Source organism: Nyctibius grandis, chromosome Z (assembly GCF_013368605.1).
Source record: "Nyctibius grandis isolate bNycGra1 chromosome Z, bNycGra1.pri, whole genome shotgun sequence".
NCBI lineage: Eukaryota > Metazoa > Chordata > Aves > Nyctibiiformes > Nyctibiidae > Nyctibius > Nyctibius grandis.
The window spans coordinates 29232020-29509368 of record NC_090695.1 but is presented as its reverse complement, the minus strand read 5'-3'; the positions used below and the strand labels follow the sequence as shown (position 1 = coordinate 29509368).

General features: G+C 39.7%; 1 protein-coding gene across 1 annotated transcript; it reads right to left on the bottom strand.

Moving 5' to 3' along the window:
* Positions 1–56097: 56097 nt before the first annotated feature.
* GLIS3 (GLIS family zinc finger 3) lies at positions 56098–222394 on the bottom strand. The gene is made up of 10 exons (XM_068423775.1): positions 222010–222394; positions 184283–184490; positions 177601–178726; positions 102777–102938; positions 101298–101408; positions 85200–85341; positions 74496–74658; positions 67214–67395; positions 57425–57607; positions 56098–56234 (listed from the first exon to the last, which is right to left on the bottom strand). Exons 1-10 carry the CDS (start codon positions 222392–222394, stop codon positions 56098–56100), a joined length of 2799 nt encoding a protein of 932 aa, XP_068279876.1.
* Between the last annotated feature and the right edge of the window lie 54955 nt (positions 222395–277349).

The window sequence follows — 277349 nt, the reverse complement described above, 5'->3', positions numbered from 1 at the left end:
TGCTTTGCTGGGATCTTCAACCGCAGTGGATGTCTGGGTATTTTAAGAGCTCACACACACGTGCAACGGTAGCCTTGTCAATCAAGCGCTAAGACGAGACACAACCGTAAGCAATCTAGTTTAATAACGATACATAACAATGCATTTAAGCAGTCAATTCATTTGAAGGTAAAAGATACTTAGATAAGCATATTTCATTCTATCTATCCAGCAAATGCAGGTAGTTTTATTTAGCTGGTAGTACATTAAAAGGTTTGAGGATTTGTGTTTTCATTGAATTTTAAATTCCGTGTGAACAATGTAAAGGACAAAAAGGGGTGTTGGACACTGAGTAGTTTTACCGGAAAACTGTGGCCACAGCGATGTGACTCAATTCCATGTTAAAGCTTTAGCAATGTTCATCTCATCCATGTTGCCAAAGAAAGCATTGATCTTAATTTTTTTACCTCTTGATACAGTACCATCTTTTCCGTTGTGTTAATTGTCACTTGCATACTTATTTGCTTGGCAAGATGAACAGGGTGACCTGTGGTAAATGTTGTGAAGTTGAAGGATAAAAGCACTGCGCTGTTGATTTGCATTCTCAAATCATGGAACTTTGTGTGTCTGTCTGTGTGGAAAGAACAAACCAAACCTAATTCAGGCCTCGGTGAAAATTTAAAATACACACGTATAAATATCACTATCCTTCTTTCCTTGAGCCACTATATTTGCACTATATTTTAGTCTATACCAGCATTTCAGTCTGTAAATACATGATCACTTACTGTGTCAGAAAAAGGGTAGTAGCTACTTTTGTTACAGAGAAATTATTTAATCACTTCAATGTTTTGATGCTTCCATCAATGAAATTAATTTGCAGAGGAGCCCACTTAGATCAGTCAGGGCCTGATGGAAACTGAAGTTCTGTTTCAAATAATTTAAAATACATTTCTACAAATATTTATCTCAAAATCTTACCAATTTTCTCTTTATCAAAGAACACATCATTTTCGAAGATATTATCTCTTTTTTTGAACTTGTCAACAGTTACTCATTGGAAGATAATAAATAAAAACATTCAATCACTTCATAGAACTTCTGTAGCTAATGACAGTATTAAACAACCTGCCAAATTAGAATATGAAAGTGATATTCGTTGTATTGTTAAAAGCCTTGTATTTTATATTTGGTTGCAGAATATACTCTAGATCTCAAAACAATTTTATGCCGTCTTATGTGGATAAGGAATAATCAGAATATAATTAAAGTTCTTCACCAGTGAACTAAAACAACGTTGGACAGAAGTTGCTTATGTACTTTTCAAAGTATTGCTTTTTGTTGTCGGAATCAAAACTTCAACACCTCTGAAAAGGAACTGGTTTCATACACAGGAATATATACTGCAATTTCCTGTGTTGAAAATTATAATGGAGGAAGGGCTATTCCTATGGACTACTTTTTTCTGCTAATAGATTTGTAATGCTTTCAGTTTTTGATCTTCAACAAAATTTACATTGCTATCCCACAGGACTTTTCCATAATACAGAATCATATAGAGTTTGGATATTTCTTATAAGGTCATAATTAGCCTGTTTAGTAATCCCATACAACATAGCCCATTTTTTGTTAAGTCCACTTCATAGGTTGTTTGCATTTCCAAGTGTTTTTCAGATACAGTCTGTCTTTTGTAGCATATCTGAAACATACCATAAGGCATTCCTATCAGCCATGTTGTACAGAACACAATATCTATGTATCTTGTGAAACAGTATAAAGACAGGACAAAACACTAAAGTAAAGTGAGTAAGAGCAATCAAACTGATTCAGACCATGTGTACGTCTGATCCAGTATTATTATTGGCGCAGTTAGTATAAGTTAATGCCTATAGATCTGCAATAACAAGGATATACATGCATTTCACTTGTTAACTTTGCCACCCTATGACCATTTTCAGCCTAGAGATTTTCTGAACCCTGCATGATTTGTCTTTTCTATAACCTTCAGAGAATCTTTCCCAATAATTTGTCCAGTCTCCCTTTAAACTCGTGTATAATCTTTGCATTCACAACATCTTTTGTCAAGAAGAGCCAACTGTCTGGCAACTATTATATGAAGAAACAAGCACTTTTGCTTTCTCTGAAGTTAGTCCCATTGGCTTCTGTCTTTTCTGTTTGTGGGAGTGCTCATGAAGAGGGGGAAAAAGCAAAGGAGATAATGTACAGATGTTGATGGTAAGGGACAGGCAACTTAGTGCAGATCTAGAGGCTACACTGTCTCGCTTGCTTGTCATGGTTCTTTTGGATACTGTAGTAAATACACAGACCACCACACAACTCTGCTTAAGTAAATTAGTAATTTATTACTTACCTGATTGGTAAATACTAGTACACATGAAAATCTTACATTTATCTTATGCTATCTTACAGCCATAGCAAGTCATTCACTGGTCTCTTGAGTGTTTTCTACCTGTGTCCCTCATCATGTGGGTGTCTCCTCTTGCTTGGTGATCTGAGTGCCTGTAGTCCAGTTGTGTATGATACATGTTCTCTGAATGCCTACTAATATGTTGGTTTCTTACAAGATTGGGTGAGGTTGGCTTGGACCATAGGGTTGGTCTCTTGCTGTTTGCATGAACAGTATGTGCTTTTTAATGTTGGCTCTTCTTCTTCAGTTAGCATCCTGGAGTGTCATAGAATGACAGAATCACAGAATAGTTTGGGTTGGAAGGGACCTTTAAAGGTGATCTAGTCCAACCCCCCTGCAATGAGCAGGGACATCTTCAACTAGATCAGGTTGCTCAGAGCCCTGGCAGCCTGACCTTGAATGTTTCCAGGGATGGGCCATCTACCACCTCTCTGGGCAACCTATTCCAGTGTTTCACCACCCTCATTGTAAAAAAGATCTTCCTTATATCTAGTCTGAATCTACCCTCCTTTAATTTAAAACCATTACCCCTGTCCCATCGCAACAGGCCCTACTAAAAAGTCTGCCTTCATCTTTCTTATAAGCCCCTTTAAGTACTGAAAGGCCACAATAAGGTCTCCCTGGAGCCTTCTCTTCTCCAGGCTGAACCACCCCAAGTCTCTCAGTCTTTCTTCATAGGAGACGTGCTCCATCCCTCTGACCATTTTTGTGGCCCTCCTCTGTACCTGCTCCAACAGGTCCATGTCTTTCCTCTACTGAGGACTCCAGAGCTGGACGCAGTACTTCAGGTAGGGTCTCGCCAGAGCAGAGGGACAGAATCACTTCCCTCAACCTGCTGGCCATGTGTCCTTGCCGTTCCTGAATGAACACCAGGATTCCTCTACCAATCTGTACCAGATAGCTGAGGAACTGAGACTCCTTTTTCTCTTCTGACTCAGCCACCAGTGCAGCCTGCATGTTTGACCTTGGAGGTGGGAATAGATGGCCATACTGCTTTGCTGGGCAGGAGGATCAGTAGTGTGCCCACCTTGTGGTTGCCTAGGCCCTCTATTATGTGGACAGTACTGCCATGCTGCTCTGGCAGTCCTGGGTTCTGATTAAGATAAGTTTATACCTTTTCCACATAGAAATTACTTCATCTTCTTAAATTATATTTTACCCTAGTTGCTGGTCCTCTTATGTCCGCATTTCTATGTGGACCTCACAGTACCAGGACGATACCAAACTGGTGGTCTGCCAGTGATTGTCTCTGTAATGAGTAAGGAATTTAGCAATAACCTTGGTTTCTCTAAGAATAAGTACAGCAACAGCCTTTCTGCATAACATTCCTACCGGTACCTCAGTGATAATTATAAACTTTGAGTGTTATCAGTCCTAGAAGCAGACACTGTCTGCAAAACATGCAGTTAGTTTCAGAAAGTGCAGTTACTTAGAAGAGACTTAGCTGAAAGTAAAAATCACTGAAAGGAAAATTGGTTCTGTTTTAGGTCAAACCAGAACAGTGGTTAATGAGACAATCACTGGCAGACCACGAGTTTGGTATCCTCCTCGTACTGTGAGGTCCCTGTCCACAGAGTTTTACAAGAAATGCACTTTCCTGGATTCCCTGTAATTTGCCATGTGGCACCCTGTTGACAGTTCTGAGACATAAAAGGCATGGACAGTACCATCATTTGCAGGGATGAAGAAAGATGGCAAGAACTGACCATAAAGGCTGACGGTAAAGAGCAAATGTAAAACTAATGACACCTGGGCTTTTATGTGCATGAAAAGCACTCCAGGATGTGGCATAAGCTGTACATACTGGGAGCTTTCTGCTGCTGCCTCTGTGCTTGCTATACACTGGAGGACTTAAGGGGGTGCAGCCCACTCACTGAGTTGAGGCTCTTGCATCCACATTAGCAACTGAAATATATTATGTGCACTCATGGGATGCATCTTCCAGTTGAGTTACATTGGAAAGGTGCCTTGAAAAGGCACGTGAAGTTTGCATGCACCAAGATTGCATCATGAAGAGAATCAAAGCACGGTAAGTGGAGATAATAAGAGATTTTCCTTGACAGTGCATTGTTGATATGAACTAAAATGCTGTAGTAGGCATATCTGTAGTTAATTTAGAAGCTTGACATGTTAATCAGTGTTCAAAGTCTGTTACAGTTTGGTTACACTGCGTTTGTAATAAACTGGTATCATACACAGAAGTATCAATAATGATTTTTAAAATTATATTAAGATATATTCCTAGAGCATCTTTACCTGTACAATGAGTAAAAATAATCCAACATAAAAGAAATTAATCTTTCTTCAGTTTCTGAAGTAACAAATGTAAAAAACACTGAGTAGGCATATACTAAGCCACATTGCATCTTAAATAAATAAATACAGATTTGTTTGGTTGCCATGTGAGATTATACCAGCCACTGAGAATCCACTTTTCTTTAGGACAATGACTAAAATCTCCAGCCTTAATCCTGGAAGAAATTCCTTTTTGATTACTGAATTCAGGGTTTGTAGTTCTTTAACCAGAGTTAGGATAGTCATTTAAACAATTTCTACAACAATCATTTTGCTCCAACTTTCTAATGTCAGGGGAACAGTGCCAAACTGGTGACCTTTGTAGGTGTGGCAGTGCCAGAGGTTCCTGAATCTGTCACTGGCTTTTGTACAGACACCAGAGAAAGTGTTCAGCTGTCTGGCCACCCATGACGCTTTAAAATTGCTCCATTACACTCAAAGACCATGGCAGAAAAGTCTGTGGGTTGGATGGAATTATCCCCTTGATCAGTTCTGATTAAATCAATCCACTCCAGACAGTGACAAAGGATAAAGTAATTAATTGTCACTTTCTGCACTCTGGTGTCCTGCAGAGTTAGTGCAAATCCCTGCCTTCACCAGAGTGTGGCTGGACTTCGTAACTGCTGTGAAGACCAAGTGAGCATTGCTGTGAGAGACTGAAATGTAAAGTGATTGTCTCAAAGCCTGCTTGGGGGAACCATAACGGTTCTTGACAATTGCCCTTACTAGAAAAAAAAGTTCAGTAACTTCAGTTCAGCTGAAGTAGTAAATTAATGTTTTTTGAGAATGCAACAGACTGTACTCTGTGAGAACTGTACTGCCTACTCCATGTGTGGGTAATTTTGCAGAGGAATTTTGAAAATCTAATAAAGGGCTTCTCTAATACAAACATCCACCCTCAAGAACATATGCCTAGTAGACCTTAATTTAAATTCAGCATAAAATTATAAACAAAATCATTCACTTGTTTACATAGATTTGGTTTCTTTGTTAAAGTCAAATGGGGATACTTCGTCAGGAGGCTGGGCTAGACTAGACCAGTCTAGGGTCTTTTGGTAGGCTTGACATTTGTAAACCACAGCCTTTTTTTGTGATATAACGCTTTGTATATTGAGTCAGTTAGCCAAACACATACAATGTTATGAAAAAACAAATTTGCAGTGAGAGTTGCAGTATACAATCAAGGGCATTGCGCCCTGCTTTTGGTATAAATATGTACAGTTTTGCATGACACTTTTTCCTCCCATTGCAGTGAGCCTAGAGAAAACAATTATTCAAGCCTCTTATGTGTATTTTCATTTCTTTCCTGATTTGTACAATCAAATCTGTCAAACTCAAAACCTGTTACATACTAAAGCTTAAAATCTGTTGCAATTTTGGGATTTATTTTTTCTTTTTGGTAGCATACAAAATTTCAAGCATGTAAAAAGACTCAAAAGTGCATGGCCCCTTCTGCTCAGGCAGAGTCCCATTTACTTGACTGAGGCTCTGCGGCATTCCTCAGCTCATTTTCACTGTCCTGTGATACCTCTCCTGAGGGCTGATCCTACTTGGTGCTCAGAGCTAGCACAACTGCTTTGTGTCCAAACCACAGGTTTGTAGGCTGCCTTGCAAATACTTGGGTTACAACACCCTGCCTGACATGGGGGCGGGTTTAGGCACAGTAGCCAGGGAGCACTGGCTTTTCCTTGCTGGCTCTGAGCTGCACCCCAGCAAGCCAGGCCTGAGTTTGTTTGTGAAGGTGGGGAGCAGGTGAAGATGCTGGCTGTGCCCATTGGTGGTGGCTGCAGAGCTGTGAAAGGGAGGCAGACACGTCTGTCCCGGCAACAGTGGTCAAGCAAGGTGGGTTGTGACTGCCCAAAAGGGCTGTCCCAGGAGGCTGATTGAGGGACTTGGGCTGCTGGACTGCGACAAACCTGGTGATGGTTTAAAGCAGGAGGAGGCAAGAAGAGCAGAAGTAGTGTTTCCAAGAGCTTGATAATAAGGGCAAGTGCGGGTGCTGCCAGCAGCCTGCTCCATAACCTTGGCTCATCACCCTAGGGGTGAAGCAGGCTCTAGTGCTTTGACAAATGTGGGCGTGAGTTCCTTCCATGCTGAGAGCATTGCAGGAGCTTCCTCAGCAAGGGACCCTGCCAGTACAGGACCAGGCATGTGGGTACCTGTGGGCCAGGGCAAGCAGTGGCATCCTGGGTGTGCAGAGCCTCCTCACCAGGCTGCTGGCCATGGGAATGCTGGGCAGGAGCATGGGGTGGCAAAGCAGCAGGCAAGCCAGCACAGGGGAGGCCTAGGCACCATGTCCCCTGCCATGGCAACTAGGAAAGGCAAAAGCGAAAGGCGAAAAGTCCAGGCTAAAAGTGAATGGTCAAGAAAAGTGGCTCAGGCTGCTATTAAAAGAGAGAAGCAGAAAGAAATTTTGGTCTCATCCCTCTTCAGGCTAAACACTTTTTTTTCCCCAGGTGCTATCTGAGTTTACTCAAAGAGCATGATGTATAAAATGAAAGACTACAGATCTCTATTCCACATGATCCTGATATTTTCTAAGTACAAATTTCAGATCCTGTTCCTCCTTGCTGAGACCATACTGGCAGCAGCACAGCATGGCTAATTCTTGTTCCTGTGACTGTGCTGTGCTACCATCGGGTCTCACTACTGCAGAAACATCATGGCTGGCTGCCACCTCTGGAGAGCGCCCAGTCCCACCCCTGCCCAGAACAGGTCAGCCACAGCAGGTTGCTCAGGGCCATGTCCAGTCAAGTTTGAGTATTTCCAGGGATGGAGACTTCACAGCTTCTCTGAGCAGCCTGTTCCAGTGTTCAACCACCCTCACGGTAAAAAAAAAAAAAAGTTTCTTCTTATGTTTAAATGGAATTTTGAGTATTTTGATTTGTGCCCATTGCTGCTTCTCCTGTCACTGGGGACCACTGAGAGGAGTCTCTGTCCGTCTTCTTTTCTCTGCCCTTCAGGTGATAAGATACATATGGTGATAAGATCTCCCTGAGCCTTCTCTTCTCCAGGCTAAAGACTCCCAGCTCTCTCAGACTTTCCTTGTATGAGAGATGCATCAGTCTCTTAGTCATCTTTGTAGCCCTTTGCTGGACTCACTCCAGTATGTCCATGTCTCTCTTGCACTGGAGAGCCCAGGACTGCACACAGTACTCCAGATGTCTCTCACCAGGGCTGAGCAGAGAGGAAGGATGACATCCCCCAAGTCACTGGCAACTCTTCCTAATGCAGCCCAGGAGGCTATTGGCCTTTGCTACAAGGGCAGGTTCATGCCTTATGGTCTGCTCATCCTCCAGGACCTCCAGGCATTTTTTGTCAAAGCTGCTTTCCAGCTGGTCGGACCTTAGCCTGTGCTGGTGTGGGACGTTATTGCTCCCCAAGTGCAGGACTGGGCATTTTCTTTTTTTCTTTTCTTGAATGTCATGATGTTCGTGTTGGCCCATTTCTCCAGTCTGTCCAGGTCCCTCTGAATAGCAGCATTCATCTCAGTTTTGTATCATCTGCAGATTTGCTAAGCTTGCACTCTTGTCCTGCCACCTCTAGTCCATTACTGAAATTGTTAAACAGTACTGGAGTCAGAATCAGTCCCTGGAGCATACCAGTAATGACTGCTGCACACCAGCTGGACTTTGTGCCAGTGACCACAACCCTTTGGGCCTGGCAGTTCAGCCAGTTTTCAATCCACCTCCATTTTTGTATTCCATGCTTCATCAGTTTGTCTGAGGATGTTACAGATGACTGTCAAAACCGTTGTTGAAGTTGAGAGAAACAACCACACCACTACTTTCCACTCATCCACCAAGCCAGTAGAAGCTTATCAGGTTGGTCACACATGATTTACCCTTCATAAATCCATGCTGACTACTCCCAGTCACCTTCTTTTCCTCAAAATATCTGGAAATGGTGTCCTGGATTATTTGCTCCCAGTCAGCTTTGCTGGGATTGGGGTGAGGATGATCAGTCTGTAGTTTTCTGGATCCTCCTTTGGTCCCTTCCTGAAGACAGGGTTGGCATTCGATTTTTCCCAGTCTTCAGGAACCTCTCCCAGTTGCAGTGACCTTTCAAAGATACTTGAGAGTAGCCTCACAATGACATGGGCCAGCTCCTTCAGCATTTGTGGGTGCAACCTGTCAGGTCCTGTGGATGTATGAATATCCAGTCTGTTTAAATGTTCTCAAACCTGATCCTCCTTCAGTAAGGATAATTATTCCTTGCCCTGGTCTTTCCCACTGGTCTTAGTGACCTGTGATTGCTTTACCTCTAAGGTACCTTCATCTGAGGTGAAGAAGGCATGAAGAACCTTGGCCTTTCCCATGACCCTTACTTCTAGATCCCTGACCCATTCAGCAATGGACCCACATTTTTCCTAGTCTTCCTTTTCCTGTTGATGTACCTGTAGAAAGATCTTTTTCTCCCCACATCCCTCATCAGAATCGGCTTTCCTAACCCTTTATAAACACTTTTCCTAACACTAGGATCTGCCCACTAATCCTTACCCATCAGCTCCCAGCCACCTCATCATCCATCCCAAGGCAGAGATCCATGCATCCCCACTGCTCTCTCACATGAAAGATGATGTCCCCTCCTCACCTTCCCAGCCTGTCCTTCCAACAGACCCTGCATCTGCCCATTGCAGCACTCCAGTTGTGTGAGCTATCCCAACATTCTCTCTCATCACCAGTTCTTGCTTCAGGCCTTATATTTATTGCATATTGGTGCTTTTGAGCATTAAGTAACTGGCACTCTCATGCTGGCTGAGGTATTTTCTTAATCTTTGTGAATCACAGAAATCCTGTTGCACTTCAGTACTTGGACTATATTTCACAAGTTATTAAATGGAATATATGAGATAAGAATGCAGTCTTACTTTCCATCACTTTTAAGAAAAAATTTCTGAATTTAGACATCCCTTCTACAGAATTTCATGTAAGGTTTTAGATGAACGCATTTTAAAATGACCGTGATTAAGTGGATGTCTCACAAATTAGAAGTTATTTCAAGTAACTGTAGCATGTTTTATCTTTTATTTTTGGCAAGATGTAGGGGGAACAGTAAGATGTAGATAGTGCAAGTTGCTCACTGCCAACTTCAGTGTCTACTCAAATACAATGTTATCATCCAGAGGAGAACAAACACAGTTGTTGAAGACAGAAGAACAGAAGCATGAGGACGTGCAAAGATTTTTCCAGGATCACACACTGAGCCAACAGAAGATCAAGAAATTTGGATCCTCATATTCTGCACCTTGGTAAGAATGTTCAACTTCACCTGTAACTGGATAATTATTAGACAAGTTTATAAGACACTACTTAAAAGCAGAAATTTCATGGCAAAGTTACTCTCTGAGCTTCATGACATCAATGATCAGGCACTGTTATTATCTCTATGCCTATTCACAGAGTACAACCTGGAAGTTGTGTTCAGTGGCTGCAGAGAGACAAGAAGCAATTTTGGCATGCAGTCCAAAAGCCCTCAGCTTTTATAAGTGTATACATTCATAGTCTCACTGTGGACAGAAGGGAAGGAATTTGGCTGAAATTGCGGGTAGCTCTTGTCCAGGCAATGGAAAGGGAGTCATGGTGGAAGGAAAGACATTTTCAGTTAGATCCATGCAGGAACATAACTGTTGCAAAAGTAAGTATGCCATATCTACCAAAAGCAGAAACTAAGGTCCTGGCTTGCATATTCATAGAATCATAGAATTGTAGAATGGTTTGGGTTGGAAGGGACCTTAAAGATCATCTAGCTCCAAACCCCCTGCCACAGGCAGGGACACCTTCCACTAGACCACGTTGCTCAAAGCCCCATCCAACCTGGCCTTGAACAGTTCCAGGGAGGGGGCATCCACAATATCTCTGGGCAACCTGTTCCAGTGTCTCACGACCCTCACAGTATAGAATTTATTCCTAATATCTAATCTAAATCTACCTTCTTTCAGTTTAAAACCATTATGCCTCGTTCTATCACTACCTGCCCTTGTGAAAAGTCCCTCTCCATCTTTCCTGTAGGCCCCCTTCAGGTACTGGAAGGCTGCTAGAAGGTCTCCACGGAGCCTTCTCTTCTTCAGGCTGAACAACCCCAACTCAGCCTGCTTTCATAGGAGAGGTGCTCCAGCCCTCTCATCATCTTTGTGGCCCTCCTGTGGACCCACTCCAACAGGTCCATGTCTGTCTTATGCCAGAGGCCCCAGAGCTGAACACAGCACTCCAGGCGAGTGCTCACGAGAACACAGCAGAAGAAGAGAATCACCTCCCTTGACCTGCTGGCCATGCTTCTTTTGATGTAGCCCAGGATATGGTTGGGTTTCTGGACTGCAAGCACACATTGCCGGCTCATGTTCAGCTTCTCGACAGCCATCACCCCCATGTACTTCTCAGGGCTACTCTTAATGCATTTTCCCCAATACTGGGGGACGTGCACACAGCTCACAGGAAGATTTAGTTGCACAGAAGGGATTCATTGTCCCTCCTGAAGGCTGAGACCCGTGCAGCTCTCAGCATACTCACAGTTCAATGTTGTGCACTTAAGCCTTTCATCGTGGTAAAAGCGACAACATAGACTAGCAGAGCCATGAGGCGCTTGACTGATTCCTCCTGCTCACCGTTACTCACTGGGTATTTTGGAAGGGGAGAAGAAGCAGCATGAAGATATCAGTTTCTGCAAATCAGAATGAAGAGGCCTGTAGGAGGAGCAAGAGAATATGACCTAAAGCAAAGCCTAAAAGCCGACAAGAAGAAATAAATTGTCTGATCATCAGGAGGTCTAGTGCTTTTTAATGGTGAGGATCTTGGCAGACAGTTTTGTAGCAGTTGTAACTTCAACGATAGGAAAAGAAGAAAATAAAATTTCAAAATTTGGTACATGTAACAAGTTTTTTACCTAGTGTAGCTTGTTACACTTTGCCTCTTTTGGTACATGGTACTATTTTGCTATGTGTTACCCTTATTTGCAGGATGCTGACATTGCATGTTGCTGTTGATGTGAACAGCAAAGACATTATGGTGATTATAAATAATGGGGTGTGGGGGTGTCCCTCTATCCCTAACTCCACCTTTTGTATGTAAAGATTTTGGCATAATAGATGAGCTACTGGGGCAGCTTTTAAGTTTAAAATTAAAGTTTGATTCTGACACTTCTGGAATTCTAAGCATAACTTCACAAATTTAATATTCTTTCAACCTTTTTTTGGTCAGAAGAATAAGCACTAGAGATAAGTCTCTTGTCATGCATATTCATGGACAATTAGGATCTCTTTGACTTTTAGAATACTCATACATGATTATGTATACTTTTCTGTTTGTCTGCAAACCCAAAGAGCCAGGAGAATGCTTTCAGAAAAATTTAGTTTACGTGTTTATGTACTTTCTCAGTAGTTGAGAGAAATACTTAGTAACAGGATTCTAGAACATAACTACTGTAAAAATATACATTAATTCTGTTATGTACTTTCTTATAAATATAAGGTATCACATACTTTTCATTTGTTCAGTACTAGAATGTTTTCCTTGTACAAGTTCTCACACAATACTGCTTCCTTTATAATTACTTTGCATTTTTTCCCTTCTTGCTCTCTTCTTTTTTTGGGCGGGAATATGGGGGTGATGAATTCCTTGGACATCTCAGGATCATTCCTCTTCAGCCACTTCAGCTGAAAAGAAATTTTTCCACGTTTTCTATTTTTTTATTTTAATATGTAATGCAAAATCAATGTTATTCTATTGGATTCTTCCCTCAATATATATTGCATTTCCCTTGTCTGGGTTCAAATAGATTTAACCAAAACGTAAAAAGTAATTTCTCTGGTGTTGGCTCTTTTGATTAAGCCTCTAGGCTTCATTCTTAGGAAATCTATGAAGTTATTAGTTTACTTAGCACCATAGTTAATTTCAAAGTGTTATCTTTTCACTGTACACGAAATAAAATTCCAGTTTATACTAATAATTGAAGTACAACGCTATCTGAAAAGTGACTACATAATATGCCACCTTTTTGATTAGACAAGAACTCTCTGTGTACAGGCAAGACACAGATGCAGCAGGAGCCCTGGAGATCTCATAAGCGGTATAAGAGACAGGGAAGAACTAAATGAGAGAGGAGGAAGAATGAGCCTTCACAGGTTCATGTAAGCACTGTAAGAGTTCCTGGTCTTTTACTGAGAGAAGAGCTCAGCGATTGTCACCCCAAAAGAGAAAAGGATTAAAGGGAGAACCTGAGGTTTTGCAGTGTTTGCTTGTTTTTATGCTTCAAGAGGAAGCAAATGGCTTGGGGCCAGCTCCGGGAGCATTTAGCCATTGCAGAAGGTAGTGTGCCAGGCATTGACTTTCTCCAGTGCTCCTTGGCTTTCTGTCCTTACCAGCATGTGTTTATGCCTCCTCAGGAAATATTTTGACAATGGCGACTAAAGCCTGAGTGACTACAGTAGTAGGAAGGCAGAGGCTGAGTAGCATTTAAGAGCTATCAAAAATAATTAAAAGCAGGAGAGGAAAGTACCTGTGTGATACTGCAGGGCTGAGCAGCTACATTGTGGATGGTAGCATGCTGCTACTGTTGCAGGCTGCTGTATTAGGGAAGGCACCATTTGCTTAGCCCCCTCCATTGCCCCAATAAGTCTGCCTGGCAGTGCCCGAGAATAAAAAAGTTGCACTGAAATTTTGAGTGCATAAAGCTGCAAGTACCCTGAATATTCTTTTTCTGTAAGGTGTATTTGTGTAAGTAAATCTCTACAGACAGTGACTGCAACCTGGCACACAAGTCATTTTCTAATCAGTAGTTGTTGGAATAGTAAAGGGAGAACAGGGAAGCCAGCTCAGCACTTTCAGGAAGCCTCCCCAGGGGACTCTAATATTGTCTCAAAATCATTCTGAGATCTGGGAGTGGATTTTCAAATACAAGAAAATTTGAGTTCTTAGATCAGTCCAAAGCCAACTAAGCATAAAACTGTCAAGCCCTCTGCACCAAGCTTCCATAGCATGTGAAGATTTAATAATGGAAAACTACCCTTAAGGACACAGGTGGTTTCTGCCAGTCCTGCCTCTGCTGTTTCTAAAACATTGAAAAGTCTTTTTTTTTTTTTTCCCCCCTGAAAACTCATGTTGTAACTTCTCTGTGCAGGTTAAGAAGGAAATAATGCATCTCATTTTCTGGTATTTTAACGTACCTATACGTATACCTATATATATGTAACTAGCAAGTATCAATACCATACAGGCATTAAGGAAATGGTAGTGCTGAGCACCAGCTAGTGACAAAAATGCAGGGAGGGTGTAAGGAAGCATTTTGAGGTATCATACTCACAATTTTGCCAAGGTGTCAGTTTCATGCAAAAAGCTCCTGGGAACCTATATGAGATGTAATCAACACCTGGTTTACAGCTGGACAAAAAAATACTGCCACAGTATCCAGGTCCAACACCATCAAATGACAGAGTAGGGAACAAATCAAAGCAAATAGGTTGCTAATGGCTTTTTTATCCTCTGAAAATGGATGTACAGATTCTACTGTGTACCTTGCTGGTAGAAACTGGGGGAAACTCAGTCCTGACCCTTCCCATTTGGCAAGGCCAGCAGCCTTGAGGCACCAGCTGCCTGGCATGGCAGTGTTTGTACAGCCCTCCAGGCCCCTGGTTTGCCCCTAATAGCAGCTAGAGTCAAAGAATTATATGCCAGCCTTGTGAGGTGAAAATAACTAGTGGCAGAGTGTTTAAAAGACTTCCAGCAAAACTATGTAGGAAACTAAACTTTGGTAGCCCTGATGCTGCTAAAACAATTTCATCTATTTTTACCTTTGGAAAGCTAACGTAGGAAGAAATATTTAGCAACATGACAGTGTATCATCATGGGTTTTTTTAACAAGTTAACCAGCCAGAAGGGATCTGCCATAGGAGAATGTTAATTTAGTAGTAATATTTCCACTTTCACAGGAATAACAGCATGTCACAAACTGCAGAGAAAAAGTGAAATTAAAGAAACAAGATTATAAGAAAAGGCTTTTTCAGATCTTTTATATGCTACTTGTCCCTATAATGACATTCATGGGTGCTGATTTCAAAAAACAATACTGCCAAACTAGCCAAGTGAAAATAACTAGTCAGCACCCCTGAAAAAGACTGTGTTTGAAATCTTTAAGATTTTTAAAGAGACTATGCTTGTGCAGCTTCAGTTTACCTTTGCAAATATTCTTCCTGAGCCACATGCTCCCTAAAATGAAGTAACTTTTAAAGGTCAAAATACAGCCTTAAATATATATGAGATATTTCCTACTGTTGCTGAAGGACAACTCTTTTAATCCTCAACCTTTTCAAGACAAAGGAGCTGCCTTTCCATCCTCCTAAACACAATTAGTCTCTTGCAACACATTACTTTGTCTTGCCTCTAATAACTTTGCAGTCTTCTCTTCTTTGTGCTCCTGTATCTCATTTACTCACCTCCTCTTCTCACTTTAGGCTCCCAGTGTACATTTACCGACATGTCTTTTGCTCTTCACACTTTCTATCTCTTAGCAGCATTTCACAGTGATCTGTTCATATCCCCTATCCTTTCCCAGACACAGAATGACAGCCAGTGCTAGTAATTACGGTCCTCATTTTAATTAAAACCAAAAACCTTTAGTGAGCATCTTAGGATCAACTTAACTTGTAAGAAAGCCTCTTTACTGCAAATTCAACTCTGCATTAATTTAGCACACGTGAGTGTCCATATAAAAATTTTCTGGCTCAGGGCAAGCAATGCTTTGAGTAAGCATTTGAGTAAGAGTATTTGGAGTCACTGGAACAAAACCTAGTACTATGATTATTACTGTTACTGCAGTAATACTCAACCACTGTTCTTTCATAGCACTTAAAAGAGTCCCTTTGGCACAAAGATCTAAAAAAGCCAAATCATGACCAAAAGGTGAGAGGAGAGGTAGACAAAGCAAAATCAGATAACAGTGGGAATACTGTTGTTTTATTACCCTCCGATAGTCAAATTTAATTAGATATTTGTTTCCCTTAAATTTTAAATTAAGCATGTTTATTTTTCTCCTTCTGTGAGTAGAGTCATGAAATGACTGAAGGAGTGAAGAAAGGTAAAAAGAGGTAGAAGAGATCTTAGTACAACCAGCAAAACTCAGCATGTCAGAGTTAAGTAAATGATGAGGTTTCTCATGGGTCTTTCAATTTTTTATAGCAAGAGACTCTGGCGGAGGCCTGGGACAACAGGAAGGCGGAGTACATGAAGCTGTGATTTACAGCCTTCATGGTCTGCCCACTCTAGCCCTGAGTGCACAGAAGGAGCTGAGAAGCTTCCAAGGGGCATCCAAAACTCCTCCTTTTAGCAGCTCCCTCTGTTTCCCGTGGGGGCTGTGAAACAGGAGGCCTTGAGCCCTGGCCCTCTTTGCTAGTCCCTGCAGCCTGAGTCTGATCTTTTCCAGTTACTTCTGTGTTACAGTTAATATTGAATTTATTGAGCTAGGAAACTGGCCACAGATGTGAAATTAGTAATGAAATAATTAGCAGACACATGATTTCATTTCCTTCACAGTATTCAAATTAATGTTATTTCAGTATTTGAGAGTAAAGGCCATGATTTGGTATTAAAATGGAGAGTGGCAAACTAGTTGAATTAGGCACTAGTCATCACAAGGGAGCCTGACCTCTCCAGTCTTATACGAAGACCTGTGAGCTACCTGGCATCACACCTGGTGAGCTCACATGGCAGAAGATCTTCATGACAAAACTGTCATTACTCCTGCAAAAACTCAGACATGCGTATTTTAAAGAACATTTCAACTAAACCCAGTGGAACGACTGTTGTATTTAAAGTAAAAAATAACATAACATAAAATAAAATCACAGCTGCAGAACTAAGCCTGCAAATCTTTTCAGTTTTATGATTGAGCCCTTTTTAAAATCAAAATTAGACAAATGTTTAGTTAGGAATGACCCAAAAACTCATTGATTTTCCTTTCACACTTATAGAATCATAGAATCATAGAATGGTTTGGGTTGGAAGGGACCTTTAAAGATCGTCTAGTTCCAAACCCCTGCCACAGGCAAGGACACCTTCCACTAGACCAGGTTGTTCAAAGCCCCATCCAGCCTGGCCTTGAACACTTCCAGGGAGGGGGCATCCACAATATCTCTGGGTAACCTGTTCCAGTGTCTCACGACCCTCACAGTATAGAATTTATTCCTAATATCTAATCTAAACCTACTTTCTTTTAGTTTAAAACCATTTCCCCCTCATCCTATCACTACATGCCTTGTAAAAAGTCCCTCTCCATCTTTCCTGTAGGCCCCCTTCAGGTACTGGAAGGCTGCTAGAAGGTCTCCACGGAGCCTTCTCTTCTTCAGGCTGAACAACCCCAACTCTCTCAGCCTGCTTTCATAGGAGAGGTGCTCCAGCCCTCTCATCATCTTTGTGGCCCTTCTGTAGACCCACTCCAACAGGTCCATGTCTGTCTTATGCCAGAGGCCCCAGAGCTGAACACAGCACTCCAGGCGAGTGCTCACGAGAACACAGCAGAAGAAGAGAATCACCTCCCTTGACCTGCTGGCCATGCTTCTTTTGATGTAGCCCAGGGTACAGTTGGCTTTGTGGGCTGTGAGCCCACATTGCTGGCTCATGTCCAGTTTTTCTTCCACCAATACCCCCAAGTCCTTCTCCTCAGGGCTGCTCTCAATCCACTCATCGCCCAGCGTGTATCCATGTTTAGGATTGCCCCAACCCAAGTGCAGGACGTTACACTTGGACTTGTTGAACCTCATGAGGTTTGCATGGGCCCACCTCTCTAGCCTGTCAGGGTCCCTCTGGATGGCACTTCTTCCCTCTAGAGTATCAACCACACCAGTCAGCTTGGTGTTATCTCTAAACTTGCTGAGGGTGCACTCGATCCCACTGTCCATGTCCTTGACAAAGAAAGACGTTAAATAATATTGGTCCCAATATGGACCCCTGAAGGACCCTACTCGTCACTGGTCTCCACCCAGACATCAAGCCGTTGACTGCAGCTCTTTGAGTGTCACCAGCCAGCCAATTCCTTATCCACTGAGTGGTCCATCTGTCAAGTCCATGCTTCTCTTATTTAGAGACAGGGATGTCGTGCGGGACAGTATCAAATGCTTTGCACAAATTCAGGTAGATGATATCGGTTGCTCTTCCCTTATCCACCAATGCTGTAACCCCATCATAGAAGGCCACCAAATTTGTCAGGCACGATTTGCCCTTAGTGAAGCCATGTTGGCTGTCACCAATCAGCTCCTTGTTTTCCATGTGCCTTAGCATAGTTTTCAGGAGGATCTGCTCCATGATCTTGCCAGGCACAGAGGTGAGACTGACTGGCCTGTAATTCCCCGGATCTTCCTTTTTTCCCTTTTTAAAACTGAGTGTTATGTTTCCCCTTTTCCAGCCACTGGGAACTTCATCAGTTCTGTGAAGGAATATCTCCATTAACCTTTACTAACGTTCTTGTTTGGTCTTATAGCACCTTCACCTTCTCTTGGGATTGCTGGTTTATTTGTAACAGAGCAAGATTCATCCCTCCTATGTAAAAAAGCTAAATTAGATTGTATTTTAGTCTCAGTCATTAAGTATACCTAGTACAACTCCTTTCATTGCTGAACATCTGTATTTCATTCTAGAATTATCCTCAAAGTATTTATAGTAGTCTTCAATTTATCAAAAGTGTTCACAGCACAGCACGCATTAGAGCTGTTATTCCAACTTCATGCAACATCCCCAAACAAGACTAAATATGAGAAAGAGTTACCTGTTACGGTAACCCACACTAGACAAAGGCATGTCTGAAAAAAGACAGTGAGTATTATAAAGTGTAGAAATACTCAGCAGATATCTAGACAATTGATATTTAAGACCCAATGAAATGCATGTGGATTAGGTTTGCACGAAAGACATTATAATACTTCTGAGCTTTGTTACAAAGGACCTAAAGGTAAAGTGATAAGTCCCTTGTGCATTTAATATACTGAGAAGGGACAATTTATAAAGTGTAGTCTATAGAACAAGGAATGGTTAAATCTGACTCTACGTGGAATCTGGCTGTTGAGGTAAAATCTATTCTGTCATTTCTGTTTATCATGCTTTATTCTCACCTCTTTGAAGAGCGGTGATGAGGATATTGAAATATTTTACACTTTTCTAATGGTTAAGTTACCAAAGATATTGTGCAGTAAATAGAGAAGCCATCTTAGAACATATTGATAGTTAATAGGACTTTAAGGAATTTCCTTAGCATTTTGGAGGATGTATATATACCAAACTACAGTCTAAAACTGTTTTGAGAAATTAACTAATAGCTTTGTCATTAGTGCAAATTATTCCTTAACTACGCAAAACGTTTAGATGAAATCTGCTTAGGCCTTCAAGAAAATTACTGTATCACACATACCAACTGAAATAAATCAAACCTTTCTCAAGTCGTGCTCACACTGAGTGGAAGAAGTGCACATTTTTATCTATCTTTTGTGTGGGACATTAAGATTTAGAAAATGAAAGTAAAAACACATTAGAACAAAGTAAATTCCTGACACAAGTTAATGAATCGATTGGGGGTAAAAAAAAAAGGGAAGTATGGCTAAGGCTGGAATACACAATGCTTTCTAGGACTTCAAGCTAAAGAATTTTTCATTACGAGTAAACATTTTTTCTATCATCTCCCATATCATTTTTTTTTTCATTTTATGTCATAATCTCCACTCATGACAAAGTTAAAGGTAAGAAACACCAATGGATAGGTTCTGAATAAAAACATTTGGTAGATCTGGAAACTCTGTGCCCTTTACCTTAAGAAGTAGTAGTAATAGTAGTAGTAGTAATAGAGCATTTGTTATAAAGTGGGATATAAACAGATAACAATAAGTTAAGAAACAGGCTTCTATATTAATGCAGTTAACCTAGCCAACTAAAATGGAAACTTCATGGGACTGTTGCCTTCTACTCATCCTTGCTGCTCAAAAATATGTGATCTCAACATAAAATTTTTCTGAAGTTTTCCGGTATGATGGTATACTGATTTTGATATTACATTCCTATCATACCTAAAACTCTTGCAAAAGGAAGGCAAATCAATCCTGGTATTAAGGAATATCACCCTTGTTTCAGATGTTTGTCATTATGAAACTGAAGCATTTCATTTACACATTTAAAATTGACTTTTGGCAAGGCAGCAGTTCTGCAAAGGGGACTTGGCTATTGAACAGTAATGAATAAAGAGCTCCACATATTTCCCATCTGCTTTTCCATTGTTAAAATAAAAATAACAAATCTGAATGGGAATGAAAATGTTACTTTATACAATGTTGGTCCTTGCAACAAATGTTTTTGGAACTGTTATGTTAAAATTTCTGTATCTGAAATCTCCCTCAGTGTTGATCCCATCCTGCAAGCCTTATTCTCTTGAGATTTGTCTTGAATAGTAGAGGTGCTGTTTGACAGAAGCTTAAATAAGGCCTGTGCTTTTGTATTATCACAGTGTAACAGAGGTGATTGGGCAATGTCTTCCAAAGATCCTGATGTCAGCTGGTGAGCTGTGGTGCCAGGTCCAGCTTCTTCCTGGCAGAAGAAGAAACAGAGGAAGATGCAGAAAAATAATCTCTATACTTTTCTCCTACACTGCTGCCAATGTTTGGATTAAGAGCTGCAAGGACATTACTGCAGGATACTCAGTGCACAGGGAAACACCTAACCAATAGCAAAGCAACATCTAGAAGGGAAAAGAAGCATTGCTTACAGGCTATCCATGTAAATTAAATAACCAACTGAACAAACTGAAAGTGGTAAGCCAGTAGCCTCAAAGAGTAGCCTTGACCAGTAACCTCGGCCTCCTGATACTTTTCTAGTAACTACTAGTTGGATCAAGGTTAAATGTGGAACAGAAGTTACTTCTCAAGAGTGTGCAATTCTTGGTGTATCCACCAAAACAAAAATAAAGTTTTATCTCCTGGGCGGGAAGGAACGATCAGCCATATACCTACTGATCTTCTTGAGTTTAGTGAAATCAGTGCTGGTTAGAGACTCTTCGCTGAAAGAAGCAGGTGCCCTGGCTTTGTACCTGAAGTACAAAGATGTACTTCATGTATCTCAGCACTGAAGATGATGAAAATAGACATATTTACATTAGCACCGCCTTCAGTCCAAGCATGAATAATAGGGTGCTTTACTGTTGCTTTACAGGTGTCCTGGCTCTGAGGTATTCATAACAGAAACCAAAAGCTGACAATCTAAAATGAGTGCTCAGTAGCTGTGACAATGTACATGGAGCTGTAGCTCAGAAGCATCAATTGTTCCTTTCACTGAGGCTAGCTATAGGAAAAAATAACAAAACTGCAGAGTTTTCATTGTTGTCCCCACCTTCTGATCTTAACAAGGCCAGAGTTTGGGGATGGGGGGTGTATTACCTGAAGGTCTTGCAGTCATGCACTGCATCACTGGACCTATGGGCTTCCGCTGTCATGCTTTTCACTTTTGTCCTGCGGTGGCTGGCACAGGCACTTCCTATTTCTTGTCCTCTATGGAGTGCTGCACGTCAATGTTCACTGCAGCGAAACAAATGGAAGGTGGCTTACCATGTTGCCCAAACCCAAGCAGATGAATGGCTGAATGACACTCTGAGGATAGATATATCAACCCTGCACCTTCACAGTCTATTGAACCACTGCAGTGCCTTACTGTTCAGAGCTGCTTTCAAGCATCACCTGCTGTCACATGGATGTGTGTGCCAGGTCCTCATTAAAAGTGTCTTTCTTGGTTATTTTAGAAATGATAGAATGGGAAAGGTATCAGAAGACTTGAACCCAAAGGAGCTGCACATGTAACCAGCATAGTGAAATCAAGTAGCATTCTGTGCATATTTTTGCTTACCATAGCCACAAATTGAACATTTCTTTCAATTTTTCCCTTCCCATGGAACAATAAAAAATCTTCAAAGCTTTTGACTGGCTAACTTTGTACGGCATATCAGATGGTTATATATGTGGTAATCAGCCTTTCTGAGTTTTTTAGCTGTACTGGAGAAAATATGAGAAATTAGGATGCTGGAGAAGGCCATATGGAGATGTATAAAATCAGAAGATGATGTATATTTTATGTGACTTGTAAACACTCAGAGGAGCTGATTTTACTGTGATATCCATGACTCCCAGAGCAGCATGAGCTCTTTACTCATAGCCAAAATTACTCATTTTAATATTAAAGTTTTGGGTGTGGCCTGCCATGTGAAAAAGACAGAACTGTAGTCACTCAGCCAGAGTCAAACTTGAAGATGGCAGTCAGAGAAGCTTCCTTGGGATACTCACTCAAGGCCTCAGAAATAAAGCAGACATTAAATTCTTTATATGAAATGAACTGCTGTCCAGACATGTGTCATAAATTTTTGCCATGATTATTCTTCACTTTATATGAGTAATTCTCAAAATTTTTCATACCACATGCGTTCTTTCAGTTAATCAGATTAATGAATCTGCCTTTTAAAATAAAGGCAGTAGATTCACCACAGCCCTTTTATATATGCTGTAAAACTTCAAGTTGAGAGACAAAGCTGAAGTACCTTTTAGTAATAAATAGATGATCTGCATATTTACTTCATCAGAACAATAATGAAAGAAAAAACTGTCATCCTGATGGTCATCTGCAAAGATATACTTCATGTATCTCAGCATTGAAGACAATCAAAATAGACATATTTACATTAGCACCGCCTTCAGTCCAAGCATGAATAATAGGGTGCTTTACTGTTGCGTACAAGATGCTTTGGAGCTAAGCGTATCACTTTCAAATGATACCATTCTTCACGACTGGGAAAAAAAAAAAGAGAGAAGAAGAAACAAGCAGCTTGTGCTGACAAACACTGTCAGTTCTGTGTTCTGTCTTCTCCTGCCTTGTGCATTTTGGTAACATGATGTAAAAGCCGCATTCTTACATGTTCATGTTTTGTTCGAGGACCATCTGCCAGGTACCGGGAAAAGCTGACAGAGTGCCTGCAAATGCAACTTCCTTCTGCAGAGAAACTTCTCTACCGGCTGCGGGAAAGGCAGCTCCACCTACTGACATTTCTGTCTGTCTGCTCTTTAAAGGGTGGAGGAATTACTCAGAAGTGGCATCTAGTCTCATTTCCCAGAGGAAATGCTGTTCCCAGAAACACTGAGAAAGTATTCCTAAGCTTTAAAGCTAGAAGTCCACATTAGGTTATATTTTCTGTCTTAGGATGTCTCAGTCATTCAGTAGATTCACAATTTCTTAAAACATGGCTTTCTGATAGTAGGAGATCTACCAAAAGCAGTACTGTAGTACAGTTAAAATGAGCTATTGGTTTGATTTTAACCATGCTCTGTCCTGAAATAGCATAAGTCTATTATCTGTTCACTTTTGATAAAGTTTTATTTTTCTATGTTGCATGTGCTCAAATATTTATCTTTGTAACCTAGAGCATATTGTGTCTTTCAAAGGATTTTTCCACAAACTGCAAAATTTGTCATGTTTGTTTCCAATGCAACATTACTGCACTTGGTCCATCAGGGGTTTTTTTGAGATGATACCTAATGCATGTCCAACCCCATTGAGGCAAAAAACACTACTTGGGTAGAATCAGGATTTGGATGTGGATGACTCACAACTTCAAGCAAAACTTGGTCCACCACCTCATGAGGACTGCTTCTTGTTCCTGTAGTGCAAGTCAGAGGAAATAAAAGCACACCTTTCAAGTGGCCAAATGTGGAGGGGGTGAGAAAATCTGTTGTGCTGTGAAGAGCCTAGACTGACTGCTGTAATAAGATGTTTGGGTGGGAACGAGAGTTAACTGAGCTTGATCTGAATGCTAATGTAGCCGTAAGTAGGGTTGACCTGATTTCTACTGACTGAGTGGATAGGAAATGCACTTATGCAACCTTTATTCTGCTTTTTCTGGGGGAGGGTAGGGAAGAAGGGTACTGGTATTAATATCAAATACACTTACATACCTCATTCTTAAAAAAAAAGAAATTAATTTTTAAAATGCTATATGGCACACTTACTATGCGCCCAGATTTCACAGAATTTTGAATAGTTTGGCTTAAATCACTCACTTTGGAAAAGTTCACTTCTAAGTCAAACAAGCTTGCCTTGCTGATTTTCATTCCCGGTGCACTCCTTTTCATTAATTCAGTCTTTTTTTCAGAGTCTGATTTACACTTACAAAGGTGAAAATTAGTTTAGCCAGCGTTAGTGATAAAGTCTACACTGGTCTGTCCCATAAAATATCCAGTAGATGGCTATTCAGCTAAAAGAGGCAATTAGTAGTGACATATTGATCAAACTTACTAGAGATAGATAGAACCTTGCTTGCTACAATGAAGAACCGCAAAGGCAGAAACAAGAGAGTATCCTAGTGCCAAATAAGGTGGTGTAAGTATTAGCTGGAAAAACAATAGTGCCTGACAGACCATAAAAAAATCATATGGAGCTGTGTGTTTTCCACTAGAATAATGCCCAGTTCTGTGCAGAAACAAACTTCTCAGAATGAATCTATATATAAAGATCAAAATTGCAAACTGTCCTATAGATTCAGGGCAGGTGCCTGTGAGCTTCGTTAGCAGCGGGAGATACTACTATACGAATGCCTTCAGCCAATATCTGAGAAATGACAGAGCAGCACACCTCTAGCTGGGGATATCTGAAGTTTGCCATTTTTGAAATCTGCAGCATTTTCAGAGAGAGAAAGAAAATGGTGCTGCCAGTCAGAGGTGAGGAGAGGTTGGGGAAAAAGAAGGGATGAAGAGAAATAAATAATGGGAGGCTAGATTTAGGGAACTAATCTAGCCTTTGCAGATTTAGAGCAACTGTGAGTGAGTCCAGGGAGACAGGTTAAACATAATAGCACACTAAACAGAAATAAAACTGTTTAAGAGAGCAGGTTGCAGCAGACAATCAGTAGTCCAGCAGGGACTCTATCCTGAGTACAAACCCACTGGCGGGAGGAAGGGGCTCTTCCTTCATTTTCACTGAAAATGCTGCTGGTGGCCTGAACTGGTGAGCAGAGGGAAAGCCACTGACAGAGCTGACACAAGACTGGCACCACCACCAGCACAACTGAATCTTGTCATCCCAGGGATGGGATGACAAGGCCCTGACTGCTCCCACTGTGGGAGAGGAAGAGAGGAGGAGAAGGGCAACAGTGGAAGAGTGAGGCAGATGCTGGGTGAGCACGCAGGATCTGGGGGGCTGTTTCTGCTTATCTCACCCTCCTGGTAACAGGGTCACTGTGACCCCACCCTGCCAGGGTAGCACTGCAGGATGACTAGCTATGCACAGCTCTTGCATGAGCTAGGCCACTGACACAGCCTGTTTTGGCTACATTTAGTGTTTCAGTGGCAGTTGAAGAAGTGCTGATTTTAACACTGAAGAGGTAAACATGCCAGCACTTTTACCAGAAAGGTATCACAACTGTTGTCAAGTTAGCGTGCAAATGGTCCAACTATGCTGCTCTTGAAAGCAAAGTGTGGAAGAGACCTTCTGTTTCTGAGCCTCAGAGACACAGGACTCCCATTCACCAAGGCTGATGTTTGTTTGCTGAGTAGCTCTATGTGCATTAGTTCATCATCATGCTGGAATACAATTTACCAAGTCCTCAGCGCAAGAGGAACTCATTATGATCCAAGGTCAGAAGTGTTACGACAATAAAAAATTAACACTTAGGACTTCTCTGTTAGAATTTGTTACGCAGATGTGGTTCCATCTCTTCTCTAGGGCACAGATTACCCCTGCTGTAAGTGTGAAGCTTTGGTAGATACATACGGCAGCTCTCAAAGGCAAAACAACTTTGTCCACACTTTTTCAGGTGATTAAACACAACCATGTTGAAACTCCTCTGTAACGAATTTGTGTCATTGTGCAATAAATGCATTCAATTGATTAACTGAGTTAAAGCCTTCATTTTCAGAGGGTTAAGGCAGCATTGGCTTTTTTTCCATTTTTTTAAAGCAGTTTCACAGCAGCAAGGCTCATGTTCAGAATAATTTCAGAATGGATCCAAGTCAAGAAACAAGGGATTAAATGCAAGTGCTAGAAAGAAAGACAGAGCTTGATGACAGACAGGCAGATTATGCAAAAGGATATAAAAACATGGAGCTAGAGGTAAAAAAAAAAAATAAATTACTCCTCCCCAGAGGAGTAATCTATGTAAAGTCTGCTAACACCACTGGTCAAGAAAATAGGATTTTTGTATGTTTTATTAATATTTTTCACCAAGGCTTACCAAGTTGTCACTAGTTTTTGATCAAAACAGAAAACTCTCCTGCAGATCTCTAAACATTTCCTGTTATGTGAATAAAGGATAGGAATATTAGCAAATACTTTCTGAGACACACTAATTTTAGAAAAATCAGATGTAATGAATTCCCTCATATTTTTCTCATTCCGTTTCTGCCTCTTGCATCTCTTCCAGTTCTTTATCCCTTTCCAGTCTTGTGCAATGTTACTATTTCCTCTTCTGGCTTAGTAAGGGACTTAAGAACGTGGATTTTTCTGTTGGCTTGTGTTCTGTTATTATTAAGTCACAGTATGATATAGGTTAAGTTACTGTAGGTCCACTGAACCCCAGAAGATGCTGCTCTAGAAGAAAGAGTTGACCCATTGCTAGGGACTGTGATGAAAATGAGGACTAGTCCACAGCAGTTTGATTTAACAGCTTCAGAAAGGCTCAGGAAAGTACACCATTACATCATTAGCTGTTGAACAATTCCTGAAGTTTGTGGTAATTTGGCGCAGAGAAATAATGAGTACTAAAACTCTTAAGTAAGTTTACCTTCTATGGGTTATTTTATGACATGTCAAGAAAATGATGGTGTAAAAATTTTTTCTGCATGGTTTGTAAAAATCAATTTTTTTCTGTTCTCTCCTCCTCTCACCCCCTAAAAAGACATAATTTTTTATGGTTTTATTTTATACTCCTACTGTGCCAGGCCTCCGTTTCTTGAGAACCTTTAAACTACGAACAACATGAAAATAGTTTGTTTAATCTGAAATTATATTTGAAATAGGTGACAGAGAATCACACTCTAAAGTCTGTACACACTCTAAAGTGTGTACTCTATAATTGTTTAAATTCTCATTTGATTTTCTGTTTTGTTTCCCTGTTTTGTTTATTTCCATTTTTGCACATAAGCTTGTTGGTTGTTGCCATGGTAATTCTAATATTGATTTCTTTTTACTGTTTTGTAGCCTTTTAGAAGAGAAGCCCTTCTTTATACCCATTTTAATTACTGTGCAACAAATGATCATACCAACTGTTACTCAGGTCTATAATGTGGCACCATCTTCAACATAAACTTTTGTCTAGAACCTCAAATTCGTGTTACAACTAACTCTTGAGTATATTTCCTGAATAATATCTGAGGTAAGGCCTTTCTTATCTATCCACGCAGGTAAGAAATGTATTTCAGGGCTCAAAACCATCCTCATTTTCAGCTGTATTTATGTCAACACTCTTCTCTCTGAGCAAAGCAAATGTTTCCACTAATATCTCTTCAGCATGCTAATGCAAACACACTTTTACTAACCTGCAGTTTTAATCACCTACCTGTGCCCTGCCACACTCTGGAAATATCTCTCTCTTTCACCAAACATAAAATATTGATTTTCATTTTCATGGCTCCTTCCAGTCTTACCCCCCATGTTTTCCTTCTTCACCCTCAGGAATTCACCTCCTTCCTCTAATCTGCCCATATTAGTAGCCTTTGTTGTCTGTTATTTATACATAGAAATAAACATTTTCACATACTTCCTTACGCTTGGAAAGAACTTTCAGTAAACATCTAAGGCTAATCTCCATTGCAAATGTAATGATAAAACTAAGGACTTCTTCAAAAACCTCTGTATAATAGTCTTTTGTCATTCATGGTTTTAAAAATGCAATTAAATGTGAATATTATTATTTTGGTATTATTTCAGGCATCAAGTAACAGAAGGGAAACAGAACATCTCATGTGTTGTACTGCTGTCCAGAGTTTGCAATCTGTTGTGGTTAGTCAAGCACAAGCATTCTATTTTTGTGTAATGTATACACACACACATATATATAACTATATCTACTAATAAATGTGTACATAAGTATAAATCTAAAATATATCCCTATATATCTATTTTTAATTTTTTTAAGTTGCTAATTTAAGTGTACATTTAAATTTTTTTATTGAATATATAGGAGGAAAGTGATAATTTTCTTATCCTTTTCTGTAAAAATACAAAGAGTAAAGCAGGATTCCTAGACAGAAGAGCCTAGAAGTTTCTTGAAAAGAGGTGATAATTGCAGTAGTGTAATAGCACCAGAAGGTGTGCAGGTGTCTTTGACGAAAGGCAGCAGTTTTTTATTTATTCATTGTCTCAGAAAGGTGAAACAAAACCAGGGGAGTCTCAAGACAGCTCTGCAGACTCAAAAGCAAACCAATACAGAAACCAGTTCCCTGTCTCTTTGCTACGCCACATGTTTTTTTGCCTCCAAACCCATCAATACAGGTTTATGTTTGCTTTTCTCCTTATCCCGATCAGACTGGTGCATCTCCATTTCAGAGAACTGTCTACCTGGCTTTCATATCCCCAGCTCTCACCCTGAATTAGCATTACCTCTCTTGTGCCACAGCAGCAAAATGGTAGCCTGTGAGCAGCCTGCAAGGGGAAGTGTGATTAACTTCCTTGTGCATGTTAGCTCATTGAGAAAACTCAGGGCTCCCTTGTCACTTCCCACTCTGAGAGCACAGAGCATGACAAATGTTTTTTTGTGGCATATTGAGGTTTTACTGCACTACGACCCCTCTAGTCTTGTTATCTTCTATTTGTTCTGCAGAAACACTCTGTGGCCAGTTATTGTGTGGACTGGTTTATAATAGGGAATGATGAAGCTTTAACACCATTAGTCACATTATTGTTCAATATGTGAGGATAATTCTTTTTAGATTCACAAAAGTTAACAAAGGTCTTTTCTAAATAGAGCTTGAATGTCTTAAAAATAAGTCTGAAGCTTTAATGTTCTGTAATTATCTTGTCTATTATCTCATCTGCCGCTTAATCTTTCATGCTTTCTGCTGATCTTTTAACTAGATGGAGGTTGCCATTTTTGAAAAACATATCTCTTCAAACAAATTCTGGGCATTTTGGAAGGTTTTTTCTCTTCAGAAGTTTCATAAAATGCACTTGAAGGAAATTAGTTTTGATTCTTCATACAGAGAAGATCACTGGCTATTTTAAACTTGAAAATAGTACCTAATTATGTTATTGCATAAGAGTTCCTGAATTTAAGGCAAAAATATTTTTTAACTCGCCCAAAGCACAACATGGTAATTCTATTACTTTGTGTTGAATTGTATACATAGTTTTTCTGCCAGCACATAGCAGCATTAAACTGACTTTGGAAGGTAGTTTTGTTGGTGTGAATTTGTAGATTTATCTGAGGAGTGAAGACATGAACTGGTGCCGTGTCCCACACAGGATTAGATACATTGGTTCAGCAACGTTGACTTAGAGCCAACACGCCATCCAAGAACCATAATTTGTCTTCATTCTATGTTTTAATGCATTTTTCACTCATATTTTATAATAAGTAATCTGTAATCAGTGATAACTTCATCAAAGCTGTTGTTAGAAGTGTAAGGGGCCCAGTACTTTGTTCCTGCCTTATTGTGACAGGGTAACTCTTCACAACCACGCACCTAGTGAAATGGTAGAGGGAAGAAGATTACCTTCTGCTTGCCATTTTTTTCATAATACTGAAGGCTAGAGATGATGATTAAATGTATAGACAGTTTATTGAAACAATTTTACTGTGAGGGTTGTCTTAGACCACCCTCACAGTAAAAGAAGTTTTGTCTTATGCTTAAATGGAATTTTGTGCATTTCATTGTGTGCCTATTGCCTCCTGTTCTGTCACTGGGCACCATTGAGAGGAGTCCAGCACCCTCTTCTTTACTCCCTGCATCTGGTATTTATAAACAGTGATGAAATGCCCCTGAGCCTTCTCTTCTCCAGGCTGAACAGTCCCAGCTCGCTCAACCTTTTCTCATAGGGGAGATACTCCAGTCCCTTCATCATGTTTGTGGGCCTTCTCTGGACTCTATCCAGTAGCTCCATATCTCTCTTGTACTGGGGAGGCCAGAACTGGACCCCAGTACTCCATATGTGGCCTCACCAGTACTGGGGAGAGGGCAAGGATCACCTCCCTCCACCTACTGACAGCACTCCTCCTAATGCAGCCCAGGAGACTGTTGGCCTTTTGGCCACCAGGGCACAGTGCTGGAATGTTTTGCATTTTGGTGTCCCCCAAGACCCCCAGATCCTTTTCGGCAAAGCTGAGAAGGATCACCTGCAGAAACACTGTGCAGGGGCCTTGCAGGGTGCAGGGGGTTTCTGCCATCAGGGCTGGGGGAGTCCTTGCGGGATGCGGGGCAAGAGTGTGTGGGGCTGCTCAGACGTTACGAGAGGATGTTGTTGAGGGGCTTGTGGAAATGGGCCAGTGTTTCTGGGGAAAGGCTTAAAAGTGGGAGAGTGGGATGAGCCCAGCAAGATGGAGGGGGAAGCAGCACATTTCAGCCCATGGCACAAATATGCTTTGCTTGAATGGTACTGTGCTTCTGGATTGCTCCCAAAATCCTGGGATGTTCAGGGTTTGGAGCTTTGCTGTCCTGACAGAGACCAAGCCAAGGTGTGCAGATCAACAGAAGGGCCTCATTCCCCTGCAACGTCTTTTGTGAAGCAGGCAGTCTGTCCCCAGAGAGACAAAGCAACCCGCTCCTGCCTCCCAGCCATGGCCACAAGGTTTGGGGTGGGAGGAATTGGGCTGCTGTTGTAGAGGAGTGTCAGAGAAAGGCTCAGAGTGCTATGACCAGAGGATGACAGGAGCCATTTGTGTGTGGAGGCACCAACAGGAGGTCCCAGCAGGGAGAAGACTGTCCACATAGCCTCTGTCCATGGCACCTGGCATTCCTTCAGGACAGGCGGCCCAGCTGATGGCCAAGGGGCTTGGACAGACTTGCTCCAGTGCTTGGAAGGGGGTGGCTGGGAGAGTGTGAGTGGAAAGGGACCTGTTGCAGCATTTACATTAAAGAAGTTCACAGCACAGCCCAAGACACACTTTGCTTTCCTATGCTGTTGATACTCTGCTAGAAAGCATTGCCTACAGTGGCTTGCATTTGATTTTGGAAGAAACACGCTCTGAAAAGCTTCTGGATCTTTATTTAGTGTCCACAAAGCCAATAATGTGAGCTTGCAGCACCAGAACATCAAAGCCAAGAACAGGTCCATTGGCGAGTCTGGCCAGGTGCTCCCCTGCAGCCTGACGGGCAGAGGTATCGGAGGTCCTTGGAGCTGCATCCCCCCATGCCGCTCGGTGCATTCCCACAAGCCCCCTTCTCCCAGCAGCGGGCTTGTTGTTGGTGGGCCTTGGGCACAGGTGGTAGTGCCGCTGTGGGGATCTGCTCTGCACCCACTCCCTGGCCGCGGTCCTCTGCCGGTGGGCGGACGAGCCAACCACATACTCCTGGTAGTTGTCATCCACCCTCATCATGTGCAGGACGTGGTTGAAAGGCCACCTGCAGAGCAGGCACGCAGCTCTCATGGCAGCCCGCCACTAGATGCAGTCAAAGAAGAAGGGGTGGAAGCAGACGTTGACGTAGGCTCTGTTGTCCACGTTGTCTAGGCAGATGGGGCACAGGCCGTCTGCACTGTCTCTTGCCTCTCTGCCTGCTGCAGCTGACTTGTGCTGGACGTTGTGGCAGAGCCACTGTCCTTGCAGAGCCTCCTTGGTGCCCGACACCATGTCCTGCCAAGAGGTGTGCAAAGTGCTTGAGCTTTTCTGGTGCCAGGAATGGAGCTGCTATAAAGCCCTAGAAAGTGGTGGGAAAGGGGAGGTAAGGGATCTTTTTTGCCAGAGAAATTTAAATTTTTCATCAAAATCTGAAATCTGGGGCTTGGGGGGCATGATTTTTCTGGTTTTTTTTTCCCCTAAAAGCTAAGACGTTAGTTTTTCATTAATGAAGATTTTTTGACAGGGGGCAGAATGTCCCACTAGTTCAAATAATAGGTTTAGCTCCACCTATCAGATGTACTTTCAGTCTTCCGATCCTCCTGTTCTATTATCACAGCATGATCCTTTTACAGTTACAATTTATGCAAATTAATACTGTTAAATACAACGTACATCAGTGACAGTGGTAGATTATACCTATAGCACCTGAGTCATTCTGCAGTCTGTAGCCTGTAGTAAATTCTCTAATTAGGTTCACAGTCTACCATATATTTTGAGGTTTAAACTTCATGAAAACAAGCCTGAATGATAGCAACTGACAGGCAAAAAGCAAACATTTTTAAAGTATTGTTATATACACTGAAAATTTTATGCAAGCTTGAGGGTGAACCCAAATCTTTTTCTAAATAATAAACATCTATCTATCTGGAACAGTGTTCTGCATCTCTGCAATGTTCTTGCTTCAGAAAAAAAAAACCCTTCAAAATTTTGAAGTTGATTTCTGAAAAGCATTTAGATAATGTATAGAAGTCCTACTTAGAATTTGGCATGCATCACATGAAAACACATATTTGATGATCTCTCCTTGAGGGTATGTAATAACAATGTCCCAGAGACCCACAAAACCATTTATTACCCATATTCCAAGAATATTGTGGGTGAGTATTTAGGTGCCTTCTGCATGAGCAATGGCCTCATAATAGGAAACCATATTGCCTGGCACATGCAAATGTACTGATCACTTTGGGATCACTTTGCAGAGGACTTTTCATTTTGTCCTGGAGCTGCAAGCAGAAAGTTGCAGCTGACAATCAAACCAAAAATTTATCATCATCTTATCACAGTACCTCAAAATTCATTAAGTTGCATTGCCTGTCTTGTTAAAAACTTCTTGTCACTTAGGTGGTATGTGAAAAAATTACAGATACATTAAGAAGGGCATGAGAGAGAGCTAGATTTAAAAAGAGGGAAAAAAAAAGGGGAAAATCAGGAAGTGCTTTTGGGTACTACAAGCAGCTACTGACACACATCACTAATTCTTGTAGTTTTGCAATAACAATTTCTTATAATTTTAAGTACACTGTACAAGTTCCATACAATCAGCAGGGGAAACTGAAATTAGTAATGAGGGAAACAAGGCAATAAAGTAGGATAAAATATGTCACAATAGTGAAAAAGTCTTTCTCACTTTGCTAGTTTAAAGGATATTCAATGATACTTGCAACAAAAATGCATTAACATTTATGGATTAATTATAATTTGTATTTAATGTTTTAAAATCTTTGAAAAACAGTTTGTAACAGTAGAGTGTGTTGAAAGTAAACACATTCCTGCAGGGGATTTCAGCTCAAATGCCACAATATTGTATTACCACGTGTGAGACAGCATGTTAAAAAGAAATACACACAAAAATGAGGCTGCCTGGTCTGCTCTTATTGTTCAAAATGAATGGAAAAGAGAGCCAGCAAAAGTGGTGCAAATAAAAGGTATTTTTATTATGGAAGTTTTTACAAAGGATTTTTGAAAATACGGGGTTTAGTCTGACAGTGTCCCTTTCAGTTTGTGAGATCAGGCAAAAAGACTTTTTACACCTACACATCCTTGTAAGTATCAGCACAAATTATGCTTCCCGGAAGGAAGGCAATTGGTAAGATAAGGAGACTTCTATTTGCAAAAACAATGTTTTTCCACTTTTGATTCTCCAGAAGTTTCAGAGAGACTAATTGTCTGTATGATTGAAATATTATATTTTACTTTTCTTCCCCAAGCAGAGCATACTACAAAAGAAACTGAAAGAACACTATTGTTCTTTTCACAGTGGGCTATAAAGACAAAAACTAAAACTAGTCTACACAAGTCATATGGAAGTAATACAAATAGCTTGTATCTTAGACATATTTATTTCAATAAACCTACTGTCAAATTACAACAGAAAGAGAGGCTAGCATCTATTCAGGGTAATGGCTGCCTTATCAAGCAATAATATAATATTAATTCCTGTTGCTAGAAGCATCAAATTTTTTTCTCAGAATAAGTGAAAACAATGTTTGGTGTTTATAAATATCAAACAGCATGTATAAATATTAAATCACAATGTGTTTGGTGCATGAAACAAAATTTATGTGTGGATGGATACAAATCCAAAAAATACGTAAGTTTTTATTATTGAAGATTACCCAGTTTTTAGGGTCTTATTTCATGGCATTGGGCTTCAATGCCTATCTAATTTAAATGAGGTGAGATATTTCGGTGAGGCCAGCAACAAGATGTGGTTGGGATCCCTCTTCTTTTTCTTATGTGTGTATCTAGAATTCTTTTACCTTTTTCCTATTGGTATAGAAAAACTGCAAAGACCTGTATCTTCATTGATTTTGCTGTCATCCTCAGGTGACCCAATGCCTATCTATGTAAATTAATTATGTGGACAACATATTCTCAGTGGTGCATCTGTATCCTAAACCACTGGCCAGATGATAATGCAATTCTAGTGTTTTGACTGAAGAAATACTTTCCTGAGGCCTTTGTTTTCACCCTTTAGTTATGTAAGTACCACTGGTAGTAGATCAGTGCTTTAAGTCACATAATTTAACTGATTCAAGTTGCAAAAAAAATCCTTAAATATAATGAGAAAAGGTTTCTTTATCACCCTTATTATGTTATTGATCTGTTCTTCAGAACATTGGCAGGAATTTCTTGTAACACTTTTACACAGAGGGTTGGATCATGTGTAACTGTAACCTAAAATGTCAGGTGACAGCCCAAGACAATAGTGACAAACAATGTATATAGAGCATCACAGGCTGTCTTTGAATTGTCCCTCACAGCTGGAGGATAACTGATGGTTAATCAAAGTTGGACAGATTAGCCTGATGGAGAAAGGTTTCTTTTGTGCTTGAGACTGGCTTCAGTGTTAATTTTTGGAGTCGTCGTTTTCTGAATCTGAAACACTTTGTGTCTAGGATAGATGCAAAAATGTTGTATTTTCATGAAGTTTTGACAGAAATAAGTGATTCTTGTGTTCCCTAGAGCTGCCCTCTTTGAATTGGTGCTCACCTAGGAGAAAGGCGCAAGGAAAGCCTAGCTTCCTCAAGAAATGTGGGAAGCTAATGCTCCGACATTCCTTTCCACAGTTCAGCAGAGCTAGAGGGAATATGCTTTTGCCCTGCCATTTCAGGGCTGCTCTCTTTCCCAGCTCTGCCTGCATACCTTCTCCTGAAAGGAGCTGCTGGGCAGAAGGTCACAGCATCTTCCATGCTTTTCACAGCATCTGCTGGAGCTGCAAGTGATCCTTCACCTTTCTCAGTTCCTAACTTCCTAAACAAAATGATTAATCCCATGGCTTGTTCCTTAGATTTCTTTAAGGTTTCTGTAAGTCCTGGTCAGAAATAAATTTGTCTGGCTTTGTCAGACTGGAGCGTAAGACGATGGAGAAGAGAGAGAGGGGCAATTTAAAACCATGTGTAAAACTCAGAATTGCCTGCAAAGATGTTATTGACACATTAAGAAATTCCTCAGTCCCTTTACTAGTTTGAATGTTATTGATAAATTATACAGCTGGTAAATAGAAGTGCTATGTTATGTCTAAACTCTGATGCTTTAGTGCTTCCTCATTTATTCTGGTGCAAAAATAGTCCTTCACTTCAGCTTTAAATTAGTAGTTAACCTTGTGTCATCTACACATGTGCTAGGTTTCACTGCCAAAAGACCATGAATGGTGGAGAAATGTCTATGTCGGGTCTGTATTGTATATCAAATACTTGAGTTTGTGACTTGTCAGACATGAAATATATTGCTTACATATAATAAATTTTTTATCTTAGATATAAGATAGACATAATTTTGATTTTTATAGGTAGGTCTAGGTTAAACACCTACTTTATAGGCATTTGCATGACAAAATTTCAGCTGCATGCGATTATTGCTCACATTTCATCTTCTTTCTTAAAAACATCAGATTAATTTAACTTTTCATTCATAGTGTAAAATATTCCAAATGGGTATGCCTTTGCTTACTACAGCCTATGCAGAATGGTTTGAGAGGCAACAACCGACATGATGCTGTCCTTTAAAAGAGGAGTTTCTATTCTGTGTTATTTTAGTCATTGTAGGAATCGATATATTTAAGGAAAAAGAGAGAAATAATTCTATAACTCTACATTTCACCTAACTATTCTGCAGAGCAATGCACAGCCTTATTTGCAGTTACTGAGTCTGTTTGATGAAGGACTTCCCATCACTAACACACTACTCCAAAGGGGAGAATTTAACATGGAGCTCATGCAGAAAGAGCTGGGATGGACAGGGACAGTGGGAGTCTTCTCAGTGCCCTAAACAATGTCTGACAGTGCAGGAAGTGTCTGGATTCACAAAGCTCCTTGTGATTGATGTAGCATTTAAAGCTTCCACTTTTGTGGGTTATAAAAGAAATAGGGTATTTGTACAGTAAAATCATTTTCATCTGATAAGTTGACCCATTTTTTTTAATAGGGATGCAGGAATTTAGTTCCATTAGCTTTAGATCTTCTTAAAATAGCCTGATATCTTGTACATCTCTCAGGTCTGGTGCTAGTCCAGCTGCCGAAGAGCTGTTTTCTTTGGCTTGCCATAAAAGAGCTTTGTCCTTTTTTTTCTGCTTTTTACGGCAATAACTTTTCTTTGTTTTTTGATTATAGTGAGAATTGACTGCACTATTCTTCCGAGTGCATCTTCAGTTATCATTTCAATGCAGTGCTTAGTTTATTCACCAGGGGTCATCAAAGGTCTGGATTTTCTTTGTCTACTGAGATGAACTGAATGATGACATTTCACAGCTTTCTTCAGGACTTGGCATTTGGAAATGTTCGTGTACCCTCTTGCAGTCCTATTGCTCAGTCTGTGATAACTATACAATGCACTCTGAAGACACTTCAAATATTGAAGACCACAGTGGTTGTTTTGGCAGACAACTTTGTCTGAGACGCGCTTTTTTACACACTATTATTTTTCTGTTAGTGAGTTTAAACTTCCATTGAGTGATATTTAAAAAAAACTATTAGCAAAAGCAGAAGCAATAACAGCTATTTGTCCTTGCAGATATTTGTAAAAGCAAATGCGGGATAAAGTGGCAAAACTTGGACTGGGTACAAATCTGGCTTTCCTCTGAATTCTGGACTGTTTGTATAGCAGAGAAATCAGACTTTTCAGACCTGCCTACATTATACCCTCTCACAAAGGAAGTAACAATGAAGAAATTAGGTATGATTTTTCCTAATGAAGCAGTTACTCCTTCTAGTAACTATTTTTTCAGCATTGGGTAAAATGCATACTGCTGGGGATAAAAGATGCAGTATAACGTGAGTATAACTCGTTATCTATAGGCTTGGGTCACTAAAACACTATAGGAAGTGCATATTGTTCTGGACAAAACTTGTCAATGCTGAAATATCAGGTCAAGTATGCTCCCCATCAACTTTGAAAACTTTTGGACATAAATTGAAAACAGTGCACCTCACTTTGCCAGGCCCTTCAGGATCTACTTCCTAATCTGAGCAAGACAACGGTGTCAGTGAGAGGTAAGTGCTGGGTGGCAAAAGCAAAACTAGCAGCTTCAGCCACTGAGTCTGAGGTGCTTTTCTCTCCCTGTTTCTGCCAGTGAATAATGGCAACTCCCTACCCCAGGAGTCTATTGTACAGAAAATTATTTCTAAAAGGCTGAGATAGTCAGGTAGTGTAATTAAAGGATGCATATTAGTATGTCAGGTAGATAAATCGTGCTGAATATTCAATGCTCCTGACAGACCATTGTTCAGAGGGTAATAAATGACCTGGCACTACTCTGTCACTACTCTCTCTTCAGTCTAAAAGTCTGAAGTAATATACGGGCTGCTCTAAACTTTGTCACTGCTTCCCATTGTAAGTGTACTTAGTGATCACCTCACTTCTGTTAGACTAAATACAAAACCTCTGTCACATGGATAGGTCTCTTTTCACAGGACCTCTAAATTCTCTGTAAATCATACCTTCCTACCAAGACATCAGCCACTTTCAAAATTTCCCTGCTTTTAAAGCATCCAGTTCCATGAGTGGCTAAATCATTATTTCCTATCGTTTCTATTTTGTGCTTGCATTATCATATATCTTGAAAGAGATGCACTTATGTTAAAACTTGTTCTATAAGGAAACTTTTTCTCTTCTTTGTAGCTTTTTAGTGTCTAAAGACAAACTGGGTTCGGGCTGTGTCCTGTCAGTAGGTCACTGGAGCACTGATATGTTTTCTCTTCTTTGCCCTTTTTTTAACTACATCTGAAAGAGCTTTTATCATTGGTACCTACGTCACATTTGTTTGAAATTGACCAACGGAGTTCAAAAACGTTCAGGGGAGACTTGACTGACAGAAACATTTACAGATAGCTAAGTTAGAAAAGTAAAACTTAGTGTTGCCATTACTCCCAGAAAGATGCCTCAAGAAAGAGATATCTGACACAGCTACACCATTGCCCAAGATGGAATTTCTACATTAACTTTTTTGCACTTTGGTGCTCTCGTTTGTAACACATTCATGACAATTACCATATAAATGCTTGCCACCAATTTAGATTTCTGTCCTTATCTAGCTATTTATATATTTTTTTGTCTACATATATCACTAAAAACTTCAAACGCTTTTATGATGAGAAGCTTGATAGGAGAAAAAAATAACTTAAATATAGTAAGATAAGAAAGCCACGTGTAAAGGAATACTTAAAATATGGAAAACCAACTAAAATCTTCCTTTTGAACACAGTTTCTGTATGTTCCATATGTTCCATAAGTTGCCTTATGGCCTTTTCTAAAGTCTCAAAAAGATGACATGCTGCTGTATCTGATTTACCAAGATAATCATGACAGGCTCAAGGTAACCAGACAGAAAACTTACATACTTTGGCTGAGATCAATGCAGAAGTATTGGTTTAGGCCAGCTGATTAACCATTCCTAATTCAATAAAGGATTCTCAGTCTGTTTAATGAGTATTATTAACTGCTTGTTTCTGGACAGCATGCTAAGTAGTTTTCAAGAGAAAAGCATTTATTTAATGGACTAGACCAAGAGTAAGAGAACTGAGTCAGGATACACCAGTGAGTGAAATACCAGCACTGATACTGTTACAACTCTCTTATGAGACTAATTTCAATACCTTTTCCAACAGATAATCCACTTTGTTGGAAAGATGATGAAAGATAATTTAAATGAACATGTAGACCTTGCCTGATTCTAATTTCATTTGTCTTAGTGTGAGATAAGTATGTCATCAGAGGTGTAAGGTATAAGAGATGATGTCATCTTTGTAAGCTTAAGTGTTTTCTGCAGTAAACCTGAGAGAATACCACTGGAATACTCCAAACCTACACCCAGGAAAAAATGTTTTGCCAGCAGTTTCTTACCTGGTTTTATCTCACAGATCTCAGAATAGTTACTTGGCAACACTAAGTAAAAAGCTCAAGTGGTGTCAATACTCCTTGTACACTTGTGAAGCAGTTTTGCCTCTTGAAGAATAATGGCAGCAATTAAATATTTGAAGGCTCTGTTAGTCTCATCTTTTGTAAGCAGGCCTTGCTTAGCTCAGCTATGAAAAGTCACCGTTTATAAATTTAATTTTTGCAACTTTGAGTTGCTAAAGTTGGGGGCAGAGAGAAGGCCACAAGCTGTTGGTGCATCTGCACTCAACTCAGATCTTAGCCTGCCGCATTTTATACCTGAAGAACTTCTACAGACAAGGAGAAGATATACATGCATGCCAGGCTGCAGAATCAGGCTCACCAAGTTTACCATAGTGTCAGTCTCCAGCAGAACCAAAGCTATATTGCATCATTTAACAGATACGTCTGTCAAACTTGGGTTATGCTGTCTGGCTTCTTCTGTTGACCTAACAAAGCTTAAACTGAATTCTTTCACATACATGCTGTCAAAAACATTTCTCAGAATCAGAAATATAATGAATGAGCAAAAAAACCTATTTCTCTGAGTCTAGCTGCACAATATTATTGACAGTCATTTTGAATGAAATATTCCCTTCTCACCTCCTTTTATATTCAAATTCAGTGAAGAATGGCAACTAGTCAAAGGAAATTTCTTTTAGCAAAAGGAGAATTTCATATTACTCTTCGGAACCATCTCTGAGATAGCTATTTTGGAACAACAATTTGATCTCTAACCTAGGAGGTACTCAAGGCAACATATTATTAACACGTGTATAGACATTTACAAAACATTCTGAATTTATAAACACACAGGTAATCTGGGGTTTGAGGGGGTGGTGGGGAGACAATGTTTGCTTTTTTTATGTTGTTTTTTGTTTCATGACAGGCAGGCAGTTTGTCTTTACTTGTCTTTCATTTATGAAAATGTAAAAAAGTCAAAAGTAGCATACTGATTCACTATCAGTGTTATCAGTTTACTTACCTGTTTCATTGTATCAATGGGATTGTTGCAGACAATGTGTTCTAAGTTTTGAATTATCCATTAAATCTGGAGTGCAGTAGTACTGAAGCTGACAATTTGAGACATGAGGATGCTTTGGTTTGGGGCTTTACCATCCCTTGCCGTCTTTGGAATGGATGCAAGTGATTCAGTATTTCGTTTCTTTCTTCAGTGTATTTAGAAGACTGTTACAAGCATTGAGTAACATTTACGTCTTTTCACGAATGTGTATAATAGTATGTAACTCTTTGTGCACTCCCCAGAGTAAAAAACGTTTCTGTGTTGGAGCAGGAAAAAAAAAGTGGAAAGAAAACTATGGTAGTAACACAGAATAATATCTGCTATGATAAAATGACTCTCCTTGATTAATCAAGTGTTTCACAATACCTTGCCATGCCTTGCAGAAGAGCAATACTATAATTGAAACTGCTCTGCAGAAAGGACGATGCTATGAGACCAGGACTCGTTTAAATGCTTTTATTTATTTGTTCTGTTTAATGAAAGCATTACAGCTTTCTTAGTTGAAGCTCAATTTAGAAAGCAATTAGTATATTGATTTAAGATTGCTGTTTTCCTTGATTGCCTTTAGAAAACTGCTGGCGTAACATTATTCAACTTTATCTTTCATACATAAAAGTTTTTTTAACTGGGGGAAGCAACATAACCATAAGTGCAAGGAATCAGGCTAAAAGAAGTCTCTAAACTCATTGCTGTTTTTTTTTTTGACATTGGGCATTTACTATTACTTGAAAAATCTGTTTGTTGCTTTCTTGTTTAAGGTCTTTCCAGACTTCCCTGTTGTGGTAGATAGTGCAAGATTGCCCATTAAAAACTTTCTAAGCAAGATTTTACAACTTCACAGCCAAAACTTCCAGTAATCTCTTCAACACGCCCTTCAATACGATTCATTGGTCTCTGATACACAAATGTGCCTCCATGACATGTTCCATTCAGCGAACAGAGAAAACTAAAGTTAAGAAAAAATTAAAAGACGTTTCCCCCATTGATACAACGGAGGAAAAATGTGATAAACTTGAGCTTCTGGAGGATGAGATAAAGGTGAACACTTTTTAGCTGGAGTCACCAGCTCACGACCAGGAGTCAAGTTTGTAAAGTTGTTCAGTGGGAGGAAGCTGCCTGCTGGCCTGAAAACTGTCATCCAGTTCTATTTCATGGAAAGGGAAGGAGCATCACAGCATGCTGAGTTATAATTCACAGAAAAAACAGGTCTTGGCACCTTTATCAGAGTGTGCTAGCCACATTGTGTGCTTCTCCATCCAGAAGTTGTACCTGTGCTTTCTGTCACTGCTGCCTGATTCCAGTTTACCCAACCAGAAAAGTCCCCACTTTGACATCTATTTCTGATTGCACTCTGATTTTAAGAGGGTCCTGAAGCCCATTTATTCCATATTTTAATAACACTATATCTTTAGGATACAGAATTGTAATTAATAATTCTGAATACTGATGAAGCTTGAATATGGTCTGTCTTGAGGGTCCTGACAAAACCTACCTTCCATGGGTTGTTCATTTCAGAGACTGTCCAGGGGGGACTTTGAGACGTGATACCTGCTTCCTGCTGGTCACTTGAAATCCTGGGGTTGACAAGTGGACCAAGCACAGAGTTTCAGTGACAGCAGGTAGGTCCACCCTGGACTCTGCTCTGAAGGAATTGTCCAAGGCCACTCTCTGAGATGCTCTACAGCAGCTGGAAGAACATATTAGCAGGAAGCAACATGTTTGGAAGGCTTTTTGGGACTATTGTAGTTATAATATTAGAGCAGAGCTATACCAAGTGAGCTGATGGTTTGTTTTATTTTTAAAGGAAAAACTAGACATTTTCAACTTACAACAAAATAGTAGTAACACCTCCAGCCTACACAGCTTTAAGGCAGCTTGCAGTCCTTCTGAAGCTCTTTAGACACTGAACTGTGATCTGTACCAGTGCGTTTTGGCATCTTAACCATAGATCAAACCATAGGGCATTGCCACTCCACAAGGCATAAAATAATACCAGAAAAACACTTCAAAAAAACAATCAATGAATAAGTCTTACATGAAAAGATGAAGTTTTATTGCTTTCTCATGTTCTTCTTCGTGTAAAGTCAACCACCACCAAAAAAAGCCAGTATGTAAATACCTTCTTGACTAACCATTGATGTGCTGTAATCTTCTGACATGAGGTAAAAGATCCTGCGAAGACTGGAGAGAATTTTTACTTGATAGTTAGATGTATTCCAGTACTAAAGTATTTAGGGATTTTAAATCTCAGCATTAATCATTTTTGTTTTGTTTTGTTTTTTTTTTCTTTGTGATGTTTCCTCAAAAACGGGGGAGTTTGTTGCTTTTTAAATCTCTTTCATTCCCAGATAAAAATGTTGTCCTCTTCTTACAAGGAAATCGAGCAGTCTGGTATAATAAGGACAGATCACAAAGAGCAGGTGTTACAAGGTTTAAAGGAAGAGTGAAAGAGCAGAGTATTGAAGTTTGATCCAAAGAGCCATTGTTACACAACTCTCTCTGATTTCAATAGTCTTGTTCTTCTGTTGGAAACTGTAAATATGGGAAGGAATTAAGATTTGCAGTTTGCACCAAGAAAAATCAGTGAAGAAAAATAGTGAACTGATGTAATTACATTCAAGTGGTTTAAATGACTAAACAGTAAAAAATGGTAAAGAGTGTAGGAAACAGAGCAGAAAGCAACTATCATTAGGGAAAGGCCCTTGCAATTAAAATAGACCAAGTTTAGGGTAGGATTTAGACTTGGGGCTTAGTCAGCATGAGTTATGCTTACAGACCAATGTTAGTAAAATACTTCAGAAGTTTCTGTGAGGCTTTTGCCAGTGAAAAATAAAAATCTTTCATTACAACTTGAATGATACCCTTCGTAGTTGAGAAAAACATATTAAGTGTGCTTGGTCAATATTTGCAAAAATGTGCTCATGAATAGCTACAGCTGCTCATAAACTACAACAGAGAGGAAAAATAGGCTTTATTGTTTTGAGATAATAGGATAAAATAAAAACCCAGCATTTCTTGGAAGTTTTGGAGTGGGGTCAGAATGCATAATCAAAGAACTGTGAAATCTGGACCCAGTTTTACTACAGCTGATTATGACTCAAAACAGCCAGAAATTTCAGGAAAAAATTATAATTTTCCTATCACTTGGCATACTGGAGCTTTTTATCTTTGCATTCTTTTTCAGTTGCAGCCATCCTACAAATACATACAGCCAGTTTACACTGCTTTACAGTACAAACTGTACAAGAATATGCCTAGAATTAAATATAAACAGCTCTTAGAAAAAATAATTGTGTTAAATTCTGCTCCAAGATGCCTGAATTAAATATTCATCAGCACCTATGGCACTTTCTAAAGCTCTCTTACAGAGATTTTGGCACAATGAGAACCCATCAGATTTGACATCTGCATTTTCAAATCCTTTTAGTTTACAGGTAACAGATAGTAGACAAAGAGGAAAGATGCCCGGTACAAATAGTTTCTCTCAACATTTCCAAGAGAATTACTCAGACATAGCATTATTATCATACCGTTATCACAAAAATGGGATTAATGATTAGCCATGAGGTATATGAGTCATGAAGCGTTCTTCAGGTGCTCACTTCAGAGGCTATGTTCCATTGCTGTAACATATGAGAAGAAATATAAGGTAAGGGATCTTTATCTAAGGATCTAATTTTTAAAAAAGGAGTAGTAAGAGAGGTCTTTGTCTCTGAGGAGAAATTACTAACAGTTTTGCTATGTGCTCTCTTTCTCAGCTGAGTTTAGGAACACATAATCACGTCAGTCCAGACTTCACTGTAGTTTCACTGTGGAAATGAGCCCATTTTATACCCACTTCATCTCAGTTTTTAAGACTGCTAAGCAATAAACATCTCACTTCATTCACTTTTAGTTCACCTTACACTGCCATGTGTTCCTGTGGCAGGTTTGCTTTTGGAAAGTAAAGAACATGACATTGGTGACAAATTTCTATGCATCTGCTTGCAGATAGTTTGAAGTTTCTTTATACCCTCTCTATCTTGTTATCCATAACATCATAGAGAAGATTCTCAGAGCAAAGTATAATTGCTACCAGCCACCTTAAAGACCAAAATTCATTTAAATATTTTTACAGTAGAAAGTGTGTTCTTTTGAGTCCTTAAGTCAGTGCTCTAAGGGAGTGGATCTGCATACACTTCCCAGCACAGTCATCTTCTGAGGCTGAATGCCTGATTCTGACTCTGCTAATAATGATTTATGTCAACCTAGTTCCAGTGACTTCAGAGAAAGTGCTGTGGGATGATAACTGCCCTCATTAAGCAAGTACATACATGATCAGTACCAGCATAACATGGAAAGGAAAAAAAAATCCTGTGAGCTCATTTTAAGATACCTCTTAAAGTTTGACTGCATTTTTCCTTGTACTGCTCCAATCTATCTTCATTTCTGGGGAAGATGAAAACTGATCTTTCAGTCTATCAGTACACATAGGTACCATATTAGTTTTCCAAATCTTTTTATTAGTGCAACCTTTCAAACATCAATAAAGCACACAGCACGTTTCTGCTAAACACAAGTAGTCTAGGTCTTCCCAGTGTAAGCATAGAACTAATTCCATGGAAACAGATAGAGTGACATCACTCCAAAACTAGGGGAATTTAGCTCAAAACCAGGACTATCAAACATAAAGAGAGGAAGTCAGCAAACAAAACTAGCATTGTTGAGCAATTCTCAGGACTGAGAGGGTCAGCAAATTTAGAAAGATCACATACCAATTAAATGAGGCACATCAACAGTTTCAGGAGTGATGGTATGGTTTCCTGGAATCCTATGACTCAGCAAGGTTATTTGGGTTGGCATAAGATTGGATTTTTTAAAGAATTTGTATATTTTTACATCTTTTGCAGCTGCCACATGTGTTACTAGGGCTGTTGCTCTGAAACAGATAGGGGCCTTATCCCCTGTTTTGTTAATGTGTACATATTTTTTTCTTGTTTTTATGTAAAGTAATAAAATCCCTTGAATGGTAGAACAAACAAATGCTTGCAATTGATCTGCTGCTGGAAACTTGCTTGTGGCTAATTTCACGTTTTGTTTTCAGGATGGTACTGAAGTAACTCAGTGGCCAGTATCAGCTCAGAGGGGGCTTTTGTTCCCTTTGTTGTGAATGCTTTTTAAGTTGTTTTATAGAACAAAGAGTAAGAGTCCTTGGAGTTCAAAAAGGCATGAAGAGACTTTTCCTGACATTCCCAAGAATGTTGTAGAAACACACAATCCCAAGGAAACAGGCAGGTACGGGGCCTGGATCCCTCCTCAGCGAATGCAAAGCCTGGGTAAAACCTGCTGTTACTTTTTTCAGTGCCCTCCTCTTGCAGCAGCCAGATGGAGGGGATAAAGCCTCAAGGTTGTTTCACTCAACTCCTGCATTTTAGACAGCAGGTCTTTTTGTTTCAACTTGTTATTCCATAACAGAATTTATTTACCTTCACTGAAGAGTAGTTGATATGCTTAACAAACATCCCTGAGTTTTCCTCAGGTTCTAACCTTGTAGTAACATCAGTAGCTCATAAAAGATGGCTTTGTTACTTTTAGAGCTGCTTGATGGTGATGACCTTGTATAAAGATACTGAAGATACAGAAGATAATCTGGCCAATGTATCCTCATTTAGTAAACGCAGACTCACAAATGGGAGTCATCTTTGCTCTAAATCAGATCTGGAGCATAACTTGATTCTGTTTCTCAATTTCTTTTTCAGGCTTTGGCATGCATATATTTTTGATGGCCATCACATTTATGCTATGCAAAGAATTCATTAAGAATGTGACCTCTTGGAGAAGTCTGGTCTGGCATCTTTTTTCACCCTGCTGTTCCTGCACCCCTTGCACATCATTACATTTTGTCACCTGTGCAAAGATGCATGTTTGGAATTCCCAGGTACAATTTCCAAGATTAATTACCGGAGGCTGCAAGGAGACTCAGTGAAGCAAAGAACTCCTGATTCTTGCATGTAAAATACAAACCTGCAGCAACAGGGCTTTACACACTTACATGGGTTCAATGATGTACAAACAGGTGACACACTTCTAACACACTTATTAGCTGCCATTTTTCATCAAGTGCTTAAATCTCCTTTGCTGAGAAATAAGAGCCTGTTCCAGGAGCTCATGAAATGTTGTTGCACAGAAATCTTGTGTTATCCTAGACGCCTGGGTGAATTATTAACATGGCATCATGTCAGGTGCTCTTTGTCCGCTTTTTCTCTCACTCACTTCTGATTATTAGTTGAAACTCAGAAATCAAGAATACTGCCTTTGTTAAATGCCTGCAGGATGAGGTAAGGCTATAGATTAATTCCAACATTTTACAGACCCACACATAATCTTGCAGGGAGCAGCAAAAAAGTAGATTACTCACTTTTCCTCTCCATTCCACCCAAACCCAAGCATATGAAATTTAGATGAGCTTTTACTGTGGCACTTACTAGGCCTGATTTGGTATTCATGCTCATGACATGCTCTCTCTATACATTTTAGCAGAATCACTCCTTGTTCGCTTCAGTGCAAATGGGGCGTGAATTAAAGTTAAGATTTCTGTATCCCACTTTTATAGACTTTTCTACTATCTCTCACTCTAGCAAAAAACTGGGAGAGAGAATGACAGATGCTCTTCCTTACTTTGGGGTGAAATTTTCCCTCCTTCCTGTGTAAAGTGAGCTTGACAGTGAATCTCAGGGTATACAGCAACCACCATGGCAATACCAAGGAAGACTGCGTACCCGGTATCAGTTCTCTCTCAAAAAACATGAGACAAAGAATAGAGAAGAATAAAAGAATAGGAACCAGTGAATGCAAAATTCTCGCTGGCAGTATAGTTTGTGAAGGCATTTATGTCAAGGAAGAGTGGATGTACAACTCTGCCGTGCCAAAATGGTAGCACTTCATGACCGTGGCAACTTGCTCTTAACAGGTACATTTGGTACAGTGCCATTGAGAATCTGCTCAAGGGTTTACACAGAACTGGAACAAGGCGCTCAAGTGCTCTGAGCATAAAATCAAGGCGAGTAAGACAAATTTAGAAGGCAACAAACTACCACTGGGAGGTCTTCCAGGTTATAAGCAAACATCTTCCAGTAAGTAGTAGTTTCTGGTTTTGATGATGTTTGCAAAAGGCTTGGCCTGGACTGAAACTATATAATCTATAGTCTTATAAATGTTACTGGCAACTACAACTCCAAATTAAGGTTAATGATTTATTCTCTTGTTTTAGGGAAGAGCCTTGGAAGCTTTGAAAGGAGAAAGCTTTTATCAATTCCTGCATGTCCTTCCTGTGTCTCTGTACATATACAGTTTATAAGTGTATTTTACTATGGTTGTTTTTATTCTTTCCTTCACCATTTTTCCTGAAAAAGTAATGCTCATGACTCTCTTGAATCAACATTTAAAATTAGTTTCCATTGCCTGTGATCAGTTCCCTGCTACCGCTAGCTTGCAATAGCAATACTTCTGTTTGCAATTGAAACCAAGTTATTAGGACCCTTTCATTGCGGACTAAATGTTTGTTACTGTTTTCACGTAGAGAACTAGGTTATGAATCTATCATCTCCTTTGCCCTTTGAGTCTTTAAAGACCTATGTGTTTACAATGCACTTCATCCTCACTCGAGCAATGATGCCTCCCATGACACAGCAGGCCACACTTCACATACTAAGCAAGCAAGGAGATGTAGTTTTCCCATTCACAGGACCACTGTTACCCAGTGGATCCTGGGAAGAGCAGCATAAAACTACTCATTGTGTTTGGGGTTTTCTACAGCACTCAGCTTGATTCTACAATTAGCTTAAACTGTATAAAGTAATTGGATAGAAATCCCATGTCTGCCTTCAGGTGATTTAGTTGTGGTATGTTTTGAGCAAGTTGGCAAAAAGCATCTGAATATGTCAGTGACTTATTTCTGCTTTTAGGTTAAACCCAAACTTCCATTCAAATTCAGACTTGAGTATGATTCTCAAGCAGACATACAACTTACAGCAACAACAGTTATCCTCCTTATCTTTTTCTGCAAGCAGAGAGGGGTAAATTTACCCTCATTCACATTTGTGCAGCCCAAAATGAGTAAAATGTTTAGTGTGCTTTATCAGGAAGATTTTCCGAACAACAGAAGAGAAAAGATACTATAGGAAAAGTTTTTTCCTTTCTTGGTATTGATTTTAGCATAAAGAATATCCTAAAGCCATTAAACACAAAGAAACAGCAGCAATAATAACAAATATTAGAATGTCCAGTGGGAATGCATTTGATGCAATCATCTGTTGCATTCATTGGGCAAAAAACAGATACTAGGCTTCTCCTTTAGTTTTCCTCTAGTACAGGTTGTCAGAATTATATCCAGCAGCTTTGGCTTTGCTCAATAACCATGATCCTCCCAAGTCCAGTGTAAAACCCAGCAGGTCAGCTTCCTGAGGATCCTTTTTGTGGTGGGGTTCTCAGGTGGCACAGAGCCCCCAAAGCCATTAATCTGTGCAGAGAACACGTTTGGGAGTGGCGCAGACTGTGGTCAGCCCTGGGACACACTGGTCTCCAGTTGTTTCAGCAAACCTTTTGCTGTCAAGAGTGCTCCCGTTTGCATGACCAGCAGGCCCAACTCCAGCAATCCCTTGGTCCAAAGGAGCATGAAGATCACTTTTGGTCATAATTTCCCTTCAGCATGTGGTTTCCATGAAGAAGGCCTAGCAAGCTGAAAAGCCCAAGTGCCAGCACAAATTCTGCATCTACCAGTCTCTACAGTGGAACAGGGCTCTTGAGTAATTGAGACACACAACTGCAAGTAGCAGAAAAAGTATAGCAACAAGTAAGAGTACCACAGTGGATGTGAGTGCCAGTCTTTCTGGCTCAACCTTTAAGCAGCATTTCCATTAGTTAGGTAATCTCACCTAATTGTAAACGTTGGTTCAGCTTTGCTTTGAGTAATTATGATAGAAATTAGTGATATTGTGCAGATTCTATTTCAGCGGCTCCCTAAAATTAGTTTAATAATTTTAATACAGTTTCTATTCAATATGTATCTAGATCACAAAATTGCTACCATATTTAATGCTTTTGTGGACTATCTTAAAAAAGTCACAAATGAGAAAATAGGCATTTAAACTAGACAACTTTTACCCAACATTCTTTCTCTGGCTTCTAAGGAAACATTGAAAAAAAAGGTGTATACATGCATGCAGCTTCCACAGATTTTAAGCTTCCAGGGTAAAAATCTGCTTTTTGCAGAAATGTTTTGACTCCTCATTGCGTAAAAGTCAAACTGATCATGAATGAAGGTTTAGTGCAATAACAGTGCCATCTAACACTATTCCCACTTCCTTGATGGATAAGCTGGTCCAGTATTACGGCTTAACTTTTCCCTAGGATCATCACTCAGGCACTGCTACTTTAACTTCCATTAAAGCAAAGTATCCTTCCTCCAACCAAAGACAGATACGGCATAATTACAGCTGTGTGCTGTGCAAAGCGGTAGGTTGTCCAGTGAAATCACAATGCTCAGTCTTGTTATTGTGATTGTAAATATGTCAGCCACAGTTCTGGCAGCAGCTTTGTTTTGTTTTTTCCAACAGATTTATGCTGGAATTTTCAGAGAATTTTCAGGGCATGAGGAGGCCAGGGCACCCTGGTTTTCATTAGATTAATCAACCTCACTGTGTCCATTCCTGGAATAGCTGAAGTTGGATGATTTACATGTGTAGCCATGCCTGCAGTGTGCCCACTGACGGGCAGGTTCAAGTATATTTTTGGTCAAAAGGGAAAAATGCATGCTATTGAGGAAATGGTTACACTTTCTTCTGTCTACCGAGATGTACTTGTAATGCTTTTTCCTGTGTACCTAGTTGCAATCATGCATGAAGTTTGCATTTTCTAGTTGTAACAAAGGTATGTTGGAACTTTTAACTAGACACATAGAAAGGCGTTCTTTGTTACAGTTCACTGAACTAGCCCATCTCATTTGTGAATCATTAATGATACTGACTGCTGGGTAGATTTACTTTGGTTTTATATCTATAAATGGCATGGGAAGATGTAGTAGAATGATTTTTCATACTTAGCTTTTAAATGAGTTTAAGGAATTTAAGCTTTTAAATGAGTTTATAGTTTCAAGGAAGGTAGAGGAAAAATATAAATTAACATTTTGAAAGGAGACACAGCAACCTTAAAAACTAACATTTTTTGTTCTGTAATATTAATTTTACCATTCTGTTTCCTGTAGCTATATATTGCAGTGAGTCAGTAGACACAGTCACACAGAAGTTGTCCAGACTCTCCATTATGGAAGAAGCTCTTTAAAGCTGCTTCTTGAGGAGGCTTATTTACAGTGGTTTACAGACAAGAGTTTAAAAATCAGGCAATTCAAAATGCATTTGAATTGCATTGAAACATTGAAATGTTATTTGGGGTGATAAAGTGATCCAAGGTAGGAAATAGCAAGTCTGAACGTGAAGAAGCATTTTTCTGAGGATCATGGCCTAGGAAAGCGGCCAGTTGTGTTTTCATACAGACATAGTTACTCTCTTACAAGACATCTTGTAATTAGGTGCAGTAAATAGGAACAGATTCATATTCAGAATGGAAGAATGCTGTTTGTGTTTTTCCACTCTCATTGAAGGAGATAGCTGTATAGCAAATGGAGCTGTATTGAACCATTTTCCATTAGGGCAGAGTTGGTATAAATTCAGGAATACACTGTGGCTTTGGCACAGGTGCATGGGAGAACTCCTATAACTTCATACGAGCAACGAAATAATCACCACCACCACCCCACACCCAAATTTCTAGCTTGTGAAAAATTCTGATGTTTCAAAATGAGGTTTTGTTCTGAAATAGGAAAAAAAACAAACACCAACACTTTATGGAATAAAAAGTTCAGGCAACTTTCATTCAGAAATTACGTTTTCCGGAGGAATATGTTTGTCATATAATTTGCTTACTACACTTCACTATTTTGCATAGGATGGTTTGCAGGACGTCATGAAAAACTGAGCTAGCTCAGGCACACAGAGAAAAACACATGGCTTTGAGGTGTTTCAAGCCATGTTACTCCCCATTGCATAAGGAACTTGTTTACTTCTCATTTTAAGGGCTCTCTCTCCATCAAAAAAAAGAAATTGAATTCTGAAACACTTGAATTCAGCAACTCTGAGTTCTTCATGGTGGCTTCAGGATTCACTAACAATATTTGCTAAACCATGGGGCAAGTTTCCCACATTAAATTAAGATGCAGTGTAAATAAGAACACACAGGGCAAAGTTCATTTTCAGAAAAGCTCTACTAAGCTCACATGTATACCAGTCAGTGAATTTAGGCTTACTAGTTTTTGTTCTGCTCATGGTTAAGTCAGAGCCAACCCTGGTAATAATTTCATAGTAAAATCAGCTTGGACTACTATTTTCAAAGGTCTCTTTGCAAATAGATAACAGGATTTTTTCCACTTAACTAATTTATTACTTTGTATTTTGTCCTTAGATTTCTAGTCAAATTTATGGGTGTGGTAAAAGGTAACTTCTTCTTTCCTAAGCATGCTGGATTCTTAGGATGTGTTTTGGACAATATGGACATAAGTGCGCACAAACTTCTGTCTCTGTCTTTTGTTAGCATTTTGCCTAATGCATAGGAAAAATAGATGCTCTTTTCCTTATAATAAATGCTCTGACGTATCTTCTTAATTGCTTGAGTATGTTAGAAACAATAACCAGACAGAAAAGCAAAATCTCTTTACATGTTGTATTGTAGAACCACATGAACAAAGAAACCAATAAAAATTATCACAGCACAAAAATGTAATTAAATGTTCTTCTTTTATTTGTGTCTCCACCTGGGGTGTAAACACATACTGAGGCATTCATTGATCTCTACAAATCTCTAGCCACACTATAACAATAATTAAATCCAGACTTAAAACTCTATCCCAAGTGTTTTTTTAGAAGAAGTCTCTGAGATTTTTTTTTTTCTATTTCTGTTTCTAATTATACTAATCCATACAAATACTAGTAGTTTTATGGTGAAGGACAATGGCTGGAGCAGTATTCTTTAAAGGCATCTCACAATAAGGCATTCTACTGGTCATGTTATTGAGTTACAATTTTCCAGTTTTATTTTGCACCATGCGCATACACCTTTCAATTTTACCTTTTACGTAAAAAAGAATGAAACAGGACAAAAATAACTTATGATTATATGAAAAATAACTGTAACAAATCACAAAATTATACATACTCATAGAGAAAAAAAAGTATACCTAATTCTTTTGAAAATTTATTTTTCATGGTATGCAACAGATATGTCTTTAGAGTAAATATCAGCCAGATATACAGCATGGCAAATGGAGTCCATATCTGTATATGTAAGCATGTATAAATATGTCGAATACTCTGTAAGGTTTAGGAAAAACATACTCCCACTTTCTTCCCTCACCAAAGTGCATTGTGTAAAAAATATTACAGAAGATGTTGCTTTCTGTACAGAATAAAGGGATATTTTTTTTCCTAAATAAAAGTCCATCTGGCTAATTTTAAATTGTGGTCTTTTTCTTTCACTTTATCTGTTCGTAGGAAATTTTTTAAAAAAAACAAACCAACAAAATTTCACACAAACAACAAAGTGCTGTTTAAAAAAATCTGCTATAAAATTACACAGGGAAGACAGGGAATAAACAGTTAAAATGTAATTTTTATACTCATTTACACCTCTTCAAAGGAAGTTGAAAACAAAATAAAAGGTGACAGATGGCCCTAGCACTGCAATACTTCAGCATCCAGTATTAGTAAACCATAATGCCTGTATGTATGTGTGTATATATACATGTACATATATACATCGAAAGGGAGATCCAAATACACACATACACTTGCATACACTTACAAGTGTACACACGTGCTTTGAAACTATATTTTAAACTGCTTTGTAGACCCATTTCTAATACAGGTATAAATAGGCCATTTGACTCTGAAAACAAGAGAATGATTGTAAATAATTTCATTAGAATATTGTTTAATGTCCATAGTCTAAAACAACTTCATCTCTTAGATACAAATCCCTTTAGAAAGCTAACAATCCAGCCAGTAGAATAACAGCACAAAAATCAATGAGGCATGAGTATTTGCATAAAGTCAGTAACTGGCATTACGCTATGTATTTTAACAAGCACCATTTTTCATTGTAACATGTGACAAACACAATTCCCTATTTAAATATCCAAAATACATAAGATAAAATGGTTCTTTTTTATACAATTGCCCCCAGTGATATAAGCTGATCTCCCAAAGTCAGTCTGATTCTAAAGAGAATAATGAAATAATCATCCTCTTTGTCTTTATACAGAAGTAAACAAAGGTGTACCTTTTTACAGACTGGTAACCCACTCTGATGTGCTTAATTTGACTGTACTCTATCTCCTCCTTTTTCAGATTAAGGCTCATAGAAAGCTGTAAATATCTATATATTTTACATATATATGAATGAATGAATGAATGAAAGAATGACTTGCAAAAGTTACCTTTTCTAAATGTAGCTGATGAACCCCCAAATTACGAATACTCTTTTTGAATTCTGTCTTCCCACTTTCCCTTTGGTCAGGATCTTTAATGATGTATAAGCCCTCTCTCTACTGCATAGCTTGTACATTCAGATACTAGAAAAAACATTTCAAAAGATATAAAAAGTCAAGGTGGTACAGATCTGAAGTCAGCAGCAATACTTCAGTTTTGTACACAGCAACTGACAAATTCTGGAAAACCATGTGGTTAACAGAACCTTGAAGGATTTATATCTACAGAAGTATGCATGGACATATATATGCATGTGGACACAACGGGCCTGATCCCGCTGTTACTGACTTCGGTGGAAGAAAACAGTGTCCTACATATTTGAAATTGAAGCATCCAGCATGCCTAATTACTCCTGCTGAACCAAGTTATGCATGTGCAGTGACCACAGAAAGGGCTTCAAGATAGCACAAAATTAAAGCTTTATTAAAAAGAGAAACTTGCTGTCAATGCACTGGGCCAGATCATACATTAATGCAAAAGGACTATCTTTTTGCCTGTGTATGTACAGCTGTGTAGGGAAGCCTGATGTCATTTAACACAACGCAAACAACACATAGTAACAACTACACCTACTATTGCAAGCTGAAGCAGACGGACACATTCACTTGTGATGTGAGAAGCAGAATAAAAAGGGGAAGAATTTAGTACAGAATTATCTGTATTTAAGCCATATTACTTAGTATTGTATATCACTTATGTGCATGGTTTATCCATACGTACTTTGCATTTATTGGATGAAAAGCACATATGCCTGTATATAAGAATATACTTCATGAATATAAACCTCAAAAGATTGCCAGTGTTTACAAACAACTGGACATAAATTTATCTGTGCAGCATAATGGCAAATTAAATTATGAATCTGACCCAAATGGCATTCAACAACTCTCAAAAGCTTTTCAGGATAAGAAAATGTTTGTATAAACATTTTTAAAATTCATCTTTCTAGACAAGTGATTTCAGAAGCATAGTTATGGTCTAGCCCATAAGAATGAACTTAGTATTTTTGTCCTTCTTATTAAATCAGTTCATGAGAATATTAAGGTGCATGCTACACAGTAAGAAGTCCACCAAATGGATGAACAGGGTTTAATAACCTAAAAACTCAGTCTTACATAATGTAAGAGTTGCTCCCAAGGTACACAGGATCACAGCGATGACACATCTCCACTGCAAAATACTGTTTTTAACTCATACTCTTGTAGTTTTCATGAAGGGCAACCTCATTTGCTTGCATCTGGACTAAACTCAAGGACTAGAGCCTGACATTGAGTAGAAAAATCAAAACCATGAAACCAGTTCAGTTTTACGTCTCTAAATAACCAGAGGGAACATAGCAAACTTAAAAGTAGCTCTTCTTCCTGAAAATATGTTATAGAAATGAAAAATGTTAGGGCAACAAAAATTTAATTGAATCAGATTGCTTTTAAAAAAATCTGTGGAATTTAAGGAAGAATATCTTTTTTACAGGGTATTTTAAACCTTCCTACAGAGTACTATAGCACATACAGGAATAAAGCTCTACAATATAATTACAAATCAACAGAAAGTTAAAACATACTTTTTTTTATCTAGCAGCTGTGCTAAATATAGACAAAGTCCATATACCTTGTCATGTAGTGCATTTAACCCTTCTTATTCATTGCATGAAGTACTGGGTCAGAAGGAATATTGGAAAAATAGTAATGGCCATATTGTATGGCTTAAAATACAGAGGGAAGGAAAAGGCACCTAAACCGAGGCCTGTAAGAAATCCAGTACCAATGATCTTCAGCTCCAAAAAGAAGCCGCACCAATGCCTCCAATGGGTAGTGCGAGGATATATGTCTAATTTCTCTCCCTTTTTGATGCTGGTGTGTGTTTAACTTTGGAAGCATCACATGCAAACAGTTTGTGCAAAAAGCTGTGTCCCTTTGAAATGTTTGTAGTATGCTCTGGTTTTACTTATTTTCCTTTTTTTTTTTTTTTTTGTTAAAAAGGAGTTTTCTAAAGCTGTGTTCTTCAATAAGTCCACCCATTCAGCTTGAAAGGATTACAGCCAACAAGCAGTTTTCTTATTCAGTCTGTGAATTCCCTTTGAGAAATTAAAAAGGCGAAAGGACAAAAAAAAGTAAGAGTTGCTGTGCCACAGATAAAAAGAAAAGAAACAATTACTAAGGTTTTGGCAAAGCTTGCTTTCTCCAAACATTCTCTGTCTCAGTTGACTACTTGATTACATGATGAATGCTCAGTGATTGCTTTTTTCCTCTCCATTATGTATGTATATCAGCCTATATCCCCATACATACATGGCAGTTTCATGGAGAGAAAAATTTTGTAGAGGAATATCAGGAGGGCAAGATGAAATGGCATAAAGTTCTTGTAACTAGATTTGTATTACTTTAGCCTTCAGTGTAGACAGAAGAAAGCTGGCTAGAACAACGATCCACTGCATTTACTTGTAGGAAACTGCTATCCTCTGGCATGCTGCGAGCCGAATCACCAAAGATACCTGTGGACCCTGCTGGAAAGTCATAAACTGGAAAAAATACAAAAATAATTAATTAACTAGGATAACTATATCATGGAGAATGTCCTAATGCTTATGCAGAGAACTGGAAATGGCTTTAAACAAAACAGATACACAAAACAAACAAGCCAACATATGTGCATAATTAATAATTACAGAACTTACTGCTTACCAAGGGAGGAATTTCAGTTCTGTCAGAATCAAGTCTGAAGTACAGCAGATTTCATCATAACTAACACTTGTCCATTTAAGGGTGCTAAAATTATGATAATTTAAAAAATAAACTTCATGCTTCCTTATTGAATTTCATCATAGCCAACATCTGATAAGAGGCAATAAAATATTGTAGAACTCATTTGCTGTAAAGCAGACCGTAACACAGCAATTACTAACTTCTACAAGTGGTAGTAATAAGCACAAGAGTAACTGCAGAAAAGCTCCCATCTTTTGGATGACATCTTTACATACTGTGAGATGCCTCTTTGAAGTTACAGGTGCACTGGCTTTTTAATGCACTACTGAAGGACCAAGACATAAAAGAGATTTCAAAGCGTAATAAATGTTAAGTGAAATCATCCTGTGTGGAAGGACAACAAAAGACTTGCGCATCAATTGTGCTTAGGCCCTAAGATTAGGCCCACTGCCTTGTGCTGATCCTCTGCACAGAGGTAACTTTCACCCTTCCAGAGCACCATGCAAGCCCCTTACGTACTTTCCAGCTAGGCAGACACTAAGTCAAATGTGCACAGAAAAGTGTGCACCCTGGCAGTTCTTGTCACGGAAATGTGAATAAATGAAATTCAAGACTAAGAAAAATCAAACATGCGTAAAGCAAAATCAATGGTTTGAATCATCTCAGGTCCCTGCTGCAATACTTACAGCAGAGTGGAGTGTCTGCACAAATCTCATACAGGGCTCAATGGACTATATTTCAAAGCAAATACATGAGCTAGCGATAGTCTAACCCCCAGAGATTAGAACCTTGAGAAGCCCTCAAGAGTGTGCAGTCTACACACAGGCCAGATGTTACTGTGACGCATGGTGACGCAATGCCAACTACCCCACAAAGGTCTGAAAACCATCTCCTCTTTGTGAAGAATCAAGTCTGTCATGACAGTTCCCAGTCACATACACAGCTCAAGCAGATCTGTCAAAGTCCACAAACTGTACCTTCCACAAAGTCCCCAGCTGCCATTTACCTGTAATACCAGAATGAGCTGAAAAAGTTTGATGGAAAATGCCAAGCCCTGCCTGGCCTGATGATGTGGGAACTAAGAAGTCTTCTAAAGGAGGAACCATATTGCAAGAAACACAATGTTGTACGTTCTTCTGAGTGTCCGCATAATGTGGAGGGCAGAAAGTCTGAAGCTGCCCATAAAAACCTACAACAAGGAGAAAAAAGTGATCAGTAAAAGACCTGGACAGAGATACAACAGATAGCATGTGGAACCGTGGCTATGAGAACGATAAAAACCTCAACTGCAGTAGCACCAGGACTTCAATTATTTTCCACCAGTAAAGCTGTGGTATGAAGCTCCCTAAGGCTTCCTCCAGTTGCTACTAATTCCAAACACAATCTGCTTCATGGACATCCTGATTCCAGCATGACTTGTGAGAAGCACTGACTGGCTAGAAGCTGAAACTTTTCAGGAAATTTCTCCCTTTATTCTGCAGTCCTGCTGTCTGAACCGGTACTCTGCAGATTTCACACTAGGCTGCTGCCTGAAAAAATCTAGGAAAATGCTTGATTCAAAATAAAGGAAGATTACCCAAGTAAGGTCTGAATAAAATCTGAGGGCCTGTCACTGATGCCAAGACACCTGGCTGGTAGTGGGGACATGCATATGAGACACAGAAGGGCTGCTAGCTGATGATCCATGGGCTCTGCTGTTTGTTAAGTACAGGGTGAGAGTCTTACCCACTCATTGGTAGCAATGAGTCCACATGGAAGACAACCGAGACCATTGTGCCACATGAAATCAAAGATCCCGACCAGGGTTTTTGTCCTTTAAGTTGTTTTTTTGTTCCTTAAGTGACATTTGAGAGAGGCATATAAGCACTGAGTAAATTCACATTGAAGTCCATGCCAAAATATATATTCATATAACAAAAACCATACTTCTTGGTGAAACAGGGACACATATGCAATCTAAGAGGCACAGGCAGATGTTCTGCAGTAGGTTGGCCTGAAGATTTTTCTCATGGAAGCAACATCTTTTCTTCTTCTTAAAAAAACTGATGGTAAGTCTAAGTTTTAGAGATTTTGCCCAGAGTCTGAAGGATGGCTTTTATCGGTAAAAGACTGTGGAATGCATTTATTTCTGTTTTCTATAGTATGTTCTTAGAATATATGTCAGAAATGAAACCATTGTAAATTCAGTATTACAATATATACATATTTTTCTTTTACGAAAAACTGAATCAAGCTCCTCTCTGCCAGTGCTGTGTCTCCTTGTTCTCACCACTCTCTTTCCATGCATAAAGGAAAAAAGAAAAAGACAGTGCATTACCTCCACGGTGTTACATAGAAACTGTAGACCTTGCCTTGACTGTCCAAAAACAGGCCCAGGAGTGATACAGCCTCTGAAGATTTTATTAGCAAACAGCCTGTTCCCTAAGGGCTGCTGGGCTATTCTCTTGATGAAGAATATGTTGTGGTAAGTCATACCAAAAAGCTACTGTCAGAAAAACGACCCCCTACCTCAATAAGCATCTTAAGGAATTTCCTGTGTCTCAAGTTTATTCCAGAGACATTACTGTCAATAGAAAAAGCTGATGTGCAGGGCTGTCTCCTTTAGCCCATCTAGTTAACCAATATCCGTATGACAAAGTCCTTCCAGCTGGATTTCCTTTTCGCGTAGAAAAATCAATAAAAAGAAAAAATAACAAAACCTTCCCTAAACCCTTAAAACATCAACATCAGAAAAAAAGGGAAAAAGGGGAAAAGAGGGATTGAAAAACATCTTTTAATGCATCTTCTGTACATAAACTCTGTACTGCAGATATTGGCTTACAATGCAAGAACTTAAATGACTGCTCTCTCCTTAGGCATCTGTTTATTGTCTTTTGGGTATTAGAAAAAAGGAGGAAACCTTGTTAGTTTCAGTGATTGTAAATGTTCACAGATTTGACTTCAAAGAGCATTTACTACTAGGAGGGAATAAGGAATCCTAATCTGGATAGCTACAGGGACAGCCAGCTCAAGTTCACCCTTCCATGTGTTCAGGAATTAGCCTCAGTACATCCATACGGTGTAGTTAGGAAAGCATATTTATACCAGACATTCAGGTTTCATACCTGGGATCTACTGATGTCTATGAGCAGTAACAAACCATGAGTAGTGAGCAAATTAGTTAAGATTAAAAGCGCATCTCCCTCCCTAAAAGTAATGGGATGTTCAGGTGAGCAGCATATGACAAAAGGCCTTTGGGTACCATTTAACAGTTCAGAAATGAACAAGGAGATATGCCAGAAAATAGGAGTTTATAAGCAGAGAAGATCCTTTCCTGGGAAGCACGAAACATGGAATCACAGCCTATTGATATTTGAGAGGGACATGTCTAAATATCTTGGATATTATAAGACACCTGAACATAACTATTGGCCTATTCATTCATTACTAGGAATTAGAAATGCCTCACATGGGGCATCTAGTTTTGACTTACGAATAAAAAGTATTTTGAAAATAAAAATTGTATATGGGTACAGTTCCACACCCCAACCGAAACAAACCTTCCAACCTCAAATCCCTTTACAGAGATAACCTATGCTTAGAAACATGTTATGAACATAAGGCACTTGGAAAACTTCTTCTGGATTGTGGCTAGGAGCTAGGTGTATTTCCATTAACTTTCCTACGGAAGTGTGCACATGGAACTGTTTGCTAAAGGTGCACTGCGTGTTTATGTACAGATAATGCATTTCATAAATAATAGGGATGGAGAAAGGAGAAGGACACAATGGAAAACATGCTGTATCACTTCATGTGATATAACTGATTTGCTGCCAAGTGGGAGGAAGGATGCATGATTTAGGAGTTTTATGATTCTAATTATTTTTCCTTTGAGACTAATTTCCGTGGTCTCTGCGAGGAAGCATACAAATGTTGGCATGCATAAGATATGCTTGAATTGAAACAGAAAACTCAATATTTAAAAGCACCAGAACAGGCCAGGACTATGGACAGGAAGGCTACAAAGACGATCAGAGGACTGGAGCATCTCTCTTATGAGGAGAGGCAGAGGGAGCTGGGTCTGTTTAGCCTGGAGAAGACTGAGGGGGGATCTTATCAATACTTACAAATACCTTAGGGGCAGGTGTCAAGAGGATGGGGCCAGACTCTTCTCAGTGGTACTCAGTGACAGGACAAGGGGCAATGGGCACAAACTGAAACATGGGAAGTTCCATCTGAATATGAGGAAAAACTTCTTTACTTTGAGGGTGGTAGAGCACTGGAACAGGCTGCCCAGGGAGGCTGTGGAGTCTCCTTCTTTGGAGATATCCAAAACCTGCCTGGACGCAACCCTGTGCAACGTGCTCTAGGCGAACCTGCTCTAGCAGGGGGTTGGACTAGATGATCTTCAGAGGTCCCTTCCAACCCTAACCATTCTGTGATTCTGTGAAAAGACAGTCTGAACATGCACCCAGGAACTCAGAAAAGACCTTATGGGGAGGGCTAGGTAACAATGGTGAGTGAAACATACACTTTGCATTTTATTTACTAGTCTTGCAAGACACTTCTGTGTACATACAATGAGATAAATGCCTAATTTGCACATACATAACAAGAGTTTAGATCAGACAAACAGTTACATGAAAGAACACTGAAACATCTCTCAGTGCTGTGTCTGAAAACCTGCATGAAAAAAAGAGTATTTTGACTTCATATAAAAGGAAAAAAAAAAACAAAAGAAAGAAAAATAAAAAGTAGAAGCATGGTTCCCCTTCCACAGCAGGCACAATTTTCAGACTCTGTGCTCACTCTGGAGAGGCTGAACACTCATAGATTTCATTGTCTTTTGCAGGGGCTGCACACACTTTGCAGCCCTAGCTGTAAGATGACTGTTCCAATCTTTTTTTTTCTTTTAAAGTTTAACTGCAGCAAAACTGAGTCAGACTGCAAAGCATGTTAGGAATTTACAACCCATCAATCTTTAAATGTTGAGTCCTGACATTTAAGAATCAACAGCAGTAAAATAAAATAAAATGAAATAAAAAACAATAGCCATCCAAAACTTGACTTGGAAGCTACATAGCTATTGATAGGTTTTGCCTCCTTTAAAAATACCTTTAAAAATCAACTTTTCTCTCAATCAGCAATAGGACACACTGTGAAAGTTTACTGTTGAGTCAGACTAGTTACCAGAAACAACCATTTCAATCTATAGTGGTCTTAGCCAGCTGGCAAGACCCTTCAAGACACATGCTGAAATGTCCTTTCACATTGCTCTGTGCTCATTCTTTATTTGTGCCTTTCTCACAGCATCCTGTTCCTGATGCAGAACAATCTGGCAGTAACTTTGACTATTGCTAGCTGAAGTCTGACAGAAAAACTGCTTACCTTGGGGTTGAGCTATAGTGAGTCACATCCTCTGTGTTTGCTCATTCCCTACTTAAGCAAAAGAATATTGTCTAGCGAAGTCTTTCAAGCTTTGACCCATTGGTTCATTAACCGCTATATTGCAGAAAGAACCAAGGAAGTACACAATGCACTTTCATTAACTGATAACCCCTCAAATAATGTTTTAAGATGGAAAAAGAGCACAGAAAAATAATTCTGCTTTCCTAAATACATGTTCTTTTCATGATTCAGTGTCATAAATACCCATCTTATCAAATGGAGAGCCATAAACAGGAAAAAGCAGAACAGAGCATACATCGTTCTCTTCCCCTCAGTTATTTAGCACTATTCTAAATGTCTTTGTCCACATCTGCAGTGCATCAGGTCACAGTGTAGAGGTCTTTGAACTGGAGCCCAAACATGATCAGCAAAATCTCCAAACTTGGTATCAGGAGCTTTTCCCTTTATTCGCATGGTGCCATGCCCAAGATAATCTACACTACTGCTGAATGTAGGATAACATAGAATCATAGAATCGTTTTGGTTAGAAAAGACCTTTAAGATCATCAAGTCCAACTGTTAACCTGACACTTCCAGGTCCTCCACTAAACCATGACCCTAAGTGCCATGTCTACACATCTTTTAAATACCTCCAGGGATGGTGACTCAACCACTTCCCTGGGCAGCCTGTTCCAATGTTTTACAACCTTTTTGGTGAAGAATTTTTTCCTGATATCCAATCTAAACCTCCCCTGGTGCAACTTGAGGCCATTTCCTCTCATCACTTGTTACTTGGGAAAAGAGACCAACACCCACCTCACTACAACCTCCTTTCAGGTAGTTGTAGAGAGCAATAAGGTCTCCCCTCAGCCTCCTTTTCTCCAGACTAAACCACCCCAGTTCCCTCAGCCACTCCTCATAACACTTGTTCTCCAGACTCTTCACCAGCTTCATTGCCCTTCTTTGGACTCGCTCCAGCACCTCAACGTCTCTTCTTGTAGTGAGGGGCCCAAAACCGAACACAATATTCGAGGTGCGGCCTCACCAGTGCTGACTACAGGGCGATGATCACTTCCCTAGTCCTGCTGGCCACACTATTTCTGATACAAGCCAGGATGCTAAGGCCCTAGACCCTGACCATAGCTGGCCCCTCATTCAAGATTATCTGTTACGGAGCTATCTGTAGCATCAGTTTTCTGTGTTTTCATGCAGCACTGGAAAAATGAAAAAGGCAAAGAGGTTAGCTAATGAATTTGCAGCAACTGGACATTTCTTCTCAGAACTGCAACTCTGGATTGTATCAGTTGCTCTCTTATTAAACTATTTAAGATATGCACAAGTTACGTCAATTGTGTTTCTTTGAATCAGCACACTATAGACAAGATCCATGAGGTCAAGATACAGAATAAACAGTTATTTTTCTGTCATGATAGCATCATTTCCCGAGGAAAGTGATTTTTTTAAAAAATATGATAAAATAGCTATATACTGCAAGAATCTCTTCTAAAAGCAAGAAGCTCTTGTTCTTTATCACATACAGAGCCTTGCCCTGAGAGATGCTGAGCATCTGAAAATCCCAGACATGCAGCCCATCTCAAATTCACAGCTGAAATCACGGTCCCCATAAGTTTGTGATAGAGTCCTGATCCAATTGAACTGATGTGGACAAAGATTTCATTACAGATACATAATGAATGACTGCCACAGTTATCATTTCCATAAGGTAGGAAGTTTCTGACAGACATTTATTTCCTCCTCAGTCAGCTCTGCCCGGCATCACAAAGAGATAATATTTTCTCAAGAAAGTCATTATAACTGCTGTTAAGAAATATACATCATGGGTGATTATTGCTATTGTATGTAAAAATTCTAGCTGTCTTTGGCCTGAACTACTTCAAAATAGTGTTCCTCTGCAGTATATTTCTACAGTGTCCACTAGGTTAATTACACAAACATCAAGTAATCATTTGGTACCATCTGAGTGTGAAGAATGAAAGGAAAAGAAAGAGTAAGACAAATATATATATCACATATTGCACTGCCACTGACTTGCAAGTGTGAAAAACTAGAAATGTTTCTATTTATTTAAATCTGATCATTTGCAATTAGAAGATAACTGTTACTAGTAGCGCTGCCTGTATAGATACACTAGGATAGCTAACTCATATCAGCTAACAATTTTTTTAAAGAAATGGCAACCTTTTTTTTTTACTGAATAGTTTGCATGACTTTTTTATTTCTTCCATTACTCAGGCAGCAGTGGTCATCAGCTTAACTCATAAATAGGTATGACATGAGTTACAGGCACAATTTTAAAACGACACAGTATCAGAAGCATCCAGAATCAAGTCAGCTATGTCCATGCCCAAAGGAGCTTGACCTCACTCTATACTATGAGCACAGGAAGCTTGCTCACTGTGAAGGAGGAGATTCCATTGCTGTTCTTTTCTTTCCTATCTCATGCATCTCTTCTGACTTAGTGAGTCTAACATCATCACTTCCAAACATCCCATGCAGCAAAGGAAATTGTGAATTTCACAAGAGGAAGGTCAGGGAATATTTAGTCTATTATTAATATTATCCAAGGCAATAAAAAGCCCTCTCTGACACTACTGTGTGTCTCGTGCTGAAAATCACTCAGAACAAATAATGAAATCTGAACTGTAGACAATGTTCTTCCAAGAAAAAGCAGTTTCACGATACAAGTAGCTATTAGATATAAGAGGCTTGTCAGTCTTGGATCTCCTACTGTCAGTCTTGGATCTCCTACATGATTTCTTTCTAAAAGATAGTGCTCTGAGATCTCCATGAGCTTTTAGGATGCTCAGACTTTCAGTAAGGAACTCTGTTTAGAACCTGTTTTCTTCAAAGAGCTTTCAGGCAATGAAACTCTATCTTACTCGGTACAGGCAATTTAAATGGAGTTGACAAATTTAAGACTACTTGAGACAAAAATGTCACCATAGTTTGGTATCGGACTGAGCTGAAGTGGCTAGAGCTACAGCACTTTAAATCATAAAATGGCAGGTTATGAACTGCAGAAGACAGAAACTAAGAGAGCTTCCCACAGACACTTCTTATATACCAAATAGTCCAGCTGGTAAGATAACTCTGTGGTGTTTTTCTACGTTATAATGATGTGACCAAGGAAGATGGCAATCTTTGTATTGCTGCTGGGAAAACATGACCATGAACCCTTAAAACATCTGCTTTTGAGAGGGAGAGTTTAGGCAAGCATTTCAGGCACACAGGACAAAGCTTTCAGTGTAGCCCATAGGAGTGACACAGCTGTGCTTAAGTTGGAGGAAGTACATTCTGACAAAATACCTCTATAGCAAGAACAGGTTACTTAATCTTGGAAAGAACATTTAATACCTAAATGTGGCTATTGTATTGCAATGTATTATATCTTTCAATACTAAAAAAAAAAATTATAGAGTTCAGCTTACATTGTCTTCCTACCAGTTTTAAATGCAGAGATCTTTACAATTGCAACTTTGAGTTGCTATCTATGTGTATATAATTTCTGTCAGCAATGTCTATTTTCAACATAGATTTTCCTAGGACAGGGAGGCAAACACAGTAACGCTAACATGGGACTAAGAAGTAAGGTATAAGTTTAAGGTTCAAGCCCTTGAGGTTATCCATTTTTTTGATCCACTCAGAAGATAGTATTAAGCTCTATCTTAAATTTGGAGGTGTAATGAGGCTTCAGTCTAGATGTGACATTCGCCCAGATGAGGGTGTCTACCAGGCCGCCTTCTTATAGTGGTTTTAATGACCCATGTGTTTTGTCCTTTTAAATCCTCTTTGGACTGTGTGAGGGGAAGATGGGAACACAGTAGCATTGCTCTGCCCTAAAGAGAGGATGCCCAAGCAGATATGGAGCTAGCTGCACCAGCCAGTGCAAGTCCTGTGTGGAGCAGCAACTAATCTGAGGGGATCTGTGAGCCTTAGGGAGGCAGGATTCCTTGGAAACTGTTCAACTTTGGAGCAACTGGTTGTGATCCCAGGTTCTACAATTACTGAAGCTCCCATGACCCTGAGAGGAAGAGGGTGGTAAAGCCATCTATGCACTCAAACACAATTTTTGTTCCAGGCAGGAACACAGACCTTAATGTCTGGACACTTTTCTGGAAGATGAGTTCTTGCCAAATATTCAGCAAAAAAGGGAACTGAGTAAAATGTATTGTACTGTGGAAATAGGAAGGCTAACCTGATCACTTCATGCCCCATATGCTAGGAATTTATTGGACCTGCTCCGGCATGTCTTTGCATATGTCATATAACAATGAACAGTACATTAATAAATTTCATCCTGTACTCTGTTGGCTCTAGATTATTAGTGAAATCAGAGAACAGAGACAGCCAACAATAACTATTTACATCCATTGGTAAATTTCATGGTCTTCTAGTACTAATCAGTGCTATACAGGATTACCAGTTCCTGGAAGAAAAGCACCTGGCTCAGATCCCGCTCACGTGTGGTCTAGTATGTTAACAGAAAGAAAAAGGGGCTGGCACCTTCCTTTCTCCCCTTCTCACTCATGAACTCTGAGAGATGCTTCAGTGTCCTGTCTCATCCCTTTGCCTAGAAAGACTGCTTCTGTCAGTGGAAGAAAATAAAAGAAGCCTTGGTTTTCTCAAGTTATGTTTCCTATGATATCTACTGTGATAATTCTCAGGAAGCCTGATCAAAAAGCAGAAACCCAAGGCCTATCAAAGTCCAGTGTGCTCTGTACCTTGTGTATGTAAATATGGCAAACCATATATTTAAACAGTTGAGAGGATACAGCATTACTGCTGTCAACCCATTTCTGAAATGTTAAGGTAATTACCATTCAGACTCCATACCAGCTAGAGAAAAAAAAAACCAAAACAGAACAACCCAACATTGTTTTCAGCTGCTGTTAATTTTCTTCTTCGCTACAGAAGTTTATACTTGACTGAACAAAGAGGGAGAGAGAAGTCTTGTAGAAGCTGTTTACACAGCGCAAGTGGGAACACAGCTGTAACAGACTTGTATGCTAATAAAAGAAGAGGTCTCCATTGCTCCACAAGTGCAAGGGAGAAAAATATTCCGCCTCTTGAAAACCTGGTAACACTTTATGTGTAAAGTCAGGAGGGATCAGAAGCATAACATTAGAAAATTAAAAGCAGAGGCCATCACAGAATTATTTGCAGTTCTATTTCAATAAAAGCTTTGAAAATCAGTCTGAAGAGAAACCCATAACTCCATAGTAAGATAAATAACAATCAGCTAAGCTAAGAATTTTAAGGAAGTCTGAAGGCAGGGTCCTGAAGGCTACTTCCCTGAGTCTTTTAAAAGGAAACGTGCCTTAAAAATACCAGCACCAGCCCCTGAAGCACTTAATTCGAAGCCAAGCAGCAGTGACAAACATCAGTGATGAAGATTCTCCCTTCTTACCTTGGATATGGAGGCTATTTGGTTGACAAGAAGGGTTTGATGCTGGCTCGTATGTCTTTAGAGGCATTCCTGAAGACTGTTGAAGGTGGGGAGGTTGTGGAATCCGTCTCTGCACCATGGGATGTGAAACTGAAATTCTCTGGGGGCTGATGTGGTGAGGAGAAGGAGATGAAGCAACAAACCTAGGAGTTCAGAAACACAAAATTGTAAAATCCCCAATAGATAAGGCTAAAGATTGTTTCTACTTTATTTAGATCACTATAATGTTTATCAGTTTGCATAGATACAGAAGAACAGTGTGCAGCCCAGATACAGAGAAGGTGTATTTTCAAATGGTGACATATCATTAGATTTGACGACTGGGAAATGAAAAGGCTGAATTCCACCCTTATCATGGAAAACTCCTTTTAACTTCTGTGGGTGGGTTTAAGTCTTAATGAGAGGAGACACCTCATGGGGGACCTGATTTCTGAGGCATCACCAGCTGTCTCATTGTAAGGCTTTGTATCAATTGTATCTGTCAAAAAATAGCTGTCCTTCCTCACTGGAAGTGAGCAGTCAGTTCTGGTCATTGCACACTGAGGAGTTAGATATTAGGTTCAGGTACAGGTTTAGGTTTCAAGTTCTAGAAATCTTTGTATGTTACATCCAGCTATTTGAAAATAAAGAATCTGAAGTCAATATAATGATATAAAGGCAAGTGTTAAATCGTTTACAGTTGGGCAAAGTCTGACCACATTAAAATGTTGATCTGGACTCAAAGTATAAACTTACAAGCTTGCTAGAGGAAGAGAACCATTCAGACCAAACCTGGTGGTGCAGCTGCCAAGGAGGTTCATCACTTCATTGATATGTTTTGCACAGCTTTGTCACTACTGGCACTACAAGGATACACACTACTTTGAGGATTTTACATGAGGGTTTTAGAGACTGTGTAAATTTAACTTTTTTCTACATTTCCTTAAAATTGCATACCTCAAAGTACATTACAAATAGGTGCTACAGTCATTTTTGCAGATGGAAAGCTGAGGTTATAAGAGTGCCCAATGACCAAATTATCCACTAGACCAATGGGATCTGATTAGTAAATGAAAGCTCTGCCTGGGCTCAGGCGCACTTTCTTATCCATGAGAGGCCAACAAAAAAGACCCAGGATATTTCTGCAAGAGGGTGAGTGAAAACTGATGTGGTATTCCTGTCACAGATCAGCCTCCCTCGCCACTCCTAAAAGCAAGCTGCAAGTCTGTGCCAAGCAAGAGCACCCACCTACCCTTCTCTGTTGTGGGTGTGCTCAGTAGCTGCTGCTAGGAGGGACTGGTACTTGCAGTTAACACAGTCTTCCAGGATCCTAAAGCGTAGATCTGGTCCCTGTTCTCCTGAGAGTGGACCTCCGTTTACTAGATGACTTTTTTTTAACCTAGCAATAAAGAATATTTTTCCTGTGGAAGTGTAAGGAAGCTGTAATCTCACCCTGAATACAACAGAAGGTGCAACTGCAGTAGTAGCACTACAGAACACCTCTGGATAGGGTCATTGTGCAGGTTATTACTGCATTTAAATCCAAGACACCTGAGATCTTTTATGCTGCAGCTCAGAATCAGTTTCTGCCACACATTATCTGTGTGATTTTGACTTAATTGGAAACCTATTTTCTGCATTTCTAGTAGACCCATAATGTACATTTGGAGTACAGCAAGTGTCAAGATGAACTTTGGATGATTTACTGCCTATTCAGTTTTCTCTGAGAATCACACTTTTAGGCATATTAGAGTGGTTAGGGTTTAGAAGGTTTTTGTGTTGATTTGATATTAACTTCATAAACACATACATTGCTTCAGATATGCTATATAGATGGAGGAAATAAAGATGTCACTACTGAGTCATTGAGTCTTTAATGCGCCAAATTTCATTGTTCCAGCTAACTGATGCAGTGTAGTCTTAAAGACATACTAGGGAGGAAGAGAAAAAAGTATGCCTGTGTTTCACAATAATACTAGAGAATATTTTCTTTAAAAAAGAGAAATCAATAGCTGTATTGTGATAAAAATATCAGAGGTTTTTAAAAAGTGCTACAGCTGCCTGGTTATATGCCCTGAGTAAGGACCTGAGTTAGCGTTTTGTAGCACTCACATAGAAAGACTGTTATTTGCTGCCAGAGATTAAAAGCAATGCACAGACAGCCTTTTATTACTACTATTATTTTAAAAATAATGGGATATCATTCTCTGTGTTTTCAAAATAATTTGTGAAAAATTAGTCTCTGAGAAATGGTTTTAACCAGCAACCAACAGGGAAAAATTCCCTTTCAAAACTCAAAGTGAAAAGCACAGTTTTACTGATTTCACATTTGATTTAACATCCAAAAAACCCTCCCAATACTAATGCACTACTTTGTATAGCCAGACAGGACTCCTTTTTAGTAGACTTTAATGGTCTTTATAATGATTTATGAATCACTTCATGAATTCCTGGCTTACTCATATGGGTGACTGTAGTTATCTACTTTTACTTTCCTTCTGCCTTACAAAAGAGAAACTTGGACTTGTGTCAGTCCTGATTTGTCCCTGAACAAATCACAGTGTGTTGCTGGGGGAACTGCAAATTGAATTTTGTCCCTGAAACAATCAGGACCAGCTTGTAACCACTGCCATCAAGAATTGTGGCCAAGCCCTGGATCCGACGCAATCAGGAACCAGATAGCTTTGCAGAAAGGTGCCCTTCCCTATGCCTGCTGGGCACAAAATCAGAGCAGGAACATTTCTGGAGCCATCAAGTAGCCTCTCCCTTTCCAATAGCAGTAAGGAAAAAGTGTCCTGCTGGGGAATGACTAGATTGGAAGAAAGCAAGATGATAGAGTACAAAGTTACCAAAGCTTACCTGTTTTGATGAGATTAGTTAAAATGGCACACATATAGGGGTTTTGTTAGTGACCAGTACTGGTCATACTACACGGAAGAAAGATTTTACTCTAGCATTTGTTGACTGGAACATTTGTTGAATGTGTGGAAAAGGAAGGGAAGAGGAAAGCTAGTAGTAATAGTATATTTATATGGTATAAATAGTGTATTTATATAGTATTTATAACTATCCATATAGTTTATTTTAGCATGGTTGGCCACCTGTAAATGAATCTCTGGTGTGGTGGGGAAACCACCTTTTATGTCTCCATAACAAGGATATATACAAGGTGTTCCTTCACCCAGAATCTCAAGTGCTTTGAGACTCCTTGACCAAAGAACTGGCTGTGCTGAATCGTCTGGGCATCAAAGGGCTGAAGGGCTTATTTTTGTAGGTAGAGGAAATACAGAGAACTGGGTGCTAGAGAAACCATTTTGTTAAACTTCCCACCAAGCAGAACTGCCATTGCAATCCAAGACAGTGGAGACAGGTATTATAACTGTGATACCAAGTTGTCAGTGTTCGAGCTGACTGGAATCAAGGAAAGCAAGAAGAGAATTACCATCCAATGCTCTGTCTGACCTGTGGCTTTTGATGATGCCTCCCTTTTTCCACAGGAATTTGAAAGACTTATGACCTCAGAATTATCTTGCCCGCAGTTCTCTTAGGCTGGCAGTCTTTCATTTGATTTCACACTCCCAGCCTCAGGAGGCTCACAGGAGTACATGACTGGCGCAGCAATATTGGACATTGTGCTTATACAGAACTCATTCAGTGGGCTTCTCCCACTTTCACTGCTTGATGTCTCCAAGAGCTGTCACCTGCATCCACTTCACAGAGCTCTCTGTAGCTAAGTAGCCAGCTCCCCTTCCTAAGGGGAGAAGGGAGAGCAGGAAATTTGGTCCAATACCGCAGCCAGCACACTGATGACAAGAAAAATTCCAGGTCTCTCATGGATTACAGTCCCATCTTAAAAGGAAACCCCTTTGACTCTTCTTGCTTCACTTACCCACCTTCTGAAACAGAATAGCAACTCCAAGCTGCAACAACTGTCTGAGTTTTCCTTGCCTTTTTTTTTTTTCAGGAGTTTAGGAAAAGGGCAACAGAAACAACACAAAGCAGCATCCCAAATCTTTCTACTCTTCTGTCCTCCTCCTTCAATGCTTGAAACCTCACCCTGCAGAAGCGAGGAGCGCAGGAAGGATGGGAAGAATGGAAGACTGGCATTTTGGGGCAGAATTGGGGAATGATTCATTGCAAAACGAAAGTGAGAACCACTATGGCAAAGGAAAGCTGGAGTTACATATCTTTTTTCGTGAGGAAATCTGGGAGTGGTTAATCTAATTGCTATATATGTATACACATGTGTATGTACATACATATGGTGGAAAGAAGAAGTAACATCAAGAGTTCACATTTCAAAGTGCAGACAAAAATTGTGTCCAGGAATTGAAAAAATCTATAATTTGGCAGTCAATCACATTGATTTGATGTCTGAGATATAATTTCTGAACTATTGTTTTTAGCACTAATTGTACAATGAATTCCTCCTCATACTTCTGGCTTTCCTCTCTCTCTCAAATTCTCCCTCCTGTGTGGCCATATTCATATGATATCAGAAAGCACACTTCAAATATGTGTATACAGATTAATTTGAACCACCAGAAAATCAATGTAAAGGCAAACTTACTTCGTGTGTGTGAAGACAAACTTACTCTGGCCCTTTTTTGTAGTCAGAGAGAAGCAACTTTGTCAAATATCTGAGAGCTGCTAACCTATTCTAGGAAACTGCACTTAAGACTCTGGACTGCCTTTTAGTAAATATGTCGATTACACCAAACATGTCAGACATGACCAATTTTTCTTTTTGTTAGAAAAAACACTTTACAAGAACCCAAATACCAAATAACCATTTGGACTATGGGACAAAAGCTCTGTCAGTTTCGTATCTCTAGGGGGTTAGTATATTTCTGTTTCCCTGTTTGTATCATTTCAGAGTTGTAGAACTCTGCTAAATCTAGCAAAAGATCATTACTTCATATTACATCAAATTCTGTGTTTCACTTTTCCCAGCTAGTACTTTGCTGTCATGCTTCTGGGACATACCACTAGATCTGGTTCACAGGAAGGTGAAAAATCACTTGGAACACCAAGTCCAAACGAAAAATTCTGTTCTGGTTTCACATCGGTTAACCAGCTACTTCTTGCACAAAAGCAAGCCTTGAAAAGCAAAATGCATACATTGAGTAATTCAATAAATAAATAAATAAATAAATTCAAGGATTTGGCAGCATCAATTCTGGGGCACTGAGCTGCAGGTTAACTATGCCATATGAAACCAAAATTTTTTATCTGGGTTTTCATTGGATTATTTTTTCAGCTTCCTTGAATGCCCACATCTTCTTTTATTATAAAAATGAGTGAAAAGGAAGCCGAGTACATATTTCCTTTCATATATATGCTTTTGGGTACCATTTTTTACCTTCGTTGAACAGTTGCGATGTTTCATATTAGGGGAGCACTGAAAGTTAGTACCAAAGAGCTAGAACAAACAAAATGTAAATCTGCATTTTTATTATGCATGTTCTCTCCTTTGATAAATGAAGTTGCTTCTTGAATCCAAACTCCTCTCTGACTTGCACTCTGTGTACACTGAGTTTTGTACACAGAATGAAAGCAGTGTAAGATGTGTCCCATGTTTGGTTCAGTTTCTCACATTAATAAGGCTTAATCAAGTCCACACTCTCCCTCCCATCACCTAGGTGGACATAGACACAAAAGAAGCCCTCCAGTTATTTCTCTACCCCCTGGTACATGGAGATGTAGGAAAAGTGCTTATTTCCTTCTGCTTCTCTTGCTCACAAACCTGAGTCTTCTGTCCAAAATGGAAGGGGCACATGACTGGCCTCCAGAGTCTCCATAGCAGCCAGGTCAGCTTGGATCGGCGTCAGTCCAACAAACACAGGCTATGCTGGCAGCAAGTGCTGGTCAGCCAGTCCTAGCTCTGGAATGACCCCAGGCATACACAGCACATCAGGAATGGCACAGCATGGGGGGGGAACAAATATCCTGCTTGCACCCCTAAATCCTGCAGTCTCTCAAGGATAAGATTGGGATAAACAGGGTGATTCACACCTTTCAAAGACACTATCTCTATCACTTTGTATACTGAAGTGTTGGTTTGTTCAGTTCACATTTTCACAGCTATCATCACACCCATGAAGTGGTGTAAATGACAGCCTACTCACAGGGCCCCTAGGTGAGTGGACTGTATTAGATTCAAGATGTAGATTCTACATTAGTTTTTCTTTTAAATGTTTGCCTTAATTTCTGCTATATATTCTGTTACCAAACCAACACTGCTTTAATATTTTTTTTCTTTTCTGAATTTAAATTGCTGTTTGTCACACTACCTAAATGAAGATACTTGCACCTCTTTTTTTAATCTGAAGTAGCTCCATATATGGGAATCAGCACTTCCAGCCTTTATAAGAGAGTGTATACAGTTAACGTATGAGAAAGGAGTGTATCATTCTAGCTTTTTATTATTGTTATTCTGTAGAGTACTGTAGTATTCTGAGCTCTGTAATGCATTCAAGGACTTAATGAGTTAAGTCATACTCTAAATGTGTCTGCTATGGTCCTACACCAGTAATTGCCTCAGAAATTGGCTAATGAGAAGGTCACTGACTTTTATGATGAAATTTATACCTGTAATAACTATTGATCTGTCCCTACTTGTCACCCTGTGCTCTGGCACTTGTTGGATATGGATGTTGGACAGTTCACACACGGGAGAGAAAACTATACTGGGAAGGAAAAGCCTCTGGTCAGGCAAGAGAGCATGGGCAGCCCCAGAGTTTGCACAGAAGGCCAGAGCCAGGGCAAGGGAAAAAGGTCAGGACCGTGTGGCCACAAGCGGGGAGGAAGGATTGAATCACTAGGTGAGCTCCAGTGATCATGAAATAGCAAGTTTCATCTCAGACTGGTGTACAAAAAGCTCAACAACTTCCAGTGGTTCCAGAACTGGCTGAATTCACACATGAATCTCAGGACCCCCATTCTGTAAGGTATGGCTGGGCTCCTCTGAAGTTTAGTGTCCCAGCCAGTATGACTTTCCTAGCTTGGGGCACTGGTGGAGATCAAGAGGGGATTGGAGGAAGTTCCTGAAATGAAGACGGATGGAAAGCCCCCCTGCACAGGCTGGGATATGAGTCTCTTTCACCTCTCCTTCTCCTGGTAAACCTATACCCAGAGCAATTGTTACCCCAGGGCTGCCAACAGCAACCTTCTGACACTGACAATTCAGTTTCCATCCATCTGGGCAGCTATGAAGGCAGTCCTGCCCCAGGCTCAGTTTGGGAAACGCAGAGGCTGGTCTTACCTCTCTGAGTACGCAGCTGAGAGAAGAGGTAACTGGGGGGGAGGATGGAGAGGGCTACCCTGTACGTTATGTCCTGGGGAGGGGTGGCTGCTGGGGTGGGACAAGGACACCGCCCCAGCTGCTGTTCCACTTCGACTTGTCTGTGTGCTGGGGAACACGGCCACTGAAACAAAAAGGAGAGAAATAACCCTCATCAGGCAAGTGATAGCATTGATAATCGACCAAATACTAACAGGTAACACCTCCCCTAAAGCTGCAGTGCCAATTCTTAGCAACTAACTGTTTTTTCTCAAGTGTTGTTTTCTGTCCGAAGGCAAGGGAAAAAAACACATAAAAAACCCCTAAATAATCTTTGCTGCTCCCAAATGATACTTTCATAAAACCACGCATGACATAGCTGTGCTCCTTGTCTTGGGAATTTTGTCTGAATAAGGCTGCAAATCTTCTACAGCTTTATGTTGTAGAAGAGATGGCAATTACTTCCTAAGATATATATTTTTTAAAGCTAGCGAACAGAAAGCACAGTTTTGTAAAGAGTGAAATACTTCCTACATTTTCCCCTCAGCTGCAAAAATCTCAAATTTCTTGAAGAGGTCAACCCAAACTCAAATATTGCTATTGTTTCCCCCAGAGTCCTCAGTAGTGCATACAAAAATTTTAAACTAGCATTAACAGTTTCATAATTTTCTATGAAGTTGCTCTTGTATACATTCCGAATAAGGAAAGGTGCTGGATGATTAAACAAAAAGCAATACGGGACTCCCTCTGAATGTCCTAATTAGTTGACCCCAAATCCTGTAATCTAATTTTCAGAAGGTAAGACATTGATTACCATACCCCTCTGAAAATCCTGTTACTCCATTATTTTTACTGACATGTGTCAGGTAGCTTATGGTGATGTTGAATGGCAGCCAAATACATGCTCTTAAATATTTTATGAGCCCTGAGAATGAATTAGATAGGCTGTCTACAACATGAAAATGATCTCTTACTGTTTAGTTGTCATATCTTCCAGTATCTTTATAAAAAAGTATTGTTTAGGCCTAGTTTACAGAATAAAATTCTACCCATAAAAATTACAATATGTTGGTGAATATGTTGGAGCTAATGATTCAAATTTATTGATAAAATCCTAGAATTTAAGCCATTTCCCCAAAGGGCATTCTCAACTGGTAAAAGATCTTCCTAGGCTAAAATACCTGCATGGGTGCTAAAGTCCTAGTAGAACAAACACTACTTTAGGAGTTACCCCACCATAGATCCATCTTCAAGAAAATTCTTTCAGAGGTCACAATTTTGAATGTTGCTAACCAAGATCAAAAGGGTGAAAAGTGCACTTCATCTCCCAAGTCCTCAGCCTATTTCTTTAAAGTCTCTATTCATCCTTGCAAGACAGCCTTTGTGACACACTAGATATTCACCAGGCTAAGGCAGAGTTAAGGAAAGGCTCAGGAGTTGAATTATGCTGTAGCTTCATTAAAGAGCAGCACTGGACATCTTTCAGCTGGTAGAGATGACAGACAGTGCAAGATGACAGATAGGAAACATTTTTGTGAATAAAAACATCTAATATAGATACTGCAGAGGTAATGTCAAAGTTTAGGGAAAGCTGGCATGCCATGAGCCACACTGGTGGGCAAAGCTGGAGAAGTGGAGGCTGACCTACCACATGGCCAGGAGGACCAACAAAAACGCCTGTGGCTGCTCTTGGCACTAGCCTCTAGTGTTTGCTAGTTCTTATATGGACCAGAGCCTCCTAATCACAGCCCAAGTGACAACAGACATCTGATAGTAGAAGGCATCCCAAACCTTAAGAGAGGCACAGAGGATGCAGATCCCACAGGGAGATGAGACATCACTTAAGCCAGCAGAGTAACTCACTAAGAAAGGGCTGAGGAAGAACCCCTCCTAAGACAGGGGAAGGTAGCTTTTGTTGTTTTTTCACTTTGGTCATGCACCCCAAAAATCTCTCTCCACACCCATCTCTCAGAGTAGCATCAAGACAATGAAGAGGGGGAAACAAAGGAATGACCTTTTGAATTTATTATTTTATGCTTACATGTAGTACAGAAGAAAATGCTGAAAAACAACCAAATGCACATTCTGGCAGAATAAGCAGAGAGAATACTTAACAAATCAGTAAATTGCAAAGGAAAACCCTGATTATCTAAATAAAACTAGAGACTATTTAAACTATTCCTTGGAAAAATAGGGTAACTTGCATTTTTCCATGAGAAAAACATTAAAATGTGTAAGAAAATACAATGTCTTAGTTTCCCAGTACTGTGATCTTTGAGTTTAAAACAAATTTCTGCAAGGCTGTGGTTGATCAGGAGTAAAAAGGCTGGACTGTGACTGGGTTTCCAGCATAAGGTAGTAAGAGTTGCTCTTCCCTGTCATAGCTGTTCTGTGCCACAACCATGATAAGGATTTCAGGCAAGTATTTTCTAAGTTATGCTTGCACATTTCTAGCTGGTCCAGGCTGCAGTGGTAGCACAGGTTCCCACAGCACTGCCCAAGATCTGGTGACTCTGTCCCTGGGAAAAGGTTATCTGCAGCCAGGCATGGTCAACCATGTGTTCTTTCCCCAAACTAGAACAACCTAAAGCCCACTGCAATATTCACCATCACAGCAGCATCTGCTACTGTAGTACCTTTTGGCTAGATTTCCCAGCAATTTCTCTGTACTTTCTTCCTGTTTCTGATGAAGAGACAGTACACAGTGTAAAGTAAGAGCTATGGCAGGGCCTAGAGGGGCATGTAGGATATTTAAGGAAGAAAAAGCATACATATTAGCTGCAAAAGCATATTCCTGTACACAGAGTATGTTAAATGATCTCAGCATGACAGATGAGCATACCTGGGCTCTGACGGTGCCTTGTAATGAAGCCTCCAAGAGCAGCACCACAAATGATGGTGTGGGAGACCATATAACACCCGTAGGCAGCACAACACATCTTTTGTCAGTGCAGCTCCTTGCTCCATAGACGTACTGTGCTGATAAAAGCACTTCCGTGGGCACTCAATGAAATGAAATCGCACTGCTGGCAGCTGCTTCCCAGTGGAAATACTACTATTAGAACTTCCTAGTGTAGGTGTAGACATGGCATTGGTCCAAGCTACTACCTGAATCTTGTAAATACCAGTTGAAGGGAAACATTGTCAGCCATTGGCAGTCTACAGATTTACAGCAGTCAACAAATACTGTCAGTGACAGGTCATTTCCCTAGTAGAGCTAGTCTTAAGAGACTGACAGAAAACTTTGAACACTATTTAAGAAACTGCGAGATAACTTGACCACTTTTTCTTGGGAGCTGTGTGTGTGGCAAGCTTTTCTAGTGGTTGAGCTGTTAAATGTGAGTTGCCTGCTCAAAGTGCTGGCAGGAAATATCTACAGAAAGGAGTATCTTTTCAGTGCCTGATCCCATTAGACATGTGATTTGAATTGTATGAAACTGAACAAATGTTCATGACAACCAGCATGCTCACTGACTTCAATATACCACCAGGTAAGTCCACACAGAAAGATGTAGAATCAATATAAGCATTACTTAACAAACAGGCTTCCTACAATAAGGCTTTTCTCTCTAGCAATACAAGATAAACTAACGCAGTTAGACTAATTTTTAAAAGTTTCAGATATTATGTAAAAAAAACCCCAAAACAAAAAAAAAAACAAAACAAAGATTTGTTGATGCTGTTCATCTGTATCCCTTAAAAAGCCTGAGCTACATCATGATTTACAAGATGGAAATAACCTGTTAGTCCTGAGTGTGAAGCTTGGATTGGATTACACCCACAAAGTTTCAGCCACAGAGAGGGAGGAGCCATGTTTTAACTCCTGGAGTCTCATCACAAATCAATTTATCAATACATAAGAGTTTTCCATGAGAATACCTCTGCAAAGGCTTCTCTACGAGAAGCTAAATTCACACGCATTCTCACAACGCATAGGAACAAATTAGGTGGTTGGAAGATAAAAAGATGATTCTGAATAAGGTTCTTTTAAAAAAAAGACAGAAAAGTAGCATTAAAAAAGTTATAGAATCCAAAGCCTAAAAAAAAATCTTTTTTTAAATGGAGCCAGAAACCTGTAATTTCATGAAACGTTTTTTAAATGCTGAAGAATCACCATCCCCTTTGCAAATTACCAACAATGGTATCATTTACTACCTTGGATTTATTACCGTCAAATCAGCACACTGTCAGTCTATTTCTGCCCCCAAAATACCTCTCCTCTTACCACTGCCAGCATGAATTTGGAGTAGGGCTGAGAATTCTTTCCATATAGAATAAGACAGTATGAAGGTTTCACTTTGTAGCTCAGTCAATTAAAATTACCTACAGACATCTGCAAGAGTGTTTTTTTTAATTACTATATTTAATCTTCCATTTCTATAAGGAATATTTATGCAGTCCTTGTGAATGAGCGATTTACTAGTGTACAGAAGGAAAAATCTGAAATGCTTTTTGCACCTGGGAGCATCACCTCCATATATTCTCCCCTCTCACCTACCCTAGGGTGCCCATACTTCCCTACAGGATTTTGTGGCAAGGAATATATGGGCATGTGCTGTGTTGAGCCATTAAGTGGTAAGCCTGGCAAGTGTAAAACATGCTCCCTGTGTTGCCTTGATCCTACCCAGCTCATCTGTAAATCTGAAGACTCCAGTGTGCAAGGAACTGAAGAAGCCATCATGCATTAAGAAGTAGAGCAGAAGTCAAAATCACATTATGAAGATAATAAGCCTGTCTCCAAAGGAGGTCTGTCGCATGGACCATCTGCATTGATGGTCTCTGTATCCTTCTTCAGCTGTTCTGCAGGCAGATCAGAGATCCTGGAGGCATTCAAGTACTGGAGGCACCTAGAAAGCTGGAGACTTTACAAAGTCAACCCACTCAAGATATTTGGACAGAAGAAGAAAACAAGTCTTGGAAAGCACTTTGTACAGTAATCCAGTCTTGTTATGGGAGACCTGTTCGATCAATCTCTGCCTCTTGAGATCCCTTACCTCAAATATTTATAGACTTCTAAATGCTTAGAACACAGACTGGTTTTGTGGTAAAGATCTTCCGCATGTAAAAACTGTCCTAAGACACCACACCATCTACTAAGAATCTTTTCCCCTACTCCACAGCTCAGAAAATACGAGAGGAAAATTAAGAAAATCATTGAGGAATTACCAGCTGAGTCAGAACAAAAACATCAGAGTTAGTTTATAGGTAATTATAGGCCTCTGATAAAAATGGTAAAATGGTGCTTGCTAAAAGCCTCCCAACAGCCACCCAAGATATTCCCAACGTAGCCTATAATATAAATAAGAAAAGGTGTGTGTTTCTAATTTTTGAACATTCTTTGATCTCTTCTCTGAGCTGGACATGATAAACATTTTCTAGTCTTGTTGCTGGATACTTGCAATGATGGGCGGCTGGACTGATTACTAGTTGAGAAAGATGGACATCCTGGAAACTCCTGCAGTTTCTGAGATTAAGAAATAATTAAATCCCTGAAGCAATAAAGTGGGGTCTTGATTGGCATTTAAAGTTGTTCCTGTCATGGCATCTTTACATCACATTCCTGCCTTTCAAGACAGATTCTTCTCTTTCAGTGGATCGCAGTTTCTGAAGTTCTGTCTCATCATGAAGAAAGGAACTATAAATGGTGCAGTTGCCTTGTTGATTACAATGTTTGTACCAATTCATCAGTAAGTGTTCTCTTTTACACAGTGTGCACCCAACCATTACACCAATTTTTGGAGAACCACTAAGCTGTGTCAAAATAGAAATTACAAACTCAAGAAGTAAAAGTGGTGAATAAAAAGACAAGTCTGAAGGGAAGTAAAACTATCCTCAAAATACGTAAGATAACAATATTAACACTTTTCAGAGCCCTGTAATGTGTGTATGATCCTACCTGGTAATACATCACATTTAGCAGGGGTTCTGGATATGTATGCCGTACTTAAATTCAGCCAAAAAGGCATCAACAGAGATCCTCTTAGTTGTTCGTTACCCTATATCGCCTCCTCTTTTGCATCCATCCCTATGCATCAAATACAACTCTGTTTTTCACTGCAATGGCCATTCATATCTCAGTTCTTCCTTCTCATTCTTTTTTCCTTTCGGTAATGAGCCATAACTACTTCCCAAGGCTGTCAGCTTTAACAAACAGACTGCTTTTCCCTCAGACATCTCCCACACTGCCCATGGTGCCTAATGGTTAGGGAGCTCACTTACTGGGACAGTTGCTCTAATAAAAGTCTTTCATTTTTCCTGTATGAGTTCTCTATCCTCTACCTGCCTGTTGTATCTACCTACTGCCCTAACATTATTTTAGATATAAACACCTTTGGGAATGAATTCCTTCTTATTATATGTGTAGAGCACCTAGCTCAGTACTATTTTATTGTGAAAAAAAACCTCACACAAGGAAAAGTGTTACTTAAGTAAAGCACATCTTAAGTCATAGGCATAAAAGTAGTTAGGCCACAGTTTCACAGTACTGACGCGTAAGACATTATATAAAATACACTTAGAATTGCAAAACCGTCTGTAACTTTCCTGATGCAATTCTTAATTTCCAACTTACAAAGAAAATCATGCACTTGACAAGCTTCAGTAAAATCGTTCGCTTGCTCTGGAGCAGAGCAGAGTGTGATATTCAGTAACTATTTATAAATGAATGAAACATTCTGGTTTATTCTTAAATATGAAATGGTCAAGTTTTAATCAAACAGCCCAGTAAAAATAATTTTTTTTTGTATTGCATTACTTATGATTCTTTCAGCTTTAGGAATTCTAGATTGCACTATACAACGTAAGTTGATATGATTTCATAGTAGAAAAAACATCATTCATGTGTTCTTATTATGAATGAATTGCTCACATCTTCATTCTATGAACAGAATAAGCCCAAAAGCCTATGTATTTTTAAAAATTAAAGCCTAGATGCTACCAAAAATTTCACATTTTGGTAGAAACAGACTTTGAATTTCTGTTTCACAAAACATCACTATGCTTAGACCTAGAGGAGTATGTATGCTTGCTTAACTTCAGACCTGGAAATGTAACTTTGTGTTAGTTTTAAACAAAGGATCTGTCATGTTACCTCCCTGTATTAATAAGATTATACTCAGTTCAGATTTCTTTTATAAAGTCACAAAGGCCACAAGATAAGAAAAACATTTATGCAGTCTTAACTTTAAGTAATAGATAAGTAATCAAACAGATTATTGTTGTATTTCATTTAAATATATCTGCATTTGCAGATTCTGTACTTTAACAGTACAGAGAAATGGTGATCATTACAGGCACTGTTGTACTTCAGTAAGTGGAAATGGACTAACATCTAAATGTCTACTTTTGTCATCTCTTACATATTTCTAATAGTTTGCTTTCAAACTTTTATTCTGTAGATCACTTAGGACAGGATAAAACTTACCTTTGCTTTAAATGTGCATAAATGATAAGAAAAGTAATCTTCAAATGAAAAAAGTTTGATTTAATGGCATTGGAAGAACACAAATCTGTTCTATTTCTACTTGAAAAGTAGCACAGACGCATTTCAGCTAATATGCTGTCTCTAACAGTTCCCAGTAAAAGTTACATATTTTATAGTTCAGAAAAGTATCAAAGTTTTTCTTTATTTTTAGAAAAAAATGTTGTTTTCAGAGAAGTTTGAAGGGTAGCTTCTCTAAGGCAGGACACTTCAGCTTTCTTATGTTTTGCTTTTCTCTCCTTGGGGCATGAATAATTTTCATGTTGCCATTTCTACAAAATAATTCCCTCCCTGTTGGAGTTATCTCACTTATTCACATAGTGTATTCTTATGTAGCAGCCCTGATGAGTAGGTAACGAAAAAAATCATTTCATCTGGACCAGGTGGTTGTCAAAATGTAGCGAAATGGATTCATCTATACCAGACATAATACCCTCAGTTAATTGACGTGAAACAACACACATGAATAAAACTACAAGAAATTTGCCAAGTTATAGATAGCTGTGAACACATGTAAGGAAAAGCCGTTTATTACTTAAAGAGAAATTAATGCTGATAAAAGTATGTTAATACTACAAAAATTGCTGCACAATAGGAAGCAGTGCCAAGTAAGTAAAAAACAAAACAAATTATTATGTCAAAGAATGTCCAGAGTTAGTAGTGCTGTAAACCCCAAGTATTGAAAGATAAGATATGAATGAGATTACAAAAAGTAATGCCACAGTCTCAGAAGCTGTCTACAGGACATCATGACTGCAGACAATTGACAGCTAAGGGCTGGCTGGAGGCAATATCTTTACTCGGCTTAGGATCCTTACAAGTCATAGGGCAGCAGTTTGTTCAAGCTGCTGTCAGCCTAGGTTTGGATTGACCCAGTACCTGGAGTTTAACACTTAATCATAGTCTGGAAGCTAGACTGGTAAAAGAGCTGAGTGCTCAACAGATTCCAGTGGAAATCTGCTGTGAGAACGTCCTCAATTTCTGAAAACCTCATCTCAGCTCATCTGACACACTGTTCCCACCTAGATTCCATTCTATCTAGGGACTTGAAAAGAAAAGGAAAACCTGAGTCTTTTATTCTCTCTCTGTTTTGTGCATTACACCAGTTAATGCCAGGAAAGGATTTTTTAAATCTCAACATTTCTCACCATCCAACTCCCTCTCGAAGTACAATATAAAATAAGCCACTGTAACCAACACTATGTGGCTAGAGGTTCCCTGGCCAAAATCAGATCTTTGAAATTTCCTTTAGCTTTCAATTAATAGATCATAGAATCATAGAATTGTTTTGGTTGGAAAGGACCTTTAAGGTCATCAAGTCCAACTGTAAAAGTAACACTGCCAAAGCCACCACTAAACCATGTGCCTAGGCACCACATCTACTCATCTTTTAAATACCTCCAGGGATGGTGACTCAACCACTTCCCTGGGCAGCCTCTTCCAATGCTTCACAACCCTTTTGGTGAAGAAATTTTTCCTGATATCCAAACTAAACCTCCCCTGGTACAACTTGAGGCTGTTTCCTCTCATCCTATCACTTGCTAGCTGGGAGAAGAGACCAACACCCACCTCACTACAACCTCCTTTCAGGCAGTTGCAGAGAGCAATAAGATTTCCCCTCAGCCTCCTTTTCTCCAGGTTGAACAACCCCAGTTCCTCAGCCACTCCTCATAAGACTTGTTCTCCAGATCCTTCACCAGCTTCGTTGCCCTTCTTTGGACTCACTCCAGCACCTCAATGTCTTTCTTGTAGAGAGAGCGGCCCAAAACTGAACACAGTATTTGAGGTGCGGCCTCACCAGTGCCAAGTACAGAGGGATGATGACTTCCCTAGTCCTGCTGTCCACACTATTTCTGACACAAGCCAGGATGCTGTTGGCCTTCTTGGCCACCTGGGCACTCTGCTGGCTCATATTCGAATAGCCAGCTATCGATCAACACGCCCAGGTCCTTTTCCACCAGGCAACTTTCCAACCACTCTTCCCCAAGCCTGTAGGGTTGCATGGGGTTGTTGTGACCCAAGTGCAGGACCCAACACTTAGCCTTGTTGAACCTCATACAACTGGCCTCTGCCCATCGATCCAGCCTGTCCAGGTCCCTCTGCAGAACCATTCTACCCTCAAACAGATCAACACTCCTGCCCAACTTGGTGTCGTCTGTGAACTTACTGAGGGTGCACTCAATCCACTCTTCCAGATCATTGATAAAGGTATTAAACAGAACTGGCCCCACTACTGAGCCCTGGGCAACAGCACTTGTGACCGGCTGCCAACTGGATTTAACTCCATTCACCACAACTCTTTGGGCCCGGCCATCCAGCCAGTTTTTCACACTCAGACTAAGGTATTTAAAAGTTAACAGCATAGAAGTAATACCAACTATTTTATAAATTAGGATACCGTCAATCACAGCTTTACATTTCCTGAATTTTGTCATATAAACCTACATCATTACCAACTAGTGTGTAGCTCACAACAGCCTTGACTAAAACATATCACAGAATTGATAGGTTTACAAGCCTCTCAGTAAACTAAAACCACTTATTGAAGTGCCCACTTCATATAATGTCATTTTCAGCACTGCACATAACATTTAGCCAATTCTTTCACTGCCTACATCTGGTTCTCAATTAGAAGTTGAACTGCTAAAAGATTTAATGCATTTTTCCTGAAAGTTAAAAACAGATGTCTTTACAGCTACTAAAATACTGCATTAAAAATGTTAACATGCTGCCCACTGTTGTTTTGAGCTTTGAGATGTATTATCACTCATAACTTATCAGATGTTTCAAATTTAGCTGAAATGTGAACAATTGTACATTTAGCCAGGTATGACAGAGTTAGGTACTTTAATATGAAAATCTCATACTTAACTGAAACAATAAAACAGGATTATCACATTTACAGCATAAACATGTTTATTGGCATATTTATAGTCATAATATGAGAACTCATAACGCAGCATTTAAATTCATTAATGTAGATCTATTTGAAAACGATCTTTTCATGGATAAAATACAATTTGTCCTGCCTCCCTTCAAAAAAGGTGTAAAAATCTGTTCAGAATCTCTCTTTGTATATTACTTTGCAGATTCTATCCTTCTCATGTGGTAGATACGGATTTCAGAGTACACCCTACTCTGCAAACTCATCCCTAATCTTAAGTGAGCAATAATATAGCAGGCTGTTCATCTGTCTTTTTCTATACCTGGGTAAATATTGTGAGCCGGCCCTGGGGAGCATCCCATGGTATTATCTGCAGCATCATGTGGTGACGGGGCTGGCTGGAGGGCCTGGATCGCAAGGCAGTCATTCAGGATGTCCTGGCCAAGCTCTGAGCTCGATCGCAACTGAAACACAAGAGAAAAAAAAGAAGAAACAACTACAACATGGACAAAAAAAGGAAATTACAAAAATCCTTAAGACAATGAAAAGTTATAATGAAGACATGATGAGGGGTTAGAGAAAGAAATGAAGCACAAGCAGAATTCTTTTATTTTAAATCATGGTTAATATCCTTGCATTATAGCAGACATTTTTCAAATTTGAGGAAGGAAACTCTTCCAGATGCTTAATAAGACTGTACTCAGGACAAGGGCTACTTATACAGATAGGGCCTTGGACAGATGGACTTACGTGTGTTCTCTTGCCCTACACTACAAAAGAGAGGAGAGTGTCCCGATTCATGGATAATGGAGATTTATCAGATGTCTGACATCTCTTGTATCAGCAGAGGGATACTATAAAAAACCCAAATATTTTCCTGCTAGTTTAGAGCCCTGAACTGACTCACTGAAGGACCAGAAGAGCAAAGGTGCTAGTGGCAGTGGAAACAAGGGACTGGAAGCAAGCAGCCAGGAGTGGTATCATTCAAGATGGTCAGGATGGAAGTGGTATCACTTTATATGGGCCAAAGTTGTCTGGAGACCACATTGTTAAAGTAACTAGGACTGCATTTGTTTCACATAATGGCTGAACTCATCTGAAAGAGAGTGCTCGCCACTGCCACTAGTCCCACCTGCATGCATGGCCGCATGAGCCATCGACAGCAAGTCTGTTTATCTGGCTGATCCAGCAGAAAATTCACTCTGCAAACAATTAATAAACAGATTCATAAGAAGAGTTTTCTTTTTGATGAAATTGGATGAACAGTCTCACCCTGAGGCTACAATACAATACAATAAAAAAATACAATTAGAAAAAAAATCCCAAATCCAAAATAACGAAAAGGGAGAAAGACTACTGCAGCACCATGACACAAGGCTGTCCTAGCCGTAATGCAAAACTGCCCCCTGAGGTTTCTGGCAGATGGATGCTGCTGGGACTAATGCCTGCCCCAACCCCATGCCTGATGTTACTGTCACATATAACAAAAATTTGCCTGTTCCTTACAGCTGTCTCAGCTCACAGGCTGGTGTATTCATTCAAAAGCATGAAAAAGGAGGGTCTGTGCTTATATGCATGTGGGCCACTGCAGTGGCTGAGATGTAGATAAATAGCCTGTCCTGTCACCCATGCTGATGAATAGACAGTTCATGCAGCACAACGGACAGAAACCTGACCTAGTGCAGTACGATTTGCTGCACTCATGCATAAGAGTCCCAATAAGCAAATGTCACAGATGCAACTGAGGCTTCTCCTCTCTGTTTGCTGCCATGAAAGGTGAGCAGGTAACAGTACCCAGAACATAACCTAGCACCTCTAACAAACTCCTAAGGGGAGAAGGAGCAACAACAAGACAAATTTCTGTCCATCCTATACTCAGAAATGAAGAAAAATGAGTAAGAGGGAATGATTCTGAATGCAACTGTAGAAAGACCAATTACTGGGCCACAAGATGCTTATAATCATTCAAATGACTTCTGATGATATGCATTAGTATAAAACCGTTGCAAGTCAGTGGAGAGTTGGTCTTACATATCATAAGCACCTGAGGTATCGTGACTGTAATAAGGTATTATGCAGCCTATGATATCTATGCACACACTGTGCATGCTGTAGATTATTCCTTCTCTTAAAAAGTTAGTGAGTCATTATTAAGCCTGAAGGTACACTACCTTTGTGAGGTATATTTGTTATTCTAGAACTTGTTCTTCTAGAATTGTACAGAGAGAAGGAATTGGGGGGGGGGGGGCGGGGCAAGGAGGGAAGAAGAAAATAAGGGAGAAATCCTCTGACAAATGCTTTTAATTTATTATCCATATTTACAATCTGTTAAAAGTCCAAATGTTTCTTCCAGTGTAGCTTGTATGGTTATCTGCTATTGTCCACTAATTATTCTGTTTTTACTACTATCACTAATAACGTGGTTTTTTCATGAACTTAAGTGCATGTGAAATTAAATGCCAGATACATCCAGATTCAAATTCTTATCAGTTAAATTATTAATGAGCATTATGTGACTCTATATTTCTATGGAATCTAATATGAAAATAAATCTGAAAAAAAGCTGACTTCTATAAGACAATCAGGATTCTATCACACAGAGTACAAATTGACCGAGGTCGCCTATGCAAAGTTGTTTGTTTGCACAATTTTTTTTTTTGTGAGTAAGAACCATCAATTTTCTATGATCAGATAGCACTCATATGGATGAAGGAGTGAGCAGAACAAAAAAATGAGAGCTAAGTATTTACACATCAGTTACACGTATTAAATAACAGCAGCCTATTTTACACATTTTTCTATTTTGCACTGTTCAGGAATTTTGTTTTGCATTTGCAAATCCTTTGATACTGAGAAAAAACCTATCATGACAACCTGCGCTGACATAAATTTTCTGGCTTGCCCAACAGTCAATGCTTATAAAAACAAACAAAACCCAGGACCACCAACAGAAAACCCAAACCAGTGAAACAGAAAACCCAAACCAGTGAAACAATCACTGGGAGATAGCTGTGATCTGATTTCTGAAGATAGTTCTAAATCCATCCACTGGTTATTATTGCTTCATATTTACAACTACAAGGGCTAGAAATACAGATTTTATAAACTTACATACACACACACATACATGTATTGTATATTATAATACATAATTTTAGAACGGCAATATATGTATTTAACATAGATATAATGAAATATCCTGAGCAAGAGGTGGGTATTACACTGATATCTGCAACTGCAGACACACACTGCTAATTCAAATTGCCACTAAAAATACTACCATAGGCCTTCTATAAACTCTCACCAGATAATAGGTGCTGGAAATAACTTTACTCTCCTTTACTGCAGGGTCTGTATGCGAGTTGCTCTTTAAGAGTAATTACTTTTGCACCATCAGAAAGGGTAGGGAGCAAAGCGTAGAGGACCTCTTCTCTACTCTGCTGCTTAGCAGAGCAGGACTAGAAATGGGTAAGCTTGGTTTAGCAGCCATTAAATCACAGCTGCTTCCCAAACAAGACAGAACTTCTGGAAAACTCCATTCCTCACCATTACTGTTTTCTCTTGAGAGAGACAGTAACCATGCTTTGGTTGCTGGGTCCTCCTTCCTTTGCCATCTAAAGCTCATACTCTGTGCAATGTTTTTCCAGATCTTTCCTCTGTATGAATCAGCCTGTACCACTAACAGGGCTGGCATAGGTTGTGGCCTTTTTGAAACAAAACAGTCTGCAAAAACCAGACTCTGGTTCCAATACAGCTGATCAAGGCATTGTCTTTTACTGTAAAGACATTCCGAGTAAAAAACCACTCTATCTCAGTCAGATATATTTGCATATTTTATAGAAAACTTCTAATAAAAAGTTTTAACTGAAACCAATGTTTTGCATTTTATCAAAAGCAGAGAAATCTGAGTAATGATTTTTCTTTAGTATGTGAAGAAACACAGAACAGTCAATGAAAAGACAGATGATCTTAAAAACAAGCAAATAAACCACCTATTCATTGCATCCATAAAATTTTATCTTCAGTTAAAAAAACCTATAAAGGAAAAATAATAATTGACCAGATCTAACTGCTGTTGTCTGTTTCTTGCTTTGCTCTAAAGACAATGCATTTCTTTTCCAGCCTAGACTGTAGACTTACCAACTAGCTGTAGAAGACAGTTGACACTCTCTTTGACTTCTGTATAAATCAGACCCCAGCACAAATCTCCTAGTATCCTGGCTGCAATACCTTGCTTGCCTCATGATCACTCAGCTGAGCACCAGTGCAATCACACTGGGACTGAAAACTTGCCAATCTGTTTTTGAGAACTATAAGGTTAGAAAGTTGCTGAATGATGAATTCAGCAACTCACAATTTTGCCACGCTGAGTACAAACATTTTCTGTGGGCTGTAATGTAGCCTAAATTTATGGCTGACCAAGGTGCAAGTTAACAATCAACTGCAGAGCTCACTTAAAACTTCCCTGTATGAAATATATGCTCTAAATAATAATTTTCAATTTTAATAGCTTAGTTGTGTGGTAGACTTGTGAAGTTTTGTATTTGGAAATCTGAGACATTCCCATTATCACAATGTGGCAGTTTTTTCTAATACACAAAGCAAATCACTCTCAGTCATGATTTACAATTGTTTTACTTCTGTGACAATCTAATATTTATCAGCTTTCAGAACAATGGATGGAAAACCTACTCCTGTACATTTTAGATATGATTAAATAATTACCCAAGATTAAATGATACAAGCAGAAGTAATTAGAAGGGAATAAGATTCTACATTATTCAATTTTCAATTTCATTATATTTGAGTCCAAAAGCAGAGATGTGCTGTTGATTGGATGTATGACATAATTCCAGAGAAAATGTCTCCTTAAAAGAAAAGATAATTTGTTTCATATATCTCTAACCAATGTGTGTTTTATCTGAGATCTGCATGTTTTTGTGCAACCTGGCTACTTTCTTCAGCATTATTTCTGTTAAATAGAAATCAGACACCATCAAGCAAAATGTAAGAAATGTGTGTTTATGAATATACTTAGAAGAGAAGTAGTTTAGGATTTCTCAAACATTATTAGTTTGTTTCCAAACCACATAAAATAGAATCTCAGTAACTTCAAAACTTGCCTATATGTACTCAGATTAACTCTGGTAATTCTTCAGCAAAGTCTGGACTCCTCCAGTTATTCAAACATGCCAGTTATGTCATCAAATCACAGCATTTTAGATCTTGCTTTCATGAAAGCAGGCTTAATGGACTGTATTATGCTGTGCACCTAGTAGAGTATGTCCTTATGTAAGGGAAACATTGGTTGTAGTCTATCTAATTTTGATGCAGGTTAGATCTGTGTCTACCATGTCTAAAAACAGCAAAAAAACCCCCTAAATACTGCTTTATTTCATTGAGAGAAACTGTTTCACACTAAGTGTAATAGCTTTATAAATGTGTTTTTGTTTTCATTATAAAGCTAATGAGGTCTTTCTGTTATTCACGTAGTTTGTGTACTAAGTTCAATAAGTGCTATTTGTCAAGTAGAGAATAAACCAATAGTCTTCCACTCATTTTTATTATCTGTAAGTTAAGTTGGCATTGGGAGAGGGAAGCATGACCTGTCTACACAGAGCTACATGTTGTACTAGTTTTTCTGAAGGAGTAGCCAGAATTTAATATGTGCTTGTACAGTTAGAGTAAAATTATGTCCTGTTAGCATCATGACATTGACAGTACACAATGTGACCACTAGAAATTTACAAGTTCAACATGAAGCCATGCTATATGACAGTGTTTACCCATATTATAGGTTTGCTTGCTAGATCATCCCTTCACTCACACAGATCAGCTTCAAGGTCCAGCGCTCTCTTGCATAGAAAGTACTAAACCTTTTTGACAACAGACAATAAAAGTTTATGCTTGCTAAGTGTTTTAATTCTTGCCCCTGGAGGCTACAGACATCTTGGGGCAAAGCAGCAATGCAGACAGAAGGGATTCCTCAATAACCTTTGTTTCCAGTGAGTCATCTGGGCGGGATTTTTAGAGAGCCATAGCATTCATTATTCTGCTAATTGTCCAACACAGCTTTCAGATATCTGTGCACATTATTTTGATCTGCTCTTACATTCTGTTTCAATTAAATGTTTGGCCAGGAAAACAGAATAAAAATCAAGTTAAACTGGCCTATCTGCACAGTACAGATGTTAGGTTCCATACAAGAAATATTACTTTTTCTCCTCTCAAAAGTTTTACTACAAACATTTGAGTTCAAATACAAAAATGGCTTCCATCTTTGTGACCTAGCATAAATCAGGAAAGCATACTAAAAATGTTTTTCAGCCTACTGCATTAAAAATCAAAAGGACCTGGAACCTACACAATCAGCTAACTTTGGCAACTTTCAAGAAGAAATTCTGATTTTGAAGCAATATTACAAAAGGTGAACACTGTTACATTAAGATTGATGACACCGAAATGAATTTTACCTTTATTATATATAGAACAGAGAGTCTTCTTTTGATTGGTATTATTCTAATATGAGGAACAGTTTGGGTTGTCTCCTCATTAAAATTATATAGAACACCAAGAACACCATTTTAAGGGGAAAAATTCCAGCAGGGACAGATCTGAAAGGAAACTTTGAATAAAAAAATTAAACTGAGAATCTTATTTTAAGGAAGGGAAATACAGTTTGAGCAAGATATATTGTGAGTGGTCATGAAATAAACAAAAAATCTTATTTGGTCATAGTTTTGTTGAAAATTGATTATTATTTTGCTCTATATTTGGAAGTAATGTGTTTTAACACAGAAGGCTCCTAAGGATGCTCCTTGTTGTGACATCCACTGTCTTGGAGAAGACCACATTTTCACAAATTTTGCTTTTGTTTGTTTCCCACTCTAGTCATAGAACTGGAAAGCACACACACAGATGCATGCGCACACATGCACGCACACACGTTTCCCCTCTCCCTGCCCCATATCAGATTGTATCAAATTTGAAAACGTGCAACTATTTTATAAAAAACGCTACCCACATTATACCTATGACCCTTCCTATTTCATCCACTTTTTCTTGCAGCTTTAAGAGGCTTGTACCTGGTTTTTGTGTGAACAGTAATCTAAGAGCTGAGCTGTGCCATTCAAAAAGCAGGAAAAAATCACTCTTTTGTGCCAGACTGATTTGCAGATATAGCTAGTATATGATATCACTAAACATCAGCTTTTCCAAGTAAATGCAGCCTGAGAAAGAAACCACTTGTACTGCAGAATGACTTGCCTTCCCTTTCTGAAAATACATCTGTGTGGCAAATTTTCACTTTGTGAGTGGAAAAATGTGGAAAATAAACAGGTACTCATCCACCTGGTGCTTCATTTGCCATAAACATATTTTTCTCCCTGTCACAGGTTAACAAAAATTGTCGTGAAAATCCGTAGATAAAAACAGTAATTGTTAGTACACAGAAACAAAGATTTTCAGATTTTCACATTCTTTTTTTAAACTCTGCAGCATCGTTTATAGAATCATAGAATCATAGAATGTCCTGAGTTGGAAGGGACCCACAAGGATCATTGAGTCCAACTCCTGTCCCAGCATAGGACAACCGAGAATTCACACCATGTGTCTGAGGGCATTGTCCAAATGCTTCTTGAATGCTGTCAGGCCTGGCACCATGACTGCTTCCCTGGGGAGCTGGTTTCAGTGCTCCACCACTCTCTGGGTGAAGAACCTTTTCCTAATATCCAATCTAAACCTCCCCTGGCATATCTTCCTGCCATTCCCTCGAGTTCTGTCACTGGTCGCCAGGGTGAAGAGGTCAATGCCTACTCCTCCACTTCCCCTTGTGAGGAAGTTGTAGACCGCAATGAGGTCTCCCCTCAGTCTTCTCTTCTCCAAGCTGAACAGACCCAGTGACTTCAGACGCTCCTTGTACGGCTTCTCCTCTAAACCCTTCACCATCTTTGTGGCTCTCTTCTGGACCCTCTCTAGTATCTTCATATCCTTTTTATACTGTGGTGCCCAAAACTGCACACAATACTCAAGGTGAGGCCGCACCAGTGCAGAGTAGAGCAGGACAATCACCTCCCTCGACCGGCTAGCAATACTATGCTCGAGGCACCCCAGGACACGGTTGGCCCTCTTGGCTGCCAGGGCACACTGTTGGCTCATGTTCAACTTACCGTCGACCAGAACCCCCAGATCCCTTTCTGCGGGCCTGGTCTCCAGCCTCTCGTTCCCCAGTCTGTGTGTACATCCAGGGTTGCCATGTCCCAGGTGAAAAATCCGGCACTTTCCCTTGTTAAACTTCATGCAGTTGATTGCCCACCTTTCTAATTTATCTAGGTCTCTCTGCAGGGCCTCTCTGCCTCAGGAGTGTCAACAGCTCCTCCCAATTTAGTGTCATCTGCGAATTTGGAAAGTAGTCCTTCAAGTCCTGTGTCCAAATCATTAATGAAGATATTGAAGAGCACTGGCCCCAAGATGGATCCCTGAGGAACCCCACTAGTGACCAATCGCCAGCCCGATGTAGCCCCAACCTAATCACTCATCGTATTATTTTAATGTAATGATTCCCATGTTTTTTCCACAGTTTTTTCCACGTCTTGAATCACATTCCAGAGCAGAAGTCTTAAAAGTCTGCTGAAGTAAACAACCGGTAGCATTTAAATTAAAATACAGGTCAACAGGAGAGATTACTTTTTGTAATCCACCTAGACTGACTTTATCTTATTGTACAGGCTGCATTAATTAATTCACCAGATGCCAATTCCTTCACTCCCCTAATTTTGGCCTCCTTAACGCAACTGCTAAATTATTGCAGATTTCATTTTTCAAAAACAGCATTAATTTTCATAAATATTTACTCCATCACAGAACATAGGCCTGAAACTTCACCTTCCAACGTTTGCTTAAGTTCCGATCTTCCAGAAGGAACAGCATGTATACACATACATGTACACACACACTCTCCCAGACTTACAGCTGAGAACTACTGGTCCTTCCAACAGTATCAACTTGCAGCTAAAAAACTCTATAAAGATGATATACACAAGGACTCTTTAGTATTAGTCTATCAAAAAAAAACCCCTACAGCTAACTTTTTAGGACCTCAGCCATGCTGTTCTTCCAAGGAAGGTTTGTTGCAGACATCTTTACTTCCTTTTCCCCTTATTTCAGAAACATCAAGCACACTTCGCTTATTACCACTATGTTCTTCACAATTTTTTATGTGAAATGTGTTTTTGCAGTTACCACTGCAGAATGCACCTGACCATAAGCAGAACAGCTCTTTATCCAATCATCTGTCCTCACACTTTCATGCATCCAGACAGAAGGGTTTTATATGGAGTGCTCAATTTTAAGTTTCTTGAACTTCCCAAATGGAACAACTATTTGTACTGTGATATGACATTTTTGTGATCTACATTCTTAAATGGTTATTTTTTCAAATCTAAGTTTTACAGTCAGAATTAAGATACCACTGAAAAACCACCGCCTCCAAGGTTTTTTCTAGGATACTAGAAACTAAACAAAACCAAAACACCATATCCAATCACACTACATCAAACAAATCCAAGCAAAATGCAAGCCTACACCCCGTACAATTTCATGTGCACCTAATCTTCTGTTCTGCTATCAAGAAAAAGGGGCACCTTCCACAGGACGAGTGCTGAAAGTCTTCAATCCTACCTGAAACCACCTTACCTTTTATTTGGATATAAGATCACTGAGCAACCTTCTGGGGAACATGAGTATCAAAGATTCTAATTAACTGTTTTCTAGGGTATCATATAGAAGGTTGGGTTTGTTTGTTTATTTTTAAAATACTTTTACACAGAGAATTCACATGAAGAATACTAGCTATCCACAGCCCTCTTACCTATATGTGTATTCTCCCAATCCTCTCCAAAACATTGTGAGCAGAGAATCTGAACATTGGCAAAGCACTGTCCTGAACATCTTCAAAATACAATCTTCCATTTTCCAACCCTTTATACAACTTACATAGTTTTTCCGCTTACACTGTAGATATATTAAAAAAACCTCTCCATCACTTCTTGGGTTATACAGTAAAGCAATTGTTTTCCTAGAAAAAAAATACTTTAAATCCTTCAAATCTTAATAGCTGAAATCAATTTATACTTATAATTTACAACAACTTACAATTTACACTTCTAATCAATTATTTTAACCAAAATTATCTCTAATATGGTTACAGATTATCTCAGGATACACTTTTCACAAGTTCGCTATTCATTTACGAGATAATAACTCTACTTACAAATTATTTAGCTATGTCGTAGCTGTCAGCACAGCTGAATGTCAAAGCTGAGGCATTTTTTATGCATTATCACCCAAGAATCTTATGACATTCAGCCAGCTATCCCAAGGCAGTTTTGAAATTCAAATAATAAATCAAATATAGGAAGTCAAACTGGACTTCTGTCCTGAAAAGGGTTAGTAAAAATTCAAAGTATTTTAGCTCCATCATTCTCCTACTAAGTACTGCAAGTAATTCTGAACCTACAGATGGAATTCAGCAGTTTAGTCAAAACTTTCTTTCAGTGTCCAGAACTGCACTGAAACAGTACATGCTCACTAAACATCCAGATTCAGCTGGAACACTAACAAACAAGATTGATCAACTACACACAAAGGAAATAGAAGAAACACAGAATACCTCCCCATTAAGGAAGGCTAAAAAAGAAAATGCCAGATGATTCTACAGTTCTTCCACTACTCAAATCAAGGGTGATTCTAGTAAGAGAAAACTGTTCTTTGTCCTCTATCCCACTACAGTGCTGAGGAATCATTAAGAACAGTTCCACTACTTTATTATGGAATCCCTTAACTATAAACCACTGCCACAATATATTAGAATGACTTTAAATTTCAATATAACAGCATCTATATGTCTTAAAAAGCTAAACTACTGTCTTGTTACCTGGTAATACTCAAGGGAAATGAAAAACAAATTTTTTGAATGTATGAAGTAGGGTACTAAGCAAATAGATGGTCTGGGTCACCTACAAGATCCATGTACAGTAACTCACCAGTGTGCATGAGTAATTTTACCACTTTCAATTGTATTTGCTACTCAAAGCAATAGTCCCTGACCAAACCAAGAGTTTGGAAAAGGAGATGGACTTTGCCACTATATTTGTGAGTTGGAAAACAGGTTATTTTCAAGTCACTTGATTTGCCTGCACCTTCTTCCAAAGGTCATAAACTCTTTTTTTGACCTGAGTTCCAGCCAAAGCTCTCTGTTCAGTCAGGGTGGTCTTCTTCCCCAACGGCTCATCTTTCGGCACATAGGGACAGCCTGGTCCTACACCTTTAAGGTTTCTTTCTTGAAGAATGTCCAGCCTTCCTGGGCTCCTTTGCCCTTCAGGACTGCCTGCCAAGGGACTCTGTCAACCAGGCCCCTTCCTGTTCTCTCAAGCCCACCTTCATGCATATGCTGTGGCAGGGAAGTGAAGACACACAAATGCAGAAAAAGATATTGTTTGCTACCAAAAATGAACCTGAAGAATACAAAATGCTATGGGCATGCACTGACAGCTGTTTAAGAGTTTTGAGACAATCTGGACTTTTTTTTGGAATGTGTGTAAATGTAAAGAGGGTGATAGCACTTACTCCTTCTGGTACACCTTTCAACACATCAAGCTGCTGAAGCTCACAGGAGTACAAGCTCAGGGCAGAAACTAAGTGCAAGGAGGAATCATGATGTGAAACAGCAAGTGTTAACATCAGAGTGAACCAACAAACTCCTGATTATAACAACTGCCACAGCTGCCAGAGCACAATGAAAACCATAGCCGGGTTTCAATGTTTCCTCCTCCCTGGAAAGAAGAGCTCTACGTGTACCACTGGCAAAGCATATTCCCTAGGACACAGCTTCCTTGCAAGGCACACCTCGTGCATCCCACCACAGCGCGTACAGCTGCCGCTGTAGCAGCTGACCACACTCAAAAGAACTGGTCATTCGTAGTCTCAAAAGTTTTCCAACAAATTGTATGATTAAATTCCTTAAACACTGCTGCCCATTCCTAATCCCTTTTTGCCAACATCCTTTTCAGGAAAAACTGCCGCACGCCATGGTGCCTGATTTACACTTCATTTTGAAAACAGGAAGTAAAGGGATTAAAGTTGGGGATTAAAACACTTACTCTTTACTGCATTTTTTCTGCAGAATAGTTTCTTAGTTGCCATGGGCACTGCTCACTGACCCTTAGCCCCTGAATGCACTTCTTTTTGCATTAGTGACATCTTTTAAATGGACTCCATACAGAACAAATGAGGGAAAATATCCTCATGTTCAACTGCTCTCAAAGCAGGAAAATAGATTTGCTTCCCTTTCAATCCATTCTCTCCCTTTTGCAGTTTTAATAGTGAAATCTGAACTATGAGTTTGAACAAAGGCAAGCAGAACCTGAAAGATGCAGAAGCAAACTGGGCTCATACTGTAGGATCTGGCTGTTTGCTCCCCATGAGGCAGGTGCTCACAAACAGAGCAGTTTCTCCAGATTAATATAGTCACATAAGGGGCAATATCACTGGTAACTAGCTTAAATACCAATGATGTAGTGCTCTAACCCTCCTTGCCTCCCTCCTTCCTCATCAATTCAACATTCTGTGTTAGAAAAAATGAAAAAGAAGTGAATTTATTTCCCTTAAGAAACACATTAAGCATTGTGTTTCTTGATTCACAAAAAAAAAGCCTAGTTGAAATACTGAGAAATGAAAGGAAAAACTGGAAATAAGTGTTACAGAATTAAATAAACCAAAGATACTAGCTAATGAAAATCACCAGACATAGTTTTCTATTCACGTTCGCCACTAAATCTAAATGCTGGCTGTTCAGCTTGGAGAAGAGAAGGCTCCAGGGGGACCTTATAGCAGCCTTCCAGTACCTGAAGGGAGCCTACAGGAAAGCGGGAGAGGGACTTTTTACAAAGGCATGTAGTGATAGGACAAGGGGTAATGGTTTTAAACTGAAAGAGGGTACATTTAGATCAGATATTAGGAAGAAATTCTTTACTGTGAGGGTAAGTGAGACACTGGAACAGGTTGCCCAGAGAAGCTGTGGATGCCCCCCTCAGCAGTGTTCAAGGCCAGACTGGATGAGGCTTTGAGAAACCTGGTCCAGTGGAAGGTGTCCCTGCCTGTGGCAGCGGGGTTGGAACCATGCTTTTCCATAATCTGTTTAGCTTAATGCTGACTTCTGTCCCGAAGCATGATCTTGAAGCACCAATATCGCTTGCAAATCTCATGTTTAGTTTTTAACCCTGTCTCATTACTCACAGAAATACCCAGTTCCCTTTGAATCCCACATGGCTTTTAGCTTCCATTATATGCTGTGGTAATAAGCACCACATGGTAACTGTTCAACTTAGAAAAAAATCTTTTAAGTTTGTTGTGCTTTCAAAGTTGAAAGGAGGAGATGACTAAGAGGAGAGGTTTTAAACGTAACTGAAGTCCAGGGGCATGTTGTGCATTAGCATTCCTCTCAGAATCGCTTTATACTTTCATTTTGGGTGCTGTCTGGTTTTCTATCACTGACTTCCCTGCTTAGAAGGAGCTTCATCCATTTTCCCCAAGGGAAGATGAAATCCAGACACAGTCAGCAATTTTTACTTTTTAAAATACGAAAGGAAGCACCGCTTTTTGTCCTGCCAAAGTATTTTAAAAGTACAGACTGAATATTATTATGTATAGAGATTATACCTTAATTGTTTTGCTAGACATTTTCAGCATCTGTTCCCACGTGTTTGCATGGTATTTGTGTACATGTTTGCCCTCATGTTTATGAAGAATTTTACAAATTATACAAAGATTATTAAAGCAGGCATGGCTCTCTTTTCTGCTTTCCTTTGAAAAGTAAATGAAAATTTATTGTACTATCCACGAAATTGCTTGCATTAAATGTATTTGTGCCAGGATCTTCTTGGTCTATAGGATTTCATCCCATCAGCTGGAGAGATTCCCAGTTAAATGTATTTGGTGGATGGCTGGAGCCTGGGGGTTGAGAGGAGAAGGAGAACAATGGCTGCCTTAAAAGATTTGCAGAAAAGGCATTTTTGCCTTACATGGTAAGCCATAAACATATATCAACAAAAGCTGCTTAAAATTCAGAGATGGAAATTTATCTATATCACATTGCATAATCTGCCCTATTTCAGAGGGCCAAGGAAAGGGTCAAAGCTTTGAAGATGGAGCTATAAAATCTGGGCTAAAGACTCAATGTCATGTTTAGCACAGCAAGTAGCTGATTCCACTGTTATGAATATACTTCATCCTGCTATTTTAAGTCTGTGCAACAACAAAGACATGTTGCAGGTATAGTCTTGGAAAGCCAGCAACTTAAGACACCACAAGAATGTCACTTGGTGTGTAGGGGGAAGTTAAAAGGAGGATTAAAAGCAGTCAGACAACATATATTAAATGAATCCATGACTAACGGGGTGTGACAGCAAAGGGTTTAATTCTTTTCACCAGAATAGATCCCTAGGGCTAGAAGTATTACTCCACTGTGCCTTTATCACCTTGGAATTTTTATGGTTATTTTTGATGAATTCACATTTTGTAAAGACTTTTTTGACATTACGCCAGTTTTCACTTCTAATTAAAGCCACAAATAACCTTAATTCTGCATTAAAAGGTTTATTGTTTCTTACTTTTTATTATTATTACTGCTAGAAAATATTTCAAATACCAAAGCATGATGTTAGTTAGCAATTATAAGTTCTCAAAGGTCCAGTAACTATGCTGTACCTTGTGAACATTATACATTGCAATCTTTATCCATGCTTTAAGTATCTGGCTTGATAGATGCCATTTTTTCTTTTCTTTTTGTGGAGGTTTGGCTTATTTCCTCTTCCATATAACAGTGTATCTCAGGAGACCAATAAGCATAAATAAATCCTTATCAAACAGGGATGAAAAAATAAACAATTTTAGGTCTAGAATGTGCCCACAGAGAGTCAAGCGAGGAGTAAAAAGGACCAGGTTTAAACTGTTTGGCACAAAGAAGGAATGGAAAACGAGCAAAATCAAATAGCGAATGAAATGCAGGAAGCAAAATCCCACATAGTATTGCAATCTGACAAAATGAGAGAGGAGATAACGCATTATTTCACTTTCAATGACAGTAATGTTACAGTGCAGTTTAATAACTGTATTCAGGTCCATTATGCCAGTTTTAGCTGAGGCATCACACAGAAATTTCTCAGAATGCAACGTCTTGATAGGTATTTACTTTATAAGCTTGTAAAAGACAGTGTCTGAGTGGCTGAACTGCTCTCCTGTGACTCAGGAGGCAGGACAGGGCTCACACTCCTCCTTTGGCAGTTCTGCCTGTGGGCAGCATGCACAGGAGCAAGGGAGCCAAAGCATTAATTATTAAGGTGAAAATGAATGCTCAGTTACTTTGTCTCTGACACAGGAGTGGGCATTCATAAGTTTAAAGAACCTCAAGAATATTGCAGGCCAGTTCCTCAGAGACTGACATGCAGGTCTCTGCTGCCATGTCCTGCTTCAACAAACCATTGAATCAAAACTTACTCTTTGAATTTGTATACTGCAGCTTTAAAGACTGCCACTTAGTGCTTCCAATGCTGCACGAAGCAATTTTTTTGCTACTTCCTATGAATGGCTGTGCATTTAATTTTAAAACTTCTAAACTATAACTTGTTTTACATGGGGCTGACATCTCAAAGGTTTATCTATCCCTACACCAGTTCGTGCATGTTCCTCTTTTATCAGGACCAGTTTGCTTTAAAATGAAAGCTTAGATTTTTATCCTCAATGACCTAAACAATCTAATGAAATAGTGCCAGTGATTAATAGGAGATACGATGAAAAAGGCTCAGGAAAAAAAAATCGTTCCCTTAGGTCGCAACTCAGCTCTTCAAAGATGTGCTTATACATATAAACAACTGTTGACTCATGGACTTGACATCCACAGAGAACTGTTGTTGTGAAATGTCTTGGTATTTGGAAGTGTCTGGCATATGGAAATATAATTTAGAGCTTAATCTCACATACTGTCCATCTGCCCTCAAAATCCATCCTTGCATCTGAGACTGGCCATGTAAACTGGATTTTGTATTACTATGCATTTACCTAGTGGCAGAACTTTAAAAACAAAAATTCCTGTTTTCAAAAATTATTTTTCATTTGCCTCATTATGTATGCTTAGTGATTAATCATCACATCAGAAAATAAAAAGCGTTAAAGCAGGCAGCTTCATTAAGTGAAAGATGAAACTATCATCTCTGTAAGAACCACATCTATTATTTCCCATTAATGTTTTTTCTAATCAACAGTCTGAAATCAGCACAGGTACTTGAAGATGCACTGAAACATCTAATATTAGAACACTGACTTCTCCGCATAAGCTTTATACCAGTCAACATGGTAGAAAATTTACCTTTTTCCTGACTTGTTGGTCTTTGGAAGAATGGGCTTTCACATGCTTTCTCAGGGAGCTTGGATCTGTGTATCGTTTAGTACATCCTGGAATCTGACATGCATAAGGTTTCTAAGTCAAAAAGAAAAAGGATAAAGCAGCTGTTATGTTACAAATTATTTTAACTCAAGAGAATCCCTTTGAGCCTTGGGATGCTGCAAACCACATTACTACAGAAAACAAATGTTGTACATTATTACAAGCAGAATGCTCGGTAATTTATTAGAAAGGGAAAGGAGGAAAGTAAGTCTTATAAGGAAGACGAACCAAAGGAAAGCTTTCATTATGGCACCTTTCATTGTTACTTTTTTTTTTTGTAATCAGTACAATGAATATTGCTAGTTATACTCACAATTCTTCCACCCTCAGAGCAATCTTTGACTTAATCAGAAATTACATTCTTTAGTGAATCAGGTAAAGAAACTGCAGTAAAGGCCCAGATAGACTGTTTAGGATTATGGAAGAATCTGCTTCAGAAAAAGAGAACAAGAAAAAGTGTTAGTTTACTACATTACAAAGAGAGCAAGCAAAAAACAATGCAAGCACTGAATACTGAAGTTTCAAAAATATTACACACAAAACCACACATTTTTCTTAAAAGCAAGTCCATTAAATCTAACTCACCAAATAAATATAAATCTCTATAAATATCTCCTTCTGCCTTTTCTAACCTCTCTGTCTTCCCTGAAGACTTGTAGGTCCACAGTACAGAGTATTAAATGAACAGGAGGTCCAACTATCTGCTGAAATTAGCTGTTTTGCAATTTAGCCATTTATGTTTCACAAAGCATTTCTGAAAACACCTTGTACAAATTATTAACTTACCAGCCATATTATCAACTATTTGAAATGGATAATTTAAGTTTTGTGATAGCCATTTAATTAAAATGGCATTGTTCTTGTTTCCTTTCTGGACTGTTGCCCTTTGGAAACGGCTTGTCTCCGATGAAACATGAACTTTCATTATGAAACAAAAGTTTTTAAACAGATCTCAGCTGTGACTCAAATTCACAATTAACAATTTGTTGGTATGAAAATTTTTAGATTTACAAAATTATTCTTCCTCTCTTGACTTTCTGGTACATGCTTCAGCCTTAAGTTTAACTGAGTTTTTGTCAGAGAATAGCAGTTACTATTGCAGATGGCTTCTGTGTCTTTGCATAGTGACTTCAGGTTCCCTAAAGATCCCCTAAGTGGGAGAAGGTTACTGCCTCTACCTGCAGCAAAGCCCATGGAGCTGTGGCCTTTTTATCAACTAGTCTGGCCCATCTTCATCCATGCTTACATTACTGGGTCACTTCTGAAATAGCTTGAACAGCCTCATCAGATGCTTCTGTCTCCTATCTGTAAGGTTATGGGCTACCTGCTGCCACCAAACTGAAAGAAAGGAGCACACAGTCTAATGTACAGGGGACTGCAATGGGACTTCTGCTTCCTTACAGTGTCCAAGTGTGTCCTCTGGTGCTTGGCGCGGTCGCTGGAGTTGCTGAATGCTTTCTGGCAGCCAGGGTGCTGACAAAGGTATGGCTTTTCACCTGTATGGCTCCTTAAGTGAATCTTGAGATTTTCTAGTCTGGAAAAGGCTTTCTTGCAACCCTCAAACTAGAAAAGAGAAAGAAATGATTTGAAAGGAAAGCATGCACAGCAAACTGCAACAGCAAACACCAAGCAGGAAGGTGAAAAGGCTTGCAGAGACCTCCAGCCTGCTATACCTGGAGGCCTCTCCAGAGCTGAGGAAAGCCTGGCTTCTTCTCAGTGTGGATTTTGCTGCAGGATTTGAGCCATTTAGACCCTAAGAATGTATTTATCTTTCCTGCACATGGCTGAATTAGGAAACTATGTCCTACACCCATTTTACAGATGGGACACTGAGCCCCAAAGAGACCAGTCAGCTCAGAGCGCAGCACCACTCAGCCTGTCTGGGAAACACTGCCCTGGCTGAGTCTCCCAATAGCACACAGAAAGCAAAATGGTCACTGTGGGGTTCCCAAGTCCTGCACTAGCCACCCTTATCTCAGCTCTGGACTTGTTTGGATGTTAGCAACTGAGCCGAACACAGGCATCTCTCAGTGCCTACCCAGCCTACAGAGCAACAACAAAATCATGGAGGGCGTTGTCAGTCTGCTCTGCCTTGCTGATGGTGATGTAAAAAGTAAAATGATTTTTGAAATATTTCTTTACCTTTCTGCCATGAGTAAATGTATGAGGTACTAAAAATAACGGGAGCCCATCAAAATAGGATTAATCCTTACAGGTAACCAATAATCATGTGGCACAGTATTTCTACACCTAATCAAGTACTGCATCTGCAGAGAAATCTATGTTTATAAGAGCAGACAACCAGTTCTTCATTTACCGTGTTCCCACAGTATACTTTATCCTAACACATACTAAAACCCATCAGTTCTATTTGACACCAGCATTTTTATGTACATTTGATTTCAATTCAACTTGAATATTTATTAAGGTTAGTTAGAAGTATAGGTCTTTTTAATTCTATCAGTCAAGACCAATTAATCTCATTAGTGTCAGCTGCTGCATATTCCACTGTTCAACATCTAAAGTATCTGCTGCGTAACATGCTAGTTTGTAGTTCTAGTATACTTGCAAAAATAATAATGCATTAACAGAGATGTCAAACATTTCTAATGCTAACACAAAATTTTCCACCATTTCCCTTCCTTTTACTCACTTGAAAAGAAACGGGCCATTTTTCACTGATGTTAGAATAACACAAATAAATTTTATAATATATTATTCAGTGCATGTATGTTTATAAAAGCACAGGTAGGCAAACACTGACATAATTCGGATCATAATTAGCATGCCTTTCTTACAAATCTGTAAGACCCTCAAAAAAGAGAAAAAACAGGATATAAAATTTTCATCACTTGATTTTAAGCACTCCAGTGGTCTGGATTAATGCAAGAGTGACTTAAAACTTCAAGGAATAAATTGCAGGGAGAAAACACAGGGAAAAAAAAGTTTCAGCCTCCCCAAACAAACTGGGGAGGCTGGATTTCTGTGCAGCACTCCCTAACAGCTTTTGTTTAGTTTAGCAAGAGAAGGAAAATATAGACAGAAAGTTGCCCAGGGAAACACAGTATATGGGAGAAAATATAAATTACCTATAAAATAGCAATATTAAAACTAAGCTTAAGAAATTAAAGCTTGAGAAAGGTGATGAACCGTCCCCCTACTATATCATAACTGCAATTTTATCTTTCACACACATCAATTTCAGAAGATTTCTCAACCCATGAAGCTTTTCATTTACATCTTATCCTTTTACCAAAAGCAAACTTACAGCTTTTCAGTTTATCCAATTCTGATCACTAAATATTAATGATGCTTGTACATACAGTGTTGCCTTTATGTTTATGAAGTTTTAGTATGCAAGCAAAACATTGCTGCAACTGTAAAAATGTTTTTACTTTTAGGGAATTATTTTTAGAAAATATTCCAGGATTAAAAAAAACATTTAGACAGATCTCTCTTAAAATTGCCTGGATAAAAATACCACATTTTTTTAGGAAAAGGTATAGAGTGGAGAAAGCATAAAAACCATGACAGCTAAAAGACTGATATAACACATGGCCTTTGAAAAGCAAATAATTCAAGAGCAGCTATGTTAAAATAACAAAGAAACCTACTTATTAGCCCATCTTATGTTGACAATTATTATTTCTTATTGAATTCATAAAAGAACAATCATCCATTCTAATGACAGTAACTAAGCTGTACATAATGTTACTGTCCTATTCTGATACTCTCATGTTTAGGCTTTTAATATCTTTTTTTAATTTGAATCAGTTATATACAGTGATCCTCAAATATTTTCAGCATCACTGCATTTGCAGGAGGATCATGGTTTATTTTCTAAATGTGAAGGATAAACATTTCCCTAGTCTGTTGCCATGTGTGGGGAAATACAGGGTATTAAAATGAATACATATAACTACATGTTCACAGTCTAGTCTCTCTCTAAGGCTACAGGGAGAGGGCTGTTTTTTGTTTTTCAATTTGACTTTGCTAAACATCAACTTTCCTATAACCATTGAATTGGAACAGCTGGCTTTCTGTGTATCAAAAGATAGCCAGTGTCCACATAAAGTCTCAATAACAAACCTAGATATTTCAGTGACAGAATATGTTTTGTTCTTCAATAAAACAGAATACATGCCTCAGGCAAGAAGCAGAAGAGACTTAGAGGCCTCCAAAAGGCTGTGATATAGGGAAATGATTAGATGAGATACATCCAAATGACCTCAGAAAGCTTGAAAGGTAGTCCCTTTGCCAGCTAATCCATGCCTAACCCACATCATTAATCCATGGCTGATTGCACATGACCACATAGAGGCATACTCTAAAAACTCTTCACACACTATGGTTTGGTTTTCCAATTTGATTGCTTTTCCAAATTGATAATTTCTGTGGTCTCCTTCTGACTACTTCTACATTCACCAGGGATACAAAATACAGGATCAATATTTCAGTAGCAGTCTTACCAGTGCTAGGCATTCAGGTCATGTGACTTTTCTGAATAAAACCCTCTTTTTCACTCATTCAAGGATCATGTTAGCCTTGTTTAACTCATAGCATTTTACAAAGGGTTTTCATTACATTTGATAATATTAAATTCCCACTCAGACTCAGTTTTTGCTAGGCAGAATTTCTCATCTTGTAAATATAAGCTATATGTCTTCATTCCTGCTTGTATGTCTTTGCATTTGTCTGTTTTATGGTGCATCTTTTTATAATGCAATAATTCAGCAAAGTCAATCAGATCATCTGTAACAGTGTGATATCCTCGGTATTTGTGGCTCTACTAGTCCCCGTTAAATGTACGTTTGCCTACTTAGCACCACTATTTTGAGAACAAATGAAGCCCTCTTTATCTAATATGTGCCCTACTTATGGAATTTAATACAAAAAACCTTAAAAACCTTAGCCTCATAGAATCCTTTAGATTGGAAAAGACCCTTAAGATCATCAAGTCCAACTGTAAACCTAACACTGCCAAGTCTACCACTAAACCACGTCCCTAAGTGCCATGTCTACACATCTTTTAAATAATTCCATGGATGGTGACTCCACCGCTTCCCTGGGCAGCCTCTTCCAATGTTTGGCGACCTTTTTGGTGAAGAAATTTTCCCTAATAGCCAATCTAAACCTCCTTTGGTGCAACTTGAGGCCATTTCCTCTCGTTCTATCACTTGCTAGTTGGGAGAAGAGACCGACCCCCACCTCACTACAACCTACTTTCAGGTAGTTGTAGAGATCTCCCTCCACATAAAGCTCAAACATGTCATAGTTCAAATGTGAAAAGCCTTGGAGAAACCCAATTATAGAGTATACTGTCTTTTTCAAAAGAGAGTCGTAGGCATTTCACCAGCAGTACGTTATATTCCATTCCACACTGATCCCCATCAGCACTGGGACAGAATTCAGTGCAAGTCTTCCTTTGGAAACAGCATTATCTGCCTATGATTCCATATTTGAATTACATTTAAGATCTATCCATTAATAAATTATTAATGAATGATATTGGACTATTTTTAAATATTCTGTGCTTATCATGTAGGACTTTATTTAATATTTTTTCCAGTATGATATCAACCCAGAAACATAGTACTAGTTTTCTACTTTTTCCTTCTTCCATCCCAGACTGTAGAAGTAACAGCTCCCCCAAAAAGCTAATGGATATGGGAGAAGAAAATGAAACAAGTGGGACTGTACAAAGGTGAAGAAGGCCTCAAAGATGTTTCATGTAGCCTTCTGAGTCTTTGGAAACAGAGTGAGATAACTTGATATAACATGTGCTGAAAGATCCAAACTCATATAAGTCTGCCTGCTTGAATACAGTATAAAATGTTGCCTCTGCCTCACGCAGATGTACTGTCTGGACATTGACCTGATCCCATTTGCAACAGCAAGTTACTGTCTGAGATTGCTTTGACAAGCTGCTTGACTTGCTTACTTTAGTAATATTCATAAGCTGACCATAAGCATGAGAAATAAAACATTTAAATCCTAGACTTCGGAGAAAGTTATTGAAAATATAAGCCATTTCTGAATTTTAGGGAATGCTGTCATACATTAATGCATATACGCAAATGGAGGGAATGGTATCCCTAAAAACTACAGAGGAAAAAATATATCCATCATAGCAAATACATAAGGCCTCAAACCAAATCTTTGAGTTGTTGAGTAGTCATGTAGCATGTTAAAAAGATTTACTAGCAGATAAATGGCAAATTAATTATTTAACAATGTTTTATGTCTATCTGTCAATTAATTTTGAATGCTTGAATATGCTGACCAGGTAGGTTCTTCTGTGTCAGCACCAAGGTTGCTGGTATGTCAAGGACAAAGTATCTTTCCCCACCTTTGCATTTATCACATGAACAGATGTAAAAGCTGTTCTTTATATGGCTTTCAAAGAAGAATGATGCATTTCAAGCATTAATAGTCTTTTATAAAGCATTTCCCTTCCTAAACAGCATTAGCACAGTGCTGCTCTGCAAGAGATGTAAAGGCTTTCAAAAAATTGGGAGTAAGACCTCATACGAAAACCTTTTAAATAGATTTTTATTCCCTGAGACTCTCCTGCCTGGCAATCTTGTGAATGACACACAATTAGTGTCAGACATTATTCAAACTGCTGACATCAGGTGCTCACCAACAAGGAGGCTGCATGCCACAGATGAGATTTAAAAGCCTGGCTTCATTTCATGTAAAATAAGTGTTGTGCTTTTAACCCTTAAAGTGTTTAAATGGGGAAAAACGTAGCATTCAGAGCAGCACTTCATTATAGTGCAACCATTTCTATCTGAACAGAATACATTTTGTGACATCGTGACTGAATGCTTTGGTTGATGCACAGTGCTTATATAAGGCTATATTTTCCTCAAAGCTATGCAAAGGCTGGGATTTATTTTCTGCTTTTATAGTTAAGCTTACAAAATGATACAATGTCTTGGAATTCTTATCTCCAGTAAATAATGACAGACTATGGTTATATGTGTTGTATACGATTATAGTAGATGCTTGTTTGCCCAACATATCAATGACAATTTGGTCCAAAGCTTATTGAAGTCAATAGGTAATTACTCTCTTTGTCTCCTCTTCAAAAAAGAAGGTTCCCTCCACTGCAATATCCTCACTACAGGTATTTCTGGCAAATTCCATCAAAATTTTACGATCTGGCACTGCATAAGTATAAATGCAAACAAAAGATCATTACAGACCATCACAAAGCCTATAGTAAGTTGTTATTTATCTTCTTTGTACTTCCTACTTTAAGCTAAAAGGCTTATTATACTCAATAGATGTACAAGAAAGTTCTATTATGAGTCAGATGTAAGATTTACGGGACTAGTCAGTGCTTATGGCTGAAAAATGCTCATATTTTAAAAGCTTTTGACTAAGGAGCACATAATGCTTTGTGTGTGTGTGTGTGTATAGAACAAGATTAATAAACTATATCCTAATCTGATTTCAGGTCTCCAATACATCCATCTCTTTGGGTGTATTTTAAGTAAGAAGAGCTACATACTGGTGCTATAACTGAAAAATGCAATGAAATCAATGGAAAAAAAGGATATACTAATGCAGAGCAAAAAGTTACATATCAGTTAACATATGGGAAATTGAATTGGGCCACTTTTTCAGACAGACACAAAAGAGAGGCTACTCTCTTGCATTCTCTTTGAACAAAATCTCACTTTATCAGTCACACTGTATACACTTTGCTGAGTATTTCCATATGTAGACAGATTACTTGAGTTTATCAACAAAATTTAATTTTAATCTCCTTTCTAAGGAGATCAGTATTCACAGAGAACACTCTGGTGTCAGTTCTGACAGGACAAACAGGAACAGTGGATTAACAATGCCACCAAATCACAGTAAAGGTGGAAGAGGAAAACAGGTAAGGAACTGTCCCCATCCACAATACTCTTCTATTGTGAGAACTCTCTTTACAGATGGCTCTTTTTATTTACGTGGTCTTGATAAATGTAGCACGCTCATTTCTCCATTTCAATATGCTGGAGATCTTCGTACTTCTCACATTCTAGGGATCTGCACCACACCGTACACTCTTACTTTCTAGGTAACACCATGCCTAAAGACAGAAATACCTCTGCTGAAATGAAGAACAGCACATTGAATGTTATTTATCCCCTGAAATAATGGTGTCAAGAGATTCATTCACCATAGAAATGTCTCTTGTTTTCATTAGTTTTAGTAAGCATGGCCATTTCAGCCTTGAAAGCTGTTTCTGTTGCTTTGGAGAAGGTAAATATTATGACAAATCCCTTCAAAAAAAACTATTACTGAATACATCAGCTGCTACTGATTCAAAAACCATATTGTACAGAAACCATTAGAGAAAGAACGAACAATTTGGGAATTCTTTCATTGCTTCCTTTTAGAAGAGAGTGCTCCTAGTTTTTTCTGGTTTTTTCTCCTTTCTTTCTCTTCCTCCTTGGCTTTTCTAATAGGTTGTCTTTGATCGTCTTGTAACTGAGGTCATGATCTCTATTCATGCAGATTTCTCTACTAAAAGTCAACATGGTTCTAAAATTGTTCACTGTTAAAGCAGCTACTACTATTGCTAAACCCCAGAAAAGTAATCTAGATTTGAATACTTCTTCCTTCTAGTAAACTTGCAAGAACTAAATAGCCTTTCATCAAGTAAAAAACCAGTTATTTCCTTGCAGGTATTTTAAAAAATATATGCAGGAACACTATTTTCCCCTCCAATACAAATTCAAACATGTAGCTACATCTCATTTCTGTAGTTCAGATCTCTATAGGATCTCATGCCAGAAATCTGCTATAAATTGAGACATAGGCTTTGAAACACAGAGATCTGTTACACAGCGAGCGTAAATCACATTCTCGCTGGGAAGATTCTGTTGTTTTAGAGCCTTTTGCTCTTTGTGAATTTCACAAAGTACTAAATTTTGATCTCTATTACACTAGGAGAAAAAAGGAATAAAAGACCAGGGAACCTCTGAAACCACAGCCTAAATGGGAAAGAAACACGAGTCCAGAGGGCTCTTTCTCACCAAACTCTTAGTCCAAATTCAGATTATTCATTATTCATTCTTTTTTCTATAAGTAGAAATAGAATAGAAATATCTATACGTAGAAGCAGGAATATTCCATTCCGTTCTATTCCATCCTATCCTATCCTATCCTATCCTATCCTATCCTATCCTATCCTATATCCTATCCTATCCCATCTATAAACGAGCAAACTGGAAATGAAAAATTCAAACAAATATGCAAGCTGTTCTACAAATTCTATTGAAGTATTTCTTCTTACAGTTATTTAAAATATGTCACTTGATTGCCATTTTTCACAGATACAATGATATTAGAGACAGGAAAGCACTAAGACAACCCTCTAGACTGAAGTATTGCTAAACTCTCACACTTAATGGTACATAGCTCAGAGCTGACACTGTAAAACTTTTGGCACAGCTTTTTACAGACCTGCATAAGAGGTTCCTTCTACTTCCAGCATACGTACACAAGGCCAGGTGCTATCTGGCATAAGCTCTCTTAGTAAACTCCATTTATTATTTACAGAGCCAAAGTTAATTTTTCTTACAGATTTTTTTAATTGAAAAAAAGCCATACAGATGACTGACAAGAACAAAACAGGCAGTGAGGGATCCATTTGATCTTTCATGAGCACAGCATTTGCCTAGAGAAAATATGCTAGAATACAGTGGAACATGTCCATAAACACTAACTTTGTGTCCAAAGAAATTACGTTCTTAAGCTGTCCTGGGGAAAAAAGTTTGAATGGCTCCAATTTTGACAAACTGACATTGTTGTTAATTAAAGGGCCTGGTTAAAGAGGTTTTATTAAGGCAAAAGCATAAGGCATAATTTAATTGGTTACTTATTTATGTAAAGTGCTGTTCAACTTAAAGGCCTGAGACAGAAAAGCAAAATGCATACAGGAAGAGGAATACAGGAACAGGAGAAAGAAATATGCTTGGCCAAACCTTGACTTGTGTTTAGAAGTTCAAGGTTCATTGGAAAAATGCACCAAACGTTACACCGGAAAAGGCAACTCTCTTAATTTTAATACAATATTTACATACCTGTTGCACTTTGTTTCCCCTGCCAAACTGGCTCAATCATATGTAACTTCTTGAATAAATACAATTTTAATTTACACATATAAACAGAATATTTTATTGTTAAAATAACAGAGGATTAAACTGTGGTGCCGTTCCCATTTGTAATAGCGTGAGGACGGCCTTTTTCTGAGTAAACTGTCTCGTAGGGATACACAGAAGCATACTGTTCTATTTCAAGAACCAAAAAGTCTTAGATTCTCCATTATGTAACGACCACCTCATCAGGGGACAGAATTTTTTGCAAATTTCATATGACAGAATTTATTTGACATTTTTCTATCAGGGAGATAATGTTTCTTGAATGTCTCTTGTTGAATTAATGAGAAGTTCAAGCCATTCAATCCATGGTGTACTCATGGTCCTCTCAGTTCATAACGTAGAAAGGACTGTTTCTGTTACACTCTGGCAGAATCAAGAAATATTTAAAAATACAGAAAAACCTCTGGATAATAGTTCTTTTTATTTTTTCTCTATATTATTATCAATTTACAAAAGCATGTCTGTGAACCAACCAATCTCACTTAACCGGCAAAGAAACAATAAGAAAATTAGAATCATGCCACAAGTCTATGAAAAATTAAGGCTAAAAATAGGATTTTTTTAAATTTTCAATTCTGTATTTTGACAAAAAGAATATATTTTCTTCTATATTTAAAGGAAATATAGTATCATAGCACTAAGTCCAAAGAACAGGCTTCCCAACCTTCTTCAGCTAGTTTCTTCAGAAGGATGAGGGAAACTTGAAAAGATGACACATACTTTTAATTGGATGCAAGTCCTCTGCTTTTGTTAGAGAATTTAATTCTTTTTATTCATTGAGTAATTCAGGCGTTTCACTATGAAATAGAAAAAGGAAATTAGCTGCAATGTCAGAGCCACAATGCTGTTTTAAGGAAAAGTCTATCACTATGCAGTCGTAACATTTCATTTCATAGAAGATAGTACTTCTGCATAGTTAAAGGGAGCGGGGCTGAAGGAAAGAGCTTTCCTTTAAAACTATCTGTTCATACACACAATTTTTTTTTCCCCCAGAAGATTGATTGCTGAATCATAAACCAGAAGGAATTACACCTGTATTGTCCAAAGTACTATTTAAATTGAGAATGGCATGTAACCAACTCCAGCATAGGAGCTTCATATGTCTAATTAAATGAAATTTATAGTTTATTTCTTTCAATATACTTAGCATTTTCCTTTTAAATAACATTTTGAATGTTATTTTGTCAATGAATTCCTCCAACATCTATGTGAGAAAGAGGGAAAACATTACTGTCATCCTACACAAAGGACCTGAGGCTAAACATACAGTGGAATGGATATGTTCATAAGTGGGAGTGAATATATATAAGTAAGCTAAGCAGTCTTACTCTGCCAGCAATAATATTTTATAATAAATGTGCAGTGGTGACCAAGACATCACAGGGGTTGTGGTCTCAAGATAAATCTCCTTTTAAATAAATTATTCCAAAGTTTTATTCCTTGCACTGCCTTTCAGTAGAATTCTTTTGAAACATAAACTGTACAACTTCATAGCTATGGCTATCCACTATACTTAGATACTTGGCTATAAGGATTACCTGGGTATCCTCTAACTGTATTACTAACTTTGAATTTCCATCATTTGAGGAACAGACATGACATATACTAATTTTTTCTACTTCTGTTTTGTAATACTCACTCTCTACCGTGATAATGCCATCTCAGTGATTTTTCCATTGGAAACTTTAACCTGACAATTTTACATAAAAAAGTAAAGAAGAGTATGTTACCTCGTGATATTTCTAACAATTTGGAGGCACGTAAAGCATACAAAAGTTACACTCATGGCCATATTCATCAGTAAATATTCAGTGTTTTCTAACAATTCAAGTGGTTAATTTGGGTTTACAGCAGTATCATATTCACTTGAGTGGTCTGAGGTATCCAGAATAGACTCTATAGTATTTAAAATCCTGCACACATAACCCAAAACTACATAACTAGAAATTAAAAAAGAAAAGATCATATTATAATGTTTATTTTATGAATTTCAGAACTTTAGAAAACTACTCTAAATTAAAATCTGGCAATTTTCAAAAGAAATATGCTTCTGCAAAATAAAAATTGAAAATTTATATTGGAAGTGTGAAAATTATGTTTCAACTTTTCCCATTGCTTACTTCCTAACTCAGCTGAGGCAATTTGCTGATTTTGACCTGAATCTGTTTATTGCTTTTGCTAGCCCTTAGCTGCATTTCCCAATAAATAAAATATTAATCAAAAATACTAGCTCAGAAACAGCAACAATAATTCTCACAGACACCAAAGTGGGACAACTCTTGCCAAATAGTTTTCCTCTATTGGGAATGAGGAAATAGAGAGAGAATAAATGAGAAATAAAGACACTAGTTTTAAATCAGATTAATTGATGCTTTATTAAAAAGTGTTCAGATTAGTATCTCCAGGGTTACTGAAAAAATATGAAACAGAAAACTCCCCAAAAGTTACTACTCACCAAAAATGTAAGCAAATGAAAATAGAGCAAACATGAATTCTTAAACAACCTTAACATGACTGTATTACTGCCAGCCCATATTATAACAGTTCTGTCATAATAACCAGGTCCCAATTCAGCATTCCTTGAATACACACCACTGCTACTGAAGTCAGTGGGAATTCTGGATATGCAAAGAATGTAGAATTAGTTTCTTAATCCTTAGGCCACAATCCTTAATTATAGTGCTTCTCATAACATTGCTGGCCGAACAGCTCTGCAGCACTTTTTAGGGTATTAACAGTAGGATCCTGCTGATGTAGTCTAAAAATCATACCAGGACCTTGCCTCTTTACTCCTCTCTGTAGTAAGCAAATTAAACTAAGCAACCAAAAGTTTAGAGTGAAATGCATTTTGAGCTGTTTAGCAATGTAGCCTTACCTCTTCTTCCCCATTTGTCCCCTATTAAAGCGGAAATCAATAATACAACTCAGCATTTAAAATCCTAGTTTTCCCCTGTTCTGAGCAGAGCTACTCACACAGCTCTCCTTTCATGGCAAAGCACAGGAGAATATTCACCTCACAGTCTGAGAGAGATGGACCACAGAAAAGAACAGTTGTGGTAAACAAGGCAAAAGTGCTTGCATTGTAATCAGTGGGTGTCCATCACAATAGCAAACAGCCAGAGGATGTTTCTTTCTTACCCCAGAAGTAAACCATATGCAAATTTCCAACAACATTCAAAATGCACCTCCCAGCTCAGTAAATGTTTTCTGTTCTTGGTGGCTTAGCAACCTCAGCTTTTTCCAATTAGGTCCTGTTTGTTTAGCTAAAGAAAAAAAAAAAAGCACTCTAAAGAAAGGATTAAGCCCTGTATCTTATGGAAAAAGAACATAAATTAGAAATTCTTTTCGAATCTTCTGCCCTGCTGGGAAGTATAATAAGAATAAAGGCAGAAAGAAGCTTTTTTGCTTCATTGGATTTGTTCAGCTGAAAACATGCTTTTGACTATCTGGAACTAAATCTCAAAATCAATGACAAGTCAGACAATACTCCCACATGTTATAAGCCTGTGAGTTAAAAAGAGAGCTTGGAAAGCTTACAGAAACCCACCTGGTGAGAAGCTCTCCAGATTCAAAAGTGCAAGACAGAAGGCCATATGGATGTGAAGCAAGAAAGCCGTGGCTGTGAGAAGATGGTGACAAGAGCTAGGTGCTGGCAATGCAGTTCTTCAGTGCAGTGTGGCCTCAGAACGAAAATAATTTTTAAAATAACCAACAGATCTGACTAATGGGTATGAGTTAGCTAAGGATGGGAAAACCAGTGGAAGAGGCCAGAGGTTGGAAAAGGTAAAGTGTTGGTTACCATTTATGATTACTTTGCACTAGAATTAACTGAAATCTAATGATTATGCTTTGAATTTAAAATTAAAATGAAGAAAATTTGATTAAAAAAAACAGAAGTCAAAAGAGAATGCTAAAAGCAAAAATAGGCATATCCTTCTTTTTAGGATAGAAAATCACCTTGCCTGAATGTACCATGTCAGATTGTGAAAGATTTTTGCTGTGATCCCATGCCAGTAAAAGCCAGCAGCAAGAGAAAACTCTAGAAGTTATTTTCCTCCTTTTGGTGCAATGTAGCCAAGTGCAAAGAACCAATATGTACAAAACCAATATGTACAATACAACAGTAAAGAAAACAAGGCTGCTGTTCCTCCCCTTCCTCCTCCCTCTTAACAGGAGAAAAGACACAGTAAGGAAGCAGCATGATCTTCAGATAATGGTTAGGATTTACAGCTTTCTGACATCCTGTTTAATGTCACCAAAGCGCATCTCTCAATTCCAACAAACTCAGTTCATACTGCATCACCTGCAACTCAATTTATGTGCACAATAAAGCCTACACTCTTGCAGACATTCCTCACAGCAGATAGCAGAAAACATTTGGTGTCAGTGGCAACCACATCGTGAGGGCAGATGTATTCAGCAAGCCCTGGTCAGAGCAGGACTGTGAGCCTGGGTTAGGCCACAGCTGCAGTCAGGACAAACAGAAGTCACTTCACTCAGGGTGTCACCAGCGAGTTAAGGCTAATGCCTGAGACAACAACGCGATGCAGAATCTGAGAATACAAATATTAGGGCTGGACCTTGGTTTGGAAGCAGGCAGGACCACAGCTAAATCAACAAATGTGTCTGAGTACCAGGAAAAGGGCAAGGGGTTCAGAGCAAAGGCTGAGCACATAGGACACCATCTGAAGGACCAGGCAAGGCATGGAGCTGGACCACACCCAGCAGAGCTGTTGGCACATACACACTGGTTGTAAAATTGTGGCTGGGACACAGTATTTTTTTTTTTTTCTAAAGAGCTCAGCAGTCAACAGCTTCTGCCTAAGGGCAATGGCCACAGCCGGTCTTTTCTGACTCACTACAGGGCTGTTATTTCTCCTGCCACATGGACTGTGTAAAAAGGTTCAAGTTCCCAAAACCAGAAGATAAGGTAAGGCAAAACCTATGGAGATCCCCTTGAAAAGCTGCACTCATTTAAGTCACACATACAGGGGCTTTTGGTCCTGTCTACGGAGACGCTACCTTATGCAAACAAAATCCTTGTGACAAAAAGCCTGTGGTGAAGGGACTGGGAGGGATTAATGCAAGAGAGTTCCCTTGGTGTGAGCCAAAAGAGCTGCTCATCTCTGAAAAATTTAAGACAGGAAAATTTGAGGAATATGCTAATAAAGATACTGTGGTGTTGATTATTTTTTATTCTCCATTTTTCTTATAAAGTTAAATCATTCATACAACATTTACATCCCACAGTCAACCTTTAAAATACCAAAGACATTTACATAGTTTAATAAAGCAAGCACTTACTTATTTCATGTCAGGCATAACTTAGAGGTGTGCTGAACCCTTTTCTTTCCCTGGGGCTCCTGAGAAAAGTGGCAGGGCAGTGATGTAGAAAGAGAATGACTAAGTAACCTGGGAATAAACCAGTATCTCTGCTCTATAGCACACATCCTCCAATGCATCTAGCAATGCATTTCTTTCCCCTGAATGTATAAGTAGATGAGTCTCTTACACATCTTATACATGAGTGGTTCTCACCATGCAACTGGAGCTTAAGCTAGGATAAACCTTAAGTGATCATTATAGAGCAAGGGCAAGAAAGAGTAAACAGAGGAATTCAGTAATAAATGTAGGGTCTCAATGGAACAATCACAAGCCTTGATGAATCTAATAATTTTGTTCCTATCATGCAACAGATGTCATTTTCAAGTGAAACTTTGAAGGGTTTACAGACTTTACAGAAGCAGAACACTTTGGGAATAAATCCAAGGCTTGGATGAGAGAAGGCAGATAAGCGCATGCAAGGCCAGGCAGAAGAATGACATGCATAAAATAGGGACAGGAAGAAAAAAAAGATCGGTAAGCACGGCATATTACTAAAGATAAGTACATATGCCCATTCCTCAAGTGAAGTGTTTGTTCAGTGAGTGAGTTACAAGGCTTTTATTTATTTATGCAGTATGTCTAGCACCACAACTGGTTGTGGAATACCTAGAGGACGTTTTAGATACTAATAGATCAATGACTGTAGCTAATTTTTACTGCTCATGGGTACAGCCAAAAACAACAACACCCAAAATACCTGCAGGTTCAGAGGCACAAGTAGGGGATGAGCTGTGGAACTTTCTGAGGGCAAGGACAAGAAGCTCTGAATTTCACCACAGAAAAATAAAAGGACAACTCAGTAAATAACTAGCCTTAGAACATACCACCAGTGCATGAAGTTAAGGGTTTTCTTCTGTCCCTGGTGGACACTGCATTCTTCTTAGTATGTATTTCCCCTTGGCAACTTAACATTTACCTCATTCACCGTGAATCATTAAAGCGTTCAATAGTCCTTGAAACAAATCTTTTCCCACTGTGAAAGAATGTCTTAGAGAAGCTACAACAGATACTTGAGCTATTTTGCATTGTTGGCCAAAACCATCATGCTTGGCTTTTATAACTGACAATAAAAACTTTATTTTCCATTTTAATGGTCTGTACCATTAAGAGAAAGCCAGATGATAAAAATACAAGTAAGTGCACAATACAAAGACTAATTGAAAATTAACAGCAGATGAAGCTTACGTGAGCTAATGGAAACAGAAGACTAACTCTAAGCCTGGACTTATGCCCACCTCCTAATCAAGTGCAATGTTGAAAGTGCATGTTGATGTGCACCCCAAAACTAGTTGAAAACACAGCAAGATGGTGCCCTGTTGCACTTTACCTATCTGGAGTTTCTGTTTCAAAATAATTTTATGTTTACATTGCTATTGAAAAGGTGAACATCTAGCTGGACAGATGTCCAAATGCAGGGTGAGCAAATCTGATAACTGTATTATATTTTAAGGCAGATTGGTAAATCTGATAGGTGTTTGATATCGATAGCTTCATACAGAGCCCTGATTATCTTCCGATAGCAACTTCTCTGTTAGAGTGTGTGGGAAGGAAGGAATGATGGGGGGAAAACTGGCATGGCTTCAGAGACCTGGAAAAATCAAGAAACTGAAGTGAATGGGCAATCTCAGGATGGGTCCTGCTGGACTTACTGACTCCAGTCACACCAGCAGCACCGTGAAAAACATCTGTGACATCTGTATTCTGTTCTTGCCTTTGCATCCTATGCAATAAAGCATTCAAACTGGAACAGTTTATCTTTGAATATCACCCCAGTTTCAGACCTCAGAGATGATTCAAGGAGAGCTCAGTGGAAGTTCTGGGTTTACTCCCCTGGTAACTTTTATTTCCTTTAGAAAACTGATCACTTGCAGAAAAAGTGAGGATTTCATTTATTTATTTTTATTTTCGTAGTTAGCCAGAGGGGGAATCAGAGCTCAGCAATGAAGGATGATGGTAATGACGATATTGCTGGTAAGAAGATGGTGCTACAGATTCTTTTTTCCTCCGTTAGTGTTTGCTCATAAGAAGGCCCCACATCCAATCACCTTTGCTAGCCCTGCTAGCAGTGACCTTTTAATGCTTATTAACAGCATACGCTGGAATTCCAAAACCAACATATAGTATGGGATCCTGATGTTAAGGCTATGCCCCTGTAGTGATTATATTCTCTTTATGAAAACTATGGATAGATCAAGCATTAAACGCTCTCCATTAAATGCATGCCAGCTGTTACTCTGTTACTTATTACTTGACTTTGGTTACTTTGTCCTACAGTCTGAAAACCTGGGGAAAACCTGAATAAGTCTTTTGCATTTAGCTAATTCAACATGTATATATACACACTTACCTGAAACATTGCAAGCCACTATTGTCAATAAAGGTCTAAAGGGCTCTTACGAAGACTTCTCTTTGATTTCTGCTTCAATTTATAGTACGAACACAATTGAAAGGCTCAACTGTTTCCTTCAGTGTCCTGATGTCCCATCAAACAAAATTGAATTGATTGATTGAAATACAGCCTGTTGATGCTTTTGTATCACTATAGAAGCAGATGGCAACCTTCCACCTCTTTTGCTGAATGGTGTAATAATTGGCCTGCCAGAGAGGATTTGGGATTTTAACACATTCCCTATTTGGCTGAGCTAACCAATTATTCTGCAGTTGCTATCAAGGCTGCAGACTTTTCTTTGTTGGGGTCATTAAGCTTGTCAAAACTAATTTGTCACCACAACTGCTGACCCTCATTGCCTCTGACAGCACCACAAGTGTCAAACTAAACAGGCCTTTGCATTACAAGAAAGTAAATGACTGATCAGAGCCCACCAAGTGTCCTGACCGTATGCCACAGTCTGGCCTTCTGAACCCATGAGAGGTGGAAACAGTACCAGCTAAATGACATGGGGTCACCAGACAACACTGCTAATCATTTTGTAGAATAAGTAAAAAAAGCTTCAAACAGATGAAGTGAAAGAACACTCAAAGGCAGTATATGACCTGCAATGATGATAATGAAGTTTTAGGTTGTTTTCTTTTTAATTAAAAAGAGACGATGAAAGTCACTTCTATGAAAGAAGTTACCAGCTGACCCAGACTATATTTTTGGAAAGCTGCTCAGGCACAGCAGCTGGCAGTGGAGCACTCTGAGCCCAATCCAGCAGATCATTACTGCGTAATCCTCTGTGTATTCTTGACCACCTGAGTGACATCTGAATCAGGCCAGTGGCAGGTTCTTCATCTTACATAATACTAGCCACAAAGTACTTAGTATCTGTCCACACTTATTACAGTGGGGTAAAATTTGTCCCAGAAACATCTGCATACACCGAGAATTTGCTTCACTGCAGGTACAGGATATAAGAGTCCATTAATGAAGTTAATCCCTTCTAATTATCTGTATCACTAAATTATTTTGGTGACAAATAATTCATAACATTATTTTAATCTTTCTTTCACTGTTGCAATTATATTCAGCTTACTGGGGTAACTTGGAATTAACACCATGTCCTCAGTTGCTATAGGGTATTTGACCGGAGAATAAACTTGCACTAATAAGGGAAAAGTTTCAGAGGAACACTTTCTCTCAACACATTCCTAACCATTCAAGGCACCACTTCTTGAAGGGCCTTTATCCCCAATACTCTAAGAGGTCCTACTTGGTTCAATTAAGATGACTTGTACTGCCATAAACTCATCCCATGAAGAAATCTTTGCAGCGCCAGGACCTTCACTCTTGTATGCTACCCTGCAGTACGAGAAAAGTTCTGCAAATACAGTGACAGCAAGAGGTGTTTGGTTTTCCCCCTGGAAGCCTTCAAATGCCATCATCTTATCTCCACACTTTTTGTAAAGCAGTATTTTTCTAAGCCTTTGGAAAGATACCTCTTTAATGAAAACACGCAGATGCAATATAGCTCAGCAAACAGGATCCAGTCTTAAAAGACAATGACTGTTGTTCGTTTATTTAAACAAGGCTGAGTGACATACAGTTCATCAGCAATGTAATGACTTCGAACATCACTGTTCCCATTTAAGAAAGGAAAACTGAAAAACGAAGAGGAAAAGAACAAAGAAGAAAGAAATGGAGAGTAGTGCTGCGCAGGATCCCAGTATTTTGTTGAGTCCTAATGATGCCATTCAGTATTTAATCTCTGGTGACAAGAAGGTATTTTTCCCTCCTTTTAGCAAGAAAGCAAATTCAACATTAACAAAGCCCTGTATTTGAAGTCAAGATTTGATGTGAATCTTAAGTTCTTCCTAGCCTTCTCTATCCCTTCCCCTTGGGCATAGAGAGTTGCCACACTCAAAGAAATATGCCTTAAAAGCCACATAATTATTTTGAGCTTGTTTTTAATTTATATTTGGGTTAGGGTCTTACAAAAAGGCTATTACATTTATTGGCAGAAAAATAAATAATGGCAATGGTCACTGTGGTATGAATAATTGAGGAACTGCCAAATATCGCAACTTGCCAAGAACCACAAACAAAAGCTTTTAAAAATATGCACATTCTTTGACTAGCATTTTTTGTTGTGAAAATCAGGCACGGGTGAACCAATCAGAATAGGGGAGAAAGAAAGTAAGAGTAGAGAAAGAAATGGGTATGACAGTCTTCATATTCCCTAACTACTAATCACTTCTAGAGGGAGACACTCCTCATTTAAACCAAACTGCATTATTTCTTTATGCTTTTATTTCATGGAACAGCATGGACATTAAGAGTTGGTATATGCAGATAAAGAGGAAAGATTTTTTTCGCTGCTGCTCTCTTTTATGCAGAGAATTTCACCAGTGAGAAATTAATGTGAATAAGATCAAAAAACTCCCTATAAAAGAAGTGTCATTTTGCATTCATTCTAATTAAATACAAGTATCTTCACAAGTGCAGGAACATTGGGAATCAAACCTGAAAAATACATAGGAAATATGACCTAATATTCCATATTACAAAATACATCTAAGACTATAATATGCTATAGGAATGTGCTGTTCTATCAATATAAAAAATAGATGCATTTACCAGCTAGTCTATAATTAGTTCTAGCTATATAAGAAAAACCATATCCAAATCTGCATTTTTTAGAATTATCGAATCATTTAGTAGTGACCTGCACTGAAAAATGGTTAAAGATCTTGGTGAAAAATTTGCCATTAAAGAGACACTCTTTGCACCTTCAAACATACAAGCACAAACCAGCAGACTATAACTTTGAATCAAAAGTATACTTTGCCAGTTAATTTAACCTAGTGATTTTAGTATTCAAATGTTCTCACTTGATTGACATATATGGATGAATTCAGTGAGATAAGGCTGCTGATGTCTACGAGTGCCAGCCAAAGATGACTCCAACTTTAACTGCTCAGTGCTGCCGAACGGTTTGCTAATTGCTCCACAAACACTGCTGATGGATGTGATGATGTTACAGTGTTCTCTCATCCACAGGCAAAGTCAGGCAGGTTAGTTTATATCATCAATATTTAAGCAAGATGGCTTAACACATATGCACATGATTAGGGAAAACCTATGGTATTAGATGACTTCCGAAGTCAGCAAAACACAGGGAGAGTAAGTGCCAGCAAAAAGCATCTACTGGGCAAATGTTTGTTTTCTGCCATTCCACTGTTCACAAAACATAGTATTTCTGACTATGTCTAAGCCACCTGGATTTTTTTCAGTGGTATTTACTTTTTCAACTTGTTAGTACTAGGAAAACAAATTCCTTCCTTGGTATTTTATACTCACATGTTTTTCAATAATTTGTCAACCGATAACAACCTCAGTGGAGCTGTCTCAAGCAAAATGACATGGTCAGAAGAGCTATTCATCACCTTTTTGGTGCATGTGAATTTACAGCTTCATCCACATGCATCTGAAATTGACAGGTATCCTTCCACAGATGATAAAAAAGAAAAGGAGCAAAAATGAGGAAAGATGAGAAATCTGCGAATGTCACTTCCAGGGAAACTGTAAAATTCATCCTCAGATTCCAATGCAAGTTATTAAGCTTTCAGTCTTCCAAATACAAAGTAGAATTTCTAAAAAAAAATGTCAGCAGGGAAACTTCATCTCACTTAAGGCTGGAACCTTGCATCAGCAATGCAGTGAAACATCTGCAAGGATCCTCTCCTCTAATTCTCCTACCTAGGCAGAGACTGATGGTTCTAGGTTTCTGTGTTGTTTCTGCTGTGTAAACAGTGATAGTTCACCTGCATGTAAGTTCGCATGACTTAACAATGTTTTGTGTCAAAGCTAAGTTAAACTTTTGACTCATTATTGGCTTGGTTGGGTTCTGTACTTTGCTACCACAGGAAACAATTCCATATTGAGTTATACAAATAATGTATGCAAACAACTTAGTTCATGTCAGCCAGCTGTAAATTATGAGTACTTGACACCAAGAGCTTTATCACCAATTCTGCAAGTAGCAAAATGAGCTATGGCATAGTACAGTTATCAGACATCGCTTACCATTTTGGCTACACAACTTGAAAAATCTCCCAGTTAGTTTTTCAGAGATACTTATGACCTGTTTCCCCTCAGACACAAGCATCCCAGAGTTTTGAAAAGCAGGTCTTCATAATTTAAAGTTGAGCACAAACAAGAGTGATGTACTCCAGTTTAGGAGTTCTTTGAGTATTTCTGCTTACAGGACATACTAGTTTCAAAAAGTAATTTCTCCACACAGCAGTGGAAGAAGTGACAGGTTTGATATCCAGGCCACAATGAAGGAGCACTGCCTGTGACTTCTGTAGGGTTAGGATTCAACCCCAGTCTCCCCATTCAGCCCAATAACCACAATGCCCACTGATCCCTACTGTTCCAGTACTCCTCCCTTCCTAAAGATAACAGTCCACTTGGTAGACTAATATGCTTTTACCCAGTATAAACAGAATTTAATTTACTAATATTATTTTATTGGTTTTCGAATTGTGTCTTACAGTATACACATCTCATTATTATTTTCCACTTCAATTGTATTCATGTCCACTTTTATTTTAAACTTGTTTTGATAGTGATTAACATGATTAAGATTTATCAGACTGCCGCTACCTATTGAAATTCTATGCTTTTACCACAGGTTTAATGTTTGATAGTTAGCTCTTCCCTCTCTTGCTTTCTTTAGCAGCCAGCAGGTCAACGTTATTTTCATTTCCTTCTACTTTAAATGAAAGATCACTGTTAAGGTAACTTGAAAACATTTACAACTTTGGCTTCCACTAAGAGGTTAAACACAACCACTACTCTGGCACTAAAGCTCAGAGCAGAAATAAACAAGTAAACAAGAACCCAAAGGAGGTTCCTTGGAAGAAGGGGAGAGAGAGAAACAAATGCGCTACCTCAATTTGAATCAGAGTTAGGGCTTCCTGGCATCTATTTTATCCACCTGCGATCGGAGGCAAAACCATGGTTTCTCACAAAAAATATGGAGGACATGTATCAGAACAATGTAATTTTGTTTTCTTACTCAATTTTGTAAAATCAAAAGTATTCTGTAATGTTTTTAAAGGGGGCCATCAATCATGAACTGATTATCACAACTGAGTTAAATATCATGCCTATGAACCAAACTAACAATGCAACGTAAACATACTGATATTGAAGAAAACAACAACTGGGGCATCATTTTGATTTTTTTATCATTCATTGCCTGAGACTTGGATGATGTAACTAAATCATGTGATTTGATAAAATGCATGTAAGGCACATGCCTTTCCAAATCCTCCATTTTTTATCACTTTGTTTCTTTATTAAGTGGGATATACTGCAAGTTTATAAGGAAAATTTATAATTTCATATTTCTTATATCGTCAAGATATTCTTCTCCATCAAGCAACTTGGACTTGATAATCATTATTCTAATCAGCTCGGTATATGTGTTTTCAATAAAGGTATTAGTAGGTTGATGTAACCTAAGGTCACCATCAGTTGTATATTGAATACTGTAGCAATGTAAGCGTCAATTATATTTCCTTGAATGTGTGATTACACCATAGCTAAGCATGCTTCCTTAATAAACATTTTTTTGTTATTGTTGTTTAACACTACTTGCAGGAAAAAAAATTAAAAAAAATACCTCAACTGTGTAATTAAGAACTGTCCACAACTGAAATCATTCACACCTGTTGAATTTATGAACACTAGATTGCAATGCTGAAGTCAAACATAATATGTAAAATTCAAAACAACCAAATGAGAGGTCTTAAGCTCCTTGACTGGTATCTTTTAAAGCTTTGGCAGGTTTCTATATTTAGGTACATAGAAGCCAGTAATAATACCTTCTTCAAACAGCTTACTCTTTGGAAATGAAGACAATGCACAGCTACAAGTGTTCTGACAACAACAGTAGGGAAGAGAGAAAAGATGCAAGTATTGCTGACTTCTCAGGAACTTTGCAATTTCAGTAGTTCTTGTTTCTATTCCAAAACCAGAAAGAAAACCATTTACGTTTTCCACGTTCAGTCTTCAAATATTTATCAGTAATAACAGACTATGCTTGCTGTAAAGATTACATGATTTAACAAAACTGAAAGCCTCATGTTATAATTGTGATTGTCTCTAATTAGAATTGTATTTCTTTTGAAAATATATGTCCTAATCTTCTCTACAGTTTGTCTGAAAGCATAAGGTTTTATGAGTTTGTCTACAAGTCAAGAACAGATTTGAAAAAACTGATTACTGGTGTTTATGTAGTCTAAAATAATACTAGAGGTTTTTTGCTAATCTTTATTATTTAGGAATTCAGTCCTTCTTATCATGCAAGTAACAAAAAGTTTTGCTGTTATACTCAATAGAAATTTCTAGGTTGCCTTTGATTCACCTTTTACCATTAACAAGGGCTGCCTTTGACACACAGTGAATTTCAAAGGAATGCTATGATGCATTTAGTGAAAAATGGTATTTCTTTTATTACTAGCAGACATATTTGGCTTATGCTACTCTCACAAAGTCTATCAGCATTATTCACATTGTTGTGAAAAACATTTTTTTTCAGCAGTGGGTGGTCAGAAATTTCACAGAGAATTTAGAACAAGATTATAAGGCTTAAAAGAGCAAGAATTTTTTTCATACATGGAAAACTAGAGTTCAGACTGCAAGTGAATGAGTTCTTGGAATCTCAGTTTACAGGATTTTAATATGTCTGACGTAAAAAAAAATGAGAACATAATAGCAAAAGAATGTAATTTACTGAAACAATTTCACCTTCGCTAGGGTAAATTAATTGCCGTCTCTTTACTTGCAAAATAGAGTGTGCATTTTTCCAGTCTTGTCAATGTCAAAAGGCAGCTGGAAAATCAAGACTAAACCAAACAACACTAACTTTTCAGAAACAGGGTTATAACAACTTATAAATATTTTGTTTTCCTCCATTTACATTGTGTAAGAAATGGGAGAATAAAGACTCAGAAGAATTATCTAATTATGGCTATTTAGACCATAGAGCTGGATGCAAATAACTGTTTTCTCTCTGTAATGAGAAGGCAATGGAGTATTTACGTGAAGCAGGGCTCCCACTAACAGGAAAGGGTTATGCACTGTTGATCAGGTATATTTCAGCTAATAAAATCACTACCTTAAGGATGAATCTATATGGAAAAAAAATACAGTACTTTGAGGACAAAACTGGGCTATATCTCAGCAAGCTAGTGTTGATGATTGAAGACATGTAGTCTTGTCTCTCTAAATAATATTCTCAGTTTTCCTTGTTCACCACTACCTTACTGATCCCCCACAGATACACTTTAAGAGTTTGTTTCTGAAAAAACTTCTTCCAAGGTCTATGGCTGTGGATACTCAGGTCTCTAACAGATGGTTGAGTTTTGTAAAATCTGCCTCAGTTTTCATGTTGATTTGGCTGGAAAGTCTCTCTAGAAAAGCACACTTTTCTTTAAAAGTGAACTGAGAAATATCTGATTAAATTTATGTGGCACTGCTGGGAGGAACAACAAACAGCATTCCTCTTAGTTGCTGCAAAATATCCTGTGTGAAGAAAGTTATCTAGAAATAAAAAAATGGGAACAATAGCCAGTACTAGCTAGACAGAGAGTCGGATAGATGTTAACAATGTCCTGTTATCCTTTCAGACTTAATGCAGCAGTACTAAGTGCACCATACACCACAGAAAAAGTTCTCTTCTCCAGTTTCCTCTTGGAAGTCCAGTGAAACATGGACAGTAACATGTATCAATATAGTTCATATCAACACAGAATTTATTCACCTTTCTAAACTACTTTAGAGGCAACATTTTCTCTCTTTTTTTTTTCCATGCTGGCATAGCCTATGGTAGGACTTCACTTGGTTTTTTAAACCAACTTTGGTTGCTGGTTTTTGCCAAACAGAGATGGATTTCTACTACAATTCCTGATTGTGAAGAGTGTTGGTGTATTTTTGGGAAAAGTAAAGCAAACGCTAAAGAAATTTCTCCTGGAATTAAAGCTTAGTTCCAGGGCCATGTCAGCCACTGGTTCAGACTGGGTCAAACCCCACAATTTTAGTCTCGATTTCCAAAATTCTCTTGGCTGATTGGAAGAAAAGTATGAATATGTGTTTCATGTTTTGCTAAAACACAATAAATGTTATTCTTAAGCTTGAGTATGATGAAAGCAACAATCCAAAAGTGTATTTCTGCTATTAAAACATATTTTAAATTGTTTTAACTTACTTCTTACAAAAAGCTTAAAAACTTTTGATTTTATGCTTATTTCTTTTTTTTTTTTAATTACTGCAACATCTCCTTTTTCATGCAGAAAGAATTGACATGAACCCTCTGAGCCCCAAATACTGTGTTCAGTTTTGGGCTCCTCACTACAAGAAAAACATTGAGGTGCTGGAGCGAGTCCAAAGAAGGGTAACAAAGCTGGTGAAGGGTCTAGAGAACAGGTCTTATGAGGAGCGGCTGAGAGAACTGGGGTTGTTCAGCCTGGAGAAAAGGAGGCTGAGGGGAGACCTTATCACTCTCTAAAACTACCTGAAAGGAGGCTGTAGCAAGGTGGGTGTCAGTCTCCTCTCCCATGCAACAAGCGATATGATGAGAAGAAACAGCCTCAAGTTGCCCCAGGGGAGGTTTAGATTGGATATCAGGAAAAATTTCTTCCCTGAAAGAGTTGTCAAACATTGGAAGAGGCTGCCCAGGGAAGTGGTTGAGTCACCATCCCTGGAGGTATTTAAAACACATATAGATGTGGTGCTTAGGGACATGGTTTAGTGGTGGACTCGGCAGTGCTAGGTTAATGGTTGGATTCGATGATCTTAAAGGTCCTTTCCAACCAAAATGATTCTATGATTCTATTCTATGATTCAAAGGACAAAGTGCAGATGTCCATGAATGAGGGGAGACAATAACTCATCAGCTGATAAAGAGGAAGACCATGATCATAACCAGAATGGAAGGAGGCTGATAACATCCCTATTTTCCTACCTGTTGAGAAAAAGCCCATCACGAGGCAGCAAACTTCCTCCCAGGCTAGACAGGGTGCTGGCAGCCACATTAACAATACTTTTTAGGAATAAAAAGCTTCATGATCTGGATGCTTTTCTTTTTCCATGAGGGAGTACAAGCTTGGCATTGCTGAAAACTTCATACATTGAGCATACGTCTCAAGAAAGTTTACAGCGTCTGTGAAGCTTAGCAGCCCTAGGAAACAAACAAGCCCATAGCTTTCTCTAGGTTTTAAGCCTCCTTTTTTTGCAGCTATGGGAATCAGGGGCTGAAACAGCTCCCCACCACTACCACATCTTTGGCAGGGAAAAATGGTGCACAACATCAGGATGCCCGTGACTAATCTGTATCTATTGGCTCCACATTGTGATGCTGCTGCCTATGCACTGGCAGCAAAGGATGCTTTTGTAAACAGCTCAGCTTTCGGAGAGTCTAACACAAACAGAACTCAAAAATCAACAAAATTAGGGAGGTGCTAATACCCCTGCTCTTTGCTGCGAGTACTATATTCAGTTATTTTACTGTTTCACTGCTCAGGGAAATTTCCCTTCCTCAGAAATTCTGGCCTACTTGTTTCATTCAAACCCGTTAAAATCTAAGGATAAAATCTTGGTAAATTCACACTAACAGTTGCTATTTTTAAAATTATCAAAATGACTCTCATGCTGAAGAATTTGATACTTGGGCACAGTATCTGAACAATAATTACACATACTAAATCACAGAGTTGAAGATGCAGATTCCTAGATAATTATCATTACTCAAATGCAAATGACGTGAATAGCTGAAGGCTCAAAATGATAAACAGTGTTATTCACAAAACATAAGACTAAAAACCTAGAAAATTCACAATTAAGGTCACAACCAGCAAAATAACTTGGATCAGACACAAACAAGAGCAAAATTTACTAAACATGAGCTCATACAACTAAACATCTCAGAAATTTATAAAACATACAAATGTGCTGAGAAGCATACTCTCCCATTCAAATGAAAAGAAACATTTAGGAAACACGTAAGATGTCAGAGACTTCTCCAGGGAATAACAGTGAATAGTAAGAGACCCTCCTTCATTTTCTAGGATCTTCTAGGATCTTCATAGATATAAGAGTCTGCAAGATAAATCTCTGTCCTCCTTGAATGCATGGAGCTAAATGGAAGTCAGGCTAGCCTACTCCTCGAGAACATCACTATATAAAGTTTTCTTCAAGGTATCATATATAACAGAACATAATCTCGACCCTTGTGTGGTCTTGCAAGCTAAATGCTTGAAGTTTATAACAAGAAGCTTCCAGCACAATATGCTTTTACTTCTAGCATATATTATGCACGTAAGCCTAGGGAAATGAATAGGGACGTCTTACTCAACAGCAGTTTAACTCTCACCGCAGCCATCACTGAAAAATGAGGGTCATTTGTTTCAACAGCGTAGAATATCTGTGTTGTTTAGACCCGTGATCGTAACATGATTTGTACTTGATATCAGAAAATAGAAGGGTTCTGTGAAAGACTGGAGGGAGGTGTGTGTCAGTTCAAGAAGAAATATTTCTTAATTCATGTTCTATAATCAAGTCTACCGAAAATGGGCTCATGGAAAAAGTACTACTAACCCTATCTTCTGTCTGAATCAGTACACACTGTCTGGCTCTGTTGTTCTCCCATTTCTTGCTTTCTTTCCTTCAGAATTTTATTCTCACTTCCCTGTAACCAGCTTCCAGCAAATCAGCTAATTAAATAACACAGTGGTGACAGTGAATTTCAATAAGTACTATGTGATTACTCCATGGACTCTCGCCAGCCTCCTAGCTCAGCCAACGGACAAGTTCTGCACTGTTCAGCTGAAGCAAGTTCATCGTGTTTCTGCATTCACTGCCTATTGACCCAGTAAAAGATGGGCTGGCATTATACTACATGCTGTACAAACAGAGTAGCTAATTGTCCCTGTAAGTACTTTGCAATAAAGAAAATAAGCAATAAAGGAAAGGGTATGGCATATGGAATGAAAAACACCACTGTTGCAAAGATGTCAATGTCATGATTTTCATTTAATGAAAAAGCTTCAGTGAGAGGATAAGCTAAAGAAGAGAAAGAAAAGTGAAGGGAGGAGGCGAAGAATTTAAAGGAGCAACAATTGAGGTAAAGAAGGGAAGACTGGTGGAAACTTTTGATTTATGCAGGGCAGAGAAAACCCATGGAAAGTTCTCTGTGAAAAGATTCTCTCTTTTGTCTGTTTCAGCAGATGCTCCTATCAGGTTGAATATTTGAATGCAACTTTTTCCTGAACTAGATTTGTTTAAATTCTTTTTTATACCAGATTGGGAGAAAAGATGTTACCAAACTTTGTGTCCCCAAAGTGGCAATGTATGTCCACTGCAGGAGCTGGGTTTAGATGACAAAACCGAGGCAAAGACATTGCTGTCTGAGCCATGGTTTATTCCCAATGGTCAATACTGAGGTGGAAGACCTAGACAAAATTTACTTGGAGACCCTGCAGCCCTCTGATATCAGATTTCTAAGTTCCAAACCCCAGGAAGTGTTCACAGCCAATGCCTTCTATAAAGTATCAGCACAGATAGACCCAACCAGACATGCTGCCTACAGTTTTTAGGTGTGACTTGTTCAACAGTACCGTTTGAGAGCACCTCCGTAGATCTTTAAAATAGCAGGAAAACAAGAATTTAAGGATACAGGACAATCAAGACAAGAATAACATCCTACTATCAGTTTCTTGGTCAGACTCCTGGGCATATTTATGAAGCTTAAACAAACAAACAAACAAACCCTACTACAATTAAGGATAAATTATCCTCAAGTTTCTAATAAATTGATATATGGTCTTTCAAAGAATCAATGCTGAAGTCCCATGTATGTTATCATACCACAAAAACATAATACTTAGATACTCTGTATGCCGTCAGCAGGGGCATGTACGAGTAGGGAACTACCACAACTTTAAAATTCACAGACAAGAATCCTCTCAGTCAGAAAGTACACATTGCCCTTTCCACAGCTCCACTTTGACATTTCTGACTAAGGTGTAGATACAAGTCATTTTGGAGGTGAACAAAGGAGATCTTAATCCTTATAATTCTGTAATCTTTGCAATACAATTAAACGATGTCCCTCTGATTTGTTCCTTGGAATGTAAATACAACTTTGAACAGCTTCTCTAAATAAATACCTGTGGAGTTCAAGGACGAATTTTTTTACATGCTCTGCTTGTGAGCATTTTGTTACACAGATTCTACATCACCCTTGCAATTACTGTTTAAAAAGAGCTCCCATGCTCCTGAACAGATAAAATGAGTGCCCTTAACGGTACTCCTGCCATGAAACATTCATTCATGTTCCTCATTGTGATTCTTGTAATTTTAAAACCAGCTTGCTAGTTTGCAGTTTTTCTTTCTTCTAACATTTTACACATGAAAGCAACAGGTTTATTAACACTGTGCTGTCCAAAGTATACAACTGCTAGCAAAAGCAATTTATCATGCAGGCCTTATCAATTCACAGTAATGTTTTCACTGTAAATTCTCCAAAATAGTTTTTTAGGATGTGATAAACTTGATATAGAGATAAGTGTAATTGCTATATGTCAGTATCATATGTCAGTATTGAATTCTTTGAGTAGTAGTTTTGTTACTCCTTGGTCAGGATACATAGACTCCCTGAGAGGCTAAATACATCTAGCTTCTGCAGTCATGCTCAGTAAAAAAAGCTTCACAGACTTGCAGTGTATTTCCTGTGTCATTAGTACGATAGGATGAGGAGTTTGTACATTATGGATGCTTCTTCATTTTAATAGAATTCAGAGTATAACTGAGACAGAGTGAAACACTATTTTTATTTTTGGCATATTTATGAAACACTGATGGAAAAAGAGGGTCAATATAAACCCAACTCAGGGTGCAGACAGTCCACATGAATGGAGCACTGTCTTCACGGATGGAAAAAGTCAGTGATACAGGTCTAACTTTGGTACAAACATCCTGCATTTGGACATCGTGATTTAGCAGAATCAGCCCTGGAATGATTACAAGAACAGATTCCACATTTAGTCATTCTCAAAATACCATGTGCGAGAACAGCTTTCCATTTGGTATCCACCAAAAATCAGACTCTAAACATTTCAGGAGTTTTGTTCCAGTACCCTGTTGTTCTAAATCAGTGATATGGGGGTCATGTAAAAACCTGAATCTTTATTTCAACCGCAATACAACTGGATTTTTTTTTTAAGTTATTCTGAACTGTCCTCTGTGAGTTCATTACTACTTTACAGAACAGCACATTTCAATTAATTTGTTTTATTGAAGAACAACTGTTGCATTTACTTGCTAATGTAGAGATAGAAAACAACATGAAATTCCAAAATGCACTCTTTCCCATGATTTGTTCTGCCTCTAACAGCATGTGGTAAGACTACTCTGAATTTTAATACAACTGCATAAATAACAAAATAAGAATGTTTACTATAGTATCTGGACGGATTAAAAAAGAAGAAAAGGCTAGCATATGAACTACAGCTTACTTCCAGGAGCATCTCAGTTTGCCATTTGTTCTTGCAGTTAAATGTTTAAACCTTTGCAAGCTGACATGTTCTTCAATACTATTAGGTTTATTGCATTATTCTTTTTCAGTGTCGCTTTACAGAACAAAGACAATCTTTTCTTTTGTCCCTGTGGGCCTCTCCTTCTACTCATGGTACAAAACTGATTCCGGAAATAATAAAAATATAAATCATACAAAAGCTCCAAGCAGCTGACGAATTTCTTTTCTGGAGAGCTTTGTTGATGGTACACTATATGCAGAAGTTTGAAGTACTGTAGGCATCAGGTTTGGACTCACAATACCGTTAGCATCCCAAGAATCTCTCCAGTTGCTACCCAAAGCACAGATAAGAATGCTTTACTCCCAACACTGATCTGCTTCGCTGCCATCAGCTGAAATACATGGCTTTTCCGTCTAACTAGCTCCCCTGCTGAGGGTGCCCTTGTGTTTCATATTTTTAATGCCTATAAAATTAAAAAATACCAACTGCATTCTTCAGCTTAATTTTATTCATGCTACAAATACACCAATCAACATTTTATTCATCATAAAAAAGAAAAGAGAAAAACTAAAGATAATATTTCCAAAAATGACATTGCGAGGTCTAGTCTTTTTGGTTAAAAAATTAAATTGTTTTGCAACTGCAAGACATAAATACGTAAAGCTGTGCTTAAAAGTAAAAAGCATTTCAATTAGGAGCATAATTTGTAATCTAAAGTGAATAAGGCAACAAAATAGTTTAGCTTAGTGCTAAATATTCACTGGCGTATCTCGGCCTAGAACTGTAATTTTATAGAATTTTATCATCATTCTATTTTAAATTCTATAGCTTGCATTTAGCTTACAAATCTGAGAAAATTACTTCATGGGAAAAGGGAGTAATTCTTCATGGCCTTGTAATAATTTAAGCAGGTGACATTAGAATAGCTATAGTGCTAAAGACAATGTGCAGTTTGAGCACAGGAGTATGAGATGTGGAGTGAACAGCACAGCACAAACATTTATTGCCCATACAGGCAGACCAGTAGGGTGCTTTTGTAAATCAGCATCCTCATTCTCCAAGATGTTCCACCGAGATTCTATTTGGTTTTTTTCCCTCATATTCTCTCAGCACTTCAGTTATTACTTCATGTGCCTGTGATCATCATGCCTTCCCCTCCTATCTACTCTGTTTCACCTCTTCAGCCCTTCCTAGAACTCCCACTCCCTCCCATGACACCTACCCCTCACCACTGGTGGGACAAATGACAACCTGTGGCATGGCAAGGTTGGAATGAAGTGCAATGACTGGACAGGGTGTCTCCACCCGTCTGAATGAATGCCTTACAACTGCCTTTGCCTTGACAGAAGTAATAATTTGGGCTCCTAATGTATCCAGTCACCAATTTTCACACAAGCTACAGGAACCACAGATGTGCTTTAGGACAGACCCTGCCCTCCCTGGTCCTTCTCTGAATGGACAGAAACTGCAACAGAGAAGCTTTTCTTCTACTGAAGAGGAGAAAGAAAGGAAAAAAACGTTGAGAGAGAGTGAGGATCAGAAGTTCAGTCTACTCTCAGATTCATGAAACTTCACTTTGCATATGTATCAGATCTATCCGTTCTCCTATATTTAGGCTGTATACATCTTAAAACCATTTTGGTTACCTGCAGTCTATAGATCTTTATCCTGTGTATCAAGCCCAAACAATTAAGAACTGAAACAGGTATTTAATTTATGGAGCTATCCAATTGTGGTTTAAAATCTCTGTATTTCTTGGAAGATACAATGCTCATTGGTAAAATATTTCATCACATCTTTATCCTCATAGTCACATTAATGACTCATTTAAGGTTGGCTTCCATAGGTTGAGCTTACCTAAATGAGGTTTTTACTTCGTCAGCTAAATTTTGCTTGCTGAGTAATGCCAAATATTTATTCATACGGATAACTGCAGGACGTGATCTTGCAACATTTTAATATTCTTTCCAGCTGTGCTCTTTCAGTCTCTTCTCTCACTGTGAAAAAGTCACATGCTCTGCCTCTTTCTGTCCACTGCAAGGCGTGTTTTCAGAAATGTGTACAGCATTTCACAAGCATTTTCTTTCACGCCATGTTCAAGATCTGTATCATTATAAAGAATGGCACACTAGATTTCTTCAGCCAGGGCTGGCCTGGAAGAGCTACTTCAAGGAGTGTACCCTTTCCAGGGGATGACAGAACAGGTGGCAGAAGAAGTATGGAAGGTGCCTACAGAGAGCATTTAGTTCATGTCCCTACCACAGAACATGAACTTGCAGCATCCGCCGAAGGTATTGCTGACTAGCATTTAGCTATTTTTCTCAAAAGTCTCCAGAGCTACTATTGCATACTTTCTGCTGGCAATGTAGTCCAGAAATTCACTGCAATACTGTTCTTATTGACCCTCGCTTTTCCTAACAATCTCACTTCTTGAAAAGAAGTCTCTATATCCATGAGGGACAGAAGAAGAAGAATGGATTGATCCTTTTCAATAACATTTTATGCACTCGGAGAATTTATACCTGCTTTCCACTCTTCTTCAGTCCTCCATTCCTTAGCTAAAGCTAACACAGCCCTTGCATGTTGTCTAGGTCATGTTTTCCAAATCTCTGATCATGCACGCTGGTCTTCCTGGACTCCAGGGTGAGGTTTTTCAACTGGTCCATGTCTACCTGAATTACAGTGTTAAACTGGACAAATTATCACTGGATCAAGAATAAGCTAAGGATGGTATCCCATGTCTTACAGACACTCCTTTTACCTGTAAGTGCCTGTGTCCTAAAAGTCTCATTTGCAGCAGAACAGCATTATTTAATGATATTCAGCTTGAGGACCATTACTGTGTTCTTTTTTTTCCCCTGAAAATCTGTTACATGGCCAAATGTTACCAGGCCCCTACAAGGTACATTATTCCTGCCTAACTACAATCCCCTATATTTATTCTTACTGAATACCAATTGAAAAAAAAAACAACAAGACAGCTTCGTATTCTAATCGTAATCCTTCAAGATACACACAGTCTTCCAGCTTCATCTGCAAACTGAATAAACATGTCAGACTGCTAAGCAAACTACTGACTAGACAGGACAGATCACTGTGAAACCCACTCAAGACAGATCCCTCTCTCTGACACAAATCATTGGGGTTTGCTGACAGGGTATCTCTGACAGGATTACTCAGCCTGTTTGGCATTCACCCTTCAACTGTTCTATGATTAAATTTCTCCAATGCTTATAGTATGTATCACATGCAAGCATCAAAAGCTTTCAAAAAGAACAGCCACACCAAGTATGCACTCATAAGTGTTCTACCGTAAGTGCTAGAGGGCTTAGGAAAAAAGAAAAAAAACCAAACACAACAAACAACTGCTCTTTAGAATGAAGATGTGCCTTTAATAATAGAGCAGATATTTGAGAACAAGGATGATGTCATGGACATGTCTTTGCTCAGTTGAGAGAATCCAAATTATTTCTTCAGTTGTCTGACTGCAGTCCTTATTTGCACACGCTGACTCACAGATAAAGGAATTTGTGGAGGGATGAATCACTTGAATCATGCAGCCTGACTCAGCATCAACCATAGAGCTACTCACTGTATTTTCCTGAAGTCTAAGTTCAACTGTATTTACATGTCAGTAGTGATAACCTCTACTGCCTCCTTGTCTGTCTGGTCTGCTACCACATTATTCATGCCATCAAGATTTTTTCCTACCTCAACACCTAACACCTGAGTAAATACAGAGTGACCATGTATATGAGTCAAGTTCTCTAAACATATTTTCACTTGGTGTCAAAGCATACCTGTCCAGTGGCAAATTACTAAACTATTTTTGGACCCCATACATTTTCAGCTAATTTCTTTTTGTTTTTAAGAAAGAAGTTTTAGAATGAAAAACTCCGATGCTTAGCACTCACTGGAAATACCAAACACTATGCATGGAGGACGCTTAGTCAAAGAAAACTTTCTGTGGACAGCAAAATGTCATTTGATTGGCCAGTTAACATTTCTGTGGTAAATATGCCCATGTCTATTGCCTCTGACAGGACCTTACAATGGTATGTAAGACCAGAATGGATGTCTCTAGTCATGTTTCAACAAAAATGAATGTGATGATGTATAGTTTTAAACCTGCATTCACTTACGTATAGCATTTTTTCTTTGGTTCGTTGTTTTGGTTTTTTGTTAATTTTAGCTTAATCTTCAAAAGCACATGGACTGAAACTGTAAAAACAAAATTGTTTTTCATCTGCCTTAGCTTTCGTACTCACTGGTCAAACACAGTTGCCACCAGCAAGACTTGCCTCATATGAGACTGACTGCAGCTGAAGTCCAGCACTAGCACTGTTCAGAATTGACAGCAAGGTTTAAATCCCCATTTTGTACACTGCAGTCCTCATATTAAGAAACTTCTTGTTCCTGACTACTTTATGAGTGTGTCTAAAACCGTGGTATTAGAGGCTTGATCCAGGCGCTTTTCACATGTTACAATGTACTGTGAATCACAGCATGAGAAATAAAGAGATATTGAACCTGCAGCTGACTACTGCTGAGCAGCACCTATCATTTATGGCAAACGGCTTACAGCTGAAATCAGCACATCATGATTCAGTGAAGTAAGGATCCAGATATTCAACAGATCCAAATAGGATCTTCTGCAAATCATGGGCGCACACAGGTCAGGAGACAACTTATCTCTTCTATAAGAGCTGTAAATCCATATCTGCCTGTGAGGTTCAAATAAGCTGTTATTTTTATGTATGTAAAGATCAAGAGGCCCATATATGAAAAAGTAAAACCTCAAATATGTTACAAGGGTAATTTGATGACAAGCAGTTAGGCTGGAGATTTCTAGAGAGTTAAATAATTATTTGCTCCAATGTTAATTTTAGAAGAGAGCCCAAGCTCAGATATAAGATTTCTCAAAGGTTAAAGAAAAATGCCAGTGGAAATCAGAATCATAGTAGACCATAGTAATTGCAGAGAACTGCGGATCTTCAAGATGATCTTATCAGACTAGTCCAGGCCTAAAGGCATACAACAAGAAGAGCTTATAGCAAATGCTAACAAAGTTAGTTTAGAAAACTGACAGAGCTAGAAGGAAGTTCATTTAAAAAAAAAAAAAGTTTAAGAATGACCGAAGCAGTCATTGAGCTGTAATTCTATAATTCTTTACTCGAGGAAGAAACACTGAACACAATTAACATGAACACCCAAAGTGAAAAAAAATAACCAAAGATCTTGAATGGGCAATAATGCCTATCAAAGGTATCAGATGCAGTGTAATACACAGACTGCTTACCATAACAGTTGTCTATGAACTCTGAGCATGGAAAGAGCAGTTCAAGGAAAGGACTGAAATCCCACAAACAGCACTACACGTCTGCAGGCTGTTTAACTGTGCTTTTGCAATCTTCAGTGTTTGCAAAATCAGTGTTTTCCTGACTGCATTATCTAAACTCCATGAGTTCTTCATACTGCTTAAAAAAATGTTTGCCACTTCCAAGTAACTTGCCTGAAATCTGCGCTGTAATTTAGTCTCAGCTATGGATTTGTCCTTATAATTTTGAGAAGCTTTGATATATATGTGTTTCTTACATTACCACATGACTGTGAGGTTACCCCAGCAAAGAGTAACGCACCTGTTACCTCATACTCAACCCTGCAAAATTTTGCTCTAAGCACCCACTGGTTTTAATAGAATACACAAATGCAACAGAGGGACACGACAAGGTAGTGGTTTTCAAGCAGGTGCCATATGCCACAGCAACGGACCCTCTGCAGCATCTGGGAAGCCTACACCAGCTGTCCCCAGCCCCACCACCCGGGCATAGGGATGCGGTGACGGCACTGCGGGAGGGGCCCCAGGCTCTGCGGTCCCCTGTGGGAGGGGCCCCAGGCTCTGCGGTCCCCGGGCGTTGCCTTAGCCTGTGATTACAGGCTTGCCGTGCCTCTCCAGCAACCCTGCCAGCAAGGCAGAGGAACGCTGGTTTCCCCGAAGTGAATCAGACTTTTAAAATACCCGACTTCTATTTCTGTTGTTTGGGTATTGTCGTCTTTTTTTTAAAAATGAAATCTCAAATGAGATTGTGAAGAATCAATGAGATTGTGTACCTGGGTCCTCCGAAACAATGAAAAGTCCCGGGGGCACTTCAGGAAGCAGCACAGCTTGCCCCAGCTGTGGTGGGGAGGCAGAGGGATGCCTGCCTCTCTTAGCCTCCTCTCTGAACCATGCTTCCCAGCAGGTACCTCAATATAGCGCCCAAGTCTAGGCTGGGCAAAACTTCTATAACGTGGGTGGGTGGATGAGTGACCTCTTCAGGTAGCAGACTCTAAAATATGGACTTACTGTAGCCAGCTACATTTTGGTTTAAAACAACCACTGATGGGAGAGTAGAAAAGGCTATTTCAGCAAGGATGCTTTCTCTTTTCTCTTTCAGCCTTGCATGCTGGACCTCAGCCTGGGCTGCAAGTTTTGAACATTGCTGCTGTATCTCATGCTTCACCCGGGCTGGTCAGGAACATTATAGAAAAAACCCATTAGTCAAAGCCAACTAGCCAAAACAGAAGCTTTTCACTAGAATAAGGAGATCTGACAAAATGTTTATATGGAAAACCCTTTTTTTCCAGATGTATATATACTGTTTCCATATCCTCATACAGCATTTTTCCATTTTCAGTTTGAAACTATTTACTATTAAATTATTATACATGTAAATGGGAATACCAGAAGAAATGTTTAAAAAGTTTAAAAACATTTCAATTTACTGAATTTTAAGCGTTCTACCTAAGCTCTAGATGCAGCTGTTGAGCAAAATCATATAATCCACCATGGTCTTATATAGACCATAATGGGTTTTGTACTGAATTCTTTCTGTAAAGAATATACACTTTTGGCTTCCAAGCTACATTTCCAGGTCATACATAATGCTGGCTAAACTGTGTAAGCTCTGTCATCTCAGCCACAAATTGTGAGTAGGCTAATCATAGCTACTGTGCTGCCGTAGGTTATGTCTGGCAGAGAACATGACTAAGAAGCCAGTTCTGGCCTGGAATGTCAACAGGCAGGATCAAACAGCAGCCAGCCAGCCCCCATCCCTGACTTAAGTACAGGCCCTTACCCCAACATAGGTGTGGATCAAAACACTAGTTTAACCACCGACTATATTTGGCAAAGATGTGGATGTAAGAACCTTACTGTGAGCCAGATCTCTCTGCTCAAATCTAGTTTCCAGGAGGAGTGCTCTGAAAAGGTTCTGCTGCCCTGCTGTGCCCACACTTGCAACATTTTTTCCACCTGTGCAAACATTACTATGGAAAAGCAAATGCTAGGCTCCACTAGCTTAGCAGTGTAGCGATGACTTAATGGATTGCAAACAGATTAAATAATAGGTGCTATACAAATGCAAGCATGGACTGAAAAAGTAAGTATACACTAAGTTTGCATGATGCTGCTACATCCTATATGAAAAGAACACTGCCAAAAAACTCTTACAAAAATCTAACGAAAGTGCAATCCCAATGAGGAAACAAATTCCACATAAAAAAGGAATGCACTGCTGCATGTCACTGTTACACCAGAGCTCTTTTCAATTCTGGTGAATAAGTCTGAATCTGCAAATTTCATTAGTCTATTTACTTTATGGGCCAGAGATGTACTTACCAGGCTCATGACACACAGACTTGTGAGGCTCCTGATAGACATAAGGAAATACTCAATCTCTAGAACCTACAGTCCTAACACGAAGTTAAGAGTTATTTTTCAGAATCCTAGACAGGGTGCAAGAGATAAAATGAATGCACTGTACTCACAATTCATACACGTGCAGAAAAAGTCAAGTTTTGTTTTAGATTTAAATTTCAACAGCATGCTGTAACTCAGACTTTTTAACCAGTCTTCACCAATTTATCTTGATTTTAACAAACATATCTGTTATTAAATATCTAATGTTAACTCCATGCATATATGTAGTAAATTACTGATTTGTGCTTGTTGCTAAGGCTTACAGTTCAGCATATATAGGATACAAAATTAAGTCAGTCAAACAACACGTGTTTGTAAAGCTAACTAAAATACAAAAATAAAACCCTACCCCATAAACAGCTGAATACAGGTCTCAGCTCAAGAGTTACATGCTACCTAGGTCTTGATTTCAGCCACCCCCTCCTTCCTTATGGGAAAACCCAAGGTGCAGTTGGGAGAAATTCTTCACAGGGAACGAGGATAATTTCCCATTTAAGCTAAAGGGCGCAGGTGGGCAGCAATCACACTGCAGACTTGTGCTTAGCCAGGGGTGTACCAGCATCTGTGCTCACTACTGTGTTAATATGCACTGGCCTCAGCCTGTCCTGTGTCATCCCTGTGCACAGCAGGAGGCTACAGGAGCTGATCTCTCTAGCATCTTCTTCTTCGTGTCTTACGAGGAAGGACTCCCTTCCTCCTTCTCCGTTGCTCTCACCTGGCCCGTTGTTATCTGTTGCTCCAGTTCAGCCTCTCTCCTCTCACACTGGCCCAAGTCAGTAAGGCCAGAATATGACTAAAAGATAGAAGCACGTGTCTGTGCTTCTGTGATGCTGCTTGTAGGTTAAATCCTCACACAGCAGGTACTCTGTTAGCGTATCTATGGGTAACGGTTCACTCTGAGACTCGGGGAAACAATCTTCTAATTAGCTTGTCATTTTGCCTTCTGATATAAAACACATGAAATAAAGATCTCTTGTTACTGCGTTTTTTCTGTGCTCAAGGGATTAAACACAAGATAACTGGATGACCAAATGAAGGGTTCCTAAAGAAATCAGTGCTTATGTATTCTACAAAGAGGCAGCAAAATCCAGGCAGAAGATTACAATGTGGGCTTGCAGCATTATACTGCAGCCCCCAATTTAAGCACGGACTGTCCTTCCTGAGAGTTATGTGGTTCCACACATACTTTAAAACTCCCTCAAAAGGCTGTGCTAAATCACTCTCTTCTTTCTAAGTGAAACATTGAAGAACACTGCCACTCATGATTTGTCATGTTTCTTGAGGTTTTTGATGACTACGCCATTGTTCAAAGCCATTACAATCCCATCATCAGATGGCAGATGGTCACATAATACCACCACCACACAGAAACATTTAAACACTGGAAGGATTGATTGAGGTCTCCGTGGTGGACAATGTAGCTCAGGAAATTTTCTGATATATCATCTGCAGCTACAATTCTCAACAAGCACCACTTCTGTTGTTGAAGAAATAGCATACATGAGCTTGCTCTTACGGTCATGTTACCCAGTCTTGAGTGTTGAGAGGGATACAGACCAGAGCTTTTTCTCTCTCTTCAGGAAATACTGTGCCATTCAAACTGTGTTTCTTTGAGTGTTTCAAAGTCACATACTCTCTAAGACATGTGTGCCTGAGAGAAGTGTATTAGCCTAGGCAATAAAGAATCATGCTATCTTTGAATGATTACTATTTTTCATATACTTTACTTGCAATAATATGACCATTTGCCATAAAGACTGTAAATAAGATACACTAGTGCATTTAATCCATTAAAAATAATCAGATCTCAGATCTTCTGTTGCATTTTTTTCCTTACTAGAAATAGTCATTAGCCGAATCTGACATTTAGTCAGAGACAACATCATCAGATATTGAATGCACCAGTCAAAAGTCAAAATCTCATCAATCCTAGCCTTGCAAATGAAACATTATCGGACACTGAGCAAGTCACTTAGTACTAAATCCAACCAACTTAACAATTTCAATGGTAAGTTTTGGACTTGTGTTGCATGCAACGCACAGGGAAAAGAAGGGAGCCAAAGCAGCAGCTACCATCTCATTTTCTGACAGACTCATACACAGCTATGATTGGTATTCCCCAAAAATGCCAGCTTGTTTGAACCCTCAAGGAACAGACAGAAGAACACCTATTTTCTGGACTTAACTGGGGGTCAAGAATGGAAACAGGGCTGAGTCACTCAGCATTGTCAACACCAAATACCTGGACACATCCTAAACCAGAAATGCAGGTGCCCATGGGACTTCAAGGTCAAGAATCTGTATACCTATGGACCTGCCCAAAGCCAGGCAGTAGTTTACCAAGGGTTTTTAGGATTCTGATCCCAGCAAGGGAACAGGGGTCCTTTTTCTGGGCCTGGGCCACTTGTGCCTGACCATCCCTCTGTAACGGATAAAGACTTGCCCTCTAATGATGCTCTGTGCCACCAAGTAAATGCTTTCATAGCTCCACTGAAGGGTGACACAGCATTTCTAACACATAAAGAGAAGTTCCTTCCTTCCTGCCTTTTCCTTCACTCCTGTGCTCCAAGTTGACATTTCAGGAGTCAGGCTTAGGAGTTAACTCTCCAGGTATTTAATAACACAGTGACAGGCAGAAGATAAACCCAGTCCTGTGAATGAGGTATTAATTATGACTGCATTAGAACTGAAGAAGTCATGTATAAAAAAACATGCAAACACTTTCCACGCAAGGAAAGAAAGGGCGAGAGGCATATAAAAAACCCAAAACTTTCATATGCTGGCTAGTTTACATGGACAAATGGTAAAAGACTAAACTATGTTTACACAAAGTGATACCAAAAATAGTATAACTGCACTGCTTCCCAACTTACAAGTAACTACAGAACTCTCAGCTATTTCTACACGAAGTAAAAATTCCTACTTCTACAACAAATTCTCTTCCAAATCTGTCCTTCCATGCCAATCTGTCGTTTCACCTGAGCTATCAAAAATGTGGGTGGACACCTGAAAGTACATGAAGATGGGAGACTACAGAAGCTGTTCAAAATAATAATAATCTCCTTCAGCTTAGAAGGGAATCAGCAATTGCACAAAATAGCTTACACGTAGTTTTTAACAAAGGTTTGGATGTTTTCATGTAGAGGACACCTTTTACTTCTGAAGTGAGTACAGTGATTAAAAACTCTGTTACAGTTAACTTACCAGAAATACCCCTGAAAAAACCTGAACTAAACCTTTGGAAACCCATAACCCCTCCCAAACACAAACAGACACTTGCAAAAGGCACATACACTAAACAAGACAACATGAAAAATCGCAATTTATAACCAACCTATCAGAAATTTTTCAAGAGGGGAAAATTACTTGTAAAATACTGATTGGACAATTGGAAACTATTAAAAAGAAAGACTCTTTTTTCTAAATGATTTAATGTTCTAAAAAACCCATTTGGTTTCAACATTTCTTTAATTAAAAATTTTTTTTTTATTAAAATTTTCTTTAATTAAAAATTTTCTTTATTTCAAAATTTTTATCTCAACCTTTTAACTTTTAGCTTCATTACTGTATGTTAATTTCCCTTTTCAAATGAATATCATCTAATCTCACTTCTTAGTTCACATTTTAACTTAATGAGCATTTAAAGACATATTTTTCTTTTTCCACATTTCTGAGACAGGAAATACAATTTAAGTCAGAAACATTCTTGCAAAACAAGCCAAAGTAAGTGTTTTGTGACTCACTGCAGTTACTGATCCCTTATCTGCACTAGAAGGGATATGGGACCGTCAAAACCTTACTTTGAGGAGCTGGATGCTTACCCAGTTCTGTAGCAGCTCATGCCTTTTAATGAGACAAGCCCCCATTCAGATATCACTAAGAAGTACAAAACCAACTGGTCAGTATGGGTTGTATGTTCCCTTTGTGAGTCCCTCTACAGAATGATTCAGAATTAAAGAACTGAGCTTTGTGACAAGCTGTAAGGACTCACATTATGCTGAACTGTTCCCCAGATCAGCCCTCGTTGCAAGTGATGGCAGCCCTCAGAAAACCATAAATACCGGCCTGAGCTTTCCAGCACTTTAAATGTGTTGTTCTAATCAGTATGAAACAACTTTTACAAGTTGGCAGCAGCAGCAGCAAATTAATAACGGCTGCATCACACCAGCAGTAAACAAGGAACAAGAAAAGATGCAGAGAAAATCTGTGCCTGAGTGTTTTTGTCCCAGCTTGGATGGGAACTTTTTTAGAAGAAGGGTCTAGAATAAAAAAGCACATGTTAAGGACTCTTTTTCCCTTAGTTGTTCAGTTTCTCTGCTAAAAAACTGAAGCATCAGTAGCAAGATTAAGTAGTCACAAGAGTCTGAATAGTCCTGTGGGCAGTGTAGGAGCAGCGTCCAGTGGATAGTTATTTTTGTACCGTGCTCGCACAAAACTGTAGCAACAGGTGACCTCAAAAAGCTACTGGTTTATGGCAGCCAGCATCCCCTCCACCCACCTATTTGCTGGAAAAAGTTAGCAGAGAGATTGCAGAAAGCTCAAGATGTCCCAACCAATGCCTGTTTTAGGATCAGATGAATCGCTCCTTCGGAAATGTCCGTGTCTGCCTGTGTGTCTCCCTCCACCGAATTTAGAGGGCCTCAACAACTTGCTGAGAAGAATCCCACACGGGATTGCAGAAATTACAACAGGCCAAGAACAAATAGAAAGAGCTATATGACACAGCCCACATCCTCACAGCAGCCCTCTTCAGAATCTGTGTAATACAAGAGCTCTGGTTGCTAACAACTACAGATTTCAAGTTACACAGGCAAATAAAAATGATAAATAGGTTTTAAAGCATACTAACTTACTGGGGCTGTTTCTAGGAAAGATTTATCTACTAACAGTGATCCAAAAGGGCTTTCAAAAATCACTCGCCATACTTTTTTACTTGCTTTGGAGAAAGGCCAATGTGCACATATTTCTGTAGCTTAGGAAGACTATCAGTATTGTTTCTATTTGCACATGAGTTGCTATTCAGAACATATTTTGAGAGGTATTATTTTAAGTTTATTTCAAGTTTGCCTGATACATTACAAATATATTCAAATTTGAAACAGTGTTTAAAACTTAAATTAACTAATAAGAAAAGTCTAATATGTGTATTAATTTCAAACCACACTGAGAAACAAATGCTACAGTCCACCGATGTGTAGTACCTCTGAACCCTCCTTTCACTCTTTAAAATGTAATATAATTTTAGTAATCTAGACTTTGGTGAAAATTTAAAAAACAACCCTGTTTTCTTTGTTATTCATTGCTTCAAATACATTTTAGGCAAGAACAAAGGTATATAGACAAACTTTCCTTTTATAACAGCTGAATGGCCCTGCTGAGAAAATGGATTTAGTGCAGATATCCCTCACTTACTCCTGAGAAAATGAAAGAGAAATCAGGCTTTCAGGCTTCTACAACCCTATCCATACAGGTAGTTGATTTTACAAACTTTATTGTTTCAGTTACTGCTGACAGGCTGGTACATTTCTGCGTGCACTTGAGAACAGAACAAGTTCTGCACTTTAAATGAAAAGCCACAATGTTAACTTACTACGAGCCTGGGCAGGCACGGCACTCACTCAGACTGGTTACCATACAATTGAGCCCGACAGCTAACTGGTATCCAGCTAAACCCAGTCTGCTTCCCAGTGATGCTAACCATGTTTTATGGAGCCTGGGAAAGTGGAAGCCTGTAATTGCTGGTGCTCAGATCCCTGGCTGAAAGCAAGGGCAGCTGGAGCATCACGGTAGCTATAGGAATGTGGGACTGAAGAAGAGCCTTGAGAAGTGCTCTAGGCTTTCCAAATCTGAAAGTGAGACTTAATAAATCATGTAGATAAAGAGATCTCTCATAATGTAATGATAAGCGAGAGTATTTTCTTTTGAAGTGATTAACACACAGTCATCTTCCAGTTTTGACATTTCATAAATATTTTTCCTTCAGTGATTGTTTCTCTTGAAGTTCAAAAGAGAGTTACACAGCTCATTACCAAGAGATAAAGATTACTTTTGTTGACACTCATGAAAACCTCTAATTACGTGAGTCAGTGGAGGTTTACAACTGAATAAACAGTTAAGAAAACTGGAAAAAATTGTTACAGAAGGGATAACGTCTGATGAAAAGTGTGATGACCAGCCATTTACTCACATCTTACATGAAGCATGTATTTACAAAGGAAATAATGACGGAATGTAGAAGTGATGAGATACTATTAGAATTAATTGTTTGGGTACATCCATCAATGTAATAGGATTGTATTGAACAGTCTTTAAAAAAAAGTTTTTAAAAAAAAAAGGCATCCCTTTGGTTTTTTACAAAATGAATCATAGATGGCATATTCTGATCAGAAAGCAAGCCCTCCTCTGCACACAGAAATCTGTATTTTGCTACTCTGCAAGCTGTTCCTTTTACTGTTATGCTGAACCACTATTTTTTCTATCTTTAATCTTGGCCTTGAGGACCAGATACGGCATTTAGCTTCAACAACAAAGGTTTATTTTAATGGCAGAAATAACTCAAGAAATATTTCCTGACAACTATTTGGTGTTATGTTGTGAAGTACCAGGATCTTTTTCTTCACTCAAGGGGCAAAACAAACATTTATTTTATGCAAAAAAAAATCCTTACAGAAACAGAAAACATTATGGAAAATCAGAAACTGAGACTCTAAAAGACTCTATTTTTCACAGTATTAGGTATATTCTAATCACTGATTATTTTTATCATGCTTATTTTACTGTCTCCTCATGCTTGAACTAGCTTCCTTTAGGAGGAAAGGCCAAGAGGGTCACCTCTTCTCTGGCATATTCATTTCTATCAATCAGCCCTGATTGTAAAACTGTTCCATCTGATTAACCAAAAGACTACACTCGTTTCCTAGAGGGCTTTGAGTCAAGCAAGTTCAGTTACCTTCGGAAAACCTTGTCTTGTTATTGATTAAATCATGTTCATACCTCCCTTTCAGCTCCTCCTGCTTCTATTTTCATGCAAGCAAAAGGAGAGAATTTCTTCTAGATATATAAAGAGATACAAAATACTCAATTAAAAAAACATATTAAAGGTCTGAATGTTGCTGGTACGTATTATCTACAGCCATGCAAGACAGACCCAAAGCTCCTTTTTTTTTTTTGCTGCTGGGGAGCAGGCGGAATGTGCTACACAGGAGGTCATACCTAGCCTCAGCTAGCAAAGAATGGGGTGGGAAGCAGGAAAACTGAACATCAGTTGAGATATGCTTCACTATAGTGAATATATAGTGAATATATATTCAGTGATATAGTGACGTAACTAGGCACATACAAAAGAGAAGTTTAGACAGGCTACACAATATGCTAGATGCTACATTAACACAGCAATTGCTCTTAGTACTACTAGAATAAAAGCATTTCTGTGCAGAATCATGCAATATTGCCCGAAGTCACTGTTTTTCTGGTGTCGAGCTTTAGTAAGCTCAAATTATTGTCATTTCCAGGAGGCAAGAGACCAATCCTATGATTTAAAAAAGCTTCTTAAAGAGGCTCTAGTCACGTAGTGAAAAGTGAAGGCAGCCCAAGCCATTAGGCACTACTTGTCCTTCCTACACAGCCAACAGAAGAGTAAAACACGGGAACAGGCTGTGCCCAAGTGCACACCAACATACTGCGGCATCCTGCTTTCTCAACCAGGACAGGTTAGGAACTAATGTGCCCCAGATACTTCCTAGGCTGAAATCCCAGGAAACCAAAGTGCTGGAGAGTTAGGGCAGGCCAGGCCCTACTGTTTCTTGGTATGAGAGTGGCATTAGCATGTCAAACTCATAAATCCTCATGCTATTGTATGGTGATTAATTTATTCTCAAAAGCTTTTCAGCCAGAAATGTTGCTACCCAAGAGTTTATTTTATTCATGCCACTGAAAGAGTTTTCAGAATCATGAACACTTTCTGTTTTTTGAGAACGCCCTTTGTGAATACCTCTAAAGTTTATAATAAAAATAGTTAATCAATCTTCAAAGCCTGTTATTTTCTGCTATGCAAGTCCTATTTATTTGCTGGATTAATTTGTTGTACCCCATACAGCTGCATACCAAGTTTGATATGGATTTTTAACATATTTGTTTGGCTTTAACTACATTTTGAAAATTCTACTCTAGCTGTTGTTATTTATTTAGCAAAAGAAAACCCCACAGACTGGGTTGATACTTTTTTCTAGTCAGAAACTTCTTAAAAAACGTGTCTCGCCAAAAACATTCCTATCAGTATTGACTTCATCACACATGCAGGTGCTGAGGAGCACATGTACTGTCTGACTGGAAAATGAGGAGGACCTGCTGCCTGATCCAACCCAGCCTAATTTGTGCTCATTGCCTAGGAGATATGACTGAATTCACCATTGGTAACCTAGGTGATCTCCCTTTCTGATCCCACGATGTGTATTTCTCATTTTTTCAGACAAAGGCACCATCTAAGCCTTTGCTGAACGTTTCCATTCCTCACTGAAGTGTCTTCCTGCCCTCCCACTTTGGACTGGCAGCTGCACCATCATGATATTTGACTTTGTACGAGCGCAGCCTGGAAGCCTCTTTGATACTGTGATGGTTTTCTGCATGTATTTCATAAAAAGTCCAGGCTGGCTCCCATGAATTGAGAACAGGAGTCCAGGAACAGCATCCCCCCTAAAGCACTCTTACGTCCTGAAGACTGAAAGAAAATTTTTCTGAAGTGAGCACTAGGTAAAACCAATTTTAAAACAGCATAATAATAATAATAATAACTCTGCCAGAATTGCTCTTTATTTCCATAGTTGCTACCACAACAGGCACCGGAATGACTGAAGGAATCAATGTAGCAAAGATAGACACCACGATGTGTTTGTACTTCCACACGCAAAGGCTTTGCTGAAGATAGGGATATGTGAGTCAGCAGCTCCTACAGTAGTTTTCAAACCAATCTGAGTATTTATGGCCAATACCAAGCAGAAGCAGCAATACAGTACCAGAAAGGTGAGAGTAGGTGTGGTTGAATGGCTCAATATTTACCAGGGATACTGATGTTTGCAGTAAATCTAGAACAGCCTGCTCCTCTTGAACATGAACAAGTTCTTTAATTCCACAGAGCTGCAGGTGTACAAACAGCTTGAAAACAAGTACTTTTCCTTCACAGCTTATTGGCACTGATACAACGAACAGTGTGTGTGCTTTACCCACATGCCTCAGCATCCGTCCTGAATAGGGCTGCTTCCTGAATCTGAACCACAGAAAAATACTTACCTATCTGAACACGAGCGAGCACATAATTATTTCTGTTCTTATCTTTCTAAGTCACTGCAGAAGGATTGCAAAAAGCCAACAGTGCCATGGAAATTCCTTCAGTCCTCTACTGCCTCTCCCCATATGCAATCGTTATACTTTGTCTCTCTGGTACTGATATAAAAGAAGACACTCTCTAAGATATATACGGGAAATACAGCAGAGAAACATAGCATCTCAATAGAAGAGAATATCTAGGGTGCATATGTCTATGTTGGTACGTTTAATTATATAGAAAGTTAAAAAGAAGTAATAAGGACACAATTCATGAGACTGCTAAAAAGAATAATTAGTTTTTTTGATCAAAACTTTGCAATGCCTCAGCTAATACAACACATCAATGGAAATGATCATGTCCTTTCACAGAATCATAGAATGGTTTGGGTTGGAAGTGACCTTTAAAGATCATCTAGTCCACGCCCTGTGCCACAGGCAGTGACATCTTCCACTAGATTAGGTTGCTCAAAAGCCCCATCAACCTGGCCTTGAACAATTTCCAGGATGGGAAAGAAGATCATGATCTTTCTAGGTAAAGAAGATCTTCTGGGAAATGTAATTGACTGGTGGCAGTGTTTCTTTCAAGGTCTGACTCTACTCTGTCCCCTCTCCATACTCACATTATTTTCTCCTTTGTGTATTATCCACTGCTTTTTTTTTGGCAGTGTGAGAGGCAGCTGTAACCATCAAGCAAGTACCTACTCTGCAGTACTGAATATTAAAGAGATTAATTACACAAGCTGTCTTGCCCTTTATTTTAAATTCCTGTTCCATGGTTAAACATGGAGTAAGTTTTAATGTCTGTCTTCTCATAGTTTCTAATGCCTCTCCAACATTCTCAAGCAATGAACATACTTCTGTTCTACCTTCTCAAACATATAGTAAGACGTAAGAATTTACAGAAAGCATTCAACTATCTTCAAGAATTGGTTTCTAACAGACTGCACAGAGGAAGTAAGTCTTAGATGTCAAATTACTTGCTCAGTAGCAAGACTTTGGGATGCATACTTAGCAAAGAATTACCTCACATGCCATAAAGAGTTGATTTAATTCCTACTTTGCAAAAAGAGAAAGGTCAAGATAAAAGCTCCTATTTTTGTGCAGCACAAACTTTAACAAAAGTAAGTTTGGATAGATGCAGTAGACAAAGTCCTAGCAGAGATCCTGGGGGAACTGAGTCAGGAATGGACCTGCTTGTTCTACTAACTCACATCAACAGCTGCATTTCTGTACTACCAATAGCCTAAGTGCTCAACTGCAGGTGTGTACATAAACAAAAAAACTGAAGCTGAAAGTTTTCTCTGTCTGTTTTTTAATGAAAATGTTCCCTGTGGAAATGAACATTGTAGGCTATAATTGAAGACCACAGCATAAACAGAGTATCAATTATTTATGCAATGCCATCAGCTTGGCCAAGCAGTGAATCCCACAACAGAAGGAAAAGTATGTTTATAATTAGTGCTTAATGTGTTATCAGGGAAGTCTGGAAATTAACCAACCCAGACATAGTTTTTTTCTATTGACTGTGCACAGTTAAGATGTGATTTGTATGGTATGTAGCAAACCATTCCTATATATAATACTGGTAAATTACTCCAACACTTTTCTAAATGAAAAGTAATTTTTAAGCATGAGTCATTATTGCTTCCTTGTTCTAGCAGAGCCAGATAGAGAATAATGACAGGATATACTTTCAAATATCCATTTATAGTTCAGAAACCGCACAAATGAAGTCAAAATGCCCTCAAAGCCTAAATAAAACCCACCTAATTTCCAGCTGAATCCTGCTCTCTTACAGTATCTGGATTAGCTCACTTATATCAGCCAGGAGGAGCCGGGAAGTGTTATGCATGCAGGAATCAGCTCTGGATAAGGAGAACAGACAGATGTGGCCTGGAAAACTTTGAGGGGAGAACTGTCTCTCAGGGCATCCTGTTCTCTCACCACATTTTTAGGCAGAAAGAGAATACAACTGTTGCTCCATCCTTTTAAATGTTCTTTCTGCATTCACTAGGCCTGTGTTGTTCTGGGATAACAGCTGTGCTCGCCCTTTAACAGGGCACATAAAAAAAGAAGCAGGGTATTCATGCTCTACCCATAGAAAAGCACACAGCACACAGGGGTCAGGGACAAACTGGCTTGGAGACTTGTCAGCCTTTCTTGGAATGGCAGTATAAATAACGTTTAATTTTTTAAAAATATTTGTTCAACTGTGTGCAATATCAGCAGGTCTCTGACATATATTGATTATTTCTATTAACATTACTTTCCCATTCAATGAGGTAACACTGTTAGAAGCAAGGTACTTTTACACAAACAAAATAGTAATTTCAGTTGAGGAGAGCCTAGAAAGTTCTCTAAATGGAAAAAAAAAAAACGTCTCCCAGTTTACCTGCATCAACAGCAGTAATAACATCAAATTTGATGGACAAATCTATTGAAGGCAAAAATTTTATAACTGATGTGGAAGAAATGAACAATGGTAGCATTTCCAATACACAGACCTGGTTAAACATCCTGCAGAAGCACGCCTGAGTAACAGGAACGTGTCTTCAGCTTCTTGGGAGACAGCAGAAGCCAGTTTGAAAATTAAGAACGGCAGGATGCACATGCACACATGCACACGAACACACACGTGGGGGAAAGAAACCCGGCTGCTTCCTTATCCTTTTCCAAACAATCATTGACAGCTGATTATATTTGCCAAACATGATGTATACTTTTTCAGAAATTAAAAAATCACATCACTTTGTGCATCAGGTAGAAATAGCTACGTATCAGTATAGCACAATTTAACTCAGGTGAACAGACAAGGTGAAAAAAACGTCGAGCATTGATAGGATATAGTAAGCATGGTCTTTGCTGGCTGGGACAAGAACGCAAGATTGGAGTATGCTTAAACAGGCCAGCTCTTTGGGAGTCTATTTCCTAGTCTCTGGAGTTCAGGTAGCTGTGGGTGTTACATGGTGCTACAGAAAACCAAAGTAACTGCTTGGCTTTCTCTGGGAATCTGTGTCTGTCTTCTGAGGACAGGAAGTAATCTGCAGCAGTAAGTCTGCAGCCGCAAGGAGCACGCCTTTCTACAGCAGTCCAAAGGGGACAGCATGGCTGGTGGAGAGACCAGCACAGAGCCCAGAGACGGCAAAGCAAGCTCAACGGTAACACTGGGATAGCGTTGCAAGTGCAAAGCAGCACAGCCCCTCAAATCGAAGAACCAGGGTTTATTAGCATGATCTTATGTCTCGACTGATATGGCAAAATTTGCTGGGTGAACGGCAGTTTACTGCTGCTCACTGCACCGGGTAGAAATAGCAAGCAGTGGTCCAAGCTAAAATCTCAGCCCTGTGAAGTCAATGGCTAAATAATGGATTTGGAAGCTTGAGCTGCTCTGCAAAACTGACTGTCCATTCATTTGTAATTTTGCTTCCCAGTTTGTTGATATGTTGTCAGGCAGTGGTCGTCTTAGTTATTCTTACTGAATACTTTAATAAGCAGTAATGTTAAAACTCTCTTTTCCTTGCGCTGCCAGTACTTTCCATCACGTATGAGGAAAGAAATGGAAGATGTGCAATTACAAAACACTTTGGTGTTCAGTGTAAACATTTTAGAGTATCCAAAATATGGCTGAAGTTTATATATTTTATATGGATGTTTTCATAATAGACATGGAGATAAACTGTCAAATATCAGTAATCTGAATGTTTTCTGACCTAGCCAACTTCCTTCATGCATGTGTGAACAGACATAAGCAAAGACTAATGTTTAAAAAGTTTACAGCACCTCTTGAATACCAGTTGAACAATTCCTAGTTTTTAAAGCATGACGGGACCATCACCTGCATCTAGACTGGCATCCTGAATAACACAATACACAACCAGTGATTTCCTGAGTATAGGAAATTATTCATGCTCACCTTCTAAGTAAACTTTACATAGTCCATTAACTTAGGATTTAACTAGAAAATATGTTTTTAAAAAACTCCAATGTCAGTGTTGATGTTGGAAATCAAAGGGGAAATTCATCTAAATAATCATATAAGTAAACAATTTTCCCCTTTGATTTCCAAATTCATTCACTTTAGAAGTGAAATCATAAATTCTACTTTAAAAAAGGTAGCATTCCTCCTGGCATATTTTTTGTTATTTATTTGCTACCTAATATTGACTTACAGCATTGGATTTGTGCCACAGCAAAGATGTGAAAGTGTCAGAGCTTACTTTCCCATAGCAGGGTTTGTTGATGTCACTTTTGCCATCATTGCAGGTAGGCACTGAAAAATGCCGTTGGCCTTGAAGATGGTACACAAAGAAGGTGGCTTTGAGTTCTGCTCTCACAATCCAAGAGGACATAAAACGGAACAGAATTATGCACCTACACTCTGCTTCATTGTACCGGTTGTACAGAAGGAGTTTGAAATGCATAAATATCAGTCACATTACTGGGCCAAATACATTTGTGGTGCTTACAGATGCAAATATCATGGAAGTTGCAGATAAACTAGTTGGCAAGTGAAATGGCAGTGGAGAAGAATACAGCTACAACACTATAACATGTTTCAGGGAAGATGCTCAACGGATACAACATACATCCTTAGAAACAGAAGAGGACTGATACAGGTAACATTATCAAGAAACCATAAAGCTAAGTATGGACAATAGGGCCTCTGCTGATCCAGCCATCCTATAGGCAGCCTGCCATGGCAAGACCTCTACAGAAACTGCATACCACTTACAGGATACTAAGGGAAAGCAGAACAGGACTCTTTGTCTTCCTGATAAATCCCATCCCCTCTCATGGTACAGCACCAACCTTCTATGAGAACAATGAACATCATATTAGAGTTTTGACCATGGGAATCAACATATTTAGCCTCTCAAGTCAGGATTTTGTAATCATTCATTCCTAAATTAGCAACAAGTCTCACTAAGCTACATACCCCATATAACCTTCTTATGAGAAAACTCTTCCAACAAATACAAAAACAATGCAAGATTTTCCATTTACTGAAAACAAGCAGAACAAATAAGCAACGCATCCTTCAGTGAATTATATTTATTCAGTATGTCTGGACTTTGCAACAACACAAGCGGTTAAATTGCACAGAAGAATAAGACTGTGATGTATTATAGTTTCAGTTAGAGACACATCTAGTGATCACGCCTACAAAGGTGGTCTTGATATGCAAACCTTCTGGCCAATATATGTCAGTAAATAAGGAAGGCCACTGTGTCTATATAAAGTTCTATCAAGTGACAACAGAGTATACATCAATTGAAGATGGGTACACCTCTCTACATTGTCGTCATGGATCCTAAACAGAAATCGTGTGATTAAAGCAACTGAATGTAATCCATTACAAGGCAAACAAGAAAACAATTCAAAAAATACCTGATGTAACAGCACATGATTTTAATTTGTTTGCATGGTAAATATATGGCCAAATTCTGGCCTTGGATATGCTGCTTCATCACCATTTACCTCAACTGATTTAAACAGTATGGTAATGTAAATTTAACCACTCAAACTAAGAATGTCATATCAGAGCCATACATCGCTGAAACCTGTGTAACCATAATAAAAGTCAATGGGTTTATCAGGAGCATTTCGAGTTTGGTTCCACGCTGTCAAAAAGCTAAAGTCAATTATATGACTAAAGGAAAAAAAGCCCCCAATAGCCCTTAGCAACACAGCCTGTGGTATCTTTGACACAGTTTACAAGTATACCTCAGGATCATTTAGCTGCTTATCAAACATTTAAAATCTATTTTAAACATTGTTTCAGAGGGCAAAGCATTTTCAAATTATCAGATTGCAACTTCACCTTTTAGGTGATGATAAAACATTGTTAAATCATGCTTAAAAAGAAGATATTTAGACAGATGTTACAATATTTTCAGAAGAATACTATTGTAAGTAAAGAGAATCAGACATTAGTATCTGCAGTGACAGATTACAGAAAACCCTTATCCCTACTGAACGAGTGAAACACTTTTTAATAACAGACTGTAGCCCACAGATTTTGTTTGATTGCAGCTTTTTAACTGCTTGAAATTTTAATTTCTTCAGGAAAATTTATTTTATATCTCTTATTTGAGCAAGACTGAAAAATATTTTTCTTCAGCTGCACCATACAGGACTAGTAACAAAATACAATACTTACAGTTTGGTCTTAAGTTCTTGGAAGTATTTACTTGCTATTTAAAGTACACTTAATTTATTACTTAATTTGATTGATTTAGTAGAAAAGCATTAATCTAATGTCCAAAGCTGAAACTATAGAAATAAAAATTAGAGAAAGGGCACATTTTTAACAATAAGTTTAATTAACCATGCAAACAAGTTACCAGCATAACTACCGATTCCTCCTTCCTGAGGTTTTCAAGATTAAATGGCGTCCATAAGGGATATTTCAATTACCCATAAGTTACTGGTTCAAAGTTCAACTATATAAAATATAAAAGCCCTCAGTAGATGGTCAGATTATGTAACAGACTGTTTTTACTTTACCCCTGTCCCACTAACACAATCTCTTCAAGTCCCTCTCACCAAAAAGAGAGATACATCCCTTTTGTCCTGTGGTCTTGAAATATTTACTCATTCGTTTCAAAGTCTGCTGTATTGCTTCATACCTGTGAATCACGACTGTATCACAGAGACAGCACTTACTCAGAACTTACTCAACACATTAGCTAAACTCTCAATCTCACTAAAAATCCTTGTTTGTGGACTGTTTCCAGATTTCACTGAATGTTAACAGGAATGGGTCAGTTCATGACATGGTAAACATTTGTACTCTTCCTTATGTACTTAAGGAGAATAAGAATTTTAAATATTGGGGACATATAAACATGGACCTTAATTTCCACCCTCCTCCACATTTTCAGATTGTTATGCTCTTATGCCTTCAGATGTTAAAAGTATTTTTTTCAGACCATTGAAGTATATTACACACTAAGCATTCTGGAAATGTAACTCAGTCTGTTCCTCTTTAAAAAAAAAAAACACAAAAAATCCCAACAGGTTAGGCATTAAGGAATGCAATTCAACAGCCATATTCTGTTTTGCTGAGTTCAGGCATTTCTGGTTTCTCTCTACTTTGAGGTACAACTGCAGACATTAATTTTAATGCTTCTGCTGCTTTAAGTGAGACCTTAGAAGCCAATAGATACATACACTAGCCATATTAGCAAAAGTGTGCCAAAAGCACCCAGGTTCTCAGTTTATGTGTTTCTAATTTGATGTCGCATTGCAAATTTTCCAGTGCTGTGTATGCTTTTCTTGAGTGTGTGTGATTACATATGCATCTCTACTGATGTATTCCATTAAAGTATACCTTGGCTTCCTGCTCACATACAGCACTTCACCAGTTATCGGTAGAAGTGAAGAATACTACAGCCAATAGTTACAAGAACCTTTTTTTTTTTTTTTTTTTCTTTAAAGTAACAGCTGTCAGTTCAATACTGTCCAAGATCCCTCCTATAATGGGGAATTCCGAGCCAGGGCAACATTGCAGACCTTTCATCCTGTCATCATGTCTAAAGAGCCGCCTTCAACTTGAGAAAACAGCCTCAAAAGCACTTCATGAGACTAAAGAGCAAAAGATGCTTGAGGATTTAGTCCATTAGTTATTTTATTACTATGGCAGAAAACATTCTTATATACACAGGTAAAAAAATCATGTTAAAATAGAGCATTGCCCCAGAAACAGCACAGGGTTACATGCAATGTCACCAGATGGCACTATTAACATAGTCTTAAGTTCTTCTAAGCATGTGAGCAAGTTTTTAGCTTTAAGGAAAGCATACCTATTTTGTTGTTTTGGTTGTAAGGACATTGCAGACAGCAGACTCTTATTACAGCCTGGGGGACAAAGTTTTTCCCAGAGAATTAAGCAGTAGCGAAGAGACAAACTATGACTCCTGGGTGCAGATCTTCTGCTGTTTACAGCTCATTCAAGGGAGGTGTGCTTGCAAGACTTCCCTGTGCTTACTGAGAATCACAGACCTCTTTTCTGAGTCTTTCCACAGGGAAGACTGCTGTCGACGCATGGTCTGTTGTCATGGAGCAGCTGTGACAGCAGAGTTGAACTACCATGTATGTCAATGCAGCTGTAATGTCACTGCTTTTGCCCATATGAATAAAACCTAAAATTAAGTACACACAGACTTTCTTTCTCCCTGTCTCCTAGGAGAGACTGTATCCTTTTCACTCTGAATATAAAATTCTAACAGTGACAGAGAAGAAGGTATATGCTAAAAATTCATCTAATTTTACCCAACTTTTGCAGTGATGTGAGGTGTACAGCAAACCTTTCCCTAAAGTGACATAACCTGGTGCTGCCATTCAGTTTACAGGCAATTAATGTACTTTAAAAATTTGGAAGATATGCTGAAAATTATGTATCCTGTTCTTCGCATTACTTGCATAATGGGTTCTAAATTATTCTGTTTATGCAGATAGGAAATTACAGAGCTAAACATGTTCAACTGGATGGTGTAATACAGTATTTCAGAGAACTCAGATTTTTTTCTCAAACAATGTTTGTTTCCATTTTAATATTTCATAACCCTGAGTCAGAAACACTGAAGAGGAAAACATCAATGAATATCCTACAAGTACAGTTGGCTACTTCACCTTGCCTCTTAAGCACCTTTCCATAGCGGACTCCTCTGAAATATATGCCTGAGACACCAAGTTTTGAAAAGAATTTTTAAAAATCCAGACTGCTATATACAGTAACGAAGACGTTCCATATATGTATATATAATGCAAAAAAAAATTGAAACCACCTAAACCAGTAATTTAGCCAGATTTGTATTCTTTGGAAAGCCTGCTAAGATTATATGCTCTAATTTGGTCAGCAAGTATCACAGGTGACACCTTGTCAAAATTCAGTAAAGTAATTATTTCCCTGTGTAATCAGATGTCAGGTGCAAACTGGAATTTAAAATTGGAATGGGTTGTCAGCATCAATTAACTAACCTACCACATACACTTCCCAGTGTTTTCCACAACACATTATATAATAGATAGATAAAATCAAGATTCTGCAGAGTTTGTTCTTCAAATAAAGAGCCTAAGAGGATGCAAAAGTGAAATCCTCCGCAAACTGAAGGCTGTAACTACCAATAAAGCTGCCTTCTAAGACAAGCCTCTAGCCACCAGCCTCCTGAAAACCATCATGCAGAAATATCAGGTTACCACCTCTGACTGGGTGTTATTCTAGGTGCTTCAGATTTCCTATAGAAATACTCCTGACAATCCTCTCAAAGAATGTGCTGAGGAGTATAATGAATAACTCTTTGCATTAGAAAGATTCACAGGACTTTGATCAGTGTCCCAGGAAGCATCAGGTCACAATGAACTGTAAAAGCTGATTAGGGTTGAGCATCATCAGACTAAATGTAAGCACTGCTGTTGTCAATTGCCAAGTCAACCATAGCAAAATACACTCAATAAAAACCATTCATGTCTGATGTGCTAACTAGGAGTTTAGCTACCTAATTTGTATTGAAGTAATTGTAAGACTTTTCATCTATCAATCCAATTCCACAGAAAATGAAATCAAGCCATAGTATCTTGATAAAACAGACCGTAATGACTTGCATGTTAGTGGTTCATTTTGTTGCTAGTTTCATAAGAGAAGCTCAGAACCAATACCTGAAACTAGCCAGAAAAAAATTTTGTATTTTAAAAATCTGAGTCAACAGCCATGTGCATTTTAAGTTAAGTTCTTCTATTCTGTGATCTTTCTTTTCCATTCCATAGTCAGCCTACAAGTTTAATTACTGAGAATGAATTAAACAGATGAAATATTAGAAAAACCTGAACCTACCCATCTTCTCATTCTCCCGCCATTAAAATAGTCCAGTATTTTTATCATATTTGGTCTTGTACCTACAACATGTTACTGTATCCATCACACTGAGAACACACAAACCTGTGCAAATGGGTAAGGCACATGTCCTGTGAGTTCCTTCTCTCTCCCTGGACTAGGCACTTACGGGACTGCAAACCACTGCAGCAAAGCATAATTCTCAGACATCCTGAGGCCAAGGTGAAAGCTACACTTTGTCAGAAAACTTAAGAGCCTCTCAAGAAGTTCTTTTTTCTCTGTCAGTGCTTTATCTGTCCCAGGCAGGCAATCGATTACATGACGCCACATAGCAATGTCTCTTTTTTCATTAGGAACGGTCCCACCTAAATAAAATAACCAAGATACAGCTGGCCACAGCTGTGCTCCCATAAATCAATACTCCAGGAGATGAAGAGCAAGCCTGTCAAGCTGACAGAGTAGCCTGGAACAACCAGGACACAGCTCATAGGATACAGCTCCTAGGATACAGCAGAGATCTGTATTCACTGCTCAGTCCTAATCCCTATTTGCCCTGCACCAGTCTTCATCCCGTATTGGATAGGAATCACTGGTCCTTACTGCTCTGTTCTAGTTATTGCTTTTTAACCATTTGCCCATGGTCTGCTTAGGTTTCCATTCTAGCCCAGATCCAAATTTGCAGCACAAGCTCCTCAGACTGCTGGATTCAGCCACTGGATGAGGATGCTCTTGACAACGTTTTTGAAACAGCGCATTCCTTGGCTTCTTTGATCTGCACCATAATTTAACGTGATCATGATACCCAACTCTGCCCTTGACCGTTGCCTAGGTCTGACCATGAGAACTGACTATGTCTATTTCCAGTGGAGATTTCCCAGACACTTCAGTTATTTTAACTTCAGGGACAGTATGAAAGTTGCACCTTTTCTTTTTTTTTTACTGGAAAAAAGAAGTTTTCTCTTGTCTCCCCTGTACTCAAAAACACCTGAGTTAATTATGCTCAAATCTGAATAAACACTAAGGTATAAGCATAAATGGTAAATGTTGTTGATGCATCTACTCAGGAATGCATGAAAAAAAGATTCTGGTTCTTGCTGTATTCTGCTTTCCTCTGTATTCTGACATTTTTTATTAGATTCATGATGTTTCTGTAGATAAGCACCACTGCAAAAGACCTTTGAAGTGCAAAACAAAGCCAATTATACTATAGAAGCACATGGCAGTCTGATCTATAAGATATGTGGATGTCAGTTTGGTAAAACAGTTTAAAAAGAGACAGAGACCACTAAAAATGGGAGCTGCCTCTCACTGCAAACAGAATTCTTATGTGGGTCACATCATCCACCTGCAGAAAGATCTAAGATTTTGGAGCAACAACAAACGCAAAGACACATGCCCTGTCATAAGAAGGTTGTTTTCAACACATGGATACTTTTGGGGCAAAAGAGTGCAGGCTTCTTACGCCTTTCCTTAAGAACTGGACTTTTAACCTGATGGCAGGATATTATATTCCCCGCCCCTATGGAGTGCTTAGAACTATTTAATACTTCACTGTTTGCAATGGACAAGTCACTCTGTTAACAGACTCCTTTCCTTTAGGGTACCAGACTACTCACACTTCCCACAACCATTATACAATTTTTCAACTGGGATAACAGAGGCCTGTTCATTTCTAAACTGCTTAAAATTAGACAGCTAAAAACTGCAACTTAGGGCCAGCCCTTCAAGTGGCTCAGTCCTGTTGCAAGTCAAGGGCTTTTGAACTTCAGCCGCAGTTCACTGGAGGCAAGGAACATCGTCTTCACTCAGCATCTTACTGCAAAGAGCTAAGCATCACATGGTATGCAGCACAGAGACTTCAGATTGTTCATTTACCTAATTGTGAATTCTTATTTGTGAGTCAGAACTGTTCAGCTTGAAAGCCGCTGTAATTAAGCTGACATGCCATTCAGTGACCTTGGCATAATCCTAATGAGATCCAAGTCACAGACAACAATTACTGGAAAAATAGAGGTATGGTTCAAACAAAGGAGAAAGTACTAACATTTTCCATGAGCAAGATCACTGTACTTTACAGCAGAGAAACATAATAAACTGCTTTATCAGCTAAGTCTCTTTATCCGCCACAAAAAGTGGCTTGTCCCTGGATAGTACATCTGGCAACAGAATCGGGCAAACAAATTACTCTAGGAGATTAATTGACTGCAAACTAAGGCCTTTCCAGCATTTCTTTCAACAGACAGAACACAATGCAGGCATGCCTTTTAAAAAAGTCAGCAATCAATACTACTCCAGTCAGCTGAGTTTTATAGTTACCATTGTACACTGGCAGGAGAGGAAAAGCCACTTATCCACGCTGCTGTCATTCCCATTGATGGTCTCCTGCCCACAGTGAGAAGCCAGTTTTGTTCTCTATTTGAGAGGTTATCAGCCCTTGAAACACAAAGGTATTTTCTTCTACTTACAACTAACGGAAAAACGCATTTTAAAAGAAGGTTACCATTTGATGGGTTTGTACAGCAGCACTGAAAAAGCTTCCATGTTTAAGAATGCTTTTATATCATTGATGGCAGCTTTTATATTTAAAAAATGCAATATATGTTTACTATCTTAATAAAACAAAGACTTGTTAAGCAGATACTCCAAGATTAGTATAAAAAACTAAGATGTTGTTATGACCCAACAGCCATTTTTACAAGAAAAAGTCAAATGACAGGACAGAATATGCTGTTCTGTTATTTTGGCCTTATTAAAAATGTACAAATCCAGTTCCCAACTGGAATTTCAGTGCAAGTTTAGCAAGATGAGAGTCTTATTTACAGCTCTAGCACAATCAGCTTTAGTTATTCTCAGAGGGTATGGTGATACTTGGGACTTGATTCCTGTTCAAATGTTTCTGAATCATCCAAGTTTCTCAAAAGAAAACTTGTTTCTGTGAAAAATTACTGTCTTGCCACTTAGCTATTTGTAATGGCCTAAATCTGTGTTACTTTTCAATACACCTCTAGCAATCTAATGAATGTTCTGCCATCCATATGCCAGATGGTATAATTCCTCACATAACAGATAAACTTGTGATCCTCCCCAATATGTGGGTATTCTGAAACATCACCACTTAAACCAAAGGGCATCCACATGAAGGCTAACATACTTTTATTACCACAAACCATGAAGACGATATACTTGTCGTTAGCCAAGATTGAGATATTTTGTTTGCTGTTCTACCAGGCAGCAAATGGAGCCAGCGTGTTTTACACATGAGATATTTTATGAAGAGCTATTTATAACAAACAAAACTTGAGCTTCCTGAAATTGCAGTTGTCAGAAGTCAAAATGTCTGTTTACATACACCTTATGAAGCAAAACTAAGCAAAACATATTTTAAATAGCTTCTGTACATAAGAATGTGATTGATAACTAGCTCCAGATTCTAACACATGCATTTGTGTGGAAAGCCAACGAGGCCAAACTTCACATTTGCTGGGATGGATCCCCTGTGAGATAGGTGTATGGGCCATGTACTATACACCTTCCTGCTTGTCAGGAGGCATGTCATTAACTTTTCTCGAATAATGAAACAATGGCACGATAAAAACCACCTGACCTCCTGAATACCACTAACAAGTTGTTCCAAGTGCTAATGAGATTTTCCCTAGAGGCCACGTTCAAGGATGGTCAGGTATTTTACTGTGAAGTGCTCAATGCTGTACAGAAAATACAGCAGAAACACCCTGGGTATCTTCGTTGTAAGGACAGCGATCAAGCTCTTTGCTGTTTCCTTACTCTTCCACCTCATTTCTCACCTCATCCACAAAGCTCTTACCCATGATCAACAGTTGATTTGTAGCAAGGTTCAGTTTTTGCACCATGGGATAGATTCAAGTGCATTTTACAAGGTAATGATTTACTGGGGAAAAATATTTCCAATTTTTAACAGTTTTTTTCCTAGCAATTACAATATGCTCCAGAATTTTCCTTTCAGAAAATGGGGCTAATCTACAAAAACTGACGAACATTTTAAAAATCAGGCTTATTGAAAACCACCCAGGATGTTTTACGATTCTCATACACATTACGATTCCTTCTCATACACAGTGAACAGGTACAGTTGCAAGCCATCAAGATACTAACATGTTGCAAATTATTACTTATTAGTTGAGGTGTCATAGCATACCATATGTATACAACCAGTCTATTCCAAATGCAAAATAAAATGTATGTGTGACTTTAGGAGCTGTAGCAGACTAAGTGTTCAGAAATTATTTACCATGGCTTTGCAGGTGGCCAGTAACATGCAAAGCTCTGGTAATTCAGTCATTTGAAATTGAATGCCCATATTCATAAATTAGCTCATCTTCTGACACTACTAAATCTTGTACATGGTTATATCAGCAAATGAAGAAAATGACAGTAAATTTTCCTAACTTGAGAAGTTGTTCATCAGCTCTTCATATCAACAACTCAAAGAAGCTCAGATGACCAAACATTGCTAGCAACTCCGGTATGACCGTAACAAGAAGACAGAACCTCAGAACAGAGCATTTTATCTTATCCTGCAGGCTAATATAGATGAAAATACTCAAAGAAAATAAATATAGTATGTAAATAAATAAATACAACATACTGTGCCTGCTCCTTACCAGGGACAGATGTGTTTCATTTACTGTTTTAGCTTTCCCAAAACACATGTGTCTTGTCTACACAGGTCAATTACTTCACAACTTCCTGTGCAACTTTAAGTAACCCTTTTAAATTATTTTCTTCATCTGTTATTTGTTTTTGAAGTGGAGATTGTTTGAGGAGGAGGGTGTTATGGCAATGACTCAATGTTTTATCAGATCATGACCTTGAAAAAATTAAATTACTGCAAATTTATAGAATGGACAATTATTTTTCTGGGACTCAAGTCAAAACATTTGTCTTTGTATAGAATTTAATCAACTTAAAAAAGAAAAGCCTATCTGTTAATAAATTAGGTCCACAGTTCATTAAGAGAAATTGCATTTTGTCTAAACCTTTAACTTCAGAAGAAAAAAACATGTAGCTTCTGGAAAGTCTAATGATCAAGCAAGCCAAAATACTGAATGAGTTAATACAAAGAACCCCACGTACCATTCAAAAATTGGAAGAGTTCAAGCTATTTAATTCAGTTTACTCTTACCATAGGGATTAGAAAAAGCAGTTCTTCTTTAAAAAAAAAAAAACATTTAAATAAAAATGAAAACTCATGGAATACATAGCTCCACAGGGTACATATACCAAACCCACAGTAATGAGTCAGACACTAAAACACCAACAGAACATTTCTTCTATCTTTCCCAGTGTCACTCTAGAGGTAAAAGAGAGTAACTGAGTTTGTGATTTTCTTCAGAACTTAAAGATGACCTTGTTTGTATGGCTTGTGTCACTAGTCCACTGACGGAGGCTCTCAGGATCTCTAAGATTGTACCTATATGGTCTTACACAGGCAGGAGTGAGCTGACCCTGCCTAAAGTCTGAGCTTGCTGGATACATGCCAGCATAGATCCAAATACCATATATCCATGGTTAGTGTTGTGGACTGCTCCCACTGCACAGAATTTCACAAGGACCACTAAAAGAAATCTTCACAACTAATACAAAATTGACTTAATCCTGTCTGTAAAGGTTGAAAATTGGGGGTGGGGAGGGAGGGGACAGGAAAAGCAAATTGCAGACATGCATAAAACAAGAATAGCCAAAACTGGTCTATTGTCCTCATCATATATGATGTAAAGCCTGGTAGCCTGATTTTCTTCTCTACCTTGTGAGAACATGTCGAAGGCATACTGCACGCCCATGTCCTTCCTCCCTGTCCTCCAGAGAAATAAGCAGCAGCCGCAAGAAACGTCCCATGCAGGCAGCAGATTGTCTAAGCAGACACACCACAGCATCTGTCCCCAGCCTCTGCCACCAGCATAGCCTGTTACAGAAATGTTCTGCATGCATACAACTCCAGACATGCTCTCTGTATCCACACCCAAGACATGAGTCCCCCACTACATCTAAAAGGGAACATGCAGCTACCTCACCCTGGTGCAACCTTGCCTTGTGTGCTCTGAGCCATTAAAGGCCTCCTGCTTCCCAGTTATATTACATACTATTGAAGGAAAAAGCAGTATCTCAAGATAAGACCCAAGACACAGATAACCCACTAGGTTTTCTCATTTTCTGGGAATATAATAGAGCAGTTTTGTCTCACTCTCCTTCCTTTATAAAGACCACATTTTTATTGCAACAACTTCTCATAGTTACTCATCCTTACCAAAGCATTTCATTCCCATCTTTTGTTCGTCTTCAAAAACTCCTAAGATCTTTGAGCCAAAATTGTATCAGAACTTCACAGTCATGGAAATCTCCAGGGGCTGGATGAACACAGTCCTCCATCTTAGAAGCCACCAAGAATTCTCCTTATTCAGCTCACTTTAGTCTTCTCTTTCTCCCTCAGGTTCAGAGAGTGGCCAGGTATACTATTTCCATGCTGATCAGATACCATTTTTGCTTGATGGTAACAGAGGGTCTGTCACCAGCAAAAGAGAGCATAAACTAGAAGGATACCAACATTTTAGCCTTAGTTCCTCTGCAAAAGCCCATGGCAATGCATTCAGTGACCCATCTCTTCTTACATAATGGAAAAAAATAAAGTACCCAGATACTAGTATGATGAAAGAAATATAAGAACTAAAGTTAGTAAACAGAACCTGCTATGAAGAGTTCATTTTTGCTGTCTTCTAAGCCTTGCAAAGACTATCTGCAACATATGACCACTACGCATCTTGCACTGATAAGCATGAAAGAAATGAAAAAATGAACTCCAAAGCTTTTCACTGTGGGTGGCTGAAGGATGAGGGGAGAAGATGAGTTTCCAAAGGGGCCATCACCATTTTTAAAGATTTGTGATGATCTCAGTATTTGAGATCAGTGTTGCATTCAGTGGCCCTTCAGCAGCTCTTCACAAACAGAAGCAGAGGTAGCATATGTCTGCCTTCAGAGGAAATGGCAGCTCTCACAAATACAAATACACATGACAGACTTTTGAGAGCCTTATCACAATTAAAGCAGAACAATTATCTTGCAGATGGCTTGCTTTTAATTTGGAACCAAACTCTCCATTGATTCACTGAAATGCCATGTTCCCAATCCAGGTTTCACAGAGATTCATTTAACTGAGTTTTGAGTTTAGCTGGTGATATGTTGTATATTTTCGATAACTCTGCCTGCAGAGCTATCAATTATAATGATTTCTACAGTATTTGCTCAATCTATATGTCTCTTTCCTTGACAAGTCATGTGATAATGGACCTGCTTCACTGGTGCAGACAAAATCAGTGTCACAACTTAGCAGCTCACATTGTTAGTTTACACAATGGATTCAGACCACATTTCTCCTGGCATTCCAAAGCCAAGAGTCCTTGTGAGTCAGTCAGAGCTGAGCAGCCTTGCTTCTCAACAGTGGTTCGTTTTTAAAAAAGGGCTCTCAATAATCTCAGCAGTCTCAACATAAATATTCCTTAATTCAGTTTATGCATAGCCCACTCCTTTAAACAAACAAAGCAGTCCTTATGTTCATGCCATCTACCAACTTCTGTAACAGATTACCATCAAATATCTTAAATAAGGTTCGACAAGTGTGTCTGAATCACTTGGAAACTGTAAGATCACAGGACTGAAACTTTGTCATACCAATTATGTAAAGCCACTGGAAAGAAATCCATGCATTTTTGCAAGCAGGCAAAGCAGGCTTTTTGTGTAACAAAAGAAGCCTTGTCTTTTTCTATTACATGACAACTCCTAATTAGAAACAATGATTTTTTATTGTCAGACCAGATAAGCTTGTTTGCATAGCTGTAATTTCTTAAAACAGCAATCTGAATGTTACTAGGAAAATACATCCATCAGCAGTACGACAGACCTTGAAGAACAGTGGCATTGCTTGATGTTTACATCTGATTAACCTTGGAGGCAATTCTGCAAATGTTGAACAGTAAAGAATATAGTAAAGAGCTAAAGCATTTTAATTTTGTTTGAATGTATTTATAGAAATGTAATAAAAGTACCCATAAAGGCACGTTGTCATCTTTTCCTTGAGCTTGTGCCAGTTGATGACCAATAGAAAGCATTCAAAGGGGGAGAAAAGAGAGGGAGGAAAATTATTTATAACAGCTCTTTGTATCAAGCACGCTACTTCATGGACAGATGAGGAACATTACATTTCAACATTTCATGCAGAAACAGTTCTTAAAAAAGAATTTCTTACCACAGTGACATCTCTCTCAAATGATTCACTTGTGATCTTGGACTTTGTAATGATGTGTGTTAATTCTCAAGAGCTGAGTACTCACAGAATAAAGTTGCTATATATACTTAAAAATGATGGTAAGAAACTATCAAACCTAAATCAAAACAGTCTTTAACAGACAGGAAAAACAAGCACTCTGAGTAGAAAAAGGTGGTATCAGAAAACAATTGTCATGTGGCTATACCAACTTTTAGCAAACCCAGATGCATTGAATAGAGCTGAGTCCCACAGCAGTTCTAGGCACTAGCCACAGCATCCTCATTAGTTCCTCTTTCTGCATTTCCTTTTCTCAGTTCAGCACTCAACACAGACACAGACTGCACCTTCACAGTGACTACCTCTAAAAAGACCTCCCTGTTTGCATGCAGCCTTGTTCAGAAAGGTTTAGTCAGCCGTTTTTCAAGCCCTGTTAACACAAGATCAACAGCAATTGCACTTCTATAATAGAAGACTCCACTGCACTGGCTGTATTGGTAATATCCTTGTCCAAGAAGCCTATTTCAACCATTTATAGGGAGAGTCCACTGTAATCATGTTCTGAACAGTGCTTAATCCTTACACTGTCCAAGTCCTTTCGAAACCTACCCTGCAAGTATCTATCTGTAGAAGTACACAAGCTTTTAGCATCTGCTAAATGCCACCTCAGCTAACTCGGACTACAACAGCAGTAAAACAAAATTGCTTCAGGGATTAGAGTGAACCAAGCTGATTCTTCTCTTCCTCAGTGTCTGGGCTACTGTGCCTGAGGCTGATGGGATCCCTATTCACTCTCTACAACTACCTGAAAGGAGGTTGTAGCGAGGTGGGTGTCGGTCTCTTTTCCCAAGTAACAAGCCATAGGATGAGAGGAAATGGCCTCAAGTTGCGCTAGGGAAGGTTTAGATCGGATATGAGGAAAAATTTCTTCACCGAAAGGGTTATCAAGCATTGGAAGAGGCTGCCTAGGGAAGTGGTGGAGTCACCATCCTTGGAGGCATTTAAAAAACATGCAGACATGGCACTTAGGGACATGGTTTAGCGGTGGACTTGGCAGTGTTACGTTTGCGGTTGGACTCATGATCCTAAGGGTCTTTTCCAACCTAAATGATTCTATGATTCTATGTAAATATGTGTATAAACCTGTGTTCAACACATGCCACTGAAATCAATGGAATCACTGAGTTGTGTGTCACTGCCTTCAGGATTTTGCCTGGCAGAATCTCACTAAAGTCTGTGAGACTATTGCTGTGCAACTTAGCCTTTAAAAATTACAGGACTAGACCCTTCTCAATTCCTTTAAACATTAAGTCAGTAAAAAGACCTTCAACTAAATCTGAATGCTGAAGAAAATGTCAAAGAATACCTGAGCATGTCCAAATGCTTCAGAATATATTTGCATTTCGTTTGCAACGTATTTAACTAGGGCAATCATATGTGAACGAAAAGGTATGTGGCATTTTTCCATTTCTTAATTACTCTGTGCAAATAATGCAATGACTGTTCTATGATGCTTAATTCTTAACATTTATTTTTAAAGCCGATGTTCACAGATAAACCATCAGACTTAGTTGTCTGGGAAGTACTCCATAGAGAGCCAGAAGCATTGATTAAACCTCTAATCCTTAGGAAATCAGTGTCAATCACGTGAATAAAAGCCCACAGTGTGTTTATCTTTGCTTAAAGCTGTATTTCCTTTCTGAAGAAGTAACATTGCAACACACAGTATAATCTATTAACTAGTTCTCTCTACTTCTCCCTTTCTTTAAAACAATCATGTTTTCTGGGAATGGTTTCTGTCTTTCTCTTGTAACTGTATCACAACTTGCATGTTCTGTTTTCCCATCAGATTGTTAGGCTTTTTTCAGTAAATAGAAAGCTTCATAATTTACTCACTCTATTCCTGATACAGGTCAAGCCATCAACCAAACCGGGATGCTGAAAATGCAAAGTAAAATTGGCGGAAAAGAGCAGAAGTTATCTAAAGAGATTTCATGGCTTGGAGAGTAATCCAATTTCCAAATACTTCACACAGACATGCTCTAAAACCATAAGCTTAGCATGAGCCTCCCAGCTTTGAATTCAAATAATTTTCTAGTTTAAAACCCAAGTATTCAGGAAAAAAAAACAACCCCAAACCAAACAAACAAAAAAAACAAAACAAAAACTAAAACTAACGTCTAAATTTTCTGCAATTGAAATTTCAGCACATACAAAGTTTGATTTGGGATTCCACATTTCAGGTAGACAAAATTTTTAAAAGTGCTTCATTTTTTCAGTTTACCATTTATTTATAGTTTCATACAGCAATGAAAAAAATCTCAAAAATGTTCCATTAAAATCATGCTACGGGGAAAAGAAAATAAATAAAATATAATCTTTGTGCCCACCCATAAGCACAAAGATGTAATAAATTAGAAACCTTTCCACACAAACTTAAGTGTTTGTGCAATTAGGAATGTTCATTGTTGTTCTTGGATACTTCACAGTCATGTTCTGGATTACAGTGAAACCAAAATTATGCTTGTTTGAAAAAGTTCATTAAAAATCTGTCTTAAATTTTCCAAATATCTGAGTCAAAAGGCAAGAAAATCTGGTTCAAATACTTAACAGGAAAATCAAATTATTCATTAGAAGAATAAAATTAGAGGTTTCATAAATTTTATTCTGTAATATAAAATATGTTTCTCTAGCTATCATTTTTCACTGTCATCAGTTCTACATCTACATGTAGAAAGGAGTTTGCTTTGCATTTTTGAATGCATAATGCATAATCCTGTGACATTAAAGTCAGTATTTTGCATACCATAAGCCTTCAGGTGCTCACTGAACTCAAATGGAAGTTGTGCATCTTAAGCAACCACAGGAAAAGCACATATCATTGCATTTTGAACTACATTATGTATTTCATATTGAAAGAATAATATTAAAAGAGCATTAGTACATTGCTGAGAAGTAAGATTTATTAGCTTGGGCTAAATGCCATCTGATGTGATTACATGAGTTTGAGCTGTTTGTGGCACACCCACAGTTCATCATTTGTTTTTCCTTTATACAGCTAAAACATCACAGAATCACAGAATCAACCAGGTTGGAAGAGACCTCTGGGATCACTGAGTCCAGCCATTGCCCTGACACCACCATGTCAGCTAGACCATGGCACTAAGTGCCATGTCCAGTCTTTTCTTAAACACATTCAGAGATAGTGACTCCACCGCCTCCCTGGGCAGCCCATTCCAATGTCTAATAACCCTTTCTGAGAATAAATTCTTCCTAATGTCCAACCTGAACCTCCCCTGGCGAAGCTTGAGGCTATGTCCTCTTGTCCTATCGCTAGCTGCCTGGGAGAAGAGGCCGACTCCCACTTCACTACAACCTCCCTTCAGGTAGTTGTAGACTGCACTAAGGTCACCTCTGAGCCTCCTCTTCTCCAGGCTAAACAACCCCAGCTCCCTCAGCCGTTCCTCATAGGTCAGACCCTCCAGACCCTTCACCAGCTTGGTCGCCCTCCTCTGGACTCGCTCCAACACCTCAACATCTTTCTTGAAGTGCGGGGCCCAGAACTGGACACAGTATTCAAGATGTGGCCTCACCAGTGCCAGGTACAGAGGGACGATCACTTCCCTAGACCGGCTGGCTACACTATTCCTAATAGAGGCCAGGATGCCATTGGCCTTCTTGGCCACTTGGGCACACTGCTGGCTCATGTTTAGCTGGCTGTCGATCAGCACCCCCAGCTCTCTTTCCGCCGGGCCGCTTTCTAACCACTCTTCCCCCAGCCTGTAGCGCTGCACGGGCTTGTTGTGGCCGAAGTGTAAGACCCGGCACTTGTTCTTGTTGAACCTCATGCCGTTGGTCTTGGCCCATCTATCTAACCTGTCCAGATCCCTCTGTAAGGCCTTTCTACCCTCCAGCAGATAGACACTCCCATCATAACCAAAATAAGACTGAACAAACTTGTGAGAGTTAGGATGTCTTAGCTTTATCGTTGCAAACTAAAACTCAGCTTTTCTGTGTCTATGCACCGTGATATAGTCTAATTACTCACACTTCTCTGCCTTGTCTGTGGTATTTCTGTTTCAGTTTTTCTGAATTAGTGAAAAAGTGGGCAACAGGCGCTAGATAACTTAAGCATTTTCTAACTTTCAGCAACTTGACTCTACAATTAAATTACTGGTTTTTTAACACTGTTTAAAGTTTAGGTGCTCAATTGCTACTTTAACATAGCGAAAAATTCTTCTGCAAGCATGTAAGCAAAAAAAATTCAAAAATTTTTATAGTTTCCATTTTGTCAAGACTTCAGTGCAATACAGGATTTGATACGGTCTTTCCTTATCATCAAGAAAGAGTGGCGTGTGCTCTACATAAAATATATAGTACCTGCCATATATAACACACCATATGAAGGCACACTGCTGAATCTGAAGATGGAAAAAACCCAGTCATTTTTACAGAATGCATTTCTGGTTTTAATCAAAATTTCATCTTGGACACCATCTTCCAAGCACATGTTCTTCAAATAGCACACACAGACATCTATCTAAATACTCATTCTCACCCAAAGATGTTTACTTGTGTCTCAAAAAAGCATTATACAACTGTTTTATGTTCTTTTTTTTTTAACCATACCTTCTGCTTTACATGCCTAGTAGACTGATGTGTTGTGGGATAATTTCAGATATTTAGCAGGTGTTAAATAGATGTTGCATCAAATCTCACAGGAATACTAGCAATTTTATTGGTTCAAATCACATAAAGCAGCTGTGATTAAAAGTGCAGTATGTGTATTACTATCCCATACTTCAAAATACTAATGTCATTGTGCTGAACCATAGCTCAGAACTTACAGAAACCAAATAGATTGAATTCGGTTTCAAAAGGGGAAGCATTCCTAGTGTACCTGAATGAAACTGCAAAGAGAGAGCCTGAAATTTATCTCTAACAACATGCTGTTGCTATTTACACCAGAATAAATATATTAAGCTTATTGTTTGCATAGCATGACAGTAAGGCTAATTAAGTACCTCTTATTGCAGCTGAACTTGAAAAGTACAAAAATACTCACTATAAAGGAGGGAACACTGAGTAAAAAATAACCTCACGGGTACAGCCAAAGAGAGAAAAAGGTCAGTATTTGCCAATTGCTACCATGGAGTTTCCACAGCTACCAGGAATTCTCTTTTTTTTTCTAATCCAGAGGAAATCTGAGGGAACCTCAGATACCATTGTGTGGCAACTGCTGGCAAACGTCACAAATTTTATCTCAACCACTGGCATACTAACTGCTTTCATTTCAACATCAATTTTTCATTCAACTTTTTATTCTTCAACTTATTCCTACAAAGTACAAGCTAATGCATAGATTACTAAATAAATACAACACATTTGAACATGCCATACCTACTTTATATAAAGAAGTTTAGGAATAGACACTAAATATACATTACCATGTCATGAATAACTTTTTTTAGTCTTTAAACCAGCTCACTGAAAAGGAGAATGCATTCCAGATGCAGTAAGTTGGAACAGAACCGAAAGATGCTTTAATGAATAGTAAGGGAGCCCAATATATTTTAACAGCTATTTAATGAATCCCTATTCCAAACAAGTCAACTTCAGGTGAGGCCCCTTGCATGCAGGTACTCTTCAACTTCACAAATTTCTATGTAATAAAGCAAGGCCAAGCACAGTCACCTACTTTGCCTTCCCATATAAAATAAAACGCAGGACTGCATGAAATTCACATTTTTTAAAATTAAAGTGTATTTTTCAGAACAAGAACCAATCTTCTAAAACTGGGCAGGAATGAAAAATACACCACAATTTTTCAGTACACAGAGAAAGGATACCGGACCAAATTGCTAAGACCTAATCTGAACATGCAGTTTTGGGAGAAAATTCAGTTAAAGCAACAGAAAAACAACAATATGAAACAAATCTATCAGGAACAGTATGTAATTATTTTCTACTCCACCCTAGTTACCTTTGTACAGAGGGACAAGTATGTTCTGAGTTTTTGACCTTAAGAATGCTTGACTTCAAGTTTGGATCTGATTATCATGATTGTCGCATGTTTTTACGTGCTGCTATCTGATTAATACTCACCCTACAACACTTTTGACTTCCAGAGTCGAGGACGACTGCTCATCCAGAATGAGAAGGAACTAATGACTAAAGTATCGCTTGTAGCTATAGTTTATCACTTCCAATTTTTGTTACATAGATAAATAGAAACTAGTTCAGATGTGGGAAAGCAAATGCTGAGTTCAAAGGAATATTCTACTTGGCTCTGATTTTAACTATAAGCACATCAAGTACTGTAGTCCTAGCTGTTCTTCAAGTCTCTTCTCAAATATGTGATTTCGTCATCACAGAGTGATAATAGAGAACAACAAAATGATTTTATGAAGTTCAGCTTATAATTAGTTGTGCATCTGATTCTGCATTATCTCTATTAGTGTCACAATAATACAACTCAGAAGTAACCCTGACCTTGTGCTACTATAATCTTGCAAAGCTTGCTGAACTGTCACAGCAATCCATTGGGATATACAACACAGTATATAATAATACATTTTCAGCACTCAGCTGCAGAAAAACAAGTACTACATGGTAAGTATACTGACTAGCATCTATTGCAATAGATGCTTAACGAGAAGATTGTCTCTTGGAAAATGCTAGGAACCATCAACACATACAATGCTCACACCGTGACTAGCATGTGATGTCACTAAGGTGACTTAGTGTAACTGGCTGCCTCTGATTATACGATGTCTGGATACACTATACTAAGATAGCTCCTCCCAAAGACCTATGACTTCTGCTATATTCTCTGTAGTACATCTGGTTGGTTCACATAACAGGTGTGTATTTGGCATTTTTCCTTCACGGCTTGGTCTACTAGACTGCCTCTTACTAGTCTGCAAACTGCAGTGGACATGGACTTTTAGTTTATAATGATTTTACAGAAAGAGGCATCCTACACAGAGAACCAGAAAATACATTATAGAAAGACTCTAGGTGGACAAATAAAGATTATGAATGGATTGTTTTGATTTATTGCTTTAATGCATAAATTTATATAGGTTTGATGAAAATATTCAGATTTCCTTTGCATAAATTTCTTGTTAATTACAGAAATCATACTTCATTATCACCTTGGCCAAAGTATTCTTCCTAATACCTCACTGAAAATCTCAGTTTAAAATCTTAAATTGTATTGATATGATTGTAAATTCCACTGTTTGGTGAGAAAGGTATGAAGTTTGGCTGAAGTACAGTTTCCTAAATATACTGACAGACTTCCAGACCACAGCCCTTTGGCATTAGAAAGCCAAATATGTTTTTCCAAATTCACACCATCTGTGAAATGGAAAAGGAAGAAAGCAGCAAGCTGCTTCACGCAAACCCTGCTAAACAATGACATTTCTGGATGCTTGTCCCACGAATGAGGGCCTGTGTTCCAGATTTACACCCACACTACGAGGGTAATCATATCACCCTGAATATTTCTACATTTCATTACACTTCTAAAGACGAAAGGAATATAAGCCTGTGGCTGCTGCTTCTGATATACAAACTTCTTGGCTCTATCCAGCAATACTTGCTGAAGTTCAGTAAAATTAATCACACTTTTTAATGTTTATGAAAGAAATCACTCTTTGAGAAGCTAAGATAGACACCTCTCATTTTTTTGGTGACACAGCATGACTTGGCACACACTTTAGTTTAGGTTTAGTAGTCCCAAGAACGTTATCATATGAAATACCTTATACACTTAAACATTAACATATTTATCATCAGTGAATGCTGGATCCTTCAAAGCTAAGGATTCTTCAAGGAGGCCTCATAACCATGAGAAGGTCACTGTAAGCATCCTTTCTGAACAGGCAGGGCAGGGAGTATAGAGTGCTACTAACACAATGTTTTCCCCAGTCTTACTGGATCCCTCATCATAATTCTCCTACTAGAAGGACCCTGGGTACTTGCATTACTCTTTTTTCAGTGCTCTTTCACCATTCCTGCCCTGTTTCTTCATACCTTTGTCTCTCCTCACTCATCTGCTGATATCTGTCTCCGTCTCTGTTTTTCCATGTGCTACTCCCTTGAAAAATTACTTTCTTTACTCGTAATAATTCTTTTTTCTCCTTCTCTCTCTCCCCACAAAGCTGATGAAAAATCCCTGAGGAGGAACTGAAATTAATGGTAAACTCTGATCCAATATATCTTGAGAGCAGAAAAGAGAATATTATGGAATTTAAAAAATACATTCAGAGAGCAGAGAGCCTGAGTTCAGACTCTGGTGTGACAAAAGGGAAGGATAAAGAGTCTTCCTGGTGTCATGACACAATCTCTACCAGGTCCTTTAAATTCAAGAGAGAAATCTGGGAGGATACCTGCCTTCCCTGAAGGAGATCGGCCTTCTGAAGTAATAAAAGTGGAAGAAAAAGATTTCCTCTGTCTACTGTACAAGCAAACAACTACATCATAGTAAGAAAATTATTCACCTAGGCATACACTGAAATAGACTCCTAGCACCAATTTGTATTTCACAAAATATAAACAAGTACTTTTTTTCAAGTGAATAATAATCAGCAGTTATTCCTAGAAATTACATATTCATTGTTTTGTTAGGTTATGCTGAGGACTGGAAACAGCACTGGTGAAGCTGCTTTCTGCTGACACTAAATAAGCACTTAGTGAGGGTAAGCTAATTGTCATCCAAAGTAAAAACTATATGTAAGGCCAATCAAGAATCTGAATTAGAGAGATTACAGATGGTTCACTGGAGTCTAAGCATAAACTGATTCTAGGGTTTACTGGCTAGATTGTTACTCCATGTGATTACACATGTGCGAGACTGACTTGCCGTGACGCTAAGAAAAATAGCAAGGAAAATATGACTTTGGGGGTTGAATGCTCACTGCTAGAATCTGTGAAGAGAGAAATTGTCATGTGTTTTATTCCTACTGTATTCATGGAAACAGGGCTGAGGATCTGTTTTTTGTTAGTAATGAAACAAACAACTGCCTTAAAAAATACCCAACTCTTCTTAGTTTCTCATTGTAACATTATGCAAGATCCTGAAAATTCCTCAAGTCAAAAAGGAGTAACATGATGCAAGAATATTTCAGGATAAATTGTGCCATTTATTCTGCAGCACTTTTCCCGCATGTATCCTTCGTGCATGTACTTAAGTACTGACGGCACTTAAGTTTTGCTTTACGAAGGTCTACCATGTCACTTTCAAAGTCTGCAGTAAAAGTTTATAAATTTAGAAAATAAAATTTTGTCTAATCCTATCTGTTGGTACATAGCAATTTAAAGAATATCTTTCCTTTCTGCTTAGGTGGAAAGATGGAGCAGTCATTCATTCACATAGACTAGTTAAAAAAGCACACCGTTAACTAGGAGAAACAAAGGCAGAATTACAACTTCTCTATATTTTCATGAGTAACAGAGAGACTTTTATTGGTAAGAGAGACAGAATTCTGACTCACCGTGCATTTGTTTGGCTTCTCTCCTGAGTGGACTCTCATGTGAATTAGCAGTTTATAACGGGCATTAAATGGCTTGTACCTTCGTGGGCATCCTGCCCAGAAGCAAGTGAAGTCATCTCCCTTCCTCTGGTCTATATGGATCTTCTCTATGTGCCGTACAAGTTCCTCTTGCTGGTCATACAGTGTACCACAGTCACCCCAGTGACAGCCATGCTTGCCATTGAAATCATCGATCTCACCATCTTCATCACGCAGGGAGCCTGGGGCAGATGGAGGCACAGGCAGCGGGTGAATGCAACTGTGGAGGCTGTGTGGATGCCGGTGCTGGTGAGCATGGTACGGTGGGGGTGGCCCTTGTGGAGGAGGCAGCGGCAGCAGGGGTGGAGGAGGAATGTCGACCGTATGGCCTGAGAAGTCATCCAGCTGTTCATTTTTCAGGATGCCCACCTCCTGGTTGTCCGCGGGTGCCACGCCGTGCTGGATCAGCATGTTACTTGTGGTGGCCATCTGCAGGCTGGCTTGCTCCAGCTGCTGCATCCACTGGTACTCACCAGCCCCATTCTCAATGTACCCTGGGAAGGTGACATTGCCATTAGCCATGAGAAGGCCTTTCTGGGCAGTTGGAATAGAGCAATTTTGGGGTATACAGCTTCCTCTCACTCCCAAAAAATGACCATAGACCTCAGGCTGGGGGGAGACGTTTGCTGGTGATGTCCTGGAGCTGTTGATGTAGGCCACCAGAGAGGCTGGGGATGTACGGATGATTGTATTGAAGTCAATCCCAACGCCGTCAGACAGAGGAGACAGAGAGAGTGCCCTCTTTTTGGAGCGAGCTGATTGAGACCAGACTGAGGAATGGCAAGGACTAGAGTAAGGGGAATGGTTATTTTCCATGCTACATAAGTAGGACGGTAATGAGTCAGAGACGCAGTTACTGGACACAGATGGTCCAGGTGAAAAATTTAGTAAGTCCCTCAGCTCACTGCTGTTTTGTAAACCTTGGTCAGGAGGAACAGAAGAAAGTGTCCTGTACCCATGCAACCACTCTTGCTTAACACTCAAAGTGGACTGACTTTCTGACACGCGTAATGTCACAGAGGCCAGAGACTCACATGACAAGAGTGACCTGGAATAAAGGCACAATAAAGTAAGCAGTTAGACAATTCAGCAGTTCAAATTTCATGTGTATATACTGCTATAAAATGGTTCTTTTTCTTCATATACACATAAAATTAAAGAAAGGCTACATGTGAGAAAAGTTCTCCCTAATTTTAGGTACTCAACTTTATCACTCTCAGTTAATGTACCAGCAGGCATGCACAGGCAATACCTATGTAACAAGGTCACTTAGGAGACCAACTTTAAAGCTTCAAGATTTTGAAGAAAAGTTGCTGTAAAGGTTGCTGTAAAGGCTCTTGATACATCAGTGCAGAAATCAATGCAAATTTCTTCATCAGCTGTGGTGTAAATAGGTTTGGGCTTCTGAAGCCAAAGCATTATGCTCCTGCCTTGTATGAAACTTATACTGATTTGAATTGACTTTTATTTTTCTAGCAAAGAACAGGAAGAAAACTGATTAATAAAGAATAAATATTTAACCTGAATGACTTTACGAATGGTAATGCACACAAAGAGTATCCTCTACAGAAATCACGCAAGTTTATAAATACAGATAATATCTAACTTTTCAAAAGAATCAAAATAAATTAATAATGTAGAAGAACTGGTTGAAGGGGTTTATTTAGTTTTGATTTGATGATGTATCTGCCTCCAAGTCAGCAATCAAAATTTTTCACAAAAGTGAACAATTATCATTGTTTTTTCACAGAAATATTAAGAAACTTGTTTATGCTGCAAATGTCCTACAGGTAGCTTAAAAAAAGAACTCATAAGCTCTTAACAATATTTTTTTCTACAGAAAGGTATAAAAAGGAAATACAAGGACATCAGGGTCCCTGATTCATGGCTGCAAATGCTGGGTAGAGGCCAAGTAGATTTATGTTATGTTTCCAGTTCACATCTTGGCAGACTTAGACTTCCTGCCAGTCAGTGATGCTATCAGTATATTAATTTCTATTTTTAAGGGGCTCTAACAGTAGGAAGAACCAGGTATGGATATAGGTAAACCTGGAGATCTCTCAGACACAGAAGCCTCTGCATCTTATGTTTTGGGGGTTAATTCCTGGGTTTATTATTTTCACAATACACTTTCAAAGAAGCATAGAATTTCAATGGTGGATCAAGTACATAGGAAATTTGGTTTCTCTTCTAAACCTAAAATGCATTTTTGAAGGTGGGTAAGTCAATCACCACCTCTCAGCTTCTCACGTAAAAAACAAGATACACAATAGTTCCTCCTATCATACAAAGACTTCAGGAGATCTAATTAACTTTAAAAAAGACAGCTAATAAGTGCTAATAGGTACCTTAAATACCAGGTGTTGAGAAATATTTCTTACATCTCTAAATAAACAGTATATGAAATATTTACATGCAATAATCCAAAGGAACAGTCATGTAGGCAAGGAATAATGTATTGTTATTTACAAAGGTAAGTCCCCGTAGTCAGTTATTTATAATTATTTTGCTGCATGACTTCATATTGCTATAAACTTCAAATTTCTAAAGAGAAACTATGCACCATAAAGAAAATTAATAAAAACAAATCTCATCTCTTTCTTGATACAGACACAGTTACAGCAAGCACCTTTGAGGAGCCACGTCTTACTATTTTACTTGCTTCTTTTTTTTTTTAATAGAGAACCAAGTTTTGATGTCTACTCAGGATAAGCAATATTGCAGTTGCTTCTAAGTTCTGCAAGATTTTCTTACAGACACTGCTTCAGGAAACAAGGATACACAGTATAGATCTGTTAAGGCTCATCGTTGCATTGTATGTCTGCACCACAGCCCTACTGCAGTGACTGCAGCTTTGGTGGAGATACATGGAAATACTTAACATAAAAATTAGTGGTAGGCTAAAACTGGGGATCTGAATCCCATTTCAAACAACATCAGTCAACCCAAGAGAGCAAGAACAGATCCTAAACAATGGCTCTGGAGATATTCCCAGCGAATATGGCAATATTTACCAAATTTCCATTATTTTGCTTGGTAAATCAAATTTTCATCTCTGAGATCTGAGGATTATCTTTCAATTAGATCAGCAAGGTTGAAAGAATGTGTGAAAACACTAGTCAAAGTCATTCAGGCAAGATAAATGTGTATAGCTTTCCACATTCAGTTCTAGCTGCAGAGGTTAAAGCTGAAAAATTACAGTGTCTTTGTTACCTTATTCTGCGCACCACATGAGCATTCCCTGAGTGATGGGGTTTTTCCTGCTTGTTTTTCCCAGCATTTTCCCAGCACTTGAGAGTCAACCATGAAGAAAGAGAAGTCAGTTGGCAGTGACTTTGGTTTAAGGGATGGATGTGCTGCAAGAACAGCCCAGTCATTGCTGAAGAGCTGGAGGAAGGGAATTGCTGCTCAGGGCATCGTGTCTGCCCCCCTTGCTCCTGTCTAGAGGGGAAGCTTGGCACAGGTTGAGAGAGAGAGGAAGCAGTTTGCAGGTGCTATGTCTGTGCACTGAGATAGCTCATGAACACCGAAAATGTGGCTTTAAATACCACCCAGCATGTGGTGACCTGTGGGGTAGATGGGTAAATGCTCCTTTGCTCAAGATATTTGCTTTGTAATGGATGGTTGATCTGCTGTATCAGAATAAGAACCACCCTGTTCAGATTGCATGTCGTTATAGGGTACTTTTATGGAGGTTATTTTACTCGTCAGGGTTTAAATGGCACTTTCAAAACAGAACACTGAAGAAAAGCACAATTAACATGCTGACCACAATTTTCATTGAGGGAAATGACAAAAACTGGATTTCTATATCAGGTCAATCCTGTGTAAGATTTAGATCTAAAGGGATAATTATTCATGAAAAAATTTGATTTAGGCTGTTGGGTCTTTTATCAATGGGCTTTGTTAAAGCACAGTTCACTATAGGGCAGTAAAACCATGTTAGTATGCTGTGACCCCAAATACAGATCCACAGTCTTCAACAGAGCAAGGAAAGTAAGTAAGGTTTGATTATTCCATGCTAGGCTTTATGTATTTATATCTGGAAAATATAAATAGGGAAGGTCTTTGCCAGTTTGATTATTTAAATTTTTTTTCTCTTTTATAAGTAGTGAAAAAAAATCATCTATCAATATAACAAGTCTGGTTTTGTAATGTCAAGAATTTTAATCAGATGCATAGTAGGACCAGTGTCATTCAAAAAGCTACTAATGCCTAACACAAAGGGACATACCTTTAAAAGTCTCGTAACAGGACAAAAATTACAAGTTGGTCCAGAATTTCAAGCATACACTAAGTAAGAGCCAGATAATCTGAAAAAGTTTGGCTCTCACTTAAGCCTCTAAATTAAAAAGTAACAAAGATTCCAGCTCCCAAAACAAAGAAAATGGCTTTAAAACCGAGCCCACACTGTGACTAAGTAGTTTTCTAGGGGAAAATAAATATACCTAATATGAAAATGAAGGGCCATCTATTCCACTGTGCCAGATTCTCAGATGGTATTAATTGGCATGTCTGCTCATTGTAATCTAAACCAGCTGTGAGTTTGGACCAGATCTTTTACAAACACTTACAAGAGATTCCTGCAATTACTTTCTATTCTCCCTCTGTGTACAGAGGCCACAGTGTCAAGTGTAACCCAGAATCTTCAGCATAAACATGGAAGAGTGAAAACTATGTTTTCTTATTTTTTGCATGGTCTTCTGTTTTATTAGCCAAGAATCCTTTCCTAGGTCCTTTTCTGACTGGCATCAAAGTAAATGGCAGTATTACATCTGGTTTCAAGCAGCATAACTGAATACTCTGAAAAGGTTTTTGGGAAACTCTCAAAAAAGATGGGGGAAGGTTTTATCCCTCATGGTCTATATACCAAAATCTGACATTATATGTAGCAAAACTCCAATTTTGCCAACTTTTTTCTTTCTTTCATTAGTAAAAATCAAGACAAGTCATTTTGGTTTGGGTCAATTCAGCAAATAATCTGGTTTGGATTGAGCTGCTGTAGCACAGTTCATGATGCCCGAGAGATACAATCCAGAGAAAGCACTCAGCCCATAAAGGATTATGGAGTCAGCTTAGGCAACCAGTTTAGGCAAATGCCGTTATTGCTGAAGCAATTTAAAAAAAAAAAAAGTGTTTCAACAACCTGTGAATTGAAATCCAACTTTAAATGTATTTTGCCCTACGAAATAGTCAATTTGAGGGCAAAATTGATGAAATGGACATTCTTTGTGTGACAAACTGATTTTATAACATCTTAATTGATAAATCATTAAAAGAGACTCTACGGACACTAGAGCCTTGATTCTGCCAGAGTTTCGACTTCAGTTCACCCTTAGTAAATGTTTCTTTAAAATAAAAACAAAAATGTATAACTCAGTACTGACATAGTACACCCAACCACACATTCAGATAAAAACAACAGTGTTTGGAACCATGCAGGCACACCTAAGACTTATTAAGTAATAATTACTTAACAATATTTTCATATCATCAGTTTTGTTCTGTCTCAAAGGCGTATCTCTGGATTTGTCATTTGTCATCATCTTAGCACTGACTGGTTTTCCCTGACACTTTCACATAGGAACATAATACCAATTTTAATTATTTCAAGAATGTTCCTTGGCTTGTAGTAAAGTGATATAGTAAAATGTAAACTGTTTTGAGAATGAAGACTCTGTGGCCTTTTGTAAATAACAACAGTTACATTTTAACTCAGTAGGCAACTATTGCACAAGACACATCTACAAAAGTGGGAATGTAGCTTCTGAAATAACGCACCAGAATGTTTTCTCCCTGTATGTTTAACTAATATCCAGGGAGGTGCTTAATGTATTTGTATGGACGTTGTCTAAATACTTATTTTCCATTCATTCATGTTTGTCTACAATAGTCATAGCCATAATCTCAAAAGTTAGTTAAGCATTTAAAAATTAATTAACAAATATTTTTCTGTGGTTTAGTGATATAAAAAGGCAACATCTACAGGGAGAGGTCATAGTTTTTATTAAACTACCCACCAGAGCTAGGAAAATGAACAAGTTTTCAGCACAGATAAAGTTAACTGCTGTCTCATTGCAGACTGGGAACAACTGATCTGATTAATTAATTATGTAAACAATTAAACAATTCAAAAGCAAAGGTATTTGATGAGGAGAGAGCAACATTAGCAGGGTATTTAAGTTTATTTTTTCTGACATTAGTGTTACTTGACAGGCACCAAGGTAACACTCTTAACACTATGGTAAGCTTAGAACAAGTTACTGCCCCTGAAGATGTTAACACGCAGACTATTTCTGCTTTCATCCTCCATAACATTTCCAGTCCTTAATACAAAAATATAGTTAAGTGAGTAAAAAAATCTTTATCTAACAAAAAAGCCCTATCAAACAGAAAATGTGTGGACAAATTTCACCCATGATTTGAATGATCCAAACAGTATGATTATAGCTGATGTGAATTAAATTGCCTTGAATTACATTTCCCATGGCATAACAAAGCATCATTTAGGCCATTCTAACCATGAGAAAGGTTGCACTTAAATTACAGGAGAATTAAAATATCCTCTTTTTAAAGTACTGAATACAAAAAATTAACTCAGGACCTTTTATCTGCTGGAGAAGCACTCAGGCTGGAAGCATCCATAGACCTCTGTAAGTTAGGGCTGATCTGGTTGCATGCTGTTGAAACCCGACTAGCAGGAGGATAAATAGGTGCCAGCTCTTGAACTGCTGTGGGACTGCTGGTGACTACTACATTGTTGCAGCTGCCTTTTCCAATGGACTTGCTCTGGGATCCATAACCAAGACCTCCTAAAAATAAACAAGGCAGGTTAGTATTTATCTCCCATGAACCCACGATGAGGCCACAGAACTCACATCACTTTGCAAAGCAGCAAAAGTGACTGGAACGGAGTATCTTCAGATGAGGATGAAACAGGATCAATACAAGGATTTTGCAAACTTCTCCAAACACAAAAAGCAATATTCTAAAGGAGAATTAATAAATTACGCATGTTTAAAACATGTGCTGAAGTACACAAACAAAAGACCAGTCTTCATGGATAAACATCAGAAAAAACACCACTGGAAGAGTCTGGGCAAAAGAGCAGCCCTCAGCTGAGGGACAGCCAAGCCATAAATGCACCATTCTCTGAAGAAGGAGGGCAAAGAGAACCCAGGGAGGCTGCAGGAACATCACCATGCCTTGAATCCTACCAAACCCCACAGCTCCAAGCCATTGCAAGCCCTTCCATCACTCCCAGCAGTAGCCACCCAAAAAGCAAGGGGACTGCAGGCATGCATGCAAGTTGCAACCCCTGCAACAGGTCTGGTGTGGTAAACCACACAGGCTGTGTAGTTTCCCTGGCAGGAGATAGCTGCAGCTGGGACCCAGCATTCCTCAGAGGCCTGAGGAGAACTATTTGAGCCAGATCAAGCAGAGAAGCATTGTGGACTTTCTTTAGAAGTTCACAATCTGCTCTTAATCACTGCTGCCGTGACTCAAACTGATGGCTATTACACAGTAGCACACAATGATTACCCAGGTAGACAGCAAGTGTGACGTATCTGAAAAATGCTCTGTGTGCTTTGTGTTCTGATTTAGGTCACAGATGGTCGTTTACAAGATCCCCTGCTTTAAAACACATCAAGATGAAAAAGTTAAAAGGTAGGTCGCAACATGGAAGTTGTTAGATATCTAGAAAATTCTCATCACAGTTGGAAATTAATAATTAGATGATTCACATTTCTAGCTGCTTCCCCGTGTTCAGACTACTCCCCAAAGCAGGATAGCACCTTCAGGACAAACAGTGAAACGTACTTAAATTTAAATCATTTTCTAAATTAAATCTACTTGTGACTTGATTGTACAACCCACAGACTAGATTTTCTCAAGGACGTTCAAATGGGTTGTGAACTTCCCAAAGAAGGACATTAAGGCATTTATGGCCCTCACAGTCATAGGAATAAAATCAAAATCCTTCAATCTTCTCCAGATCAAATAGGATTATCTTTAAAATTTACAATTCACCCTACAAATTTCAAAGTATAGCTTTTTTTTTCTTTAAAAAAAAAGAGAACAAATACGTAATTTATTCCTGTTTCTGAGGTCTGTGCCTTCTTTTCAAATTATTATTCTTCTCTTTGACTAATTAGTAATACGTCACATATGTGTGAGGAGCACATACATGATTCTCAGTCCACTGGGATCCTAAATGCTTCGTATAGCACTTCATGTACAGATGTTACATGTTGATTGCATGATCCACCACCGAAATGTACTCCTTGGAATGAAATATGGCAGCCCTTAAGAGAAAGAACATACTCATTGCTACTACTTCAAAACATAAGTGAAGAATATAGCATCTGGCTGGAAACTCAAGCATAAGGAAAGAAGAAAACATTTAATAACCCATTCTGAAATTCAGCTAGAAAGACTGGAAATTTCCTAGGACAAACATGTAAGGAGAATTCCTTGTACTGCATTCAACCCCACTGTGGGTACCAGGAAAAAAAGCTTTTCAGCTTTGCAGGATTACTGTCTGCTCACACTAACGATGTCCAATTAAATCAAAAGAATAAGAGAAGGCATTTTATTTTCTTTCCTATGAAGCAGTTTGTATTTTGAACTCACTAATGCTGAATCAGTATGCTACTCAGCAGTTGCTTTTATAATGTTACAGAGTGCTAAAATGGAACGAGCCAGCAAAAATTAGGCAAAAAGCATAAGCTGCCCCTGATAATAATATCAATGCTACTTCTCTTAGCAAAAGACTGGGTGGGGTGAAGTTGAAAATTTACATGACACATTCACATCATATAAAATACATAATACTACATAATATGTCTATATGTGTGTGTATTATGTATGTTCAGTCAGCTATTTTTTAGAAAAGTGCCTTTAGCATGTAGAACCAAAGGCTTTCTGCACCAAAGGATATAAAAGACAGGGAAGCATGCTATAGAACATGAGAAATCCATCTGGTTTTGACACTGAAACACAGTTGTAATGCTTGCACAGCCTATATATAGAGAGACTACTTAATAAGATGTAAACCTATTATTTAGCATTGAGAAAAGCAGCTCTACCACAAAAATGTACCAAATATACACTGATTCTTCCCTGGATGACACTATAATGCCCTTCACTCCTAAGCCACTTTCAACAAATGTCAATGGCAACAATATCATCTACTTTATCACATCCAGGAAGTCAAGGGCTATGCACTTGTAAGATTTAGGGACAGGCTATATGACACCTAGTCGGCCCAACAATCTGCAACCATACAGTGAAATTGCTATTTATACATGATTAGACCTGAGCTGCATGGAACTTGCATGTCAGGAAAAAAAAAAATCCCAAAAGCAAAGCCAGAAAAGGGAGAAATGTCAAACCGACACTGTTAGATACAGAATCAAAAAATCACAGAATCAGTCAGGCTGGAAGAGACCTCAGGGATCATCGAGTCCAACCGTTGCCCTGACACCACCCTGTCAACTAGACCATGGCACTAAGTGCCATGTCCAGTCTTTTCTTAAACACATTCAGAGATGGTGACTCCACCACCTCCCTGGGCAGCCCGTTCCAATGTCTAATGACCCTTTCTGAGAAGAAATTCTTCCTAATGTCCAACCTGAACCTCCCCTGGCGAAGCTTGAGGCTATGTCCTCTTGTCCTGTTGCTAGTTGCCTGGGAGAAGAGGCTGACTCCCACTTCACTACAACCTCCCTTCAGGTAGTTGTAGACTGCACTAAGGTCACCTCTGAGCCTCCTCTTCTCCAGGCTAAACAACCCCAGCTCCCTCAGCCGTTCCTCATAGGTCAGACCCTCCAGACCCTTCACCAGCTTGGTCGCCCTCCTCTGGACTCGCTCCAACACCTCAACATCTTTCTTGAAGTGCGGGGCCCAGAACTGGACACAGTATTCAAGGTGCGGCCTCACCAGTGCCAAGTACAGAGGGACGATCACTTCCCTAGACCGGCTGGCTACACTATTCCTAATAGAGGCCAGGATGCCATTGGCCTTCTTGGCCACCTGGGCACACTGCTGGCTCATGTTTAGCTGGCTGTCGATCAGCACCCCCAAGTCTTTTTCTGCCGGGCCGCTTTCTAACCACTCTTCCCCCAGCCTGTAGCGCAGCAGAACATTGCATCCTCAATACATACTGGTTTCCCTTGCAATTGTAAGCTCTGCTTTTATTAGCTGTGCATAAACAGCACCTCAGTGATCACAGAATCACAGAACGTTAGGGATTGGAAGGGACCTCGAAAGATCATCTAGTCCAATCCCCCTGCCGGAGCAGGATTACCTAGATCATGTCACACAGAACAGCTAAGAGAATTTGTGGTGTAAGGACGAAGGCCAAAGATGGTCTGGTCACTGGTCACCAAAAGGAAAAAATGAGAAAAGGAGTTCTTTGGAGAGATTGTATTACTGGGATGACAGACAAAAGTAATGCAAGACTCCAATCCTGATAAATGTTTGCCTGGGCATTTCTCTGATACAGAAGTGGAAGGAAAAGGTTTTGTTCTTTTTATTATTCCTAAACATTTGCTGTTATGGGGAAAAATGACAATTCTTCCCCTTAAAAGGTGTGTGTGGGGGGAGGGACAGGGAGGGAGATTATTAAGAAAGAATCTATCAACAGTTCCCATCTTTGAAAGAGCCTGCAAAGTAAAAGACTACTGCTATGAAAATCAAAGTCATTTTATCCACTGTTTCATACAGGTGTAAATGTGCCAAAAGACTACCATTATTAATACCTCATCAGTGTCCTGCAGGTCACTGAGCAGTATTAATTTGATCTGAATCAGGCATGAGCATACAATCACATGTCTGTTGAGCGAGCTAAGTCAGAGCACAAGACAGGAAGCTTATGCTGGCTTTGAGCCAGCTGCAGCAGTACAGACCACATCCAATCTAGCACAAAGTTAATGGCTGAAACATGGACATCTGACCTGACATAAGCTTTCTGCTAAAAGGCAAGCTGTCAGAAAAGGCGTTCAAAGGTGGTGAATAAATATAAACTGGCGGCATGACTATGTCCCCCATCAGCATTTGGTATCATATACCCACAGTGCAAGAGGAGCCCTCAGTCCAGCTTTGCTGTATCATTGACCCAAAGCCTGAAAATTTCAGGACACTGGAAGGACAACCAGGAATTCCTTACTGACTTGAACCACATCAGCTGAGACAAATGGGAACCTCTTTGGAGGACATCAGTGGGTTTTGAATGAGGCTGTGGTTCTGAGAAAAATACATGGACCTAGTATTTTAAATGAGCAAGAGAAGCAATTTCCTTTCTTATATACTAAGATATAAATCAGGAGATAGTCCAATAGAGGCAACAATAGTTGAGGAGATAGAATCAGTCCTGAGCTGGCTCACAGGAAGAGCTACACTTGATTAGCATGTCATTTATTCCAAATAAACATATTACACATAAATCAAAATTGCTCTTTATCAATAACTAACAGTAATAGTTAACAAGTATAAACAGTAAAAATATTTTAAGGAAATATTTTGATCTATTCACTTCCTCGTTCGTTAGTTTGCCTTTTTTCCCCGTTTGTTCTCTATAGTTGCTTAATAGCTAAGCTTCACTCATCCTTGACGTGCAAAAATATTTCACTGCAATCTTCTGAAGAATGTTCAAAGAATACAGAAAAATACAACTACATTAATTTAGGTACACTGAATTTCAAATGAGATTCTCTTCATTTATATCACTCTCTTACTTTGTGGAGGCAAAGTGCAATACAAAATGATTTCTATTAAACACATTTTCTTTTATCACATATTGATTGAAAACCAACCAATTTATTTGTCTACTTCTCCAAGTCAAGAATAGTAACTTGATAACTCTGTCAAGTAACTCAGGTTATAAAATGAAACTGCCTCACCAAACCTTTGACATTGTAAACTGTTCTTCCCATGTATAAATGATAATGCAACAAAAACATGTAACAGCAAAACCAGTTTTAACTGCTTGGTGTTCTGAAAGACACAACATACCAAATACGTAACACCAGATTAAATTCAGTCATCTCTTAGATCAATAAGGAAGATCAAAAGCAGTGTGGCCAACAGGTCAAGGGAGGTGATTTTCCCCCTCTACTCCACTCTAGTGAGACCCACCTGGAGCACTGCATCCAGCTCTGGAGTTCTCAGCACAGGAATGACATGGGCCTGTTGGAGCCAGTCCAGAGAAGGGCCACAAAGATGGTGAGAGGGCTGGAGCACCTCTCCTATGAAGACAGGCTGAGAGAGTTGGGCTTGTTGAGCCTGGAGAAGAGAAGGCTCTGGGGAGACCTTATGGCAGCCTTCCAGTACCTGAAGGGGGCCTACAGGAAAGCTGGAGAGGGACTTTTTACAAGGGCATGTAGTGATAGGATGAGGCGTAATGGTTTTAAACTGAAAGAGGGTAGATTTAGATTAGATATCAGGAAGATATTCTTTACTGTGAGGGTGGTGAGACACTGGAACAGGTTGCCCAGAGAAGCCGTGGATGCCCCCTCCCTGGCAGTGTTCAAGGCCAGGTTGGATGGGGCTTTAAGCAACCTGGTCTAGTGGAAGGTGTCCCTGCCTGTGGCAGGGGGATTGGAACTAGATGATCTTTAAGGTCCCTTCCAACCCAAACCACACCATGATTCTATGATTCTATGAATAAATTCTGCAGTAACTGAATTAATCAGTATGAAAGAAAGCTATTAAAATTATCTGAAAATCTATCCTGTTGTTACTGTTGGAATAACAGCTAGAAATAAAAGAATTGCAAAAGGAGCAAAAGGTAATTTCCCTAGGGGATTTTCTGTCTGTTGACATACAGTAATTAAGGGCTTTGGAAATGGTCAGTTTTAATGTTGCCCTTGTAATAGGCTTCCAGTCTTGTTTGTGTGGATTCTGTATTCACCAAAAACAGGAGAAAAGAGCACACCCAAAACAGCATATTCTAAGACAATAAATACTAAAGAGGACAGAGACCAAAGCAATAAGTAAGACTGTGTCAATGTATTCTTCACGTAGATTAGACATAATGTCACCAAGGCCTTTTCAAACCAAATTTGGGTTTTTTTCCCACAACATGGTGAATTTTCTGGATGTTGCAGTCCCCAGCTAACCCGTACATCTTTGCTGCGTGTCACCGTATCTGTGGGGTTGTTGGCACCCTAGTTGGAGGGGCTTTGCAGTAGCTGCTGACTGAACAAACTCAAAGGTTTGCTTGCAAGACTTGTCTCCAGATGGGAAATATCCAAATCCCTCTCGCCTTGGGGCTGTCAAACCTTTCAGGCTTCCCCTCCACCAATTTTAGTCCTATTATTAATGACTACTAGAGAGCTAGCACTTGTCCCTTTGTCCTTAAACACAATGGCCACTTCTCTATTGTTTCTACAGCCAGCTAAGAGGCACTATTGCATGCCAACTATGTAGACAGAGTCACCTGCTGCAGGGCAGTGAATATCAGACCCCTTGAAAACTTCTTTAAATGTGTTAAACTGGAGCTTCACAGAGGGGACAGGGAAGGCAGAATAGGGGGGAAACTGCCACTTGCCTCTATTAGCATAGGACCATCCAAAATTTTTGTCTGTTTGGGAATCTGGGCTTCTTCATACCAGTATCATCCTCTAAGCCCGTCTTTTTTGGGAGATCTTGATGCTTGTAGGTGAACTACACAAAAATTCAGTCAAAATTACATTAGGTATGAGCAATTTTTGTATGGCATGCAATCTGGAATTTTTCAGGGTACAAGTGAATTACTAAGCTATGGCTCAAACAGTTGCCAAATTATGATTTTTATTGCAAGTCTTATGAAATACAGTAGTTTCCCAACTACACCACACCACACAGACACTACATGTAAGTGAAACAGTGATTCTTGGCCTATATTTTCTTAAAAAATAAAATTAAAAAAAATCAAGGCTTTGCAGTTAGAGAGAAAATTCTGAAATCGAGATCCTAAAACCTCACTGGTTTGTACCTCATGGTTCTGATCTTAGCTCATTATTTTCTTAACACTTAGAATTAGCAGTGCCTTGTTAACATGAAATTTCCTCCAAAGCCTCTGGCACTGTCCACTCCGAACAGCGAGTTAGACACACCATTAATCTGACTAGTATTGGTAATTCCCATGTTCTTAACTGTTTGCAGAGACTTAACCTTTACAATGAAGAAAAATAATCTGGAGGAAGTACACTAAACAGAATTATATGACCACATTGTTTATGAGAAAATATTATGTATGCATTTTAAAAGCTCTCCATGCTTTGAATCTTGGAAAGGCAGTTTCTTCACTATCAGAGTGCACTTGGTAAATTAGCTTGCACTAATTTCCAATGCTATTTGCCATTCATTGTATAAAGTAATCAAGCATGTACTTTCAGCAACTCTACTGTGAGACAAAAGAGATGGACAAAGCACAATGAAAAACAATGTCTCCCTTGAAGTGGAACCAAGGTAAAAAATTATCCAGAACTGACCGGCAAAAACAATACCTCACAGGTGATTAACTTAGCTGGTTTAAAGCAGACAGCAATGAGATCACTTACATCTATGGAACACTTTAACAACTAAATTTAAACAAATGAAAACAGTGGTCTTGTAATGACTAAACTAAGAATATATTATGAAATAGTCAGGTTCAGGAAACTTGTAGGAGAAAACTCACACTGTAAAACAAAGGTTTTCAATTAGATCTGAGACATTTATAATATCTCATATTAATTTTGAATCAGTTTCATTTATATCAGGATGGCCTCCCACTTCTTAAAAAGCTACTTTGAAGGCTACTTTGTTTTCTTATTTTGCATAAAAAGTAAGAAGTTATCAGTTAACTACTGCACAGACGAGTAAATGTTTAACTGAACTAAAATATAAATGTTTCAGCTGCAATGGGTAACTCCTTATTTGTTATCAGTGACATTAGATGACTTCTGCTTTTGTCCCTGTTAGGATAATGTGTTCCTCCACTCCAGAAAACATACAGCTTTACATCTTTGGTTTATGCTACAACTTCTCTATAGTATTAGTTACTCATACTAGCTTCTGGTAAGTTTCTATCTACAAAACTCAGCCTGACCATTTAGTTTGTATTTCTGAAAAATTAATACATTGTGCAAGCCTCATATTCTTCTCAAATAACTGGTATGAATCAAGAGACACTCCACTAGCAATGTAATTTATTACTCTACTGGTATATTAATCTACTGGTGAATAATATCAGGTGAAAAAAAACAAGTTTCAGGTTTTAAATTTCAGTATTGGCCAGCTCCTTAAAATACCATTACAACACAGACAGAAAGAAAATTATTACTCTAATCAAAATGGAAATACACAGATATTTGAAAGAACAAAAGAGAATTGTATTGGAATTGGAGATAATACCTTCCCGTTCCAGTGCCATCGGGAAATTACTGTTTGAATCTGACCTAAATGAACAGAGAGCATGTATCTGTACATGTGTGAGAGCACAGACTGCTATTCAACTGACTTGCAAGTGACATTACTTGAGAGGCAAACCAAAAAATAATACGGTTAAAACTTCCTCATACATTATGAATGGTAGGACTCAAATTAAATCTAGGGGGAAACACTTTGCCCGTTAAATAGTGTTGCACCCAACTGAAAAATAAGCAGACTCATTCTGGCAGTGTTAGAATGCTGATACCACCTGACTGCAATGCAGAACAGCCAACTATGGAGGGGCAATAAGAAAACACTTTATAAAAATAATTCTCTGAACTCTGTAACACTTCATCTCCCACAACAATTTCTAGCACTGTTCAGCCTTCATTGCACATTCATGCTTTTCTTCACATTAGAAATACATACTTAGCATTTTTTCCAGTAATTCCTGAATTTTTTTTTTCCCTACAATTTTAATGAAAAGATGTTCAGATCAGATAATTTCTGTTATCTCAATATCCTTAGTGTTTTAGAAAATACCACGTTGGAGCTTTGCTATCTGTAACCATGGGCACATGCAGCTCCGTTACTGAGAAGACTTTATTGTTCCATGCACCGAAGCAAGGCAGGATAGCAATGTACCCCCTGTTCACATGTTAATGTCTGATGTGTTGCTGTGTTCACTGGACTACTATCTAACACGGAGGCAGCCTTCCTTGTGCACACCTTATTCTCACTTCTCCTGTCAGCCTGGTTGTACAGGCAGTGAGTAATGCTGGGAAGAAAGAAGCAGACCCCTTCCTTCCTGCAGCCTCCAGGCAAAGGGAAGATCTTTGTCTCCTTTACCCACTCAGACACAGGGATGCTAGATCTGTCCAGCAGAGCACCAAGAGTAAGGGGACAGACTCTCATCAGGTTTAGGCTGTCTTAACACCAATGATCTATGACAACTTCCCCCTAGCAAAACCTGCTGCCAGCTGTGCAGGAGTCCTGAGCAAAGGACTGAAACAGTTGGGGTCCCCAGAACAAGGGATGTTGAAAATACCTTAGACACTCGATTAACATAGATATACAAAACAAAGGGAAGCTTTTACAATTTGAAAAGTGGTAATGGCTGTAAGATAAGGAGGCTCCAGGATAGTCTCACTTCAGATGGCTGGGCCTTGGGATGAGCGGATGTACAGGAAGACAGAGATAAGGGAATTTGCAGCCTCAAAGGACGTGGCCTACCTGATCCACCGGCCTTCATCTGAAGACCCCCGTCGACGACTGCGCATGCGAATGGACATTTGCATATCTCTTGGCTATGTAAATGAGTTCTCGGAAATCCTATGACTATGTATAACTTTATGGCATATAGTCTCTGAAAATTTACCAAACCGGTGGAGCACTCATGGTGGATAATCCCCAGTGCTGCCCAGCGCTGCAATAAAGAATGCCTGCTTAATAACACACTCTGGTGTTATTGAGTTTTCTTTCGGACTCCTTACCCAGCTGCACCTAGCTTCCCACTTCAGTGAGGAAAGTTAGAAAGCAAGGGGGTTTGGAGATCTCCGATTTTTGTATCAGGACAGAAGAGCAAGGAGGTTGTTTTCTACCTCCAGCATGGGCCAGGTCTCAGTCTTTGCACCATAACACATCAGCGCCAGATTGCATTGCATGTCATGACACAGCAGAAGACATCTGTTCAGCAAAAAAAGCATGCAATAAAAGCTTTGTTCAGTGTTAAACTGTAATCCCACGTGAGGCTCTCTTTCTAAATCTTTACAGATAACCCAAGGTACTGGACCACTGCTTCTCAGAAAAGCCTCTTTCCTCCTTTAAGAGGCAAAAATGCACAAGCAGGAGAAAAGAAGAGAAATGCCAACCTGTTCAACAGTGATACTAATTAAGAACAGGTGGCAAATGTTAACATGGAAATAACTGCAGAAACTGGCTCTTGCAGTATGCAAGCACGAACGTAACTAACTTGCAGTCACATTCAATACGTTTTTGTTTCCCAGATAAAGTCCCTTGTTCAAGGATACTAAAGGGTAATTTTAAAAACTGCATTATCCCTGAGTTTCTGAGCAGTACAAACAATTTTCTCTTTTTTCTTGCATTCTAAACAAGATACTGTTTAATGTTGTTTCTCCTAAAAGATAATATGAGAACATTTTCCTAGCTGTCAGTTTAACCAGGCAGAAATAACAAGCATACAGCCCATATAAAGTATGTATTCTAAGAGGTTTTATACTCAGTTATTTAGTTAACTGTTGCTTTCATGGTTCATTTAAAAGTTTCATGCTTCATTAAATATCAATATATTTTATCACCTCAAAAAACTTTTCAGTAAAAATACAATTGTCTTCTCAAGTGATAATCTTGTTAACTGATATATACATTTCAAGCATGTCTATCAGACACTATCAAAGTCTGAATTGCTACAGTAGCAGTACCTCAAAGCATTATGCAAATCTTATTCCACACACAATGGAAAGATTTTTTTTTGCCTGAAACAAAAGTACTTTGTCAAGAAAAACAAAATGGTTTTGACACATGTTATTTTCATCATTAAAAAAGTTCCCACACTGATCTCTGGTTGTTCCACCTTCACAACAATGATCTCAAACATACCTTAGATTCAGTAGTTGTGACTGTTTTATCAAAAGCCTTAAGTTCAGAAAGTCAGAAAGTCATGTCCTTAAGGAAGCATAAAGATCAATGAAACTAATAGCTGCAAAGATATAGAGGCCAAAAGCCAAGTGCAACTCCTAAAAAGAAACTTCTGTGGTTAAGAGAACATTTTTTCTACTATAAAGGTTTATTTACTTATGTGGAGTACACATTTTCTCAATTCAGGATATAGGATTACCTCAGAGCAGTTTAGAAGAACATCTTCCAGACTAAGAAATTACTCCTTAAGAGTCCACCTGCACGATTACTACAACTTCTCCGGAAATTTCTACTGCTATCTTGATATGCAATCTCGTTCTATGAAATATATGGTCAGTAAGGTGCATTGTGATAATAAAATGACAGCAGTTCTTATTATTTAAACTGACTTTTAGAGGAAGCCACTATCAGCATGCTTCACATTATAGCCTATTTAGATTGCTTAAAAGCGGAAATGTAATTACATCATGTTCAAAACAAAACCTTCCACCTGTCTTTCCACTGTTATCTCTTCAAGTCAATGAGAGGTAAACCCTGGGAAAATTATACAAACAGCCACAAGTATTCAAAATCTCCATTGTCACCATATGCTTCCACTCTTCTCACAGCTTTAGACATTTTTCTTTCAATTTTCTTCTTTCCTTAGCCCAAGGTGTGCTAATTAATCAGAATTTCCCAGGTCTTTTGACCAAAAAGAAAGACCAAAAAAAAGGCTTGTTAAAGCGAGTCCATCCACCTTCCACAAAGCCAGGGTAATAAGAAGGAGGATTAAGGCCACTTGAATGGCTTAGGTCCCATAAAGACAACTCTAGCTCCTGCCCTTAGCCGTCATCCTTGCCAAAACTGATTTACAGAGAATGACATCTTAACCACAGCTATTACTTTGTGAAGAGGAGGCTGCTGTGTTGGCAGGGTTTGGCATCCAAAGTTGTCTACTGAGTAAGGTCTGATGCAGACACAGGAAACCACACTGGCATACTAACGCAAAGGTGTGTATGCGTGTCTGCAAGGGCCGTCTGAAGGGTGGAAAGAAGTGTTCATGGACAAAGGCATAAAAAAGGCAAATGTATGCGTGCTCGACTGAGCTGAAGCACCTTTGTTAAACAGTGGAAACCCACACAAATGTCCTGATGGAGACTAAAATCTTTTTAAGCAGCTGGTCATCCCAACCGTGTATCTCTCCTCCGTACCTCTAAAAAAATCAAGTTATACGCATCTCTAAATTAGTTTGACAGAGAGAATATGCTATATAGATAAAAGTAAAATGCTCAAAACTGATTATGTGATTTTTGAGGACTTCATCTTACTGACTTTCAGTGAAGTTAAATTCCCAAGGATATAAGTAATTTTTACAAACAGAACCTGGCCTTAGGAGCTGCTTAGGTAATTTTTCAAACTTCTGTCATATACAGGTGTTCACATACTCTTCATACAATAACTTCATACAAGTTATTGCATATTTCTTTAGTATTCTGGTGTGATTTTCATTAAATTGCAAGGATTGAATTCCCTGCAATTCAGACATGGCAATTCCCTGAAGTTAATGTGAATAGGATATAAATCAGTACTTCTTATAGTCAGCTGTGGTTGTATTTCACTATTACTGAAATCCACACTCTATTCTACAGTTTGTAAAACTTTATGTTAAAAAAACATGTTTGCTTTTAAAGTACTTCTGATGTGCAGTGCATGCTAAAGATGCAAAACAAAGCCCATTCCACTTCTAAAAGACTCAAGAAAACTAAACCAGGCCAACAGAGAAGAGCTAAAGTGCTTATAATTGAAGAAAAGACAATAACCAGAATAATGTTTATAGTATTTTTCCTTTTATACAACTACCTCCTCTTCTTCATGCAACATTCAAGAATAAAGACTGCACAGGCTGGCTGAATCAAAAAAGAGTTTGGATTTGCAGTCTGGGTTTGGGAGAGTTTTCCATGCCTAGATATAACAGGTTCACCTTGGCTGGCTGACAGATGCCCACCCAGCCAGTCTCCCCCCAAGTCAATAGCACAGTGGAAGAAAATAAGATGGAAAAGCTCCTGGGTCAAGATAAGGACAGTTTAACAAGAAAAGCAAAAGCTGCATGCAGAGGCAAAGCAAAATAAGTCATGTATTCACTACTTCCCATCAGCAGGCAGGTGTCCAGCCACTTCCTGGGCAGCAGGACCTCAGTACATGTAGCTGTTGCTCAGAAAGACAAATGCCATGACCACAAAGGTCCCTGCATCCTCCTCCTTTCCTCAGCTTTTATTGCTGAGCATGATGTCATACAGTATGGAATATGGCTTTGGTGGTCAGTTTGGGTCAGCTGTCTGGGCTGTGTCCCCTCCCAACCTCTTGCTCACCCCCAGCCTACTGGCCTGTTTTTTGTGGGGTGGTGGAGAGAAAGCCTGGACACTGTGCAAGCACTGCTCACCAAGAGCCAAAACACTGGTGTGTTATCATTGGTGTGTCATCAACACTGTCTAGTCACAAATGCAAAGTACAGCACCATATGGGCTGCTATGAAGAAAGTGAACTCCAGCCAGCCAGACCCAGTATACTAGATATGGAAGAAACCCAAAGAAATGTCAGGAGACTGCTTTGGGAGAGGCAAACGTGTGGGGAACCAGCTCAGTGGGGTAGGGAGGGGAAGCACTTCTGAGTGAATGTCTGGACTTCAGGCATCACTCCAGACTTCAAATTTACTTCTAAAAAACATTATGAGTCCATTTTGAAAAGACGAATGCTTTCCCATTGTGATTTTATTTTAAAATATATGAGAAAAGGGAAAATTAAATATTGGCTAGGTATTAAACATTCCGTTTTCTGTTCAAATACTGTATTTGTAGGATTTGATGAGGCTTTCATTTTCAAGAAAGAAAGTCACTAGTTTCATAACCAGGTTTCAGATAAAAGCAAGAACTTTGAATATGAATACTTCCCTGTTCACTCTGAATAATTCCTTGAAAGCCAATTTCTGATTTTAAATCATCATTACACAAAGCTTGTTGCTTTTTAATCAGCAGGCCTTTTTTCAAAAGGATGTTTCTGCCTGAGAAATCACGCAAAGAGGAATCCTGAAGGCTTAGCCAAAATTGCAAACTGAGCTACGAGTTGCAGGCACCACAGAAGTGATCCTGTTTCCTCATGCACACCCTTTCCAGAAATTATATTGACTAAACCATTACAATTCCTTCCCCTAGATATGTTTTGGATGTATAGGAGGAGTTACTTACCCGAGATGCCCTGAAACAGGCAGGCAGAGGGACAGTAGCTCCTCTCTCCAGAATCAGGGCAGTGGGCCAAATGCAGTGGTGGGATGATAACATGTGATGTAAACTGCTCCTCCCCCAGGACTAAAAGGAGGACCCCAGCTACAGCCTGTCCTCTCAGTTGCTCCAGGAGGACTTCAGCTCTGCATCACAGATACAGGCACAGGCTGTAAGGTGACAGCCCATCTCATTCAACGTACAAAGAGGGGTAAAAGATAGGACGTGAGGCGAGCAACCCAGAATAATAACTATCTCATAGGAATATGGATGTTCACAAGAAAATGTAAGCCAGCAAGAAAATTTCACATAAACATTCCCACAGTTGCTCAAAGATCCTCTCTTTAGGTCTGGCTTCACTTCCTTATAAATGCATGAAAGCACTAGGTGTATACACCAACTAGTTATCCTTCCTTTTGGTATCTCTTCCTGACTGTCCTCAGGATCAGAAAATAAACCTAACAACTGCAAGTGCCCTGTTCCTTCTGCCTAACATGCAAGACAACTCCTATCTAGTTTCCTAGGTGAAAAGGCCAAAAGCAGATACCCTGAGACAGTTTCAACAGGCCTAACAACTGTTGGAGACACACCAAATTTGTCAGCTAAGGCAAGGTTGTAGGCCCTTTTAACAGTTGTTCTTGTTAAAAGGCAGGTGATGAAATCTGGAAATCAGCAGCCTTTTCTGCAATGCCAAATAAATATATCTTAAACCCTACCTGCACACACTAAATTGTGAATTTTTGCTCCTAAGCCTAATCTGTTACCTACTCAGTGGTCCCTTTGATTTCTGGTCCAAAATAGGTACTAGTCAGTTTCAGCTCTAATTTTTGCCTTCTGTTAATGAGAGTAAAGTTTTCATCGAATTATCTTTGAAAACAAGTTCTTCAGTCATTGTTTTTATCTCATTCCACAAGAAGAAATGGAACACATTCATAGCCTCACATAATAAATATCTGCTGTACTAATGATGTCTTTGTTTCTCTTTAGGTATTATAACTGGGTACTACTAAAAATGCACGTGAAAGTAAACGATATTGCATTTTATTGCAAATAAGCATGTTTCACCACCTAACGTATACATACACAGGGGCAAAAGTACAGCTACGTAAGTGTCTTTAACCTTGCCAGTTCTTAATTTAACAATTCATAAACAGGCACCTATAAAGTCTTATGTCTTCATGAGTACATTTTGATATTCTCCATATTTTCTACTCTTCTAATCCTGTTATGGTCATCACAAAATTTTTAAGTAGATTGCCACCATGTTTTTCAGAAGACTGCAGCTGAGGTGCAGGAAAAGACCATAAATATTTCTAAAGTTATCGGTGGGCTAAAGTAGGGTGCGTCATTGAACCCACTATGAAATCTTTGTGATGTTAGTTTGAAAAGGTACAATAAGATCAGCCAAACAGATGAACAACCCAATAGCCTGACCATGTACAGTGAAGTAAATCCTCAGGAACAGGCTATCTCACATCAGCAAAGGTGTGTAAATTCTTCAGTGTTTATGGAACTGGATCACAGCTGTGATCAGAGTAAACCTATATATTTTATTAACCTAAACAACTAAATCATATAAATCTCAATACCCACACCCAAGTTTTCTATTTTAAAGAAACAATAAAAGACGCTTTATCAGGAGCATGTTTGTTAGGATTGTAACTTAGCCCCTGGTTTCTTGTTTGCAACTCTTACAAAATTATTTATTTCCCCATGATTTCTTTTTAAAACAAAGAAATCTTAATCTAGCTATAACATGCTAGGTAGTCACAAAGCAAAAAAGGAGATTATTGTCACCATGTTCCAAGTCTGGTTTTAACAAACCCCTTGCAAAGGATTCCAGCATCATATTTAAAAGGCTCATTTTAGTGATCTGTGGGTAAAGAACTATTCAAATCATTCAGTTTGACCATTAATGAACTTATAGGTTAGCATAAGGTGAAGGAATTCATGACAAGAGCAATCATGTGGAAAGAATACGCTCATGACTATTTGTTCTTGCTTTGCAGAACTTTTTTTTTTTTAATCCAATCAATGTGGATTGGTTCTTTCTGGTTTAACATACTACAAAGTTTCTTAAGTCTCCCCAGAGACTGAGGAATTCAGAATCTTTCTTGAACTAGAATCCCCAAACTGAATATAAGGAGAAATACCGAATGAAAGATTAATAGCGATTTTTTTTGCACAGAATCCACATCCTAATGTTTGATGTATGACTGTACAAAATTAGGCTAATTGCTGTAGACTTGAGAGCATTTTTATTAGTCAAGAATCAGAATATCTTTTTCTTGTATTCTCAAACACTCCCAATTCTATTTATAAATCAGCACCTCTTAATAAAAGTCAATTTTTACAAACATGAACTTATTGTTCACCACAGTAAAACATTAGGCCAGAAACTTATCTTTTTCCTAAAAATACACACACAACTTCACACACGTCTTTTTCTTAATGATTCTGCTGAGTTATTCTTTATACATAAAAGGAGTGATAGAAGACATTGCATGCCTCAACTGGTATTAATGACTTGACATCTATCAACATTTTTCAACCACAGAGCTGTCTGTAAATGTACTCATGTACATTTTCTTTTCACAGTCAAGGTAAGCGGGACTGGCAAGGGTACTGAGAAGACCCTTCTTGCCCTCAACCCTCAACACCAGGCACACTGTTCCATACATTTTGAATTGCCACTTGGTATTTGCCAGCTGACTCCCTACCTGCCATCAGGAGGCAAAACAGAAGGGGAACCTGAGAGGGGTCTTGGCATGGTGAGCCACTTGTGTAAACAGAGAGTGTATAGACTCACCAGGGACACGCAGCCCTGAAGCACGCTGCACATCTGCAGGCTGCCACTGTGGACAAGCCGTTGGCAGAAAAAATAGGCTCCTTAACTAAGTTAAATGAGAAAGAGCTTTTCCTTGGTTCTAGCTCTTGCAGGCAAATGTCAGCACTGTTCTTCAGATTATTGTCTAGACTCAGAAAGCATCTATGTCAAACCATCTGCAGATACTGGAAAAATCTGAAACCTGCTAAAAAACTACTACAGCTGCAAACTTGTTTTGGTGAGTTTATTCCTAATTTCTTTACCTAAAAGCTCAAAAGCTGGTATTCACAACACCTTCTTTCCATGGTAGCTCATAATTAACTGATCAGTATGTATTTAAAAAAACAAAAAAGCCTGTGCAGTACCTTTACACAGTTTTGCACGGTGCCAACAACAAAACAGACGATTTTGTTTGTATATACAATTATACAATCTAATTATATAGTTAGTTAATGTTTGCATAGTGCTTTAACGTATACAATCTTTTTTTTTCTAGAGTTGCTCATGTTTATCAGCTGGCAATGTAAGAAAACCAAGATCAGGGTATCTCAGCCGCACTCTGCAGTGCAAGAATCCAACTAGGTGTGACCACTCGAGACATGTGCTGTCTACAACAGCAGGGAACTTGCTCAGCCCAGCTCCCTACCTACAGCAGCTCTCAGCAGCACTTGAGTATGAACTTGTCTCACACCTGTACCGCACTAAGTCCCCACCTCTACTTCCGTAAACGTAAAATGAGACTCTCAAAAAGTGACAATAAGTTTTTTAATTCACTTCCACTACACTCAGACCTCAGGATCAGTCAAAGTGAGACTATTGCTGAAGGTTTTAAAAAAAAACACCAATGAAATGTGCAAGCGGCTATAGCAAATTCAATCTCATCATCATGTAGTCAGTGTTTTGAGACTGACATCCTCCTGACAGGCTTTTGTGAAAACACAAGAAACAAGAAAAATGCAAATACTTTCTGGGTGCTTTTACACCCTGTACACTGCAAGAGTAAGAACTGTACGTGTGGTAACACTGATTTTTTTCTGCAGGGTATGTTCACCTTTATGCTGTTTAAAAGCAATAAAACAAGTGCAGGGTTCTTTTTTCTTTCTTGTAATGCAAACATTCTAGCCTGTTTCATTGTCTTTCCTTTACTCTTGGCTTCCATATAGAAACTGTCATCCTTTTTTTTCCTGAAGGCTACAGAGGATCAGAGTGCAGTAAGCTGGGTCTGGAAATCTTGTTTTCAGTGATCTGTCTTCCCCTTTCATATATGAGGCCGTAAGACAATCACAATTTCTATTTCAGGGGAGCAAAGATAAGATGCAACAAGCAGCACCAGACTAACACAGCTATGCTCTTCTCAGTGTCCAACAACAGGACAACAAACAGTCCAACAAGACTGACCCTAGAGTGTTTGGTCTAGAAAAAGGCAGACCATCGTGAAGTAAAAATAAAGAAAGTAAGGTATAGAAAAGAAAGTAAAGCAAAACTGTATGCTCCTGGTGAAACCTGTGAACTTTGAGGCACAATGCTTCCCAGGTCTCTCCCTCAGGAAATACAGCTTTGCAAAACTTCTCAAGTAACCTGAATGTCATTTACACAGATTTGGTCCTTGGTGTTCCCCTTGGTTTGTAGCAGGGCAATTAGCAGTGTTATTCCCTTTGTCCAGCTGGCAGAATTATATTGTGGTTAAGTAAACATGGGGCACGTACACTTTGTTCTCCCTCTTCCTCCCACAGGTATCCCTTAACACACTTTCAGCTCCAACACGCAAATGAATTTCAATCAGTACCGGTCTTACCAGCAGTAAAAGGAAAAGTAATAAAAGAAATCTGCATGAAAGAAACCCATTACTTTCTTGTGCAAGAAGATGACTCCAATTATTCACACAGCAGATTTTTCACGCTGTACCTATACCTGGTCTGTATGTCTTTCTGTATCTGTACATAAAGTATGTGTTTTTAACATTGTTGCTTATCATGAGTGCTGTCACAGCAGCTCTTCATCACTATACAAACAAACTGGAGACTGACAGGGGATTTGAACAGTGCTTTGAAACGTCCAAAAATGAAAGGTAGCAACGATGGGGAAATAACCAGAGCACAATGAGGATGGGAGAAGACAGACTGGAAGCAAGAACACAATCACTGAGAGATGAAAAGCAAGAGTTACACATACCACTGCCCTCCACCTCTTCTGATTTCATTGCATCTGTTAAAGGCCCACTTCCCCACAGGAGTCTCTGACATGTACTACTAGTTTGGGGAAATGATGAGTACTAACCTGTGTCTTTACTGAGTTACGACGCCTGCCACATGCGCTTGTTTAGAGGTGCTACTACTCATCCTTGCCAGGAATTCACCCTCCACATACAACTACAGGCCTAACACAAAGAATCATGTTGTGAAATTTTGAATAGGACTCAGCAGCATCTGGAAAATATTTATTAATATTCATAGACCAGGTACATTTCAGACAAAAAGAGACATACTGAAGGCATATGACAGGTAATTGAGAGGTACGGCCTCAGGCACTGTGCAGACATTAAGACACTTCTGTAATTTGCAGTTGTACATTTTTTGTACAGTAACAGCAGCCAATTTTGGCAGATACAGTACTAGCAACAACTCAGAGTACCTAGAAGAGGCATTGCTAGTGAGAAAGCAGCAAAACTGGAGATCAGGGAAAGAAATGGTAATTTTCCATAAAAGCTAACAGACATGAATACAATACAGATATGTCATTTCATGTGTGGGGCTTTTTTTTTTTCAATATAATGGGGAAAATCTGGCATAATGTCCTATTGCAACACAAAAAAAAAGCAGCTGATGTGTTTTTTTGCTTTGGTGATGAGAGTATTATCACAAAAACACAGCAGTAATCAGTGGCCACTATTCTTCTGGTCAAGAGTCAAACAGCTACACTATTTGGTTCACCTGTACATAGGAATAAAGTAGGTTTGCGCCTTGTATTTTGAATTTGTTTTGCATTAGTCATGAGCATATAAATTTAGAATGTGTGCATATGTTACTATGTAAGTAGATAATAAGCAGAAATACTGTAAACAATTACAATATTAACCAGAAAAATGGATGAAAACAGTTGCTAAGAATCAAACCCTAAATCTTGTCATACTGCTTTAGGAGCAGCAATTCACTTATTTTAATGAAGTCATTTGAACTTCAGATTTCATCCTTTGCAACCAATTGTTAGGTATGAACGACTGAAAATACTGATGCTCAGTTTTTTCTTCCAGTAATTCAAAACAATATTTAAAAAATGCTTGCAGTTGGAAAATGAGATGCTTTGCCAGTGTGCTACACCTTATTATTTCTTTCACAGTTTGTTTTTCCTGTTCTAAAATAATCCAGGGCTTTTGAAAAGTTTAAAGAGAAGACACTTAGACAAAAAAAAATCCTATATACTCTTTTTCTCCTAACTTTCAAAGCTACAATTGTTCCTTAGTAAGTGACTTTGGCAGTTTGTAATCCAAACTCAACCAACTTTCTATTTTTACCATATTAATTTCAACAAAATCTGTCCTATGAGGAATACCATATTATGAAATTTAATTTGAATGAAATAAATAAATCAGTCTAAACCTCTAGAATCTGACAGTTTTTTCCTACACTTTCAACAGGTTTGCAGAACAATCCAGTATATACCTAGTTTTCCATTAGATTCTATAGAAGTCTAGCATTTTCTAATAAAACTTCTATGACTTATCCACAAAGGTTGAAAAATAAACTGCTCCAGCAACCTTTCATGCCGAGTTTCAACTTCATCCTTTGAGAGGGAGATGTTGTTACCATATAACAGAAATCTTTCCAGCTGCACCGACCCTACCACCTCTCTCAATAGAAGAGGTTAATTTTAAAAATCTCAAGATTAAAGAAGAAACTCATGTAGGAGTCATGGAACATTAATGCAATATTTTCTGTTAATAAGACTGTACAGACTCCTGCTTTCGTGACCAACAGGGGGGACAGATATGTAGAAAGTGTGTCCCAGCTCATATTTTCAGAACTCTCTCAGACAGCACTGGGGCTGATCTTCCCACTCACAAGGCCTTACTCAAAGGCACCATCTCAAGAATGTCTGTGTTTTCTCCTCAGTCCACTTTCCTAGTACCATAGTTATCAGTGATTGTGACTGTCTTCTACAGAATGCCCACAAAGGAATGTCCTTTTCCTTCTTCTAGAAGACTTGTGCATTGTGTTCTAGGTTTGAAGGCTGAGAATACTTCAGCCATTTGTCTTCCAAGAAAAACCCAAATCTTAATTTTTCCCCTTATAAATGTCAGTGCACAACGATAAGAAAATGCACAAGTCTAAACAGGTCCTCCAATCTACAGAATATTAAGCCAATCTGAATGTGTACTTATAATCAACAAGTGCACAAGCTTGCACTCAACTTGAATCAAGACCGTTGTTTGTAACAGAATTATACCCGCATTTGAATTACACTTTCAAATTTCACTCCCGGTTCCCCTACATATACTGACATTTTCATCATCTGCAGTCCGGACTATGATCCTTTACTCCTATTAGCCCTTAACTTTACACAATGTAGTATTCAGTGGGCAAAAGGGGTTCAGAATCTGTCACTACAATGTTTTCCATATCAGACAATTTATGTCTGTCAAAAGCAAAATTTAAAATCAAGTTCTATTTAGACTTATTTTTCATATTAGAGCTATCACTGGAGCTGGGGATTTGTTTTTTTCTCCTGCAAGTGAAAAGAGAGAGAATTCTTGCAAGCCTCAAGTTTCAATTTCTCCACCTCACAATATTACAACTTACTGTACTTGCTCTTCACGTTAGCAAGTTTTCCTCTTCCATCAGTGCTGTTCAACACAACTAGTAGGGGCTGAGCTAAGGGAAGGTAAGAGGAATGCCGAGGAAATACGAAAGAGAAGGAGAAGACAGGGTTATCCGACATACAGGATGAAGCTCCAAGGCACTCCCTGCACAAGCATGCTGGTTTCTAGAAAGGCTTGCTGACAGAGTAGACATGGAGGGAAAGGAGACAGAATTGTGTTGCTGGGGACACCAGGACTTATCCACCATCCCAACTGGGGATCAGTGGGTAATCACCAGCCAGGGGGCTATGTGGAACAGGCATGAGTAAAAAGTTTTCCAGTAGCTAACTAGACACATGGTCTGTCTCATTTGTTTTTCAAGTATTTCCTGGGGCAGTCTCAAAGCTGTTCCACCTTTCAAATTCCCAGTAAGTTAAAACATCTCAGTGAGATAGCAACCCAACTTAATTGCTGCACAGGACTTCTCATGAGGTCAATAAAAGTTTCAAAGCCTTCAGCAGCTTCCATATTTAGCAAGAAAATGCTTTTTCTTTTGTGAGAAATGAATTCAAAACAGCCATAGAAAAAAAACATAAAAAATTAATGGTGTTGGTCTTACACAAGATTCCAGGAACAGTTAGCAATTTGACTATTAATTATACAAAGCCATTTTATGAAACAAATGCTTCCCATCCTCATCCAAGTTAACAGTAATAAACAGACTGACCAAAAGTTGACAGTTTCAATGGGTTTTGAATACTGCATAGAGTTTGTGTCATCACATATGAATGAATGGATGTGAATATACAAATCTATGTAAAATTAAATTCCTCATTCCTTTTCCCTGTTCATGCATTTCTAAAATGCATTCAATGATCCAAAAATCTTTCATTATGACTTCTCTGCTCCTCCTCCCATCTTCACGCCAAAACAAGTGCAGTTAAATAACAATCACTTCCACTGCAACCGATCAAGATGCCAGAAATAATATTCCCATCACATGAACCCCAGTAATTTCAGAGATAAATACTCATGACTCAGGGCAGAAATTTCCTTGTTCTCTTATGAACACACATGATGCATTCAAAAATAAACCGTATTCCACACCAATGAAGAAAGCAGTAGAGAAAGTATATGCAAGAAGGGAAAGATAGCATCAAGACACAGCAAGAAGTCAAGATAGAAAGCCACTTTAGGCGGTGAAGCAAAGCTAGCAAGAATCAGAGTATAGATTAAGTGGGCAAAAACTACCAGCCTTGCACTTCTACGGGCAAAGAAAAGTCAGGCAGCAGTATTAACCATCCCACTGCTCAGGAGTTGGCCAGAAAGGGTACACAGGATAGCAAAAGTGGTCTTCCAGCAGGCCTCAAGATCCCAAAATGAACAGCATTTCTCTTACATTACACAAGATTTTCTAAACATTTCCTCTTATTTGAAAGCCAACTCATTTTCTAGCTACATGCTTAAGCAAATGAATACTCAAGCAGTCCTCTCTTACTACCAAAAGCATCAAAACATTCACAAGAAACAGTATAGATTGTGTTTAGAAGATACATTTCAATAATTAATTGACACCAGTGATGGGTCAGTAGTTTCTAAGAAGAACATTTATTTGGGACTGTTGACTGACAGACCAATTATAGTTTGGTTAGCTGGAACTTGAAAGCCAACTGCAGTTTTATTAACAGATGTTCAAACAGTAGTATATAATAAATATAAGTTCAATCTGGATCAAACATGCTACTGCTGAACTCTTGACTTACCCTCTGAAATAAGCCATTGAAAACATCTCAGTAGGACAGAACAAGGATGTTAAAGTGTATGTTATACAATTAAGAACTATATTTAGCTGCCAGAGTAAACTTCCTGCTGATAATACCAGCAATGATGACAACTGCCTGTCATACTGTGCTGGTATTTGAATAAACCATGAATTATAAATCCAGGCAAATATTAAAACCTATTCTGGGTTTTCTTAAGTGCCTTTTTAGTAAGATATCGATTTTCTTTTCACATTTCTAAGTAAAAATTATTAAACTGTATATAAGGATTTCTTTTTTTTTTTAAACTTCTGTGCTCAAAACACTTGTTTGTGTGGTTTATGGTTTCCAAACCATTCATGATAAAATTCTTGGTAACCCCAAAGCCTTGTGAGTGGCCAAATCTCATTCAAGTCTCAGAAAGAGGCAAACTGAGACAAACTGTATTCCTAAACTGTAAAGTAAAGCTAAAATTTTTGTGTAAAAGGCAGGATATAACAGTTAAAAGCACTCTGTTTAGCCTTAGACTCTTAATTCAAGTAACAGAAAAGAGGCAAAATAAAGAAAAGAGCCATTCAGGTGAGATAAAGAGAAACATTTTTCATCAAAACTCCAAGATCTGAGGATACTAAAAAGCAGACAGAGAACCTTTTTATCTCTGTATCTCCATCTTCAGTCCAGACAACACTAAATACCACCTAAACAGAGGAACCTGTACAATTTCACTGCTGTCCATACAAGATCATCACTCATTCATAACCGACAAAACCTGAATACATTATAATGTTAATAAAACATAATGCAGTCTAAAAATTCACTCTTCATTTGAATGGAACCCCTTTTTGGAAATGACATGATAACATTTCTTCTGTCTTGAAGCTCCTAGAATGGTTTGCAGATCTTCAATCGCACAGCTCCTGAAAACGCAATGAAGCTGTGGCAGCCTGATCTGAGCAGTGTGCTCCTGGTTGCATGCGCTTGCTGTTAGAAGGGGCAGGGCCATGGTCACCCCTGGGGGAGAGAAACGCTTACTCCTTTAGGGAGCTGCTGGACTAGTGATCATAGAATCATAGAATTGTTAAGGTTGGAAAAGACCTAAAAGATCATCAAGTCCAACCATTGACCCCATGTCACCAAGCCCGCTAAACCATGTCCTGAAGCACCACATATAGATGTTTTTTGAACACCTCCAGGGATGGTGACTCCACCACCTCCCTGGGCAGCCTGTTCCAATGCCTAATGACTCTTTCGGTGAAGAAATTCTTCCTAAGATCCAGTCTGAATCTCCCCTGGCGTAACTTGAGGTCATTTCTTCTTGTCCTATCACTGGTTACCTGGGAGAAGAGACCGACCCCCACCTCACCACAACCTCCTATCAGGTAGTTGTAGAGGTGATAAGGTCTCCCCACAGCCTCCTCTTCTGCAAGCTAAACAACCCCAGTTCCCTCAGCCATTCCTCATAAGACTTGTGTTCCAGACCCTTCTTTGGACACGCTCCAGCAGCTCAATGTCCTTCTTGTAGTGAGGGGCCCAGAACTGAAGACAGTACTCAATGTGTGGCCTCACCAGTGCTGAGTACAGGGGAACCATCATTTCCCTCGTCCTGCTGGCCACACTATTTCTAATACAAGCCAGGATGCCGTTGGCCTTCTTGGCCGCCTGGGCACACTGCTGGCTCATATTCTGCCAGCTGTCCACCAGCACCCCCAGGTCTTTTTCTGCCAGGCAGCTTTTCAGCCACTCTGCCCCAAACTTGTGGAGAGCGAGAGGGCTGGAGAGACTGCAGGGTACAACACGGTGCCAGATGGAGCTGAAGAGATGGCAGCAGGTGGACAGACAGTCACATCTCAGGGGAGACAGACACAAAGACTTTGCAACGGACTGGAAAGGACCAGGCAGGGCTTGCCACCACACCTAAACCCCTGCACTGGTTGCCAGCAAAGACTCCATATAAGACCCTGTGGGATTTATGAATAAACATTTTGATTTCTCCTCTTATTACTTTCACTTTTCTCTTTTTACAAAGTTAGTCCTAGTTGTTACCCTGTTCTTAATAATGGCTAATTTAGAAGACTTACCTTAAGTCTTGGCATATCTATTGTATAATGGCCAACCAGCATTCTCTATCACAGGCATTAACAGCTGTTACCTCCAGTAACAACTGGGGAATGGAAACAGACATTGCATGGAGACAGCATTCCTGAAACCTTCTTGGGACTATTCAGCAGAGCTATACCACTTATGGACCACAGACTCCAAAATCACATCTGCCACATTTCATCACTTACATTTTTAATATTATCTTCGACCAGTAAAAAAAGTGAAGAACATCTTTGGGGAAAACTGACTTTGAAGCTTGCCATTTCCAACTGGCATTTGCCATTTCCAATTTGCAAGCTCTTAATACTTGTCAGTGGTTTTTTAGTCACACTGCAGATTTTAATCCACTGGGGGTTTTTTAACAGTTTTAATCTACTGTTAAATATTTTAGTAATTAATTCTTCAAATCTTGATTCTGTAAAGGATTTTTACCAAACACAAGGTAGCACTCACCCAAAAAATTCTTCGTAAAAGCAGAAAAGCCTGGATTCTCCTCCAGGTGAAACAATACCAGTTCCATGAGACTGCAGGGAAAGAGCATTACTGCACTGCTCTGTTGGAGGCCTAAATATAGCTTCTTTAGTGGAAGACAGATTTTAGTCTGATGGAGCTTATTTCCCTGCAGATGAAATACCGACCAGATAGCAATGGTCAAGCACCTCCAATCCCTTCTCTCTTTTTTCTTTTATTTTTTTTTAAAAAAGGAAAAGAGGCAGATATTGCAAGGAAGCGAAAATGGAAAAGTATGTACTTATAAAGTACTGCATCCACTCACCATTGTTTAAATATCTTTTCTTCTTCATAGGCATCTCCAACAAAAATCTTTATTTTTTCAGACTTCATTTCATTAAAAGTAAATAGTACTAAGGCAAAGTCAGTCAAAGCAGCCTTTCCTGAACACAAAGGAATGCCTCCTGAATGAAAATAACACTTTATTGATCTGGCCTCAAAGAAGCGAGAAGCTCTACAAAATAATTCTGACCATGCAGACAAGAGTTACATCAATGTGCAAAGTAATCCCTTAATAGAGCGCAAATACGAAGTTCCAAGTACACCACTGATTTCAATAGGAATTTGGCTGGAGCAAGGTTTGGTGTCATTTCAGGGAACTAAATTCATAAGGCTTTTGTACAAATTTGCAAGGGTAAAGTGTAGCGAGGAAAACAGAAGTTTCCTCACCATTGCACACAGCTACCATGGGTCAGTCAGGACAACGGTTCTTCTCACTGGCTGAAGTTCATCCACTCCAAGCACCAACAGGAGACTCATGCCCTGCAATTGTCCTCTTGGACACTATCTGCCTGCCATGTGAACACCTGCAGGGCAACCTGTCATGCCAAAATTCTTTCCAGAGCTTTTATAAGGGAAATGTTATGCGCAACTTCTTTGTTATAATAACTAAAGTTGGGGAAGGGACTTCTCTTCTGCTGACCTCTCAGTTCGGTGCTGTCCTCAGACAAAACATCAGTCATGGCAAAACTGGCAAACCTGAAGAGACAGTGGTCTCTGATCATTAAAGCATAATAATCCACTGTAGACAGACTCTCTTCTCATTATCATTTGAAACCTCTTATACAGGAAGATAGAAGTTGGCAGGTCTACACCAGACAGATGCAGTGAGTCACTTAAACCAGTATGAGTATTAGTATTACACATGCTTGTGTGCTTTTTCATGACAAGCATTTGCTACTATCAAGATGGCCAGAGCTACAGTGACTGACTGACAGTACCTTTCCCACAAGCACCAGCCCTCTTCTACTTTCAGTTGCCCATACAGAGGCCCAAAGAAGATGTTCAATTTTAAGGTGAAATTTTACAGAACTCTAGACATGTGCTTCCAAAAAAACAACAAACAAATGCTCAAGCATACAAACTGTGTGTTTCTATTGTGAAACAATACCTGCATGTAAAAATATACACATGCCATTCCAAAGTTACACCCATATATGAAATTTTAATCAACAACATGCTGGCACACACATCATCTGAATGTAGTTTGCAAGCAAACAGCTGTAGGTTTGCACAAGAATAGTTTTCATCTGAAACGTAGCTCCCAACTGCAAAAAATTTCACCGCAATAGTTTAGGGATATTTCTGGGTACAGTTGTAGGAAGACACTAAGTTCAAAAGCACAGGACCAGTTCAGTGAATCCAGCTGCAAGAGTGACCAATTAAAGATGCAAACATTTTTCATTATTTCAGAAGCATCTCAGTAACTGCTTAGCTAACTAACTTAATTGCTCCTGAAGGTCTGTCTATAGAAATGTCATGTGTGCAAATATACAGCCTTGTTATAGAGCAAGTGGGGTAATCAACTGCAACGACTGTCAATTTACGCAATTTAAAATACCTGTCAGAAGAAACATACTGCAGTGCTCTCATTCATTCATTTATTGAAAACTGAATGATATGCACCCACAACAGAAAAAAAAAAGTTTAAGGTACTCAATTAGCAAAGCATTTGCTAGTGTCCTAACTGTCCAAATACTGGTTCTGCCTGAGCAGACAATAAAATTCATGACAGGAGTTGAATGGAACAACTTCCACCACATGAATAGGGTAATTGCTCCAGAAAGGAATTCCTCTTTCTGATCATCTTGTCATAAAGGCTTTTAAAATGCCTCTTTTTTTTGGTGAAAAGACAGCAGTAGCAAAAGTGAACCATATTCTGTTTCAGCCTATTAATGTGTCAAATGGTTCAACTAAATAGTGATAGATTTCTCTATACAGCCCAAGGAAAACCACTTAAACCGCTGATTTTATCAATTGCATGGTATCTGTAGAACTGACCATATAAAACCCCAATGAACTGACATTTTTATCACAAGGAAAAGTTCCATTTCATCTGTTTAGAGCTGCAACTGGAGAATATTGCCCGGGCATGTGATTTGCTTGGTTTTGTTTTCACAATTGCCTACGTATCAGCTGTATGCTGTATGACAAGACTGAGGGAAAGGGCTCAGAGAAGGAAAAAGCTCATTCCCTGCTCCTGCCCCAGGCCCTCCTGCCCTTCATGATGTGAGAAGCGTTCCTTATACCCCCTGCCCATTCTGGTGGGACTATGGACCTGACTTCCAACTTCTAGAAACAATTCAACAGTTAATCAGTCAGCTTCAGCAGCAAATGTAGCCCTGTGACACCCAAACACCACTAGTCCTACCTCCTAAATCCCTCTAGAACCACTGGCCACAAAACAGCTGAAGGGCATGCTTGCCAACTGCAGAATTTCACAAACATTGGTATAAAATAGCAATATTTGACTTAGTCCCATAAATATGATGGTTAAATGCCAAAAAATACTCTAGCTGTTTACCCAGTCTCAAAAATTTCCCCCCTTTATGAATAATCTAGATTTTCATTTTAAGATAATGAACAGAAAGTTTTTATTGGTTTTGCAGGATCAACTATCAAAGATAAATTAGGATATCAAAATCCCACCTAGAACCATCAGAATGGAAGAACTTTCTTTGCTGAAATGCAGAAGTAGTACCGCTTTACCATTGAACAAGTTTCACTGGTCTCTTTGTCCAACAAGTTTACCATGGGACATAAAAGATAAAAAACACACTTGGCTGTTGCAGTTCATATTAATACAGTTTAAAAGACTACAGTAAGCATTCCATGGCAGTATATTTGTTCTGATACCTTACAGTTAATACCACATTTAAAATTTTTTTGTTTGTTCAAGAGAGAATAATCTCCCCATTTAGTTATTTACTATAGACACTTAAATCACACCCATCCCTATGTACTATATTTTCATCACTGTCATTACGACTTGCGTTGCAGTAATGCCCAGAGGCTGCAGTAGCAGTTATATCTGTCACTGGACAAACATAAAATAAATAAAATCTTCACCATGAACCCAAACAGAGAAGAGAGGCAAATGGGGAGAGTGGGAACACGGGGACATAGAGCTAAAATGGGACACAATAATTCAAGAAGCTCCAGGAGCAAGTACCACAGCAGAGATCAAAATAAAATTCTGCTGTGCTGACGCAAATACCAAGTTTTGACAACAACATCAGTTGAGCGATGTTTTCACTTTTGCATCTCTGCATTCCCTGCCCAATACCCCACCTGCTGCACCAAACACATACTGAGCTGCTATCTCAGGTCTGCTGAAAAGATGATCTACACTCTTGCAACTAGCAGTGAAGAGCATGCTCCACTAATTCAAGTATAAGGTAACATGCAATGCCTGCTAACACCCCACTGGCCTGAGATGAAATTTACCCTGGAAAGCGTAAGTGGTACAGAAACACAGACAAAGGAACACATGCAGGGTATTTATAACCCAGTCAGAAACAGGTCAGATACATTTTAAGACAGTTTACTGTCCAAGCTAAGCCAAAGTTCAAAGCACCCTGAAAGCACATGAAAGACCGTTTTTGCACTTTATGCACAGAATAGATGCCAGAAGAGCAGGTTCTCTTCTTGTTGTTTTCCATAGGTGAGGGGTAGGAGACAGCAGCTAAAACAAAGCAAGCATTTGGTATGCTTCCTGTTCACCATCATCAAACAGGTCTGCAGCAGTAGGGACCAAATGAAGGAACACATTACCATGGTGAAGATCATGTTACAGCATTGCTGGGAAAGGCAATACAGTTCAAGAAGAACACAATGGTAACATGCAAAAAAAACAAATCCACCTGCAAAATTCAGTATTTGCACACACCTATGCTTAACTGTGCACCAGGCTGCTCTTTGGCCCCCTGCTCCTCCATGTAAAGGCACAGCCAACCTGTTCTCTCACTGTAGGTGCACGTGCAGCCCTGTAACTAATTTTATGTTTGACATCAATAAATTGCACTTCAGGTGCAGATCTCAAAGCACTGTATAATTGTAAAAATAACTTATCCAAAATTTGCCAATGAAAAGAATAGAGGCACAGCAAATTTAAGTGACTTACCCATATTCACATCAAAATACTCAAATCTTACTTCTCTCAGAGGGAGAGGTGGTCTCAATGCAGTTTTCAATAATTTTCAGGTACAAAACTTCCACAACTTTTATATTTCAACTGCATTTTTACTCCAAATTTCCCCTATATAAAGGTGGCTGAAACATGCATCTCTCTGTACAAAACCAGATTTTGTTAGTGCTACGTCCTGGTGATAAAACAAAACTGAAAAATCATGCACTAAGCTGCAGATTCTCAAACAAAGTAAAGTGAAAATATAATAGTTTGGCCTGTTTTTGATTTGCTTGTTTATGATGGCTTGACCTGAGGCATCAAATTTTCCTCTCTGCACACCTGCAGGATGATACAAAATTCATTAGCCATTTTTAGGATGACACAACTGCAGATGCATAAGCATCCTTTAATCAGTGAGAATGGAGAAAAAAAAAAAAGAAATTATATATTCCTGTAAGAGTCACCCTCTCGGGAAGGTACATCTGCCTTGATTTTATCCTTTGAACATTTTGCTGGGGACAACATTCAAAGGCATACTGAAGATCTCCACCACAGGGTGCCGACAGAGTCGTGAGCTTGGTGTAGCCTCCCCCATCCAGCTCACCCATGCTTTCTTTGCAGTCTTCCAGCTTCAGATACTCTTTGGATGCTATTGACAACAGCAAGCTGTCATCATGGTAAAAAACTGGTGTCATAAAGCTATTGATAAATACATCCCATCACCTTCAACTGGTTTGCCCCAGTCTGAAAGAACAATATTTGGTCTAAGAAAATTATATAATATGAGCTTTACTTAAATCTACCTCTTCACTATACTGTATTCTGGATAGCTGCAATTCATTTTAAAGCTCACTGTCCAGGCCCACAAAGCAGAGGGTAAAGGTAGAAGGCTGTGAGTGAGAGAAGTTAAATCATACTCTTAACACAGAATAGGTAAGTGTTGGCAATATGCCTAATACTCTTGAGGGATTTTACAGTTCCTGTGTTAAGTAGATCCTTTTTGGCATTAAGCCTAACACTCTTCAGGGAATTTTTGTAAGTTGCCTGGGGCCTTCATAACACATAGTCCAACATGCATTTTGGTATCACCAGTTATTTTTATTTTATTAAACAAAATTCTGAATGCTTAAAATAAACACTCTAAAAGTAGAGATTCAAAGTCAATGGCGTAAACCACTGCCCTCCTTACTTGTGTTCAAGAGTTGCTTGAACACCACTTATGTTAAGGAGTTGAAACATGCCTGAAACATGACAGGTAGGAAAAAAAAAACCTAACTTGAAATAAGTACTCCAAAGGAATGTCTTGCAACAGGAATCTGTGCACCACCTTTTACACAAAAATGAAGTAAACCTCTTGTACATTCTATGAGAGGCATACTGAGAACCACAGTGAACCTTCTCAAACCTGACCAGGATTGCTGGTCATGTAGCCCCTAAAAGTAATTGCAGAACTGAACTCGGGGAGTGTCGTGTTTTCTGCTGTGCCCTTTTGGAAAGTCCTAAACCAGAGAAAAGAATCCACCGAGACCTATCCCTACTGCCTTCTGAATGCATTTCCCCAACAACTGCCAGAGCTGCAAGTAATGACTCCCTTGCCTTGACGGATCCTATGTTGTTTCTCAAGCATATCAAGGCCGTTGAAGCATATGCAAAGCTGGAAAATGTGTTGTCCTGGATAAAACTAAGATCATTATCACTTAATCACTTTGGTGTACCTAAACATCGCCAATAACCAGGCTTTAAAAATGCTGACAATTTATTATAATAAACAACTGAAAAAGAAAATAAGTCTTGAGTCAAGCTTTCTGTGTAAGGAACTGCACAGAATACTGATGAACATCTTTTTTCAGACTGCGCCAACTGACACATAAAAACAACAGTACTAGAGAGCAAAGTAAATATGTTAAAGAGATTTCAAGTGTGGCTCAAGCTGCTTACTGATTAACACTTCTGCATATAACACTTCACAAAGACCTGCGCGGTTATTGTTCAAAAGTAAAACAAGGCTCTCTCGGCAACTGGAGACAAATGATCTTCACTGACCAAGTTCACAGTTCTCACACAGCTTAGCAGCATTGGAGCTGCTTCTTCTTCCAGAGCCTGTGGGGAAGACAAAAAAACCACCCCAATCCCAAGATTTAATGCCTGTCAGATGTTTCCAGGATAAGAAAGAGCCTTAATGATCTCCAACAGGAAACATGCTCATCTTACACATGAACATCAGCTAACTTGACTCACTTCACTAGAAAAAAAATTACAGTCACATTTGCAAGAAAATAGGAAATAAAATACATAATGATTTTTCATGTCAAGGAACGAACTTAACACTGCAGGAGCCACAGAAGTGGAAGATGACAGCTGTCTTTTCAATGGCCCTGGAAAGGAGAACAAAAGGGGTCCACACCTATCTGCGCAAGTTTCTGTACTTCTTACTAACAAATGTGCAGATTGGCTTCTTCAAGTCCCATCTCAAGCATTTTCATGTCAACTCTTCACAACTATAACACAGTCTTAGCCACATACCCATATGTTGACTACACTGGTTTTAGTAGAGCAGTCAGGGTGGAACAAAAGGCCAGACTGGTTTCCAAGGCTTGAGCTCCTCATGTGTTCCGTGTCACCTGCTGCCAGGGAGAATGGGGGACATAAGGAGATGGCTACAGCTCTCATGACTGAGAGGTGCTCACAATTTCTAGAAAGTCTTGCCAGACACAACAGCTCAAGCCACAATCACAATAAAGAAGACCAAAAGCCAGGTTGACAGGCTGCCTCTTCCCTCCCCATGTCCATGGTGGACCTCTCCACCAGGTTATGAGCATGGTGGATGGAGATGCAGCAGCTGCATCACCTCCAACAGCACCTCAGCACCGAATTTTGGTCACAGTGGAAATTCTCCATCCATCAAATCCAAGCTGCTTTAAGACTACAATATATCATCTTACAGAACAGGAAAATCCACTCCTAAACTTCGAATTAACTGCCATAAGCATGACCACAGCAATTCAGACCAAGGATCCGACTCCCCCAGCAGGACCCTCCCCCCAGCAGTATTTACAAATAATGCTGAGGGAAAAATACAAGGTGTCCTCCAGAACTACTCCAACAGCCATCTTCCGCAATTACTTACACCAGCATGGATATGTTTATCTTCAATACCTCCTGATGGACTTCAAAAGCATGTTTTCATTGACTGAGTAAGAGAAACTAGTATATGCATTGAACATATTGGTCCCTTCAGAAAGTATATGTTGTTTTCAGAAAGATTTGGGATTTTTATTACTACATGAGAACACTCAGGATATGCCTGAACATAGACCAGCTCACACTCACAAGTCCATTGTCTGCACAGAGAAGTGAATTAGACAAGCAACAAGAACAGCTACTAGGTTTTCTAGAAAAAAAAATACTGTTCAGATGTGTATGAAGTGCAAATATGCTGGTAATAAATCCTTGAATACATAACTTTTGGACATCATTACATTGAGATCACAGTTCTAATTTGAACTATTTGAAATATACACACTTTAAAAAAATTACCTTCTTAATAGAACACTCAGTAGAAAGCTGGACTTTCAAAATAGTATTATTTTTCATTACACGACTTCTGTCAGAAGATCTGCATTGATGAGAGAAGTTGAAGACCAGTGCTGGCCAGGTTATAGTCTTGCGTCTTCCTTTACTATTCTCTCCCTTTTCCCCTTTCTGCTCATTCTTGCCTGATGTCTCTCTAGCTCACTTTCACCTCAGCAGATACTGTCAGTAAAGATCTCTTTCTAGGCCTGAGTAAACATAAAAGGTGTGAAACCAATTATTCACAAAAAGTGGTCTAATACACATATCAAACAAACTGAGGGACTTCGATTTCCAATGCCAAATACGTGTCCTGTTATGCCTGCATTTTGCACCTAATTTCTGTGTGAAGATATCTAATATGGGTACACAAAAGTGTACACTCCTAGCAAAAAAAAACAAAAAAAAACCAACCCAAAACACTGTACTAGCGCATTTTTCTGTACTGAAAAAAATCCATCATTATATTATTTTCTTTTTCATACACACAACATGGTACTAGAAAGCATATTATACCATCAGTACCACACAGGAGGTAAAGTAACCGAAGTCAGAGATGTACACCAGTTCATGTTCAGACTTGCTTTTTTTCTCCATACAGTAACACAACACAATGTGCTTCAGGTTCTCACCATGCACAAAAGAGTAACAGCTTCTCTCAATGTGACTTAGGTGGCATCTTTTCTAAAAATCATTTCAAAGCTTTGTAACGTTATACAAGATAAAGAAAGTCTTCATGCAAAGTAGACTCCCTACGTGCGGTGGTTACTGTAGATTATTACTGTTCTCTTTTTGTGCACTCAGCGTCACCTCCTGCCAAAAAAAAAGCCTCTGTAAAAACCAAGGCACACAACTGGATTGCCCCAAAATATTCTGTTCTTTCCTCCATCCCAACTGAAGCTCCTGTTTGTTTTTTTTTTTAACTGTTTAAATCATTATTGAAAGAATGCAGGGAAAGTATTCCAAAACCATCACCAAGTCGTTTTGTTGTATATCTTGCTGCTTTTGCTATCCCATGTGCCTTAAAGTAAAAAAACAAAAAAACAACAAAAACCAACTCTGAATAGTGCAAACCTCTATAACTGATACTGAGACAACTGTAAAAGGAAAACAGTTGTCTTCTTGAGATGAAGGTTTAACTAAAATAAGTACCTACCAAAAGACATTCCCCTCCATGTACCCACCGCTAGAAAAGGACAAAATCTGAAAGTGCTGCACAAGCATAAGCTACATGAATAGTTTTATAAGGTTTACAGTCTTATTTGCATACATGCTGTGCTTTATACAGCATAGCAAGGTTCAAAGTCTTAGAAAACTACCTGTACATGACCAACTGAATAAGACTTAGCTCTTCCATAGAGGGTATGTTCCCAGCATGCATAATCTTCAACTCTGTAAGTGGTCCTGCTAATAACGGGAACTTTAAAGCATGAGGAATTACTAATGCCAATCCATAGAAACACAGTATCTGAAATCCACAGTATCTTGTCTAACCAGCACTGTTTATACATAAACTTCCTTAATGCCAGCCCTTCAGCTGAATTCTCTACACACTGTCCCACAAAACAGCAGACTACTTTACATATGTGAGAGCTAATCAGGCCAAGAACAAAAGATAGAAATGACAGCAGCTAGGAACAGAATAGCCAGGCACAGCAGATCAAAATCCCCAAACCAAGGACATGAAACTAGGTGATGCTCTCTTCACCCTGTGATGCTGCTCTGCAACACATACTGCAAGTGGATTAGCTGTTATGTAGGGCTATTTTAGAGATCCCAGCATGGAGTCCCTGTTTTTAGGCATGTAATTTTGAAGACAGAAGGAATCACACTCTACCTGTAGCGAAAGAGAGAGAGAAAAGTTCCTCCAAAGTTCATCATGTGAGGAGTCCACCTCTCTTCACTGTAGCAGAAGCTTAAAGCTCTGTGCTGTGAATTACACCCACCACCAAAGTGAGCACCAGACAGGTGATCTCAGAGGTCATCCAATGAATATGTATATGCAGTACCACTGGTCTGACTCAGCGGAGCACTCAAGCATGCAGATAACTTTCAGCTTGTTCTGAAATGATACTGGTTTCATGCCTGCAAGCCTTGCTGAAGAGGGATGGACTTCCTAAATTTTCAAAGGGAAGTAGTAAAGAAAAACAGAAAATGGAGAGAAGCAACACACTTGGAACAAAATGGGAAATCTCTGTCTCCTTTTCTGCACTTTCACTCAGATATCAGCGCAAGCTTTTCTTGGTATTTTAAACCATTTAATTCTTTTCTATAGATTAAATTCTCATGTCTATGTACATTCAGTTTCGAAAGTATGATACCAAAACTCCTCCAAAAGAGTATCCCCATCTCCAGCATGACCAGAGTCAAGAAGTACTGAAAACTTAAAAGTTCTGTTTTGACTTCAAGGACCCAAGAGCAGACAGTCAAGTACTTTCTCATAGATAGGTAAATCTCTGATGAATGAGCACTTACTCACAGAGGACCAGCCTCCAAATTTTGTGAGGGCTATGCATCATTATTTTCTACAGCATAAACAGTGGTTCCAAAAAATGGATTGCAAACGTATGGTCAAGACATGCTCCAAAGTGCTTTACAACTTGTCCAGCCTAAGCACTCTAAAAAACATGACTACATTGCTGCTTTCATCAGTAAGCAGCTGTTAGTCACCAGTGGAAACCTGTGTTCATGCATCCAAGAAGTATTTCTGATAGCACTCACAAAATTCTGGTGCCACAGCACATAAAATGACTACCTGGATTTGTTGAGTCAAGAGGTTAGGTTAGCAAAGCGAAGTCAAACTATACTGTTTACAAAGAACCGTAGGGATTCTGAGCAACTACTGTGTAATACAAAGTCCCTGGGAATGATCAAACAATGAATTACTTTTGTGGAAAACAGCAAAACATTTTGTTTCAGTATCTCTTCCTTCGTAGTAGAAGAGTGGTAAAGAAGAGACTGGATTCCACCTACTAAAACCAATACCATCTTTGTATCTGATATTGTAGAAGAAATGCTGTTACCAATAGCAATAGAAAAAGGAGTCTTACCTTCACCTGTGTATGGGGAGAAAGTATTTCCAAATTCTTGCTGTTTTGGCTTTAAAGACTGTGAAGCTGGCAGCCCTGGGGGCTGTGGGACTCGTAATAAAGGCTTCCCATTTGTAACCACTTGTTTCCTGGGACTTAGAGAAGGAAGGTGAACAGTACTGTCAATGTTGTTGCTCTGAGGAACTACCCCTCCTCCAAGGGGCATCTTTAAGTGTAGGCTGGCAGACAAGTTTCCAATAGCTGGGCTTGGGGTGCTGCTATTTGAAGATGGGCAGGGCGTTTCTGCATGAACTCTGATAGGTGGGATCTGCTGTCCACTGATCATCCTGGGTCCATGAGGAATACCTGTTGTCCGACGGCTCATACTGCATGACCTCCCATTCATTTTTAAGAAGCTAATGTAATCAAAGTGTGTTTTTACAGACCCACAGCTACAACTGATACCAATCCAAAGTCAGTAAGTAATCCATTGTGTATTACGCCTGTTTAAAAAAATACATAAAATAATTGATATTGTAGTAAATAATACATGAAAGAGTACTGCACATGAATGTTAACTTTGGGACATTACTGGTTATAAGAAACAAAGTACAAGCACTATATGGTCTCTCAGGGAGAAAGAACAAAGCCAAGCAATGACTTAGAGCTCTAACATGGAGAAAACCCGCCTCTTCAAAAGCTGAAGTTTGGAATAAGGTCAGCTGCCTTCACATTAGCTAAACCAGCCATGAAACTAAGTGAATGCTGACCAAGTGCAAGAAGGCAGCCAGGAGTGAAAAGAGTCTCTGACAGGGAGTTGTCATTAGGATGAACGTGGCTATCGCTCCTTTTTCTGCCATCTCCTCAGTCTATTAATTAAAATGGCACTGAAAAGCACACGCCATAGGCCAGAACTATGCAGATATAGATGAAACAGGAAAGAGATACGAGTTCACATTCTGAAGGATGTGCATACAACAAAATGAAGAGGGAACAGCAAAACCATAGAAATGCCTCTATGGTCCTTCAAACTCTGTGGCACTTCACAATAGAAAAGTATTGCAAGAAAGCACAGCATAGAAGTATTCATAAACATAACTGTGATCACTTCAAAAGTGGATGCTTATTGTAAGCCTACAGATATGCCATAATTTAAATGTAATCACGCAGTAGCAAATTTTCAAGGACATCTTTCAAATTATACCAAGAATTTTTAACTCTGGATTTTTGTCACGTTTTCCTGTTATTTAAATCTTAGAAGACAAGACTCCTAAGGGGTTTGAGAGATCATCTCAGCAACAACCTACCCCAAGGCAGAATCAACTAGATCTAAACATCTCCTGACATAAAAAAGATTTGTAAGCAAAAGCTGCACTTGTCAGTGTAAACCACTGGGCTAAGATATCACACAGATGGGGTAATTTCAGCCCTAACTCAGCTGAACAGCACATGCCCAGCTTTCATCAGTAGGTTCACACGTTTAACATTAAGCACATGTTTAAGTAGTTTGTTCAATCATAGACTCAGTGCCTAATTAACTTGTTCAGACAAACAAATTAAGTTGACAGAAATAAAACTGAAGTACGGCTTCAATTATGGTTTTCATTCATGTATACATTAAGGTTTTAATTAAGTATTACGATCTTGCCGCAGCAAAACACTGAACTGTAACTTTTACCTTCAGCACACAAGATTTTCAACACTGAAGCCAATAAGATTATAATCAGTATATTTATGATTGAATTTCATGTAAAACCTTCATACTTAGCCCTTCACTTACTATGATTCTGCAATGTCTCAATTTTCTCTGTGAGCTGTCAAAAAAACCCAAAATGAAACACCCCTGTTTATTTTGCAAAACTGCATTCATAGCCTATGTCCAGACTAGATTAAAAGCCATCTAAGTGTCTGTATGGACATATATGCACAGATACTCACACACATTCATCAGTTAAAACTCACTAATAATGAAAGGCTTAAGTATATTATCTTCAAAGGCAAGAGTAAAATCCCTCCTGACATTAATGAGACATATGCCCTAACCATACTTAAATGTTCATAAAAGATTTAGTCTACATATATTTTTCACTGTTACATTTTTATATTATGGGAATAAAAATTGTAAAGCACACCTATTAAAAGCAATATTATTTATTTTCATGCCTGGCTGAAGCACAAATCACTCTGCAATTCAACCAAGGACAGGGAGAGCTGAATGTTCTTAAATTCTCAGAGTTTGTTTTAAAGGCAGAATGTACCTTGCTGTAACACAGGTGACTAGATCCTTAGAAAAGGACATACAAACAAAGGCAGTTGTTTTGCTGGCAAGGTTATACACCATGTCACTATAAATTGGCTACAAATAAAAATCATTCTTGCCTGTAATTCTTGTCTGCAATTTTAACTACATTAGAAAAGTACCAATATAATCAAGAAAAGATTATACAGGATAAATGCATTAGCTTTACTCAACAAAAGCACCTGTAGTTTCATCAACAGAAGAACATTTCTACATAGCTTACACAGACCTACCAACCCTATAAAATCCATGTCAATATACAACTTGTGTTGTTAGTAGGTTGGTCTCCTTTGCTATTCTTCTCTGGTAATATTATATCATACAATGAGTAACAGTGTTCTATGCTATCATTGTCTCAATTTTATCATTGGCTACGCCTGTTTTTTTTACACTTGAAGAAAGGCCTCTCGGCCCATAATTTCTTTCCTCATGCTAGTAAGCTGTATTTTGAACTGAATGATCTCAAAGTACAAACAAAACAACCTTTTTTATGAAAGCAGAAACAAGTTAAGTAATTTCGCTACCTTTTCTTCCTCTAGGCTCCTTCCTGATTCTATTATGAAAATTTACAACATTACATTAACATGCAAATCAGCACTTCCTTTCTTTAAAATGTTAAAGCACCTTGGAGAGCGTAACTTTTCCCATTTTTTTAATTATTATTTTGTGGTATTTTCAATATTATTTACTTGTTCATGAGTGCCTTTTCATTAATTAGATTGGTTTAGCATCAACTTCCATCATGACATCAGGACCTTCTCATATCAAAGTCAGAGTGGCCAAACTGATTAAAAGCAAAACAACGGATTACCTAGAGGTGCATTAAAGCATATATAACTAACTAAATGCCAATTGGACATGAATTATATTCTGAAAGTCTAACCGACTTTTGCATCAGATCCATAAACAGCTCCTGATTTATAGCTTCCTGTCATAGTAAAAAGACATGATAAATTTCTGACCGAAGTGATCTCGGAAATTGTAGGAATACAGCACCAATTACAACTTTGAAATAAGCCTTAGAAAGAAGCATAGAAATCATGAAGGGTTGAAGCTTAATGTACTAAGTTAAAACATAAAAAAAAAAAGCAGAAAAGAATACTATCCTGAGACTGAATGGCTGTGCTGACAAATTCTTTTGTTCTACCAAAGGAATACAAGCACTTGCCACCTTTTAATGAAATATTTCTGTTCATCAGTGAGATATTGTAGTGACCTTTTCATGCTCCCACAGATGTTAAAGGAAATACAATTATGCCCACTGCTTCTAAAGTCTTTTTTTTTAAGCTGACATTACTCAAAGCTCTATGAGACTGCATCTAGCAATAACAGTATGACAACATAATTACTCAAAATCCATAACAATGATTCATAAATTCACTTTCAGAAAGCTACGAAGTAAAATTTAAATTCAAGCTGAAGCCCTGGAAAATCCGAACACTAATCCTTCAGAAAGCAAAAAAAAAGAAGAATTCACAAATCGGTGCCTGCAGCACAGTATGCCATATAGTCTACTTTTATGGTGCAGTTTTGAAAAGTAATCAGAGTTGGCTTACTGCTTCCCTACTGAAATAAGAGGTAAGACACATTTCAACTTCAATAAAAGCTGAATTACTCCACTACAGAGATCAGTTTAAGGAATTGTAATACATCCAGCTCAGGAGACGCTTTCACAAATGCAGTTATCGGACACTGGCACTTCGCTCATAGGGTAGCAAGTGCTATCCCAAACCAAAGGAGAAGACTGAAAGACAATGCACTGAACAGGCCCTCCTTTCTGTTCTTCCACTGGTGACAGCTCACCTCTAAGAAAACAGCCACCACACACTGTAGAAAGCAAACATGAACTGTAACCCCCTCCAAGACTGTGAGTGCCTTCCCTCATCCCCACCACAACCAGGGATAGCCAAGCATCTCTCCACATTCCCCCCAACGGTCTCCTTGGCTCAAGTCCAGGAAAACATTTACTTCCTACCAGGGCTGAGGTACCACAAGGCCACCCAGAGGGGCTACCTCCCCTTTAAGCTCTGCTCTCCCCTGCCATGGTATTTGGAGCATCCCCAGTCAGTGGCACCATGGTGAAATACTCAGAAGTCACTGCCTACCCTGATATCACACCCCTGATGAGTCAATCTGAGTGGACCTGAGGACTGGGATGGAGACGGGGAAAGGACAGCCACCAAAAGCTACGGGGATGCCTCACCTCAGCCTCACTGACCACTCAGTGTCTACAGAAATGGGGCCTTGGAGGCTTCTGAGGTTTTTGTGTCTCACAACTGCTTGTGACAAGGACACACCCTAACATAGGTGTAAGCCACCAACTTAACAACTCATTTTCTAAACAGCGCACACACATGTAGGAAGTGCTGGTATTACAGCTTTTGTACAGTTATCTGGCTATAGCTCACAGACCGAAGCATGGTAATAAATTCTTGGAAAGGAAAATCACACAGAGATTTAACTAGGAAAAAAAATAATAGCTGAGAGCTTGAAATTAGACTTGGAACAATACATACATTAAGAATCACAGCTGCAATAAAGGAAGACAATGTGGCTTCAAAATTGAAACGACAAAATAAGCTTTCCACTCAATTCATAGAGAATCTCTTCCCCACCCTCCACACCAGCCAGCATCTCAGAAATAATGTACTACTGAGAATAATAAATACCTCGCATTAGCATTCACTGTTTTAGTCATTTGTATCCATTTCTTGACAATTGTACTCTTGGACGACCACAGGGGGCTTAATTCCAAACAGCAGTACTCCGATATCACATTTTTCTTAGGCCCAGGTGGTCAGCCAAGGAAAACTAGAAAAGGGTCACATAATCTGAGAATTCTAGTTCTTAAACACTGGCAGAATGCCTTCTTGATACAACATCAACAAGCAAGGCAAATGAAAGCTAAAGGAGGTCCTCTACAGCACTGTGAGACAACCAGCACCCAAGCATGATTGAGTTTCTCAGAGCTAGCGTAGTGAAATATACTAATTACTTATTACTTGCATCACTATAATTCCTAGGAAGATTAGTCACAGAAAGGAATGCCTTTGTGCTAGGGACTGTACAAACATAGAGCAGAGCACAGTCACCGATACTGCTGCAACTGCCATCAAAAGGGCAGCTGTTATCACTGGACAGGATGATGTATATCCTAGTGTAGTTGGGATCAAGCATTTTTACCATTCTGCCAGAAAAACCTTCTCAGGTTTTTGTCATGGTAATTAAGACCTCCTAAGCTTTTTCTCTGTTACGACCCTAAGTGTCAGAGCTGCGCTACTGAAAGTGGTTGCTGTAACAGAACAGCATGAGATTTCCAGGAGCAACATTATTCTCATTAGGGCTAGCTACAAACTTCAGACAAGCTGCTTGAAAAACCCAATACAAATCTGGCAGCACTGAGTACCAGAGTCAGAGGCATGCCTTCTGACATGCTGTCAACGGCCGCACCATCCTTACCCAGTAACCAAAGGCTCCTGCAAACCCTGACTCGTGCACCTTTTACTCTGTCAGCACACTGTTGCCCTGCTAGCTTTGCCTATAATGACTTTCGACTTCCCAGGAGTTAAGCCACAATTGCTAGCATTGCAGTGTCAGCAATGGTGAGAACTTTATTGGAAGCAGGACGTGGGAAACCACCAAGTGTCCCTACGCAATCCGGTGGCAATGCAGGGGCTGAGGCACAGGGCCACGGGCATCTGCCCTGCCCTGGTGCCCTCGCTGTGACTGCCACTTGTGGGGCAGTGTGGGCAACCACCACATGCTGCCGGGCAGGTAGCCCAGGGGATACCTACCACCACCTCTTATCACATCCATGGCTCCTTAAGAGCTAAAGCAGCTTCAACCGGGGTCAAAAGCTAACCAGGGTCCCAGGAGAGGAGGACACAGCTAAAAGCCATGAATTTCAGGTCTATTAAGTTTAACTGGCTGGAGTTACTAGCCACACACAGGCCCGTAGATGAGGCAGCGTTGTCACCTCACTGGGCACAACACGTCCGTTTTTTTGCCCACGCGGACACCGCCAGGATGACGGCGAGATCCGGGCACGGCACTACTCGGCATCGGGGCCACGGGCCTCCGCGGGGCAGCCCCTCGGGCCGCGCATCGCTCTGGCCGGCGCTCCCGGCCGACCACAGCCTCCGCACCGACGCTGCCCACACCGCCCGCGCTGCCCTCCACGCTGCCCCGCCGCGCTCCCGCCGCCGGAGGGGCGGCCGGCGGGCAGACTCTCCGCTCCGCAGCCTCCTCTTGCCGGTACCTATCTCCGCTTAATCATCAGCGAGATGACAAATCTCCCGGGAGGGTGTCTGTCCCGTCCTCCCAGACAGCGCTGCGTCCTCATCTCCGCGGCAGGCTTGTCGGCAAGGTGAGTAACTGCTAAGTAACTTCACCACAAGAGGGTTTGTTTTGCTTTTTCTTCTCCCCCCACCCCGCCTCCCCGCTCTGACACGCAGGCCGGGAGCCGCCGACTCACCCTCTCCCCGCCCGGGCCGGCGGCGGGGCGCACGGGGCAGCTCACGGGAGCGGAGCAGCGGAGGGACCGAGCCACCGCTCTACACACACGGGCCGCCGGGACGGGGGACGGGGCGCAGAGCCGCCGCACACGCTCCGCAGCAGTACTCACCTCCCGCGTCCCCCGCCGCCAACGCCGGCAGCGTACAGCCCCGCGCAGAGCCCTGCCGGGCCGCGCCGAGCCGGGCCGGCCCGTGCCCCGCGGCTGTCATGTGCCTGCTGGTCCCGCCGTTAACCCTTGCCGCGGCCGGCCGGGGCGGCGGGCTGGGCCCCGCAGCTGCGTTGGGCTCCCCCCCGCAGCGGGGCCGCCTCTCGCACCGGAGCAGCGCTGACTCTGCCAGGCGGGGGTAGCGGGGAGGTCCCGCCGCCAGCGTGCCCCGTCGGGCTGTCTTGCTCCGGGGGGTTGGGGGGGCTTGCGTGGGGGGCCGGCTCTATAGAGGCTGGGGGGACGGGGGGTTGCGCAGGCGGTGGACGGGGGCTTGATGAGGTGGCTGTGTAGGAGCCAAGTTCTCCAAGAATAAGAGTGGCACTGTGGCTGTCCCAGTTGCTTATTCCAAGGAGAAGGGGAGCCTGTATCCCTGCTGCGCTGCAAGAGCCGTTAGGTGGAGGGTTGAGGAGGGGGGACACATCATGGTATGCCCAGATCGCTGGGCTCCTCCAGGCCAGCTCTTCCGAGCTAAAACTCCTTTGCCATTCATTCATATTACATCAAATTAACATGACTGTGAAGTTGATAAGAAGACAACATTGTATGTTCTTACACACTCAGAAAACACAGTGGAGATGTTGAGGCTTCAGGCTTTCTTGTAAGGTTACATTGCTTTCCATCTTTTTGTTTCTGAGTGTATGGATGGTTAGGCAGTGAGTCACTTCTAAATAAAATTATATAGTGTGTTTAAAACAAAAGTATTTGTAAGCTGTGCCTCACTTTAAAAAGCATATTAAAATAACTGACAACTGAAGAAGGGGTCTTTATTACGTGAAAGCACGGAATTTACTTGTGAGACCAATCAGTTAAAATATCCATTTTGTTTACCGTCTCTTTATTAGTACCATATGCCTGAATTTCCTATGCAATTCTATTTTAACTGGAACTTATCACTAAAAATTTCAAGGATTATCCCTGGACTGACACAGTAGCTGGTAGACTCACATTGCAAATGAGTAATACAGGTTTAGCCAACAAAAAAATCTCATTAAAAAAAGGAAATTGTCAAAATACTCATTGTAATTCAAGGCTACCAAAGCAAATAAATAAACAATGGATTTGCTTTAAATAAATTGGTTTAAATAAACACCAATGATCTTGTCAGAAACCAAATTGGACAGCCATTAAAAAAGTATATTTTCTTTATTGTGACATTCTTACCTATGGGAAGCAAATTGCCTTAGTTCTGCAACTGAAAAAAGTGATGAATCCTAGCAATATACCACCTTGAGAAACACATTGGTCTAAAACACAAGGTAAAGGCAGCCATTACACACAGGATAAGAGTTTTTGCTGTTGTGGTTGAAGCCTGCTGAGAAGTATCTTGAGCAGGGAGCAAAGACAAGGAAGATCTCATGTTACCAAAGTTAATATTAGACCCAGCAACTCAAATCTAAAGATCATCCTTAATTTTGATGTGCTGAAGAAGCAAGTGAAGTTTACACAAAATAAACCAGAGAAGACTAATAAGTATATTAAAAGTGAGCACATGCAAAGTTTTCTTAGTGGCTAACACCATTGCATGTTCATACTTGTCATACACCATTGCATGTTCATACTCATCAGTATGAGCCCGTACTCATTCCACACATAAAGCATCCATTTTGATGATGAAAAGGCTGTGCCTTAGTCCTTTAGAAAACTACCACTCTTCATTACATTAAACTTGTTTTTCTCTATTGCAAATTTTCTCCCCTCTAGCTAAAAGCCTGTATCTAAAGGAGGTAATGGTTCAGAAAAGGATACATTAAAATTCACTGTGTCAGAATCCACAGCAACATCTGTAAACTTATTCTGTCACCCAGACAAGACCCAAGGGTAAAAATTTGGTTTTGTCACTTCAGTCCCAGTTACATTTTCTTAGTTCAGTAAAATCTTATAGTTACCTCTCAAGGAAACGTGTAATTAAATGCTGTAAGAGGGTACAGTGAGCCTTTAAAGTAAACCTTCAGTTTACAAACTGTCAAACACAGAGGCATTTTTCCAAATAGGAAAAAAAAAATGAGAAAAATCAGTTTCTCTTTTTTTTTTTGAGAAAAAAATGTGCTCTCTGTCTTCTTTTTCGCTGTCCCCCCATCCCTCATAGGCTGTTCGAATAACACAGTCGCCAACAGTTCCACTCCAGTCTCTTTCTAGCCTGATTCTGGTTGCATTATGCCACTGGGTTTGTTGTCCAAAAGAGCGTTACTACCAGGCATGCTGGAAAAGACACCTGCTCATACAAATCCTTGTCTCCTTTGTCCTAGAGAAAGACCATCTTTCTGGCTGAGCCCTGAAAGGAGATGGTGAGTGGCTAAAGACTTCTGAAAAGAGCTTATTCAATGTGGAGAGAGAAACTGCACGAAGAGATTATTTATTTTGTTACTGGTATTTTTTGAGGGCTTTTGCGTAAGGAATGATGCTCTGGGCAGTGAAGCATAATTTATCAAAAGTCAAATTATTTCCTTCAGGAGCCAGAAGAAGGCCATTGTAGCAGAGAGAACAGAGAACAAGAAACTTGACAAACTCAGGATACAGCTGGTTTTAGCTTTCCTCATCTCTCTCTTCTGTATGCCAGCAGCAGCAGTCCTGAGTTCTTAGGAGAGAAAACTAGGTAGAGAGATTATAAGACAAGTTAATTTTGTTGCATTTCTGTAGCAAGACTGAAAAAACGTTTTGGACACCAATACCTTGGGAACAGTGGCAGTCAGTTTAACTGGAAGACAAGATCACCTCTGAAAAGAAAGAGAATCCAAGAGAGTATCACAGAGTAGCTAGAACACAATGATACTTTGTTAGAGAAAACTAACAGAACCAGAAAGGTTAACCTTTTGATGCCTCGGACATACTGACTAGAATGAACCCAAGTTTGAACGTTCACTTCTCAGATGCAAACAGCTATGCAGAAGCCTTTTCAAGATATTTTTGTGGCAACTGATTAAAAAAATCTTGCTAAGTAACCATTTCGGTCTAATTCTTTAATTTCCTCAGGTCTTTCATTTCATATCTATTCTATTTTCATAGTTACTGTGTAACTGAGAACAATATTTTTGGTAGTTAAGGTGACATGACAAAAAAAGTAATCACTGAATTGCACCTTGAATAAGATAATGCATAACAGGCATCTTGCACTGACACAAATATATTCAAATATCATAGACTTGCGTTTTCCTGGTTTAGCTGCAAAAGCAAGTCTTGCACCTCCCCCGTCTGAGCTTAGACTGACTCCTTGGTGAGACAGAGTTCTGCAAGAGTGCTCTGTTTCCCATCATCCATGGTTCAGCATCTCAGGGCTGATATCTCTTTCAGTTTAGTATGAAGGTGCAGCAGAGCAGGTGGGATCTGGAGGAACAAGTCAGGTATTGTGGGCATGAGTTCTGGGGCCAGGTCCTTTTTCTTCATCTTTCCAGTCACAAATCACAGGTTGCATTTACCTGCTCCTTATATGAGACCAAGGAGGGCTGCTTGACACCGTCATGACACAGCAGGGCCACAGAGCTTTGTTTTCTATGTAATTCTGTTTCCCATATCTGGATTTCATAAATAATACTTTTGTCGTGGCTTTTACTTGCTACACAGGAGACAGGGCAACATATTTCTCCTCCCCTTCACAATACACTAACACTTATGAAAAGCATATTGCTGAGATTTCCAAAGCTCCTAACAACATCTAGAGATCCTTACAACAAATCTGTTCCTCTCCTTGCAGTTACAGAAACTCAGCCTGCACTGTGATGTGGAGAGATGTATAAAGACTGTTCCATTCACATTTTTAAATGTAAGCCGGCAGGTGGAGAGGAAGCTATCCGTGGAATAAATATTAAAAAAATACATGCATTCTACTTACCTGCTCAAAGAAACTGAGTTTGATTCTCCAGTATTCTTACACAGACAAAACCGGTACTGGTAAACAGGATTCATTTAACTGAAATGTAGACCAATTATATATGGTATGAACATATGTGCAGAACTGTTTCAGAAGAATGCAGTCACTTTGTGTAACAACATGTGGTGATACCATGTAACTGTTTAAGGTCAGAACTAAAATTATTAGATGAAAATTAATTGTAGCGGAGTTCTGGGTTCCTACAATGCACCTGAAGAAGCTGGGACTGAGACTGATGAGTGGAATAAATTTTCCAACTCTCATCATAAAAATTTCATCAGGGAGAAGACTTAATAGCAGCAATGCAGTTTAGCTAAAATAGTCAGATATCAATAGTTAACTGACACTTTTCACTAGGTGTTTCATACACTGGGGTTCAAGTCACAAGGTGTGAACATCACGTACATCAACAAATAGGTGAAGAGAACAGAGGTACCACATTTGCCTGGGAACCTCAGTCTTCATGCCTGAACAGAATTTGAAGTCAAATTGAGTTTGATATGGACCAAATTATAGTAAACCAAGCATGCCTAATTTCTATTCAGAGAGTATTAAGATTTCAGTATCAAGAGTTAGCATGACATCCATTCCATTCCCTAGTATCTATTGATGACTGACACTGCTAGAAACAGCATTATAAATAGGATGCTAATTGAGGGTCAAGTAAGAAGCAAAGAAGGAATTTTCTCACAGTCCACCTGGATACCTTAGAAGAAAATGCTGTGATAAAGTAGAGCTACTGTTTGTTTGTCCTACAGTAAGATCTTCTGATATTAATAATGATTTCTTTTGTAGGCCCCAGCAATTTAAGATTGAACAGCTGATAAGTGCAATGTTGAAACTCACTTTTCTTGTTTGGGAGAGTAAGGATTTTATTAATCACTCCTGTGGTATGCACATACCACTGCAATTTTTATCCTGCTCTTGTTTCTGTACCTACTCACTTCAACACTGATTTTTAATGTTGAATTGTACTTCATATCCTGCAATAGATACCTACATGTATGTAGTTAGCTTTCATCACTATAGTAACTTAGGATTTCCACCCAAGGAACTAATACAGTTCAGAAAATACTGGTGGAAAGCACATTAGAATTAGGTCTTTAATCAATCAGATCTTGAACAATTCACCCCAAACCTGTAACAACTACATGCATGGCTACCCAGGGAGAGATCTATTGCTTCTTTCCAGGTAATGCGCTTCCTGTGGCAACAGCAATAGCTTCATGGATGTGCCTCCCCCAAACCCTTTTCTAAGTTCCATGTCATCTTTGGGAAGAGGCATGCTGACTGCTGGAGGTAGCCCCAGATCTTCAGAATTCTGCCTGCTGTCAGCAGGAGAAAGTTCTTATGCTCCTTTCACACAAAGATATGTCCAGTCTGACTGTGCCCACATATCATGGGTTTTGTCCCAGGCCACAGAAGGGAGAACAAGAGTGGGCTGTCACTTCAGTAAACTGATTTGAGATGACTGGTCACCTTTCCTGTATTTAAATACGATAGGAGAGAAAGATGTGTGCACCATGTAGGTCACTACAATTAGTGATGTTGTATCATCCAGTCTGGTACATGAAAAATTTAGAAGTTGTAAAATGAAAATTTTTAGTGGTTTAGGGGCAGTGAGACATTATCGTCATTAGAAATAAATATTCTTTCTCAGGCTTGTCCAATCAATGCTAAAACCCAAGTAAAAGGTGTCTTGACTTTGTACTTTCTACCATGTCCTTAAGAAAATCACCCAGACTCCCTTATTTTCATTGTTTAGTATGTGTCCACCATGGGAAGATGTGCAATTTAAAAATAACATGAATAATTTGATGCTACACTTTTTTTGTTCAATTTTACATGCAATTCATTCTGATAGAGTCTAACTTTTTCCTAGGATCATGTATTTCACTGTCAGAATTTGTTTCTCTCGTGTCTCCTGCTTCTGCACAGTTGAATATACTTCCTAAGAGTATTTCCCTACTTGGGGTCAGATAAAGACTCCTATAGTCTTTACTGAAGTTAAATCAAGGTCCAGATATAGAGCTGGTAATGCAGTATTCTCAGAAGTTTGTGTTTAGACATATATTAGAAATAAGAAAGATGTCTACATGCTAGCCAAGTGTCAAAATACTGACTTTCCTGGCTTCATTCCCACAACAGTACACATTCATATTCCCAGCCCTCTTCACATAACTGTGTACATGTGTCTTCATGTGTAATTAGCTCTATGAGTATAAGAATCCAGAAGTACAGGGATATAGTAGATTAGAAACTCAGATCCTGAGTCTTGCCTTGATATTGTGTAAAGCAACACTAACAACTCCTTCCTTTTTATCCATTTGTGAAATGGATATAAAACCAGCCATGGTGATTTAGTACTACAGTCTTTACTTAGTTCCATTTGGGTTTTGTATTCTAAGCTGCAATAGCATACATTGCACAGACAACATGTAGCTGTTGCTAATTCCCTATTATACTACTTTGTTCTTGTTAAAAGGACCCTAAACAGGAAAGAGTAAAGCCAGGTCACATGCTCCACTCCTGCTATGGATATGATGTGTCTCAGAAGTGATCAAAAATCCACAATTGTACCTAAATTTATTGGTGAGCTATGGCTTATTTAGTGTGACATCTTTAGATTTGGTGTATTTTTAATTTAACACTGTAGTATTCTGCATTGCAGAATTGCAAAAAAATAGTTTCTGTAAAAACACTGAAATTAGACAAGTGTGTTCTTTTATAATAATTTCAAAAGTACAAGAAACTTAGAAACCTATTATCTCAAAATTCAGTATTTTTTCCAGTCCCAAAGGCTTGAGTGTTGTTCAGCATATTTGCATTACAGCAAATATTGCTGATTAGATCCCACTATTTTAGTGTCTATTGTCAGATTTCTACACTTATATTCAGGCTATAACCCTGAGAGGCCATGGTGGAAAGTGCTTCCCAAGACTTCTAGGCAACAGTGTGAAACCAAATGCTCATGCAATAAACTTGAAAATTTATCTTAGTCACTTCAGCTTTTGAATGCATCCTGCTGCATTTTTACTTATTTCTTATACTACACAAAATTCTACTCTATGATATGCCTATGCACTTAACTAACTTCTGTTAGCCTGACAGGACAAATCCATAAGCATAAGTGATTTAGGTACATTTCTATCCATTTTCTCCACATTGCTAAAAACGTATTCTTACCCTCCTGATATGCTGCTGTCTTCTTTTAGCCCACACCCAGGGCTAAACAGCAAGCAGTTTTTCTCTCACCCAATGTTCCTTCCCCAGCTGAGGAAGCGAATTGGGAAAAAGATGGAGACTCGTGGGTTTCAAGTTAAACAGATTTAATCAAATAAAGAAATCAATATCAATAACAACACAAAACACAAAATTATACTTACCCACAGAGCACTGGCAAGTTGCTCCAGGAGTAGCAATCATTACAAATGAGGAAGAGGGAGAAGAGCAAAGAGGAAAGCAAAAAGAGCCCCACTCCTCCTCAGCAAGCCTTCCCTTTTGTAGTGAACTTGATGTTAATGACATAGAATACACCTGTGGGCCAGCCAGGGTCAGCTGCCCTGGGTTTAACTGCTGATGGCCTTGATCACCATGGCTGGCCACAAACTGAAACAAAATCCCAGTGAAACCAGGACAGGATTCCACCCCTCATTCTATATCATTTACCTTAAGTCACTACTATTTTCCCCATCCCTCAACATACATACACATCCACATATACACACAGATATTCTCTCCAGTCCATGGGCCATCTCTCCAAGAATTCCATTGAATCAATTTAGTCCAAATCCGTGGGTTCCATTTCTCATAATAGTCTCTCAGGGCAGGAAAAACATTATGTGGGATTCACTCAGTTGGCAGATCAGACCCAAGACTGTTGAAGTTGGGCACAGCAGGATGATGTATTGCATCTGTAGCTTGCAGCTGTTTTATCTGGTGCAGCCCATGTTCACTGTTTGGGGTGATTCTTACATGACACTACGCATCATACAGTTATTGGCTATTTTTGCCCAGAATCAAATCTCCTTGGGGTTCACATTTAGCTTCCCATCCTCCTGCATCATCCACCAGTGTGCCCAGATCCTTGAGCAAAAGCAGTTCTACATGTGAATTTGCCTTTGCTCGAGTATCTTTTTTGGTTGGAGTCTAATGGTCCTCTGATCCTCTGTATCCCCGACTCCAAAACCCCAGCGGTCAAACCTTGAGTCTCCCGTGGTGCCTTTTGCCAGAGGCTTCAGGTAGGACCATTCTCCCTGTCTGTGGTATAGAGGATGTTCTTTACATCTGGTCCCATCCAGACTGGCCCATGGGCCACTGCATGAACTATCTCTTGTTTAATTTGCTCAAAAGCCTGTTGTTGCTCAGGGCCCCATTTCAAGTCATTCTTCTTCCAAGTTACTTCATAGAAAGGGCTCACAATCTGACTGTAATGGGGAATGTGCATCCTCCAGAAGTCTACTATGCCTAAAAAAGGCTTCTGTCTCCTTTTTGTTAGTTGGCAGAGACATCACTTTTTTTTGTTAATCACATCCAGTGGGATCTGATGATGGCCATCTTGCCACTTGATCCCTGAAAACTGGATGTCTCGCAGGTCCATTGACCTTTCTGCATTTAATGGCAAAAACAGCTTCCAGAAGAATTTGAATGACTTCTTCCCCTTTTTCAAAAACTTCTCCTGCTGTATTACCCCAGACAATAATGTCATCAATGTACTGCAGGTGTTCTGGAGCTCCACCCTTCTCCAGTGCAGTCTTGACCAGTCCTTAGCAAATTGTGGGGCTATGTTTCCACAGGGCGCCTCATGATGTATACTGTCTCTCCCGAGCAGGACTTGCAGGGGAATGCTGTCTCCTGATGGCTGAGACATTCTTCAGTACAGGTGGGGAGGGGGTTCTGTCATCCATCTGGGACAATTTCTCCAACACCTCACCGAGCAGTTCTGTGGATTTGTCAGGCGGTTTTTCCACAGCTGAGACGCTGGCCCATGGGGAGGAAACGAGATTGTCTGCATATTGCTGTATCCGATTATCTGTGTCACGCACCATTGGTGCGTCACCATCTGCCCAGCTAAATAATGCTAATGTGTTGCCATATGATGGTGGCGCGGTCTGTACCCACTTGCGCCACCTGGGTCCGGTAACTTTGATTGCATCTGGATCTGCTGGTGTCTGTGGGTCATCCAGGTCCTCAAAAATCAGCTCCCACACAGCTATTTCACTTAGATTCTTAACACCTCTCTCAATGGTTGTCCACTTGCCTGGGTGGTATATGACATCATCCCTAAAGGAATACTTGTTCCTTATGCTTCACAGGAGTCGCCACTAGAGAGTGAGGGGGTCTGCACCAGTTGCAAGACCACTATCTATATCCACTTCTCTAGCCATTGGTCCCAGCTGCTTGGCTTCTCTGCCATCTAACTCAAAACCATTGGCTCCGTTATCCCAGCAGCGGAGCAGACAAGTAACAAGTTGCTTGCCTTCATGACAGCTGTAATCTTTATGTATGTCTCGCAGTTTACTGAGGGATAGGGATTGAGTGATTACTTCTGGCTCATCCTCCTGTGCTGTGCCTGGTAGGCCATCACGACCTGCTCTTTTTGTGGTTTTTGTCTTCTGTACAGGGGTGACTGAGACCAGCACTGGCTGAGTCCCTAGGTTAGCTGCATCACCCATCACTGGGGGCTGATTAGCTGCAGCCCTTCTTGCCAAAGTCTGGGAAGTCACAGCAAGCGCTTCCTGGAGTTGAGTAATCGCAGTACCCAGTGCAGAAATCTGAACAGCCTCTGGGGTAGCCGGGATGTCTGCTATAAGGACTGGCAGGGTCTGAGTATCTGCGATTCCAGTTGTGGGTGCTGGGGCAGCTGCGGTGTCTGTCATAGGGGCTGGAGCTGCTGTGGTGCCTAGTGTAGAGGCCAGGGCTGCTGTGTAACCATTACGGTGGTTACAGTAGCTGAGCTGTATCCAGCCTTCTACTGATGTTTAAGCAAGAGCAAGAACTGAAAAACATTCAAAAGGCCTGAAAATATGAGCATGGTGGTCAAAACATCCCATGGGTATTCAAAATTCTCAAAAGCCATTGAGATCAGCCTCAAGGGAAAAAGAAAGTACATGTTACTCATTCCCATTCCATAGATATCAGAAATGGTCAGAGTTCCAAAAGAATTTATAATACCATAAACTAGTACCAAACAACATAGCAGAGTGATACGTCTTAAGTCCATGCCCAGAAGTGATAAACAGCACAAAACCAGTAACAGCAGCAAAGCCAGACATTTGATTAGCCACCACAAAAGCAACTGTAAAACCAAACACCAGAGAATTCCACCCAGTGGACTTGCTACTGACACCAACATAAAGAATGCTTGTACCGAAACCAGTCAAATCTGTGAAAACTTCAACCCCCTGAGACCCTTAGATCAGAAGTCTACAGTTCTCCCAGGTGATCTATTTACACTGGGCACCAAATAAACTGTCTTCTTTTAGCCCGCACCCAGGGCTAAACAATAAGCATTTTTTCTCTCACCCAATGTCCCTTCCCCAACTGAGGAAGGGAATTGGGAAAAGGAGAGAGACTCATGGGTTTGATGTTAAACAGATTTAATAAACCGGTATCAATAACAAGATAAAACACCAAAAATTATACTTATCTACAGAGCACTGGCAAGTTTCTCCAGGAGTAGCACTCATAGAAGGAGGGGGGAGAGGAAAATTACCCCCCCCACTACCAAGCCCTCCCTTTTGTAGTGAACTTGATGTTAATGCTATAGAATACACCTGTGGGCCAGCCAGGGTCAGCTGCCCTGGATTTAACTGCTAAGGGCCTTGATCACCATGGCTGACCACAAACTGAAACAAAATCCCAATGAAACCAGGACAGCTTCTTTTTTATGTATTTAGTTTATTCTGTAAGGACACTTAAAGCTCCCTTTTCAAATCTCTTCATTTAAAGTGTGAGTTACTAATTTTCTGTGCTCTGTAACTGAAGGAGTTTGCATTTCCACAAAAACCTCTGGCATTCATAGATTTAAGATGGAGCTGACTTGGAAAAATGACATTGTCAGAAAAATTCTACAATATAAGGATTAGAGAAACAAATCTGGCGAACTTTAGCTTTAGGACAAAAATCTTCCAAGCTGTCCAGATCAGCTTAAGGTAGGAGAAAATCAGAAATGCAAGATAGTGTGAGTTTTACTCTAACTTAGAGTTCAGGGTTGACCTTTAAAAAGCAGAATGATCTGGAGTCCTAATTTTTTTTTCCTGGCTCAGAGAAGTTAGGTCAAAACACAAAGTTTGCTAATGTTTTGCTCTCACAGTTACATGGAATCTGGCTGTGAAGAATACATGACATTTTTATTTCTCACTGTGCAAACAGGCACGAGGTACAAATACTGTTTATAGACAAAGAGCCTTCAGCCAGCATTCAGTGTTTGTGTGATGGTATTGTGAAACAGCATTGCAGTTGTCTCAGAAGTCGGTTTGCAGTGACCTCTGTAGGACAGACCTGAGACAGGGTCCATTCATACTGCAGACTCACTTGTGGGAAGTCATAATCACGTTGGACACAGCTGCAGCTTCTCCAGCCTAATCACAGTGCAGATCTTCTGCTTACCCATACCAGGATAAGACACTGCTGACCTTCAGCCCATGATACCCTGAGTGTCTGACAACTCTGCTATGGCAGTGTGGTAGAGACCTCCCCACCGATCTCTGGAGCCTTTAGACATGGGAATAGCAGTTGAGACTACACTAAGGTTTCTGAAGAATTTCTGTGAAACCACCTGTTTTGCTATGTTTCAAGGTTTACAGCATGCAGAGATCCCCTGGTAACCAGGCCCTGGCTCAGCTGTCACAGGGAGAGACAATCACCAACTACACAACATTCAATTCAGTCTGTCTATCTGGATTATTTCTTTAGTAACTGTGCTGCAAGACAGGGGCAGTTTGTGCTTGACAAAGAATATTTTCATATCTGGCCTCTTGAGCATTTTTAACAGAGCAACAGTGTCTACCCGTTCCTTCATGTAAAAGTCAATGGAGAGAAAGCAAACATGAAAACACTGAGTTATGACTCCACAGATTTCCAGTCCCAGCCCCAGTTTCTAAATTAAAGAGACAAAATTAATTCAAGTGTGTGTTCTTAGGCAAAATCTCTTTTACTAGTTCAGAATTTGTGCTCCTCACTGATCCAGACAAACTACAGTAAATTATTATTTCTCATGACTACCCTATGCAGCAGTACAGCCTCAGGGCTGATCATCTGGGGAACAGCATTACAGCAAAGAAGCCCAGCCACATCCTTGGCAGTACTAGCAAGGGCACAGACAGCAGATCCAGGGAAGTTACCCTGGCCTGCTATTCACTCAGCACTTGTGAGGCAGCTCTGCATTGCTAGGTCTGGTTTTGGATCCCCATGAAGACAGGGACGACCTGGATACACTGGAGCAAGTTCAGCAGAGGCCTGCAGCCCTCTGTCAACCTGGAAAAGGGATGGAACATTTGGGGAGATCTGTTGCTTTTTCAACTTCGTAGAATCATAGAATAGTTTGGGTGGGAAGGGACCTTTAAAGATCATGTAGTCCAACTCCCCTCTAAAATAGGCAGGGGCATCTTCAACTAGATCAGGTTGCTGACAGCGCCGTTCAATCTGACCATGAATGTTTCCAGGGATGGGGCATCCACCACCTTTCTGGGCAACCTGTTGCAGTGTCTCACCACCCTCATTGTAAAAAATGTCTTCCTTATATCTAGTCTAAATCTACTCTTTTTTAGTTTAAAACCCTTACCCCTGGTCCTATTGCTGCAGGCCCTACTAAAAAGTTTATCCTCATCTTTCTTATAAGCCCTCTTTAAGTATTGAAAGACCACAATAAGGTCTCCCAGAGCCTTCTTCAAGCTGAACAACCCCAGCTCTCTCAGCCTTTCCTCATAGGAAGGGTGTTCCATCCCTCTGACCATTTTTGTGGCCCTCCTCTGGACCCGCCCCAACAGGTCCACGTCTTTCCTGTGCTGAGGACTCCAGAGCTGGACGCAGTACTCCAGGTGGGGTCTCACCAGAGCAGAGCAGAGGGGAAGAATCACCTCCCTCGACCTGCTGGCCATGCTTCTTTTCATGCAGCCCAGGATACAATTGGCTTTCTGGGCTGCGAGCACACACTGCCGTCTCATGTCCAATTTATCACCCATCTCTATCCCCAGGTCCTTCTCTGCAGGGCTGCTCTCAATCCATTCATCTTTCAGTCAATACTGATATTGGGGGTTGTGCTGACCCTGGTGTAGGACCTTGCACTTGGCCTTGTTGAACTTCATAAGGTTTACAAGGGCCCACTCCTCAAGTCTGTCATGTTTCCTCTGGATGGCATCCCGTCCTTCCAGTGGGCCACCAACTGCATCACTCAGCTTGGTGTTGTCTGCAAACTTGCTGAGGGTGCACTCAATCCCACCGTCCATGTCATTGATGAAGATATTAAAGAGTACTGGTACCAGTACAGACCCCTGAGGGACACCACTCGTCACGGATCTCTGTCTGGACTTTGAGACATTGACCACTACCCTCTGGATGTGACCATCCAGCCAATTCCTCATCCACTGAACAGTCCATCCATCAAATCCCTATCTCTCCAATTCAGAGAGAAGGATGTTGTGGGGGACCATGCCAAAGGCCTTACAGAAGTCCAGATAGATGACATGTGTAGCTCTTCCCTTGTCCGCTGATGTAGTCACTCCATCATAGAAAGCCATTAGGTTGGTCAGGCAAGACTTGCCCTTGCTGAAGCCGTGCTGGCTGTCTCGAATCACCTTCCTGTCCTCCATGTGCCTCTCCATGTGCCTCAGCATAGCTTCTAAGAAGATCTGTTTCATGATCTTCCCAGGCACAGAGGTGAGCCTGACAGGTCGGTAGTTCCCAGGCTCCTCCTTTCTACCCTTTTTAAAAATAGGTGCAATGTTTCCCTTTTTCCAGTCACCGGGACTTCACCTGACTGCCATGATTTTTCAAATATCAAGGACAGAGGCTTGGCAGCTACATCAGCCAATTCCCTCGGGACTCTGAGATGCATCTCACCAGGTCCCATACTTAGGTATGTTCAGGTTCATCAGGTGGTCTCAAACCTGATCTTCTCTTACAGTGGGAGGAACTTTGCTCCCCCAGTCCCTGCCTTGCGATCCATCCACTCGAGAGGTATGGGAAGAAAGGTTCCACTGAAGACTGAGGCAAAAAAGTTGTTGAGTACCTCAGCCTTCTCCTTGTCCATTTGTCATGGTTTAAAGCTGGGCCGGCTATTAAACCTGTGGCAGACGCTCTCTGTTAATCCCCTCCTCCCCCCGAAGGGAAAGGGAAAGGGAAAAGGGAGAGAGACTTCCAGGTTGGAAAGTTAAAACAGTTTTAATAAACTATAATAATGAAAAAGAGTATAATAATAATAATAGAAATAATCAAATATATACAAATATATACAAAACCAAAATCAAGCTCCCCCAATGTCAGCCACATCACCACTGGCACTGCAGGGCAGGCTCCGGGAAGGCCCAGGCTGGGCCTAGCGACGGTCGAGAGCTGGATTCAGGAATGCACAGATCAGGATCGGGGGCAGCAGGAGAATGGACAGAGTCCTCTTTGGACGCCGGCCCTAGCAGAAAGAGAGCGAGACCCTCGTGATCCCCTCGCTTTATACTGAGAATGACGTGTATGGGATGGAATACCTTCGCTGGTCAATTTTGGGTCACCTGCCCTGTCCGCTCCTCCCTGCAGGTGCGACCCCCCTTCGGCTCTTCACTCGTAAGCAGTGAGGAATTTAGCAGTGACCTTGGTTTCTCTAAGACTAAGTACAGCAAGAGCCTTTCTGCATAACATCCCTACCGGTGCCTCAGCGATAACTACAAACTTTGAGCGTTATCAGTCCTGGAAGCAGACACTGTCTGCAAAACATGCAGTTAGTTTCAGAAAATGCAGTTACTTAGAAGAGACTTAGCTGAAAGTAAAAGTCACTGAAAGGAAAATTGGCCTCATTTAGGCCAAACCAGGACACCATTGTTACCAGTTTGCCAGTCATGTCCATCTGGGGGGTACACTTTCTTTGACTTTCAACTTCTTCATGGGAGGACAGAGAGCAGGTAGAGCCAAACTCTTTTCAGAAGTGCACATCAATAGATGAAAAGCAAGAGACACAAGCTGGAGCATGGAAAGCTCAGACTAGAAATAAAGGAAATGTTTTTCACCATGAGTGTGTTCAAACACTCTGGAACAGAGAAGCTGGGGAGTCTGTCTGCCTATACAAGGCTGTGAGTAACTTGCTGTAGTTGACCATGGCAGGTGGACAGGGTGATCTCCAGAGGTGCTGCCCAGCTTCAGCCACATGTTGTTCTTTGAAATGGCTTCTACACAAGATCATGCCAAGAAACTCAGCACTGAATTTTTGAATTTGCTGCTGTTTAGCGCAAACCAAAAAAAAGCAATACCTATGCAGTTCCTAACTCTAGATTCTCAGAACAGAAATGCTGCACAGGCGTGTAACATATGCCTCATGGTTATGAAATGCAAAAACTTCAGGCAGCACTTGGAATTCCAAGGCTATAAATAACTAAGAGAAAAAATGTTGCATACTTTTTCCAGTTGTAATTACCATGAGCAGGCACTCAGTTTCCAGGAAGATACCATCAAGATATACTGAACTGAGAAATGCATATCGAACTGAGACATCTATATCAATCTTGCCTTTACTTCAAACAATATTTATCTTGAAAGATGTCATGTCAGTGCTGAAAAACCCCACAGTTAATAGGTGTATTTAAGTGCTTTTTATGTTGAGATCACATCAATTAATGGCAATACAGGTGGTGAAAGGATGATCTCTATTTGATGAAGACCCTGGCTGAGCCTGTCTGTACTTACAGCCCCTCTCAGCAACCTTAAGGTCAATACTGCAGTCTTTGCCATGCGGGCTACCAATGAGCAGCACTTAAGCTGTCACTTGGATAATTAATTCTTTTAAAAAGGAATTGCTAAATATTCAGGAGCAGGCTGTCCTGGTGTGTAGGAAGACAAGCTGTTGGGGAAAAAGACCGGCCTGTTTAAACAGAGAACTTATTTAGGCTAGAACTTAAGGAAAAAAAGAGAGCCTATTTGCTCTGGAAGAAGGGTCGGGTAACTTGGGAGGTCTATAGGGATGTTGCCAGGTTCTGTAGGGAGAAGATTAGAAGGGCCAAAGCTCAATTAGAGCTTGATTTGGCTGCTACGGTCAAAGATAACAAAAAAAAGCTTCTACAAATACATTAACAGCAAAAGGAGGGTCAAGGAGAGCCTCCACCACTTGCTGAATGAGGAGGGTAGTGTAGTGTCAGGGGATGAGGAAAAGGCAGAGGTGCTCAATGCCTTCTTTGCCTCGGTCTTTAATGTCAGGACTGGTTGTCCTCAGGAGACTTGGCCCCCAGAGCCTGATGTTAGGGGCGGGGGGCTGTGTGAACCCCCCCGTAATCCAGGAGGAGACGGTTAGTGACCTGCTGTGCCAGTTGGACACCCACAAGGCTATGGGCCCGGATGGGATTCACCCCAGAGTAATGAAGGAACTGACAAATGAACTTGCCAAACCACTCTCGATTATCTACTGGCAGTCCTGGTTAACTGGAGAAGTTCCAGCTGACTGGAAACTAGCAAATGTAACGCCCATCTACAAGAAGGGCCAGAAAGATGATCCAGGGAACTATAGGCCTGTCAGCCTGTCCTCGGTGTCAGGCAAGGTGATGGAACAGATCATCCTGAGTGCCATTACACGGCACATTCAGGACAATCGGGGCATCGGGGCGAGCCAACATGGATTCATGAAAGGCAGGTCCTGCTTGACCAACCTGGTCTCCTTCTATGACCAAGTGACCCGCTCAGTAGATGAGGGCAGGGCTGTGGATGTAGTCTATCTAGACTTCAGTAAGGCATTCGACACTGTCTCCCACAGCATCCTCCTGGACAAACTGGCTGCCCGGGGCTTGGATGGGTAGACTCTTCGATGGGTTAAAAACTGGCTGGATGGCCGAGCCCAGAGAGTGGTGGTGAATGGGGCAAAGTCCAGGTGGCGGCCGGTCACTAGCGGTGTTCCCCAGGGCTCAGTTCTGGGGCCGGTGCTGTTCAATATCTTTATAGATGATCTAGACGTAGGGATTGAGTGCACCCTCAGTAAATTTGCAGATGACGCCAAGCTGGGTGGGAGTGCCGATCTGCTGGAGGGTAGGAAGGCCCTACAGAGGGATCTGGACAGGTTAGATAGATGGGCCGAGACCAACGGCATGAGGTTCAACAAGAACAAGTGCTGGGTCTTACACTTCGGCCACAACAACCCCATGCAGCGCTACAGGCTGGGGGAAGAGTGGTTAGAAAGCGGCCTGGCGGAAAGAGACTTGGGGGTGCTGATCGACAGCCGGCTAAACATGAGCCAGCAGTGTGCCCAGGTGGCCAAGAAGGCCAATGGCATCCTGGCCTCTATTAGGAATAGTGTAGCCAGCCAGTCTAGGGAAGTGATCGTCCCTCTGTACTCGGCACTGGTGAGGCTGCACCTTGAATACTGTGTCCAGTTCTGGGCCCCACTCTTCAAGAAAGATGTTGAGGTGTTGGAGCGAGTCCAGAGGAGGGCGACCAAGCTGGTGAAGGGTCTGGAGGGTCTGACCTATGAGGAACAGCTGAGGGAGCTGGGGTTGTTTAGCCTGGAGAAGAGGAGGCTCAGAGGTGACCTTATTGCCGTCTACAACTACCTGAAGGGAGGTTGTAGTGAAGTGGGAGTCGGCCTCTTCTCCCAGGCAACTAGCGATAGGACAAGAGGACATAGCCTCAAGCTTCGCCAGGGGAGGTTCAGGTTGGACATTAGGAAGAATTTCTTCTCAGAAAGGGTCATTAGACATTGGAATGGGCTGCCCAGGGAGGCAGTGGAGTCACCATCTCTGGATGTGTTTAAGAAAAGACTGGACATGGCACTTAGTGCCATGGTCTAGTTGACATGGTGGTGTCAGGGCAATGGTTGGACTCGATGATCCCAGAGGTCTCTTCCAACCTGGTTGATTCTGTGATTCTGTGATTAGCAGGAACAGAAAAAGCTGTTTTCTTGCACCAGCGCTTATCTCACAAGTTCACGTCATGATGCTTCACAAAATAACATTGCTATTCTCACAGCAAATTGGGTGATCATCTTGCCAAACCAGGAACAGGGAGCGTATCAGGAAGAAGGACTTCCTGCACCACATGGGAAAGTAGTGCCTGAATCTTGTTAGAGAAGACCATGTATCGGTTCTTGAATCAAACCCTGTCTCACCACCTCCACAGACAACCACAGCAACACCAGCACTGTCCACCCAACAATCTGGATTTCGCAGCTTACCATATTTTTCTTTCTGCCTAGAGTCCCAGCTGGGCATTACTAACACAGCCCAAAGAGTTATGTCATCAAATAACTCCCAATCTCCTAATCAGCCATCAGGGCAGAAGCCCACAATGACATCCACTGAACACAGCCCACTTGCATGGCTTGTACTGCATGGACAGAGTTGCTTCATGCCTTTTTGTTCCTCTCCACCTCCTGTATAGGACACTACCTGGTCCCTGCCCAAGCACATCCCTATCCACTCTCCACTGAAAGCAGAAAGCGCTGCACCCAGCTGCACCACTGCTGAACAGGCAATAAGCTCTTCACACAGCTGTTGTTCACCTACATGGAGACCTACAGGCCAACTGAATAATAGGGGTTTTTATCTGAATAAAATATAGGCCCATGCCTCCCCATACTTTCTTACAATTTAGTTAGGGCTCCACATACAAGGTCTGACTGGTGGAGAGGGGTGTCCCAGGTTGTGTATGAGAAAAAGTGACTAGGAACAGACAAGCTCTAAAAGGCATTGGCAGGGATTCCATAAGGACTAATGAAATAGAGGCAGGACAATGTGCCATAGCAGAAGATGCGCTGTATGGTACACAGTGTTGGCATGATGAGGGTGGATGGCATGGAAGACTTTAGGGGCTTCAAATGTGAACACCAATTTCAGCATAAAGCATTCTCACTAGGCTGGAAATATGATTGAAAAAAACAGTGTGGACAGAGAAATGCTTATTTGTCCAGGGCCATAACCTTTATATCTATTAGCCCAATTAACATAATAGTGCAAGATATGGAGCTCAGAAATCCAATCACTTTTACAAATATGCCTTTAGTTTATTCGAAGTTACTTTGGTTGCATTTCCTAGCAACCCGAAAAACAGGAATTCTAGCAGAACAGCAGTAGCAACTTCAGGTGTCTATAAGCATTTGAAGTGCCACAAGCTGCCAGACTGCTGACTCAGCTGCCTTCCAAACCAAATGCAGTTCCTATTGACTTAGATGGGAGATGAATGAAGGTGGTGCTGAGGTGATGCCATCAGTGTTCAGCTGATAACCAAAAGAAGATAATCTTTTGGTTATGTTCTAACCAAAACATAAAGATCTACACAAGTCTACCAGCAACCACATGGCCCATGTTACTGTGTTAATATGTTTATACTGAAATCTGACAAGTTTTCTGTCCAGGAAGATAGTAAGTATAAGATCATAACATTTTTCATATTGTTAGTACTTTTCTCTTACACAGCTTTTATACTGTATCTAGACAATCCAGCTTGGAGTCTGGACAAACCCCAAACTATGGAAGAGGCAAATCTGAGGTTCCAGTTTTGATTACTTTCCATTAAACAGAGGCACTTCCCTGTGGTTATTCTGGAATTAAAAAAAAAAAAGGCATGGAGAAGACTGTGGGGTGTTTGCTAATACAGACGTCAGAAATTGGCTACAAGGATTCACAGACAGTAGAAAGAGCTGAAACTTGACATATGTAACCAAAAAAGCGTACTGAGACATTTAGCTGGGTCTCTTTCTTGCCAGTGACCTAAACCAATTTTACTCTAGTTTAATTTTTTTAAATATGTAGTATCTCGCCAGTGTGAAGTTAACACACTACACTTTTATCAATTGCGGAACTCCATCACACAACGATAAGCATGTCTTTGCAGAGCAAGGACAGCAAAACCAACAGCTATTTACTGTGAGTTGACTTACCACAAGATGTCACCAGTGTTAAATATAAGTAAGTATGAAAAAACTTCATAGGCTTATTATTCAGGACTGTATTTGCAAAGTTGACTTACAAAATACATATCCTGTCAAAATCATCACTGTTGTAAAAATTTGGCCTGTTAAAGCAAGAATTTTTATAATACATACAAGTGACTGGTGGTACACCAGTGCATGATTTTTCTAGATCTCATCTACCACTGTTACCTGTTTAATAGGCCAAAATTATTATAAACGTGGTGTTTGTTATTTATACCTCCTGCTGGGTATGTGCACATTGTGTCAATGATACCGTTGCTGTGAATAACACTAGAATAACTAGAAAAACACTGGAAATGGAAGTTGTAGAGATTCAGGCTTGTAAGCTAAGAGGGGAAAGAGATACCCATCTGCCTCCAACTTTAAGTAGAAATGTTCTCTTAACTGCATTTTGTGTCTTTGAAAATTTACCTTGACAATGATGTGAAGTGAAACAAGATGTTTTTTTCTAGAATTAATTTTGAAAGGACAAAGCATATTCCTAGAGCATTTTTTAGGGATGAGGTGTGAAATATTTTTCAGTGGTGTGTTTTGGCACAACCCATTAAGGTAACCATCAACTATTCACAGTATTCATCCAAAACAAACTAAATGCTGTTCTGCTGAGGTGTTTGCCGGTAAATACTGCATTCAGTATCACTCAGATTTAAAGCACAGTGTTGCAAGGCAGTGGAAAATCTGTCATAGTCCTGAGGTGCTCAGCATGGTCACTATGTCTCATGCCCCACATCTTTATAGGGAGGTATCAGCAACCAAATACTGCCTCTCAGATTGGCAGTCTTGGTCTTTTTGCAAACCAGCTTGGCAGGGCATACAAGTGTCATGAAAAGGGAGAGCTGCAGAGGTGCCTCTTTTCTTTGACATTTGTCTTTTCTGTCCCGTGACCTGATTTGGAGTCTTCTTTAAAATCTCTTTTCCAGATGCCCCAGTCACAGCTAAATTGCACAGAGTGCAGCCAGGTTGTTTGCTTCTTCCCTGTAACAGCTCGATGAAAGTCTAATTCTCTCATTTTCCCTTTTGTCCTAATTAGTGCAACATCATTCTTTCCATAGGATCTGGCATTAGATCTGTTTCTGCTCTTGTCATCTACTAAGGAGCTGTTCAGACATCAGTTTTACTGACTGCAGTTGTCACAGAGGGCCATAATATACCATGAGTATTAGCAATACTGGAACTAATTGCATTTGGATGAATAGTGGAGTGGAAGTATGAGCAACATGAAAGCCCACTTGTAACTTCTAAGCATAAATATTCAGCTTTGCACTGTTTAACTAGGCTGTAGTGACAAAATAACCTGAGTAATGTAAACTGGACATACAACGGAGCAGTGTGTATTCTATTGTAGTCAAACTGTCTTAGCCTCACTCTTCCATCTGCTTCGTCTTCTTGTAGACATGATACCACAAAGCACAAACCTCTCAATAGTGGTGTCAGTTTCATTATAAAGCAGTAATAACCTCATTTTGGAGAATGTAAAGCAACAGCATATACACTGCTGACATCAGTGGCAGACACAGAGAAGAATGAAAAACTTGCAAAACTCTCAGATCCAATCTCCACCATCTGTTACCTAAAGGAATTCTTGGAATTGGCTTAAGCAGTCACCAATCTCTATGTCTTTTCTTCTTACTTAATAGGGAGTCTTTTTATAAACTCATCTTCTTAAAACAAACTGCCTACTGCTTGGATGAGTACATATAGGCAGAATACTCTCCCTTTACTGCAGATAAAGCTGTTAAATAAATGTATAGTATTGACACAAGAGAGGTCTTTTCCTTTTTATTTGTGTTATACTGGTTTCTGAATTTATTCTGCCAACAGGATTTACTAATATATTAAATAGCAATATTCGAAGTTCTGTGTTGCTTGTTTAGGATGAAGCTAAATGTAAGAATTCAGAGACTTGTTCCAACATTCTTATTCACATGGTAGAGCCATGTGAATAAGAGATTTGGAGATTTGGCCAAATGGAGATTTCATAAGGTAAACATATTCTGAATATCATATACTCATCAGAAAGGGGGTACATCAGTCTCATTCTATGCCCAGTCTTTCTCCTAGCTTCTGGCCTCAGAAGGTAAAATGTTAATGCATTAGCATCCGCAGTGAGACAGAGTACAGAGGAAAGAATACTGGAAGGAAATAACTGAAATATGAGGCCAAAGTACCAAGAAATTCAATAATTGGATGCAACATTAACATATACTTGTGAAAAAAGAAAAAGAAAATCCCATCCACACACTGTACAACAAATCTCAAAGAAGAAAGAACTTGCAGATACTGTGCCATTTCTTATCAGCTTTGACTAAAAGAAAGCCCCCAGCCATCATTTGTTGAAAGAGTAGGTTCTACAGTGGTATCTCTGATCTTCCTGAAGGAAGAAGATAGATGACAGAGGACTGTGAAATCCAGCTACTCAAAAGTTGAGCTTGTATAAAGGACAGAATGAGAAATTGTGTTCCTTCTTGCAGAGGAAGAAGCCATTCAAATTTTCCAAGTCAGTGCCAAGAATCACTGGATATTGGTTTTAGAAGTTCAAAGAGCTCACCTGTCACCATTGCTGATTGCAGGATTTTAAAGTTGATGGATTTACCTAACGCCTCATCTGTGTCATGGAAGAGAAGCATGCATGGTCTCATCAAACCTGTTGTTCTGCTTTTCTGTATCTAGAGAACTGTAGCAGTTCATTTCTCAGCACCGCAGGTAGCTATAATAAGGTCAAATCATGGGGCCTTGTAAATTCATTGACTCAGCATTTCTACATGACTGGTCTGATATCAGCTAGCAAAGCTGTGAGGGTACTTGCTCAGCACTACCACTTTGATGGGAGAATGCCAAAAGAGAGGTCTTTGTGAGCTCATTTGCTGATCACCATTAATTTACTATTTGAAAGTCAAAGGGGTTTGGGATGTTCATGGTTGTTGCCTCAACAACTCTACTGCCAGCCTGCTGGTCTTACGTCAAGACAAAAGATGTAGTGTTGTTACTGGACTGACATATAACATTGTTATATGCCCCTAAATTCATGGACAAAGTGGCATAGCATGATTGCTATGAAGTTCATGACTTCCTTCTCTGATGTAAGAGAAGATGCAGTACCAACTTCTTTCCTATTGGGTTCTTCAAATTTGAGTTGAAAAAGTTGTTTAAGCTTGAGTTGAAGTTGTTTCTTTCAACCTTGAGTTAGTCTGTTTTGTCCACTATGTTAACTTTCCCAGGTTCTGGGTTTTTTTTGTGTGGGTTTTTTTTTTTTAAAGTCTTTTCTGAGAGAAACATAGTTTAGGAATTATACAGATTTGCTTACAGCAAGTAGCCTGAAGAGTGGAGAAACATTATGCAATGTATTCTAAGCAACCCTCCAAACTACGTCATTGTTACACAAGATTCATGTGAGCTAGTGACATCATTTGTAACACTTGGTATTTCCACTTCCCACACATGACATTTTCTTTGCTTGGTTTAAACAAGGATTTAGTTTATGGTTGTTGACTGCATCTAAACCAGTTTCTTGATTTTGTTTTTTAACCAAGAAAGAGTTTTTATCACTTTTTAGAATATGGCTTCAAGATGAAATATTGATGTAACTGTTCTTTGAGTAGCCAGTATTCTTCCTGAACATTGTGTGCTTTGTCAGTCAATTCATTTCTTAGCATTGGCTATGTGCAAGATTCTAAGAATTAGGAGGATTTCCAAAATCATTTCATAGTAGGAAAGAGGGAATGTCCCTGCCCCCCTCCATTTGGGTGACAGGCTGAGTTATAATCAGTTGTCATCATATGACTATGTTGATCCTCAAATATAATGATTAAGACTTGAGGTGTTTGTCCTAATTTTAGAGCTACGTGAACCACTCAGAGAAGATGACCAAAAGGCCAAAAGTCAGAGAAGCTTCACTGAAGCAGTAAGTGGAAAATTAGTATCTGAAAAAATTCAGGAGCCTACAGTACCAGCAATCTTCATATCTAACTGAAGGTCCCGTAGTACATGACTGGCAAGAAGAGGTAATACAGATGCCTGTTTTCCTGGTAAGATATGGGGCAAAGCCTTGCATAAGCCAAGAGCCAGGGACAGGGGCTCTTGCCTACAGAGGATTTTGAGTCTTTTGAGTCTTTCATCCCATATGCCTTTATGCCATGTCTCCAGTGTGGGGTCATCTGCTCCTTGCACAAGGGCTGGAGGCTAATCTTTCCTGTTCCGAGCCTGGCGTACTCATTTGGAACTGAGCTCACTGGGGGTTGGGCTGAAGTGGATGCAAGGATGGCAAATCCACCTACACTGCGATCACTATCACAGACTGGCTCTTCACTAGGAAGAGGTTTTTTTAGCAGTTGTGTGCTAGTCAGAGCTCAGTGGCTGTATCATTTCTTACAGGATCGCTGTATGCTACAGTCCTATTGCTTTTCCTTGTTGTTGCCATGTGCATGTTCTTCTAGAGTTGGCATTTTATTCTGCTTTTCCAGTATTGCAGAAAGCATTGCATCTTGCAGAACCATAGAAAGGCCCAAGTCCGCCACAGTAACTCTGCATGACCAGCCTGTTGGGCCAGGCCCAGATGTGGGGGCCTTGTGGTTCAGCTCACACTGTACATAATGGGATTGCACCAGAGGCCCCTTGGTGGCCTCCTGGAAGGGGTCTGTAGTCCTGCAGGTATGTTCTAACAAGTGTGTGTCCCTCCACCTATTCGTGGCTCTCTGCTTTCTTGATGTCCCCCCACCCCAGACATGTAGGGCTTGTTATAATGCCTGGTAAAGGTCAGAGGCCTGAATCTGCCTTTTACTTTTCATTAATTAGTTTCCATTCACATTTGAACTTTAATTACTCATTTCATTAGCTATCATTAAAGAATGTTTTATCCATTTTGTTACTATGCTTTACAGTTATACACACATACAAGTTCTTCACATTTATAAATATACACGTATATGTATAGAGGTGTATATATAAAAAATAGTGTATCTAAGTAAAAAAATATAATTATACTATTTTGTACACTACATTATATACATACTATTCTATATATATATATATATATCTTGGGTGCTCATGCATCTCATTAAGGATGTTGGTCTTCAGTCTGGCAGTGGCTGTGGTCTCTGTCCAGAGATGCCTCAGCACAGGCATCTCCACCCTGTGAGTACAGCATGTGTCCAGTGTGGATACGCAGACAAGGGGTGCCAGTGGGTCAAAGCGAGCAGGGGTAGGCTGGCGGTGCTCCCCACCAGGAGACCCTTGGCTCATCCAAAATTGCTGCTCCTCAGCTTGTACGAGAAGATCCCCCATGTGCAGGGCTCTGCCCTTGAGCACTGCTAACCCCTGGACTCCCTCTTTTTCAGGAATGAGGTCATCACCTTGAAAAGGAAGAGGCTTTTCCTGATCTTCATCTTGATAAGCCTAGGAGCTCTCAATGAGTATTCAAGATAGCTTTGTCTCGCCGATGCAAATTACAGCTAGTGCCTGCTGCTCGACCTTGTTGCTGATGTGGATGCTGTGAACAAAGGCTGTGCCACAGGTCAGTGACTGTTGTTGTGGGACAGAAGAGTCCCACAGAGGAGCACTGCTGGCGGTGGGTGGGTAAATCACCCTGTCCTCTGGCCTGACAATGGCTGTGCTCTCCCTTTAGTGATGCCTCAGCACAGGCATCTCCACCCTGGGAGTACAACATGTGTCTGGAGTATACTCGGAGATGGAGGGTGCCGGGAGGCAGGGCAAGCAGGGGGAGGCTGGTGGTGCTCTTGACCAGGAAATCACCTGGCATCTCCAAGATTGCTGCTCCTCAGCTTGTAGGATGAAATTGCCCTTTGCAGGGCTCTGCCCTTGAGCACTGCTAACACCAGGACTCCCTCTTTTTCAGGAAAGAGGTCTGTGTGATCAACCACCTCTGTTCCCCCTCTTAACAGGACATTCACGGGCAGGTACAGGCTTGCACGTGCCTGCAGACTGTAAGAACATGTGAACTTCACGCGCACAGGAAGTAAAGGTGTTGACAACATGCTTAACTTTGAAAAAGCAGTCAGCCTGTGTGGTTTGTGGTTTGATTTCAGATCACAACAACAAGTAATTGCACATAGATAAAGTGACCTATTTCTATAAAAGCTGGTCTTAAAGCAGAGCTTCTTGAGGATCTTCCCAGCATGGTAATATCCTCCCAGTCAGGGACACTTGGCTGTATGTCACTGCCAGTCACCTTAACTGCAATTGTGAGTTTAATCTGTATTATTATTGTTCTTATTACTTTCAAATTTTCTATACTTTTATTAAAGAATATTTGAATAAATTTAGATCTAATATAGAAAATATTTGCGAATATATAGATCCTGAATAAAATGTATTTTCTTGTTAATCCTGATGTTTGATTGGTTTACTTCTCTACCTACTGGAGCACAGTGGGTGGTTTTCTTTTATGTTTTATTTACCAACATTATTCTTTGGGCACTAGTTAGGTATTGCACATATACCCTTGTTAAAAAGTTGGGCCGATGTAGGGCAGCTGAGTCTGGGTGTTGGCACCAGTGCAAGCAGTGAGGTTGTAACTACCTCACCAGGGGATAATCTAGCTCCAGCAGATAGCCCAGTCTTAGGAGCCTGAACCTTTACGACGCATAACCCCCTGAAATAGTTGGGTCATGACAAGGTCATCACCCTGAAAAACGAGAGGCTCTTCACAATCCTTTTTGAAGAGTGTCGCTGCTCTCAGTGAGTATTCGCCCACTGTCAACGGAGGCCCAGAGGTGTGGGGTGCGAGCTTCAGCATGAGGGAGAGGCTCTTCCAGCCTCCCAGTTCTGGGGCTCAGGGAGCTCCCACGATGCTCGCTACACACAGATCCTACCCGGCCCTAGGGCTGACACTGTGGGTGCAGCTTTGTGGGGAAAGCTTGGGCACTTCTGCTCTCCTTCCACCTTGCTTTCCTCATCTGCCTTTTAACATAATGTGGGAATAAGTGAGTTCAGGTGCACAATTACATTGTTGTCAAGCTCATTCACAGGTCAAGGTCAGGGAGGTTGATGGAATGCTGCCCAAGAGTTCCACTGCCACTGTTCTTTACTGGCAGGGGAATGAGACAACATTGGTGCAAGCTGCATTTTCCATGGAAGACTCTGTCAGAAATGCTTGCAAGGAAAGCGTCTGCTCAACTATCTGCATGAGGACAGCTGTAAGCTTAGAATCATAGAGTGACTGAGGTCTCAGTCTTCGTCACAGTAAAAAAGTATTTCCTCATGTTCAGAGGGAACCTCCTATGTTTCAGGTGGTGAAAGAAGCACAAGTAGGGAGGCAGCCTGGTGGTGGCCAACTGGTCTTTGCAGCAGTGCTAAAGGACATCCAACAGCCAAGATATCCCTGTTGCTGTGGCTCCTTCCTTTGCTTTCAGGAGAAAAGATGGGTGAAAGCAGGAGAGACGAGGTGCCCACAGCTCTCCCCCAACTTTCAGCAGCCGTAAAACCAGGGCCAGTGGCTGACTGCAGGAAGCAGTCTTGGACGTTGCACTGACTATCTGCTGGAGGCTTCACAAATGAAATGGGGGTAGTCATGACAGGGCTACCATGAAGCACAAATGCAGTCAGTGAAAAGTAATTTGTGAGTGTGAAATATTTTCTTCCTTCAACTTGTATTGTGACACCATGGCAGAATAAGTATAAAGGCCCCTTCCTCTCCCCCTCTCCCAGTCAGTTTCCCAAGTTGAGAGGAATCAAGGAAAATATCTCAAGTTATCCCTGCAGCAAACATTTCCTAGTCAGTGACCAGTTTTTCCTAATGAGGCTGTTTTCACATTCCAGCTTTAGCTGTGTATTGAGGCAGGGAACAGCACTACCATCTGGGCAACACCCAGTCAGCCACTGCAATTTACTATGCATGTAGTAATATGGGTTTCAAAACCTCTGCAGAGAAAGCTTAAAATGTTGGTTCTTTATGAAGATCACTCTTCACTTCTTTTTATCCTTTTATTTATTGTGTGAACCATGGAAGGTGTACATGTTCATAAAGGTCGTCCTAAACTTCATGGCAGTGAGTAAGAAGGGCTACATTGCTGTCAGAGGCATCACAACAAAGGTTTGGTGCAGGCTGAATTGCAACTTTGTCACAAACTCTGTAACTAGGCAAGTGGCTTTGCAGTCACACTTAAAGGACAAAATAATAGGAGTGAGTCCTAGGCAAGGCACAAATAATCTCCACAGATTCTCGAGGGTCCCAAGTGGTAGAGGTGCATCTCAGTGTCTTATACCAAGGCTTTTCCTTCTGCATTCCATCAGCTGGGCAGGAAAGGCAGGAGAATGCTGCTAGGAGAAAATAGGCTCTGCAATGCAGGCAGGTGCACCAGAAAGAGGCATTTCATAGACCCCTTACAGTCCACGAGTGAGTTCCTAGGTCACCTCTGATCTTTCATCCCACTCCTTTCATTTTAGAAATTACACCCACTTATTTCAGGTTGGGTGAATGCTCTATAATACAGGGATTCCCCAAGGAAATTAAATGGAGATAGCGTACTAGTCGTTGAGGTTGTACACCATTAAGTACAGCATTTTACTATAAGCATAAAAGAAAGCAAATTTTTCTTACGTGCATCAAGCTTTTATGAGATTCTACTTAAATAAAGACCAGTCATATAACAAACCTTTTCAAAGAAACAACTCTTGTCTAAACAAGAACTGGCTTTTCCTAGATTTCAGGCACCCTGTTTTCTACTGGCATGACATTACACACAGAGCTACAAAAAAATAATATGTTAGGTCATTGAGTCAAGCCTTCAAAAGCCAGGAAACTGCTAAATTCATGCTGGTAGCATTGGCAGCCATTTCTGGAAAACAGTGATGAAAGTTTGAGACCAAGTGCTTAACTGATGCAAGGCTGCTTGTATACAGCCTCCCAGAATGATGAGTAACTTTGCATTGAGCTCACCCACTCTTTGCTATACTGATCACATACAGAGCTAAATCTTATGGATTTTTTTTGTAATACATGAGAAAATATGAAAGTATTGTAATTTGGAAGGTTATATCTTACAACACGAAGTATGAATATTGTGGATAAATAGATCTGGGGTACAGAACGCTTGACTTAGAGCTTTGCTGTTGCCCTGCTTTTGTGCTAATCAGCACAAAGATAAAGAATTGGAGTAAACTCTCATGTTCCAGACAGTTTTGTGATACAATCAGTGATAAAGATGGAATTTAAAGTATTGATATGAATATCTAAAAGCAGTGTTAGTAGTGACACAGTTCAGTGTGTTGTTATTCTGTTCTCTTTCCTTATTAAAGATAGTTCCAGCATGTCTTTTTGTAGTACCAATGTGACATTACAGACCGGTTGAGCCACTGAACAGATGCCACAATACAGAAAAGAAAACAAACCCCTGTATCAAAACGGTTTTAAGATGTAGATCTCAAGCACTCAGAAGTCAGGAAATGCCTTGATTATAGTTACCTGTATGACCTGATTCCCTTCCCTGTGGGTGTCAGCAGTAACAAAAAGCACCACATCTACACCGTGATTGAAAGCACAAAAATCCCTCGCCTTTCCCCGCTGGCTGCAGCCTCCTTTCACATCCCACACACTCCTCCAAGAATGTGGGTGTGGAAGTGGCCCAGCATGCCAAATGCATTGTGCATTTTTCTGTGCACTGTGTGCAATGATCCACAATGAACAATTTCAACAAATAAGCAGACCTTGACAGCATCAACTCTCTCTTATTTTTCCATTAGCTTTGTGGTTATTCTGACAGTTGTCACTATAAAATATTAACAGTTAATGTTTAAAATCACAGTATATGATTGGCTTTGCAACTCCCCATGAACATAAATTTTAGTTTTCGCTGAATTTTGTGGACTCACTGTTTAATTGCCTTCTTTCACACTGGACAGCACATAAAACATCCTAGTGTTAAAAAGTTGCTAAGTCTCCAGACCCACGCACAGTTTTAGTACAAAAGTTTGGAAGAATAATCAGCTGCCATGCTGTTTTCTGTTCCCAACTAAAGGCCTCCAACTAGACTCAGCACCGCTCATCACAGCCCTCTGAGCTCTGCCATTCAGCCAGTTCTCAATCCACCTCACTGTCCACTTATCTAAGCCACACTTCCTGAGCTTCCCTATGAGGATGTTGTGGAAGACAGTGTCAAAAGCCTTGCTGAAGTCAAGGTAGACAACATCCACTGCTCTCCCCTCATCTACCCAGCTAGTCATGTCCTCATTGAAGGCCGTCAGATTAGTCAAGCATGATTTCCCCTTGATGAATCCATGTTGACTACTCCTGATAACTTACTTTTCCTCCACATGCTTAGAGATGGCTAGAGATGCTCCTAGTTCCATTCTTTTCCTCTCTTTCACCCTTTGCATTAGCACCACATACTATGGAAGAATAAAGCCTTGTCCTTGCACTGCTCTGGTACCTCTAGAAAGTGCCTGTGACCACAAACGTTGCATATCTATGCTTTTTAAGTTGCACTTTTAAAAAAAGAGCTCTGCTAGACAGAAAATCACATTCTTCTTTAGACTGCCTCAGCATCTCTGCTTACATCTGTCTTCTCACTTTACCATCAGCAACAGCAGCAGATCATTGCTAGCAGAACTGTGATTACCATATTTATTTTCAAAGACAAAGCATGTATCATAGCAAAACTCCCCTACTCTCAGATTTTCCTACTGAGAAATCAGCTCATTGTCAGAAAGTATTATTGTGGCCAAAACCAAATTAGAATTAAAAAGAAAAAAAAGATTACACGTTAAAAACAAGAGTGTAGAAACAAGAGTCTGGAAGGTAAAGGAACTGCATGTTTCAGGGCAGGAGAGAGTTCACAGGAATGGGAGGCAAATAACACTCGTTCATTTCCATGATGCTTCTGGTACTGTCAATCACTAGAGACAGGATACAAGCCTAAATGGACCCCAGCTCTGACCCAGAATGGTAATTCCTATGTCTTAACACAGCCACTGACAGGTGGATACAACGGAGGATTATTTCCACCTGAGGAATGAAAGGACACACAGCAAGACTACTCGCTTAACCAAGATCCGGGAAGTGATCACTATAATGGTGAATTTACAAAATAGGAATGAAAACAACATCATGCCTAATGACTATGGATAGGCTACCACGCTACCTGGGAACAGAGCATCTATTTTTCCAAATATGAGATCCCTTACAAAATCTTGATGAGAGGACAACTTCTGAGTAAAGAAGAAACCAATATGTGCAAGCATCAAGTTTTTATGCAGGGTAAGAGAACATAATAATTTGTACCTTTTGAAACACAGCCATAGCTAACCAGTACCTTAAAAGTTCAGCAGGAAAATCTAACCATGGAATCATTAGTTACACACATCAGATGTGCGTTCTTGCTTCAGGGAGGACAATGGGAATTTTGCTATATGATGAAAATTTTTAATTTTCTTGCATTTGGTGGCTGAAAGAAAAATGTTCATTTAATTTACTCATTCTCCATATGAAAGAAATCAGAAGCACAGCAGCCCAGATTCTCAGCTACATCAGAAAAAAAACACACAGTATAGCTCCTAAGAGTACAAGTATTCTCTGTGTACAGCTAATAGCAGACCGCTCTAAACCAAGCCAGAGATTTTCGCAAATTTTGACAGAAGCAATCAAGCACAAAACTTCAACAGAAAGCAGTAACTGTCCCTCCCATGCCCCCCAAAAAGCAGCACGGAGATCAGCATGCTGTCTGTTAAATCTCTATCACAACAGATGATCACCATCCATTAGGAGGAACTCTCTTGGCTGAGTTCAAGGTCAGAATGTGTGCTGAAGGCAGAATAATTTGCCACACCAGATTCTCTTCTGATGCTGTTATACTTTTCATTAAATAAATTGATAGCTAAATATCATATTTATATTATTTGCATGTGACTGTGCACTTGGCATCACTGGAGATTTTTTTACTAACAGCTTAGATAGATAGACATACCAATAATGATGACAGCCATAACTAGAAAAGGGAAATGGACTAAGTGATTTCTTAAAGTCCTTTCTATCCCTAATTTATCTTATTCTGTGAACTTCTTGAAACCACTCAACTCTGTTTCTACTTGAGTTTTATTTTTCGTGGTCTAGTGCCCTGACAATAACAAATACATTCTAATATATTAACTTCATTAGGCCAATTTGTTCTAACTTGCATTCTGTTTTCAGCATCCTTTAGCAAATGAATGCACTTTTAGGCTTTGAGTGTGCAGGGAATTTGGAATGTGCCACATAAACAACTTGATCAACACAATTTGTTACCTCAATATTTACTATTATTCAGTGAGTAGGAGCCAGAGATACTGGTTTCAGAGGTATGCTCACAACCTTAAGGATGCTGGGATTACAGCAAAGAGCAGAATGTGGCTGCTAGGAAATATGTGCCTTTGAACTTCTGCTGTGTTTCTGTATGCGGTAACAGGGATGATGCCATGAAACTTATGTTTGTTCTGGACAGAGCTGAGCATTAAGTTAAAATGCTGCCGCTTTAAAAATATCAGTTAGCTTCTGTCAAGAATCAAAATGACAATTTGAAGTAGCTAGTTCTTTGCATAGCAAAACACAAGTGTGATTCAGAAACTATTGGTCATTTATGTTTTACAGGGGATCTGTACAGAGATGTATTTGTGTTGGATCAGCCCTGCCTCCCAGATACTTCTGGTACTTAAGCTTGTCTCCACAGACAGTGATGTCTGCTTGGACCCCAGCTTCTGTCCTGTAGCACATGGCAACCACTGAGCCAGAGAGGCATTGCTTCAGCCTGTGAGCACACGGCAGACCAAGCTGTGCTGCAGGAGACACAGGCCAGCCAGAGAGCTTGGCACATACCAGGGATGAGAGGTGTCAGGACTCTGAACTCAAATTCCCTTCATACAATGCATCAAAACAGGGACATTCAGGTTAATGTAAAATTGACTTGAGACAAAATATTTTCTTCTTTTTTCTTAGTTTAGAATTCCTTGATCAGTATTTTTTGAGGGTAAAATTAACACTTGCAAACACTTTCTCTCACTTTGTAGAAACTATAATAAAGGCATTCTGAAGGAAAACACCTTGAGAGCTCTATTTCCAGACCTGAATGTCTTTTCACTTACAGAGGGATGTTAGACATTGACATCTGACAAAATCAACAGAAAAATCTTCAAAGGAAAGAAACAGACTTGAAAAGTTTCATGCTTGTTTTAAGTTGTTCTGTGGCTTAAAAAGATGAAAATTTAAAAAAAAAACAACCACATTTTCAAGGATCTGATAGTTTTGATGGAGTTGAACTATCAAAATAGCACCTCCCATTGTATTTTGTTCGCATGTCTGAGTTTTGCTGGTTCTGAGTTGTATGATACTGTTCAGAAAAGCAGAACTAGAAGCTGGGATACTTCTGTTTTTCTTAAGAATGAGCAATACATTCCTATAAAAAAAACCTTGTGACATCAATATCACAGACTGAAACAAAAATAGACTTCAATGGGACAGAGCTAAATCTGGATGTAAAAATTAATGCCATGCTTTATAAACATCTGCAGTCAAAAGAATAATTTACGGTTCTATCTTGTCTGTTAACTGCCAGATAATTGACAATATTTTTCCAGATCCAAAAATTTTGGATATAGGACGTTCATATCTTTGGAGAAATTTATAGGCTGGTTATGGGACACACTGTCAATCCTTCATACATTCAAAACAAAGAGCCAGCTATGTGGTCCTGGAACAAGGAGAAAATAAACACCCTTCCTCCTTGCTTCCTCTTCCCTACATCCAAGCAGCACTAAAAGACCTTGAGCACTGAATCATTTGTCAGCTATGTTAACAGTAAAGTTTTTCTCCCCTTAAACTAGGTATAATTAGAGAGGTCTAAGTCTGGTCCCACTGCAAACAAGCTCATGCTGATGGGTACAACATGATCTAAGCACAGGATCTATTTGTTGCTGCTGAGCATACATATCTCAGGAGTTTAAAATTATTAGGCAAATACTTTTGCACGTTATTCCACATTGAGGAAGGATAAGTATTTTATTATCTAAAACATTTTTCATTATTTTGGTCTGTAATTTATAACTTCTGAAATAATTTACATTTAAATGAAGGGCTAATTATTTGCAAACTCGTTTCTTTCTGTATAGATAACCACCTTAAAATAATGAATTAGACTTTAAAGAGCTCTTGCTGGTCTTATATTCACCACGATGCAATTTTATTTAATGGAAACATCAGAAGAATCTGCACAGGATTTCTGAATTGGTCTCCCTGGCAAGTCAGCTAAAAATACTTTCTGCCTGACACATTAAAGAAGCAGTAAAGATAAATATATCCTTGGAAGAGGAGAGCTGTAAGTGGAAAACTTCCTTTCCAAGACTTGTGGTTTCCATGCTGAAAATACTGGCTCTCAGTCTATGCATTCAATTTGTTCTCAGAACACCTGAGCCAGCAACAGGCAGGGGAGTATATCTGTCACTACTGAATTGAGCATTGCTACCCTTTGTTTCTTTTTTCCTTCTGTTGAAGCACAGAGACATTTAAAATGCAGAGCCTCACTCAGTAGTCCTCTTTCAGCTGATTTGGTAACAGAAGGCACAAGATGCAATGCAGGATGTGGCAGAGAAAGAATATGTACTCAAGTCTGTTTTTCCACTCTAAAGGTAAGCTGACTTGGCTGTGCATTACTTCCCCTTCCTGCTGTTTCCTCTTCAACATCTTCCTGAAGTGATCATATTTACAAATAGAAGATTGAAAACCCTTCCCACTCTATAAGTTGTCATTCAGCTGGGTTAAGGGGATCAGGACACCCAGCTAGGGCACTAATACCTTTCTCGTCACATCAGTTGAATTACAGCCTTCACAGAAGCACAGAACCACAGAACGGTTAAGGGTTGGAAGGGATCTCTGGAGATCATCTAGTCAACCCCCTGCCAAAGCAGGTTCACGTAGAGCATGTTGCACAGGGTTGCGTCCAGGCGGGTTTTGAATATCTCCAGAGAAGGAGACTCCACAACCTCCCTGGGCAGCCTGTTCCAGTGCTCTACCACCCTCAAAGTAAAGAAGTTCCTCCTCATATTCAGATGGAACTTCCCATGTTTCAGCTTGTGCCCATTGCCCCTTGTCCTTTCACTGGGCACCACTGAGAAGAGTCTGGTCCCTTCCTCTTAACACCCACCCCTAAGGTATTTGTAAGTGTTGATAGGATCCCCTCTCAGTCTTCTCTTCTCCAAGCTGAACAGACCCAGCTCTCTCAGGCTCTCCTCATGAGAGAGATGCTCCAGTCCTCTCATCATCTTTGTAGCCCTTTGCTGGGCTCTCTCCAGTAATTCCTTATCTTTCTTGAACTGGGGGACCCAGAACTGCACACAGTACTCCAGATGTGGCCTCACCAGGGCTGTGTAGAGGGGCAGGATAACCTCCCTTGATCTGTTGGCCACACTCTTCCTAATGCACCCCAGGATATCATTGGCCTTCCTGATCACAAGGGCACATTTCTGGCTCATGGTGAACTTGTTGTCCACCAGAACACCCAGGTCCTTCTCTGCAGAGCTGCTCTCCAGTAGATCAGCCCCCAGCCTGTACGGGTGCATGGGGTTACTCCTCCCAAGGTGCAGGACTCTACACTTGCCTTTGTTGAACTTCATGAGGTTCCTCTCTGCCCAGCTCTCCAGCCTGTCCAGGTCTCGCTGAACGGCAGCACAGCCTTCTGGTGTATTGGCCACCCCTCCCCGTTTTGTGTCATCAGCATATTTGCTGAGTGTACACTCTGTTCCTTCATCCAGGTCATTGATGAATAAGTTGAAAAGAACTGGGTCCAGTACTGACCCCTGGGGAACACCACTAGCCACAGGCCTCCAACTAGAGTGAGCACAGCTGATCACAACCCTCTGGGCTCTGTCGTTCAGCCAGTTCTCAATCCACCTCTCTGTGCACTCATCGAAGCCACACTTCTTGAGCTTTCCTATGAGGATGTTGTGGGAGACAGTGGCAAAAGCCTTGCTGAAGTCAAGGTAGATAACATCCACTGCTCTCCCCTCATCAACCCAGCCAGTCATGTCGTCATAGAAGGCTATCAGATTGGTCAAGCATGTTTTCCCCTTGGTGAATCCATGTTGACTACTTCTAATGACCTTCTTCACATGCTTAGAGATGGCATCCAGAATGAGCTGTTCCATCACCTTTCCAGGGATGGAGGTGAGGCTGACCAGCCTGTAGTTGCCTGGGTCCTCCTTCTTACCCTTTTTAAAGACTGGAGTGACATTGGCCTTCCTCCAGTCCTCAGGAACCTCTCCTGTTCTCCATGGCCTTTCAAAGATGATAGAGAGTGGCTGGGCAATAACATCTGCCAGTTCCCTCAACACTCGTGGGTACATCCCATCGGGGCCCATAGATTTATGGGTGTCCAGTTTGTCTAAATGATCTCTAACTTGATCCTCCTCAACCAAGGGAAAGTCTTCCTTTCTCCAGACTTTCTCTTGTACCTCCAGGGTCTGGGATTCTTGAGGGCTGGCCTTAGCAGTAAAGACTGTGGCAAAGGTGGCATTCAGTAACTCCGCCTTCTCTGCATCCTCTGTCACCAGGGCAACCTATTTCAGCAGCAGGCCCACGTTTTCCTTAGTCTTCCTTTTGCTGCTGATGTACTTGAAGAAGCCCTTCTTGTTGTCTTTGATGTTCCTTGCCAGATTTAATTCCAAGCAGGCCTTGGCCTTCCTTGTCACCTCCCTGCATACTCTGACTACCTTCCTGTATTCCTCCCAAGTAGCCTGTCCCTTTTTCCACGTTCTGTAGACTTCCTTCTTCCATTTCAGTTTTGTCAGAAGCTCTTTACTCATCCATGCAGGTCTCCTGCCCCCTTTGCCTGATTTCTTACTCATAGGGATGCACTAATCTTGAGCTTGGAGGAAGTGATGTTTGAATATTGAACAGCTCTCATGGACCCCCCTGCCCTCTAGAGCCCTAACCCATGGGATATCCCCAAGGAGGTCCTTGAAGAGGCCAAAGTCAGCTCTTCTGAAGTCCAGGGTTGTGATCCTACTTATTTCCCTGCTTCCTCCATGCAGAATCCTGAACTCCACCATCTCATGGTCGCTACAACCCAGGCTACCCCCAACTTTCACATCTCCAACCAGGCCTTCGTTATTTGTTAACACAAGGTCTAGCGGCGCACCTCTCCACATTGGCTTCTCCACCACCTGTGTCAAAAAGTTATCGTCAACGCTTTGCAGGAACCTCCTGGACTGTGGGTGCCTAGCCGTGTTGTCTTTCCAGCAGATATCGGGGTGATTGAAGTCCCCCATGAGAACCAGGGCCTGTGATTGTGAGGCTAGTTTCAGCTGTCTGTAGAAGGCCTCATCTACTTCCTCTTCCTGATCAGGTGGCCTGTAGTAACCCCCACAACAGTGTCACCCGTGCTAGCCTGCCCCTTAATTCTTACCCATAGGCTCTCTACTCGTTCCTCATCCTTCCCTAGGCTCAGCTCGATACATTCCAGTTGCTCTCTCACGTAAAGGGCAACTCCGCCTCCTCGCCTTGGTGACTTGTCCTTCCTAAAAAGTACGTAGCCATCCATGACAGTATTCCAGTCATGAGAGCTATCCCACCATGTCTCTGTAATTGCAATGAGATGATGGCCCTGTGGCCTCACATAGATCTCTAGTTCTTCCTGTTTATTCCCCATGCTGCATGCATTGGTATACAAGCAATTCAGAGAGGTAGCCAAGCATGCAGGTTTCCCAGGAAAGGCGCAAGAGGATCTGTGATATCTATACATACCCTTGAGGCGGTTGGCCTTCTTGTTCCTATCTTAGGAGGCAGCTAAGGAACCTTTCTCTCTGCTCTGATTGGCCTGGCTTATTCCCCCAACAGAGGCAATGGCATGAGCATTACCTCTCTGGACCCCTCCCCCTAAGTCCTTCAGTTTAAAGCCCGCCTCACCAAGTTGGCCAGCCTGCTGCCAAAGATTCCCTTGCCTCTTTTAGACAGGTGGATCCCATCCCTCCCTATCAGGTTATAGTTGTCAAAGAGTGTCCCATTGTCATAAAAGCCAAAACCCTCACGAGAGCACCAACCACGAATCCAAGAGTTGATTTCCATTATACGTCTATTTATGGTTGCCCCCTTTCCTCTGATGGGTAAAATGGAGGAGAAGATAACTTGGGCAGCAATATTCTTCACTTGCACCCCCAGGGGTTTGTAGTCTTCCTTGATCCTACTCAGGTTCCGGCTCGTGGTGTCATTCATGCCCACATGAAAGAGAAGCAGAGGATAGTAGTCTGATCTCTCAACAAGTTGTGGCACCCTCTCAGCAATATCTCGCACCTTCAGACAAAGCAGCATGTTGTGAGGTGGTACCTCCTCCTAAATGCTTCAGTGCTGAATAAGCCCACCCACCCACTCTAAGCCATTATAGACGGCAGGTAACAGCCAAACATCCTTGAGACAGTATCTGCTATTCTCCTACAAGTAAAAGAACCACAGTTGTGTCTTGAGCTTATGGGATCCACACAAAGTCAGCTGAAGGATGCAGAAAGGATGCTGTAGACTCTCCTTCGCTTCTACACTACACACCTACCTGTGGCTTAGAAACAAATAGACTGAAGTTTACCAAGTACTGACCTTTTCTCCTGCTTTCCCATCCATGGAATTTTGATTGGTGTCTATAAATATGAGAAAAGTTTACCTCAAATAAATGCCCCTATAATTTCAAAAGCAGTATTAATTTATGTCAGCCTGAGCCAAAGTCAGTCATGCACACCACTCTCTGGTACAGTGTTTTCTCACTAGATTAAGAGTAATTGGTGTAGAGAACTGAGCAGAGGCCACCGCAGTGTCAGGTGAAAAAACAGACGTGCATCCTCTAACCTTCAGAAAATGTTTTAGTAAAGTCCAACACATCTGTCTCCCGCTTTCTTTATGCAGCTTTGGCCCAGTATTATTTTCTGTCAAATCATCAGCTCTTTTAAACAGCAGAGCTGTCACCTGCTACTCCTTGCACTTGAAGAACTTCACAGCTAAGGTAATAAGTACATTCTTGCCACAAGCTTGTTCCATAAAATATGTTTTTTAAATGCTGTAAAGACATTAAGAGAAACAATAGTGGCCAAAACCATATTCTGGGGACTGGCACACTTGTAAATTAGCATGCCTTTTCCCATTCTGATGACCTGACTTTCAGCATTTCTAGTTTTATTTAGATTTAGTCACACAAGCTGAAACTGTGTATACTAGCTGTCTGTCAAGGACTGATAATTTCTCTTAATTTTAATGAAAAACTTTTGTCAGAAGTGTTCTGTTATTTCCAAGAACAGGACTAGGCAATACATTGCTTCACTGAAGTTAAAAAATGCTGGCAACACATCCATGAGGAACTTTAAAGTCCCCCTTAAACTGGGTAGAAACTTAATATGTTGTGGGTAAAAGGGCATCAGAAGAGAGGGAGATCACAAAACAACTGTCGAGTCTGTTTCCCAGTCCTCATGGCACACAGTGGTGAGGCAAGAGCTTCTCAGATCTGCTGCTGAAGAGCTTAATCAAGCTGTAGGCATAGTGATTAAGTAAGGAAAGTAACCTTCCCTTCTCCATCCAGTCTCAACAGGTTCCTCTTCCACCCTGAGACAGGCAATGCCCTCTTTCACACCAGGCAGAAGATGGCCAACAGAAAGAACAGGAAATAAATACAGCTGATAAAATTAAAGCCTTTCTTAACACTTATCAGTGCTTCCATGATACTTTTTCTGCTTTGTATGAATCATAAATGCAAATTCAGAAAAAGCAAAATGTGGTTGCTGATTTGGAGCAGGCCAGTGCTTGTAATGCAGATCTGAATGCTTGACTGGAAATGCTGTGCAGAGATAGCATCACAATATCATCTGTGCCTTTTCAGGTCTGTTTACTTCTGTGAAATCAGTGCTCTGATCGTGTGTAAGAAAATATCATGTGGTATTGTCATTAAAAACTAGGTAACATGTATATGTAGAAAAGAAAGGAATCAAAGTCCAGTGGAAACTAATCCTGGAAGCTACTGGCTTTTGAAGATTGATTATGCAACTCTAATAAAAATCTTGGTGGGTTTGATTACATAGCTATAATTGACAATTTTGGATGTACAGTATTTACTACATTTGAAGATACATATATATAAACTGCTCTATTGTAGTAATTGAATCTGTAGAAACTATGATTTTTCTTGTTAGTGATAAGCATACATACACAATATATAAACTTCCTTCGTTAGCACACTTAAGCACTTCAATAGCAGTAAAAACAGATCCTTTATCCCAGGGCCACCCTTGAAATCCATATGCTTTGTGACACAATGGTCTTTAAATTAGTTGTCATTCCCTTGCCTTATCTACTCAGAATTCATCCCTGGATAAGCTTGTTGCACTACATCTTGTTTGTGAGGAATCCACTCCATGATGACCAGCTGTTCAATGGTGTCCTACAAGAAGATTTGGATTCATGGATTTCTGACTGCATCCTAATTACATGCTAAACACTGCCTACAATTACAGCTTTGTTTCCATAGTACAAAAATGGACACATCTCTGTGAAGTCAATTCCTTACTAGATCACAGTGTTCATAAAAAGATTAGATTGTAATTTACTCACAGTTAATCGAGAGTTAATATGTTTTGGTGCCTTGTGTTGCATCTGCCTAGCAATATGTTTTGGTAAATAACCAATTTACTATGTCCTTCATGTGCCTTTATTTTAAAATCTCTCATTCTTTTCTTTTATGAAGTTACACTTTGCTATGATGATGGGTAAAAAAATAATAATTATTACTTGTTTCCAGCATAAGCAAAGCAATTTAGAGCACTGCTAATATCATTGTCAAGCAAGCAGTTCCTTTTCTCCACAAAAACCATTCGATGTAGTCAGAAAATGACATAGATTACAGTTCGTTTATATTATTAGAAATCATGAAGAAAATTCTGTCAAAAGCTTCTTTAATGATTGTTCCCTTCTCTTGCCCTTCCCACCATCTCTACCAAATAACATAGTCCAGTTGCTTTAACATTTGTCAATGTGGTTCTGTATTCAATGCCCAAGAGAAAACAGAATGCACATTGAATAGAGACAACTCTGTTAATCGTAACTTAGCTTTCATTATAGCTTTCTCATACTTGTTTTAAGAGCATCTGTTGATTTCTCTAAGCAACAAATAGCAAGTCTTTGATATATTTGCCAAGAAATATAACCAGTTAGTGAAAATGTACTCAGGAACTCGTAATACCTTTTTTCCTGTCTACTTGGATCTCAACACAGACATACCGATATAAAAATATAGATGTGTAGTGTCTTCGCTAAGCCACAGGAGGGAGATGATGAGTAGGCTGACCACAACAACGAAAAAATCCTTTTCACTGCTTTTGCAAGGCTGTGCTTACTTATGCTGCTTGCACACACACAAAAAATCAGCCTTCTTTTGGGGGAAATTGGCTAGAATTCCATGGAAATTTGAAGAGCAATGACTGCCTACCTGCTCATAACCTCGACCTTACTCTGAGCACATGGATTACGCTCTCAGAGCACACCTTCAGCACATTCTCTCTGAACAGAGCTTCAAAGAAAAATGTAGTTTAAGGCAGCATAGGATAACTTGCACTTACTTGGAAAATAACCAGCTTGGACTGAACCTCATGTTTCCTCACTGTGTGAAGGAATGTAGGAGTGAAAACCTGGATGAGAAGAAGAGAATCATTTTTTCTTAAGTGTGCAACGTGTGTTTCTACAAAGAGATCTATTTCTGAAATCTGACAACATTCCCGTATATGGAAATTACAGATATATGTTTCTTATGGATGGTGTATAGGAGATGATGCAATAAGCACAATTGAAATATATACAGATTACAGACAGAGTAATGACTTTGCAGTTAATGTCAGCCTGATTGCTAAGGTCTTGTAAGAAGGTTGACAGTTCTTATCTCTGACAACAGTAGCGTGACTGACTCATTAGTCACAACAGTGTTCCCTCCCATTCATCCTTCTCTTTCAAGTCTGGAGCACGTACAGAGGATACCAGGGTTTATACCAAAATCAGATGCCATTTTCAAGTACTTTGTAACTGAACCCACAGACATTTCACAATCAGATTCTCTCTCTTTCCAAAAACAACATAGATCAAAAATTAACAAAAAGAGGCAAGAAAGCTTCATTCCATGAAAATAAACTCTTACATAATTCAATTTCTCTGTAAGGTTCCTACCTTGGCAAATGCAAGCTGCCCAATATCACCTTAAATAAATTTAGACATGTTTTATAATACAGAGGAACAGCAGAGATCCTTCTTGAATCTCCCTGAATAAAGAATTCTACACTACAGGCACTGAAGGCTTTCTAGGCCTTCGAAATATAAAGCTCTCAATCAGGCACATAATGAGATCAGAATAATAGTAACAGTAGAGTACAATCCAGTTTGCTGAAGTCAGAGACTTCAAAGGGTCCATGGCAAAATTAAAAGTACGACTGCCTTGTCTCAAAGACATTCAGAAGAAAATATCTCTTTATTACTTTTTTTAAAAGTGGAATGCCTCTGCAATTATTTCTTAGAACACCATTGATATTGTGATTGCTTGTGTAAGCTCTGTTGTGATGCAGCAAGGTGAAACAAGTACCTCATGGTACAAGAACACTTTCACTGAGTGCAAAGAGAGAGTTAGACAAATCTGTCAGTCTGCAGATCCAAGTGCACAAAGCAAAGCACGCTGAAAACCTACCACATGTACAAATAAAAGTAACCAAATGAAAGCACAATGGATATGCATAGTGGGATAAAATAGGGAAAATACAGCATTAAAGATCATCCTTGCTAGTCTCAGGCAGGAATTGAGACACAATAATCAGACTAGGATTTTCAAAGCAAGAAGTGACGTGGAGCATCCAGTGGGAGATATTGAAGCCTAGTTTTCAAACTGCTGAAGACGAACAAGTCAAAGGCAGGCATAGCATGACAATAAAACGAGCCAATCTATCTGCTTCTGAGAACACAAAACCTAAGCAATTTTGAACTATTTCCAGTTGAGTCCCTATTTTCCAACTACTTAAAATTCCGAGGAACAGAATATTTAGAGTCCCACTCAGCAATAAGGAACCTATTAAATGATATGGAGTAACATATGCAATTGGAAGCAGTCACCTTAGTTTAACATGAGATCTCCTAAGAAAAATTATAATATAAATCCTATTCTTGCATAAAAGCATTGGAATTATTTTACTAGTTATTATTATGATTATGTTTATTACACTACAATTTCAGCAAAATAAATTATACAAGCAAAACAATGCTATGTAAATAAACAATTATTTAAGAGATTTTCTTGTTGTTATTGTAGTCTGTTGTGCAGGCTTAAATTTGAACTATTAAAAAAAAATGGGCCTAATATATGTACATAGAAGTATTAGTAAATGGAAGTTTTTCTAGTACAATTCTAGTAATTCGACTGACCACAATGAGATTAGTTCTGTGCTAAAACAGGAAATCGGACGAATAGGATTGGTCCCTAAACACACACAAATAACATCTAAGAAAATAAAACAGAACAAAATAAAATAGAATAAAATAGACATTAATATATATTAATATACATCTTGTAATAATAAATTATAACAGTGCCTAGTGATTGATTTTATTGAATGTGCGTATATTCAGTGAGTCTGTCCTCTCACCAAGAAAACAACAAAGGAAAAAGTAATATCAGTTTGCCTACAGTGAGGAAGCTGAGGGAAAATATTTTTCTGTCTTCTAATCTTCTTGTTTAAGCTTTGTATTTCTTTCATTTTCTCTTCCTCTACAGATTGCCTATCAGCTTTTACCATCACCTTGTGAGGGACCACATTACTTTACTGCAGCCTATTAGATGCATGAAAGGGGCATGTGTGAAAAAGGCATTGAGATCTTGACATACGCAATGGCAGAAGGTCAGCTGAACCCACAGACTAGAGAAATAGAAGGGCTGCCAACTTACAGGCACTGTACTGATAGCTGTACATGGCCACGACTCTGAAATTGACTTGTCAGTCTGCAGCAGACCTGCAAAACTCATTTACTGATAAGGTAGTGTGTAGACAACCCGACTAAGGACTTTTCATAATGTCAAAACTATTGCTATTACCCAGAAGGCATCTTCAAACAAAAGTTTTGTATTTAATTACACACAACAGCTTCAAAAGAAAAATAGTGACCCTGGCATATTTTTAGATTTCAGATTTGCTACACTGGGCCATCCAAAGCATTTCCTTATTCCACTAGCAGAAAATACTAAACTTCAAAGAAGAGAAAGGTCATGCTTTACATGTAAATGCCATGTCATTTGTCAAGGCCTTTTTATATGCAAGTGCTGACCTGGCAAAGTTGAAGAAGGCTGTGGATCTATAAAAGATCTCTTCACAACAAGTCTTCTAGCACTGTTAAGTCTATGCCATGGTGATTCCCCTTGTGATCCAGGTGTGATTTCCCCAAGAAAATTAGGACCATGTATTTCAGCTTTGCTTCACTTGTAATGATATCATCCCTAGATTATTTTCCTTATTTACAGCTATAAGTCATGGCAAGCATTTACAGGAACTTGCAATTTTCCTCTGGCTCCAGACAGTTTATCATGTCCCACCAGAGAAGATCCCATTGCCTATCTTTCTTACCTCCGCCCGAGACATTTATCTCACTTTCTACGTGTATTGAAGGAATAACATCGTGTGTCTTGTAGCAGACATGGGGAAAAAAAGGTTCAATATAATCAGTCAAGCTACCATGGACTAATCACATGCAGACTGCGCACTCCCAAGTCCAGGCTGCCCCTCTTTGTTTGATTCACGGGAATGCATTGGTTTGCCTCAACTCCCTCTGCTTTATGTTCAGGCCCTTCTCTTCCAGAATTCAGAATAACTACAATAACAAACATCCAGCATCACACTCACAGATAAAGTGACATACAATAGTAACTGAGAAAACACTTGAAACAATGAATTGCAAATCTCCTTGCCAAAAAAAGTCTTCTACTGGATATTTAATGTATTATTTTTCAAACTGAGAAAAACCTAGGCAACCAAAAAAAAAAAAAAAGAAAATTATGACTGCTTACTCCATTCAGTAGAGGTTTCATTAAGAGAAGAGTTCTTGCAAATTGCCCAGTTAGGATAATTTCACTAGTAATATTGGCATATGGATCTTCAGAACATAACTGATTATTTTTCTCTCAGCACATACACTCAGAAATCCCATGTTCTGAGATTTTCTGCCTTGTTCTGTCCAGCTTGAATTCTTTGCTGTTTCTTGCAACTTGTGATCACTTGTAGTGCCACTGGATCTGAAAGCTAAGTGACCAACCCACCATTGAAATTCAATTTACTGAACAAACATCTCCCCATATCAGTCAGAATTTCCTCCTTACCTTCCTGTAAAGGTGACATAACAAGCCAGTAGAAAGGATTATCAAGCCCAAATAATCCATGTATTCATTCACCACAAAGTAAGAAATTGTTAGATAGTTATTTTCAACATACAGCCTCTCCCAAACAAACTTATATATATGATTCATTGGCTTGTCTTTGGGGTTGTGTCACAGTGGAGCTGATAATAAGCTCTACTTCAAGATACTACTGTTGACCTTCACATTCACAAAAGTTGAGGCTAGGCAATCAGTACCACAACAGGCTCTATCCCTGACATTAAATTTTCATTTGCAATGCAGAACGTACTTTCATTTTCAAGAAAATAGGTGGTCTCAATCTGAAAATAATGGCATTTAGGTTAATCAGGATTTCTTTAGACTGATGCAACTGGAATACTCCCCAGACACATTAGATAAAAAGGAGTTCCCCAATATCAGCTGACCTTGTGAGGACAACATGATTCCTGTGATCTGAATCCTGCTTTGACAAAGAACATGTTTTACTCCTTCCTGCTGGCTGATTGCATGAGGATATGAGAGACTACTGCCATGGTCATATCTTTATGTGGTTACCAGGTCCAGAGAACCTGGAGATATGGAGACACCTCTGTAAACATTCTGAAGCAAACCTACAGCTGAATCTATTATTAGCTTGAAAGATAATATTACAGAATCACAGAATCACAGAATCAACCAGGTTGGAAGAGACCTCTGGGATCATCGAGTCCAACCATTGCCCTGACACCACCACGTCAACTAGACCATGGCACTAAGTGCCATGTCCAGTCTCTTCTTAAACACATCCAGAGATGGTGACTCCACTGCCTCCCTGGGCAGCCCATTCCAATGTCTAATGACCCTTTCTGAGAAGAAATTCTTCCTAATGTCCAACCTGAACCTCCCCTGGCGAAGCTTGAGGCTACGTCCTCTTGTCCTATCGCTAGTTGCCTGGGAGAAGAGGCCGACTCCCACTTCACTACAACCTCCCTTCAGGTAGTTGTAGACGGCAATAAGGTCACCTCTGAGCCTCCTCTTCTCCAGGCTAAACAACCCCAGCTCCCTCAGCTGTTCCTCATAGGTCAGACCCTCCAGACCCTTCACCAGCTTGGTCGCCCTCCTCTGGACTCGCTCCAACACCTCAACATCTTTCTTGAAGAGCGGGGCCCAGAACTGGACACAGTATTCAAGGTGCAGCCTCACCAGTGCCGAGTACAGAGGGACGATCACTTCCCTAGACTGGCTGGCTACACTATTCCTAATAGAGGCCAGGATGCCATTGGCCTTCTTGGCCACCTGGGCACACTGCTGGCTCATGTTTAGCCGGCTGTCGATCAGCACCCCCAAGTCTCTTTCTGCCGGGCCGCTTTCTAACCACTCTTCCCCCAGCCTGTAGCGCTGCATGAGGTTGTTGTGGCTGAAGTGTAAGACCCTGCACTTGTTCTTGTTGAACCTCATGCCGTTGGTCTCGGCCCATCTATCTAACCTGTCCAGATCCCTCTGTAGGGCCTTCCTACCCTCCAGCAGATCGGCACTCCCACCCAGCTTGGCGTCATCTGCAAATTTACTGAGGGTGCACTCAATCCCTACGTCTAGATCATCTATAAAGATATTGAACAGCACCGGTCCCAGAACTGAGCCCTGGGGAACACCGCTAGTGACCGGCCGCCACCTGGACTTTGCCCCATTCACCACCACTCTCTGGGCTCGGCCATCCAGCCAGTTTTTAACCCATTTAAGAGTCCACCCATCCAAGCCCCGGGCAGCCAGTTTGTCCAGGAGGATGCTGTGGGAGACAGTGTTGAATGCCTTACTGAAGTCTAGATAGACTACATCCACAGCCCTGCCCTCATCTACTGAGCAGGTCACTTTGTCATAGAAGGAGACCAGGTTAGTCAAGCAGGACCTGCCTTTCATGAATCCATGTTGGCTGGCCCCGATGCCCTAATTGTCCTGCATGTGCCGTGTAATGGCACTCAGGATGATCTGTTCCATCACCTTGCCTGACACCGAGGTCAGGCTGACAGGCCTATAGTTCCCTGGATCGTCCTTCCAGCCCTTTTTGTAGATGGGCGTTACGTTTGCTAATTTCCAGTCAGCTGGAACTTCTCCAGTTAACCAGGACTGCCTGTACATAATAGAGAGTGGTTTGGCAAGTTCATTTGCCAGATCCTTCATTACTCTGGGGTGAATCCCATCCGGGCCCATAGCCTTGTGGGTGTCCAACTGGCACAGCAGGTCACTAACCGTCTCCTCCTGGATTACGGGGGGGTTCACACAGCCCCCCGTCCCTAACTTCAGGCTCTGAGGGCCAAGTCTCCTGAGGACAACCGATCTTGACATTAAAGACCGAGGCAAAGAAGGCATTGAGCACCTCTGCCTTTTCCTCATCCCCTGACACTACACTACCCTCCTCATTCAGCAAGTGGTGGAGGCTCTCCTATGACCCTCCTTTTGCTGTTGATGTATTTGTAAAACCTTTTTTTGTTGCCTTTTGACTGTAGCAGCCAAATCGAGCTCTAATTGAGCTTTGGCCCTTCTAATCTTCTCCCTACACGACCTGGCCACGTCCCTATAGACCTCCCAAGTTACCCGACCCTTCTTCCAGAGCAAGTAGGCTCCCTTTTTTTCCTTAAGTTCTAGTCTAAGTTCCTTGTTTAACCAGGCCGGTCTTTTTCCCCGACGGCTTGCCTTCCTACAGACTGGGACAGCCTGCTCCTGAATATTTAACAATTCCCTTTTGAAGCATGTCCAGCCTTCCTGGACTCCTTTGCCCTCCAGGACCGATTCCCAAGGGACTCGGTCCACCAGCCTCTTAAACAGGCTAAAGTCTGCCCGCCGGAAATCTAAGGCAGAAGTTCTGCTCTTGCCCCTCCTTACTTCCCCCACTATCGAAAACTCTAACATTTCGTGGTCGCTACTCCCAAGATGGCCACCGACCCTCACATCTCCCACTAGTCCTTCTCTGTTCACAAACAACAGGTCAAGCAGGGCCCCTCCTCTAGTGGGCTCATTTACCACTTGCATGA

Coding starts and splice junctions, on each gene's coding strand:
- GLIS3 (XM_068423775.1), bottom strand. CDS start 222,394: ATGAATGGGAGGTCATGCAGTATGAGCCGTCGGACAACAGGTATTCCT. Junction 74,659..85,199: donor GGCTCACAATATTTACCCAG/GTATAGAAAAAG, acceptor TTTTTGTTTCAG/TGGCCGTGTTCCCCAGCACA. Junction 56,235..57,424: donor AGCTCATTCTGGTATTACAG/GTAAATGGCAGC, acceptor TATTTTTTCCAG/TTTATGACTTTCCAGCAGGG.